This window comes from Ovis aries, chromosome 20, assembly GCF_016772045.2.
Source record: "Ovis aries strain OAR_USU_Benz2616 breed Rambouillet chromosome 20, ARS-UI_Ramb_v3.0, whole genome shotgun sequence".
NCBI classification, from domain to species: Eukaryota; Metazoa; Chordata; class Mammalia; order Artiodactyla; family Bovidae; genus Ovis; species Ovis aries.
In genome coordinates, this window is record NC_056073.1 from 8,249,452 (window position 1) to 8,492,745 (window position 243,294).

The following is a 243,294-nucleotide window of genomic DNA, read 5'->3' on the forward strand; positions in this document are numbered from 1 at the left end:
GTGCAACATGGCCCAGAAAAAGTCTCCTCGGCCTCCATCCCATCCTCTAGCCACCCAATCCTCCTGGCAGCTTCTGTGTAGCCACTGACGGTGGTCTATGCCTGCGTGCTAAGTCACTCAGTCGTGTCGGACTCTGTGTGACCCTATGGACCATAGCCCACCAGGCTCCTCTGTCCATGGGATTCTCCAGGCAAGAATACTGGAGTGGGTTGCCATGCCCTCCTCCAGGGAATCTTCCCCACCCAGGGATCAAACCCAAGCCTCCTAGGTCTCCTGCACTGGCAGGCGGGTTCTTTACCACTGAGCCACCTGGGAAGCCCGACAGTAATCTGAGTGTAAATAAGCCGCATACACAATGCTAACCTGCCCCCTGTGCTGCCTGCTCCTTGATGGGGAGAAATCCCTTGATCAAAATCCCCACCCCTGAGAGTCACTGCCTCCTGGAGCTGGCCACGGCAATCTAAAGAAGTCCGCTCTACGGACCTCCCCTCATCACCTCAACATCCCCCTAGCTCCCCCGCTGCTCTGATCCACATCCACCTGCTCAGTGAGTCCCATCAGATCTAACCTCCTCCCTCCACATAGCGTGCCATCTTCTTAGAACCTTCCTGCCACCTCCGGGCCTTATGGAGCCCAGCCGGTTCCTTCCCAGTAACTCTAGCCCCTCTCCTTCACCCCTTCCCCTGCTCCCCCAAACATGAGGATAGATGGGGCTGGGAGGTACCCCCTGTGCTCTCCTCAGTCCGTTGGTCCTCTTGGTCCAGACCTTTCTTTCAGGTTCTTAATTTATTTAGTTCCCGCATGTGGAATCTGTTAACAGTTCTCTGATCAGGGATCGAACCCGGGCGCCCTGCATTGGGAGTGTGGCGTCTGAGCCACTGGAGCACCAGGGCAGTTCCCTGTTCTAGGTTCTTAGCCCTTGCGCTTCCTTGCTCTCCTGGTGACCTTTCAGAGGCGAGGCTCTGACAGAGGCTGCAGGGAGGAAATGGCTTGCGGGGGGCCTGAATGGGGAGCAGGGCTCTGGCAGGTGGGGAATGGATGGTCCCGGTCAAGGCTGGGGGTGGGAGAGAGAGGCGCTGTCAGGAAATGGGGGTTGCGGGGTGGCCACAGGGTGCGGGGAAGCAGCAGATGGGCAGGAGGTCACAGAGGGAGGGGGGCCGGGACTTGGACACCAGGCAGCAGGCAGGCAAGGAGGGTAGTTACTGGGGAGGGCGTCCACCCCATCTGAGGCTGAAGAGGGCAGAGCCACCCGGCCTGCAGGGAACTGTGGCATGCGAGACTGGAGGGAAAGCCATTTTTAATTTTGAAAGGCATTGCTAATTCCCCTCCTCGGGGGTCATAGCAGCCTCCTGCTCCCTCAGTGAGGTTTGAGAAGCCTGCTTTGTTCCGGAGTTTCTGAACATGGTGCTCAGACGCGGAGTCTGGGGAACCCGACTAGGTATTGATTTTCCCCCAGCAGCTTTGCAGAGAAGCCTCGCTCAGTCCTCGGGTCGCCAGGGCCACAGCTCCAAGCCCCAGTCTCTCTGCCTCTCCCTCCTTCCCCAGCTTCCTGCCCTTCAGCAGGCTGACAGCTGCAACCTGTGAGCTTCAGCCCAGGGACCACCTCCTCCAGGAAGCCCTACCTGAACCCCTGCCCCAGAGTGAGAAGCGTCTTCTCTGTACTCCCACTCTGCTCCACCCCAACCTATCTCTGTGTGCTGCAGCTCGTGCGTGTGTGTGTGTGTGTGTGTGTGTGTGTGTGTGTGTGTGTGTGTGTTGTGGGGGTCGGGGAGGGGAAGTGGCCTTCCTACTGTTTTTTGCCTATCTTTCCAATCAGGCCCTGCTGCTGCTGCTGCTGCTGCTGCTGCTAAGTCGCTTCAGTCGTGTCTGACTCTGTGCGACCCCGTAGACGGCAGCCCACCAGGCTCCACCGTCCCTGGGATTCTCCAGGCAAGAACACTGGAGTGGGTTGCCATTTCCTTCTCCAATGCATGAAAGTGAAAAGTGAAAGTGAAATCAGGCCCTAAGTTCACTGATAAGTATTCAGCATCACCATGCATTTGCACCTGTTGGTGAAAATGTCTTGCTTCCTCTAAAAGAGAACACAGCTGTCAGAAGCCCAGGTGTAAAGACTCAAGTAGAACAAATAGTTGGATTCAGTTTCTAGAAGTCAGATTTGGGAGGATGGGTCCATCAGGGGCAAATTCAAGAATTCACAACCTACAGAGAGAGTCACTGGGAAGGAACCAGCTGGGATCCATAAAGCCCGGAGGTGGCAAGAAGTTTCTAAGAAGATGGTGCACTTTGTGGAGGGAGGAGATTAGATCTGATGGGACTCACTGACAAGACCAATGGATGTCGCCACCCCATTAGCCTCTCTCAGCATTTCCTTGTTAGAATGAGAGATGAAAGACCCCTGAAACATCATGAAAGCTGAGACAGTGGCAAGACCCCGGAAAATCAGAGCTCAGCACCGAGGTTCTGGGCTTGTCTGTTACTGCAGCATAACCCAGCCTATCCTGACAACTACACACACATCCCCGTCGGATAGGAGAACAGCCACCACCTCCCCTCACACAGTCGAGGGTATGTGGGCACAGAGACACGGGGCAGCGCAGCCGCCTCCCAGCACTCAGCAATCAGCCACAAGCATTCACTGAGCACTACATCAGACGTGTTCACCGAGGATACAGTGATGAAGAGGGGCTGAAAGTCCCTGCCCTCACAGAGCTTATAGTCTAGAGGGAAAGAGACAGACAATTAACAAATAAGCAACCGAAGCATATAATATTTTCGTAGCATTTATGAAGAAAAAGCAACACCAGAGGCTAGAGGCCTGGGGCGTGTGTCTTATTTTAAATGCTGTGGCTAGGGCAGTTCCTCTCTGAGGAGATGACATTTAGCAGAGACTAGAAGGGAGTGAAAGGGGGAGCCATATGGATATCTGGGGCAAGGGTGGTCCAGGCAGAAGGGACAGCAAGTGCCAAGGCCATGAGGTGGGAGTCTAGTTAGCACCCGGTGTCCATCCTGAATCCTGAGTCCACCTGGTTCTCTCACTCTTTCCCACCCTCTCCAGCAGCTCAGGAGAAGGACAATGCTGAACTAGGTTCAAAGAAGGTGAATCAAGCAGGCTGCCCTGGGGCCTCCTCCGACTGAGCGCCCCCCACCCCACGGCCCTGGACCCTCTGCCAGCCCTAGTTAATAGGTAGGCACATAAACTGCTTTGTGCCAGGAATCAAGAGCATTGTCTTCTTTGCCTGCCAAGTCCCCTGATTTTTTTTACTTAAAGCCAAATGCCAGAATACCTAACTGCCTGTTATGGGGCCCCTCAGCTTGGATCTGGTGGGCCAGAAACCAGACTGGGGCAAGGCTTCTTCCTGCAGAGGGCTTGGAGCTTGTGACTAAAGGCCCAGTAAGAGTCGGATACGACTGAGCGACTTCACTTTCACTTTTCCCTTTCATGCATTGGAGAAGGAAATGGCAACCCACTCTAGTGTTCTTGCCTGGAGAATCTCAGGGACAGGGGAGCCTGGTGGGCTGCCATCTATGTGGGCACACAGAGTCGGAAATGACTGAAGTGACTTAGCAGCAGCAGAGAGTCACAGGGTGGCAAGCCCCCAAGGGCTCCACCCTGAGGCCAGCTGCCCAAGGGCAATGTTTCCAAGGAGGCCACTGGTGCTAGGGTTGAACCCCAAGGCTGTGGAGCCAGGTGCTCTGGGCTTGAATCCTGGCTCTGACCCCCACTAGCTGCCCGCCAGCAGGTTGATTGCCCTGTGGGCACCTCTCACTAAAAAATGGTGATAACAACAGGGTGAGTGTGAGGTCTAAATGAGATCATATCTGTAAAGTTCTTGGCCCATAACAAGTGCTATCAAAGTGTTTTTTAAGTAAAAAGGGAAGTGCTTAGTGAAGTGTATTTTAAAATCACTCTCTTCCATGTAATTTTATTTAAAATGTTCAGTAGGAAAAGGGTTTGCCCCCTTTAAGAATAAGCTGGAATAAACTGCTTCTGTCAGCACAAAGCCAGTGATTAAGAAACAAAGGAACAGTTGCCAATGGTTTAATTAGTTCCTTTTAGCACTTAAGGCCAAACCCAGAGGCCTGCACAGGTGGGAGTGGAGACCAGCCTGGCAGCGGCCAGCACACCCTGGTTTGGGACACCAGGCCCCCTCCCAGCCTCGGCAGACAAGCTGAGTTGAATGGGCAGAGCCCAGGGCCCAGCCTGTAGGCATCTGACCCTCAACAGCCAAGGAAGTTCAAGGGAGAAGGACATGAGTAAGGTATAGTTTGGGCCAAAGCAGAAAAGAAGGAGAGACCACCTCATCACAGGTAGGTTACTTTTATTCAGGCAAGGAGGGGCAACGGTCAGCCTAACTAACAACCAGGCTGGGAGCGCAAGGGATCGGGGAGGCTTCACATTTAGAGGGAGGTTTGCGGAAGCGATAAGCGAAATGTTAGTCAGGCGGGACGTTTTGGGGAATCTTTAGTTGAGATGGCATTTGTAGTTGAACAGGGGGTGGGAGGTTTCTGGGCAGAGGGTGATAAGTCCCAGGTAGATGCAACCAGCCCAGAGCATCAGGGCGGGACTTAAAGTTCAGTTTTGTTTTCCCTGAAGTTAGATGATGCAGCAAGGGCCTTTGAGACCGTTGTTTTCTTTTCTAGGCCCAAAGACACCTTCATTCCAGACCCTGAAGTCATAAAAAATGGGGAGAAGGGCGCTGTATCTCTCTGGCTACTTCCTGCTGCATAGGGGCGACGGTTCTGCGTCTGGAACAGAAGATTGTCCTAGGGCCCAGGGTCTCCTTTTCTTGGGGTCGGGTGAGGCTCTTGAGAATGGTCTTGACCTGGTCTCAAGAGATGGCCCGAATCCGTTCTTGGAGAAACCTTTGAAAGAGATTGAAGAGACAGGGTCCACATGAGAGGAATAAAATGACAAGTACCAGTGGTCCCAAGAGAGGGAGCAGCCAAGGGAAGGCCAGCTGGATCGGCTTTCGGGGAGTGTAAAGGTTCTGTAACTCTTTTCTGCGGAGTTTGAGTCTGTCTCTGAGTTCTTTGACTCTGCCCTGGACGATGCCCGTTTCATGAACAAAGTAGCAGCAGTCCTCTCCCAGGAAAAGGTACGGTGAGAAGGTCCAGGGCGTGCCTATTTTGTAGGGCCACAGAAGCTAATGAATTAATTTGTCTTTGGACAGAAACGAAGGACTCCACTACCTGCTCCGTGTCCTCGTTAAGCTCTTGGGGCAGCTTGCAGTAGAAATGGGCATGGTCGAGACGCCCCCAATCCCGGTGCCTAGGGCTGCTGCTATGCCAGTCCCGATCAGGAGGCGGGCTATGACAGCTGTCTTTTCCTGTGGGAAAGTTCCCCTTGGGGGTAGACTGTTTGTTCTGCCTCCTCTTCTTTGAGGGATGTTAGACCTGGGGTCAGGAAGACCAAGATGCAAGGTCCAGGGGCGTCCAGGCGGAGACATGAATATGCGTAGGTCCTGCAGAGAATGAAGATTCCCGGATGGGTGCCATTGTTTGTGCTGTTCCAGAGAACCCAAGTGGAGCAGAAGGAGGGAGCAGAGTTCGTCAGACCAGTGTAGCTGGGGCTAGAGTAGTTGATACAGGTTAGGTTTGAAGAGGCTGAGAGAAGGACACTGTCAGAGGCTGGCCCGATGAGTCGTGTAGTTTTCTGGTGGGGAGGGGAGGTAGAGTTGCCCTGTAACAGCCAGGCTGAGGGTAAGGGCATTGCTGTGTGCGGCGAGGGAGACAGCGGCGTGCATGTCCGGCACTGGGATGTGGGCTGTGTGCACTGGAAGAACTGGAAGGGAGAGTTGAGAAAGGCGGGTAAGATGTTGGTTGCCAGAGGGAGGTTTTAGGACAGGCTGTAATTGGGAAAGGAGGTCTAGGCGTTTATAAGGCTCAGGGGTCACCTGTAACTGGGAAATCACGTTCTTTATGACTTGTTCTTGTTTCTTTTCCGGATATTGATCTAGTACCTGCCCTCATCTGAGTACCGCCAGTGGGTAATGGGAGAGAAACATATGTTTCTTCCATTTGGCTTATGGGCGGTGCTCACAAAACCCCCTCTCTTCTATACTTCAACAGTGAGTAGGGGTTTGGACTTCCCCCGGCGAGGTTCATGGTGCATGGTCTTGGAGCTGTATTGTGACCTGAGGATTGAACATAGGAATAAGTGTCTGAGTCATGGGGCTGTCAGTTAGGCAGTGCGGAGGAAATAGCACCCTAGGAGCAGAACACAGCTAACCACGGAGGCGATACCGAGGAAGAGACGAAGGACAGGTGGCCAGTCCTGAGGGGGACAGTTACCAGGCCCATGGCAAGGACTAAGATTAAGAGAGCAGTTATGGTTAGACGGGGAGAGGCCAGGCAGGGCGAGGGGCAGAAGGCCCCGAGTTTTGTGGTAGCTTGAATCTGAAAAGGAAGCATGTTCGTAAGGATGTAGAATGATGTAGAGAATGAGAGTAAAGAAATCAATTTCGTCTGGAGTCAGGTTGTAGAAGGTTCCCTGAAGCCGCAGTTGAGACACCAGGTGGTCAGGTCTTTGAAGGAGGTTCCTGCCAGGGCACTGGTCCAGAGGTCTGGTGGTAGTCGGGTCGGGAACAGCTGCAGGCTGAAGAGAGTCCAGGTCATCCATTGTCTTCTTGGATGGTCGCCAGAGGTTGCCACCAGGTGAATTTTAAGGAGGTGGGCCCTGAAGGGGAGACCTGAGAGGGGTCAGTTAAGGAGGGCAGCACAGGATCAGAGGTGACCCATTTTAGGTGAGAGAGGTGTATTCAGGAGGTGACCTGCTTGGGTTTAGCTGTGGTCGGGGTAAGGAGGATGATTTTGAATGGTCCCTGCCACTTTGGGGTTAGGCCACCCTGGGGATTATCAGACAGGTAGACCATGTCCCCAATTTGTGAAGGGTGCAAGGGGGCTTGTGGGGTGGGGTGGGGTGGGCAAGCTGTGGTTGACGTATTTTCAGAGGGCATTGTGGAGTTCCACCAGCAGAGAAGAGTGTAGGAAGCTTGGTATGGGAGGTGGTTCGGGGGGAGTCCAGGAGGGAGCATGGGCCTTCCATACGTCACCCCAAAGGGGCTCAGCCCCAGGGGCTTTCTGGGCAAAGCCCACACTTTGAGGATAACAATCGGCAAAAGTTTAGTCCAATCCAGATGTACCTTGAGGGATAGTTTGGTAGGAGTTTCTTTGATTATTCTATTTATCCTTTCTACCTTTCCTGAGGACTGGGGACTATATGGAATGTGAAATTTCCAGGGTATCTGTAGGAATTGGGACAAGTTGTTGGGTGATCTTGGATGTAAATTCCAGGCCATTATCAGACCCTAGGGATGAAGGCAGGCCAAACCTGGGGACAATTTCTGTGAAGAGGATTTGGGCCACGGTGTGGCCTCTTTTGTTTGTAGTGGTAAATGCTTCTACTGCTGTGAAAAGGTGTCCACAAGGACCAGGAGGTATCTGACTCTCCCAACCAGGGGCATATGAGTAAAGTCTATCTGCCAATCCTGTGCTGGGAGGCTGCCTCTCATTTGATGGGTTGGAAAGGACGTAGGTTTAAGGTTGGAGCTGGGATTAGTACGTTGACATGTCTGACAGCGGGTAAGATTATCTAAATATTGTTAGTCAGCACTGGATATGGGGAAGTGGTTACGGAGGAACTGTTGGGGTGCCTTGGACAAGGGATGAAGGTATGAGTGCAGATAAGAGAAGATTTCTCTGGTGGTGGGAGGGTCGGGGGGAGTCAGGGCTAAGATGACAGGGGGCTGGAGGGAGGGGTGGGACAGGGCTGTCTCCTTTGCCTTCTGGTCTGCAGCATTGTTGTAGGCTGATATGAGACTTCCCTCTTGATGTCCCCTACAGTGGAGGATGGCGGCTTTGTTTGGTAAGAGTGCTGCCTCTAGATGTTTGTGGATCAGGTCTGAATTAATGATGGGGGATCCCTTTTGGGTTAGGAAACCTCTTTCTCTCCATATTAGGATGCTTGAGTGAAGTATGTTATAGGCGTATTTGGAGTCTGTGTGGATGTTAACCCTTAGAGTTTTAGCCAGAGTCAAAGCTTTGGTGAGAGCTATCAGTTCTGCCTGTTGGGAGGTGGTGTGAGGTGGCAGAGGTGAAGCCTCAGTTCTCTGGGTCCCATGATTGTGACAAGGGTCCCCCTGGATGATGGCACATCCTGCCGCGAAAGGTGGGGATTTTTGAGAACTGCCATCAATAAACCAGTGTGGGGTGCCTGGGTCTAGGATGGGCTGATCTGTCAAATGTTGGAAGGGGTTTTGGGTAAGATCTACTGTTAGGCTGCAGCTGTGCAGGAGGGGGTCTCTTGTAGAGGGCATGGGCAATAAGCTGGCGGGGTTTAAGGGGAGAGCAGGGGGAGAATGAGAGCCGAGGGTCGAGGAGAAAGGCATGTAGGACCTGTACCCTGGAAGGGGGAAGGGAGAGGAAAGCCCGATGTAGTAGTAGGTCTCGGACGGCTTGTGGAGAACAGACTGTTAAAGGGGCATGTCTGGAGAGTTTATTTGCTTTGGGTACGAGGGCTGCGATAGCAGCCATGGCCTGCATGCAGGGAGGCCACCCCTGGGTCACCATGTCCAGCTGTTTTGACAGATAGGCTATGGCAGCCCAGGTGTCTCCAGCCCGCTGGCACAGAAGTCCCAGGGCCTGTCCTTGGTTGGAATGGGCAAAGAGAAAGAATGATCTGGTGTGGTCTGGCAGGTGGAGAGTTGGCACTCAGAGGAGGTTCTGGGTGAGCTGGCGAATAGGATTGGCCAGTGAGGAGGGGTTAAAGAGGGGCTCATCCAGACATCCTTTAGTTGCCTCACAGAGCGGCTTTGCAATGAGGGTGAAGTTAGGGATCCAGATACAGAAAAAGTTGAGGAGGCTGAGGATAGACAGGAGCTCCCTTTTTGCTTTTGGAAGTGGACAGTTAATTAAGGCCTGGATTCTATCTGGGGGAATAGTTCTCTGTTGGTGGGATATGGATAGCCCCAGTAGGTGACGTTTGTCTGTACTGCTTGGGCCTTGGATCGGGACACCCAATAACCCCAGGATCCCAGGGCCCCAAGGAGTTTGGCAGTATGTTGGAGGCAGAGCTTTCGGTTGGGCTACAAAGGAGGAGGTCATCTACATATTGGAGGAGATGACTCGGGGCTAGGTCGAGTGTCTGCAGGTCCTTTTGTAAAGCCTGCCCAAAAGAGTGGGGGCTGTCTCTGAACCCCTGGGGGAGAACTGTCCATGTTAGCTGTTGGGAAACGTGAGTCTCGGGGGTCTTGCCAGGTGAAGGCGAAAAGGGGTTGGGAGAGAAGGTGGAGGGGGATGGTGAAAAAGGCGTCTTTGAGATCTAATACCATGAAGCGGGTTGCAGTTGGGGGTATGGTGGACAGAAGGGTGTAAGGGTTAGGGACTGCTGGGAATGTTGGCGTGACAGCCTCATCAATTTTTGGCAGATCCTGAACCAGTCTCCAAGAGTTTGGTCCTTTCCTTACTGCCAGATTAGGGGTGTTGTGTGGTGAATGGGTAGGAATTAAGATGGAGGCTTGAGGAAGATGGCCTATGATAGGCTTAAGTCCCTTGTGGGCCTCTGGGGTGAGAGTACTGTTGTTGGGTGACTATAGTTGAGGGGTCTTTTAGGGTAATGTGGACTGGGGGATGATGTTTGGCTATGGATGGGTGACCAGTGTCCCAGACTGGGGGGACTAAGGTGGGTAGATCCAAGGGAAGGTCAGGGGTGAGGGATAGGGCAGTCCAGGTGCCATCTGCGTGCAGAATATAGAGACTGTATTGAGGGGGGCTATGGTAATAAAGACCCCAATTTGGATAACAACTCTCCCTAGGAGTGCCATCGGGCACTGAGGCATTATGAGGAATGAGTGTATGAGGGTTGATTTTCCAAATTGACAGAGTACTGAAGGGCTGATTTTTGGCCTTAGGGCAACTCCAGAGACCCCCTTGATTGTGAGCTCTGAGTCTTGAGTTGGGCCAGAGTAGGAAGTTAAGAGAGAGAAAGTGGCTCCAGCATCGACTATAAAGGAGGTCTTTTTCCCGGCCACTACCCCATCTACCCTAAGTTCTGAGCTTGTGTCCAGGACCCAGGCTAGGGGCCTCCAACCTGGGCCCCGTCATTGGAGCAACTCTCATAGGGTTGGGCTGGGGTTCTGGGGAGAAGTGGAGATCTCTCCAGGGGTGCCAGGGCGTCCCTGTGGGCATTCCACTCTCCAGGCCTGGGAGGTGGGGACCTCCCCAGGGGTGCCAGGGCGTCCCTGGGGACAGTCCTTCTTCCAGTGTCCCCACTGACCACAGGTTGGGCACGCTTTGGTGGGGGGCCGTCGTTTTGGGCATGCCTTTGCCCAGCGTCCCTACTGGTTGCATCAGAACCAGGGTCCAGGGGGGTTCCTAAGCCCTGGTCTGGGATGGCTTGGGCCGGGCTGATCTTGTCCCTTAATTGCTGCCACCAAAAAGGCATATTTAGCTTTTCTCTCACGGTCTTTTTCTCTCTTAGCCTCCTCTTCTCTATTATTGAACACCTTGAAGGCTACTTCTAGAAGGTCTCTTTGGGGGGTCTCAGGGCCCTTCTCTAGTTGTCGAAGCTTGCGTCTAATGTCAGGGGCGCGCTGGCTGATGAACTGAACATGGAAGTAGAGTAACCTAGCAGGGGTGGTGATGTCTAGGTTGGTATACTTCTGGTCTGCCTCTGTGAGGCGTGCCAAGAATAAGGCTGGATTTCCATCTGCCCCTTTGGGTGATTTCCCTGACTTTATCATAATTGACATGGATATGAGTATTTTTCTGCATTCCTTCTAGAAGGCAGGTAATCATATGACTGAGTCTCCTGATACCTGGGTCACCGGGCTGGTACGTCCAGTGGGGATCTAACTGAGGCACCGCCTCATCAGCAACTGGGCTATCCTGGTCTTGGTTATGTAAGGGATCGGCATGGGCTTTCGCTACTTGCCAGATACGGTCCTTTTCATCTGGGGTGAGAGTGGCATTTACGATATAATACACATGTGAGGTTAGAGGCCTGGGAGAGTATCAGGAATTCTCTTCTTATCTGGTAGGATTTTCAGAAAATGATCCTAACTTTTCTTCTGTCTGGCTCATGTCTGACAATGAAAATGGCACATGGACTCGGGTGGGGCCCCCTAGCCCCACCATCTCTCTTAGGGGAAATGTGTTGGGGATGTGATTGTGTCGCAGGGGGGGAGAGAATGGGGGAAGGGGAGTTGGGGAGATGAGGTGGCAGGGTCAAGGGCAAGTTAGAGGTTTCAGGGTCAGTAGGTGAGTTGAATGAGGGGGAAGGAGAGGGTTGGCGGGGTGGCGGGTAGGGAGGGGGCTCATCCATGGGGTTGAACTCCGGGGGTGTGGAATGTTGCCATCGGTGGTTAGTCAAAGAAGAAGAGCCCTTTTGCTTGGGAGGCAAGGTACAGAGAAGGACCTTGCGGGTGGAGCAGGCCTTGCATAGGGAGGGCTTGCTTCGAAGGGCCCAAAAGGATTGGGCATATGGGACCTCCGACCACTTGCCATTCTGTTCAAGGAAGTTGGTGAGATTTTGAAGAATGTTAAAGTCAAATGTGCCGAATTCAGGCCAGCAGTTTTGTCTGTCCAATTGGTATTGAGGCCAGATCTGTATCCAGAGTTGTTTTAAGCGGTTAGCTTTGAGTTCAGTGAGTGAGAGCGGTTTGAGATTTTTGAGAACACAGGCCAGGGGGGAATCTTTTGGGACAGACTGACCAGACCCCATAATTGAAAGGCAAACTCCTATTGGGAGTTCGAGTCATCACCCGTAGTCGCAACAGGACTTACGAGAAGAGGGCTCTGTGTCGAGGTGGAGCGTCCCCCACCATCGCCTACAGAGTGGCCCTGGGCTGGGGGTCCCCGGGGCCCGGAGAGGACTGGGTTCTAGGGCGCCTCTAACACCATCCGGATCTTACCTTAATCTAGGGGCCAGCTTGAGTGCAGGGCTGTATGTAGAGCGATTGAATGGCAAGACTTCCCTGTTGCGGAGGTCATCAGAGAAAGAGAGAGAATGGGGGTAGAGCCGCGGCCTGGGGGTACGCAAAGCACCAGTAAAGCCTGAGAACAAGGCTTGCACCGCTCACGAAGGCACTAACAGAAAAGTGAGCTCAGCGGATGTTCACGCTCCCAGACTCTGGGAAAAGGGAAAACGATGAGAGGGAGGGAGAGGGAGAGAGACAGAGGCGAATGCCTCACCCCGTCCCGGCTTCGGCACCAAGAATGTAAAGTGTAGTTCGAGACCAGGCAGAAAAGAAGGAGAGATGACCTCAACGGAGGTAGGTTACCTTTATTCAGGTAAGGAGGGGCGACAGTCGGCCTACGACCAGGCTGAGCGCCAAGAGGGATCAGGGAGGCTTCATATTTAAAGGGAAGTTTGTGGAAGTGATAAGGGAAATGTTAGTCAGGTGGGCCGTTTCGGGTAATCTTTAGTTGAGATGGCATTTGTAGTTGAGCGGGGGGGTTGATGAGGGGGAGGTTTTGGGCAGGGGGTGATAAGTCCCAGAGGGTGATGCAACCAACTGGGAGCATCAGGGCAGGACTTAAAGTTCAGTTTTGCTTTCCCCAACAAAACTGAATGGGAAAACAACACAATGGGAAAGACTAGAGATCTTCTCAAGAAAATTAGAGATACCAAGGGAACACTTCATGCAAAGATGGGCTCGATAAAGGACAGAAATGGTATGGACCTAACAGAAGCAGAAGATATTAAGAAGAGGTGGCAAGAATACACAGAAGAACTGTACAAAAAAGAGCTTCACGACCAAGATAATCACGATGGTGGGATCACTCACCTAGAGCCAGACATCCTGGGGTGTGAAGTCAAGTGGGCCTTAGAAAGCATCATTACGAACAAAGCTAGTGGAGGTGATGGAATTCCAGTGGAGCTATTTCAAATCCTGAAAGATGATGCTGTGAAAGTGCTGCACTCAATATGCCAGCAAATTAGGAAAACTCAGCAGTGGCCACAGGACTGGAAAAGGTCAGTTTTCATTCCACTCCCAAAGAAAGGCAATGCCAAAGAATGCCCAAACTACCGCACAATTGCACTCATCTCACACACTAGTAAAGTCATGCTCAAAATTCTCCAAGTCAGGCTTCAGCAATACGTGAACCGTGAACTTCCTGATGTTCAAGCTGGTTTTAGAAAAGGCAGAGGAACCAGAGATCAAATTGCCAACATCCGCTGGATCATGGGAAAAGCAAGAGAGTTCCAGAAAAACATCTATTTCTGCTTTATTGACTATGCCAAAGTCTTTGACTGTGTGGATCACAATCAACTGTGGAAAATTCTGAAAGAGATGGGAATACCAGACCACCTGACCTGCCTCTTGAGAAACCTATATGCAGGTCAGGAAGCAATAGTTAGAACTGGACATGGAACAACAGACTGGTTCCAAATAGGAAAAGGAGAACGTCAAGGCTGTATATGCAGAGTCAGTTCAGTTCAATTGCTCAGTCGTGTCCGACTCTTTGCGACCCCATGAATCGCAGCACGCCAGGCCTCCCTGTCCATCACCATCTCCCGGAGTTCACTCAGACTCACGTCCATCGAGTCAGTGATGCCATCCAGCCATCTCATCCTCTGTCGTCCCCTTCTCCTCCAGCCCCCAATCCCTCCCAGCATCAGAGTCTTTTCCAATGAGTCAACTCTTCGCATGAGGTGGCCAAAGTACTGGAGTTTCAGCTTTAGCATCATTCCTTCCAAAGAAATCCCAGGGTTGATCTCCTTCAGAATGGACTGGTTGGATCTCCTTGCAGTCCAAGGGACTCTCAAGAGTCTTCTCCAACACCACAGTTCTAAAGCATCAATTCTTCGGCGCTCAGCCTTCTTCACAGTCCAACTCTCACATAGCCTTGACTAGATGGACCTTAGTCGGCAAAGTAATGTCTCTGCTTTTGAATATACTATCTAGGTCGGTCATAACTTTTCTTCCAAGGAGTAAGCGTCTTTTAATTTCATGGCTGCAGTCACCATCTGCAGTGATTTTGGAGCCCAGAAAAATAAAGTCTGACACTGTTTCCACTGTTTCCCCATCTATTTCCCATGAAGTGATGGGACCGGATGCCATGATCTTCGTTTTCTGAATGTTGAGCTTTAAGCCAACTTTTTCGCTCTCCTCCTTCACTTTCATCAAGAGGCTTTTAGCTCCTCTTCACTTTGTGCCATAAGGGTGGTGTCATCTGCATATCTGAGGTGATTGATATTTCTCCTGGCAGTCTTGATTCCAGCTGGTGTTTCTTCCAGTCCAGCGTTTCTCATGATGTACTCTGCATATAAGTTAAATAAGCAGGGTGACAACATACAGCCTTGACTCACTCCTTTTCCTATTTGGAACCAGTCTGTTGTTCCATGTCCAGTTCTAACTGTTGCTTCCTGATCTGCATACAGATTTCTCAAGAGGCAGGTCAGGTGGTCTGGTATTCCCATCTCTTTCAGAATTTTCCACAGTTGATTGTGATCCACACAGTCAAAGACTTTGGCATAGTCAATAAAGCAGAAATAGATGTTTTTCTGGAACTCTCTTGCTTTTCCCATGATCCAGCGGATGTTGGCAATTTGATCTCTGGTTCCTCTGCCTTTTCTAAAACCAGCTTGAACATCAGGGAGTTCACGGTTCACGTACTGCTGAAGTCTGGCTTGGAGAATTTTGACCATTACTTTACTATCATGTGCTGCTGCTACCGCCGCTAAGTTGCTTCAGTCGTGTCCAACTCTGTGTGACTCCATAGACGGTAGTCCACCAGACTCCCCATCCCTGGCATTCCCCAGGCAAGAACACTGGAGTGGGTTGCCATTTCCTTCTCCAATGCATGAAAGTGAAAAGTGAAAGTGAAGTCGCTCTTCAGCCTGGACTGCAGCCTACCAGGCTCCTCCACCCATGGGATTTTCCAGGCAAGAGTACTGGAGTGGGGTGCCATTGCCTTCTCCACTAGCATGTGAGATGAGTGCAATTGTGCAGTAGTTTGAGCATTCTTTTGCATTGCCTTTCTTTGGAATTGGAATGAAAACTGACCTTTTCCAGTCCTGTGGCCATTGCTGAGTTTTCCAAATTTGCTGGCATATTGAGTGCAGCACTTTCACAGCATCATCTTTCAGGATTTGAAACAGCTCCCTGGAATTCCATCACCTCCACTAGCTTTGTTCGTAGTGATTCTTTCTAAGGCCCACTTGACTTCACATTCCATGATGTCTGACTCTAGATTAGTGATCACATCATCATGATTATCTGGGTCATGAAGATCTTTTTTGTACAGTTCTTCCGTGTATTTTTGCCACCTCTTCTTAATATCTTCTGCTTCTGTTAGGTCCATACCATTTCTGTCCTTTATCGAGCCCATCTTTGCATGAAATGTTCCCTTGGTATCTCTAATTTTCTTGAAGAGATCTCTAGTCTTTCCCATTCTGTTGTTTTCCTCTGTTTCTTTGCATTGATTGCTGAAGAAGGCTTTCTTATCTCTTCTTGCTATTCTTTGGAACTCTGCATTCAGATGCTTATATCTTTCCTTTTCTCCTTTGCTTTTGCCTCTCTTCTTTTCACAGCTATTTGTAAGGCCTCCCCAGACAGCCATTTTGCTCTTTTGCATTTCTTTTCCATGGGGATGGTCTTGGTCCCTGTCTCCTGTACAATGTCACAAACCTCATTCCATAGTTCATCAGGCACTCTATCTATCAGATCTAGGCCCTTTAATCTATTTCTCACTTCCACTGTATAATCATAAGGGATTTGATTTAGGTCATACCTGAATGGTCTAGTGGTTTTCCCTACTTTCTTCAATTTAAGTCTGAATTTGGTGATAAGGAGTTCATGATCTGAGCCACAGTCAGCTCCTGGTCTTGTTTTTGTTGACTGTATAGAGATTCTCCATCTTTGGCTACAAAGAATATAATCAATCTGATTTCGGTGTTGACCAACTAATGATGTCCACGTGTAGAGTCTTCTCTTGTGTTGTTGGAAGAGGGTGTTTGCTATGACCAGTGCATTTTCTTGGCAAAACTCTATGAGTCTTTGCCCTGCTTCATTCCGCATTCCAAGGCCAAATTTGCCTGTCACTCCAGGTGTTTCTTGACTTCCTACTTTTGCATTCCAGTCCCCTATAATGAAAAGGACATGTTTTTTGGGTGTTAGTTCTAAAAGGTCTTGTAGGTCTTCATAAAACCGTTCAACTTCAGTTTCTTCAGCGTTGCTGGTTGGGGCATAGACTTGGATAACTGTGATATTGAATGGTTTGCCTTGAAGACAAACAGAGATCATTCTGTTGTTTTTGAGATTGCATCCAAGTACTGCATTTCAGACTCTTTTGTTGACCATCATGGCTACTCCATTTCTTCTGAGGGATTCCTGCCCACAGTAGTAGATATAATGGTCATCTGAGTTAAATTCACCCATTCCAATCCATTTGAGTTCGCTGATTCCTAGAATGTCGACGTTCACCCTTGCCATCTCTTGTTTGACCACTTCCAATTTGCCTTGATTCATGGACCTGACATTCCAGGTTCCTATGCAATATTGCTCTTTACAGCATTTGATCTTGCTTCTATCACCAGTCACATCCACAGCTGGGTATTGTTTTTGCTTTGGCTCCATCCCTTCATTCTTTCTGGAGTTATTTCTCCACAGATCTCCAGTAGCATATTGGGCACCTAATGACCTGGGGAGTTCCTCTTTCGAGTACATCATGAGAAATGCTGGGCTGGAAGAAGCACAAGCTGGAATCAAGATTGCCGGGAGAGATAACAATAACCTCAGATATGCAGATGACACCACCCTTATGGCAGAAAGTGAAGAGGAACTAAAAACCCTCCTGATGAAAGTGAAAGTGGAGAGTGAAAAAGTTGGCCTAATGCTCAACATTCAGAAAACTAAGATCATGGCATCTGGTCCCATCACTTCATGGGAAATAGATGGGAAACAGTGGAAATAGTGTCAGACTTTATTTTTCTGGGCTCCAAAATCACTGCAGATGGTGACTGCAGCCATTAAATTAAAAGACGCTTACTCCTTGGAAGGAAAGTTATAACCAACCTCGATAGCATATTAAAAAACAGCGATATTACTTTGCCAACAAAGGTCCATCTAGTCAAGGCTATGGTTTTTCCAGTGGTCATGTATGGATGTGAGAGTTGGACTGTGAAGAAAGCTGAGCGCCGAAGAATTGATGCTTTAGAACTGTGGTGTTGGAGAAGACTCTTGAGAGTCCCTTGGACTGCAAGGAGATCCAACCAGTCCATCCTAAAGGAGATCAGTCCTGGGTGTTCATTGGAAGGTCTGATGCTAAAGGTTAAACTCCAATCCTTTGGCCACCTCATTCGAAGAGCTGACTCATTGGGAAAGACTCTGATGCTTGGAGGGATTGGGGGCAGGAGGAGACTAGGACGACAGAGGATGAGATGGCTGGATGGCATCACCAACTTGATGGACATTAGTTTGAGTGAACTCCGGGAGTTGGTGATGGACAGGGAGGCCTGGCGTGCTGCGATTCATGGGGTCACAAAGAGTCGGACATGACTGAGCGACTGAGTGACTGAACTAACTGAACTTTGTTTTCCCTGAAGTTTGATGACTCAGCAAGGGCCTTTGAGACCGTTGTTTTCTTTTCTAGGCCCAAGGACTCCTTCACCATGCATACCAGAAACTGGATGGATGGATGGATGGATGGAAGGAAGGAATGCAAGTGAATTGAAAGAATAAACAGTCTGTTAGTATCAGGACTTCCCTGGTGATCCAGTGGCTAAGAAGCCACACTCCCAACACAGGGGCCCTGGGTTCAACAGAAGCCCTAAGCCCCCACTAAAGGATCAGAGATCCCACATACCACAGCTAACAGCCAAATAAACAAAAAGTCTGCAAGCTACTTGAACCAGGCCTCCTACACTAGTCAAACTTTCTGCACACATATCATCTTTCTTTTTCCATCTCTTCGATTACTAAGGCACACTCTCAGTTTGTCCTTAAAAGGGAAAAAAAAGCACCACTGGAGAGAAGTGGTCATGAGCCTGGTCCTTTCCAGTTCTGTGTCCACATTCGTGGCATAGGTCTTCCTTTGAGGGCAGAAACAAACACCAATATGATTTCTCAAGCACCTAATAAATGCCCTGCAACACATAATCTTCACTCCTCATGTCTGCTGTCTCACACTGAGACAACACTCCCATTTCACAGATAGGAAAACTGAAATGAAGTGCTTGGGACATTGCTGAGCTTGGAGACTTCCCACAGAGCAGAGGGGTGTTCAGGGGTCAGGACTGAGGCTAGGGTCCCAGGTGCCCCCTTCCCTCCTTAGATCTCTCTACTCGCCCCTCTCCCTCTCCCAGGACCTCGTCTGTCCCTGGGTTTTTCTCTGAAGAGCTGCAACAAGACAACAAACTCCCTTCAAGCAACAGCAGTCACAGGGATGGAAGTTAATTTCCACCAGGTGCCAGAATGCAGTGGGGTTTAAAACAGAAAGCAGGATGCCGAGAGAAATTAAGGAAGACATTCATAAGAGAGCTACACCGTGTTCCTGGACTAGATGACTCAATATTGATAGTGTCAATTCTCCCCAAAATGATCCGTAGATTCAGCACAATCCCAGTCAAAGTTCCAGCAAGTTTTTTGTGGAAATTGACGAGGCTATTCTAAAATGTGTATGAAAATGCAAAAAACCCAAAACAGTCAAGATGGATTCCCAGGTGGCACAGTGGTAAAAGAATCCGCCTGCCAATGCAGGAGACCCAAGAGACGTGGGTTCTATCCCTGGATCGGGAAGATTCCCTAGAGAAGGAAATGGCAACCTACTCCAGTATTCTTGCCTGAAAAACTTCATGGACAAAGGAGCCTGGAGGGTTACAGTTCATTCAGTCGCAAAGAGTCGGACAGGACTGAGTGTGAGCATGCATGCAGATTATGAAGAACAAAGATGGATGACTTAACCTACCTGATTTTAAAATTTTCTATACAGCTACGGAGAAGGCAATGGCACCCCACTCCAGTACTCTTGCCTAGAAAATCCCATGGATGGAAGAGCCTGGTAGGCTACAGTCCATGGGGTCGCTAAGAGTTGAACATGACTGAGCGACTTCACTTTCACTTTCCACTTTCATGCATTAGAGAAGGAGGTGGCAACCCACTCCAGCGTTCTTGCCTGGAGAATCCCAGGGATGGGGGAGCCTGGTGGGCTGCCGTCTGTGGGGTCACACAGAGTTGGACATGACTGAAGCGACTCAGCAGCAGCAGCACACAGCTACAGCAATTAAGACAATAGAGAAAATAGACCCCAAAATAGACCCACCCATATACGGTCAATTGATTCAGGACAAAGACACCAGTGCAATTCAGTGGAGACAGGATTTTCTCTGTGCCTCCAACCACCCTGGCCCCATGTGGGGCACCAGAGGTGAGGAGGAGGCTCCCCGCTTTTGGTGACAGGGGCTGGTCTTATGTTCTGTGTGTGTGTGTGTGTGTGTGTGTGTGTGTGTGTGTTTAAGAGGCTGACCTTCCTGTTGAGAGATGGCCTGGGAGCTCTGGCCAGCTTGGGGAGACCCTGAGAACTGAACAGCTTCCTGCGACTTCAAAGCCCATTTTTTCCGCAGAGGGATACTGCACTGTTACGTTGCTGGGCCGAGCCACACAGAACCAAAGGTGCACGCTAATGAAGAGCCGCTGCCAGGAGGGGTGTAGCCTGGGCCCCCAGTCCCTCCAGCTCCAGAGTCTGCTTCATCCAAAAGCCAGGCCAGGCCAATTATTTCCCACCCCACCCCGTGTACACTAAGGATCTCTCTGGAGACCAGAGCAAAGGCAAGAGGCTTCAGAGGCAGCCGGAGGGCTTGAGGGCAAAACCAGGGGGCGCCGGGGCCAGAGGATGGCAGTTGGGGCCAGAGAGTGGTCAGGGAATGGTGATGAGAGGTGACCTCCCTGCCCACACCGGTGTCCTGTTTCACAAAGGCTGGAGCACAGAAGGAAAACAGGAGCGAGGTTTGTCCTGCCCCTGCTTCTGGCCAGATCTGGAGGGACCAGGAGCTCCTGGGCTGCGGTTGCTCTCAGAGCGAACAGGAGAGACAGGCCTGGGAGGCCTCCCCCTCCATAAAGACTGCGGCAGAAGGCTTGAGGCAGAAGAGCCGACACTTCTTGAGGACGCCCTGTGTGCCGCTCCTTGCATGCCACCCCCGTACACTTGAATCATTTAATCCCCAGGACCGTGCTCTGAGGTCAGCACAATCACTAGCCCCACTTTAGATGAGATAACCGAGGCACAGATGTTAACTAACCTGCCCAAGACCACTCAGTACTGAATGGTGGAGACAGGATTCAGACCCAAGTAGCCAAGCTGACTGCGACTGCCGGGATGGGGCGTGGGGGAGGCGCTGGCAGGGTGTTGGGGAGCAGAGGGCCCCCCGCCCAGGCAGCGCCCCGCAGATCCGCCAGCCAGAGTCGGGTTGGGCGCGGTGCCTTCCGCGGTCGCCATGGCAACGCGAGCAGGGTGGGAAAGAGGGGAGACAGTGGGGGAGGAGAGCGGCCTCTGCGCATTGATCTCGCTTCAGTCAGATTCAATCCCGAGTGAAAATGGATTTTTTAATGCGTCTATTAGCTGCTTTGAAAACGCAAATTGAGTTCAGGAGAGACGGAGGCCGCCATCAGAAAACAATTTGGCGTCTGAGGTCCTGGGGTGCAGGGGTCGCCCCAGAACGAGGTACCCACCCCTCAAGCAGGAGCTTAAGTCTTGGCGAGGGGGAAGGGAGGAGGTACCCTGCGGCTGTTACCCCTCCCCAACCCCCAAGGTAAGGGGTTCTAGCGGGAGACAAGGGGCAGCTCTTCCATAGAAAAGAACAAATTGCGGGCCCCGGAGAGAAGCTAGTTCGTGAAGGGCACAATCCCGGAAGGCTTCCTGGATGAGGCAGAATTCTGAGGGGCCTTTGAAAATTCACCTTCAGCAGATCCCAGGCTCAGGCGAAAAATAAGGCCCAGCAAACTTTGGCCCAGCGCTTTAGAATGTATGAAAGGCTCCTTCGCTAGCTCTTCCTTACTTGAGTCCTCCTAAGGGCTACGGAGAGTAGATTGCTAACCCATTTCACAGTTAAGAAAATCGATGAGGGGCAGGTGTGTTGCCAGTATCTCTCAGGAAGGGCCCAGGCGGGGCTAGAATTCCCCATCCCTGTTTTGTGAGACCCACATCTCGGGGAGGGAAAGGAGCTGCAGGAGCAGGCCTGGGTCGAGGGCCTTGGGGAGCAGGGATTGCCGGCTGCGGGTGGGGAACACAGCCGGCCTCTCCACCAGCGTTCAAGAGAGGTGCGGAGGGGGCTGGCAGGGGCAGGAAGTGAAAGGGCCGGAGGGGTGCGGGTCAGACACCCCATTCCTTCTTTCCTGTCCTTGCCGTGTGTGGAGGCTTCTTTGCATATGCAAATGAATCCATCCTCCCGCAATTACAGCAGTAATCAGGAGCAAATTACCTTCTTGATGTTTACTTTCAGCGTCCTTAATTAATCTGGTTATTAGACGATTAATGAAGCTTGTTTGGTGAGAAATTCATAGCAAGAATGGAAAAGGGGATGTGTGTGTATGAGGTGTGTGTGAAGTGGGTGGGAGATGGTGCACTCAGCCAGAAATAGAGGCAGTTCCCAGGAGTCCGCTCAGCCTTCCCGCCTCTGTCTCCCTCCCCGCTGCACACGGGCCGACCAGCCTCTCCTTCCCCAAACTACCATTCTCAGCTTCCTTTTGCAGCCCATCGCCTCCTCCAGGAAGCCTTTGTGAATTGGAAAAGTGGCCCCTCACATCCTCCAGAGGAAGGCAGTGGCGGCACACAGGGTGGGAGGTCCAGAGATAGTTCCCTGGCCATCTGTTGCCCCCGGAGCCCACTCGAGGCCCCCTAATTCTCACACTGCCTCATGTTCACTGCCCACCCCCCAGACGGTGTCCAGAAAGTGTTCCAAAGATGGCTGTCTGCCCACTACAGGAAAAAGTAACCTCTCACCATCTGTGGGCTGTCCAGAGGGTACTGAGCGCGACCACTGCACCCCTACACATCACACTGGGCTGTGAAATCCCCACTCGGCTTGAGAGAGCACTGAGATCATATTTCTTTTAATACTTTGCCAGAACAGTCTGAGGCTCAAACCTGCTCATGCAGTAGTCAGAATTTCTCCTGAGGTACCCTTTCCCTAGGTGATATCTGGGGTTCCCAAGGACAAGTGTTCGTGTCTCACAGTTTCATCCTGGAGTCATTTGTAATACGACTTTTTTCTGTCCAGTTTCTTTTAAGGCCTCTGGATTTCTACAGTTCTGCTTCAGTGTCTGTCTGGGTTTCTCTTTAGTTACTCTGCTTGAATTCTTCATGCTTCCTTCCCAGGATTTGTCTTTTTTACAATTTCTGGAAAATTCCTAATCAACATTATTGTTACCTCGCTCAATCCCCTCAATTATCTCCTCTGGAATTCCTAGAAGGCATTTGCTAAATTCCTTATTCTATATCCAATGTCTTTTTTTCCTCTTGTTCATATTTTTCTCTCTGTGCTGTGCTATGGCTAATGATTTCTTCAAATCTATTTTCCAGTTCACTAACTATCTCTTCAGTTGTATTTAATCTGCTATTTAACCTGTCCATTAGGTTTTACATTGCAACATTATCATTTTCACTTCTGAGTCTATGTGGTCACTTTCATATTTGCCTGCTTTTCCTGGCCACATTTTTATTTCTCTAGTTTAAATAATTCTTTTTTTTTTTTTTTTTAATATTCTGGATCTGACCATTCCAGTATCTTAAATCTTGAAGGTCTAATTTGGCCATTTGTTGTTTTACTGACTCACTCATGAGCAGTTTTTTTCCTCATGTACTTTGTAATTTTGTATTGCAGATTCAAGCTTGGCTGGGTTCTACTCATACAAAACCTGCACAGCAGGAGTTGAGGGAGAGTGTGTCCTTCTCAAGAGAATTTGCTTTTGCCTTTGCTTTAGCCAGGTGCCTCAGGGGCTTCCAACACACTTGGAGTTAATTTCACTACTGGGAGTTTCCTTGAAGGTACAAATGTTTCCCCTAAACGGCTGTGTGGGCAGGCCTGTGGTTATAAACCTAAAGGCTTTTCTTTCTACCTAGAACACAAGCTGAAATAGACAAATGTTCTTATCATTTCTCTTTGCCACTGGTGAATTTTTTCTCTATCCTTTCACAAGAGGTGTAGCTTTGAGAGCCTTGTTTTATGTTTTGTTTTGTTTTTATAAAGGTCTCAATTATGACTCCCTACCATGAGTGCTCACAACCTATCTCTTTCTTCCTCATGAAGCCTTCAACACCCAAGCCTCTAGGCCTTTATTTCTTGGCCTGGACAACTGTGTCCTCCAGGAGACATTTCTGGTTGTCGCAACTGGGGAAGGGAGTTGCTTTGGCATCTAGTGAGTAAAGGCCAAGGTTGCTGCCAAATACCCTACAATGCACAGGACAGCCCCTCCTCAGCCCAAAATAATCTGGCCCAAAATGTCAACAGTGCTGCTACTGAGAAACTCTGATCTCGGTCATGGAAATGTATGTGCAAAGGACCCGAGGTCTCCCCAAAGCTTCAGGGCTCCCTAACACTCAGGCTTCCAGCACCCCTTTTTTGTTTGACAGCCTAAAGATTTTCCTTGCATTCATTCATTCTGAAAACAGACATGCATTTAAAAAATAGTTGTGTCTTAAAAAATCATTGTCTTTTATAGAGCACCTCTGGGTATTCTGCGGTGGGAGATGCCTCAGGATACCCACTCCCACCTGCGTCCACCTCTCTACTGTTTGCGGCTCCCACTCACCTCTTACCCTCTCTGTTTCACCCCTTTCTCCCTGCGCCAGTGCACACCTGGAAACCCCAAGAATGTTACTGAAGGTTTGGGAGACAACTGAAAGAGCCCTGAGAGGGTATGATAATGTCCCCACCAGCAGCAGTCACTGCTCCACGACTTCCCTCCTGCTCAAATCTCCAGGTCTCTCATCACCCTCACCCACAACCTCAGAAAGAATGTCATCTCCTCCCTTCAACCCAAGACTCAAGCCATTCCTGCAGCAAGAACATGCATCCCATCCCTTGGAGTCTGCATCAGGCTTGTCCACTCTGGAATGCAGAGCTGGGCCTGCAGGAGGTGCTCAGTATTGACTAGTTGAATGAATGGATGAGGCCCTGCTTCTGGGTCTGGCAAGGCAATCATACCAAGTGTACTCGTATTTCCTGTCTTCTGGGTTGTTCAGCTTCAAAGTGACAGCATGTTGGGACAGCCACAGCTTTGGTCTAAATGCACATTTAGGAAAAACATTTCTCTAATGCTTCAAGGGCACAGGCAGGCTAGAGGAGCTCCTGATCTCCATAACTAAATAGCACACTTAACCTTGCAGACTGCGGCATCTGTGCTCCAGTTTGTAGTGACTTTACAGTTTCCTCCAAGAACAAATAGGGCGGATTTTTGCTTGTTTGTAACTACAGGGCCCAGCCTGGGATGGAGGAGAAGCCAAGGCAGCGTGTTCCAAAGCCTTAGTTCTCCACCTTCAGAAGCCCAGACTGCTGCCACCCCCAGCTGGCCTCACCCTGGAAAGAGCAAGGCAAGGTCTTTGTGACCCAAGCGGCCCCTGGAATTCCAAGGTCATTCACTCCATTCATTTGTTTCAATAAATATTTGCAGGATAACTCCATACACACTGTTTCAAGCTTTGAAATTTAGTAGAAAATAAAGTCCCTGCCCACTCAGCACTTTTGTTCTCCTGGGAGAGACACAATCAATATACTATGGGATGGGAAGGGGAGGGGGTGTAAGATCTGTGAAGGAGAATGAGGTGAGTCAGTGGCTGGAGTGATGCAGGGTTGCGAATGGGGGTTTCTGTTTGAGGAGCGGTCAGGAAATGCCTCTCTGGGAAGGCCACTTTGTTCATTGAAAGTAAGTGAGCCAGAAATGGGGGAGGGGAGAGAGGATTGGGAGGAGAAAGGGAAAGAAAGGAAGGAAAGGGGACTGGACAAACATCAGAGGGCTGCCCCACTGAGTCTCACAGGCCTTGGCTAGAGATCTGATGGAACCCTGGAGGGTTTAAAGCAGGGACCTGAAAGACTGTAATTTACATGTTCACAAGGTCCCGCTGGCTGAAGCATCAGACCTGTATGAGGGAGTGGGGACAGGAGGCGGGTTCTAAATAACCCAGGTTAAGTGAAATAGGAGGGAAGGGGCCAGGGCACAACTCTTTAAGAAAGACACAGCCATCACGAATATGACATAAACTGGTTAGAACCAACGAGGTCCAAGATGGCGGAAGATTCGCCTTCCAGTAGACCCTGAGGCTCATTATACACTGGTTACAATACAATTAGCTAAATGACACACCCACAAGCACCAGGACAGTTCCAAGGTGGACCATAAAAGGCCAAAATGCAGGCAGTGGCCCGGTTCCTGGAAGTTCCCACCCCTTCCTTGAAATAGTTGGAATAATCCTCCCACTCATTAGCCTATGAAATTACCCAGCCCATAAAAACTAACCACACCATGTTTCAGGGCCTCCTGCCTTCTAAGATAGCCCACATTCTGTCTCTGGAGCGTGTTTCTCCCAGAGCCGCTCTCACACTTTCTGCCTATGGGATGTGTATCTCTAAATAAATCCGCTTACCTATCCCTTTGCATCTCACTGAATTCCTTCTGTGCTGAGACATAAAGAACCTGAGTGTCATTAAGTTAACCATTAGCCTCCTGAGACCAGGTGTACAATCTCAATTAAAAGACTGTAGGTTCATCTCCCAGCCCATGAGTTCAAGTCTGGTTTTTGGCTGGGTTCGAGACCTATCTGAGCTGTGCAGGTTCATAAGGATAATGGTGGTTTGCACCAGGTGGGAAGAAGCAGTTGGATTTTGAAACTCCTACAGGCAAGTCATCAAGGACTGGCTGGCGCATTGGATGCAGGGTGGCGATTAGGGATCAAAGTTGATCCCATGGTTTCTGACCTTGAGGTTGGTGGGGCCTCTTATTGAGAGGAGAGAGGGGCAGGTTAGGGGGTGGTCAAACATCTGGATCTGCACACACTAAGGTGGAGCTGCCTGGTGATGGGTTTCAGAATGTGCTACCCCAAAATATGGCACCTTGGATAGTAAATATTTTAAGCTGAGCATGTTTAAAAATAGCAGAAGCAGGATGGTCACCCGGAGGAAAGGAGCTTCCTCATCTCCAAAGACAAAATGATGACAAGATGGAATCTAAGGAACGGGCCTTGCCGAGTTCCCCTAGTTAATTACACTTACCTTTCACTCTAACCTGTCACATTCCTATGCAACTGGCTACTCGTTATCAAACCTAGCACAAAAACACTCAGGTCTAACTGTCTCTTCAGTTTTGTGTTCCTTACGAAGGCTCCTGTGTCATCATGTAAAACTCATGTGAATTAAATGTGTATACTTTTCTCCTGGGAATCTGTCAGCTTAATTGTCAGGCCCAGTCAGGGTCCTAAGAGGGTCACGGAACACTTCCCTTCCCTCTCCTGGCAAAACTGGGGACTGGGGAGGGGGCCACACAAGTCAAGTTCAGGTGCAAGAGCAGAAAGCTGGAGACATAGGACTGGGAGCCAAAGCCACAGAAGGTTCTAGGGAGAGGGTACAGCCGGAGAAGTAAGGGGGTCTGTGGCCCGAGCCCTGGACACACAAACATCCAGAGGTCATTGGCTGGGGCCCCATCCTGCTTAAAGCTTCCCAGTGGACCTCTGGCTGCAGGCTGCCAGGTCCTGGATGATCTCTGCTTGGGGTCTCTGACTAAATGCTGCTCTGGTCTCATTTAACAAAGCCTAAAAGCAAGACAAAAAGATTGAACCGTTTCCAAGTAACTTAACCACATTCTGGACAAACCTCAAGAATATTTCTATGTATACAAAAATTACCAGCACCCTAGGAAGTAAAATTCACAATATCTGGCATCCAATGAGAAATTACCAGGTATACAAAGACAGAGGAAAATGCGATGCATAATAAGAAAATAATCAAGTTGAAACCAACACAAAATGACACAATGACAGAATTAGTAGACAAGGATATTCGAATAGTTCTTATAACTCCACAAGTCATTTGGGGGGGCTTGTTCTACCTCAAGGACACTGGTGCTGGCAAGCACCATTTTGGAGTCTTTCATCTAGTCTATTAGTGCCAGGAGCTTACCTACCAACCAGCTGGCCATCGCTAGTTCCAGGGCCCCCTGAACCAAAGAGACAGCCACACTGGGACCTGCCCACCCCACCCCATTAATGGGCTGGCCCCAGCTCCAGGACCTGGCCCCACCCACCAGCAGGCAGCAGTCAACCAGGCCAGGGATCGGCCCTGCCCACTTGTGCACCCACAGTAACCAGCTCTGCCACAAGAGAAGGCCCACACAGCGGGCACCACTTGAGCATATAGGGCTGGTGACCAGAGGGGAGGGGTGCTGCTGGGCCTCCCTGGACATTTCCTGCATAAAGCCACTTTTCCAAGATTAGGAAGTGTAACCGACCTACCCAATACATAAACGCAGAACACTAGGCAAAATGAGGAAAGAGAGGAATGTGTTCCAATGAAGACTCAAGACAAAATCCTGGAAGAAGTAAGCAAAGTGGAGATAAGCAATTCACCTGATAAAAAGAGTTCAAGGTAATTATCACAAAGATGCTCAAAAGGGGCTTCCCAGGTGGTGCAGGGGTTGGGACTCGGCACTCCCACTGCAGGGGACACAGGTTCGGTCCCTGGTCAGGGAACTAAGATCCCACATGCCACACAGCACAGCAATAAACAAAAATAAAATAAAGATGCTCAAAGAACCCAGGAGAAGAACACACGAATACAATGAGAAACTTAACAAAGAGTCAAAAAATATAGAGTAGAACCAAGCGGAGGTGAAGAATACAATACAGATAAAAATACATTTGAAGGAATGGCTCAGACGGTAAAGAGTCTGCCTGCAATGTAGGAGACCCAGGTTTGATCCCTGAGTTGGGAAGATCTTCCAGAGAAGGGAACGGCAAACCACTTCAGTATTCTTGCCTGGGAAATCCCATGGTCGCAGGAGCCTGGTGGGCTACAGCCCATGGGGTCACAAAGAGCTGGAAACAACTGATTCACTAACACTTTTTTCAATGAGGGTAGCTTAGGAGACCTCTGGAACAACGTGAAGTGTACTAATATTGGAATTGTAGGGGTCCTAGAAGGAGAAAAGAGTAAGAAAGGGGCAAAGAATTTATTTGAAGAAATAATAGCTGAAAACTTCCCTAGCCTGGAGACGGAAACAGACATCCAGGTCTAGGAATCACAGAGTCCCAACAAGATTAGACTTCAGAAGTCTACAACAAGACACATTATCATTAAAATAGCAAAAAAAAACAAAAAAAAAACTAAACTAAAAAGAGACACTTGTAAAAGCAGAGAGAGAAAAGGGAACCCTTGTACACTTTTGGTGTGTATGCCAGTTGGTGCAGCCACTATGGAAAACAGTGTGGAGGTTCCTCAAAAAATTAAAAGTAGAGCTACCATGTAATCTAGTAATTCCACTTCTGGGTATTTTTCCAAAGAAAACAAAAACATTAATATGAAAATATATATGCACCCATATATCATTACAATATTGTGTACTAAAGCCAAGATTTAGAAGCAGCTGAAGTGCCCATCAAGGGATGAATGGATAAAGAAGATGTGGGGTGTGTATATATATATATATATGTATAAAAATAATGGAATATTACTTAGCCATTAAAAGGAATGAACTCTTGCCATCTGAGACAATGTGGATGGACCTAGAGTACATTAAACTAAATAAGATAAGTCAGACAGAAAGACAAATATTGTGTGATTTCACATGTATGTGGAGTCTAAAAATAAAAAGCAAACGAGTGCGCATCGCAGAGCCCCACTCACAGATGCAGAGAACAAACTGGGGACTACCAGACTGGAGAGGGATCGGGGATGAGTGAAACAGGTAAAGATGAGTGAAACAGGAAGATTAAGAGGCACAGACTTCCAGTTACGGAATAACTAAGCCACAGGGGCTGCCGTCTATGGGGTCACACAGAGTCGGACTCGACTGAAGCGACTTAGCAGCAGCAGCAGCAGCAGCAGGGATATAATATACACCACACAGAGTATAGTTAATAATTATAACTTTGTATGGTGACAGATGGTAACTAGACATATCATGGTGACCATTTTGTAATGTATAAAAATATCAACTCACTATGTTCTATGCCTGAAACTAAAAAATATTGTAAGGCAATTTTACTTAAATAAATCATCTTAAGTTACAAAAATAGAAACTATACAAAATGAAACACAAAGAGAAAAAAGATTCGGGAAAAAAAAAGAATAGAGCATCCCTGAGTTATTGGAACAAGGTCTCACATACATGTAATAGAAGCCTCCCAAGGAGGACAGAAACAGTTCTGAAGAAATAATGACCAAAATCTTCCAGAAAAAAAAAAAAAACAAAACAAAGGCTATTAACCTACAGATCCAAGAATCTCAACAAAATGCAAGCGCAAGAAATGCAAAGAAAACCGCATCGGGGCACATCATAATGAAACAGCTTAAAACCAGTGATAAAGAGGAAAAGTAACAGCAGCAAGAGGAAAGCGACATTACACACAAAGGGACAAAGATAAGGATGATGGCACATTTCTCCTTGAAAACAACAGGAACCAGAAGACCGGGAGCAACATCTTTAAAGAACAAAGATAAAGGCTGAAAGCTGGGAGAGGAGCTGGGAGACTGTGCTCGCCACCCAGGGGTGACAGGTGGTGAGCAAGTGAGGTCCAGAGGCGGCGGTGGGCGTGAGGAGAGGGCGGAGAGGGTGGTGAACCTCAGCCCCAGGGGAAAGGTGGGAAGCGGAAGTGTAGGGGGGGGGGGTGCCGGCTGCTGCTCACCAAAATGAGGAGCAAGGAAGCAGACCACGTTTAGGAGAAGACTGTGAGTTCCACTGTGGACCACTCACAAAGAGAGAGCCCTGCAGAGCTGCAGCCAGTGGGGTGCTCAGAAGGTTTGGAAGCTAAAAGAGAGAGAAAGTTGGCATTTATTTGATGACCTATTAGGCAGGATAGGAAAAGCTACAACTTGAAGAATAATCTTGGGACTTCTCTGGGAGTCTAGTGGTTAAGGCCCCATGCTTCCAATGCAGGGGGCACAGATTCGATCCCCAGTCTGGGAACTAAGATCTCACATGTGGCATGGCCAAAAGAAAAAAAAGGAAAGAAACCAATCTTGATATCCCAACATCCTAGCAAAAAAGGATATTTATCTTCTGTGCATACAAAGTTCACCATGGGACGGCAGAGGCTCTCCCCCAACCAGTGATTCAGAGACCTAGGTGACCTCCATCTTACCTGCCACCATCTCAATCCACAACTTCTAAAGTTGCCACAGCAAGAGAAGGAAGACTATGGAGGAGGTAGACCTGTGAGCTTCCAGAAGCGACAGGCACAGTTGCTGCCCACAGTTCATGGACCAGAACAGGTCATGTGGCCTCAACCCAACTGCAAGGGTGGCCGGGGTGTGTCAGGGAGGACACGGCGTGTTGGGAAAGCGCTGAGGAGGAAGAAGAAGAACGGAGCAAATGGACCCCGGCCTGGAGCCCCAGAGGAGGCCCTAGCATTTGAGGAGTGGGTGGAAGGGAAGAAGCCCCAGAGGAGGTGGGCGGGGGGCAGAGGAGGAGAGGAAGGCGCGTCGTACTGGAGGGTGAGGCAGTGAAGGCTCCATGGTGGGCCTGTGTCCCCTCCTGACCGCCCGCGCTTTCCCGATGCTTCTGTCGTCCTGAAACCACCTTCAGGAGACGTTCTCTCCATTCACAGGTGCAGACACTAAAGCTGGGAGAAATGAGTGCCTTGGGCGCCCGCGTCACAGAAGCCAAAGCCGGGGTTCTAGCTCCAGACCCCTCAGTAGGCCTGTGTTCACCCCCTGCCCCTGCCAGGGCTGGGCACAGCTGTCCACCTCCCTGGATGGTGTGCACAGACTGCCCCTGCCCTCCAAGCTCAGACCACCCCCCCACCACCCCAACTTTCCCAAGTACAAGCTTAGAAGGAACAGTGTTTACCAGGGAGATGGTTTACAGGGCTCTCGGAAAACCACCCCTCCCCTAACTTCCTAGGTTGACCAGGATGGTGGTGGGGAGGGTCCTTCTGGCATCTTTCAAATCTTGACAAACCTCTTGACTCTCCAGGCCTCAGTTTCCTCCTCGGCTACTGTATGCATGAGGGGGCAGAGAGGATGGTTGCTGGGGTCCTGCCCCACTTAGACATTAGTTCTATACCTACATCACCAGTGAGTCCATCTCCCACCCGTGACAGAGGGCAGGGCTGGAAGGCCCACCTGGGACTGGCCCCCGGCTCCCCAGACACCCCCATCCCCTTCCACTGCCCCACACCACCAATAAAACCTCTTCCTCCAATCACACACAGGCCCACCGGGGCTGGGGATGCCAACCAAGGGCCTGATTTGCATACTCAAGCCCCTCCCCCACCCTTAGTGTGTGCACAGTTGCCATAGCAACCAGCCCCAAAAGCCTCTCCTTTGCAGTTGCCTCCCCTTTGTGTACCGCTGGAATGCTGGCTGCCTACCCAGGCTCTGGGGGCTCAGAGCTCAGTACTTCTGTTAATGAATGAAGAAACGGGCCCAGAGAGGGAAAGCAACTTGCCCAATGGTACACATTGAGTTAGTAGCCAAGCCTGTGCCCAGGTCTCCTGCTTCCAAATCCAAGCTGTCCATCATCCTGGGGGGGGGGGGGCAGGTAATGGGGCAGATGGGGGCTGTCCCCTATCCAATGACCAGAATACTACATCCATGCTCCCCTCGGGCCTCCAGGGAAGACCTCGAGAAGCTGCAATGAAGAAAGGAGCCACTGGACTTTGGGCAGAGACTCGGTGCTAGAACTGAGCGCTGGGGGTGGGGGTGAGGCTGTGGAGGTGGCGATTCAGCTTTCCAGGTCCCTCTGGGTCTCCAGTCCAACCCCCTCCCTCCAGTCCAGTCATTCAACAATACTCATTGTATGCTGCGTGCTGGGGACTGTTCTAGATTCAGCTTAAACTGGCATTTGTGATTTGTGATCAAGCTAAGAAAAAATCCCTGCCCCGGTGGGGCTGACCTTCTGGTGGGAGGATGAAGACAAGGAACGGGCCACAGGCACGTTAGGATGATGTCCGAGATACAGCAGTGGGGGGAATGCTTGCTACTTGACTGAGGGTAATCTGGAAAGTCGTTTCAAAACCTACCTGTCCCCATTCCACACCTTCAGAGCAGCTGATGTCTTGAAACATGACTCCTATATGATGACCAAACATTGCCGTGTTTTGGGAGAACCTGCTTTGACCCAGGAGTCTGAGGCTTTAGTGGTAGACTTTGGGATAGCACAGATGACAGGCTGGAAGACGTTTGAGGGCAGGGGCCTCCCTGAAACAACCTGAGCGCCTGTTGCCAGCACGGCCTGCAGGCTCCAGAGTCTGATTTCCCAGAGTCCTAGAAAGGATCACCCCACCACCACTCACGGGCACCAAAATAATGACTAAACTGCAGTAAATGGGAGATAAAGAGCTCAAAGCTAGAGAGAACACCAAGTCACAAGTTCCTGAGAGAGAACCAGGTGCCCAGCTTGGCTGGCAGGCCCCTTTCTGGGGAAGGAGTTTTGTTGATTTATTAAGGACATTTTCAAACATATGTAGCAGGAGAATAGTATCATGAACTCTCAGATGCCCAAGCACAGCTCAAGAATCACCAACTCGGGATTTCTCTGGTGGTCCAGTGGTTAAGAATCTGCTTTCCAACGCAAGGGACACACAGGTTTGATACCTGGTTAGGGAATTGAGGGGCTTCCCAGGTGGCGCTGTGGTAAAGAATCTGCCTGCCAATGCAGGAGACACAAAAGACGTAGGTTCAATCCCTGGATTGCGAAGATCCCCTGGAGTAGGAAATGGCAGCCCACTCCAGTATTCTTGCCTGGAAAATTCCATGGACAGAGGAGCCTGGTGGGCTACAGTCCATGGGGTCGCAAAGAGTCAGACACGACTGATCACAGAAAGAGCCCACGCGTGCAGCAATGAAGACCCAGAGCAGCCCCCCCAAAATTATCAACTCAGGGTCACTCTGGTTTCAGCTCCATGCCCTTTCTGCCCACTGGAAACCTCTGGTTTTTCTGGAATACTGCGACTGGTTTTATAAGGAAAGAACTGGAAGAACAGAAGCACCCCTTCCCCAAACCTAACCTCAAAGAGGAGGACTCCAGAAACGGAGGTGCAGGGCAGCCAACAAGCGGGGAGTCTTGGGCAGAGTAGTCAGGGCAGGCCATGAAGTTAGGGGGGCCCCTGGGGTACCTGTCCTGAGGATAGGGCTCCCGAGGGAGCCAAGTCCCATTTCCTGCCCCAACCTCATCTCTTTGTTTTCTTTCCCTCCTCTTTTCCCCCCTCACTCACAATAAAAACATAATTATGGGCTTTATAAAAAAAAAAAAAGGCAAATTATGGTGACATGCTTTAATTATCTGCCAAGCAATGGCGGGCTGAATTACACAGGCAGGGCCCTGGAGGTTACCTAAAAATAAAGCAAGAAGCCTCATTAGATGCTAATTGCTGCTTTTGCCAACTGAAGTGAGATTTTGGCACCGTGCACCATTCAGCCCTGGGGTTTCTGTAGAGAAGTCCAAGCCCTGGGAAGCTCAGAGTGCCAGGGCCAAGGCCTGTGGGGCATCAGGGCAGGGCAGGGCAGGGCAGGGCAGGCACAGGGGACAGGGGTGGGGCTCTCATGCCAGGGACAGCCCCTCAGTCTCCCCTCAATGCTCAGTGCCTGGATGGAAACTCCAGGCTGGGGGAAGGGCACCCAAAAAAGAAAAGGGCCTACAGGACTTCCCTGGTGGCCAGTGGTTAAGATTTTGCTTTCTGATGCAGGGGGTGCAGGTTTGATCCCTGGTCAGGGAACTAAGATCTCACATGCCTCATGGCCCCGAAAAACACAAACAATATTGTAACAAATTCAGTTCACTTCAGTCACTCAGTCATGTCTGACTCTGCAACCCCATGGACTGCAGCAAACCAGGCTTCCCTGTCCATCACCAACTTCCAGAGCTTGCTCAAACTCATGTCCATTGAGTTGGTGATGCCATCCAACCATCTCATCCTCTGTTGTCCCCTTCTCCTGCCTTCAATCTTTCCCAGCATCAGGGTCTTTTCAAATGAGTCAGCTCTTCGCATCAGGTGGCCAAAGTATTGGAATTTCAGCTTCAGCATCAGTCCTTCCAATAAATATTCAGGACTGATTTCCTTTAGGATGGACTGATTGGATCTCCCTGAAGTCCAAGGGACTCTCAAGAGTCTTCTCCAACACCACAGTTCAAAAGCATCAATTCTTTGGCGCTCAGCTTTCTTTATAGTCTAACTCTCACATCCATACATGACTACTGGAAAAACCATAGCTTTGACTAGATGGACCTTTGTCTGCAAAGACATGTCTGCTTTTTAATATGCTGTCTAGGTTGGTCAAAGACCAAAGACTTCTTGGTCTTTATTGGTCCATGCCTGCTAAGTCACTTCAGTCGTGTCCGACTCTTTACGACCCCATGGACTGTGGTCCTCCAGGCTCCTCTGTCCATGAGATTCTCCAGGCAAGAATACTGAAGTGGGTTCCCATGTCCTCCTTCAGGGGATCTTCCTAACCCAGGGATTGAACCCACATCTCCTGTGGATCCTGCAGGTGGATTCTTTACTGCTGAGCCACCTAGGAAGCCCCCAAATGGTCCACATCAAAAAAAAGAAAAAAAAAAATTTTTTTTTCAATTAAAAAAAGGGCCCATAGTCTGACCTCTGACTCGGAAGGGGTCCCACAGCCCCCTGGAAGATAAGCATCCTCCTGTGGGCTTCCAAGGACCCTTCCCTGGGCCTGGAGGCTGAAGTGGGACGGTGCTCCTGGAGTGGGGCTAAGAGACAACTCTCTGGGCCCCCTACCTCTGCTTCCAGGGACCAAGAAGGCAGGATGGGAGAAACAGACCCCAGCACATTGGAACCCAGAACCAGCCCATCTGAGCTGGAAGGGATCCAAACTTGGATACTGCTCCTGAAGCTTAGCCCCCAGGGTCCTGGGAATTCCACAGAGGTGGCCCGTGTGCCCAGCTAGCCTGGGAGCCCAGTGGACTCCTGTTCTGGACAGTTAGCAGCTTAGTCTTTGTTTTGAGCCTCAAAAAGCTTTTTAGTGGCATTGCCCCCACCCTGGCTACAGAAACCCCAAGGTGCTGGTACCACCCCTGGCTTGCTCACTACTGCATGAGTGCCTGTATGCCCAGTTACTTCAGTCATGCCCGACTCTTTATTACTGCCTATGGACTGTAGCCTACCAGGATCCTCTGTTCATGGGATTCTCCAAGCAAGAGTACTGGAGTAGGTTGCCATGCTCTCCTCCAGGGAATCTTCCCAACCCAGGGATCGAACCCTGGTCTCTCCCATCGCAGGCAGATTCTTTACTGCTGAGCCACCAGGGCAGCCCACACAGTACACAGTAGGTCTTTAATATCTGTTGAATGAATAAGGAAAGTGTTCTTACCAGATTTTTCTAGTTTTTCCCAGACTTTCTTGGTTTTAGGACTGAAAGTCCAGCAGCTCAGGAACTCCCTGAGACCCCAGAAACCCTAGGTCTGAAGTCCACCCTCCATCTGCCCCACATAAATATATTTCAATCCCACATGTTGGCCTTTTAACACACAGCTAGTGTTAGGTAGCTTGGTCTTGCACTGGACTGAAGTACAGGGCCTGTAAATGGACTTAAGGACCCTACCCCCAGGGCTTCTGGTCCAGCCAGCCTGGGGTGGGAAGAAACCCACAATTTGATTTCCTCCTTTTCTTTTGCCCATGGCCATGCCATGCAGCAGGCAAGGTCTCAGTTCCCCGACCAGGGATCAAGCCCATGCCCCCTGCCTTGGGAGCACAGAGTCTTAGCCACTGGCCCACCAGGGAAGTCCCCCGTAATTTGATTTTCTAACAAGTTCTCAGAGATGCTGATGTTGATTTAAGATTCTTCTGCCAGAACACTGATTTACCTGGCCCACTGAGCTGTCCCTGATCCCCTGGGGAGCTTGTAAAACAGACCTGTGGCAGCCCCACCCACGGAACCTCAGATCGAGTCCTTCCAAATGACCATCCACCATCTCCATGGTCTAAAGTTCTGGTGGGGGTGGAACCTCCACTAGGTAAACCTGTTATCTTGCCCTGGGCAGGGGCTGCCTCTGACCTCACCCGGAGGCTGAGGCCCTAGGGGAGGGCTGAGCACAGAGCAGAGCAAAGGTCTCCAGGAGGTCAAGGACACTGCAAATCCCCCCCATCTTATTGAAATAGAAAATTCTGAAGATACAAATATCTGTCCACATTTCATGGGTGTCCCTTGAGCCTGGAATTAATAATATGGGATGGAGAGCAAAGATGAGCAGCCAGCAGGCCCTGGAAGTTCTCCCCACTGTGTGCGTCAGGGCCCGCCCCATCTGCAGCACCTGGGGGACCCCAGCCCCAGCCCCACAGGCCTAGGCCTCCATCGTGCCCACCATCCCACAGAGCTGCAGCAGGCCTGCCTTCCAAAAGCCCTGCTGGGAGCGGGTCCTTCCTCCTCATCTCTGCACCACAGAGCCTACTCACCTCTCCTCTGTACACGAGACCCCTGCTGGGAATGCACACCCCACCCAAGGCTTTCCCACTTACCCACTCACCCCCATTGTCCTGTTTCCTTGGGTCGTCAGCATTTCCAGGGCCCCAGGCAGGCCGGCCTAAGGCCCACGCAGAGCCCCACGTGGCTCTGACCCTCAGTCTCCTCCTCCCTCTAGGAGGCCTTGAACTGCCCTCTCCTGTGTACCAGGGGGACAGAGCGGGCAGCACCGCCTTGGAAGGAACATGACTCTCCCTGGAACCTAGAAGGGGGCTCCACAGATATGGGGGGCACCTGGGGAAGTCCCGGGCTGAGTGTCACACCCTTGGGTTCCAGGCCAGGCCCTCTGTCCAGACCCAGCCTGGCAATCACCATAGAGGGCCCCGGACCACTGAGGGGACAAGGTGCCCAGGCAGGGGGTGCGGTCAGAGAGCTGCCCACCCCCCCACATCCAGCTCCCTCACTCCACCCCTGCCTACACTACACTGGGCACTGAGTAGACTCTATTCTGGGTGGCAGCCTCAGGGACCACCCTGAGAAAGCAAGATGATGGGTGTGAGACCTCCTTCCCCACTCCCTCCCTCACACACATATTTACTGAGCACACAGTAGGTGCTGCACACACATACAGTCTCACCGGACCCCCAGGAGAACAGACTCCCGAGCCTGGCCCCCAGGAGTAGCCCCCCAGGCGGATAGAGGGGCCTGACATGTGATTGAATGCCCCACCTCACCTCTCACACATGCCCACACCTGCTCCACACCTGGGCCCTGCCAACCCCCACTCGGGCCCCTCCAGCGCCCCGTCAGGTATCAGAGGAAGCAGGGCGGGGTGGGGGGGGTGGGGGGCGGGCAGGAAGGGGCGGCTCAGGCAGCTGCCGCCTGGGGCCTCGCTGTGTCGCTGGCTCTGTAATTTACCCCTGGCAGGGCCCAGCCCCCGAGCAGCTCGCTCCCCACCTCCCAACCTGCCTCGGGCGCCAGCTGCTGTGAACACACGCTCCCACTTGCCGGGGACAGCATCCTTGTGACATGGGTGTGATGTGGACTCACACCCACTGGAGCCTAAGCAGACAGACACTCCCACAAGACAAATAAGCTTGCCTGTGGAGGTACAGGAGTGCACACACACACACACACACACACACAGACAAAACAGACAAGACGCATAGGGCTGGGGGGGAGACACACATATACACCTGTGCCACGCACCTGGCCTACCTGGCCACGCGCCACACACTCATCTCCAGGACAGCCACACATCATCCCAGCACCTGTGGCCAGGAGACAGGATGGGCAGGAGGGGAGGGCTCTGGGTGCTGGGAACCCTGGACCCAGCGTCTCAAGAGGAGCATTTCCTGGCCGGGAGGGAAGGAGGGGTTAAGGTTATGGTTGGCCCCTCCCTACCCCGGGACTCTCCAAGACCCCAGCTGAGGCCAACCCAGGAAGCAGCCTCCACTGCCCTCCAGCCCTGTGTCCCTGTCACCCAGTTCCCCCTTCCCCGTAACCGCAGGCCCTCCAGCTTCGGGCTGAGCCAGGGGTCTGACCGCAGGCCCCTTAGTGGATGTGGAGCCGAGGTGCAAAACCATGTGTTTATTTTTATTAGAAATGTTCTTGGTATAAAAACAATCATGCGCTACACATTGTCGTCAATAACCATCACCAGACACCCAGGCACTGAACTCCGTGTCATCGGCTGGAGGGGCAGGCGGGCAGGCGGGCAGGACACACGGCAGACGGGCGGGGGGCAGGCGGGCAGGCTGCGGGCCACAGGCACGCACACAGAGGCCACCAGGAGGACGCAGCACTTGGCAACACACTTGAGATTTGCTTTTGTTTCGGCTTTTTCGTGTTTTGATTTTTTTTTTCTCCTTTTTTTCTCTTTAGCAACATGTAGGATTTGGCAAATCAGCAAGAGATGGCAGGGAGAGGGAAACGAAGAGATGGCAAGGAGGGGGCTGCGGACCAGAAACAAAAATGCATGAGGGGAAAGATGGGCGGAGCACAGGAGAAAAGACGGGAGAGAGCTGGAGAGGCAGAGAAAAGGCAGAGAGGAGATACAGAAAAAGCAGAGAGCACACAGACAGAGACACATGGCGAGAAAAGGCGATAGAGAGAGATGGAGACTGAGAGAGTCGCCAATAGGACAGGCAGAGACGAGGGGGAAAGCCAGTGCCGCAGGCGCCTCCCAACCTGAGCCTCGGTGGTTTGCAGAGGGGCCGTGGTGCAGGACGCAGGCAATCGAGGTGGCCTGAGGCTTCCCCGCCCCCCAGCCTCCTCCTGGCCCCTGCCTGACTTGTCCAGGCCACCCAGCAGTGACCGCCGGGGGTCCCACTGTCAGCAGCACCAAGCCACGTCCGCGGGTGCCCACAGGCGGGGAGGACATCGGCTGGGCCCCTGGGCATGGCCCTGGCCCTGGCCCGACACACCATCCACAAGGGTCTCCGTCCTCCTCCTCCTCCTGGGCGGCTCCAGGGGCTGAGCTAGATGGCATGGTTGGTGTAGGTGACGTAGGTCTGTTTGGTGGCCAGCGCTGGAAGGAGAGAGACCGGGGAGCGAGGAGTCAGGGGCTGTCTTCATCCAACACCCCTTCCGCAGGCATGGCCCTGCCCAGAGCATCAGTACCCACCCCGCCCACTGAGCACTTCCCCCAGACCCATCCCGCCCACCCCTACACCTGGGCTGCCGGCCTGGCGGGCCCATCCGTCTTCACCTTGTCCCCCTAGGCGGACCCTCCTTAGAGCTCTCCCTGCTGACGCCATCCCTCTGTGAGTGTCGCCCCCCCATGCCCAGTCCCTGCGTCCTCCTGATCCCACCAGGCTTTAAGAGGATTGTGTTTATTTCTGATATGATACAGTCTTCGAGTGTGTCCAGGGGAGAGTTTTTCAGACATGCAACACACACTTTAGAAACGCACATGTAAAGAATATACAGACACACCGCCTTGGGGGAATGAGCAGAAATGCGGACAGGGGAGATAAGGGAACCACAGAGGGGCCTCAGGGGGCTGGGCACTGGGGTGTGTGCCTGACTTGGCCCTACTTCCATGCCCGGGGAAATGGTGGGAGATGGAAGTCCTTGGAGCCCCTCAGCCTCATCTCCCTCCCCCGCCGGAGGTCTGTCTCACCCCAGCCCTGAGCCCCTCTTATCTGCATGCGTCACTCCGGCTTCCACTCACCCACCACGGGGGCCAGGGCTGCCTCTCTGGGTGTCTCCCCCCAGCCACGGTCAGCCCCCAACCCCACCCCCAGGGTCCCGAGTGCCTCCACTGCTGGAGTTCACACCTCACAGCAGCCTCAGAAAGAGGCCAGGTAAGCATCACCGTCTTGGAATACTGAGGAGCTGAGGCCAGATGGGTGAGGAGCCCAGCCTGACTCCTGGGGTTTTCCCTGTCCTGCCAAGGTTCAGGGTCTCCCTCCAGGACCTGCAGACAGCTCGGGGGGAGTTGGGGAGGCTGACCTGTGCTCTCTCTACTGAGAGAGCAGACTGGACGGGGCACATCGCGGCACCCCCGGTCATAAAACTGCCTTGACTCTGTCAGGACCCTAACAGCTCAGAACAGAGGGGAGCATCTACCAGGCACAGCCAGAGGCGTCTGCCTGGAGAAGGTGACGTGGAAGATGGCAGGATGGTGGGCGGCACCCTGACCTCCCCCTGCCGTCTATCTACCAGTTTTCACTGCCAAATAAAGGACCATATTTCCCAGACTCCCTTGCAGCCCAGAGTGGCCTCATGTGACCACATTCCTGCTAATGACAAGTGTCAAGGGCTGTCCATACCATTTGATGAAAATAGACTGTTCCCATGCGCAAGGAGTGGGAAATGGACCTTTATTGTTTTAAATCACTGAGATTTGGCAGAATTATTTGTTACCATAAAATGATCAAGCTCATTCTTTGGGGGAAAAAAAAAAATAGATCGTTTCCTCCCTACTTCCTCTCTTTTCCGTTCTGTGCCCAGAAGGGACATCTAGGTCGAGTGGCCCCAGGCATGAGGATGAGGACAGCCCTCTAGGACCCGGCAGAAAGACAAGCAGAAGGAGCCCACGTCCCTGCTGCCACCCGCCATGTACTCAGAGACCAGAGAGAAACGAATCTGATTGGAGCCGCTCTGTCCTGGGGCCTCTCTGTCATAGCAGCGTGACTGGAAGCTCACTCATACAGGCGGGACTGCAGCGACGCTCTCTCAGAGGGTCCCCCGGGTGTGGAAAGAAGCAAGGTTGCCAGGATGGGGTGAGCAGGGGGGACACCAGGGGACAAGTAGGGAGGCTAAAGGAAGAACTCTCTCCTGGCCCCACCTGAGAGTGGCTTTGTGAGGCGGGTGAGCTGAACTAGTCCCTGTCAGCGGAAATATCCAAGCAAATTAACCATCACTGGGCAGGGGCATGGAATTTCAGGTTTTAGGTGCTACCTGGACAGGTGCTACTGGAAGGCAATGGTGTCCACGACACCCAGGACAGCATTGAGAACCCAGCACATCACTGCACAGTGTGTAAAGGACACCCACCATCATTTCTAAAACAGCCTACGTCCCTCCGGGAGGCTGGAGGACCAAGGGTGGACAAGGAGCACGGCTGTGACCTCAGGCAGTTCCTCCCCGGCCCTGCGAGGTCTCCCGGCCTAGAGCAGGAGGGGAGCAGCCCTTTTTGCTGAGACTTCCTTCCCTTCGGCTGCTCCCACCTCCCCACCCACTCTCTCCCCCAACCTCAGAAAAAGAGCCTGCCACTGACTGTGAGTCTCATGTCCGCGGGCCAGGCTACTGAGCATCAATTCCCCAGGGCTCCATCACCCTTTGGGTGAACTGATAAAACTGAATCTCCAAACCTGTAAACCCATCGGCAGCTCCTGGCTCAGAGGGGACGGAAAACCTCAGCAGCAAGATCGCCGCTGACTGCAGGGGCCTGGGAGCCTGAACTGGGGGCGGTGGGGGCGCGGGAGAGCGGCAGGGACAGAGAAAGTGGTGGGGAGGGGTGGGACAGCTGGGCCCCTCCTCTCCCTCCAAGACCACAGCTGCCTCCTCTAGAAAACCCAATCCCTGGGTTTCAGGACCTGGAAGCACCTTCAGCCCTCCACTATAAGCCAGCAGCCCCAGAGTCCTTCAACGGAGCCTCAGTCCGACTGTCTAGACAATGGGAGCAATGATTCCGCCCACAGCCCCCAGGAGCTGAGGCTCAAAAGGAAGAGCTCTGGCCATGAGTCAGAACACTTGAGGTCCAGCCCTGCCCTCACTGGTGTAGGGGATCTCAGCCCCTGCCATTTGGACTTTCTAACAAATTGAACCTCTCAGAACCTCAACTCCCTTATCTGTAAAATGGGGTGATGATAAGCCCTTACCTGCTCTCAGAAACCGGGTAGATAGAAATACTCCCTAAACCCTGAAAAATGGTAGGTGAAGGGACCAGACTAAGATATCGATGAGGACAGGATGGGGCCAGCGACACTCCAGGGCCAGCAGCAGCGTGGAGGGGGCGGAGGTGTGACCCAAGGGCCCCAGCCCATCCCTCACTGATGATGCCTGGCTGCTGGCTTTCAGTGCCGCTGCCTCAGCTAACAATTAGCTGGGCAGTGGCGGCACGAGCTGTCAGCCCCCATTTGTCGTCCCTGTGTTTTCTCGCCTAATCTGCCTGCAATCGGGCCCCTGAATTATTTATTCTGTTGTTTGTTTAAAGATACGTGGCCTGCCAGTGACAGAGTGAAAAATGTCCCTGCTCCACGGAATGACACCTCCCCACTCCTCTGGCTCACACCCCCACGATCTGGCTGTTCCCAGAATTAATCACCCGGCTCCTGCCCAGCGCCTCCATGGCTGCCGTTGTCCCCGAGCTGAGAAGGTGGGGGCGAGGGAGCCGGCCTCCAGTCCTCAGTGCGGTGGGCAGTGGGGAGGACCAGCTCTCACCCTGCCCTCCAGGGAAGCAGGAGGCTGGGAAAGCTGAGTCTCCCTTGCCAGGCCGCACGGGGACCCCTCCTTGTCCCCAGTCCCCAGATGCCAGTCTGAGCAGAGGCAGACGCAACAGTGTCAACGAGGTGCCATCAGTCCCACCCCTGGGGTTCCCTCTGGCCCATCACAGCATATGCACGCCACCCTCTGGGGTCAGGGTGCTCTCTCCTGTTAGACTCTGGGGTCTGAGCGGGCTGAGACCCACTTGCTCTCATGAACCCTGGAGCAAAGCGGGGCCTGGGGGGATGGGACCCAAGAAGGGTAAGTCTCCCTGGGAAGGAAGAAAAGGAAGCCAGGAGTGTGGGGTGGGAAGCAGCGAGGGGTCCCTGCTCAGGACGGAAGGACCTAGTTAGGGGCTGCCCTGGGGGTTTCTGCACATCTGAGTGGACATGAAAGACCAGAGGCAGGAAGGCCCATGACACCGCCCCTTCCCATCACAGGTGGAGGGTCCACGTGGCATCTGAAGGGAGCCCCAGGCTGTGTGTAGGCACAGGCAAGCTGGTGCCCTGGAGTACGACCGTAGAGAATAAAATGTCATTTGGTGGAGGGTGTGGCCAAGAGTTATCAGGGGCGGAGGGGCGTGCTGGAAGCCAGGCACTCAGCTCTGCACAGAGAGACAGGGAGAACGGACGGAGTCAGAGTCAAGAGAAAGACACAGTGTGGCCAGCTAGTCATGACCTTGCTCTGTGACCTCAGGAGAATCACTCACCCTCCCTGGGCCTCAGCTGGGGACCCAGCCCAATCCAGGCCTCACAGGACTGCTGTGAAGACCATTCAGATGGGAGAGATCTCTGGGAAGTGAAAAGTCCTGTTTGGATGTGGGGAGGGACTTTCCTCCTTTCTATGGCTAACTTTTCCTACAGGTGGGAATGACTGATAATGGAAGATGCTTCAGCCAGAGCCCCAAGGCAGGGAGGCTGTAGGAGGGGCTATCCTAGCCCAAATACCTGCTAGGGAGGTCTTCTGTTTCTCCTGATCTCTTGGTGGGTGACAAAGGGGCCCCTCTCTGGAGCCTGTGCTCGCCAATCTCCCTTCTGCTGTTCCCAACAGAGTCCACTTGTGGCCTTTCCCCCAGGACTAGAGGGAGGAAGCAGAGCGTTGACCCGAGGGGCCACCGGATCTGAAACTCTCCTGGGAAAGCGGCTCTTTATCTCTGCCGCCACCAACAGAAGGCCCCAAGACTCCCAGAAAGTGGGGAGGCAGGAGGGGCTGCTATTTTAACCATTCAGACATTTACAGGGGTTCCAGGCAGGGAGTCCAGGTCTACGGTGGAAACACAAGTTCCCCTTCACCCTGTCTACCAGGGAGCAGTCGGAAGTGAGGCCCGTACAGTTGCAGCCCACAGGTCAGAGGCCTCGGTCTCTACTTGGAGGCAGTGAGACATCACCTGCTGCCATGTGGCCCCAGGGAGTCCCTCGCCTATCTGAGCCTTCTTTTTCTCATCTGTTTAATCGTTCAGTTGAGTCTGGCTCTTTTGTGATCTCATGGACTGTAGCCCTCCAGGCTCCTCTCTCCATGGGATTTCCCAGGCCAGAATACTGGAGTGGGTTGCCATTTCCTTCTCCAGGGGATCTTCCCCACTCAGGGATCAACCCCGGGTCTCCTGCATTGTAGGCGAATTCTTTACCATCTGAGCCCCCAGGGAAGCCCTTCCTCATCTGTAGCCTCAAATAATTAAAAACCACTGCTTTCAAGGTTGCTGTGAAGATGAAAACTGGTTCCTGGCAGGTGTGGCCCACAGTCGGGGTTCAAGAAATGGTCACCCAACCTGTCCCTCCCAGGCCTTACCTCTCTCTCCTTGGACATCCCCCTACCAACCACTCTGCAGGCCCTGCTCCCCACCCCAGGCCCCACTTACCCATCCCAGGACTGGTGTCCTGAGTCCCTCTCTCTCAGGACCCTGCCTTGGGGCAGCTGGACAAAGCCAAGCTGAGGGATTTCAACTGCTTTCAGACAGTGCCCCCTCCCCAGAGAGACTGAAAGGGCACAGGCCCAGATGTGGAGGCCAAGGTGGAGAAATCCCAGCGTCTCAGGTCACCCTGCCTAACCAGGCCCCCTACGCACTCTTCCTAGGTGGGCATAGTTCCCTGGAAGGGACAGGCAAGAGTCCCCTTCCCAGGACGGGGCGGGGCAGAGTGGGCTAAGCTGGTGCCTCAAGCCTCTCCTCTGGATGGGAACCCCGCACGTTGGCCTCAGGGCTCTCCCTGTGACCCCATTGGAACAGACTTGGTTGGGAGCGGGGAAGCGGGGAGCGGCTCCAGGAAGAGGGCGGGGCTTGGGCTGGTCCAGAGGGAGAGGGGCGGGGCCTGGGCTGGTCCAGAGGGAGAGGGGCGGGGCCTGGGCTGGTCCAGCGGGAGAGGGGCGGGGCCTGGGCTGGTCCAGAGGAGAGGGGCGGGGCTGGGCACTCACCGGGGGCTTCCAGGTTCTCGCAGAGTTCGGACTTGGCCTCGCCGTTGGGCCGGAAGCTGCCTTTCTGCGTGAACTTGTTGGACATGGTGGCAGCGGTGACGACGGCTTTGAGACTGCGCTTGCGCTTGGGCACGTTCTGCTCCGGGTGGAAGAGGATGATGTAGACCTTGGGCATGTAGAGCATCCCCAGGGACACCGAGGCGCTCAGACTCACCGAGACCGTCAGCGTCGTCGTCTGGATGTACAGCTGGGGGGCGGGCCGGGGGCGGCATCAGAGCGCGCTCTGCCCCGGGCTCGCGGGGGCCCTGTCCGAAGCCCACCCCTCAGACAGGCACCGCTGGGGACCCCGCCCTGTGTCTTGCTGGTTTCGGGAGGAAGGGAGCCATGGTATTGAGCCTAGATTCAGCCTGGCTCCACCAGTCACTACGTGATCTTGGACAAGCCACACCCTTTGGGCCTGTTTCCTCGGGCATGAGAGTTCTAGTCCTTACCTCACAGGGGTGTGTGAGTTTGAAATGACTTAATAAATGGCAAAGGCATGTAAAATATCTGGTATGGGGTCGGTGCACACAAGGGTTCACCACTGTTATATGCTATCTGGGAGAGGCCCAGGGGCGGGGCTCTCGGGGGACAGCTGACCCTCCCCTGAAGCAGCCCCCTGCACAGGGCTGGGAGTGAGGTGAACATCGGAAGGTGCCTTGTAGTAGCTCCCAGTGGCCATGGCACCGCGCTGTGGCCAGGACCCCCATTCAGTGACTGCACCCCCATGCCACTCTGTACAGAACAGGCAGCTGGCACAGGAGCCACGGCACCCGTCGTGATCCACTGATGGCAGCCCAGTCAAAGCTCATTTCACGCTCACTCGCCAGCACTAACAGTGACAGATGTTTAGCAAAATGAAAGCCCATTAATCTGGGTGTCGGGTAATCCATTCTTCAATAGTGGGGCCTTCCAGGCAGGGCCCGACAATTCCCACTGCCCCAGCCTGGGATCCCCTCCCCACTTCCTCCTTCCCTCCTGGGCCTCCAGGTCTCAGCTGCCTCTCCGGCATCCTCAGCCAGGGTGGGGCCAGGGGAAGCCCAGGCTGTGGCCCCGGGGTCTGGGTATGGGAAAGCGGAAAATGCTCTCTGCCTCCTAGATCTGCCATTTCTGAGCCTGGGATCCCTCCCCTGGGGCCTGGTTAATGTACCACCTCCTCCAGGAAGCTCTCCCTGACTCTCAGATCCTAGCCAACCCCCCAAGACAGGCTTCACTCCTTGCACCCAGCCCAGCAGTGGGGGACCCGGGTCTAGACTTGAGTCCTGAGGTCACAGGGGCTCTGGCCTCCTTGGAAAGTCTCCTGAAGGGAGGGGCCAGGTCCTCCTGTTCTCATATTCTCCCCATCCCCTGCCCCTCTCCATAAATACCTCATGACCTGAATCTGAAGGCCTTCATCTCAGCCACCCTTCCCTGGGGGTTCTTGCCTTTGGAAGGGGGCTGGAGAAGCTGGAGGGTCTGAGAGAAGAGAGCTGTGTGACACCGGGGAAGTCTCATCCCCTCTCCAGCCCTCAATTTTCTCATCAGCACAATGGGATGATAGCACCTACCTCACCCAAACCACAAGGATACCCAAGCACAGACTACGAGGTCACATGAAACTTAAGGGCACTGAAAGGGGGTGTGGAGGAGGAGGCTAGGAGTGCGGAGAGGCCTCCATTCAGAAAATGTCACAGACCCAGGAAAATAAGAGCCTGTTCCCCAGTGAGCACACACACCTCTGTCCTCATACATAACCCACACTCTCACCCAGAGGCACAGCACTACCCCCCAGCATGCGGACGGGAAAGGTCATGGCAACCCAGTGGAGGGTGCCAGCCACCTCACCCACCCCTGAGATGGCATTGGGGCCCCAGGGTGGAAGGGGTGGAGGGGTCCAGGCTCCAGAGTATCATAACAGACCCTTGGAGAAGATAGTGGAGGTCTGAATTCAGCAAGAACAGGCATGCTATCTTGGTCTCCACCATTGACTGGGGGTTCCCTAGGGACAAGGCATGCCTCTGCCATTAGATTTGGGGGTCCCTGAGGGCAGGGGTGTCTCTTCTTTCACACTGGGGATTCTTGGGTGTATTTCCAGAATAGATTCATCTTAGGTCATTTGCCCCCACCTTGGTGATGGGGGGAGGTACTGTTGGACCAAAATTAGGTTGGTGGGACGGGGCTCAAGGACCCTTCTCTGGGCAGAGTGAGGCCTGCAGTTGATACAGTCCTGTGTCGGGGTCCAGGGACTGGGTTCCAGACTCCACTCCGCCCTGACCCACTGAGGGCCGCTGGGCCCCCTCCACCAACACAGGCGGAGCTTGCTCCATGGGCACGCGCACTCGGTTTAACGCCTTGAGTTCTGAGTAATTTTTGAATAAGGGGTGTTCATTCTCACTTGGCACCAGGCCCTGAGAACTATGGAGCCAGCCCTGCACACAAGCCTCAGTGTTTTCAGCCCAGGAGCCTTTCAGCACACAAAATACAAGGAGGGGCAGAAAAAGACCAAACCTGAACAAAACTGCCCCCGATCTGTTGGAGTCCCTCTCCTGGGGGCTCCTCTAGCCATCCCCAGGCTAGGGGTGGCCGGCCCTGTGCACAAAAGTGGGGCTGGCACCCCACCACTGGCTCCAGCACCGGTTGGGAGCCCCCAGGTGAGGGTACACATGGTCACCAGGAGGCGGTAGCGTGTTAACCCTATCAGAGAAACAGCGGTCCTCTGACCCTCTAGCCGGCAGGGCTGGGGCCCAGCACCGGTGCAAGTCTCCAAGGCAGGCTTCTAGGATGCGCTGGCACCTGCCCTCCCCTCCGCCCATCCCCCAGCCCGAGCTGACCCCCTTCCTGCTCCCCTCTTCGACTTTGGTCAGGCCCTTGTTCCTCTCAATCCTCTGCAAGGAACCCTGCACCAGCCTCCCAGGTCCCCCTCCCCGAGTGAACGAGGCTGTCAGAGCCGGGTTTGATGGGGGAGGACAGAGGTCACCTGGGGTCACCTGGGGCAAAGGGCGTGGACAGGAGCTGCTGTGGAGGTGGACGGCAAATTTCCCGGTTTTGCCCTCAGCCTGGTGGGAGGCTCTGAGGAGTTCCTCCCACTTTGGACCCTGGTGGGTCCTGAGATCGTCAGAATCTATGAACCAGACCAATGAACTTCCCCACAACCTGGCTGGCCTCTGAGGCCCACCTCGACCTGCTGGAGCAGTAATCCCACTGGGTGGAGAGACCGCGCCCCAGTCTGCTCAGGGTGATGGCGCGTGGCTGTGGAGGTGAGCCCTGGAAATCCGGCCGCCTGCTCACCAGTGACACCAGTAGCCTGGGGGATGGGTGCGGCCAAGCATCTGTGAGTGTGCACACTACCAGATACACACACACGCTCACAGAGCCACACCCATGTCCCCAGACGATGCCGCATTCATTCACACTCCTGGACTCACATTCCTGACTCAGATACACCTGGGCTCTCTCACACACACACTCCTTCACGCACCTGGGCACACACCCGTGTGCACAGACAATGCACTCACATAATCTGCACACACACCTAAACACACCTGCACACACCTGCACACACCTGCTGACCACACACACTTCATCTGCACACTCAGACACACTCGTACAGCCACGGACCCTCAGTACATACACCTGCCCATCCCCACTCAACCTGCGAACGTACACACACACACACACGCACGCACACGCTGCCATCCACTGCTCAGTGTGCACAAAAAGGCAGGGTGAGCGTGGGGTGGGGCTACTGTGGGGAGCCATGTCACGGGCACAGAAGTGCATATACACACACAGTGTACACACACACCTCTATACCCGTATACCCACAACACAACGCCCCACAGTAGCCTCACTCCACTCCACCCCATCTACACACGTGTGCACGCACACACACAAACACACACACACACGCGCGCACCCGGCATCCAGCAGCCGGGCCTGCAGCTTTCACTGGGACCATTTGTAACTCAGGTGTGAACAGCACAGACCCAAACCCAGGCTGCCTGAGCCTCTAAGAAGCCTGGTGTTCTGAGCTGGAGGGACTTCAGCACTCATGTTCCCACTCTCGCCTCACGCAGAAGCCCAGAGGAGGAGGGGCAAATCCCACGTCGATGCCATCAGGGGCAGACCTGGGTGCCACAGCCACACATTGGTGCGGGCCAGCCTGCTCTGTGACCCGGGGCAGGTCCCTGTCCCTCTCTGGGCCTCAGAGGAGATCATTTCAGAGGCTCCTCTTCACAATCAGTACTGAGGGGCGCCTCCTACAAAGGGAGAAATCAGAGGCAGGTAGGGTGGCCTGGGGTGCTGAGAGAGGGCTGGGTGGTGGAGGGGCTGGGGCCAGGAAGATAGGAACATGCGGGGAGCCGTGCGCCGGGTGCCAGCCGGGGAGTTATAGGAAGGCAGAGTCAGGGCGCAGACCACCCTGCCGGCAGCCTCCCAGCTGCATGTCTTACTCCCCAGGGAGGTGAGGGAAAGGGCCTCCTGGGATTGTTGAGAGTAATTTCTCAAGCTGCCAGCTTCCTGGGGTGTGGGCGGCCTCCCCTGCTGGCTCCATGGGCTCACTGGGCACTGTGAAGCTTGGGGGCCTCTGCCTGCACCTGCCCACGGCGGGGGCCTCCTGCAGGCCCCCAGGAGGGGAGATCCAGACCCAACCTGCAATGCAAGCTGCTCCCCAGTGGCAGCGGCTTTGGCTCAAGTGTGCAGGTGGCCAGGAGCCAGGCCTGCTCTCGGGCCTCAGGGTGCTTACTGCCAGCCTCAGGGTCTGCGTCTCAGAACCCCCAGCCCCTCAGAACCCCCAGGGCCACCGTTAGAATAAGGGCCACAGGCGTCCCTGCGCCAGGCCCAAGGGACACAGGGCAGAGGCTCCTGCCCTCGAGGAGCTGCTGGAAAAGAGGAGAGCACATCCCGAGGGAGGGCCAGGCTTGAGCTGCCCCGGAGCTGCAGGGGTGGAGGGGAGAGGCTACTGAGCTAGAGCACCGTCATCTGGCTGGGTGACCTTAGACAAGTCGCTCCAGCTCCCTCTGCCTCATCTGTAAACACGGATGGTGAATGTACCCTGGCCCATCATGTGGCACCTGCCGACCACCAGGCCAAGTGCCTGGCACGTGACAAGCAGCCCCGTGGGGCTCTGACTGCAGCCTCACTGGGGCCCAGTGTCCCTCGGAGCTCAAACACAGGCTTGCCCTTTAAACGCCGTCCTCAGGATGGTGACTCCCCCGGGTGCAGGTCGAACCTGGCCCTCGCCCCTGAACCCCAGACTCACACAGTCAACCACTGAGTCAACTGCGGTCCAGTCCGCTGCGCCGGGCCGTCTCAGCAGCCTCCTAAACTCAGCCTGTGCGCAGGAGTTCCCCATCTCTGCACCATAGGCTCCTCCGCTGCCTCCCCAACCCTGCCCCTGCGTGTGGAGGCTCCTCCCTTCCCACTGCTCACACCAACAACTGGGGGCGGGGGTGTCAACCGAGGACCCCCTCTGTGCTTCTCACCCACATGCGCTCCACCAGAATCCCAGCCCCCGCACCCCCGGACCTGGCCGGAGCCCCCCACTCCTCACCTCCTGCGGGCACCATCACACCGCCTCGGCCCTGCTGCCCTGCTCCCCGCCACCCTCCGCAGGGCTCACCCCAGAGGGGTCCTACACCCTACCGCGGCCCTCCCGCTCAGAGCCCACAGCGGCTCCCTTCTCGCTCCCAGGAAAAGCCAGCATCCTTGGGTCTCTGTTTCTTAGGCCAGCTGTGCCGTCTACCCCCCAACACCCTGAACCTTATCCCCACCCTACCCCCGACTTCCCAGCCCCAGCGTCCTTACAGTGGGCAAGTGTCTTCTACACCCCTCGTGCCGACTGATTATTACAACACCTGTGAGGACTGCAGATGGGGGGTCATGGCCCACTCTACAGTGAAGATGCTGAGGTGGAGGCCAGTTGGCTTGCCCAGGATCCCACAGTCAGACCCGGAGGTAGGGTCCTCGGTCCCCCTGATCCGCCCCATCTCTGGCCTCTGACTTCAGGGACTCCCAGTCCTCCAAGATAAAACCCCAGAACCCAGGCAGCACTGGGGCTGTGACGTGGGCAGAGTCCACAGGGCCCTTGGGGTGTGTGTGTCTGACCCAAAAGCCTGGCGGAGCCAGCAGATGGCGGCCCTTCAGCAGCTCCAGCAGGCGGAGCAAGGGCCCTGAGCTGACGCTGCCAGAGCTCCCGATCCGACCCTGGACGCTGGGGCAGCTTTGGGGCTGGAAAGGGAGGGAGCCAGCGCCCGACACGTCACCCACCCCGGGGACCCCTGGGGCTCCTCAAGGGCAGCAAGGAGGGTGGAGAGAGGGGGAGGAAGATAGGAGTGGACAGAAAGGAAGCTGGGCTGAGCAGGGAAAGACACAAAGGAGAGCCTAAAAAAGAGTGTGAACTCCCTGAGCGTCCAATGGTCAGAACTGCACACTCTCACTGCCAAAGGCCTGGGTTCAATCCCTGGTCAAGGAGCTAAAATCCTGTAAGTCACATGGCACGGCCAGAAAAAAGAAAGATGAAGAATGAAAGAGCGCACAGCATCCCAGAGGAGCAAACAGGAGAGAGGGAGACAGGAATGAGACGGGGAGGAGGAAAGGACGGGGTGGGAGAGGCAAGGATGAAGAGTCGGGGAAGGTGGAGGGTGGAGAGAGGGTGGGAAGGAGCAGGAAGGACAGAGAGGAGATGGGGTGGGGGGCGCAGAGAGAAAAGGAAGAGGACAGGAGAAGAGAAGGGAGGGAGGCAAGAGAGACGCAAACGCTGGAGAGAAACCTGAGCCGGAGAAGGCAGGCACGTCCAGAGGGGCTGGCCAGCCCTGGGAGGCTGCCCCCTGCTCGCCTCCCGCCTGCCCCCCCCGCCTACCCCCGTGACTCACCTTGTCGGCCGACTGCGAGGTGCCGAAGAAGATGGGGATGAAGGCGAGCCAGACGATGCAGGTGGTGTACATGGTGAAGCCGATGGGCTTGGCCTCGTTGAAGGTCTCAGGCACGCCGCGCGTCTTGATGGCGTACACGGTGCACGTGACCATCAGCAGCATGCTGTAGCCCAGCAGGCAGATGAGCGACAGGTCCGAGATGTCGCACTTGAGCACCCCCCGGGCAAAGCGGGGGTCCAGTGTCCGCTGGTCCTGGAAGTCCACCACCGAGTGGGACGGGTCCACCACGAACCACACGCAGATGCCCAGCAGCTGCAGGGAGATGAGGCTGAAGGTGATGGCCAGCTGCGAGGCGGGGCTGATGAAGCGCGGGGCGCTGACCGACCGCTTGCCCTGCTCGAAGATGCGGTAGATGCGGTTGGTCTTGGTGAGCAGGGCCGCGTAGCTGATGCTCATGCCGAGCCCCAGGAAGACCCGGCGCAGAGAGCAGGTGCCCAGGTCGGGCTCGGCGATCATGAGGAAGGTGGTGGCGTAGCACAGGAAGATGCCGGCCAGCAGCACGTAGCTCAGCTCGCGGCCCGAGGCCTTGACGATGGGCGTGTCGTTGTAGCGCACGAAGGTGACCACCACGAACAGCGTGGCTGCGATGCCTGCCACGGCCAGGAAGAGGGGCAGCACGGCCCAGGGCGAGCCCCACTCGAGCTTGATGATGGGGATGGGCCGGCAGCCCGTGCGGTTCTCCGTGGGCCGCATGTCGTAGGGACAGGTCTTGCAGGTGTAGCGGTCCACCTGGTACTGGTACCCCGTGCAGGGCTCGCAGTGCCAGCAGCAGGGCATGCCCTTCACCGTCTTCTTCCGCTCACCTGGCTGGCAGGGCAGGCTGCAGACCGAGCGGGGCAGCTGCTGGCCGCTCCCCGGCCAGAGCATCCGCTCTATCTGTCAACGACAGCGCAGGGGAGCCGGCCTCAGGACATGCCGCCCAGGGCCCTGGACCGCCCCCCTAGCTGGCACTCTGGAACCTCGTGTCTGAATCGCTCAGTCAGATGGCTAAAATCCAGCTGCCCAGCTGGCCCTGCCAGGATCAACCGAATCCAACAGCTGCATTTAAATAAGCTCCCGGGCACGATTTAGACCTAGATGACCTGCAGGGGATCCTGCTCCAACACAAAACCCCCAAGGGTTGTACAGAGACCAGCCGTGACAGCCTAGAGTCACAGGACAGAGAGTGGACAGCCAGCAGCCCAGACGTCCAGCCCTGTGAGGCCTCGCTACTCACGGTGGTCCCCGACTGGCGGCATCAGCGTCACCCAGGAGCGGGTTGGAAATGTAAATGTTTGGCCACCCCAGACCTACTGACTCAGAATCCAAGTTTTTTTTTCTTTTAATATATATATTTTTAATGTGGGCCATCTGTAAAGTCTTTACTGAATTTGTTACAATTGCTTCTGGTGTTTCATGTCCTGGATTTCTTTGGCCATGCCACATGAAGGATTTTAGCTCCCTGACCAGGGACTGCACCCTCATCCGCTGCATTGGAAAGTGAAATCTTAACCACCGGACCGCCAGGGAAGTCCCAGAATCTGAGTTTTAACCAAACCCCACAGGTGACTGGCGTGCGCACACAAAGGGGAGACGCACTGCCCTGTAGCTCAGCCCCCAGGGCCTCCAGGTGGCACAGGCAGTCAGGTTCAGCAGAGAACAATGAACCAAGGTTCAATCAGAGAACCTGCATTGTGTGCCCAGGGGTGTTTCCTTGCCCCTTACTTTGAATGAGTGCATTCTGTTACATGCCTCTGAAGACACAACTGCTGCGGGCAAAGGAGCCACAGAAGCTGGCATGCCCTACTGAGTGGGTCACAAAGTTCTGGAAAGTAAGTGAGAGCCCCCAAGAGCTCCAGGCTCTAAGCAGAGGGAGCGTGGCCACACTTGGGAGCCATATCCCAAGCATCAGCTCTTAGGAAGGGTCATGCTTAGAGAATGGCTTTGGGACTTCCCCTGTGGCTCAGAAGGTAAAGTGTCTGCAATGCAGGAGACCTGGGTTCAATCCCTGGGTTGGGAAGACCCCCTGGAGGAGGGCACGGCAACCCACTCCAGTGTTCTTGCCTAGAGAATCCCCATGGACAGAGGAGCCTGGTGGGCTACAGTCCAAAGGGTCACAGAGTCAGACACGACTGAACGACTATCACTTTCACGCTTGGAGAACAGCAGGCCCTTTGCTCTGGGAGCTCACTCCAGGAGAAGGAATAGCCAGTTGGTTTGGGGCTGAAGGGAGGATTTTAGAGCTGAGAAAAAGGGTGAGTGAGGTGGGTTGGAGTAGGCAGGGTGGAGAATCCAAAGATGGCTTCATGGTAGATGGGGACAAAAATCTCGAGGAAATTCGCCTTGTGGCTCTGGGCATGACCCTAAAAGCCAATGAGCACAGCAGTGACCAGGGCCAACTACCATCCTGCAGGAACAAGGGGGCAGGACAATCTCTGGGCACCAGATCTGTGATGCTGCAGGGGGGACCCAGGGATCCAGGGGGATGGGGGGTGTTCCGGAAAACTGTGGCTCCAGTGGAAAGAGCAGCGAGTGAAGTCAAAAGTTGGGATCACAGCTCTGTCGCTAGCTGGCTGTGTGCCCTTGAGCAAACACCTCAGCCTCTCTGAGCCTTTGTTGTCCCGCCTGATCCAAAGACAGCAGATGCAAGGCCACCAGAGCCCTCTGTGACTTACGGCGGCTTCCACTTGGAATTCCTGTCTGCTTCTCCAGAGCATCAGCCCCAGGAGGACAGGGCCTTTGAGTTACTTCCCTGCTGTCTGCAGCCCCCAGCCCAGGGCTGGCCCAAGGTGGGGCCAGTGAATAGTGCTGGAGTCTCCAAGAAGCAGTGAGCTCTGGCCACCCGAGCGAGAGCCCTCGGGAGGGACGGGGAAGGTGCGGCAGTTGAGGACCGGTTCTGCATCACCGCCTCCCTCCCGCCAGCTCCAGGCTGATGGAGGGGCTTGGATTCCTGGGGAGGGGACCCAGGAATCACTCCCACCCCTCAGGCCTGCCTTCACTTACCTTGCCTGCAGAATGGGGTGACAACAGTGCCCGCCCCGCAGGGCTGGCATCTCTACAGTAAGGTAACTTGATAAGAACAAGAGCCGTCACAGCGGGTGCTCCATAGGATGAGCTGCCTGCCACTGCCAGTGAATGGAGGTCCTGCCCCTCCCCGCTACGTTGGATCTGAACGAGACAGGCCTCCATCTGGGCTGGGGTCCCACCCTGCCCACACTGCTCCCACTCGCTCTGTTCTGTCCGTCTGTCTCCGCTCAGCTGCCCAAAGAGCATCACTGTAGGAACGGGCTCTCTCCCCAACACGCTGTGTGGCCTTTGGAACCTCCCTAGGGCCGGGTTTCCACAGATATTCCTTCTGATTTGGAAGATTGTTGGGGATAAATGAGATCATGGGCAGAGGGTGCCCTGAAGAGCTCCAGGACTCGCAGAAAAAGAGACGCTTACAGGGACGGAAGGCAGGGACGTGACGTGACTCTCCCAGATCTGGGCCTCCCGAGCCTGTCCGGTCCACCTGGACGTCACGCTGCGCCCACCCCGCATGCGGCTCACCCTCCACCCAGAGAGGGGACCAGTCAGTCCACAGGCACCACCTTGGGGCACCAATCACAGGTCCCTTTTATCCCCAAAACATGGCATTATTCGTAGCCGGGGACATCGAGGGCAGGAGGGAGATCCCGAGTCCCTGGGACAGCCATGACCTGGAACAGCGTGGCTGGGGACCCAGGAGAAACCCCTTCATGCCACCGAGAAAGATGATGGCCTTCTCATGTGGTTTGATGGAGTCATTCTCAAACAGCTTCCCTCCAGCAGAACCCCACTGCATGACGGTGCTCTTTTCATCCTCCTCTGTCCAGACACAGCCCTCTCCCTCCTCACCTTTCTCCCCATCCCCACCCCCAACCCCAAGACTCTGAGCCCCTGCACCCCAGTGTGAATTCATCTGTCTGCAGGGTTTGCCCTGTGAGGGGAGCAGGCAGGAGGGCCCAGGCAACAGGGAAGGACAGGGGCAGGGAGGGCGGGAGCCCAGCTGCCCTGCTCTTCTGTTCTGGAGTTTGGGGGCTCAGGGCCCTCTGACGGAAGGAAGCCCCAACTCGGCAGCACCAAACCCAGGCATCAGGGCTCCCCTCCAGGGGCGGGGTGCCCTCTCCCCTGCCACATACCCTGCCCTCCTGCTGGGCACTTACCCGGAGATGCAGGTGATCCGTCCAGGAGCCAATGACCTTGTACTCGGCAGAGCCGTTACGCAGCTGGTACTGGTAGATGTCGTAGCGCCCCGGTGCATCTCCGTTCTCATTGAAAGTCACAGGGTTCCCCGCAATGCCTGGGGGGGGCATGGGGGTCACACACTCCGTTTCTTTGCTGAGCCTTTGCCCAGAGACAGGGAGGAGCGTGAGCCCTGGGCAGCAACACCTCTGCATGGAACATCTCAGGGGGTGTTTACTCCCTGGAAGCATCTGAAGAGGCTCCCCCACTCCCACCCCATGGGGCCCCGGGACCCCTTCCCCAGGGTTGAGCGGTGCCCCCACCTGAGAAATTGACATTGCGGATGTACTTGAGCAGCTGGGTGCCGTCCACAGGGTCCATGCGCGGGCAGAGCCCCACGCGGCCCGGACACAGGTCCCGGTGCATGGCGTGCAGCGCATGGCCCATGGCGTACACAGCGTCGATCACAAACTGCACCTTCCCCTCCTGCTCATACGCCGAGTCCTGCCCGATGCGCTCTCGGTCTGCAACGAAAATGTTCAGGGCAGGAGTGCCTGTGAGGCCCATGAGCGCTCACAGATGTGCGGCGGGAACCACAGTGGCCCCCCCAGGATACAGCCGGGTCTCTGGCCCTAGGCCCAGGGCTAGCTTCATCATCCCAGGGGATGGTCTCCTGGGGGCGCCTGGGGGATGGTCCTGAGGGCCCACTGCCCTCGTGACTGTACGGCTGGACCCTGTGTGAGCTGGGAAGTCACCAGGGCAGAAACTGCGTCTGTGGATGAGGGCAGTGATGCCCTACAGCAGCTCAGCCATGGGCAGCCACCAGCCAGGGGCTGCTGCCCCACCACGGGGTACAGGGGGTGGGAAATTGAGGCCCAGAGAGGGTGAGGGGCTGGCCGCAGGTCCCTCAGGCTTCAGGACACCTGATGCCCTCAGTGGCTTCCAGATGCCCCAGACATCAGAAATCACCATCATTGCCACCCACCCCTCCCCACTGTCAGTGACCCCCCCACCCACCCCTCCCCCTGTCACTGATCCCCCACCCACCCCTCCCCCTGTCAGTGACCCCCCCACCCACCCCTCCCCCTGTCACTGATCCCCCACCCACCCCTCCCCACTGTCAGTGACCCCCCCACCCACTCCTCCCCCTTGTCACTGATCCCCCACCCACCCCTCCCCCTGTCAATGACCCCCCTACCCACTCCTCCCCCTTGTCAGTGACCCCCCCTTAGCCAGGGTGAGTGAGCTTTGCAAAACGGGGAACCCACTGCGCCACCTTCTCACTGCAAACAGCAGTGGCTCCCTAGGGCACCGGGCCTCCCGTCCTCACCCCCTGGGCGCTGGACACACCCAAGCACTCTGCTCCAGCTCCTGTACAAACTCTCTGGCTACCTGAGGCCTCGATGTCTTGTCAGTAAAAAGGTCATCATCTTGCCCCACAGAAGTGCTGTATACGAGATGAGTTACAGAAAACCCGTGGCACAGAGGAGCTGACCAAGCCACGTTATTATGGTGCTTAAGTGCTCAGAAGAGAGGGCTTCTAAGCTGGGCTACAGAGGCCGCGGGGCTAGAGCAGGCCAGCAAGACTTTCTGGAGGAGGAGGAGCCCCAGGCCTGGGCTGTAATGAGGATGGAGATTACGGGCTGCTAACTTCTAAGGAGCATCTACTCTGCGTCAAGCGCTGTTTTAAGCTCTTTATGTATGGAAGTCATCAGATAATCACAGCAATGCTATGAGGTAATGATCCCCATTCATTTCTACAGAGATGAAAACACTGCGGCACAGAAAAGCTCCCCGGTTCCCAGGACCACACAGAGTGGATTTGACCAGGTGCTCCGGCCCCCAGCCTGTATGCCTGAGTGACTGTAAGAGGCGGATCGCAGTGGGGAGGGCAGGAAAGTGGTGGAGGGGCAGGAGCTCTGAGTCGAGGATGGGGGACAGCAGAGGAGAGGAAGGGGGAGCATGGGCAGGCTGCTAGGGACCCCAGCTTCCCCTCCCAAGCCCACAGCCCCACACACAGCCTGCCTGGCAGCCTCCTCCCTCACCGCCAGGATGATGAAATTAACCCTTAAACACACACAGACACACACCCATGCCTCCCTGCTAGAGGGCCAGGACCACATCTTATAGAGGTAATTCCCCAGCAGCCAGCAGGGTGAGTGGCACCCCAAGGGGCACGGGCCTGGGACTTCAACGGGTGTCATGTGGGAGCCAGGTTGAGGCCTCAGGGATCCACAGGTCACCCTAAGTAAGTTCCTCTAGTTTTAGCTAATTCATGCTCACTGAGCCCTGCTGCCCAGGGCTGCCGTGGAGCTGGTGGCACGTCTCCTGTTCCTATGTTGGCCACCAAGAGACTGTGGCCAAGGTCAGAGCCCGACTCCAGTGCCCTAACCTCGGGGTCACAGACCGGAGGCCCCCAGCACCCAGAGCGGACAGTTCAGGGGAAGATTCCCGGCTGGCTCTGGGGGAACTGCTGGCTCCAGACGTACCACAGCTTCTGCAGCGTGGCCTCCAGCATGGGCTGGAGACAGGGTGGTCTTCAAGGCTGAGCCCTTGGCTACCCGCTGCACTGCATTTGCACCAGACTGTCTGGGCAGGAACCCCAGCTTGAACACATCGTCTAGCTACGACCTTGGATCTGCCACCTCACCTGGTGGGCTTCAGTTTCCTAGACTGCAAGATGAGGATGCTGATGGTGCTTAGCTCATAGGGTCGGGACAGGGCCCCCATGAGGATAAATGGGTCTACGTTCGCAACAGGTCACACAGAGGCCAGGTGCTTGCCAAGCGCTGCAGAAGGGCGTTAAACACGTGGGCACAGAGGGGTCTAAGCCCCGCCCACCTCGGAGCTCCGGGGAAGGCAGAGCTGTGCCAACAGGCAAAGCTGTCTCTCAGCCATGGAGCAACAGGTGAATGGATGGGAGAGGCAGGTTCTCCGGCCTCAGCAGCCTGCCCTCTTGTTCAAGGCTTCTGATCACAGGTTCCAGTAGCCAAGAGGGAAGCTCAAGGGACAATCTTGCTCCCAGAGGGTGACAGAAGAGGCTGGGATAGGGTTGTGCGGAAAGCCCCAGCTACGGGCCCTTCCCTCACCCCCGGCCCCCCGGGTCCCGTCCTCTGTCTGCATCCCGCCGTTCCATGCCCCCAGAGCTCCCATCAAGCCCTCATTTCATACAGATGAGAGACTGAATTATTAACCGGGATGGAGGGGGCGGCTGCGGCCACCGCAGAGAGGGGGCAGGGCTCTCCCCAGGCCAAGGACACGCCGGGTAAGGCACCCTGGTGGAGCTGCCCTCTGGCAGAGCTGCCCTCTGCCTCTCCACTTCCGGCTTCCCAGGGGTCCCCCTTAGCGGTCTAGCTGAAGCATGCATCCCTGGGCCATGCAGGTCCGGGACCACATGATCTCACTGGGGTCACACATGGAGTGCAGATGACCTCACAGGAGCCCCTCCCCAGGGGGGCCCACCTCTGCCTGGCTCCGGGGTCCTGTGGGCTGTCAGCGGCCCTGGAGCACAGCCCCTCAGGATCCACCCCCCGACCCCTAGAGTTACCACAGGGCCAGCCATCAATTTCTGGAGATTCCCCAACACACTTTCACATGGCTGACTTTTGTCTCAAGTCTGACCCCAATGACAAAGGAGATAACAGGGCAGTGAGGCGCCCTGCAAAGGGTCCTTATTTGTGCGGGAGTGGCAGGCCTTGAGTCTGCCCCCTACACACACTCCGTCTCACACACACAAGGCTCCTCCCCGAAGCCCCACAAGAAGCAACAATGACAGACCCTAAGTGTGCTCCCTTTGGGGGAGGGGGCAGGGGTCACAAACACAAGTTAAACCAGGTCAAGATGCGCTGTCCTGAATGTTGGAAGCTGCACCCGTAACCAGTGAGGCTCTCTGTACACCCTTGACTCCAGCAAATAACTCTGTAGTGTGCCCGATGCTTCCTTTGCCCTGAGCCTCTGAGAGGCAGGCCAGACCGGCCGCCCTCACAGAGGAGGAGGTTTGCAGGTAGTCGAGGGCAATCCCGAGGCTTGTGAGAATCCTGACCACCAGCAGGTGTTCCTACACACCTGGGGACTGGCCTGGCCGGTGAGTGACTGGGACTGGAACCTAGATCTCTCTGGCTTCCAAAGAGTGTCTGCCACCCTGAACTGTCCCCTCCTTCTTCTCCCTCCATCCATCCTGATTGGCCTCCTTCCCCTTCTCGGGGCGTCTGACCAGACCTAAGCAGGAGCCAAGCATCCCTGTCTGCAGGGCTAGAGGAGGCAGGGGGCTGTGGAGAGAAGCTGGGGTCAGAGAACCCCCTCTTGTCGGTGGGGAGGGAGGGACCCCCAGGCCAAGGTGGGGGAATCACAGCTCTGGGAGGAAGCAAGACAGACTTCCGAGAGCTCCTGGAGAAGAATTCCGGACACACGGCAGCAATAGCAGCAGCGACAGTTTGAAGATGTCCTAATTGTGTCCCGAGGCACAGTGAGCCAGAGAGGCGTTTGGCTCGGCCACGGGTGACAGCCAGCCCCAGAACCGTCAGTGAAAGGATTTTCCCCGCGTCAAAACCCCCGCAGCTGCGGTTACTACGGCGACTGCAGCCTTTGTCTGCAGGTTGTAAATTGTAATCGAAATGAGTTTTCAAGGTTGAAATAACCATAGCTCCTCCCGGTCTCCCCCCTCACCTCCTCAAAACTCACCCCACCCAGCCACATTCCTCCTGAGGTCTAGGCTCACGTGTACACACACACACACACACACACACACTTCCTCACAGAAAGGTGTGGCAAATCAACCACATATACACTCACACATTTTCACATCTGCACATGTAGAGTCACAACACAAGCGTGCCTGCATCTATGCACATCTCTATACACACATCCACATCCAAACGTACGGAAACAGAACCGGCCACATAAACACATGCTCTATAGACACAGCTACAATTAGCATAGCGCCTCCGCAGGTATGCGGTTATTCAGCCTCACTGCCGGCCGAGAAGCCCCACAAACAGGTCCTGACAAGGATGTGAGCGCAGCATTTTATCTGGAGGTGATGCTGAAAGCACAAGTCAGGGGTAAGGAAGTGAGACGAGGGCATGAAGGGAGGGCACCAATGCCAGGTGTGAGGCTTGCCCACGGAGGCTCCAGAGAACGGCGGGGCCTAGGCCTCGGGGCGGCCCATCTGAGGGAACACACAGCCCCACCCCTGCCAGCTGAAGGCCAAGGGCTGCTCCCGGGGCGCTCATCCCACTGGCAAAGCCAAGGGCTGCTCCCGGGGTGCTCATCCCACTGGCAAAGTGGTGCTAGGGGGCCACCAGGGGGACACCTCAGCGTCCACACCCCCAGATTCAAGTCCACATGGGTAACTGACATAGGTATGTGGACATACCGCACATATCTACAGATCTGTACACTGGCATCTACGTACAGACAGGCCAACATCCACACTGGTTTTTATCCATCAGGCAAACTTGCAGGGAGCAGGATAGGAGGGTCCCAGGATCCCCCAGGGAGAGCTGGTGCATGGCTCTGCCCTGGACCAGCCCTATGACCGGGTTAAGCAACACTTATACCCCTAGATGAGAATCCAGGGTAATCATGCTTACTTTGTGGGGCCACTGATAGGATTCAAGGAGGCACAGATCTATCAATAAGACACACAACCTCATATCATGTATGTATTGTTCTCTAAGCTTCCCTTTTCCTCTCCTAACACACACTCCCCCAAGGGATAACTCCCCACTGCCCGAGGCCTCCACCCAGCCCGGCTGCCCCTCTGCATGCAGCCTGGCATATGCTGATTCTCCCCGCCCCCTCACGAGATGAGCCTAGGGTGCCCACCCCATGGAGAGGGCCCAGGTCAGCTTGTCCACTGATACAGGGGTAGGGGAGGAAGCTGACACCCGTCCTTTCTGGCCACTCCCCCTCTTTCCTGACTCTACCTCCCAGGAACACGCAGGTTTTTCTTAGGGTCCCCAAGCCCTACCCCCATGTCCTGCTCTATCACCTGGGCCTGCTCGGCACCCCCAAGTCACACAGCAGGCTCACCGTCCTCGTCTGCGGTAGCACCCTTGCTCTTCAGCCCCACCCACCCCACCGTGGCTGCCAGCCCCTCCCCTTGAACTTTCAACCTCCACCAAGCCACCTGCTTTCCTAGTTGTTGCTGTGGTTCAGCTGCCCAGTCGTGTCCGGCTCTTTGCAACCCCATGGACTGCAGCACGCAAGGCCCCCCTGTCCCTCCCCGTCTCCCAGGCCCAAGTTCATGTTCAGCGCATCAGTGATGCTGTCCAGCCATCTCATCCCGACAACCTCCTCTCCTTCTGCCCTCAATCTTTCCCAGCATCAGGGGTTTTACCAATGAGCTGTCTGTTGGGATCAGATGACCAAAATACCGGAATTTCAGTTCTAGCATCAGTCCTTCCAATGAATATTCAAGGCTGATCTCCCTTAAGATTGACTGGTTTGATCTCCTTGCTGTCAAAGGGACTTTCCGGTTAGGGGACCTCTAAACAACTCAGCGTGGTTCCCTCTACCCCAGGTCTGTTCTCCCAAACTTGGCCTCAGCTCTGTGTCAGCCCTCATCCCAGGGAACCCTGAGCCAGCCCTAGTGCCTCACGGGCCCTTAACGATCAGCACCTTAGGGGCAGGGAGGTGAAGGCAGGGGGGAGCTCCTGACTCCCTCCCAGGTGCTCCCCTTTGGGCTCTCATGGGTGGTACAGCCCAGGGCTCCCCAACCTTGAGCCAGCCTCAGTCCCCTTCTGAGGGAAGATGGCTCTGTCCCAGGAAGATCCCAGGGTGAAAACACATCAGAAGCTGAAATCCTGGCGGTGACACTGGCTTCCAACTGCAAATAATCACAGGAGCAGAGAAGCTGTCTTCACAATCAGTAAAGACCACTTCTGGATGGCCACTGAATGAAAATGCAAAGTTCAGGAATCGTCAAGGAACTGCTGGGTCCCTGAGAGTCTGACCTCAAGAATGTATCCCCAGGGTCTTCCCTGGTGGTCCAGTGGCTAAGACTCCGAGCTCCCAGTGGAGGGAGGTTCGATCCCAGGTCAGGGAACGAGACCCACATGCTGCAATTAAAGGACCCCACGTGCCACAGCTAAGACCTGGCGTCGCCAAATAAATGATTTTAAAAAAGCAAACAGAGCAAAGAATGTATCCCCAGGGTCTTCCCTGGTGGTCCAGTGGTTAAGACTTCGAGCTCCCAGTGAAGGGGACCCAGGTTTGACTCCGGGTCAGGGAACTGGATCCCACGTGCTGCAACTAAAGGACCTCACCTACCACATCTAAGACCCAGCACCACCAAAGAAATGACTTTTTAAAAGCAAACAAACAAAACAAAGAATGTATCCCCAGATGTCCACAGACCCAAGTTCAAGAAACAGGACGTGGATGTCCAGCCAGATGGGAGCAGCTTGAAACACTGTCCCCCTCCCCACCCCAATACAGCCTCTTATGGGCTGAGTTGCATAGTATCTCTGGGCTTTAGTTGGCTTGTCTGAAATGAGGGTAGCTCCGGGGACCCTTAGAATAGAGTGACATGTGTAGCAGAGTCCACACTTGGCACCTGGACAGGCCAGCTCCCAGGGAAGGCCCTTCTCTGCCCCTTACTGGTTCTGAGACCCCAACATCCACCCCCAGCCCACCCCAGAGCTAGGGGGCCACAGTCACAGCCAGCCCTTGCGTGGATGTCCCTTCTCCCCCATCACCCAGCCATGCTCCCTCTCCCGCCAGCAGCTTCTAGATTTTCCTCTGCTGGATCTTTGCTGGAAACATACAAATATGCTCTAATTTCTCCCATTTAAACAAACAAAACCCTCTCCTGACCCCACTGTTTCCCCAGCTAGCATCTCTCTCTCTCTCTGTTTACAACAAAACTTCCCAGAAGAGCGGTCCTTACTTACTCGTCATCAATTTCTCCGTTTTCCTCCTGACCGACTTCAGCCTGGGTTTTGCACCCACCTCTCCAAGGAATCTCCCCATGACTCAGCCTGACTCTCCATGCTCCCCCCGCAACTCAAAGTACAGCCAAGAACCTCAGCGTCCTCCTTGATTTTCTGTCATCTTTCTCTCACCGCAAATCCTTTAGCAAACTCTGCAGCCACACTGCAAAACTGATAAAAAATCAGACTCCTCACCATCCCCACGCCACCACCTGCTCCAGGTTCCCTCCACCTCCCACCTCAGCCTACAGCCCCGAACTCATCTCTGGCTCTGCTCCGGAAGGCAGCCAGAATGAGCCCATTATTACATAAGTCTTATCACGCTAATCCTTTTCCAAACCCTGCCGTGGCTTTGTCTCATTCTGTGTTAATAATGACTAAAACCTTACTAATGGCCAACCAGGCCCCACACACACACAGTGTCACCCCACCCTACCCTCGGACCTCGGCTGCTACCTGTTGCCCTCTGCGTTAGCCACGTGGGCCTCCTCGCTGCTCCCTCAATCTGCCAGGCCTGAGCCTACCTCAAGGCCTTTGCACATGCAGTACTTTCTGCCTGGCAGGTTCTTTCCCGGTTACCTTCTCAGTGAGGACTTCGGACCTCCTGATTTAAAAATGCCACATCCCTGGCCTCCCAGCACTCTCAGTCTCTCTGAGATCAGGCCTCCTCCTGGATCTGTCTTCTCCTGTCTCAGGATTAAGCCCTCCGAAGGCCCTTGGCTCTGACTACTGGGACCACACTATCGTGTACATTATCCGCAAGGTCATACAGTCTCCCACCTGCAGGGGGAGCTCCACGGGGCAGGTCCGTTCCCCTCCCAGAGCCCAGCACAGGGCTGGGGACACAGCCAGCCTGAGAAAATGCCAGTTGAACAAGTGAGCAACAGTACAGAGGGGAAGGGCTCAGGACCCCTCTGGCCACCACACGGCTGATGGCTTGAGCAAACGTGAGCTCCCCTACTGCGTGGCACAGCCTGGCGCATAGTAGGTAATCCCATATGTGGGTCTTCCTTCCTCTCCCCAGTTCCCTTAGGAGTGTAGAGGTGAAAAAAACTGTCAAAGCCAGGCTGGAATAGCCAGGAGGGCCCTGGGGATGGGACATCAGCTGGCCTGAGGCAGGACATCCCTGGAGCCAGATGGCCAGGGTTCAAATCCCAGCTCTGCTATTTACTCCTGAATGATCTTGGGAAAATCTTTAGCCTCTCTGCACCTCAGGTTTCCTTTGCTTCCACTGTGGCTCAAATGGTGAAGAATCTGTCTGCGATGTGGGAGGCCCAGGTTCGACAGCTGGGTTGGAAAGATCCCCTGGAGAAGGGAATGGCAATCTACTCCAGTATTCTTGCCTAGAGAATTCCATGGAAGAGAACCCTGGCGGGCTATAGTCCATGGGGTCACAGAGGCAGACACGACTGAGCGGCTACACTTTCACTTTCCTCATCTGTAAAATGGGTTGCTGTGAAGAGTAAATGCAAAATATCACAGCGGAAATTTACATGTAATACACGCTATATAAATATCAGCTGTTGCTATTGTTACTGCTGCTAACACAGGCTGGGTGATTGGCATCTCCCCACACATCCCCAGTGGCCACACGGCCCCCCTCCCTCTCACAGCTCCCAGCCCCTAGGAGCAGCAGGCAGTAAATTCTCCTGTCTCCTCATAAACCAGACCTTCCTCCGCTCAGCCATCACCTGGCTGGCAGAGCTGTCAAGAAGACAGATGCCACATCTGCCTTGTTTACAGCTTTAATCCCCAAACCCTGTTCTTCAGGCTCCCAGGGAGGGGCCAGGAGAAGAGGAGGGAGGCAGGCGCTGCCCTCCCACAGGCCTTGACAGCTGCAGAGACGCCCGCTCAGTGACCCCTGTCTCGCTCAGGTAGGGGGCAGGCCGCAGGCCACCTTCCTGTGCTTCCTGCAGACCACTTCCCCCGCCTTCCCCAGGAAACTGTGAGCAAGGCAGCTGTGCTCAGGATGGGGATCAAGGGATGGGAGTGGGTAGTACGATTCCCACTTTACAGATGAGGAAACTGAGGCTTTAAGAGATGACCTGCCCAAGGTCACACGGCTAGGAAAGCGGCAGCACCAGGATTCACACCCCCCTAAGGGGGACTCTCACAGCTGTGCATTTGAGAAAGAACGGGTGCCCACGACCCCTTGCCATTTTGAGACACACCAGCCCAATCTCCTGGAGAAGAAAATAGCAACCCACTCCAGTATTCTTGCCTGGAGAATCCCCACGGACTAGAGGAGCCTGGCGGGGTAGAGTCCACGGGGTCGCAAAGAGTCAGACACGACTAAGCGTCTAATACACACACAGCCCAATCTCCAACTGCCAGTATCTGCTGCTCTTCTGAGGCTCTCTGGCCACAAAAGCCCTCTTTGCCATTTGGACGAGGCATTGAAGAATTAACACCTCCAGGGAGAGCCAGAGATGACTGACAGGAGGGGCTCCCCTGCCAGGTTAGGACTCAGCACTGTCTTTGCTGGGGCCCAGGTTCAATCCCTGGTTGTAGTAGTAAGATCCCACAAGCCACACAGTGGAGCCAAAAAAATATTAAATAATCAATTTTTTTAAATGATTGCAGGAGGGAATGCCCTGGCAGGTCCAGTGGTTAGGACTTGGCACTTTCACTGCCAGGGCCCAGGTTCAATCCCTGGTTGGGGAACTAAGAGCCCACAAGTCACATGGTGCAGCCAAAAAACAATTTAAAATTGATCAACTGTAAAAAAAACAATTGACGAGAGTTGGTGTACACACACCCCGGCTCCCTCACACCTCCAGTGGGATGACTGGCAGGCACGCTTCATTCTGTCCCCAGAGACCCCAGGGGAGTAAAGCTCCAGCTGTTGGCAGGGGTGACCTGCTTGGTATCACACCCTTGATGGCTGCCTTACCTCCACAACCAAAGTTTCCTGGGATCCCCTCCCAAAGAACAACTGGCCGTCAAATCCTAGTCTGGAGGGGAATTCAATTTAACACCTTCAGATTCTGAAGGATGAATCAGGTCTTCCCAAGTGTAACACCCCAGCATGAGACAGTCCTTCCCGCCCTCTCGGAAGGTCACCAGGCCTGTTCTCATCCTGGGCCAGCAAGGCGTGGGCTTGGCGGAGCACAGGAGCTCCCAGTGAGATCGTGGGCAGGGCAGCAGGGCCCGTGGGACTGAGACAGGCAGAGGCCAACTATCCAAACTGCTAGCATCGAGGGGACCAGAGGGGACCCACCCAACGCTACCAGCGTGGACAGCTGGCAGAGCTGAGTGGGAAGCTAGGCTTGGGAGAGAGTGAGGCAGGTGGAGAACACAGGGCTGGCTGAGGGCCAGCGAGAAGAGTGGCTCAGGCCATGGAAGGGAAGGCGGCAGGAGAGGCAGGCGGGAGAGCCAAACCGCCTGGGTACCAACCCAGTCCTGCCCATTCTCTAGCTTTGCAGTGTTCACCAGTCACCTCAGTGTCCTCTTCTGTAAAATGGGTGCAACAGTTATGATGCTGTCCTCCGTCATTGGGGATCCTACAGCTAACAGAATCCTTACGACAGACTTGAACTGTTAAATTACCCAATTGCATCTGAATCCCACCTTTCCCCTTTCCTCTCTATCAACAACTACCACCAATTTTTTTTTAAGAGAGTTTTGAAGTAGGCTATTTTATTTATTTTTTTGGCTCCACCTGAGGCATAGAGGGTCTTAGTTCCCACACCAGGGACCAAATCCTTGCCCCCTGCATTGGTAATGCAGAGTCCTAACCACTGGACCACCAGGGAAGTCCCCAGCAATCACCATTTTATGAGCACTTACCATATGCATTATTTTTCAGCCAGCTTCTTCATACCCTTCAAACACATCACCTATCCTCCCAACAACCTGTTGAGAGGGGTGTGGCCCAGGTCTCAGAGCCAGAAGGAAGCAGAGTCAGACCCAGTGCCTGGCACACTGACAGGTGCCGAGTCCCAAGCCCACGGACTGTGTCGCCCCGGCCCCCCTGGCCTAAGATGTTCTTCCAAGGGACCAGCTCAGCTCCAACCTGGGTGGGGCCACGGGAAGACAGAGCTGCCTCCCCTCATCCAGGATGCTCTCAGCTTCCACAAACGTTCCCCCAGAGCTTCCCCACCCCTCACGTCACCCAGATATGGGTGAGTTCACTGTGCCTGGCCTGGGGCCACACAAGGACCCTCACCAGCCCCTGCTGGGGCTTCCGAGGCAGCAGGAAGGGTCCAGGTCAGCTGGAACACACTGTCCTTCGGTCCTTCCTGGCCACCCCGAGTTCACTCCAGGCTCTCCTGCTTTGCTCAAGCGTTCCCCTCACCTGGGGTGCACCACATTCCCCTTCCTATAGCCACCTCTCCTTCCAAGCCAGTGGTTCCCATGCTTGGCTGCACAGGAAACCACCTGGGGCACCTTTTAAGAAGTCCTAATGCCCTGGTGGCACACAGGACCAATTCCATCAGAATGTCTGGGGCTAGGAACCAAGCATCAGCATTTGAAAAGAACCCCAAGTGACTGGATGTGACTAAAGCTGCTCTTCCCTATATTCCCAGCCCTAAATACACACGGGGAGAGCTTGAGAAACAATCCACTCCCAAAGTTCTGCTTTGTGGGTCTGGGGGTGAGGCCCTGTTAGAGGCCTGTTGTTTTTTTAATTGGCAGATAATTGCTTTACAACGTCAGTGTTGATTTCTGCCATACAGCGTGAATCAGCCATGCTGCTGCTGCTGCTGCTAAGTCGCGTCAGTCGTGTCCGACTCTGTGCGGCCCCACAGACGGCAGCCCACCAGGCTCCCCCGCCCCTGGGATTCTCCAGGCAAGAACACTGGAGTGGGTTGCCATTTCCTTCTCCAGTGCAGGAAAGTGAAAAGTGAAAGTGAAGTCGCTCAGTCGTGTCTGACTCGTAGCGAACTCATGGACTGCAGCCCACCAGGCTCCTCCGCCCATGGGATTTTCCAGGCAAGAGTACTGGAGTGGGGTGCCATTGCCTTCTCCGCCGTAAGTATACATACACTCCCTGCCTCTCGAACCTCCCCCCAGCCCTGCACCCACCCCTCTAGGTTGTCCCAGAGCACTGGGCTGAGCTCCCTGTGTCATACACAACTCGCCACTAGCTGTCTGCTTCACAGACGATAATGTGCATGTTTCCAGGCTTCTCTCTCAATTTGCCCCACCCTCTCCTTCCCCTGCTGTGCCCACAAGTCCTTTCTCCTTGTCTGCATCTCTATTCTGCCCTACAAATAGGTTCATCAGTACCATTCTTTTATATCCCATATATATGTGTTAATGCATGATATTTGTTTTTCTGACTTCCTTTACTCTGTATAACATGCTCTAGATTCATCCACCTCACTAGAACTGACTCAAATTTGTTCTTTTTTATGGCTGAGTAATATTCCACTGTGTGTATGTACTGTAACTTCTTTACCCATTCATCTGTTGATGGACATCTAGGCTGCTTCTATGTTCTGACTATTGTAAATAGCGCCGCAGTGAACACTGGGTTATCTGTGTCTTTTTGAATTGTGGTTTTCTCAGGGTATATGCCCAGTAGGGGGATTGCTGGGTCATATAGTAGTTTCATTCCTTTTTTTTTTTTTTTTTTAAGGAATCTCCATACTGTTCTCCATAGTGGCTGTATCAATTTATATTGCCACCAACGGTGCAAGAGGGTTCGCTTTTCTCCATACCCTCTCCAGCATTTACTGTCTGTAGACCTTTGGTGATGGCCATTCTGACCTGGGAGAGTTTTAAAAGCTCCAGGTGATGCCGATGCACAGCCAGGCTTGAGAGCCACCATCTTACAAAGTGCCTCCCATCAGCCTTCTCGCCTGCATCCCCAGACACCCTCTGGGCTGGCCTTCAGATGAGAAAGTCAAGGCCCCGAGAGGGCACAGCTGGCTCAGGTTGAGGGGTACCCAGAGCCCTCCCAAGGTCCCTGACACCAGGTCCTGCTGCAGAGTGACGCAGACCAAGAACTCACAAGGAAGGACCCACATCCAACCATATCTAATGTGGACATGGCAAGGCAGCCACAGTAGGGGGCCAAGGATTGAGAGCTCAGTTCTGGGTCCACATCTTGCTCTACTGCCTTCCATCTGTGGGAACTCAGGTCCCTTTGCTTACCTTCTCTGAGCCTCTGTTTCCAATCTGTGAGAGGCCTGCCGTCCCATCCTCCCGCGGCTCATTCCCTGCCCGTTCAGGGCTCTGCTGAAACAGTGCCTTGCAGGGAAGCCAGACTCTTATCTATTTTGTTTCTACTGCACATTTCCCTTCTGATATAGTCTACAGTTTACTTTTTTTTATCTTGTTTATTGTCTGTCTCCCCATTAGAACAAAAACGCCAAGAGCTTTTTGGCTTTCATTCCCTGCTACATCCACGATGCTTAGAAAAGGGCCAAGCCCTGGGAGTCAAACTGATGTCTGTAGAGTGACTGCGGGACCCTCAAGGAGTTAGAGACGCTCAGACCAGTGAGTGGCAGGGTGCACGGGGTAGCTAGGGTCCGTCAGTTCTGTGGGCTCGCCACAGGGACGTCCGGATGAAGCCCAAGGTGGTCAGCCAGAGGGCGGTTCTGCCCAGATCCAGGAGCCCCTTCCCTTATAAGCAGCGTCACCGATGGCTGGTGGCCTGAGAGAGCCCACCCACTGGACCTGAAATCAGTCCTGGCCCCGCCCCAGGCCCCGCCCCTCCCGGCTCCTCCCGACCCCGCCCCTCCTTGCCCCGCCTCTGATCCCGCCCTCCTAACCCCCCCGGCACTTCCCGGCCCCGCCCCGGGCCCCGCCTCCTAACCCTGCGCCTCCCAGCCCCGCCCCTTGCCCCGCCCCCGCGCGTGCTCACTGGTGCACTTCTTGACGTGGCTACCCTTCTTGAGCGCATGGCGGCTGAGCTTGCAGTGGAAGTTGTCCTCCCAGAACTCGGCAAACCATATGTTGCGCCGGTTGTTGTCCAGCGTGCGGCTGGAGAAGTAGCGGTCGAAGCCTGGCGGGGAACCAGGATGTCAGGACCCGGCGCCCCTCTTTCCACCCGCCCCCAGCCCTTCGCTCTTCCCTTAGACGAGGCGCGGGCGGGTGAGGAGGGGAGGAAGAGCGCATCCTCTGATCCCGCAGCCAGGGGGAAACGTGAGACGTTTCATTTCCTTCCTGGTGAAAAGAGCTGGGTTAAGTTCCAGGGGGAGCCTGTGTCATCAAACAACGGCTGCCTTTATGGAAGAAGTACAGGATGAGGGTGTTTGCGCTGGTTCTTAACTACCGAAATGCTGATATGGGGCTTCCTGGAGAAGGAACCACCTGGACGGAGGTCCTGAGATGGGAGCAGAGAGGCTGGTGGGGGCGGGGGGCGGCGCCCAGCCCTGGGAGTAGTGAGCTCTCTGGTTCTGAAGAGGAGAGGGAACCAGAGAGTGTAGGGACTGGCCCAGGTCACACAGCAAGACAGGGGCCTGAATCGTTCTCCTTCCAGTCCAGAACTTCCCATGGCTCACTGAGGCAGCCTCCTTCTCCGAATGCTCCAGAGGACTTATCAACTGCTCTAAGCCCAGAAAACCCGGACCCAGGGTGGCAGGCTGGTGGGTCAATAAGGCCTTCTCTCCTCCCCCTGCCTTCTGCCCCATGATCATTCCGTGTCATATTCACAGTTGACCAAGCTGCTGGGAACAGACCCGAAAGTCTTAAAGTTCACCCAGCAACGAGTTCCTGCTGTGGCAAGGCCCAGTGGAGGCTCAGTGGCTGCCTGTTGGAGCTGTCAGGGAGGTGCTGGACTGGTCGAACGCTGACTTCCTCAACCTTTACACTGTTGACACTGGGCCGGTTCACTCTGCTGGTGGTGGGGGGCCGGTGAGGGGGCGGGGAGGCTGTCCTGGGCATTGCAGGCTGTTGAGCGGCATCCCTGGCTTCCACCCACTAGAAGCACCTCTCCCTGATCATGACAACTAAAAACGTCTCCAGTCAGTGCCAAATGTCCCTGGGGATCAAAATCACCCCCTGCTGAGAACCACTGCTTTCATGGTTTCCCTGGTGCCCCAGAGAGAAAAGGGCTTTGTATGGCAAGTCCTGGGTTCAGATTCTAGTTCTGCCACTTAATAGCAAGTATGTGTGCCTTACTGCCACCAAATGTCTTAATCTCTCTGAGCCTTAACGTATTCACTTACTAAATGCGGGGTTGCTGGAAAGACTAAATGAAATGTCTGTATGGGGCCTGGCATTTGTGGGTACCAAGAACCATAGTTTTTGTTTTTTTGTGTTTATTATGGCTTGAAGCTGAGAGGGGCGATGTGGAAACTTCTGGCACCTCTGTGTTCCTTCTGCCTCGGGGTGAATAGAGGACATAGCCATGTCCCTCCCCTACTCAGACCTCAGTCTCTTGGAAAGTTTGGTGGAGGTAGATGTCTGCGGACTTCCCAGCTCCATCAATCCTGATGTCTGTTGACCTCAGCGAGAGCACGGGAAGAGCCCCTGGGAGCCTGCCGCCACCATGGGGAGGACAGTGAGGTCCCTGCCAAACTGGGCCTTTAATAGGAACTTCGTGCCTCACTCACAGCGAGGCTCCAGCCACAGCAATCTGTTCCTACCCAGGGCGACTGAGTTCTGTCCCAGGAGTAAGGGTTGTCAGGCCCACCCCCACCCCCAGCCCACCCAGGGCCCAGCAGGACTCTGCAGGGAGGCCCCTGCCCCATCCTGGGAGCCTGCTGGCAACTCCCAGGGCCCTTCTAGCAGAGGACATACTCCCAGTGGCGCAGGAGTCTCACTTCTTCTGTCCCAGATGAGAGAAGGGATGAGAGTATATGGGGGTGAAGGAGAAGTCTTGATAAATGAGCCTCCTGTACTTGCCACCACCCCCAACACCCACAAATATCTGAAACAGGAGAAAGAAGGACCCTGAGCACGGCTTCTAACCCCGCTAGGACGACTGTGGCCAGGAAGGCCTCCCAGCCCAGAATCTGAGCACAAAGAAGCTGGGAGCCAAGGAAGAAGAGAGACAGGGTGCAGGAAGATGAGGAGCTGGAGAGGGACAGTGTGGGGGGGAAGATAAGAAGGACCCGTCAGGGTGATGCTGACAGCGGGGCGCACGGAGCGGGGGTGGGTGGTGGGCGCGCCGTTGCGGCTGCCGGGCCTACCTCGCACGGACATCCTCTTGGGGAGGATGGTGACGGCTCCCTCGGCCACCTCCTCCAGGTGCAGCACAGGGGCGATCTTGGAGCCCCAGCTGTCTGAGCCCATCCAGAAGAAGTGGCCAGTCTGGTTGGCCTTCCGTGCCGCCTCCAGCACACGCCTGTGGGGACACGCACCAGCCCAGCCCAGCCGTGTCTGCCCACGGACTCCCCGCCCTGCCCTTCCCCCGGGCTCATTCCTGTCCCCTCGCAGCCTGTGCCTGGATCCCCCGTCCTGACCCACAGGAGCCCGGGCCCACAGCCACCCCAGCACCCACGCCTGGACTCCCAGGCCCCCGGTTCCCTGCTGCCCTGACCCACCCCTGCCTACAGGCCCACGGCTGCCCTTCACCCACACTGCACCCCTATACCTGCCTGTGCCCTGGGCCCACAGCTGCCTTCTGGCCCAGTGTGGTCTCCCAGACCCATTCCTGCCCCTGGGGCTACCTCTGTCCCCGCCAAGACCATGCCTGTTTCCCTCTGGTTGGACCTGCCCCGTGTCTGACTCGGGTCCCCAGAAACACATCTGCCCAAGCTCTGTCCTCTGAGGCTCCCAGGCCCACACCCCCGGCCCTTTGTCACATTCATATCCACTGTCACACACACACCCCAACACCTGTCCCCCTCTGCACCCCACCTCCTGTGCCAAAAGTCCAGGTGCTTCAAAGATGCTCCCCACTGCCCTCACAGATGGAGGAAAGGGTGCGGGCAGCCAGGGGCCCCCACCGCCACCCAGGCCACAGTGACAGTGGTTCTAGTCAAGTCAGGGGCCCTGAAGCCCCGTGCAGCGTCCAGCCCACACAGCGCTCAGTCAGTGCTAATGGATGCTTGAACTAAGTGGCCCCTGGGAGACATCTTCTAGAAGGAGAAAAACAGGAAGGACTGGGCAGAAGTCCCCCCCATGTATCTCATCCCATGGGGACAGACGCGAGCAGAGAGGAGGCAAGCAGCTTGCCCAAGATCACACAGCAAGTGAGAGGCCAGGATACTAGAAACTGGCCAGCCCGTCCCACAGACAAGGCCAGGACAGACGGTGGGGCTTGGGGCGACTGCCGGACCTGTGCAGGAGGCAGCCAGCTGGGGCAGGCAACCTCAGGCTGCCAGGCAGAAACGTGTTTCCTCACCCCAGGGCCCACACCTGCCCTCTTCACCGTCTCCTGACTCTCCTAGGCCCCCAAGGCTCCTGCAGCCCCCACAGAGCTCCCTAATTGTAGGCGAGGCTGCTCTCAGAACCCACACCCAGCCCTATTAATACCGCCTGCATCCGGCCAGCCAGAGATGACCAGAGCTCCCAAGGCTCCATCTCTGCAAAGTCACCCAGGTTTATTTTTACCTCTGTTTGCTTCTGAAAACGCATGTGAATTTCCAGCAAGGCGCCCCTCTTCCCACATACCCTGCCCAGCTGCCCAGGGGGTCTAGTCTAAGGCCCTTCCCCTTCCCCCCCAGGTGACCCTTATCTGGGACCCTTGGCCCGGCACCCTCGTCTCCCATCCCCACGTGTGGGTCCGTCAGAGTCGCTCAGGAGGCCGCAAGTTGGGTGTGTCCCTGGATGGGGTGGGGGCCCCGGGTAGTGCTGGGCTTTGACATGGAGTGGGGGCGGGGGCGGGGACTGACTGAAGGGAGGCAAAGAGCTCTGAAGGATCTCCTCCTGCTCCAGGTACCAGCTGACCTGCGGCAACAGGGACACCCAGGGCCAAAGTTTAGGGTCCCTGAGAGCTTTGTGGGGACCAGGAGCAGCTCAGGGGTGCCAGCTGGACCCTGAGGACTCCCACACCCTGGGCCTTTGCTGCCTGAGAAACACCCATTAGAGCTGGTGCTTGTGGCTCTGGAGGCCTTAATGACCTTCCAGAACATTTCCCTCTATCCCCACTGGCACCCAGCAATATCTCCTGGGAGAGAATCTGTTTTGCTGCAACTGAGGAGTCCAGGATGAGGTCTTTCCAAGTGGGAAAGAGTGTTGGAAAGAAGAGTGGACCCAGAGTGGATGCTGGTTAGCAATGGGGAGGGGGCCGCATGGAGGCAGGGTAGACCAGGCCAGCTGAGCTGGGCAGGTGGGCAGGTGGGCCACCTGTCTGAGGGAGGTGGTCTGGGGAGACCAGATCTCCTCTGCAAACATGGGGTGTGACTCCCTGACCAGATTCTCAGCAGGAGCTGTGTCTCCCCCTCAGTCTAGGGAATCAAGGAGGCCGGCCCTTCTTGGCCTGACATCCAGTCTTAAAGCGGTAGAAGGGAGAGAAAGAGCAGGAAGAAGGGAAGTGCATTATGAAGGGTGCTCAGGGGTCATCTTTTAAGGGCACCTGAGACTCTGACCTGTGACTCACGACGCGGGGGCAGGCGTGCAGGGAGGTGGACTGCTCCAGGGTGTCTGTACCGCATGGTTCTGGCACCTGGAGTCCACCTGCCCCAGCTCTGCAAATGAGGACACTGAGGTCCAGGGAGGGGAGGATACTGCCCCCATGAGTGTGTGCCCAGATCAGGACTAGAACCACAGCCCAGGCCTCTCCCCACTCCCCTGAGCTTGCCAAAGGGAGGACAGAGGGGCTGAGAGACAGCCACCCCTACCTCCTGCCAGCCTCTGCTCCTTCCTTTGTGCACAGTCCTGCCTGCAGTGCTCCAGCAACACTATCAAGCAGGCTTCATTAGCTCCATTTTTTTTTAAGCAGAAAAGAAGCCCAGAGAGGTTGAGAAACTTGCCTGAGGTCACATAGCTAGTTGGAGGGAGAGCAGGATTCCCACCCAGGGGCTCTCACCCCAAGCCCATGGCCTTAGCCCCTCTGTAAAAGGACCCGCTAACCATCCTGAGTTGGTAGAATGGATGCAGGAAATGGGCAGGGGGGAAGGAAGGGGCGTCCGTGAGCCACAGCCTGCGCCCCAGCCAGAGGGGTCTCCCCCCACCTCCCCGTTGGCTCACCCCACCTCTCTGGACCCCAGGGTGCGTCAGGCTTGCCCAGGAAGGTCTCCAGCAGGGGTCCCTGGCTCCCCAGCCCTGCCCCACTGCTGCCTGTCCTCACCTGATGTCATCCTCGTTGGCGAAGATGATGACCGCCCTGGCGTTTGATGTCTCCAGGAGCCGCCGGATGATCTTGTCGAACTCCCCAGGCTTGGGCTCCCGAGGTATCTTGACAGACTGGGCGATGCACACGCCCCCTGCAGGAAGGGCAGCAGTCGGCCTGGGGCAGACAGGGTCTTCCCCTGCGACCCACACTCCTGGGGGCTCCTCGTGGTCCCCTGGCCTGACTGTCTCCCAGGTCCCAATCCGGCATGGGCTGTGCAGTCAGAACAGCCACAGTGCAAATTTTGGCTCCACCAAGCTGAGTGACCATGGGCATGTCATATAAGTTCTCCGTGCCTCCCTTTATAAAATAGGTTGCTAGCAAGAAGCAGTATAGTGTTGGGCTTAAAGCTGACTGCCTGGGTTCAAATCTCAGTTCTGCTGCTTACTGCTGTGTGATCTCAGGTTAGTTACTGAACTTCTCTGTTGTCTCAAATGCATCATCTGTAAAGATAATAATACCACATATTTCATAAGGTTGTTATAAAGCTAAGGGAGTTCATGCATTTATAGCAACATCTGCCACACAGTAAGTGCTTAGTAAACATTGGTTCTTTTTTGATGTAACAACTTCATAAGACTTTTTGGAGGCGCAAATCTGAGAATAAGAACAAATTGCCCCCCTGGGGCCATTAGTGCCTCTGGTACCCACATCCACACACACCGACCAGGGCTCTTGACGCCGGGCCCCACGTTCACCATCAGGCTCCTTCGTAAGGGCAGCGTGCAGGGTTGCTGCCTTGTGCCTGCACATCCCAGGCAGTGATGCTGTAAACCCAGCTACTGCCCATATGCGGGCGTTCCTAAGTTCCCCTCTGGGCACTCACAGGCCACTCAGTATGCAGGCTCTCTAGCTTCCTCCCTGACCCAACAGGGTGCGATGACACCCAGCCTCCCTCCATCTTATTTAGAACCAAATTCCCAGCAGGGACTTAGAAGAGCCCAGGAAGGCCATTCTTAAGGGACTGCTTTGGTGGAGGGGCTGGAGGAGCTCTGACTGGGATCAGAAGGTCTTTAGGGGCCTCCTGTCATTCTTTTCTCTCTGGCCACCGCCTACCTGGCTGGATCCTGAGGAAGGGGACCCAAGGCCTGCCTACCTCTCAAGCTCATTCCCCTACAAGAAGCCCCCCAGCCTGCAGGCACCACCAGGAAGCAGTCAACACACCCCGGGATTCACAGCCAGGCCGCGTGGCTCACAGAAACCCTGCGAGCACTCTCCACCTCACCCAGGCAGTCCCCGGCCTCAGCTGTGTCTCTCCAGTGCTGGCGGGAGGCCGGCACCATTCATGTTACCTCGGCCTCCCCTCATCTCCTGCTTCAAAAGCACTTGTGGACCTGTTTCTGGTATCAACCGTGTTTGACAGATGAGGAAACTGAGGCTTGGAAAAGAGAAGTGATTTGCCCAAAGCCACAGAGTCCCTTGCCCCACTGGGATACAGAGCGGGGCCCCCAGGGTATAAGACGTCCAGCGCCTCTGGTGGCAGCGTCAGGGCCCTGTTGATGGAAAAGTTTGAAGGAGTATTCTTGATGAAGGCGGATCCTTTATCTAAGACCATTGCCTTCCTCCGGGTCCCACTCAAGGGCCTCAGCCCAGCTCCATCTCACGCGGGATCCTATTGGGTCACAGCGTAACTACCCACCTTGGCCGGGCATCTGGCTGCCACACTTGGGCACCCCCAAGCCTCCGTACATCCTCAGTCCAGGCCGGGGTCACCTGAGCCTTCTGAGCAGACTCCACGCACCTCTGTGAGGAGGATGGGCTGCAAGGGTCCCCAGGGTAGGGAGACACCAGCCACCTGTTTTACCCAGAGGAAGAGGGGCTAGCACCCAGCTCCGCCCAGGGAGGGCCCTCTACTCAGGAGGGTAGGTGGCAACCAGGGAAGGCTGCCCAAGGGTGGTGGCCCTACCCTGAGCTAAGTGGCTGAGTTTTAGTGGCAGGAGGCCCGAGCAGCTGGGGGCAGGGAGGGGGCATACTGAGGAAACAAGGCGCTCGATTGAGAAGGGGGCTGCTCTGTGCCAGGCGCCCGCAAGGCCTGGAGCCACGTGACGCAGGCTCACTCTCACGTCGCCAGGAAATACAGTTCTGTGGAGCAGGTGAGGCAGCCACGGCCTCTGTGCCCCACCCTGGCCAGCGCCCACCTCCTTTACTTTCTGCCCCTTCCAGGTAGAACGAGAACCTCAGGTCCTCCTAGGATGCCCACAGAGGCGCTGAGCACAGAAGAGGAGCACGGCTAGAGGGGTCCTTGGGGAAGGGAGGGAGGGGGTCTGGGGGCAGGACCGGGACCCCCTAGTCCCAGCTCACAAAGAGAACCGGCGGGAGCCAGTCTCCTGCCCCCAGCACTGGCCCTGCCCTAACAGCGGCTGGGTAGACACTCAGCTTCCAGCTAAACCCTCCATATGGTTCCTTTCCAGTTAGAAAGTGGGCCAATCGCTACACTTCTTCCCCCATCTGGGGAGACAGATGGACAAGAGGAGGAGGCTGGACAGGGGGTTAGGACGAGCCACCTGGCTCCAGGAGGGAGGGGGGCCAGAGGGCAGAGGGGAGGGAGGCAGAGAATGGGAGTTAATTGTTCTCAAAGAGGCAGAGACTCTCAGGCTCAGTCGTATTTCTGGGTGATGCTCCCCTAAGAGGTTCCACCCCGTGGTACACGCTGCAGGCTTCGTTTAGCTTCTTCTTCGAAAGAATATTCAGGTGACCACAGCCCAGTCAGCAAGTCACAAGGTACTCAAGATGAGAGAGGGTCTAAGCAGGAAGCAATGTTCTTACAACCGCAAGAGCGGGGGGACTTGAGGGGAGTCTGGGAGGTTTCAAATAAAAGCTCAGCAACAGTGAATGTTGATAGTGTCTAGTGCCTTTGAATATTACGCTGCACATTTTGCATAGATTCACCCATCTGAAGTCAATATCATCAGCAAAACTCCAGCTTATTTATTTATTTTTGGCCACACCATGTGGTCTATGAGATCTTATTTTCCCCACTAGGGAGCAAATCTGCACCCCCTGTATTGGAAGCGCAGAGTCTTGGCCACTGGGCTGCGAGGGAAGGCCGGCACAGTTCCAGTTTAGAGCTGAGGCACAGAGCGGCTGAGTGGCTCCCTGGTCACACAGTCAGGCACAGACCAGGGTTTCGGTGTGGCCAGCTGGCTCCAGAGGTCACTCTTTCACCCAGTCCAGTGTGCCATGACCGGCCACACCCAGGCCAGGGGGCACCTAGGGCCCATGCACATGTCTGGGTGCAGGGCCTGCCCTGGGGTAAGTACCCAGTGGTGTCACTGGCCCCACAAGGAGGAACTAAGCACCCTCTGGGCCCCTTGGTGGCACTGCCTGATTGTCAGTCTGGCCGCTCAGGGGACTGCAGCACAGGACCAAGGCTCTCCTAGGGTGACACAAGCTTCCAGGAGTAAGTGGCACAGTATCTGGCTCCCCAGCACTGCTGTCCCCTGCCACAGCCAGAGAGGACTGCGGTGGCCCAAGAGGGACCCACATTTACTGAGCACCCACTGCATGCCTGGCACTCATTGAGTGTGAGGCAGGTGCTAATGGCCCCATCTTACAGATGCAGAAACTGAGGCTCAGAGGTGCTAAGTAGCCTAGTGGAGGTCACACAGCCAGCTGGTGGGTCTGTAATCCAGGTCTGTGTCAAGAGCCTCCCTTGGGCAGAGGAAGGAAAGGCTCCAGTCGCTGGGTCTCAGTTAACCCCATCCCCTGCAGCCCATCCCCACTTCTGGGAAGACCCCAAGTCCTACACCAACCACATCAGTCCTCCTGTGTCCAGCCCTTGCTTCTGAAGCCCCATCACTGTGGGGACCATGGCTAGCACACGCCTGGGAAGTCCTCTTCAAACCCTTCTACCATGGTGGGGGCAATTTTTTGCACCCCTTGTCCCATGGTCTCTCTCCTTGGATAAAATAAGAACCCATGAGTCCGTACTGAAAGCAAATGTAATAAAATTAAACCCAAGCAGCAAGGAACGCGCCCAAGTCCTGTCTCTGCACAGAGGCTGCAACACTTCACCTCTCCCAGGCTCCAGGATCAGGATCATAAAAAGAGGGGTATGGAGGAGGCTGGTGCTCCCCATGGCCCACTTAGGCCCTTCTGGGTCACCCTTGACAAGCCCCTCACCCCACACACAGCCCCAGCCCCATGGCAGGCACCGGTTGCCCTGTGCCAGCTGCAAGCTCCATCATCCATCCGCCCAGCAAATGCCTCTGCACAGTGCCAGGGGCAGGAAGCCACAAGCTCGTGCCAGGAGCTTCTGAGCGCAAGGGAGCAGTCAGGACCTTGGAGAGCTCCCGGGCCAAGCACTCAGGGAGCAAGGAGACTGAAGGCAGCCTGAACCAGGGAGTCTAGAACCCTACCAGCCAGCATGTCCCTTCCACATTCTTCCCAGAGAAACTCGCAAAGGAGATATGCCCAAAGATGGTCACGGCAGCACTGTTTGAAACGTGCTGAAATGGAAACATGGAAACTACCTGAATACTTTTCAAAGGAAGAATGGAATATTATAAGAGTCGGACACGACTGAGCGACTGAACTGAACTGAACTGAACTGAAGATACATAAAACAGCCCTCACGACAAAACCCTGAAAATGCAGAGTTAACTGATAAAGCAAGATGCACCACTCTCTGTCCCTTTCATGTGGAAATTAAAGGCCACATATAGTACAATGTCTTATATACGGACACACACATAGATATGAGCAAAAGCTCCAAGAAGGCAGGAGATTTTCCGTTGTATGCACTACGATCTCCCCAGTGCCTGGCACACACTAGTTCTCCATAAACGCTTGCTGAGTGACTAAGATAAGAAAGGACCCCAGCCACTGCAGGGTGTGGGCACCTCAAGGGAGGCAGGGATGGGACAAGACTGAGGGCTCCATAGGAGGGCTCCCAGGCATCATCCCTGTTTTATTTCTTGGAAATAATCAGAGGCAAATATGGCAACATGTAAATGCTTGGTAAATGTGCACCTCGGGACCCAGGCCAGACCGAACGTGCAGACACAGTGACAGAGAAGGCATCCTAGTCCCAACACGCGCCGCCCCGAGCCTCTCTGTTCATCCATGACACAGGCCACCTGGCCACTCCCGGGCCGGAGGCCTCCACGGGACGCTGGGCGGTGGGCGCGTGGGGCTGCCCTCCCACGGCCAGCCTCCTGGTTCTGAAGTCCCGCCTCCCCCTGAGGACAGGCTCTCTCCTGGCCAGCCCTCCCCTGGCGCTGGAACCTGCACCTCCACCAGGCTCCACACGCCTGCCCTGACTTGAACGTGACGTGGAAGTTCCCCTAGTGAAACTTGATGTGGGTTTCCTGTTGTATTTTGTGGTCTCTGCCCTTTCTATTTGTGGTATTCTTTGGGTCCAGCTGATATATCTGTGTTAGTGTCTGCCTCCCACTGCACTCCTAATGCCCTAGTGGACGTGGGTTACACAGTCTGATCTCTGTCTGACTCACCCGGCTCAGCTCCCTTCTTTTCTGGGCACCTCCCTGCCCCCCACGGGATGGGACTCTCTCTACTCCTCCTACCTGAATAAGTCCTTCCCACCTGCTCCAAGCAGCCCCCAGACCCCCTGCCTTCAGGGCCTGCCAACTTGTGGACTACCCTGGTGGCCCAGAGAAGGCAGAAATAAGGGGCCTCCCCGCAGAGTGGCCTGCTTCTGCCCAGGCTCACCCAGGTACGGGGCAGCTGAGGACTTGGGCTCCCCCGTGCCTCTGCAGCACAGTCTGTCACATCCTTCAGGCTTGGGAATCCTCTCACCGCCCCCTCTTCCTTCCTTATCTCACTCACCAGGAGGCCCGCCCCTGCCAGGAAGCAGCTAAACAGCCAGCCCATAGGCAGTGGGCAGCGAGGTGACCGAGACATGTACCGTGCCCACAGATTCCGGGGCACTCAGCATCTGTGCCCTCCTGCTCTGGCACCCAGAGCCTGGGGGTGCCATTCCACAAGCCAGGCTGCTCCCTCATCCCAAACAGCACCCCGGGCTCTGGGCTCCAGACTAGGCTGGGCAAAAACCCTTCTCCACGGAGTTGAGAAGCTTCCCTGCAGCCCAAGAGCACAGGAGCCCAGGGACACTGGGCTCCTCTCCTCTCTCTGTCTCTCCTTTTCTTTTTCTGGCCTTTCAAATTTAAAAATGGAGAAAAACAATGAGAGACCAACGCTAGGAAATCAAGCGGAAAAAATCTACATCAAGGCAAAGTGTGAAGGCAGCAAATTACAACACAGAGAAAACGGGGGTTGTTCAAGGAGGGGGCCCTCCTCAGCTTCCCTGGGTTCCTGGCAGAAAGGGAGGTAAGGGGAAAGGCAGGAGGGAGGCTGGGGGAGGCCCTGGACGATATGGGGTCACACAGTCACACACACACACAGACACACACACGGAGTTCTTTCCCCCTACCCCCCTTCTCTCTTCTCCGCCCCCCTCTCCAAAGTCAGGCCCTCTCCCCACACCTGCTCTTAGGAGAGGGAGCTATTCAGAGGCATCAGTGACCAACACGGTGTTACCTTTGCTTTCAACCAGGAACGAAGCCCTGGTCTAGGGAAACGGAGGCGTGCAGCAGATTCCAGGAAGCGGAGCTGTGGCTGAAAGGGCATCTGAGGTTGGGGAGACGTCCAGGCCCTGGAGAAGCCCCCTAACCTGTGGCTGTCCAGGGGGGCTGGGGCTGGGGGTGGGCACCGAGGGGCGGCTCTGGCTCCAGCAAGGGCTCTGGGGCTCTGGGGCTCTGGGCCGGGGGTGAGCCTGGCTCATGGCCACAGCCCTTTCTGCTCCCACTCCCGGCCCTTCTCCCCACCATCCGGTGTCCACTCCAACTCCTTCCTCTCACAGTGTGTGTGTGTGTGTGTGTGTGTGTGCGTGTGTACAAGTGGCATGCAATGCTCACATCTCCCCCTCAGGTCTGGTCCCCACAAAACCCGCTGTCTGACCACATCAGGCCTTCCTCTGCAGAGGCCGCCCCCTCGGTCTGCCTCCCTTGCTTATCTTATCTCCTCCCGGTCTGTCTCTGCTCCGGCCCTCATGGTGCCCAGCACACACGCTGCGCTTGCTCGCGACAGGCCATGACCCACACTTGCCAGATGAATGGGCCACCGAGCACCCAACTACAGGGATGGGAGGGCCAGCAGGGCAGGAGCTGCTGGCAGCGGCATGGGGGTGGAGGCGCTGCAGGAATCTGAAGTGGCCACCTGCTCAAACCTGCCCACTTCCTCTAGGAACCTCCCTGACCCCTGCAGCCCACTGTGACCTCCCCTCTGAGCACCACCTGGTCACACGGAGTGCTCGGATGTCTACATGTCTACCGGCACTGGGCAGCCACTTTGTGCCAGGCTCTGGGCTGCAAAGGTCACCCAGGCACAGCGCCTGCCTGTAGTACGCACTGGCAAGTTCCAAGCCCACATGGGCGTCATGCACACTGGGACCTCTCTCTCAGTCCTGCCTTTCCACCTAGATGCAAATTCCTTGTTATGAGTGCTCAAGAAATGCACGTGCAGGAGAACAAGTGGAAAAGTATAAGATAGCTGTGCAAACTGGCAGGGCTCCAAAGGCCCAGGACCAAAGACAGCTGGGCCAGTAGCGAGGGCCGGCGCGGGCAGGGCAACTCCAGCCCGAAGGGACACTGTGGGCTCACTAGGAGAGATCTGGCTGGAGCCAGGAAGACCCAGGTACCAAGGGACAATGAAGGGGACACAGTCACCCCGCTTTCCCACCTGCAGAGTCCCCCTGATGCACCCCACCAAAGGTTTGTACAAAGTGTGGCTCTCACACCTGCTCTCAGCTTCCTCTTCGCCGCCATTGTGAGACCAAAGGGAAATGTCCACTCCGCTGCTTCCTGGCTATGCGACTGTTCTTTTGGGGGTTTGCTGGTTTTTCAGCTGTGCTGGGTCTTTATTGCGGTGCACAGGCTCAGTAGTTGCGGTGTGTGGGCATAGTCACCCCAAGGCATGTGGGATCTTGGTTTCCCAATCAGGAGTCGAACCTGTGTCCCCTGCACTGGAGGGCAGATTCTTAGCCACTGGACCACCAGGGAGGACCTTGGCTGTGTGAATTTGGAGAAGTTACTTAGCATCTCTGAGCATCAGGCTTACCATCAGTAAAATAGGGCAGGACTTAAAAAAAAAAAACAAAAACTCCACCTGGTGGGGCTAGAGTGAGGGTCAAATGGTATTTATGAAAGCCTGGGTCAGCCTCCGGGAGCCAAAGCCTCTGGGGAGTGAGCGAGTCCTAGTGGGGGTGGGGCTGCAAAGGCAGAGGGGCAGGGGCCACGTCAGGACGTCACTTCAGGACCCAGGGCTGTGAGGATGCTCTGGGGGCCAGAGAGACAGGCGACACTGAGCACCGTCTCCAGGAACAGAACCTGCTGGGCAGAACCCGCGGCCCGAGCCTAGAGGCCCAGGGACTGTCCAAGGCAGGACACACATCCCTCCTTTCCCAAACACTCTCAGTTCATCTCCCCACCCCGCCCATACACATGGTAACACACACCCTCACAAAGGCACAAACCACACATCACTGCCACCCCACACAAGATCACAGCAACACAGGCTCACACAGTAACCACTCTGCCTCACACAACCACTCACCACACCCAACCCCCGCAAGTCACACCCTACACACAGCCGCAGACCCAGACACACAGGTCAGCTGCCCACACCTCCTTGGAGCCACCAGCCAACCCTTAGCAGCATCAACACCTCACCTTTGCTACCGGAGCATGGGGGCCTGGCTGGGGGTGCTGGCAGGGGCTGGGATGGCTCCTGGGGGAGGGGAACAGCACCTCTGTCACCCAGCAACTACCCACCCGGCCACCTCAGTGCCCGGCTCTGGGAGAAACCTGCATCTTCCCTCTGCAACCAGGCCGTCCACTCACGCCCACCTGCCCCCGGGGAGACCTGGGCTGGACCTGCGGATGCAGGGACACCGCCATCAGAGAGCCGGCCTGCTGTGACACGGGGCCCGGGGCTAGACACAGACAAGGCCGAGGCCAGGCACAGACAGGCCCTCGTCCCACGTCTGGCCCCTACGTGATGATGAGAGCCAAATCGCCCAGCCTCTTCGAACCTCTCTGAACCTCTGACTCTGTAAAATGGGACGGCATGCTCACCACCCTCCAGACACATCAGGGGTGTTGTGAGGATTAAAGGGATCACCCATGGACAGCCCGGCCCCTGGGGGCATATTTTGGGGACCAGAAGAGGCAGGCTGCAGGGGGGACCAGCCAGGGCTGAGTGCTGCCGCCCCCTCCCTGGGAGGCTGCTGGGCAGCGAGGGCTGCTCAGAGTTGCATTATTCATGGTGCGCCGCTCTGAGCAGAGGGAAATTTGCTGAGTGATCGACCTAATATCTTAACACAAACCCATTTAGGCAAAACACCTTTGAAGCGAGAAAAGCTGGGAGAAAAAAGAGACAGAGAGAAGGAAGCAAAGGTGTTTGGAGGCAGGAGATGGAGGGAGGGGGCTGTGGTGGAAGGCACGGGCAGGTGTCTGGTTCCTGCCAACTCGCTCCAGGCCACCCGCCAGGAGACCCCGCCCCAACCCAGCCCTCTAGGGCCCACCTTCCTCTACTCTCAGCAGCCATCCTGGGCATTCTTCTTGTCTCATATACAATAATAATCAATTTTTTAATATTTCTGTATTTGGCGGTGATAAGTCTCAGTTGCGGCACACAGGATCTAGTTCCCCGACCAGAGATCAAACCCGGGGCCCCCCACTTTGGGAGCATGGAGTCGTAGCCACTGGACCACCAGGGAAATCCCCAGCTATTCTGAGTTCCTAATACTGAGGAATTCCCCAGTATTCCTCAGCTGAGGGAATCCCACCGACTTCTCAGAGTTGGTTCAGAGAGGGAAAGGAGTCTGCCCAAGCTTCACACGGCAAGTTGCGCTGGTCAGCAGTCAGACCCAGCACTGCTGAGCACTAGTTCAGAGTCATCTGCTGAAAAACCCCTTTCAGAACAAGACCCTCAGCTCCAGCGACATACCTGGAGGGTGAGGTCACAGAGCAGCTTTTCAGCCCCTTCCCTGGCCTCACAACTCCACACTCCACAGCGAGACCACTTTCTCCAAGGCAACTCGAACGTCCCTACCCTGGAGCCTTGGCTGGTCCCCCTGCAGGAAAAGCCCCCCTCTGCTTTCCTGCCTACCCAGCCCCGCCTCAGGGCTCTGCTTCTCCACCTCTCCCCCATGAAACACCCGAGATGCTCCCGCAGTGGGGATGTGCCGCTGCCCACCCAGGCTCTCACCACACCCCTCTCCCCTGGAACCTACCATCCTCTGCATAGGCTGCTGGTTTAGGAACCCCTGCACTTAAAGGCACGAGGGCTGGAGCCAGGCTGCCCGAGTTCAGATCCTGCTCTGCTACTTCTTAGCTGTGACTCTGGACAAGTTACTCACCTCTCTCAGCTTCGTCTCCTCCTAGTAAGGCATGAAGAACAACTGGATTAATATATGCAACAGTGCCCGGCACACAGCTACTCAACAAACGTTTGCTCGTGTAACACTTGATCGTTTCCTCCATCAGCCCATAAACCCGTTCAAGGGCAGGCGGTGTTTTTCTCTTTCCTCACTCCCTGGTTTCCTGCACAGCAGGTGTTCAGTGTTGGTTGAACAGACTCTAGTTTCTGAAAATGTTGTCTGCCTGGCCTCTTTACCCCAGACCCCTTGGGAAGAGGAGCCGGCTCTGGGCTGGTGGTGGGGACACCTGTTGAGAGGCAGGGGCATGTAGAAGATGACCTCTGGCCAGCTCCAGCCCGGTAGCCGGGCCTGCGGTTTGGCGGGAGAGGAACAGGAGGCTGCAGACTGGGATGAAATATTTAGGAGCCCACATCCCCGGGAAGTGGAAACTGACAAGCAAAATGAAATGTTGAGATGTAATTACCCAGGCAGGCCAAGCATGTCTCCCCGCCAGCGGCGGGCCCTCCCAAGGTGCCCCAAGCAGGCACTGGGTAATGAAGTCCTCCCGGACCTTCCCACACCAGCCCTTGCCCCCTCCCCAACAGGAGCCTGATTCGGGCTCTTCAAGCCGACCCTTCTGATGGCAGAACAGCAGGACGTGGAAGGAATGGGGGGCTGAGCCCAGCCTCAGCTCTGGACGTACCCGGGGTGAGGCTCCAGCTTCCTCAGCCAAAAAACGGGGCTGCTGACCCCTCGACTGGGAAGAAGGACAGACAGTGGGTGCGAGTGTGCCCCCGAGACTGGCCGTGGTGGAGGGGTGCGGCGAGGACAGAGCAGACCCCAGCCGGCCCTGTGGACCATCGGAGGCTCTCCTTAGGCTCTGGGCTGCCTATGACTCAGGTTAGCAAGAGCTGATGGACAAAGGCCAGGGCCAGAGGCCCAGATGTGGCCCTGAGCTGGAGAAATGCTCACCCCACCCCCCAAAACCTGTCCCAGGCTCTCCTGATGATGTTGGGGGAAAGCTTGGAGCCCCGTAGCCTGAGAGCCTGCTTGGCCAGATATGGGAGTGGAGAGACAGGGACCAGGGAGGGATGGAAAGGGGACTCCAGGCCTGGATCCCGAGAGCAGCCCTAAGAGGGTCTCAGGAAGGCACCTGGGGAGGGACGTGGGGATGGGTGCTCGGCTGATCTTGCCCTCTCTGTGGAACACCAGAGCTGGGGCAGAGGACCCGACAGTCTACTGATTTTTCGCTATAGGCCTTTGGGGCTAGACGTTTTTCAGAGTAAGAGATGGTCCCATGTTGCAATACAAAAGGACATCCTGGGACTCTGGGCACTAAGTATGAGAGGGGACTTGAGTCACTGTGATATTTACACTGACATTTAAATGCACCCCAGGCACTCTGGCCCGGGTGGGACTGCCTACAGTTGAGAGGTCCTTTCTAAAATCTAAACCAGAGCCCAGAGAGGCTCGTGACCTGCTCAAGGCAGTCACAGAGATGCCATCCTGGCCCCTCTCCAGGCTGGCTCCATGCCCCGGGGACAGGTCCAGCCTCACCTGAGGCAGCAGCCAGCTGACCTCTCAGCTCTAATCCCCCGTGCTCCATCCCTGACTTCTGTGGACACAACCTGACCAGACCAGAGCCCCACGCCAGCATGATAACCTCCGCCTACCCAGCCCAATCACCCACTGCCCCACCAAAGCCCATCCCACCCCAGCATGCCCTTCCCTCCCACCTTCACTGGCTCTCACCTCACCTCCCTCGGGTCCCAAAGCCCTGCGGCCTCATCTTCCACACTCTCCGCCTCCGACAGGACCTGCAGTTCCCAACACCAGACTGTCCCCTTTGCTTTATGCCCAGTTCCCCTTCCCAGACTCCTTCAAGTCAGCTCCTGTCAGCTCATGAAGATTCAGCTCAGGTCTCCTCCTCCAGGAAGTCTTCGTAGGTGTCCCCAGGCTTCTTCTCTGCTGGGTGCCCGTAACCATCCCAATAACTCAGGTACTGCATGTACCACAGGGAAGGGAAACTTTTGGACTAGATGCCTCCAGGGAGCGGCCACTGCCGGGCACACTTCCTGGCCCACTGCTGGGCCCACTGCTGAGCACAGAGCATCCACTGATCTGGCAATGACCTACTAAGATCCTCCCAGGGCCAGGTGCTGCCCTGGATGCTGTGGGGACAGCCATGAGTAGGACAGCTTCTTGCCCTTGGGAAGCTGACTTCCGTCTATGAATTAGACACAGCTGCTGAAGAATGAGTGGATGAATGTACAAATGGGCAAACGGACTAACTAGGAGCTGGCCGACTGTGCAGAAGGCCTCGCTCCCCATCTCCAGCTCCTGCCCCTCTGCCCTCCTTTCCGTCTCCCCATCCATCCCCTGCCCCCCCACACACACACACGCGCGACTCCACGGCCCGCGCACGCTGGCAGCGCTCCTCAGTCATGCGTGTCTGCACCTGTTCTCTCATCAGCTCCTCCCAATCAGCCCACGACTTAGGCACTGACCATTATACAGATGAGGAAAACAAGCCCCATAAGCCAGAGCCTCGTCCCGGATGCCGCCACCTTCCCTTTCTCCAACCCATCCACTCCCTCTCCCCTGCCTTTGTGTCTCTCTCTCCCAGTTTCTGGGGTGTCTGGCGAGTTGGCACCTCTCTCCGAGCCTGTTTCCCCGTCTTAAGACAGGGCAGGCAGAGTAGTTTTGAGAGATGGGAAACAGAGCCTGTTCCCCTCCCCTCACCCCACCCACAGCCCCTACTGCCTCCCCCCACCCACTCTAGCCCCTTCCCTTCCCTCCCTCCTCTCTCCTCTCGCTTGTCACTTTGTCCTGCTTCTTCCCCCGTCCCAAGGCCTCCCTTGAGCCCCAAGACGTCTGCAAGATGGTCGTTAGCTTTCCTTCTGGCTCATTAAAAATGAGAATTTGCATAGAATATCCATATGATCACTCTGTCTACAGCAAAATGGGGCACAGATGTAACACACCATGCGAGTCAGGGAGAACGAGGAGGATGGTCACAAGGGGCGGGGAAGCGGCCAACAAGGAAAAGGCCAAGTGCTCACCCGTGGGGTCTGAGGCCGCAGAGGCAGCTCCTCACCCCTCCAGCCCTTTCTTGGCCTTTCTGATGGCTAATCCACCCATTTTTGTCAGACAATAACCAGCACAGTAAAGAATGCAATTGCCCCCATTGTACAGATGGAGAAACTGAGAGCCAAAGAATGCTGGCTTCTTCAGACACACAGCAAGTCCATGGTAGGCCTGAGGGTTAGCATTGTCTGCCATGAGGCGGCCCATCCCCCTTATTGTCAGGAATGCAGCCCCCCTCCTCACTCTCAGAAGGAAGGAATCATGAAAAACCAAGTTTAGTCACGCAGCTCCCCTACCCAGAGCACCCTGTTGCTCCTCTGGGACAGGCCCACGGTTCTTCAAGGCTCTCCTCTTACCATTCGCTCTTCAAGGAAGCTCCCCTTCCCCTTCCCGCAGTTACCTTTCTGCACCTCCCACCCCCGTACAAGAACAATTTGGCCAGATGCAAAGATTTTCTAAAACAACTGCTTCCAGACCTCATCCCAGCTATATAGCTGCATTCAGACCAGCCTCATCACAAAAAGGATTCACAGCAATGCCCAGAAATAAACATATTTGGCTAAAAGAGGAATTTATAACAAAACTGAGGGGAAGGGACCAGCACTTTACAGATGAGGCTCCGAGCAGCATCCAGGGATTGGCCACTCTTGGGGACCCGAGCCAACCAGGGCTTCCCCGGGTCCGGTGCTGGCGCTGTCCGTGGTGCTGAATCCAGGGGCACCTGGGCCATTCTCCTCCCTCTGCCCACACACAACCTGGGAGCAAGACGGGCGGGCTAGTGCTTCACAACATCCCCAGACCTGTCCCTTCTCACCACTGCCACTCACTTCTTGGTCATCACGTCTCGCCTGGAGGACAGCAGTATCCTCCTCACTGGCCTTGCCTCAAGGCCATCCACACCTCTCCTCTGTTCACAACCCTCCCACGGCTCCCATCTCACTCAAATCAAAAGCCAAAGTCCTCAGAGAGGCCAGGAGGCCCCCCACGACCTTCCCCTCCTCTTCCACTTCTCTGCCCCTTACTCACTGTGCTCTTGCCGCCTGGCTATCCCCCAAGCACCAGGAAGGCTCTCAGGGCCTTTGCGCCTGTCAGTAGCCCTCCCTGGGGCATTCTTCCCACATATCTCTGTGTGGCTCACTCCCTCACTGTATTTAGGGCTCTGCCCAAAGTTCACCTCTGCAGAAAAGCCTTCCTTGACCACCCGTATGACACCCTCCCCTTCCTGCCCTTCTGTCTACTTATCTGGCTTTTTTCTTCTTTATAGCAATGCCCATCAGTTCTTACCTGAAAGTCTATTATATGGTGAAGCCTTTGCTGGTTTACAGTAAGTTGCTTCTATCCCTCTCCCCAAACGTGAGCTCACAAGATCAGGGGTCTTCATTTCTTTGGTCCACTGCTGTCTCCCCCATGTCCTGGCTAAATGCCTAGCACACAGTAAGGTCTCAATAAATATCTTTCCAGCAAATGAATAAATGACTGCATGGAAGTGAGGGGTGAAAGGGCTGAAGAAGTGCCCCCACTGCCCTCCTCGCCAGCCACATCCCCACAGAGCAGGCTCTATGATCTGGAGGCCCGGACTCCCTTCTTCTGAGTCCTCAAAAACCCCAGGAGCCCGAGGGAAGCCATCATTAAAAAGACAATGCGTTCCTCCCGACCTCCATGCCCTGCGACACCCACTTTTAGACAGAGCCCTTCGCAGGCTCATCCACAGCCACACGTGACTCAGTAACTCCCGTCACACTCACATTCCACGTCACAGAAGCTGCCTCCCCCACTTCCCTGGTCCTACGAGAACCTCTGGCCTGTGTGTGTTGAGGGGGCGGGGTCGTCCTCCGAGGTCCGTCCATCTGACTGACCCCGCAGCGCTTCCCGGGAGAAGCTGGATGAGACATCCCATACATCATCGAAAGGAGGCCCCTCCCTCCTTCCTTCCCTCGGGCTCTGGAGTCACATAGACCTGAATGCAAAGCTCTGCCTCTGACACGCTGTGAAGGCCAGCCGGCAGGCAGCCTGGACCACGGCCACTTCCTCGATAAAAGGGGGACAAGTTTCAGGGCACCTGTGTAGGGGCTGGGGCCAGGGCCAGGCAGCTGCAGTGGGTGTGGTTAATGAAACGCTCCCTGGAAAACTGCACATTAAAACACAAGGAGGTCCTTCAGGCTTCACACAGCTGGGCTGTGCTGGCTGAGGGGCCAGCGCAGGAGGCAGAGCCTCGGGCTCAGAGGCTCTGGGAAGAGGGCTAGGCGGACGACACAGGGTAAGGAGGGGAAGAAACAGTGGCAGACATCCCTCCGCGTGTCCACGATGTGCACGTGCCCGCTGAAGACGGTGCACAGCCCCTGCCTGGTCTCACGAAGAACTGGAAAGCTCAGGGAGGGGCAGTGACTTGTCTAAGGTCACACAGGAGTAGGGGGTGACCCTGAAACCAGAGCCCTCCTGGGACACTCAGCAGCTCCTGAAGAAGGAGCCTCGGGACAGAAGGGAAGGAAGCCACGAGCTCACAGTGTCCCGGGGCTGCAGGGAAATGGGGGCTGGGGCTTGCTTTGATGACACCCCTGAGAAGCCCAGAGTAGGGGGCTGGGAGTACTGGGACCTCAGATAGGAAAACAGGCTCAACCTCAGTAGTCAGCAAGGAGGTCAAGAAGGCTTTCTGGAAGTCAAGGCCCAAACTGGGTGGGGGCAGGGAAGAGTCAATGCCTCTGCTGCCTGCTTGTTAACAAAGGGGGAAAAGTTAGAAAGGACCCCTAAACATGGGAGCCCGGGAGGATGGAACCCAGCGTGCTCCCAGTGCGGAGGCTCAGAGAAAGAGAGGAGGAAGAAACAAGGGCAGGAAATGAACTCAAAGACAGTGAGGTTCAGACCAGGCTGAGAGGTTCATTCGTCAAAAGGCTCAGAGGTAACACAACCAAAGAGGCCAAACAAGCTGAGGAAACAGGTGCTGCGTGTGTGGCTACACTGTGGGCTCAGGTCTGGGCCCAAGGACACAGGCAGAGCGGAAGCCAGAGGCCAAGCCGGTGATACCCGGACCCCCACGTGGTGAGGACAGAAAAGAGAGAGGTGGATGAGGCACACGGAGACCCAAATCACAGGGGTCTCCTCTGCCGCACCACCTGCACACGGGGATGGAGCTGAGGCTCAGAGTCGCACACAGCCACCCAAAGGCAGGGCCAGGACTGGACCCGGATGCTCCGCATCCCGCTCTGCTGAATAATCCCCTCCGTGCTCAGTGCGCCCCACCGGAGAGCCAGAAGGGAAGTGCTGTTAACTTTCCCGTTGAATGAGGTGGACACTGAGGCCCAGAGCCCCTGAGTGACTCAGTGCGCCCCACTGGAGAGCCAGAAGGGAAGTGCTGTTAACTCTCCCATTGAATGAGGTGGACACTGAGGCCCAGAGCCCCTAAGTGACTGTTCAAGGTGGCCCCCCACCCTACCGCACCATCTGGGGAAGACGGCATGAAGAAGGCCAAAGCCACAAAGGGGCTGGAACTAGCAAAGGGAAACGTTAGACCCAGAAGAAATCTTCAAACGTTCCACAGAAAAGGCCAGTGAAAAAAAAAGTTGCTTCCTATCAAAGGACAAGGAGGCCTGGCATGCTGCAGTCCATGGGGTCACAAAGAGTCAGACATGACTGAGCGACTGAACTGAACTGTCCAAGAGGGAAGGGGTGCAAAGTCAGAGCGAAAAGGGCTTGGTGTCTACCATCCCCTTCCTCCTGCCAATCCCATCAAGGTTAGAGGCGAACTTGGAAGGGAGCATGTCCCTGTCATGATAACGTCAGGGTAAACACATCAGAGATGAGTCAGAGAGAGAGGAGAGGTGCTTTGGTGACACCCAACCCACAGGACTCACAAAATCAAGAGGTGCCAGCCTCGCACCAAAGGCCAGAGGGCAGAGAAATTAAAGTGGACAGGTGAAGTCCCCACGGGGGGCCAGGCAGCTCAGGGTTCATCCTCATAGCAGGACAGAGACGGGCATGGCCATCACAGAGCAGTCACGCTGGTGCCAGGACCTTGCCAATCTCCCAGGAGGCCAGGAGACACAGCTGGCCCATGGGAGGCCGCGTGGCTCAGAGCAGGGTGCCCAAGCCAAGTCCACTTAATTTCCACCCACAGTATGGTGACGGGCAGAAGACACAATTGGTCTCAGGTTTGGGGCAACCTGGTTGATAAGCTAGAATGGTGGGAACTGGCTCCGAAGAAGGGCCCGCCCCCCTCCCACATCCTTGGAAAATGCATGATCAGCGGGCAGGGGATGCTGGGCCCCAGCTGCAGGTCCCTGGGCGGCGAGGTGAGTTCTACCCCCAGGAAGATGCTACCAGCCATCATATACACCAACCCAAAAAGCCAGTGGCAGGACCCCTCCCTGCCTCCAGCTCCCCACAACCTCGACTAACCTCAACCACGTTTCACCTGACTGAGTGTGAGAAGGTCACATGCTCCAGGCTCTGTCTCCGTGCAATTGGCCCCAATCATCCCTGAACCAAAAGACCAAGCCCGAAGCGCCCCCATGATGAGGCTTCACTTACAAGAAGGGTGCCTGGAGACAGAGGCCTCGGACTAGAGGCACCCAGCCTGTCGGCTGTCAGAGCCAACCCTGCAGGTGAGCTGACACGCCACTCCTGTTACAGATGAGAGACGGAGGCGCAGAAGGGCAGTGAACCGCCTGAGAGCACAGGGCTGCTCATCTCTTCATCCTACACACATCTGCGGAGGCCCCGCCATGTGCGAGGGAGGGCAAGGGGCAAGGACTGAGGGGTCCTACCCTTCCCCGGCCTCAAAGGGCCCAGCCAAGTAGGAGAGGAAGAGGGGAAATTCAGCAGGCACTGGGGCAGGGGTGACTGGGGTTCCCAGGAGGCCAACCCCAGGGGAAGATCACAGGCCTGCGCGGGTCAGCAAGTCTGCAGGGAGCCTTGGCTCAGAGCCGCCGCAATGGGCAGAGAAGACTCCCCAGGGCCCTAAGGAATTTGGACATGGCAAGTGGACACACCAACTCCAAGGGCCAAAAAAATTGTTAAAGGCAAGGTTGGCCTGAAAGAAACCGCTCAGCTCCGCCTAGCGTGGGCCCCCATTCCACAGCCACTAGGACCAGGCCAGGCCCCTCACTGGGGTCCCATCTGCCTGTCCCTCCTCCTCCAGGCCCCTGCTCATGCTGTTCCCCCACCTGGCACGCCCCCTCCTTCCTCCCCACTTATCCAAGCGTGCCGCTCCTGCAGGCCCTGCTGGGCGGGGGCCCCCTGCGGCCCTGGAATTTATCTCTTCACCACACACGCATCATCACATCCCTTCATTCACTTATTCAACCAGAGTCTCCCCGGCCCCTCCTGCAGGAGGGCAGGGTGCCAGGTCTGACTGGGCACTGCTCTTCCCACGCCCGCTGGGAGCCGGCAGGGCCCACAGCCTCGCTCCTCTCCTCACACAGGGGCTGAGTACCCGGCGGATGTGAAATAGATCTGTGAAGTCCAGGCCAGCGGGGAGACTCGAGCAGGGTCTGGAAGGCTGAGTCTTCCTATTCCTGTCCTCTGGGGCAGGCAGCACGCCACGATGAAGCATCCCAAGGCAGGTGCTGCAGTGGGAAGGATTTCTGTCCTCGGTGGGTCAGGATAGGGTTGGAGGTAGCTGGAGCGCAGAGGGGAGGAGAGGGTCCCCAGGGCAGCCTAACCCCAGAAGCCCGTGTTCTGTCAGCCTCAATCTGCCTTTCTGTGGACTGTGAGAGCAACCTTTCAGGCCTGGATAGGAAGAAGGGCTTATGAAGGGAGTAGTTGGCTGAATTTCGTGATCAATCACCCATCCCACCAACATTTACTGAGTGAATGCTGTGCCAGGGACTGTGCTAGAGGCTGGGGAGGCACCAGAGAACAAAACAGGCAAAAAACAAGCTCTGCTGTCACGGACCATAAACAAGCAAAAGTGTACTTGTTAAGTGCTATAAAGAAAAACAGAGGACTTCGTTGGTGGTCCAGTAGTGGAGAGTCTGGCTTGCAACGCAGGGGACGTGGGTTCAATCCCTGGTCAGGGAACCAGGATCCCACATGCTGCAGGGCAACTAAGCCCGTGAGCCAAAACCAGAGTCCATGCTTCGCAACTAAAGATCTCCCATGACACAGTGAAGACCCTGTGTGCCGGGACTAAGACCCAACACCAGCAAATGAAAGGGAGAAAGAAGGGAGACAAAGAACAAGTCTTTAAGCACAAAACACAAGCAGGGCAGGAAAGAGGGAATAGAGAGTTTTGAGCTGGGGACACGCTGGGACACAGAGAGGCGCCTCTGAAGCGCGCACAGCTGAGAAGGCAGCCAAATGCCCTGAGGAGGAGGCCACCTAGACCGCCGGGGACAGAGCTTTCCAGGCCGAGGGAGCAGACAGTGCAAAGGCCCTGAGGTCAGCTTGTGCCTGGAATGTCAGAGGGGCCGCGAGGAGGCTGCTGTGGCTGTAGCAGAGACTGGAAACAGAGCGGAAGGAGACAAGCTCTGGGGTGGGGGGTGGCGTGGTGGGAAGCAGAAAGGGGAGCAGGCACGTCCAGTGGCCTCCCTTTTGGGGGTTCTGGGTCCTGGGGGTGCCCTGGGGCAAACCTCCTCTCTGCTCTCCCAGAAAAATGAGCAGCACCAGGTCCCCCACCCCCAGGCAGCACAGCTCTTTCCAGGTAGCCGAGCTCTTCCCTTAGCCCCTCAGAGCCTCCGTTTACAGCCCGAGAAGCTGAGTCTAGAGATGCCGCAGAGCCAGAGGGAAGAGGTGCCCCAGCCTTGGGACTCCAGCTGCCAGCCCTGCCAGCCAGCCGCACGGACAGGGGCCATCTAAATGCAGGTCCGACGCTCCGCCCGGGGAGCTGGAGCTGGAGGTCAGAGCAGCAACAGCTTGACGCACCCGCGTCTCTGGAATACCAATGGGGGACGCGGGGACACGGCAGGGAGCCGAGGCTTTAGAATTTTCCACCGTGCGAGGGACAAGGCATCCTCCTAAGGCCCCCACACCTCCTCCTGCCACACTCAGGAAGGCCATCTCCTTCCCACCGTAGGAGCACAGGCCTAGATGTGCCCAGGGAGCTGGAATCACTTGCTGGAGTACCACACCCCCCAGGGGACCCCACAGAGAGGCCCCTGCCGAGAGCTGACCTGTGTCCTCTCAGTCCCACGCACCAGAGACGGGGAGGCCAAGCTGGATTCATTCCCCTCCTGCTACCAGCCAGCTGTGTAGCCTCAGTAGAGTTACTTAACCTCTCTGAGCCTCAGCATGGCCCTCCATATAATGGAGTTGTTCTGAAAGATAAATGAGTTATGAAGCCCATAAAACAGGGTCTGGTTCACAGGGGTGCTTTGTACATGTTACCTACTAACGACCCCTTCACCTGTCACCCACACAGAAGCCCTGGGCTCTGACACTCAACTTCCCTGTGACCTTAGACAGGCTCCTCGACTTTCCTGAGCCTCAGTTGTCCTCATCTGTGAAATGGAGCACCAGTACAAGTAAACAGGCTCACACAGGCCCCTGCAGATACAGAAAAGCTGTGGAGGCACAGAGGTTCACACTCCAGAGCCCTGCCCCTAGGAGCACCAGGGACAGAGGTGGGAGGCATTGAGGGCGGGGCCCCACACCATCCTCTCTAGCCTGCATCCCCCTCCAGGGTGATTCACACAGTCTCTGCATACCTCATCCCAGGACTGGTTGTTGCCACTCAACTCACCCTTGGGCAGCCTCCACATGGCAGAGAGGGGGGAGCCCTGCAACCAGAAGGCAGCACCCTGCACACAGAGGGGGAGCACCCCGCACACAGAGGGGGCACGCACCCACACCTCCCACCAGCCCTGCTATCAGGGCAGGCCCTCCGGGCACAAGCCCAGAGATCACCTAGTGTACCCCACACACACACATACACACACACACACACACACACACACACACACGTCCTGCCCTGGCTGCCTCTGGGGCTCGCTCCACGGTCCTCTCGCCACCAGACCAGCTCTCCTTCAAGAACCAGGCTGGCCTGGGCTCCCGTGGTCTTGTCCCTCGTCCTGTCCCTGGATATGGCCTGCAGCCCCGCACAGGGCCCAGCACGGCCCCCTCAGGCCTTCCAACACTCTCAGGCCTCCCCCGGAATGCCCAGCACCAGGGAGGACCCCTAATGATAACTCTCTGATGTGAGCTCCCGAGTGCCCACCTCCATGGGCCAGGAGCACATTTAATTCTGATAACAACCAGTTTTATCCCATTTTGCAGATGAGGAAATCAAAACCAAGAGCTGCTGAGCGCCTTTCCGAGGATCGTGTGGCCAGTGAGTGGCCTAGTCGGAGCCCAGGTCTGCCTGTTACGGCCGCTCTCCTATCCACACGCTGCTACCGCCGTGTTGGGGAGGCAGATAGCCTGGGGTGGGAGCACCAGCTCTGACAGCCTGGCTCCCAGTTGCTCCAGCCCCTCGCTGTATGAGCCTAGGGAGGCACCTCACCCCTCTGAGCCTTGGCGTCCTCACCTGTGAAGGAGGACGAAACACCAGGCCCGCGAGGTTGTCACCAGGATCCGTGCAATGAGCGTGCCTGCCAAAGGGCAGGCTTCAGTCTAGGGCCCTGGCTGGCTCAGGGCAGAGTCCACGCGACACAGTGGCGGGGGCAGGAGGGCACTTTGATGGAGACCAGGAAGTGTGGCATCGGGGCTTTCTCCAAGGCCTCTGCCAAAGGCCCCATCAGGGCTGCGTGCTCAGGAGCACCCCACCCAGAGGGCAGAGCTGGCTCCAAACCCAGCTCCTCCACATTCTGGTTATGTGGTCTTGGCAAAGCCACCTACCGTCTCTGGCCTCAGTTTCCTCACCTATGAAATGGGCATAAATATGCTCCCTGCAGGAACAGAGCCCAGCACATGATCGGCGCCCAGAGATTGCTGGCCCAGCTGTCACTGGACCAGCACCCTCAGCCCGCGCCACCACCCCACTCTCTGGCGCACCTCTGAGCAACTCAAAGATGATTTATACTTCAGAGGACAAATCAATACAATATACGGACAGAGATATCTCTAATCTCTCACAGGGATTAGGCTACAAGGTACAGCGGCCCCTTTCTGCTGGCCGCTCAATTCTGATTTCAATTTGGGCTGCTGAAGCGCGGCTTTTTCTCCCCTTTTCTTTTCACTCTCTAAAGACAGCTCTCCAAATCAAATTTCATTTGGCAGACAGGGCAGGGAGACCCACTGGGGCTGCGGGGGCCTGTGGACACAGGAGGTCCAGCCTGGTGGGAAGCCAGACCTTTGGTGACGGGATGGAGTGCAGAGGGCAGGGGGTACTGTGAAGGCGCAGCTGTGGCCCTGAGCTCTTATTTTTCTAGAAGTCCTTTACAAAATCTTAAGCAGACTTTCTATCTTCTAGAAAATACACAATGCTTGATTAGATGCTCACAGAAACTTCAGACAATAGCCTTAGCTTCAGCCAAAACCCAATGCCCAGACCTCACCCCAATCCCAAGCCTCACCTACAACAGCATGTGTCCCTCCAGGCCGAAGGTGTGTGTGTGTGTGTGCGTGTGTGTGTGTGACTGTCACACCCCCATCCCCTGCACAGGGCTGGTCCACACGGGTCTCAGTTTATGCGGCTGGGAAGTGGGCAGAAGGCAGAGTGACAAAAATACGACACAGTTAAAACCGGTAAGTCCTGAGCCGCTGTCCTGGGTTCACATCCTTCCTCCACCTCTAACTTGCTCTGTGACCTGTCGCCAGCTATTATGTGGTGTCTGTCTCTCCGTGCCTCAGCTTCCTCCCCTGTGCAATGGGGGTACCTACTTCACCAGGTAGGGCGGATGACTCAGGACACTGGATATAAATGGGGGCTCAGCACATGCAGGGGCATAGAGAGGGCCATGTGAGTCTGGGGTTATCTTCCCGGTCCCTCTGGACACCAAGATTCTGGACCTCTGTCCCGTCCCCGACCAGCACCTCTGTCTCCAAATCTGACCAAGGCTGCAGCTGAAACAGCCTGTGGGCTTGTTTGGGAAAGGATTTAAGCCGTCAAGGAGGAGAGGAGCCTGCCGGGGACGATGGATGGAGATAGTGCGGAGAGGAGCCCAAGTCTGAGCAAAGGAACCAAGGACTGGTGGGCCCTCAGAGGGAGGGGCCGGGGACTGGGCTCTGATGCTGCCCAGCCTGCCTGCAGGTGGGAGTGGGCTCTGTCCACCCTGGCTTCCTTCCGTCGGGGCCCAGCTGCTGAAGCAGAGGGCACGGGGCGGGGGGCCCGGAGCCACAGCCATCCATCAGCCCTGCCCCACTTCCACCACCCTGCCGCCCTCCGCCAGGTTACAACCACCCGCGGGCTTCAGCTGTACAATTAAAGGGGCTTATCTGAGATTTATAGCAGGATTATACCCGCAGGGTGTTACCGACGCCCGCCTCTGGACACTCTGCGGTCCTTAGGAGAAGCAATTAGAGTCCTGGGGTTATCCGGGATAAATATATAGACACCATCCCCAAGGTCGAGGGCTCCACAGAGAGGTATTTAGTGACAGGCCTTGGCAGAGGTGGCGGAGGGGCTCCCTCTGCGGGGAGGGTGTCTACCAGGAGGGGAGGGGACCTCTCCTGCTTTCCTCCATGCCCCACGCACTAGGGGAGCCGTCCCTCTAGCCCACTGCCCTGAGTCAGCCAACCCAGCGGGAGCCCCCAACCCAGGGGCCCATCTGCTGCCCTGGACGCACCCCCCACCGCTGTCCCACACAACTGCCCTCCCCGGGAGGACCATCGGAAAGGCCGGCTCAGAGGCCCAAGTGTGGGCCTGCGGAGCTGACCCTGTCCTAGCCTCTCGTTACTCGCTGATAACTAAAACCGTTCTCACTTTGAGGACAGCAATTTGGGAGCGCAGGGAGCTCTGTGGGGGAAGGGGGGCTGGCGGAAAGTGAGGAGGATCCGAGGACACAAGCCCCTGTCCCATCCTCCCCCAGATGCCACCCACTGAGGCCACACGGCCCCACCCGCAGCCCCTGCCCCTCACCCGAGCAGATGGCTCAGTTGTAAGGAGTCTGAATTCTCAGTCCTGCCAACAAACCCTTGCTCCCAAGATGGCCCTGGCTCCTGAGTCCCTGAGACCCCCGTGAACAAGGCCCCCTCCATGCCCATCTCCTTCCCCTCCTCTCTGCCCAAGAACAGGTTCCCGTGCCCGGAATATGGACGGTTCCTCCATCTGCCTGGCCGTGTCCAGAGGAGCCATTCGTGCCCACCCCCCACCTCCAGGAGCCACCCAGCTGCCCGCCCACGAGGCCACAGGCTCAGGCCCATGAGGGGGGCCCCGGGGCAGGAGGCGAGCCCACAGCAGGTCCCGGAGCGGACCCTGCGGCGACAGCCCCGCCCCGGCCCTGAGCGGGGGCCCGGGGCAGACTCACCGTCCTCTCGGGACTTCTGCATGAAGGCCTCCACGCCGCTCTCGCCGTAGCTGCCCTCCGAGGCCAGCGTGGACACGTAGTTCCACTTGAGAGCGCGCACGATGTCCACCATGGCCTGGGCCTGGTACGTGTCCGAGGGGACCACGCGGGAGAAGAAGTCATAGCGGCTGTTGTCACTCAGGTCGGGAGCTGTGGAGGCGTAGCTGATCTGGGGGATCTGGGGGGCGAGAGGGGCCGCTGATGGGGGCGGCTGGCACCCCACCCTGCCCAGCCAGTGTCAGCCCCTACATCCCAACCCGCCTCCCGCCTGGGCACCGTCCTGGCCCTTCCCGCAGGCACAGCCTCCTCTCAACCCAGGGGAGGCCTCTTGACGTGGGATGAGCAGGTCCCAGCCCCCCTCAACAGAGGAGGAAACCGAGGCTGAGAACTGAGCCAGCTGTTAGTCAGCGCTGCCCCAGCTCTGCTCAGGGTCCCGATGCCTACCTCCCACCTTCCGCTCAGCTCCCTGATCCTGCATCTCCCCAGATACTCCCCAACTCCCAGCAGGAGTGAGGATGGCACCAGGGTGAGAAGGGAGTGGCTGACAAGCATCAAGCCCTCCTCCTCCAGAAAGTCTCCCGATTTGCCTCAACCAAGTCCTGGGGCTGGCGGGCCCTCCATCACCCACACATACACAGCCCAGAGCCATCGTGGACAGCACACACACACACACACACACACACACACACACACACACACACACATCCCGAGGGCGCCTCTGCGGGCCTCAGCTGACAAAGAGCTGGAGATCCCAGCTGGGGAGCAGCCCCGGCTGGGTGAGCGTTGGCCCGGGATGCAGCGGGGATGAGGGACCCGAGGGCTCCTTCGGTCCAGCCCCTGCCCCCGAGGAGCCTTCCACATCCTCACAGCTCCCTCTGGGCCCTGGCCCCTTCCTCCTGCCCAGCTCAGAGGGCACAGAGCCCAGAAGGCCAGCGGGAGTGGGGCCTCCCTCCACAGCCTGGGACCCAGAGCCCCTGGGGGCAGGGCCTGCCCGGGGCCACAGCCACTCCCGAAGACTCCGGACCTCATCGTCCTCGCCCAGCTCCCCCCAGTCACAGGGCGCCTTCCTGCCCCCAGGCTTCCCACCTGGCCCCACAGGCAAAGGCGGGACCCGGAGGCCCGAAGCCACCCTTCCTCCAAGGCGGACATCCAGCATCCACAGGGACTGGAAGGGGCTGCGTGCACTCTCTCGAGCCCCCCTCCACCTCTGCTCACTGCCCTGTGCCCTCCTCACAGGGTCCTCGCCTGCCCCCAGCTCCCAGGGCCTGCCAGTGGCCCCCACTGTCCACCCCCGGCTTGGTCCACACCAGCGTGTACCCTTCCTGTGTCCCTTCTGCCCTGCTCTCAACTTGCCACAGTGACAGGGTGAAAGCGTGGGCATACCGATCTGGGCAGATGTCACGTCCAAGACTGATCCCCGAGGGAATCATTAAGACTCAATCCTGGCTGGAAAAACCTCACCGCCAGAACTGTAGTCCGCATGGCAACTGGGGATGGGAAAAGATTCCAGAACAGGAGGACTCGGGGAGCCCCCTGCACATGGGTTTGCCCACCTGGCCTCTGCCTAGGGGGGCCCATCCCCAGGGACAGTGGGGGTCCAGCTTCCACGGTGGAACATCCTCAGATTGCCCTGAAACTCCGCAGGGCAGCGCTGCCTCCCTGGAGAGCACAGGGGCCGGGGGCGGGGTTGGAGGAGACACGCCACCCTACATGTTCTGCCTTTTTCCCGTGTTGTTGGTCGGTCGCTCAGTTGTATCCAACTCTTTGTGACCCCCATGCACCGCAGCCCACCAGGCTCCTCTGTCCACAGGATTTTCCAGGCAAGAGTATTGAAATGGGTTGCCATCTCCTACTCCAATTTTCCGTGTGGAACCATGCAAAGTCAGCACGTGTTTAGAAAGCAAACCCCACTGGAACGGTCCGGAGCACACGGGGCCCGCTGCCTGCCTGAGTCAGCAGAGTCTGAAAACTGGCCCAGTCCTCGCGTCCCTAGAGAACACTTAGCATGAACGCAGCAGCCCCTACAAGGCGGACTCTGGCTGGACACTTGATGATTAATTCAGAAAGTATCGTCATTTTTAAGGTCTGATGATGGCGTTAGGGCTGTGGTTGCTCGGTTGGTTTTTAAGAGTCCCTAGCTCTTAGTGCGGTTTCCCAGCCTCAGCACTATTAATGCTCGTGGGGGGAAGTGGGCCGCGATGCTTTGTTGGGGGGCTGCCCATGCACTGTAGGGTGTCGAGCAGCACCCCTGTCCCCTACCCACGGATGCCAGTAGCTCGCCCTCCCCCAGTAACGACCAGAAATGTCTCGCGACTTTGCCAAATGTCCCCTGGGGGCAGAACTGTCCCCAGTTGGGACCCACTGTTTCAGGGGCATGTACTAAAACACTTCGGGATGACGTGATGTGATGAAGCCTGGGATTTCCTTCAAAAGAACCGAGGCAGGAACGCGTGGAAGGAAAAATGGCGCTGGCCGGGAGCTGGCGCCGGGAGCTGGTGCCGGGAGCTGCCCGGCGACGCGGGTGTGACGGGGTGCACTGCCCTGTTCGCTGCACTCTTGTGCGCGTCTGAAATTGCCACATTCAAAATTTTTGGACAATAAAACAGAACAAAATAAACGTCACCCCCAGGGTCATCACTCTGGAGAGACGCACCCTGAATCTGGCGCTGACAGCAGAGACGCGGGGCCAGCACAGCAGGTCCCCGAGAGAGGACAGAGCTTTGTTCACCAGCTCACCTCTGCCAGCCCTGATCGCACACCCAGAAACGCACTTGCCTCCTAATTAGAAGCAGCTTGTCTCCTGCTTTTGATGTTTTCTCCCAACACGGGGCCGGGCCGGGCTGGAGTCATAGCGCCTGCCCAGAGGAGGGCCAGAGAGGCTCGCAGGAGGCTCAGCCCCGCTTCCAACCCCCTCCCCTCTCCCCTGGGCTGGGCACTTGGCCTGGGCCAGCACAGCGGGCAGGTGGGCAGGCGGCTATCCAGGTGCCAGGACTCGGAGCCTCCCCCAGGCAGCCCCAGCCCTGTCCCTGCACACACACCGCCTCCCATAAAGGGCGGAGGACCAAGGGTGGGGTCCCCGCAGGGTGTGTGTGCCAGCCTGCAGGAGGGCTCAGGGCCCATGATCTGCCCGTGAGTCTCCTGAGAGCCTGGAATAGGGAGCCAGCACTGAGAAGATGGGGTAGAGACAGCATCCAAACCAGGGTCCAGGGGATAAGCATCCTCTTACACGTGATCCCCTCTGCCAGCTCCTCCTGCCGCCCCTGCAGGCTCCCTCCCTCGGCTGCAGACCCTCCTGAAGTTCCCAGGAGGACGGATTCAAGCAGCAATTTGGGAGCTAAAGTGCTCAGGTTCAAATCCCAGGTGTGGGAAACCTGGGTGCAGGTAACGTCACCTCTCTGGGCCTCAGGTTCCTCAGCTGCGAAATGGAAATAATTCCAATCCCTTTCTCCTGAGGTCGTGAGGGACACATGTGGGAATTCACGGGAGAAACTCAGGCAGCACCTGGTGGGCAGTCAGCACTCGAGGGTCAGTGCTGATGAGGGCAGCACTGAACACCTTCTTCGGGACAGCACCCTCTTGGACTGTTTCTCACCCCTGGACTGTCCCCGGGGCCTCCCCCCACCCCTATCTCTCTCTCTCTCTCTCTCTCTCTCTCTCTCTCTCTCTCTCTCTCTCTCTCGGTCACAGAGTTACGGCTGTGCTCAGTGGGGAGATCTCCTGGGACTGGCTGGCCCTCCAAGCCCTCTCCTCTCGCCCCTACCCCAGCCTGAAGTTGGGTGGCAAAGGCAAGAAGCACCCCATGGGCAGGGGCCTGTGACAACTTGGCCCAGTGGGCTTCTGGCGTCTCCTCAGCTCTCATCGCCCTGTAGCCAGTGCGTGCAAAAGTCGCTTCAGTTGCATCCAACTCTTTGCGACCCCGTGGCCTGTAGCCCACCAGGCTCCTCTATCCATGGGATTCCCCAGGCAGGCATGCTGGAGTGGATTTCCACGCCCTTCTCCAGGGGATCTTCCTGATGCAGGGATCACAGCTTCTCAAGCCTCCTGCACCCGGAGTCAGGTTCTGTTACCTCCAGCACCACCTGGGCGCCCTGCCCTGCAGCCCCGCTGAGCGCATTCCCCTCCTTCACAATGGCCACGGGCACTCCACCACCAGGCTTCCCTTTCCCTGGCCCCCTCCTCCTCTCACCTAACACCCTGTGCACCTACTGTGTGTTGAGCACTGTCCTAGGCACTGGGGACACCACACCCTCCTGTCTCACCCTCCTGGGGCAAGAGTCAGCCAGAAGCCACATTTCAGCAGCAGCTGACAACTACAGCCGTCCTACCCTGGGGCCATTTGTCCACCTGTTTCTCCCTCCTCTCTACCTGTCTTTCTCTGCCCATAAACTCCGTGACCTCATCTCCCCACATCCAAATCTTCCAGGCCCAGCTTGTGTCACCTCCTCCAGGCAGCCCCCCAGGAGCCCTCATCCGCCAGACAGCCCGCTCAGACCTCCCACAGCACCGAGCCCTGTGGGCACTCAGGCTACTCTGGGGCACTGGGCACAACCTCCCAGGTGTTAGGATGCCTGACTGACAATTCAGCAAGTATTCTGAGGCTCCCCCCATTGTGCTGGGCAAGGTCACTGGGGAGATGCCAAGGGAACTGGGCTCAGCGCATCCTCAAACCCAACACTCACTGCATCTGGGGGTCACCCTGCAAGGGGAGGAGGCAGGTGGGACAACCAGGAGTGGCACACAGTGTGTCCGCAGCTGGCACCCAGCCAAGTCTCACCTGTATGGAAGTATAGCAGGGCGGAAGGGGTGCAGGGGCAGCACTTGAATAAGCGCCCCCTCGCCACCCCTCTCTGGCTTCTGGGAGTGAGGAGGAGGCCCTGCCACGTGGGGAGACAGGAGCTGCTTCCGGGCTTGGGCAACAATAAAGATGGATGTCAAGCACGTGCCTGTGTGTGTGTGACGTGTGCGCGTGTGAGCCTGTGCTGGAGCATATGCCCTGAGCACGCCGCACACTCACTGGTTTAGCCCTCCTGCTGAGTCGCTGAACACCAACAGCCTGCAGGGCCCAGCTCAGAGAGCAGGGGCGGGTGATGAACACTGCCCCGTGGGGCTCCCTGTGTGGACGGGGTCAGATGAGGCAGAGCAGGCAGACAGGGCCAGGGGGCCAGGAGGAAGAGGAAAGCAGGGCGTGCAGGGGGTGTGAGGGAGAAGGCCCGGGGGGCGCCTCTGGAGGGCAACACTGAGTCAGGACCCCAAGGTGGTGAAGGAGGGACCACGTAAGTGAAGGGGGCTTTTCAGGCAGAGGGGACATGCGTGCATTTGTGTGCATGCGTGAGGGGCCAGGTACAGGCACGTGTATCTGTGTGCTGGAACCTGAGTCTCTTTGGAACTCGCCCCAGGCCCAGCCAGCAGCCCCACACACCCACCCGGGCATGGCAACTCCAGCCGGGATGTGAGTGGTACCCAGGTGCCAACAGCTCAGACGTGGCCACTGGCTCCCACACCAGCACAGCCTGAGGACCCCCTGAGAGTGGCAGGTCCCCGCCATAGCCCCCTCCCATCCCGAGGAGGACGAGGAGGTGAACAGGCTGCCCAGCATCTCGGAGCCCACCAGGGACCCAGACCCCATGGCCTCTGAAGGCCAGGGCCCTGTCAAGGCCAGCGTTTTGTTCAGAGCAGTCAGTGCCCCACCCTGGCCTGGGGAAGCCCGAGTCGCTCAGTGGGACGTCTGGGGTCGTCACCAGGGAACCTAGGGCCACCTGCCAGGAGCCCCAGCCCTCTTCCTGAGTGCGTGTGCATCAGCGCCCCTCCCCCCACCGCCTCCCTAACCCTGGCCTCAGACCTCTCTCTCTGGAGCCAACTTGCCCAGGGCTTTGCCTCCCAGCTGTGCCACCTTAGACAAGCAAGCAGCCTCCCCACCCCTAAAAAGTGGCCCAAACAACAACAGAGAGGATGGCGCTAGAGAGAACACACACAGGGCTGAAAACTGCCTGGCGCGTGGGGCCCTTGGCAAATGCTAGATATTATTAGACAGGGAAGCATGACTCGGACCATTGTGCCCATTTTTCAGGTGAGGAGACTGAGGCTCAGAGAGGAACCAGTGCCCAATGAGCAGCAGAGCCATCAGGAGTCAGAAACAAGATGCAGACCCAGCTGCTCTTTTTTTTTTTTTTTTTTTTTGATTGTCTGCGCTGGGCGTTCGTCATGGCCTGTGGGATCTCCATGCTGTGCATGGGATCTCCATGCGGCGTGCGGCATCGAGTTCCTCAAGGACTGAACCCAGGCCTCTCTCATCAACCGCTAAGACTCCTCTGAGGTCTTAGCTACTGGACCACCGAGGAAGTCCCCATACCCAGCTCCTGGCCTGGGGCCCTGCCCACCCTCCCAGCTGACTCTCCTCTTTCCATTCCACCCACAGCCAGGCTGGGCAGCCACCGCTGGGGGCTGCAGTCCCCTCTGGCAGCCAGCACAGTCCAGGCCAGGACCCAGGTCGACCTCAAGACCCCCACCTGCCTGGCCACAGCGCCTCTCACTTGGGATGTGGGAGACCCTGCATGAGGCCGGTCAGAGCCCGGGGTGGCCGCCTGCTCCTTGCCCTTCTGATCTTGGCTGCATGGTGCCTCCACTGCCCGGCTCTCAGCATCAGCTGTTTCCTTCACAGATAAAAAGGCAGCCAGGCTTCTGGGCACATGAAAGCTGCTCAGGCAGGAAAGTGTGGTTCAGAGAGCCGGCGAGAGGGAAGGCCAGCTTCCAAAGGCTCAGGGCCCGGCTTCCACTCCGACCTCCCTCGCCAGCTGAGCCGCACGCCCTCCCCGAGGCCTTTGCTGCAGAGCCAGCACCGGGAACAGCAGAGATGCCCTTGTCTGCCTCCCCCACTTCCTGGAGCCTGGGGGGGCAGAGGGCATCTCACTGAGAGCTGGGCACACAGCGGGCACCCCCCTCACCCTTGCGGATCAGCCACCATCTCCTCTTGGCCAGGCGCAGACGACATGGATTTACATAACCCACCTTCAGAGCACCAGCTGCCGGAGTAGCCAGAAGGGAGCTCCCCAGAGTGAGATGCCTCCAGGATGAAGCTCCCAGCTGGGTCGGAGGCCACAGGGATTCACTGGGGGGAAAGTGGGACTGTGAACCTCGAGGAGAGCGTGGAGGCTGGCAGGGTGGGCAAAAGGTGCAGACAGATTGGGGAGGAGAAACGGGGCACACAGAGAGGGGAGGCAGGGGGCGTTCAAGGAGCCTGAGGAGGGCGGTTGGGGAAGGAACTGGGGTACGGCAGAGGGGTGCATGGGGCACACTGACGAGCACCTGCCTTCAGTCCTGACCGGCATCTCCGGGAGGGGCCCCAGGGTCAGGAGCAGAAAAAGCAGGCTTCCAGAGCCTGGGAAGTGGGGGAACCTCTGGGGGGAGGCTGGGCTGGTGTCTGGGCTGGGGTGGGCTCCGATGGAAGGATGGTCTGCCCCCTGCACTGGGCCTTGTCCCAGGCCTTCCCCGTAAAAGACCACCTTCCGCCACCCCCACCCCCAGCCACTGGGCCAGCTGGGGGCCACCAGCCACTGCTCCACAGACCCTGAGGGAATCCAGGCCAGGCCAGCCTGGGCACTCACTTCAGGGCGCCCTCATTCACCAGATCTCACTCCCCTGCGGACACAGCCCGGCCACTGGCTCCGGACCCCCGAGCACTGGGTCACTGGGGGCCCGCCGCCCTGTGCCCCAAGGTGATCCATCAACCTGCTCACCACCCTGGTGCTCCTGGACTCGGCCTTCTGCCCCTTCTCTGCCCCACGCCCCAGGGCTGGACACAGACCACTGCCGGGGTCACACAGGCCCCTCATGCTGGCAGCCTTTCCCCTCCTGCACTCAGAAGTAGATATCAGTCTCCAAGGCAGCAAGTGCTATGCTAAAAGACAGCAAAATCTGGGACTTCCCTGCCAGTCCAGTGGTCAAGATTCCAGGCTTCCAATGCAGGGGACGAGGGTTCAATCCCTGGTCAGAGAACTAGGCCACACGGCACGGCCAAAAACCAAAAAGACAGTAAGATCTGCCCACAGCACCACGTGGTCCCTCGCCTGGGCTCCTCCGTGACCACCAGCCTCCCCTCCCGCAGAGGACCCCAGCCCAGCCCCGGGGACTCTGTTGACTCCACTGCGAATTCACTTACTCAGTGCTTTTTCATACTGTTCGTGGGGCTCTCAAGGCAAGAACACTGAGGTGGTTTGCCATTCCCTTCTCCAGGGGACCACGATTTGTCAGAACTCTCCACCATGACCTGCCCATCTTGGGTGGCCCTACTCGGCATGGCTCGTAGTTTCATTGAGTTAGACAAGGCTATGGAAAAGACCCTGATGCTGGGAGAGACTGAAGGCAGGAGGAGAAGGGGACGACAGAGGATGAGATGGTTGGATGGCATCACTGACTCAATGGACATGAGTTTGAGTAAAATCAGGGAGTTGGTGATGGACAGGGAGGCCTGGTATGCTGCAGTCCATGGGGTCGCAAAGAGTCGGACACGATTGAGCGATGGAACTGACTCAGTGCTTCCCTGAGCACCTACTAAGTGGTTTGCAAAATGTTTGACACTGGTGCGAACTCACAGAGCCCAACCCCTGCCTTCACGGAGCTGACATTCCAGTGGGAGAGACGATGCTCAGTGAGCCCACACGTGGCTAACGTGGGTGAGGGTCCTTAGAGACACGTCCACTCCCTCACTCCCCGGCGCCTGGCAAACCCAACGACGCGCCCCTCATGCCCCACCTGATGTGTTCTGGCCCCTGAACTGCGAGCAGGAAGTGCCATCAATTCAGGGTCAGGGCGTCTCATCACCAGTGTGAGACCCTACAGGGTATGTGTGCCCTCTGCCACCGTGACTGGTAGCGTTCCCAGCCAGCCTGGTCCCTGAGGAGGTGGGCAGAGCACCCAGCCAGGCCACGTGGACACACAACACGGCAAGTATATTCAGTTTACGTGTTTAAAGCCGCAGAGAGCGGGAGCTGTTTGCTCTTGCAGCGTCTCCTCCTGATGCTGATGGACACAGCGGGGCAAGCTCTCGCTCCCCGAGAGCAAGGGGGACCTCTATGTCTCTCCACCTCAAAAGCCTGGATATGTCAGGTTCACATCCATCACAGGCTGGCTTGGGCTGAGCTGAATTAAATTCACACACACACGTAATAATCATCTTCCTGAGGATGAGCACTGATTGAGTGTTTACTGTGTGCCAAGAACCATGCCCAGTGGTTTTATAGGACTAACACCTTTAACCTTACGACAACCGTATGAAGGAGGCGCTCTTCTCCTCAGTTCCCCTAAACTTGGGTACGGAAAGGTCCAGGAACTTGCCCAGGACACACAGCCGTGATTTAAAGCCAGAGGGACGAGCTCCAGAGCCCATTTTACTCTCAGGTGAGACCTCAGCCTCCCCGCAGCACAAGTGAGCCTACACACACGTGCTCACACACAGGATCTGGCAGAGACACTGGCAGCCTCCAGGGACTCGGAGGGCTCCCCGCACAGCCAGCGGCCACAGAGGGGAGAGCCAACCCCGCTTCCCCTCTGCTCAGCCACTGCCTCCACTCCTGATCGGCGCTGCACGCCACGGGCTGAAGCAGTCCATCCGTCTCCATTACAAAGGATCGGGCAGGGGTCGGGGCCAGCCCCTGAGGGTTGTGTAAATGGCTTGCCTTCGCGCAACAGCTAATTTCTAATTATTAATTTCATGCTTATCATATGCAAACCTCTGTTTCCCAGATGAGATGAAATTTATTTAATTAGAAATTCCCTCATCAAGCCTTTTGGATCCAAGCTTTTAATTAGGATCACCAACCCCACCCATGGCTGCCAAAGAGTGGGTTCATGGCCTCTGACTCTCCCTCCCTGAGACCCCAGACACAGTCAGCATGTGTAGGTCCCTCCACTGTCACCAGGACCCCACTGGCCGGGTCAGGGCCCCTCACCAGACCCCTCAGCCACCTCCCACCCCTGCAGCACGGCACCACAGTCACAACGGGTCTCTTTTTCCTGCAGGCACCATAATAGGGAAATAGCTTGGAAAGAGCTCGTATCATCTTGCAGCCGGAAGGACTGAAATGTTTAAGGTGCTGGAAGACAGAAGACATCACAGCCCTCCCTTCTTCCTGCGAAATTCACACAGCAGCCTTCTTCGGGGAGCCCCTGCCGGGTGCTAATAAAATGCCCTTTATAGCTCAGCCTAGGGCCAGCAGTCAAAATGATCAACAACACTTGGCATTTGAACAAAGCATTTTCAACACATTACCTCTGACTTCATCTCCAGCCCCCATCCTGGCCTCCCACCTCGGCCTCAGCTCACACAGCCGCAGCCACACCAGCCTCCTTGCTGTTCCCTTGAACACACCAGGCACACTCTGCTTCAGAGCCTTTGCACTGGCCGTTCCCACTGCCTGACCGCAATCCCCCCAGATAGGCATGTGGCCCACTCGCTCACATCCTTCCCTTCAAGACTACTCAGACCTCACCTTCTCAGACACTCCCTATTTAATACCAATCTGGCTTTCCCCTCTCCTGCACCCTATCTCCACCTCCCCTGCTTGAGAAGGTGAAAGTCACGTTTGCCTCTTTGTTACCCCATGGACTACAGCTACCCTGCCAGGCTCCGCTGTCCAAGGACTTCTCCAGGCAAGAAAACTGGAGTGGGTTGTCATTTCCTTCTCCAGGGGATCTTCCCAAGCCAGGGATGTGAACCCAGGTCTCCTGCATTGCGGGCGGATTCTTTACCATCTGAGCCACTAGGGAAGCCTGGCTTGGATTCCCCCAAGACGATGATCACTCTCTAACACGCTCTATACTTACTTGCTTACTTCATTTATTTTTAAGTGTTTTATTTATGTATTTGGCCACGCGGGTCTTAGTCGCAGCATGGGGGATCTTTGATCTTCATTGTGGCATATGGGAGCTAGTTCCCTGACCAGGGATTGAACCTAGGTCCCCTGCATTGGGAGCACGGAGTCTTAGCCACTGGGCCACCAGGGATGTCCCTTATTTCAGTTATTATCCACCTCCCCCTAAAAAGTCAGCTCCATGAACCCAGGGGCCTCTCTTTATTCCCTACTGTGTCCTCGGACTCCTGGCACAGCATCGGGCCCAGTGAATGCAGGGAACACTTCACTCCCTCCACCCCAAGCTGAGGACAAGCCCAGCAGACCCCTAAGCACCCCAGATGAGTGAGGAAACCGAGGCTCAGAGCCTTGGGGCCTTGTCAAGGTCACAGAGATACAGCCAAGTTCTGACCCTCACGTGGTCTGGTGCCTCATCTGGGCAACTTCAGGGCACTGCTCTGCAGAAAGGGGCCGCTCCACGGCAGCACCCTGCTCACAGATGCTGAGGGCTCCCTCTTCCCACCCCAGGGCTCAGCTCCGGCCTCTCCCGGGGCCTGCTGTGCCCTGTCCCCCTAATTTCACACTGATATCTGAGAAGGCAATCACACGGGGGGCCATCCCCCACCCGCCTGTCTCCCCTCCCCAGGACCCACCCAGCCTCTTATCAGGAAAGCAAGCAGACACTTGGATTAATTTCCAGGCCTGCTCTGAATTATGTTTTCCAGGACAGAACCAGACAGATGCAGGCAACAGGCCTTTGAACAAATATTTCCCCAGAAAGCGCTTTATTCAGTCCCTTGTCTCACCCTTTTAAACATTATATGTTTTCTTAGGAGCCCAGGAAAGGCTCCCCCCACCATAAGGCATGGGGGCTGGAGAAGAATAGAGGGTGTGGAATGGAGAGCCTCGCAGGGCTGACAAAGAAGCGGGTTCTGATGCAGGCTCGGAGGAATTACCGCAGATAAGAGCGCCCAGGGGGCGGGCGGGGGAGCGGGCAGCACAAGGGCGAGAGCAAACAAGATCCTCAAATCAGCACTTGTCCTATTTCATAAGCGAAATGTAGATCAATAAATTACACTCACTTCTGCAGGTCTTACATGCTGACTCCGTAACCTTGTCAAGAGCCATACGAGGGGGGAGGCAGAGGGACGGAGGAGCCCAGAGGCTGGGCAGGAGGGGTGGGGACTGAGCGGGGAGCCCTGTGGGGTCACAGCACCTACACCGTCTTCGCCTCGAAGGGTCCAAGGCCCAGGTTTCCAGAGGCAAGAAGCAAGCCGCCTCACCCTCTACCCACTGCCTCACTGCATGACCACAGGCCAGTCACCGCCCCTGTGAGCCTCAGTCTCCTCATCTGGTCAAGTGGGCACAATGGTGAGAACTTGGCCTCTGTCACCCTCATTGTGGGGCTCACATGAGTGAACAGATATGAAAGCCTGGAAAGAGACACAAATATCCAAGCTGCCGGGAGCCGTTGTTACGCATCTGAGTCAGACGGCACAGCAGCTACTGACACAGACATTCCTGTCGGCTCTCCCCGTGCTCGGAGAGAGGAAACGTTCACCCTGATTGGCATGAGAGGCCGTGGCTCAGAGCTGAGGCCTATGCCCAGGGTCACATCCCACCCCGGCCTACCTGACGGCCAAGCAGGGCTCTCTCTGTGCCATGAGGCTGCCTGTGAGCCAGGGAGCTGGGCAGCACTGGGCACCAGGCCATGCCCACATGTCCAAGGGCCGGGGGCTCGGGACCAGCCCAAGGTGCTGCTGTACCCCGGGGGGCCAAACTGAGGGTGAGGCTCAGCAGGTACCCGACACCTGGACAGTTGGGCCAGGACCGGGCGTCCTGCAAGCCGGGAGGGGCGGCGGCAGGCAGAGGCTGCATAGGTGTGACTGGAATCCGAATGGGCCTGGGGGCTGCCGTCTCAGGAGCACCCATTCCACCCGTTCCAAGCACCCCACAGGGACTCTCTCATTTAATGTGCATACCACAACCCCACAAAGCACAGGCTATTATTACCTCCATTTTCCAGATGAGACCACTGGGGCCCAAGAAAATACGGAAACAAAATCACACAGCAAGAGGACTTCCCTGGGGTCCAGTGGCTAAGAATCTGCCTTCTGATGCAGAGGACACGGAGTCCAATCCCTGGTCAAGGAACTAAGATCCCACGTGCCAGGGGGCGACTAAGCCCGTGCTCTGCAATGAGAGAAAGCCCGTGTGCTGCAGAAGGAAATCGCATGCTGCAATGAAGACCCAGAGCAGCCAGAAATGAAAGAGAATCACACAGCAAGCGGCAAAGCGCGGTCTGAACTCGAGTCTGACTCTAGCATGTGGGTTCTCCCGCCCCTGGCATGCACTCCGCTTTTGTTGCCAACCTCCTGCCCTCTGCCCACACCATCCACCCCCCTGAGAAGCAGCCAGGACAGGGAGCCAAGAGTCCTCGCTCTGGGCCTTTCCTCATCACATCTCTAGATGCCAGCACCTCCCATCTCTGAGTCTCAGCTTCCACATCTGTTCCATGGATGTTTAATGACCCCCTGGGCTTGCAAGGTAAGGGCAGAGGCCGGGGCCTCCATAATGTGGGGGTGACATCCAGAAGCCTGGTCCACAGCACCTTCTGAGCCACCCCCCAAGCTGCGGGAGTCGGGGGCAGGGCCGGGACAACCTTGTGAACAGGGTGCCTCTGGAGCATCTGGAAGGACCCATCTGGTGGGCAGTGATGGGGGCGTGGCCGAGGGGGTGAGATCAACCATGGCATCTGCCCAATGTCCTACCAAATCAGGTTAATGTGCTGCGCTGCGTGGAATATAGGGCTCTGTATTAATATAATATGATATAGTGGGACATGTGAACATTATTGAACACATGAGCCGATAAAAGTCACACAGTGCCATCACTCCAGGTAATTTATGTCATAGCCCGGCCACTGCCAGGCTGGCAGGGAGGAGGTCCCACTGAAGTAAGGGGGCCTGAGTGACAGGCAGAGCGGGGAAGGGGCGGCCAAGTGCGGCCATTCAGCCAAGACCACAGGCAGGCTAGCGGCAGCCACTCACAGAGCATCACCTCTCCCTGCTCCCTGCTGTCTGTCCGCAGCCCAGACCCAGCGCTGCCTCCCACCGGCCCTGGGGCAGAGCCAGCTGCTGAGAACCCAGCCTGCAGGGCATCACCTACCTCCAAGGACCTCCCCCATTTCAGCTGCCCACCGCTCCCCACCACCCCGCTGTCCTCAGGCTCTAGGGGCACCTGGCGCTGACCCATCTCTCACCAGCACCCTCAGGAAGGAGGCCATGCCACCCCAGGGGCCCCTCTAGGGGGACATTTGCTGTGGAAGTCCCATTTCCAGTTCCACTCCACCTCTCCTGGGCCCCGGCAAGGACGGAGGTGATACAGGCCTCTCATCCCTTCGTGCATTCATTCAGAGTATACTTACTGAGCACTCACTCTGCCCCGTGCCACAGCAGACACCGGGGAGACCACAGTGAGCAAACGCAGACCAGCCCCTGTCCTCATGGAACAGAGTCCTGCGGGAGAGATGGTCTCTAACTGGATACACATAGCAACACATCCAGCGTCTGAGATGTGCTGGCAAGAGGTCTGGGTCCCGTGAGAACCTGGAATAAGGCCCTGAATCCGCTTAGGGCACCCCTCCTGAGGAGTGAGGCGTGAGCTGACACCTGAAGAACAGGTAGGCAATACCCAGATGAAGAAGGAAAAACAGCCCAGATGGAAGATGAGGCAGGTGCAAAGGCCCTGTGGCCAGGAGCCCAAGGCTGGTTCAAGGAAAGGCAAACACACAGAGGATGCGGGAACACAGCACGAGACACAGCTGCCCCAAAGCAGATCCAAGGCTAAGAGGGAACCACCAAGCACAGAGGGACGGTTCCTGCCCTCGTCCAGTTAAGAGGTAAGGGTGGCCTGGCCTACCGGGGTGCATGGAGACGGAGAGACGTATAAAACTCCCCCCCAAAAAAAAACTTCCCCCGAAAGCCCTCCAGCTCCAAGCGTTTCCCTCCTGTGACAAACTCTCAGTGAGCCCTCCCCTAAACTCTGAGTCCAGCCAAGACCAGAGGAAGAGTCCAGAGCTGGGACCCAGGCACCCAAGTTGTCCAGGGCCAGCTGCCTGCTTGTCCTCTGGGCCAAGCCCGTTCCTTCAAGGTGCCCATGCTCTGGGGGTTCTGGGGGTTCTGCAGCTGCCCCAGTGGCACAGCAGGGTGGGGAGGGGCCAGGGACTCAGCCCAGGGCAGAGGGGAGGCCACCCCGCTCTCAGCCCTATTGCCAGCACCCTCTGCAGCTCTGGAAGCTGCCCGATGAAAAAGCCTGAGTTCTACCTGTCACTAAGTCACCATGTATTCTCAAACCAGCCCCTCTTCCATCCTGTGCCCCGGTTTCCTCACCTAATAACCGTGAAATAACAATCACAATAATACCTAACACTGAGTGAGTGCCTCCTGTGTGCCAGGCTTTGCTCTCAACTCTCATGTTCCTCACCAGACACCTGTCACTGGGGTACTAGCATTCAGCCTGCTGTACAGGTGAGGGAACTGAGGCCCAGAGGAGTTGAATCACTTGCCCAAAGACCTGCCTCTGAACCCTCGCTGCCAGGCTCCCCCAGCCACTGCGCTCTGACACCTCGCCGGGGAGACAAGGAGGGACTGGTTCACCTCTGACACCCTCAGCTCTGCGGTGCTGCCTTTGTGATGCTCCATCCAGAAATCCGGCCTCATCCTGGAAGGGCCCAAGGATAACAAGTGTGATTTGGTGGGGGGATCTCTCCCCAGACCCTCCATCTACTGCAGAAACCTACAAACATCTGATTCCACCCAGCGATCACAGTCCTCCTGCTCCCAGAGTGCCCGGTACTGGGACAGGGTGGGGACCGCAGGGCCCTGCCCAGCACTGAGGACCTGCTCTCGGCTATGCCCCAGCAGCCCCGGGGGGCAGGCCCCAGGCTGCCAGCAAGGGACCAGCTCACGGAGGCACTGGCCCCAGCACTTCCCTCCCAACCTCTCCTCCATCCCGAGGGCGCCTCTCAGGAGAACAGCCCACCGTGCTCATCCCAGGTCTGCTCTGGCTTCTGACCTGCGACCGTGCCTCTCAAGCTCATTCCTTTACGCCTGACAACACCCCTTCCAGGTGGACATTACCCTGCATTATAGAGGCAATGACCTGCAGACGGGAAAGAAATCGCTGGCCTCAATTCCTCAGCTACTGATGAAAACCCAGGTCCACCGGTGCCAGAGGCGGGAATCCTTCCACCCTGCTGCCCAGCCTCCCTCTGAGCCCATGGCGAGAGCCACCAGCACGTCTGGGGCCTGTCCAGACCATGAGGAGACAGGCAGGACATGCCCACAGGCTCCCCCTGTCCCAGCCCATGTGTCTAGTCTCCACCAACTGGTGATCTGAGCCGACATTTCTCTCAGAGGGAAGCCCAGAGTGGATCTTGGTCCCTCCCACCGTGTCCACAACCTGGGCCCCTGCCCCAGAATCTCCGTGAAAGCCAGAGAGGCGGCAAAGGTCTGCCTACTTTTTGCTAATATCGATTTACTCATCTATTTATTTGGCTGCGCTGGCCTTAGTTGGGGTGCGTGGGAGCTTAGACCGTCACTGCGGCACGTGAACTCTTAGTTGTGGCATGCAGAATCTGGGGCTTCCCTGGGGGCTCAGATGGTAAAGAATCCGCCTGCAGGGCAGGAGACCTGGGTTCAGCCCCTGGGTTGGGAAGATACCCTGGAGCAAGAAATGGCAACCCACTCAAAAATTCTTACCTGGAGAATTCCATGGACAGAGGAGCCTGTGGGGCTACAGTTCATGGTGCCACAAAGAGTCAGACAAGATTGAGCAACTACCACACACAGGATCTAGTTCCCTGACCAAGGATCGAACCCTGGGGGTGTGGAGTGTTAGCCACTGGGCCACCAGGGAAGTCCCCAAAGTACTGCCCAGGAAGCCAGGCCCCCGCAGGTCCCGCCGGGAGCAGAGCCCGACAAGGGATCTCACCTCCAGTGCATCCAGGCCTTTCCTAGGGGCCAGCGGCGGCAGGCACCTAATTCACAGAGTCCCCCACGCTCCTCCCCCACCCCTGCGGCCTTCCCCCACGCTCCTCCCCCGCACCTGCGGCCTTCCCCCACGCTCCTCCCCCGCCCCTGCGGCCTTCCCCCACGCTCCTCCCCCACCCCTGCGGCCTTCCCCCACGCTCCTCCCCCGCACCTGCGGCCTTCCCCCACCCCCGAGGCCTTCCCCCACGCTCCTCCCCCACCCCTGCGGCCTTCCCCCACGCTCCTCCCCCGCACCTGCGGCCTTCCCCCACCCCTGCGGCCCTCCCCCACGCACCTCCCCCACACCTGCAGCCTTCCCCCACGCACCTCCCCCACCCCTGCGGCCTTCCCCCACGCACCTCCCCCACACCTGCAGCCTTGCGGACGTCAGCTCTTACCAACCCCCTCCCCTGACTCGCTTCCCTCTGGCCACACAGACCTCCAGGAACAGTCCCGAGCCCCAGCGTGGCCTGGCCTCAGGGCCTTTGCACCGGCTGTGCCCGCCGTCCTCCTGGCTCCCACCCCCCTCACACACAGGGCGCACCCCTTCACTCATTCACGTCTCTGATCAAACATCACCTTCTCAGACAGGCTGTCACAGAACAGCTCACCTGAAGCAGCCCCACCCTCTCGTGTCCCCTGACCCTCGGCTCTTCTCACCATCTTAATATAACTCCTCTCTCTTGGAGGAGGCATCTGAAATGAGCTGCGCCTCACAGGACTGGCAGCCCAACCACCTGTGAGTCACAGGGACAGAGGCATCTCGCCCGCTCCTCAGCTCAGGAGTCAGAGGTCAGGCTGGCCCCCTGCCCTGGCCCCAGCTGGAGGGCCATCTGCCCTGCCTGGCAGCTCTCCTGCACCCACACCTTCCTCCAGCTCAGGCCTGGAGATGAGACTGCTGGGTGGTCCTCCAGGGCGCACTCAGGGAGTGGAGGGTCAGGAGACAACTGGGAGCAGCCACTCTCCAGGGGACTCTTGTGGTCCCCAGGCCCCAAGAAGGCAGGTGGAGACAGGTCTCCCCATGGTCACCCCCAGGGCGGTGGGGGCAAGGTGAACACTCCAAATAATTCAGCCTCACGCTGCAGAGTAGCAGCCGATGGGAGCAGGGCGGGGAAGGAGGGACCACACACAGACACGAACACGCCTGCAGGCCTGCCAGGCCAGGGAGGCTCTGTCAGTCCACCCAGACCGAAGGGCCCGCTCACGTGCACGCACCAAGGGCGTCCCGGAGAGGCGCACACACACACGCACACTCCAGTATAATCAGTACTGGCAGGGGCAGCATTCACTGCACATTTTGGGGAGCACAAAAGAATGTGCATAACATCCCCCGATACATCACCACCTGCCCAGCCGCCCATCAAGCAGCTGGAACTCACAACTGCCCACAGTGAGCAGGAAAGAGCTGACCACTGTCACCTGTCACCACCCAGCAAGGGGCAGTTTCTCTGTGGGCCGATCCAGCCAACGGGAGATCCAGTCTGGCAGGGCCAGAGCTCAAGGTGGGCAAGGGCTAATGGGCCTTGACAGGGTCAGTGGGGGTGGAGGGGGACCAAGGGACTGGGCACCGCAGGGGGCGCCCAGAGGCTGTATGTCTAACCGCCATGCTCCCCCATCTGCCCTCCTACCCTGAATACCATGGGTGGGGGTGGCGGCTGGACTTGGCGAGTCTGCCCCTCACCCCAGGAGGCCCTGCTGGAGGGGGGGTGCCCTGGCTAACGAGCACCCCCTGCCATCCCCTCCATATCCAGCGCTCCCAAGAGGCTGGGGGATATGAAGACCCCCAACAGGAAACGAGGGCCTTGCCCAGAGACCTTGAGATGGAGAAGGCCTTGTCCCTCATCCCAAATTGTACCTAAATAACTGTAGTAGAAAGGGGGGGCAGGGTCCCCCCTGTGAACCAAGCTCCCCTCCAGCCCAGGGAGGAGAGAGCAGTGTCTATAATTTGTTTTAATAATCCTGCTGAACTGGGAGAAAATTAACAAATGAGAAACCAGCTCGAAATTAATCAAACTTCCCGGTCCATCCCCCACCTTCCATCTTAATGAAGGTTATTTATCCAACAAGCAATAAAACACAGAATTAAATTAAACGGGCCCTTTCTTTTAGTCCCCCGCGCCTCTGCCCCAGGGAGGCAGTGTCTCCCTGCTCACAGCTCTATCAGCGGTGCCTGGAGGACCTCAGCAGGCCCGCAGCTCCCCACGGCAATAGGACAGCTTTCCCCAGAAGCTGCCCCGCGATGAATGCGCCCCTAGTCTGGGCCTCACTGCCAGCTCTCTACCAAAAACACATGCTGGGTACTCAGTCGCTCAGTTGTGTCCAACTCTTTGCGACCCCATGGACTGTAGCCCACCAGGCTCCTCTGTCCATGGGCATTCTCCAGGCAAAGATACTAGAGTAGGTTGCCATGCCCTCCTCCAGGGGCAAAAAATACAAGCAACAGTTAACTCAACCACCGTCCCAGGGAGGGACAGAGCCTGCTGTGTGCATCGGAGTGTCTTCATTTGGGAGGAGGGGGGCATTGCTCATGCTCCCCATCTTCCACCCCACAGAGAAACTGCAGAGCCCCCAGTCACCAGTCAGCTCAGGCCTGACTGCTGCAGGGACCACTCTGCCCGTCCTGATGCCCACAGCAGGCTGCAGGAGGAAGCACCCTCCTGGCTCCCACCTCTTGGTGGGAAGGGGCTGGCGGGCACTCAGGGTACAGGGGAAACTGAGACGGTCCCTCCTGCGAGGACGGGACTCAGTCCCCAGCTTAGGGCACAGGCATCGGGTGTCACTGCCTCACCCTCAGGACCAGAGTGTGCCCCGCACCGTCCACCTCCTCAGCAGTCTGTCCAGCATCCGCTTCCCTAAACACCTCTTCCCTGCAGGCTTTGAACCCATGTGTGTTGCAGCCAGGGCTGGAGTCACAGCTTCCTAAATAACTACTCTTGGGCCCCCCCGGACCATTCTCATTTGCCCTGCCCCCCAGCTCTGAAATCTGTAATTATCATGGCCTTCCCTCCACAGCTTCCACAGACATTCTCCCACTTAAACCTCACACCAGCTCCGTGAGGGAGACATTTGCCATGATGCTCAACGCATGGTGCTCGGGGCTCAGAGAGGGCCCTGGACCAGGCCCATCCAGGCAGGCTGGGGGTCCCAGCTGTGGCGGCTCAGGTTTGGGGACCCTGGGTGTGGGGCAGGGGGCAGGAAGAACAGGGCTCTGCGGAATTGCCAGGCCTCCGGGAAGCCCCCTCGGGGGCCTTCTGGGGAAGGGGGCCAGGGGCTGCTTGTCCCTGGCAGGAGGGTAGCAAGGGAGGGAGGGCCGTTACACACAGACTCCTCTGTGCCTGCCTCGGACACGGCAACACGTTCAGTCCACACATGGCAGCCTCTGAGACCATAAATCTGATCTCGTCACTTTCTGCTTAAGACCCTCCAAAGGCTGCTCATGCCCCTGGAGTGGACAGTCACTCTCTGTCCCGGGACCCAGACCTCCTGCGGACCCAGCTCAGCAGCACTCTCCTCCTCTCCGAGCAGTCTCCTCATTCCTCAGATGGACCAGGGCTGCTCCAGCTTTGGGGCCCTGACCCCAGCCGTGCCCTTCACCCCCACACCAGCCAGGCACCTGGCTCCTTTCCTCACTTGCCTCAGTCTATAGTCACAGGCCCCTTCCCCAACCACCATAGACTAGCCCTTCGCCTCCTCCGTCACTCTCGAAACCTCTGGCCCTCTGCAGTTTTCCTCCACGGCATCTGTCACCACATGAGTTATGGTGTGTTTACTGTCTTTCTCCCCTGCTGGAAGGTCAGCTCCATGTGGGCAAGGGGGGCATGTGACGGCTCCCTGCGCTATTCCTAGCCTAGTCTAACATATGACTCACGGATTGGCCAATGAAGGATGGAATGAGTGAATGAATAACATCACATCTACGGCCACCATAATCTCCAATCCGAAATGTTCCACTGGTCTCCTAACCACTCTCTCCACCTCAGGTCTTAACTTGCAACCAACCCTCCACTCCACACCCAAAGGAATGTTTTAACCCCAAACCGGACCAAGGCACCATCCTACTGGATCAAATCCACACTCTTGGCCTTGGCTCCTAATCCTTCCCAACTCCCTCTCCAGTGACCCTCTCCCAGGTCACAAGCCCTGCTGCCTCCATACCAGACGCACCTGAAGTTCCAGTCATACCTGTCCTTTCCACTGGAGCACCGTCATGGCTCCCTCTCTGCCTGCAGGACACCTCCTCCAGGCAGCCGCCTATGCATGCCCTGTCAGAACTGACCTCTCCCTCCTCTGAGCCCCCTCACACCCTCACCTGCGCCTCCACCACAGCTCTCCCACACCTCCAACTTGAGCTGTGACAAATCAGATGCATGTCCTACCGCCCCATCCAGGAAGGAAGGACCCAGATTTATTCACTGGCACTCTCTCCCATCCCCACCACCTGCTCCGGTATCTTGCATAAACTTAGAGCTCCATAAATATTTGCTGAATCCAATGGAACCCAGCAATGGAACAGCCCAGGGAGAATGCCCATTAAGAGGGGCTTTTCCTCCAGGTTGCTGCCATTTCAGGCTGCTCTGAGGACAAACGGACCTTTAAGTGCCACTTAACTGCGGCACATGGGAGCAGCTGGCCCCGCATTCCACTCACCTCTCCTCAGGAGTTGCCTGGGAGGAAACCGATTCTCAGGGGTTGAGAGGTGACCAGGGCCCTGTTGGAATGGCAACATGCCACCTCTGGCCCAGCCACCAGCCCATAATAGCAGCTCCTGGCTCACCCGGCAGCTTGCATGTTGGGCACATGTGTGGCCACCCCCATGGGTGGGAACAGCAGGCACAACACAGCCACCACTGAATTATTTATTCTGTACATTGTTAGCACAGCAGAGAGAGCAACTGTGTCTCCAGGCTTCAATTAAAATATCAAGGCGCCTGCACAGTCTGCCCAGCCACATGCCCAGCTCCCACCAAAACTGGCAGGATAACACCTCCTGGGACACCACAGCGCCCCTAAGGCCAGCTCGACCGCCCTCCTGTGCTCCCCAACAGCCAAGTGCAATTTCAGGACCACGGACAGTGGCCTCCAGGCTGCTCTGGGGCTCTGCCCCTGAAACACCCAGCAGAGCTTTCGGGGCTCTAAGAGAGCACTTAGTAAATCAATGACCTGAAAGAGCCTTTCCAGCTCCCCAAAGCGGCCCTGTGACAACCCTCGCTGGATTCTCAGCCTAACTCCCATTCTCCATCAGCTCTCAGTCCACCCCTACAACACTACAGCACATGCCCGGAAGGCCGGAGTTCAAGGCCAAGGCCCTCACCCCAGGCTCCGTGACAACTCTAGGCAGGCCACATCACCTGCCTGGGCTCCAGTGTTTTCACTTGGAAAATGCGAGTGATGGTGACTAGCCTGTGGTCTCTGGGATTGTCACACCCAATGGAAAGGGGTTTTGACAAGGTACAAACCTTGGCCATGCCAGAAAAGGGCTTTAATTTCATACGGGTGGGTTTCTTCGGCCTTTCCACCCCATCCCAACCTGGAAAGCCCCGATTCTAGGGCACAGACTCAGGATGGAGGAAAAGCTGACAGATCCTTCAGGAGCTGGCTGGGTCACAAGCTAACTAGGTCACCCACGAGATTTAATTCAACAACCCCCGGACTAGAATATGAGGCCGAGTGAAATCAAAGTGGGCGAGCTGAAAAAGAGCAAGAAATTCCAAACACATGCCGCCAAGAGCTGTGGAATGAGCAGAGGCTTCGGGGAGAGACAGTGCTGTGGGTTTCCCCTGCTTTCCGGACAAGCCTGTTTCCTCACCTGTAGAACAGGGCCAGGACTACCAACTTCCCAGCCAGTGACTTACATCAGATAACCTACATGAAACTCCAGACACAGGGCCAGGGATGTAAATTCATCTATTTGTTTTACGAAGCACCCATGAGGCTCCAGGCCCTACAGATAGAACAGAGGAGAAGAGGGACACAACTGCGTCTCTGGAGCTGACACCCAAGTGACCAGTGCTGTTATCCATCAGGATGTCAGGAGCGCTGGCATTTGAGACGGGCCTTCGAAGCAAAGGTGGAATTTCCAAAGCAAAATAAAATGTAGCCAGAAGGTATCATTTCTTTGGGGAAATGTTTGGCAGTTCCTCCTAAATCTAATCATTCATTAAGCCAAAGAGTCAGCAATCATATATACCAACATTTATAAATATGATATAAATGAACACTTGTGTCCACTACTGTACAGCGAACTATTGTTTGCAATAGTCCCAACACAGTGGACTAGTACCGAGTAATGAAGAAGAGAAAATCACCAAAACATCCAACTATGTGGGGGAATCTCACAGATAATGTGAGTGAAAGAAGAGGCCACAAACAAAAGACTGACTGTGTGATTCTGGCTCCGTGAAGCCCAAAACCAAGCAAGACCAATCCATGCTGTTAGAAATCAGGCTATCGATTAGCCTTGGGGAGAGAGGGATATGGACTGGGAGGGGCTCAGAGGAATGTTCTAGAGAACTGAAAATGTTCTGGATCTTTCTGTATCTTGATGCCATACAGGTATGCATTAATACATTTATAGAAGCTCATCAAGTAGTGTCTTGAAGTTTGTACTTTGCTGTGTATAAGTTATACCCGATTTTTTTTTTATGTAAAGAAAAGATGGACAGCGCATTCTTCAGGGGCTGAGGGAACATCCGAAGCAGAGGCTAGCAGATTGTACCTGGTGGGGGAGTTGGGGAGGGACCCAGGAGAAGTAGACTGGCAGGGGCAGGCGCTGGAGTCAAGGTGGGCAAGGCAGGCTGCCAAAGCAATGCCACCCTGGGAGGCCAGGGCTCCTGCCTCCTTCCCCATGCAGCCCTCGTGCCCACAGCAAATGGTGCCAGTGAGGTCCTCTCCCCTCCCTGCCGGCCTGGCCCCCTGCCCACCCCCTCCCTCAGCCACCACACTGGACTGCAACCCCAGAGCTGAATTTCCTGGGCTCTGGGGGTTTTCATCCTGAGTAGGAATCAAGCAAAGCCACAGTCCCCCAGCCTCAGGCCTGCAGTCAGCTGGGCACCTCTCCCCACCCCTGAGTCCTGCGCCCACAGTATCCCATGGACACCTGGTTCTGCCTCCTACGCTCCACCTGCCACATCCACCTTTCCCCCCGCCCCCCCCCCCCCGAGCACCTGCGCACCTGTCACTCCCAGGATAACCGCTCCAATTAAGTAGGGCCCTCCCACCTCCTGCTTCCCACCACCCAGCACCCTAGCCTTCCCCACCACATCTCCTGGTAAAGAGGGTCCACTGGACGTGCACAGACATGGCCGAGGAGGAGGCTCAGAAACCTCACGCCCCACCCACCCCAGCCACACAAGCCCACGTGACGCAAGCCCACTGGCTCCTCTAGGCAGCTCCTGAGCTGGGGGCCAGGGCCCAGCTCGGCCCTGCCTCCCACAACCTGCTACCCGAGGCTGCATGGACGCCAAGTCAGAACCAGGCACAGGGCCGCCTCTGGGGCCACGCTCCTGGCCACCGGGCACCGCTGAGTCCAGCCTTCACCCCTCGCTGACAAGAGCGCAAGAAGTTATACACACACTTGCCCTCTGGCCCAGCAATTGTTAGTAGGAGTCCCCCTACAGAGATGTGTGAAGCAGCCAATCATGAAGTCCCCCGTCGAGGCTGTTTTATAAAAGTACAAGATCAGAAACTAGCAAGGGTCAGGCCTGAGGAGACAGGAAGGAGGCAGGCAGTCCTGGGAGCCACATGCCATGAGCTCACCCAGTGGGGGCTGCGAGTGCGTGAAAATGGCGGTGGGGAACACGCGTGTGCACACACACCCTGCATGCTGGTGAACGGTGCCCAGAACAGGCTGACACGGCAGCCAGGGCCAGGCTGAGAGCTCTCTGGAAGGCACACAGGGAGGGATGGGGCCCCAGGGGAGGCCGGGGTCTCCAGGGGAGACTGGCCGCGCTCACACAGTGATGCCCTCACTGACCAGGAGACCACCCCAAGGGTGCTCCAGGTGCCCCACAGCCAAATAGAGGCTCATTCAGGAGAGAGAAGCATCATTACAGGAGACTCTCTCAGGAACCCCGCCCCGCGCCGGCATCCCGTCTCCCCCCATCCACCCCTCTCTCCTCTCTCACCCCACCTGAGATGCTGGGGAAAGAGGCCAGGACTCAAAGTCAGGGGAGCCCAGCACGGAGGGGTGGGGCGGGGGACCCGCGGTCTGGTGCTGGGAGGAGAGAGGAGGGGGTCTGGATCCAGGCCTGGGGGAGGGGGGAGGGGAGGCGGGGCTCTCTCCCCCTGTGAGTGTGGTGTGCTCTCCTAATTGATTTTGGGTCTCTGTCACTAGGGTACTTAGGACCATCTTAGAAACCACTTAAGCAATTTAAAATAATCAAAGTACTCAGAAGGCACTTAACATTTCCTCACACTTCAGGCTTCCCATAAACCCCTTCCAGCTGCGACCAAGGGCCTTCCCCCCCCCCCCACCCCCGCAGTCAAGAGCAGCCCCTGCAGGGAAGGCAGGTGCCTGGTCTGCCCCAGCCCCGCACCCAGGTGGGCAGCACAGCCACCCCCCACAGGCACGCCGGGCTCCCCCGCCCACCTCTCACTCTCACCACCAGGTCTCTGGACACAGATCCCTCTGCCTGGAATGCCCTCCCCTGCCCACCAGCACGCCCCCAACCTAGCTAACTGTCTCCTGGCTGGTGCGCCTCAGCTAGTTGTCCTCCTATAGGAAGCCTTCCCTGATCCCCCCCAGGCAGGTCAAGGGGCCCCTCTCACCCACCTTCAGGGCACCTAGCCTGCCCCCATTAGAGCACTCATGTCTGTCATTGAATCACTGCCCATTTCATGCCCAAGCTCAGGGTTCTCTGCCCAGACTTCGTGTTTCTAGAGCATGGCACAGTCTGCACAAAGCAGGGGCCTGGATGTTTGTTGGGCAAAACAAGGAATCCAAGCATGACGTCACAGGGGGCGTCAGAGGGGACACTTCTCTGGAGAAGCCAGAGCCCAGCCGGGCTGCGGCCACCCTGGACACACCACAGGCTACACCCTAGGGGGAAGGGCCAGCCTGACTGATTCCTCACCATCACCGCCATCCCCGTTTTATGCACGAGGGTACCCCAGCTCAGAGAGACCCAGCACCTGGCCCAAAGTCGCACAGTGAGAACACAGCAGACCCAGGAGGGGCAGCTCTAAATGCAGGTCCAGGAAGCCCCCAAGGACTGATAAAATAAGACTCCACACCCTGAGTGTCTCCTTACAGGGCTGGCTCAGGCCCAGGCACCCCGGCAACACCTGCGTTAACAAGGCCCTGGGGATCCCAGAGGTGAGGCAGGCTTGGAAACCAGTGTCCTGGCACAGAATGTGGGGGGCAATGTGGCAGCCTTGGGAAGAGTAAAAGCGGCATATTGCCCATGAGCCTGTAATTCCGCTCCTGGGTGAGACCCACGAGAAACTCTCCGAGAGCACAAGGAGACACTGGCAAAGAGAGTCACACAGAGAGGCCATCAGGAACTTGCCTAGGTGGCCACACGGATCAGAGAGCGGGCACTGTCAGAGCAGAGAGCTATGCGGTAAAGAACAAAGCAAACCTCAGAGGGACCTCCCCTGGTGGCCCGGTGGTTAAGAATCTGTCTTCCAATGCAGGGGATGCAGGTTCGATCCCTGGTCAGATAACTAAGATCCTACATGTCATGGGGCAACTGGGCCTGCGTGCCCTAGAGCCTTTGAACCACAACTAGAGAGTCCGTGCGCCTCGACAAAAGACCCTGCGTAACTCAGCTGAGACCCGACACGGCCAAAGAAATAAACATTTTTAAAAACAGGCAAACTGTGGAGCAGTGTGACATCACTCGCCCCTAGAACACACACAGTATGATCCTGTATCCATCATCCTACCGCATGCAAAACAGAGCCAAGCACCGTTTATGGAGAGATACATACGTATATGCGGGCTTCCCTGGTAGCTCAACTGGGCAAGAATCCGCCTGCAATGCAGGAGACCACAGTCAGTTCCTGGGGTGGGAAGATCCGCTGGAGAAGGGTTAGGCTACCCACTCCAGCATTCTTAGACTGCCCTGGTGGCTCAGATGGTAAGGAATCCGCCCACAGTGTGGAAGACCTGGGTTCAATCCCTGGGTTGGAGAGATCCCCTGGGGAAGGGAAAGGCTACCCACTCCAGTGTTCTTGCCTGCAGAATCCCCATGGACAAAGGAGCCTGGTGGGCTACAGTCCACGGGTCGCAAACAGCCGGACACGGCTGAGCGGCTAAGCGCACACGCGTGTATATATTTTCAAGTGCGCAGGAACTAAAGGAATTACAAGCAGCTCGGCTGGGAGAAGGCTGGGGCTACCTCGGAGGGGAAGGAAGAGGAGTGGGAGGAGGCGTAAGCGGGGGCCTCGGATTATATTTGCAATGTTTTCTTTCTTAAAAGGAAAAGTTTTGACACAATTAGAGTAAAATATCAGTATTTGACCAAGCCAGGGGCAGTTCATTATCTTATTCTCTATAATTTCCCGTATGCTTGAAAGAGTACATTATTAAAATATATGATGCCTGGTGAGAGAGGGAAATCCCTTCTTGTCAGACCCACATGAAGGGTGCCATTCATCTTTAATGAAATAAACGGGGCTCTTGGTGTGAGCTGGGGGCATCCCACTTCCTGCACCCCACTTTCCGCTGGTCTCCTCTCTGAACTGAGCTAACCCCGAAAGTCACATCCCTCAGAGCCCCAACACCCAGGCCTAAACCTCAAATCTCCCACCTTGAATTCACTCCTAAGGGTTAAGCATCGCCGTCTTCCTGCCCCTCTGAGGGGGGGCTGCCCTGGATACTCTGGCAGCTTCCAGGACCTGACCCTGGTGGGGGGCGCTGCTCAGCCCAGGGGCGTGGGGGGGGGGTACCGCAGGCACCCCTACTGCCCAGCAGTCCTGGCACAGGCCAGGGGGACCGAGGACGAGGCCGCCTCTCTTGACTGCGCAGCCCTGACAGGGGGCATGGAGCCCTGACAGGGGGCATGGAGGGCCGTCGGACCTCCCCGCTCTGCCCCGGGCAGAGGTGGGGCTCACAGGGCTCCGGCCCTCCAGACAGCTCAGCTGTGATGGCTTACATCTCCCTGGGTCCTGGCCCTGCAGCCCCATCACTGCCCTGGCGCTGGGACAGCGCTGAGCAGAGCACCCTGGGGCCCTTCTTGGCACTGCAGGGAGAAGGCGAGGCACAGGGAGGAGGGAGGTGGGAGGGGAGAGGAGGAAGGGGGGAGGGGGAGAGGAGAGGAGGGAAAGGGGGAAGGGAAGGAGGGGGAGGGGCAGGGAGAGCCACCAGCCTCACCTCACGCATGCGCACAGGGCACCCCCCACCATGGCTCCGGTCCCTCCAGCACCTCTGGGTACAAGGCCCGGTGCTGGCCGCTCTGCTGCTGCTGCTGCTGCTGCTGCTGCTAAGTCGCTTCAGTCATGTCCGACTCTGTGCGACCCCACAGACGGCAGCCCACCAGGCTCCCCCATCCCTGGGATTCTCCAGGCAAGAACACTGGAGTGGGTTGCCATTTCCTTCTCCAAGGCATGAAAGTGAAAAGTGAAAGGGAAGTCGCTCAGTCGTGTCCGACTCTGACCGCAGCCTACCAGGCTCCTCTGTCCGTGGGATTTTCCAGGCAAGAGTACTGGAGTGGGTTGCCATTGACTTCTCCTGCTGGCTGCTCTACAGCCTTCCAACTCATCGCAGAGACCGGAAACTAGGCTCGGAGAGGTTATGTGCCCTGCCAAAGGTCACCGAGCAGTCTGTGACCAAACCGTGATATTCCCCTTCAGAAGCAGGCCCTCACGCGTATGCCTGGCCTGGTCTCCCCTGGGAAGGACGCAGAGGCAGCCCTAGTCACCCGCAGGCCGGCAAAGTGGAGCCCTGACCGTGGCCAGGCCTACTCCAAGGAACTTTCTGGAGCTCTGTCGGGGGCACCCTGTGTCAGGGGAGGGGAGCCTGCGTGGGTTGGGCATGAGGTGGGTTGGCGTCCAGGGTGGGCGCAAGGCTAGGGGGCGCATGGCCAGGAGCAGGTGGGCTTGGCAGCCGCTTCCAGCTCCTGCCTGAACCACATGCCCAGAAGGAGGCCACCCCAGGTCACCTGATGAGAGAGCCGGAGAGAGTCCAGAAGGGACCTGGAGGGAGAGGAGGAGGACATGGACGAAAACAGAACAGACACAGTGAGGCAGAGAGCCGCACACAGGGACAGAAAAAGGGCTCAGACCAAGGGCGTCCCTGCTCCCTCCCCCAGCAACCGAAGGCCATGCCTGCATCTCCTCATCCCGCCCAGCCCAGCGCCTCCGAGCCAGGGGCAAGCGTAAAGATCAATGGGAATATAAAGTAGAATGTGCCTTCTTTTCATTTTCTCAGTCATAAAAATGCTAGTTTAATAAATTGGGGGGGAACTGAAAAGCACACAGCTCATTCCAGGGTGGGCAGGGGGCTGTGTGGCGGATTCAACCCCCCAGCCCCAAAAGCCCCACCCCTGCCCCGGGCAGGGCCAGTTCCCCAACACCTGGTCCCAAGGCTGGCAGGCTCCCTGATTTGTCTGTCTTCAGGCCAGGCACAGGGGATGAGGGGATGACCAGGAGAAAACCACCCTCGCCCTCGCCATGCTGGTGAACTTCGGGGAGACCCCCAGGGTACCCCAGGATTTCAGCCCTTGGGGGCCAGGAAAGCCTTTGGATGTTGAGTCAGGACTTGGAGGAGTCCGACTTTGCCCATCAGACCTTAAGAAGGGCATTCGAGGAGGAGGGCCTGGTCAAGGCATAGGCACGGAAGTAGGCTTTGGAAAGCCTGGCCCAGGATCCAGGAAGGCCCAGGGTGGCAGCCTGGACCCTGGAGAGTGAGCTGAGTGCTCCTGCACGGAAGGCTCCAGGTAAAGGACCAGGTCGGAGCCCACTTAATCACAGGCCCTTGGCTCACAGAGAGGGCAGCCAACCACCTAAGGTCACACAGTGAGTCAGCAGCAGAGCCAGGCCCAGGATGCAGGCCCCTGAGGTGTGGAAGGCTTCTGGTAAGGGGACCCTCAGCCCTCCCCCGAGGGAGCTGATGACACCCTACCATCCCCCTCACCTAACAGTGTGAGAGTTGGGAGGACCCCAGGGCCGTCTCACAGGGAGAGCTGGGTACACTCACCAGTCATTTCTCAGACAAAAGCCAGTGACCTGCCCCTCCACCCAACAGAGCCCTGACCCTGCTCAGCCCACACATCCCCCAAAGGCCCCTTGGATGCTGACAGCAGAAGAGAACAAAACTATTGGCCCTACTGTGCACCCACCATGCTTTCAGCTGCCCGTTCTTATCACTCAACACCTGCACCCTGAAAGGTAGCGACTCTGCCCAGTTTACAGATGGATGGTGAGGTCCAGAGAGGCTGAGTGATCCGGGGGCCAGGATCTGAGGGGCCCACTGTGTGGCTGCCTGTAAGGCCATTGCTGTGGGCTGGCCCTCATGACCAGGGACTCAGCTAGTATCCAGAGTCTCCATGCCAGGTCCCGCCCTGGGCACTCTCTGTGTACTCCTCGCGTAACCCTCACGAGGCCCTATGAGGTGGGGGCAACAAAGGTTTCCTCCACCTTATAGATGAGGAAACTGAGGCACAAAGAGGCGCCTCTCACATAATGAATGGGAGGGCAGGAGTGTGAACCCGGCCACCTGGCCCAGGGCACAGGCTTTAACCACTGACTGCTACTTCCCCTGAGGGTCCCCACCTGCCTCCCTCTAGTCTCCAGCTCTGTCCTCAAGCCAGCAAGGGGTGGGTGAGGAGAGCGGGGAAATGCAGGGGGAGGAGTTGGAAGAGGTACCAGGCACTTGGCAGCGAATGGCAGCAAGGGAGAGCCGAGGGGAAGCACACGCCTCCCACAGGGAGGGCTCTGTCCTTACCTCTGCTCCCCATTGCCTCTGCAGCTTCACAAGGACTGGTCAGGAAGCACCTTCCTGTCTTACAGGTGAGGGAACTGGACTCCTGAGAGAACCAGTGACTCGCCAAGGCCACCAAAGTCCTGCTGCCCCCGCCTCCCACAATACCCTTCGTAGACAGAAGGAACAGGACATGGGTTTTAGAGCCCCCTTGGTCCTGCCCTCCCTGCCCCCCAGCTCGCTGCATCCTCCTGCTTGAGCTCCTGGGTCAACAAAGCAGTCGCCCCAGGGCCTTTGCACTCGCTGCTCTCTGTACCACTCTCTCTCCAGACAGCCACAGGACAACCCTCTTCACTCAAGTTTATGCACAAATGTCCCCTCTTCAAAAAGTCCACCTCCTCATGTCCACACTGCTGTATTTAAAACGGATAACCCACAAGGGCCTACTGTACCGCACATGGAACTCTGCCTAATGATATGTGGCAGCTTGGATGGGAGGGAGGGTTTGGGGAGAATGGCTGAATCCCTTTGCTGTTCATCTGAAACTATCACAACATTGTTAATCAGCTATACCCCAACACAAAATTAAAAGTTTAAAGAAAAAAAAAAAGTTCACCTCCAGCCACCTTTCTCAATGGGCACTCCGCCCACCACGGCTCTCCAGCCACTTCCTGGCTTTGTCCTGCAGGGAACTGCTTCCCTGACAATTACACGTCTAGGCGTTCCCCCTGTTCCCTGCCTGCCTTCCCTTCAAACACGGAAACCCTCAAGGGCCAGGACCCCATCTGCTTTGTTTCCTGGTGGATAAAGTTGCTGAGCGTGGCGGTTCTCCACCTGGGTTGCACCTGAGTATCAGCCCAGGCCCCATCTCATAGCATTTAAACCTGAATTCGTGCAATGAGGCTTGGATACCCCGGGTATTTTACACTCCCCAGCTGATGCCAACGTGCAGCCAGATGGAGACCACAGTGCCAGGGGAGCAAGGCCCGGAGGGGACGCTCAGTACAGATTCAGCGAGTGCATCAATGAGCGGATGAGTGAGTGAATGGATTCTTTTTTTAAATACGTATTATTATTTATTTAGCCACGCCAGATCCTAGCTGCAGCACTCAGGATCTTCACTCTTTGTTGTAGCAGGCAGGATCTTTTTTTTTTTTTCAGCTGTGGCATGAGGAATCTTTAGTTGTGGCATATAGATGGGATCTAGTTCTCTGCCCAGGGATCAGACCCGGGCCCCCTGCCTTGGGAGCAAGGAGTCTTAGACACCAGACCACGAGGGAAGTCCGCAGTGAATGGATTCTCCCACACGGGTCAACCAAGGTCCAGATCAGGGACAGGGAGCCAGAAACCAGTAGTCAAGCTTGAGTTTCCCCAGGTTCAGCCCCCCCACAGCGTCACTCGCCTCCTCCAGCACATCTCCAGCAAGTCGACCCAGATGCCCTGAAAAGCCTCCACTCACTCCTGTCTATCCCTCATAATGAGCCTGTTTGCCAGGCCAGCGGTCAGGGCTGAAACCGTCCTGTTTCTACCCCCAAACTTCCCATATTCAGACAGGTCTTGCAACCTGAGGGTGCACCGGAGAGGAAGTGGGCTCTAGAGGGCTGCAGGGTGAGCAGGAGCACTCCCTGGAGAAGCCAGATGGCACAGAACACCAGACATGGAAGAGGGCTCAGAGGTCTGTCCAGCGGCCTGCCAAGCCTCCCTACAGGTTTGCAGCTGCAGACGGGGCCCCAGGGCTCCTCAGCAGCTGCAGGCCCAGGAGTCCGGTGCTCCCAGGTGACTATGATGAGCCGCCAGGCTTGAGAGCTACCGGGGCAATGCACCCTATACCGCAGCGCCCCACCCACAGGGAGTGGGAGCGCAGAGAGAACTGGAGCCCGGGTGTCAGCGCCGCCTCCCCGCCCTCCCCCACCGGGGCTGTGTTTTCCCTCTCCTCACCTAGCTCCCTGCTCGGTTCAGGCCTGGGTCTGACCCTGGCTCTTGAGGCCCCCTCCGCAGACTCCCACCACAAAGGGACACCTAGGATTTGGGGGAAGGAGAGTCTGTAACAGCAGAGGGAGGGCTGGTCCTCCCCCCAGGGGAACAGCCCCTGACGTCACCCTCAGCAAGTGACCCTCAGGTCACTTCCCACGCCTCCTCCGCCGTCACCCCTCAGTGTCATCCAGCCTGCTCTGGCAACACCAGCACGGCCTAAGCACCTGCTAAAGGCTTTGCCTACATTATCCCTGCTGCCAGACGAGGACCTGCACGCTCCTTTACAGATGCAGAAACTGAGGCTCAGCAAGAGCTGCACAGGGAGCATGGGGCCAGGTCTCACCAAGCCTACCTGATGGCCAAGAGGAAGGAGAGCAGAGTAGCAGGAAGGTAGAAGTGGTAACAAGCGGCACAAAGATGCAGCCGCCGGGGCTCCTCCCCGAGCACCCCACTGACTAGCCGGCGACCTCGGGGAAGCCGCTTAGCTTCTCTGTGCCTCAGTCCTGCATCTGTAAAATGAGGATAAACACCACATGCCTACCCTGGGTAGGTGCTGTGAGGACTGGGGCAGACCCTGACGCAGGAAGTGTGCTGTGTGAATGCTGGGATTACTGTACCCCAACAACCTCTTCAGGAGAACCCCTCATTCACTCCTCACACATTTGCGAAGCGAGATTTCTTGGGACAAATCTCTAATAACAGCCAACAGCAGGACATGGAGGTACGTTTTAACAGGGAACAAAACCTTAAGCGAAAGGGATTCCATAGAGGAGCTGGAGGTATTTGGAGGGTGGAGAAGCCCCTGATGCTGGAAAAGACTGAAGGCAGGAGGAGAAGGGGACGACAGAGGATGGGATGGTTGGATGGCATCACCAACTCAATGGACATGAGTTTGAGCAGGCTCTGGGAGACGGTGAAGGACAAGGAGGCCTGGCGCGCTGCAGTCCATGGGGTTGCAGAGCTGGACGTGACCTAGTGACTGAACAATAACAACGAAACCCAACCAGGTGTCCTGTGCAGTGTCCCCGGCTGCTCAGGTTAAAGAATCTGCCTGCAGCGCAGGAGACGCGGGTTCGATTCCTAGGTCAAAAAGATCCCCTGGAGAAGGAAATGGCAACCCACTCCAGTATTCTTGCTTGGAGAATCCCACGGACAGAGGAGCCTGGTGCGCTACAGTCCATAGGGTCGCAAAGAGTCTAACATGACTTAGCGCCTAAACAACAACAAACACATCTAGGTGGCCCAGGGCTCACCACAGTGCTGGGCTCTGGGAGGCAACGGTGGGCAGTGACTGGAGCCCACAGCAAGGCGAGCTCAGCCACACTCACCCCCACAGCCAGAGGCTCACGCAGGCTCCGCAGACCAGGCCACCCTGCTGTCACCGCAGAGTCTGGGGAGACATGGACGCGCCCTGCTCTCCATGAGTCCATCCAGCTAAGATTTCCCGCGGGCCCCCATGGGCCTGGCCTCCACTGGGGTCCTGTAAGTGCTGCTTACAGGCCAGCAGGGCTCCGCTGATGGCGTCTGTCTCCTCTACTCAGTTCCGAGGGCGTAGCTCAAGAGCAGTCCTAGACAGTGTGTACATGAACAGGCAGGGCTGTGCGTCCATAAAACTTTAAGGACGCTGAAATTTGAATTTCACATAATTTTCCTGTGTCATGACTTGTTGCTTTTATTTTCTTTCCAACCATCTGAAACACGGAAACCATTCTCAGCTCATGGGTCGTACAGAAACAGGCAGCAGGCCAGAGGAGAAGCCAAGAGAAACAGGGAAACAAAGAAACGCGGACGTGACTACAAACTGTGGTGAGGGTCGTGAAGCGGAAGATGTGAAAATAAGATAGAATAACTGGGGGTGGAGGGTGTTCCTCTGAAGACAGTCCATTTAAACTTTAGGTTGAATAAGAAGGATCAGCATCGGAGTAGGAGGAGGCCATTACAATGTCCCGCTGTAGAGGGGAAAGCAGGTGCAAAGGCCCTGTGATGGGAAAACAGCCAGTGTTTTCAAGCAACATAAAGCAGCGGGACAGGTGCAGAGTGCACCCAGGAGAGGCTGAAAGATGCGGTCAGGGCACCAGGTATCTCAGGGTCCCTCAGACTGGCCAGCAGTGTGGAGGCTTGCATTTTAATCAAAGAGCAACACAAAGCCATGGGAAAGTTTAAGTGGGGGTGAGCTTGTTGGATTTGACCTTGAGGAAGATCATTCTGGCCACTGAGCAAAGGTTTGGCTGCGGAAAGACCTGTTTGGAAGCAGGGAGAGGAGAGAGAGGTTTCAGCAGGGCCCAGGTCAGACAGCATCCGTGGCGGGGAGACCCCAGGACACGTTCAAAAGGAGAGCCCATAGGCTGTGTGGCAGCAAACAGAGGGAGGTCAAAACGCCATCAAGGTTTCTGCCTGGGCCCTAGAAAGATGAAGCTGTCTTCACGGCAGACAGGCAGGCCGCGGGAGAGGGGGCGGACCCTCTCCAAAGTTACTCCTGCTTGTGCAACGCAACATTTTGAAGACACAAAAGCCATGTCCTCAACAGAGCATCGGTATCAGCTGAGCCATGTCTCCCCTTGGCTGGCCGGGTCAGCCAAGCACCCGGCAGGCAGCTTTCTCTAACACACTGTTCTATTGTGTCTCAGTCGTGTCTGACTCTCTCGCGACCCCATGCACGTAGCCCACCAGGCTCCTCGGTCCGTGGGATTTTCCAGGCAAGAATACTGGAGTGAGTTGCCATTTCCTCCTCCAAGGGATCTTCCCAACTCAGGGGTTGAACCCACGTCTTCTGCGTCAGCGAGCGGATTCTTTACCACTGCGCCACCTGGGACGCCCAAGCACCCCAAACCCTCACAGAGCTTCCATCCCCAGGAAGGACAAGCCCTCGCGGTCCAGGCTGGCATGGCACACAGAGGACCAACGTCTTGCATCCATGATCCTGGCCCGGCCTCTCCTAGGAAGCGGGGCACCTGCCCCCGCCTGCTGGCAGGCATCCCCTCCACCCTCTCTCCTGCCGGCCCCTTCCTGCCCTCCCTTCCCTAGTGCTCAGGCCCCGCTGTGGCGACAGCAGAAAACCTTCATTATGGGCAAGTTATGCTGGCCGCTCAGGCTCCACACTGCACGGGGCCTGGCAGATGGTGGGGCCCCTCCAGGATCAGCCTCAAAGGTCACCGTCTGTCCCTGCCCACCCAGTCCAGCCTCTTCCACGTCGACGGAGTTCCTCATGCTGACTTAAAGTCTGGCTGCAAGCTGTGCAGTGACATTTCCTGCGGGCTGACTGTGTGCCAGGCACCAACCAGGCAAGTCTTTTCTGGACATCAACCCTTAACTCCTACACCTGGCTGAGGAGACCACTATCACCCTCATTTCACAAAGGAGGAAACTGAAGCACAAATAGGCTAAACGATTTGCCAAGATGGTAAAAGTTGTCTGGCCCCAGTGTCCAAATTTTTTTTTAAATTTATTTACTTATTTGGCTATGCTGGGTCTTAGCTGAAGCACTGGGGATCTAGTGCCACAGCCAGGGGTCAAACCTGGGCTCCCACGTGAGGGGTGCAGAGTCTTAGCCACTGGACCACTGGGGAAGTCCCTCCAGGGTCCAATTTCTTAATCACCATGCTAGCTCATATTCCCATCTTCAAGCCTCAGTTGTTTTTTCCTCCATTTCAAAAATGAGGAACTCAATGCAATTATTTCTGGATCCTTCTGAGCTCTTATAGGGTCAAGGATTCGAAAACTGCTTTCTCCCAGGGCACTTTCTATGTTCTTTCTCCTCCCAGAAATATTGCTTTCAGGAAGAGATTGGATTGGCTCAGTCATACTATGGTGTAAATGACTGATACAGAGATTGGATGTGGTGGACATGGTGAGGTGACTCTGGTGGCACAGAGGTTCAAACCCAGACCTGACTGCTTTCAGAACCTGTCCCCACAACATGCCACACAAGCCACTTCCTCTGGGTTAGGCTCTCCTCCAAAATGTACTCCTTACCTCCATCAATATTTCCTGTCCTAGGAGAATGGAGCCAAAATGAAGATGAAAGTGGGGTTGGGAATAGAAGGGTAAAGGATACAAGCTGTCAGACCTACAGCTCCCCAAAGTCAGAGCTTCTGATCCCGAATGAAGGCCTAGGTTCGAGGCCCACGTCCAGCCCTGTGGCTCTGCAGAGGCAGTCTGGGACCTGGCCCCCAGCCCTGGCCTGTCATTCAATCAGGGCTCAGTGTCCACTGCTGTGGGATGCAAGCTGCCCCTTCAAACTCTGGCAGGTGTGAGTTTTGTTCATACCCTGGCCCTGATGGAACCCTATGAGCATTCTCCCAGCCGGAAATCACCCTCTCTGAGCTGTGCACCAGAAATCTACCTCGTGGAGGAAGGAGAGAGCTGTAAGCACAGCCTCTGGGGGAGTTCCCAGCAGGCCCCACTAATGGCCTTGGTGGAGTGCGCTGGGCACGGCGGTGCCCTCTGAAAGAGACCCCTGGCACGGCAGCTTCCCCAGGCCCAAGAGGCCCCTCCCTCACCCTCTCCTGCTCGAGGCTCTGCCCCTGACCTCCCTCCCCAAAGTTCAATCTTTTTGCCTCTGTAAACGGCTTTTCTGTTTCTCGCCCAGCCTCTCATTTCTATCAGTTTAATTATTGAGGAGCCCTCTTGTCGCCAGCCTGGAACATTAACGCTGTTAAAAGGGACCCAGGGACTTCGGACCACAGCCAGCTGTCTCTTTCTGGCTCTCTCCCCATCCCCCCCACCACTCCCCCACTTTCCTTTCCCAAGAGCCCCCTCTGTTCCCCCCTTCCTTCCCCCAAGCCTCTCCCTCCCAGTCCCGTCTCAGTCTCTGAGCCTGGGGGTCTCCTGACTCCCACTCCCACCCGCTTATCTCCCTGTGATCTCAGGAGGTGCAGACAAAACAGAGGCCACGGCCACACTCACGTGTGACCGGATGGTCTGGGGAAAAGGAACACCCAGGGTCCCCCAGCAGGTGAGGCCCTTTGGCCCCAGGCGTCCTCACCAGAGACCTTTCCATCCTAGGGGGGATCAGCTCAGAAGTCGCAGCCCACTCCCGCACGGGACCTCCCAGAACCCACTTCAAGGCCTGATGCTGACGGCAGCCCTTCTTAGACTCTTTCTCCAGTGACGCCCCTCAGCTCCTTTGATCTCTCCCACCTCCCTATAAAGTGGGTACTGGCTCTCCTCTGGGAGACAGTGGGGAGGGACCCTCACCGATGTCCTAGCCCTAAGGGCCTGATCACGTTGTTTTAACATTTTTACAAAACGCTTTTTAACATTTATTTGTATCTGTTTTATTTCATTTGGTTGTGCCAGGTTTGGGTTGTGGCACATGGAACCTTCCATCGTCTTTGCAGCATGCAGAATCTTTAGTTTTAACTTGCAAACTCTTAGTTGTAGCGTATGGGATCTAGTTCCCTGGCCAGGGATGGAACTGGGGCCTCCTGCATAGGGAGGTCAGAGTCTTAGCCACTGAACCACCAGGGAAGTCCTTATAAAACACATTCTGAAACACCCAGAGTCACCACAGCAGCCCCACCTGTGGTCTGGCCTTCTCATAGACGGAGGGGCGGGGGGGGGGGGGGGCTGTGCCCATTCAGATAGGCAGGCCTCTGCTCCATGACACCTGCTGGCCCAGGTCACCGCCCCTCCCAGCCCCGGGGCAGGCAGGCTGAAACGATGACTCAGCTGGCCCAAACCTCAATAGGCCCAGGGCTGGGACCACTGAGCCCTGCTCCCTCTCCCCTCTGGGTCTGTCCTCCTCACTACAAAATCGGGCAGAGGGGCTGGACCAGGTTCCCAGTCCCCACCCCACCAAAGAATGACCAAAGGCAACACTGCTCCCCAGGGGTTGTTCAAACTGTCCACTGCCAAGGCAAAAGTTTCCTTCAAGACTCCTTCTGCATCGTGATTTTGCATCCTTCATGATGCATTTGTTTTTAAAATTAAAATAGTGTTTTCATCCAGATCATTAAGCAAAACCAGCACTCCAGGAAGAAGGCCTCAAGTCAAGGGCTGCACAGCACCCATGGCCAGACCAGCCTGTGGCAAAGTTCCAACCCTGCTCCGCTAGACAGGATAGCCACACGGGACACACACCACTGACCCCACTTCTACCCCAGCCTCCCCAGAAATGCCCCTAAGTACTACTGCATCATGGGACTGGGCAAATGGGTTCCAGAAAAGGCCCAGGAGAGAGGGCTCCAGCCTCAGCACTTCCCACCCTGCATGAGGCCAAGAAGGCTCTCTGTCCACTCCCTAACTCTGGAGATTTTGAGGAGACAAGGAGCCAACTCCAGAGGCCAAGAATCTAACATGAGGGTGAAGGAGGGACATAGAGGCTCCCTTTGCGCCTCCCTTCCTCCCCCCTCATCCTGTTCTCTTTCCCTCTCTCTCTGTCTCTGTCTCTGTCTCTGTCTGTCTGTCTGTCTGTCTGTCTCTCTCTCTCTCTCTCTCTCTCTCTCTCTCTCACACACACACACACACACACACACACACACACACACACAGAGCAAATGAGGAGGCTCCCAGAGAGGAGCGGGCATATAATTATTGGTAAAATGCTTGTAATGTTTTTCTCTCTACCCGGTAGCTTTCAGTTGTTTTAGCAGCTTAGCGAAGCACTTGGCTCCAATTGAATTGCAAATCAGCAGCTCCTGCCCCTGGAAGAGAGGAAGGGGGGCGGCAGAGAGGGGGCAGGGAGGGACTCCAGAAGGGAGAAAGGTGTGCAAGGAAGAGGGGCAGAAGGAAAGGAATGAGCCGGGGAAGCTCCGTTGGGGACCCAGGGCACCAGAGATGGGACCACCCGTTCCTCCAGGCCTTTCTTGTCCGCAGCTCCAGTCACTGTGGGCTGAGAGCTAATGCCTCCTGCAAAAAACCAGGACACATTTTCTAACTATAATCCTGAGGTGGAGCGGGAGGGCCACACGGGGCTTTCTCAACTACCCAGAGGAAAAAAACAGATCTTTCTTGGGAATTGCAATTATTGGAAAACAATGTCAAAACAAAAGTCTTGCTTTTTCTCCCTGGCAATCTCCAACATTCACACTTCCAGTCTATGTCTATCTTTTAACCTGTGTACCTTTCTATCTACCTATATTTCTGTCCATCCATCTGTCTGGGGCTTTTTTTATACCTCTGTCCGCCTGTCTCCTCCTCCCTCCTGTTGTTCAGCAGCACTTCCTTTCCCTCCTGGTTCAGAATTCCCCGCAGAGGAGCAGAGCTGATCAAAAGGCTGCCTGCAGCAGGTGCTGTTTCAGCACCACGGCCAGCTCCACTGAGCTGGGACCTTCTCTCAGACCACAGGCAAGTCAGCCCCAGATTCTCACACACCAATGTGGGTATTGGGGAGCAACACACTCTCTCCCTGGGATTCAGGAGGAGAAGAGGAGAAAGGAGCTGGGCAGGCACTAACCTTGAAGAGGCGAAGGATGTTGGCCACCATGATGGAGACGGAACTCCCGGAAGCACCAATGACGCCCACCACGCGCTCAGGTTTGGTGATGATGGGCGGGCCACCACTGCCACAGCGGACCTCCGTGCCGTCCTTCTCGATGAGCGCCTGCACAAAGGTCAGCGACTGCTCCAGGGCATGGGTGTCCCTGGAGCAGGTGTCCAGAATGCGGGCGCCCAGCGTGATGTTGGGCAGCAGGTCCGGGTCATTGTTGATGCGGTCCAGAGCAAACAGCATGGCCTCCAGCCGGTGGATGCCCTTCTCCTTCTTGAGTTCTCCACAGGCCTTGCCCTCCGAGCCCCGGCCGTGCACTGGGAACAGGCCTCCCAGAGTGATGTCCCCGTCTATGCGGATGGAATTCATGTGAGGGTGGCCTTTGGGCTTCCCCAGGGAGGAGGGCACCCAGGGCCCGGAAAGGCTGAGGAGCAGGCAAAGGGGCAGCTGGGCCCACCACCAGCCCCAGCCCCTCTTCCCAGGCATCTCGGAAATCCCTAGAGACCCATGAATGGCAGGCCTCGCTCCTAGCCTTGGCGGGCCCCAGGCCCCACGGCCTGGACGAGCATGGGCACAGCGGCCCCCACTGGTCTCTCCAGGGCAGCTTCAGCAGCAGGGTGGCTGAGGGCGGCCAACGGGCAGAACCGTGCTGGTGTACCTCGGCCCCCGGCGACGCTCAGTTGTGGGACAGGCTGCACTCGGACAGCAGGGAGTAGCTGGGGTGCAGCAAAGCTCTGATCTTGGTCCCCACTTCCTGCAGGCCTCTTCTCAGTGGATGACCGTGAAAGGTGGAGAGTGCTCCTAGCTGGGCAGATCTTGGCATCAGGGAGAAAACAGCTCCAGAGCTCTCCTCTTACCAACCTGAGAAAGAGAGAGAGAGAATCAGAGAAGCCAGAGAAGACATTAGCTATTCGCATCTTTCATCAGGAGCCTGGGAGCAGGAGATGCTGGAGGTTGTGGGCAAAGACACCACAGACCTCCTGAACTTGGCTTCCTCTCCACTGCCGCTCGACTTTGGTGCAGATGAGAGAACTTAAGGCAGAAACTGGGTCATGTCTGAAGGTTCCTGGTGCCCACTGCCGCCAGACCAGAGGCCTCAGAGAATATACCCCCAGGGGACCCCCGGAGACCTAGGAAGAAGAGGGGTCTCCTCTCAACAGGAACCCACAGGAAGGAGCAAGCACGCAAAAACCGGCCCCGCTGGACACAACCCATTTCAGAGATGGGAACACTGAGGCCCGAAGCAGGAGAGCACTTGGCCCAAGTTACACAGGGGGCGAACAGCAGAACACTGCCTGAAACCCAATGCCCGGCCCCCAGTTCTGGAACCAGACACACAGGCTCCTTGAGGACTCGGAAATGAGGAAAGAAAGCAGGGCCTCAGAAGAAGTCAGGCTGAGAGCCGCTTAGTCTGAAGGCCAAGAGAAGCTGGGGCTGGTGGAGCTGGGGGGGGTGGACCCTCCATTTCTGCCCCAGGCGCCCTGCTACCCCACCAGAGGGTCAACGCAGCGGAGGCTCTTTTTCTCTTGCTGGGCCCCCCGCCCACCCCAGGGGTCTTTATACCTCTCCATTTCTCTTCACCACTTCCTCCCTCTAAGAGCAGGCTCAGGTTCTGGCCTGAGCTAGTGCACATTATTACGATGACCGTCATTATTATTGTTGTTGTGATTAAATATTTATCTGCGAGGGGAGAGGAGAGAACACCAGCTCTTCCTCATTCTCATTGCTAATCTGGGCTAATTTCCCCAGGGCTTCCTTCCCAGGGCCCAGCCTTCCCTCGGTGCCAGCAACTTCCCTCCCCTCGACTTGGGAGGCCTCGGGGAGAAAGGCTGAAAGCTGAGTCAGGGCGGGGTCCGGGGTGGGGGGCGACCTCAAGGCCCCCTTCCCTGTGCATCCGTCAAATGAAGACCAGCAGCCGCTTGCCTGATCTGTACCTCGGTCTCCCCACCCGTGTGAAAGAGCCTGTGTTTGGGTTGGGAGGCTTCTCTGGAGACGTGGTCCCTCCGTGAAGACCAAGTTGGGGCTCAGAGCCACCATCCCCACCAGAGGCTCCCAGGGCTCTGGAAAGGGCAGGGAAGCATGGGAGACCGCCCCCCAGGATCCAGCCTTGGCTCCTGGGCTTCTCCAGCAAGCGCCTTCTGGACGCTCACCTCACATCTCGCCCCTCATCCAAATGCTGCCCCCTCCATTAACTCCTCAGAGGCCAAGAGGAGGGCTCGTAATTCTCCTCAGCAGCCTTCTGCAGGTGAAGCAGTCTCCCAGAGGGACCAGGTGACTCCCCACTCAAGGCGGGTGAGGGCTCAGATCCAGCACCTGTCACACCGAGAGCGCCTGGGGAGGCCGGCAGGAAGCCAGGACCCAGTGACCTAGGGCTGGGGGTCAGCGCTCTGGGGAGGGCTGAAGATCTGTCAAAATACAGGCGAGGGGCAGCTACACCTGTGCGGACCCCTCAAGAGCACTCACACCTCCATGAGAGTTATCTGAGGCCTCTCCCAGGTAGCTCTGGGGAGTGAGGGGTGCTGTGGGGTGCTGGCTGCCAAGGCCGGTTCTAGGCAATTCCAACAAGAAAGAACAGGAGTCCCGGACCAGCCTGCAGTTCCACTGCTGCCCTGCTGGAGGCCACGCTTGTCCCCCAGGGAGTCCTCAGTTTCAACATCTGTAAAATGGATGGGCTGGAGTAAGATGCAGTCCGGAGGCCATCCTGGCCCTGCGGGGGCATTTCAGTCATCACCATGAAGGGAGGGAGTCACCTACTAGCCTGCATCCAGTCAGGGACGTGGGCAGGACAGTCCACGATGAAACACGGCCTTGTCCGAGTGCCAACAGCGCCCCACGGAGAAATAACAGTGAAGGACGACACAGCACGGAGCGCCAGGCACCGGACCAGCACTCTGCCTGCACTGTCGCAGGCAGCACATCCCTATGAGCCAGGTGGGATGTTCAGCCCCATTGCACAGATGATGAAGCTGAGGTACCAAGCCTCACATGGTGAGACAGCCCAGGAACAGAGCTGGCATAGCACCCCACCCCTGACCGCCCCGCCATGCTGGCCTGCCAGAGGGTCTCTCAGGCCCTGCCCAGCTCTGGCATCCTGGGAGGTCAGGGGTGGTTTTTTTTAATTTCAATAGAGGGATTTGGGTCATAGGGACAGGCAGCGAGCGAGGCTGCAGCAGGGCAGGTTCAGGCTGCAAGACCCAGTGCACAACAGCTCCTGCCGGCTGGGCCTTCTCAGGCTTCCAGACCCTTCATGAGGGATCAGCACTGGCTTCTTCTTGAAACCCAAGCACCTCCGGGCTGAGCAGAGCCCAAACATAAGCAAATACACAGACACACACACACACACACACACACACACACACACAGATACACACACACACAGAGGCAGGAGAAAGGAGGCATATGTGGAAAGGAGGCCTCAGTGAGGAGAAAGGCAAGTACTTGCGGGATGAGAACTGAGGCCCCAGGCCAGTCAGAAGCCCCAGGCCGCCCTCCACCGACTGGGTCCCCGGCCGGCGGCAGCAGGCCCTCTGCAGCCCTCGGTCCCACCAGGCCTGCCTTTTCTGAGCTCCTCCAAAACCCGGGCAAACCACCGCCTCTGTCAGCCTCCCCTCCTTCCTTTGATCCTGCATAACAGGCACCAGGGAAAAGTAAAAATACCTGTGAGTGAAGGGAGCCAGCAGAACAGAAGCTGGGGGAGGGCAGGGAGGGGTGGGGAGCCAGGCTGATCTGCCCTCCCCGCCAGGGCTGGGCACTTCCCTCTGCAGGGGAGAGGGGAGCCCTCAGACCCCCCCACCACCAGGTCCAAAACAGCCAGGACAGCTCAACTCTGGGGCAGCTGGAAGGGTTCCTCCTTAGGTGCCCAGGTGAAACCCCCGGGATGGCGGCAGGTGCACCCGCCCGCCCCCAGGTGAGGCTCCTCTGGGTGCTCAGTCTCGCTCCCCCTCCCCACTCCCCAGAGGCTGGGGCACCTCCTTCTGTGGCACCTGCCAGATTCTGCAGGGAGGGAGGAGGGCCACAGGGTAAAGCAATAGTTCACTGGCCGGTGGGCATTTTCCAGAACATTCTCTTCAGCGAAAAGGGTGGGAGGTGGGGTACTCGGCAGATGGTTGCAGTCTACCCCACTCCAGCCCAGCCACCCCACAACCCGAGGGTCTCTCTGACGTCTGAGGAACTGGCCACCCCCACCTCTTCCAGGCCTCAGCAAGCGGGACTCCAGGCTTTTCTCCTGCCTAACCTCAGTCTTTCGTCTCCAGCCAGGGCCTGGGCCAGAACGAACCACAAACCACAAACCAACAACCAGAAAAGCTGCTGCAATTTACTAAACTCCAATTTAGTTTTCACCGAGCTGCTTTTGCTTCTCCGGAAGCAAAAGAAACAGACTTCTTTCAAACACGAAATAAAGGACAGCGGCACAGGGAAGGGCCCTGCACTTAGCTCCCAGGGGTGGGGAGCATCTTCTTCCCTCCCCGCTGCTCCCTGACGGCGGATGGCGTGCTCAGGCTTCCGGCTCCTCTGCAGGCCGGCAGACCAGCCCCTATTGTTGAGCGGGTAGAGAGCCAGGCCCAGAGAGGGTCCCGCAGGCTCCCCTGGGCCCCCAGCGCCCCCACCCCACCTTCCTGAGCCTCCTGACCTGCGGAGGCCCCTCCCTCTCCGCTTGCCCCATTCCCTCCAGCACCTGCCTGGGCTGGATTCACTTTGACCTCTGCAGTGCCTGGCCCAACCCAGGTGCTTGGAGAACTTGGGGACTGTGAATGGATACATGAGATTGGGATTGAACCCCCTGAGCTGTTTAGATGCCTTGTGGCCCACATCTTATGTTTCCACGGAAGGAGGGGCTGGGGCTCCACTCCTCACAGGGAACCATGAGAGAGAACCTGAGGCCTCCCCCTCCTTCCTCCACCGCCTGCCGCCCCACCTCCACGGCAGTGGCCCAAATCACTGCAGGCCACTTCTGAGGCCCCCCTATCTCCTGTCCCCCTGGGGAGCTGCAATGGCTGGGCAGAGGTGAGGTTTGCTAGACAGTCTCCTCTCAAATGGGCAAGGCCTAGACCCTGGGAGCAGGTCATCAGAAGTCCGTTCCACCCCAGCAGCAGCAGCAACAAACCTCCACCTTTTTGAGTCCCTGGGAGAGGGGATGCTCTGCTAGCTTCCTCAAACCCCAGCAGCGCAACCCTCTCCCCACCTGGACCACATCTGGGGGGACCATGTCATCCTCACCTTGATGTCTCTGCACCCCAGCCTGCACCACGCCTGGCATCCCTCACCCGGGTGTGGGGACGTGCACGGATGATCCCTGGGCCCTTCCCACCCTCCTCTCCCAGGTAATCTATTTCTAGATGAATAGAAAGGGCAGCCCTGCTTGCAGGCACTCGCCCAGCCTGAGCCATGTTCTAAGAGCAAGAAGGAGGCCACAGTGGGGGCGGGGGCCCTTTTCCTCCACGGTTAATGCCGTAAAGCCTCTCTCGGAACGTGGTTATCTGGCACTGATGAGCCTGGGAGCACGTCTGGGGCCACATGAACAGCATCACCTTCATCTCTGCATCCCCAGGGCCTGGCTCAAGGCTCAGAACACAGGCAATTCTCCATCAACAACCAAAGGCAGGTCCCTGCCCCGAGCCAGCGTAGCACCACCCTCACCAGTGGGGACCCAGGGCAGGGGGTGGGGGTCGGCAGCAGCATTCCAGGTCCACAGAGTGGAACTCAGACCTTGCACTGAATTCTTGCAACTCGCTTATATGATCAGGCATGAAACATAATCCCTGACCCTTCAGTCATGCAACGTGCCATCCGAGTGTGCACCGAGTGTGTACTGAGCTCCCTCTGTGTGCCAGACTCTGCTCTTGGCAGTAGGGAAATGCTGGGAGTGAAAACAGATACAGACACCTGCCCTGTGAAGCCCACATCCAGTGGTGGTGCAGGGGAGACAACAGATACATCTACACACAGACGGGGATCAAGGGCTTATGAAGAGACACGAGGCAGGCGAGAAGAAAGGAAATGGCGGGGCGGGGGCTTTGTGAAGGAAACGACAGTCAGGGAAGGCTTCTCAGAGGAGGTGGCATTCGAGCAGAGACTAAAAACAGGAAGGGCATGAATCATGTATCTGAGAGAAAAGCATCCCAGGTAGAGTACAGCAAGTGGAAAGGCCCTGCGGTGAGCATACAATTAGCAATCATTGTTCAAGGAACAGCAAGGAGGCAGTAGGAATGCGGAGAAGCAGGAAAGGAGGTCCGGGGGGCTCCAAGCACCAAACCAAGCAAGGCCTGGTGGGCCATGGTATGGATGCAGAAAGCAGGGCCCACTTTGAGCACAGCAGGCAGGGACTCCGGACAAGAGAAACCAGAGGCTCCACACCAGCCACCTGCTCAGGCCTCAGCAGTTCGCATCAGTTGGAAGGCTAAGCAAGCATATCTCATTGGCACTGGGGCCCACCAGTTCAGCCCAGAAAATGCCCAGCCTTTAAAAAAAAATATTTTTGGCCATGCTGCACAGAATGTGGGATCTTAGTTTCCTGACCAGGAATCAAACCTGCACCTCCTGCTTTAAAAATGCAGAGCCTTAACCTCTGGACCACCAGGGAAAGCCCCAGAAAATGGCCAGCTTTGACCTTCCCCCTCTCCCAGGGCAGAGGGGCTAGCCACCAGCTCCTGCTTGCTCGGTGTCTCCTACTGCAGCAGTCCCCACTTCCAAGCAAACCCTCAGACCTCTCCTTCCCACCTCAACCCACCCCACCTCCTCTTGCCAGGACCACCCAGCTTTCTAGCCCAGTGCCCAAAGGGGCAAGTGTCTTTGTTTGCAGCTGTTGCTATCGAGGGCTTCCCGCTAATGCTGTTTCTTCTCTCTCCTCCTCCTTCCGGTCCCCACTCCCGAACCCCGGGGCACTGCGCTGGGAAGCTGGCGCCCACAAGCTGGCGAGTCCATGTCCAACTCCTCCTGCCGCGCATAGCCACAAGCAGAACCACGGTTGTGGGGGAGACTCCCACCCTAAGCCACCCTGAGGTCGAGCATGAAGAAGAGGACGTGACATCTGAGCAGTGATCACCCACCGGAAACTTCAAAATCCAGGTCAAGTCCCCAGCCTTTACTTCTATATCCAAATCTAAAAATAACCCTGTAGTGATGTGGTGTGTTTACTAGAAGTCATGGCCCAGCCAGGACGCGGGTCCACGGGCTAGTTTCTGTCCCCCAGAGGGACAGGGTGGCGGCTGGGTGGGTTGAGGGTAGGGGGCGGGGCAGGACCCAAACCTCCTGATCCCCGCGGGGGTGGCCCAGCCTCAGACGAGCAGCCAGCTGAGTTCTCTGGGGGTGTTGTCAGAGCCCCCAGGTGGCTGGGGCTTTCTCCAGGAGAAGAGGGAGGCTCAGGAGACACTGCAGCCTGCCCATCAGCCAGGTTCGGCCCAGAAGGGCCCAACTGGCATCATAGGCTGGCATTTCCCAATTACCACAGATAATGTCTGCCTTAATTGAATGGGGTCCAGATAATGTCATTATGCACCACATTCCCCAATTTATTTAATATGCTTGTGTACACATATATTTATGCCTCGCTGCTGCCAGAGATTGCTCAATGGTGAGGCCGATAATAAAACATTTCGACGGGAGTCATCAGCTTTAATTTAAGGGGTTATTTTCACTATCCTTGTGGAGCTCGGTTTTTCCCGAGGAGCCAACAGAAACTCGGACAGGCCTGCGGGCTGGAGGCTGGCGGGGGGCGGGCTGCATCTTCCCTGAGCAAGTCCCTAAGTTCCTAAGCCTCCCTTTCAGGAGCCAGGCTCGGGCAGGAAAAGAGAAGGGTGAGCACGAGGCAGAAGCCCGGAGCCTGACTCCAGGCCTGGTGGGGAGAAGGCAGTGCATTGGGAAGGCAGAGCTGCAGCCTGGGGTTGGGCAGAGGACGGAGGGAAGCCAGAAGCTGCACAGCAAGGAAAGAACCAGAGCGCCCAGGAGCCAAGGCAGTCTACACGCCGGCAAGGGCCAAAGGCAGTGAGATCCCGAAATTAATTTTTGATAGTCCCCTGCTAACTAGGGCAGAGTGGACCGAGACACAAGCCCTCCCTGCTCTTTCCAGGAGCCAGCACCAGGCTGGGGGTTGGGGCGGGGGCAGTGGCAGGAGGCACCGGAAGCTGGTGCCCTCTGCTCGGGCCGCTGCCCACCAGGGGAAGCCCCCCCAGCCTCCTCCCTCAGGTCAGCCTGGGCTGTTGGCAGTTCCGCCAGCCCCAGCAAGCCGGGCCAGTGCCCAGATGCCAGCACCCCCACGCCTCCTCCGGGTGGCACAGGGAGCCGCACTCTGCAGGAGTGAGATAACCTTCCAGCCGGCGGCCGGCGGGCCCAGCTGCCCAGGCTCTCAGCGGGGCCTGCCCACTGGAAAATGGGGTACTAGGCTGAGCAGAGGAGGACAGCCGGGGTGGGCAGATGTCTTGGGGCAGGTGGTAATTAGGGGCTGCTGGCTCCATGCTGATCTGGGGGAGAGGATATGTCTAGGGGCTGTAATTATAAAGCTCAGAAGCCTTTATAAAGGCTGGTCGTGGTCCCACCATCTCGTGCCAGCTGTCCCCCTGCAGCAGGGCGGGTTTGGGTGTGTCCGAGCATGCCGGAAGCTGGGCAGAGGACCCCTCAGGAAGCAGGTGGGGGCTGCCCCCTGACCCTCCCGGCCAGAACACTGCTCTCTCACAGGCTTGCTTGCCAAGGCTCCCTCACCGACCTCAGCCGCCTGCCTGCCACTGTGCCAGGCGCTCCCTCCTGGAGGCACCCAGCCTCAGAGAGGAGGAAGCCACACAGAGGAAGGCGAGGGGTGGAGGCAGGTGGAAGGAGAGGCCAAGAGGCTAGCACAACCCCCGGCATGCGCCCTCCTCCCCTCGGCCAGCTCAGGCCCTGTTCTATGGGATGTACTGCATGCCCCCCGCCAAATATCCCATTCACCGCTCTCCTAGAAATCCACCAGTGGCGCACTCCACTGGGTTAAGCACTGCCTTCCTCCTCCCCGACTCTCGAAACCAAATGCCCCCGGGGGTGGGGGGAGCCCTATAAGTGACTCAGACCTCAGAAGAGAACTTTTTGATGTTTTTGTCCCTGACAGGGGTGAAGATGTCGACAGCTAGGGGGAGATTAAGGGCTAGAATGGCAGAAGTTGGGGGGAGATGAAGACCGCTGTCACCAAATTCACAGGTGGGTGGGCAGAGGCTCAGAGGCACCATCACCAAAGGTTCCACCCTCCCCAAGGACAGGACTGTATGTGCTGGGAAGACCCTCCGGGAAGTGGTCCTCCGGGGGCCCCAGGGAGGGGCAAGGACTCTGATCCCTACCCCCCACTGTAGCCTCCTTGCCACTAGCCCCAGGGCCTGCCCAGGAGAGGAAATCAGCCCCCTGCCCTGACCGGTGGGTGACCACACCCAGGGGCCTCCAGACTGTTCTGTGGGACTTCTCTGCAACATCAGGAGAGGCCCTAGAAAAGCTCCTGCAAATCCTCACCTTCTCATGGAAGTTCTCCCACCACCTCAGGCTCTGAGCCTTCAAAGAGCAGAGGCGCCCATCCAGTGCACGAGGCCCAGGACCCCGAGTGGAGCCAGGGAGCAAGTGGGGACCAGGGAGTCTCCTGGGGAAGGGGAGGTGGGGACTAGAACATTCTTCACTTCCACCATGAGCTGGCCCAGCGAAGGGAGGCTGTGGGGACGGGGTGCCCCGTATGGAGACTCTTACAGAGCTGCCCCACCACCACTCCCCCACCGGCAGCCCGCAGCCTCCACCCTCACCCCAGAACGGAGTGGGGAGGAATATGAGGATCACACACACACGATCCTCCCTCCACCAACATCAGGCTTTCTGCCAGACCGACAGAGGAGCAGACAGACTCACCAAGGCTCCAAGAGACACGTGGCTCGGGGCACCCCATTAGGCGAGCCCGGCGCAGTCCCGCAGAGCAGCTCTCTCCCGCACCAGGGCGAGGAGGGTGAGCAGAGCGGGGGTTGTGGGGGACCCGGGAGGAGGGAAGAAACAAAGACCCTCCTCCAACAAGGGCCGAAAGTCTGAAGGTGGGGGCGTCGCTCGCGGCCCGGGGGAGGGGCGCTCCCAGGTTCGGCCTCAGGACTCCCTGCGCAGCCACTGCCGCCCCATTTCAGCACAAACAGCCTCAGACCGCCCCGGTGCGGGGGCGCCTCGCGCAGTCGGGCCTCCACCTCCAGCCCCGCCCCCGCGCGGGGAGGGGACGCCTCCAGCTCCAGGGCGACCGGGAAGCCCGACCCCGGAGGGGACCCCCCAACACACACACACACTCGGCCCGACCCCGGAGGGGAACCCCCAACACACACACACTCGGCGCGACCCTGGAGGGGAACCCCCAACACACATATACACACTCGGCCCGACCCCGGAGGGGACCCCCCAACCCCCCCCCACACACACACACACACACACAACTCAGCCGGCTGCCCGCCGGGCGTTCGCGCAGAAGCAAAGGTTCATCAGGGTCCGAGAGAGGGTCGGTCCCGAGTGTCTGAGAAGCACCTGACCCCGAAGTCCCAGGGCCCTGGGGAGACCCCAGACCCTGGGGTGCCGTCCCATCCCGCCTCCGCCGAGCGCCAGCGGGCGCCGGGGGCCGGCCGGAGACCAAGGCGACGCTGGGGCGCCACGGGAGCGGGACGCGGGGCCGGCCCGCGGGAAGGAGCTCGCACGGCTGGCGCTGCCCTCCCGCCCGGAGACCGCGGGGACCGGGGCACAGAACGGCCCGCGCCCCCGCCGGCCCTGCCTCTCCGCAGAGGGGGCGCGCTGACGCCACCGTCCCCACCTGAGCGCGGGCTCGACCCCCCAGCCGGGGAAACCCGACACAACCCCAGGCACAGGGACACTTTCCCCCGGACCCGCAGAAGAGCCGCTGCCCCACTCCCGGCCCCAGCCCCGAGTGGAGACCCTCTACCCCGGGTCCCGTGTCCTCCAGCCCCGAGAGCTCCGGCCCACCGGCCCGCCTCTGGGCAGCGCCGAGCGCGGGAGCCAGCCAGAGGCCACCTCTCGGAGCCCCGGAGTCCCCGCCGCAGCTCGCGCCCCCGAGGCCGGAGGGCGCCGTCCCCTCCGCCCGTACCCGCGGGCCACAACTCACCGCGCGCCGGCGAGCGCTCGGGGGCGCAGGGAGGCGGCGGCCGGAGGCTGGCGGCTCGCGGTGGCCGGAGCCTGGGCCGTGGCGGGCGGCTCTGACGCTGCGGACCGAGCCCGGCGAGGAGCCGCCCGGAGTCCAGGACGCAGCGGGGAGGAGCTGGCGGCCGCCCGGCCCGGGCTGCCTCCGAGCGCGCGGCGGGCGGCGGGCGGCTGCTGCTCCGGCGAGAGCGAGCCGGCGAGCTAGGGAGCGGCGGGCGGCTCGGCTCCGTCAGCCGCGGAGCCCGGCGTCCGAGCGCGAGGGAGAGGGGGAGCGGCTCCGGGAGCGGAGTCCGGCCGCGGGCTCCGCGCTGGGAAGGCAGTGGAGCGGGAGCCGAGCCGCGAGCGCCGCCGGCAGAGATGCGGGCGCCCGGCGGCGCCGCGGCAGCCGCACGGCAGCAGGAGAAAAAGGAGAGCGAGCGAGAGAGCGCGCCGGAGAGCGAGCGAGCGAGAGAGGGAGCGGGAGACCGGAGAGCAGCGAAGACGCGAGAGGGGCGGGCTCCGGGAGCACGAGGGCCGAGGGAGCCGCGGCGGCTCAGCCCCGCGCCTACGGCCGCGGCCGCGCTCGGGAAGGCGCGGGCCCGGCCCGCCAAGTTTGCGCGGCGGTGGGGGCCCAGCGCGCGGCTTCCGCCGGCCTTTTAAAGAGGGAGCTGCCTGGGGCCCACCCCCGACCCCGCACTTCTCCGCCGCAAGGCTGGGGCTCACCCCGCGCCCCGCCGCCCCTCCACACCCGCCCTGCCTTCTGCTCCCTCTCCCACCGCGCCCCACCGGCGCCCTCTCCTGGAAGCCCCCTTCTCCCGCTTCCCCCCGGGGGCGGATGTCTGTACCTCGACCCGGAGGAGCTGGCAGGGACCCCTCCTGACCCTAAAGGTCGAGGATCAAGGAACAGAGCCTCCTGACGCACTCCCAGAGAAGTACCACAAACACAGTGATGCCACGGGATCACCCTGCTCCCCACTCCCACCCTCCCGGAGCATCACTGAGACCCCCCACCTTGGGCCAGCTTCTCACGCATCTGCACCACACACGTGGCGTGTGCCCCCAAGTGCCATGTTCATTCGCCCACCCCACTGCTCCTGGTTTGAGCAAATGACACAGGACGGGACGGGGCGGGGATTCCATTTGACCCTGGTCACACAGCCTTCAGGGCGCCTTCCTACTGAGGCCGCCCGGCCCCAGATCTCCACCAGCCTAGGAGAACCCCACTCGGTGGCCCACAGCCCACTGGTCTCTGTCCAGCATTGGTCTGCAAAGTGTAACAGGTGGCCCGGCCAGCAAGCAGGAGGGAGCCTGGGGAAGAAACCCTCAGGCAGGGAGAAGCTGGAGCCCTAGTTCTCCTCCCCCCAGGGTGGAGGTGGGGGGATGCTGTGAAAAATCCCCCAAGAAAATCCCCCGAGAAGGCTGGCCTTAGAGACAGGCAGGGGAGGAAGAGCGGGAGGGAGCCTTACAGCCTCTTAGGATTGCAAGAGCATCTCGTCCCAGACTGCAGAAGCGTCTTCAATTAGAGCTGTGACGTGTGTGACTGTCCTTGTCCCAGGGAGGGTGCTAAGCACAGTGCCAGGGAGCTGGGGGTGGGGGGGAGTGCAGAGTGGGGAGCGGCTGACCAGCCTCCTCCCTCCCCGGTATCAGTCATCCTGGCTGACCTGCAGAGTGCCACTGGGCTCCAGTGTGCCCAGGCCTAGGGGACTCAGTGCCCCCACAGCCCCACCCCTCATTTCCACAGATGATTTCTTCTAGATCAGGGGAATGTCTGGGAGGGCCTGGGAATAGCAAGGCCTGACCCTGCCCTATGGGTCTGCCCTCTCTCCCTCCCTGTTCCCCATCCAATACCCGTGTGTCTTCCCAAAGACCCACTCAGGCACCCCCTCCTCCAGAATTGCAGACACCACCCGGCCAGAACCACATCTTGTTCACCACGGTTCATCCAGGGCCTGGCACTGTGCCTGGCCTGTGGCAAAGCTCAGTGAATGTCTGGTGAATGAATACATGTTGGCAAAGCATGAGCTGTCTTTGTAAAGCTCGCGTGTGATAGCCCCAAATACATGTCTCATTTACCCCTTCAGACTGAAGTCTCTGATGGAAGGGCCGAGATCATGGACTCATTCATGCCTTTTTTTTTTTTTAATGCAATCAGCACTGACTGAGCTCCTGCCCCATTCCCAGTCCCAGAAATACACAGAAAGCAGCGCCGCAACCTGCCCTTGAAGCCTGCACCCAGGGCCACGTGCACCTCGGCCCGACGCATTTCAGAGAGGCGTGAATGAGCTAAGGCCACCACAGCTTGTGCTGTCCAGCAGCTCCGCCCAGCCAAGTGTACACTGCTCTGGGCTTGGAGGAAAACTCAAGTCACCCCAGGAGAGGCCATAGCCGTGGGAACAGCCTGCATGGGTTCCAGCCGAGCCCCAGGCGTAGCTGCATCCCCTGCCCAGGGCCCCTCAGTGACCTACCTGCACAACGAGGACCGCAACGCTGGCCTCACAGCAGAACGGCAGGCATGCTCTGCACCCAGAGAGGGGTGCTGGGAGGTTCAGGCTCAACCCGCTTGGGGCTTGACACGTGACACATCCTGTCTTGAGCCTGAGTCTGCTGAAAAGGGGAGAGTCTTTTTTCTGATTCTTTCCAAGGTCCACAAAGGCCAGTGCCCAGGCCCTACTGGCAAGGCCGTCATGAAGAAGGAGTAAAGCAATAGATGCAGGGCACCCGGTCCTATATTTAGGTGCCCAGAAATGGAAGCCACTGCCATTGTTAACATAGAATATAGTCCTCAATATCCTTTTGTTGAATGAATGAATGAATGAAACTGAACATAAATGGGCCATGGTTTATTGAGAACCAAAGGAACTCAGCGGCTCTCCCTCCCCACCCCCCCCCCCCCACCCCACCCCCACCCCCGGCCCTCAGCGTTGCCTGCACTCTGGTCATAATTATCCCACCCCCAACCCCCCACCAGCTGTGTCGCAGAAGTCTGGGCAGGCTATATTTTTCAGGGGTTAAAAAAAGAAACACTGTTGGCTGGCAGATGGCTGAGTTTGTGGACTGGACCGGTTTGAAGTTTCCCAGCCTGAGGCCTAGTGCTTCTGGGCAGCCGTCCTGGCCCGCCCCAGGCTTCCAGGTCTCCAGCCTCACTGTGTGTGGTCAGCCACCCATCCCTCACCTGGGACCCCCCAGCCTGGTCCAGGGGGAAACCTCCTACATGCTGATTCATGGCTGACTTGACTTATCATAACAACAGACACACAGACACACACAGACACACACACAGACACACAGACACACCCCTGCCACAGACAAAGTAACACATTCAGATACACCTTCCCAGACACACACACACACACAGACCCTCAGACACACATGCAGAGACCCTCACGCATACCTCTAGGAATGTCATTTGGGGTCTCCTTTCCTGGAGAAAAGGGGACAGCAGAGCCTGGAGAAGGGTGAGTACAAGTGACCTGAAGGAACTGCGTAGCAAGGCCCCGGCCTGGGCCAGCTACAAGGGCCTGAATTCCAAACTGCTCTTCAGCGAGTCGTCCCACTCCTCAGAGCTGTGCTCTGACTGGGAGGGAGGCACAGGGCTAAAAGCAGGAGGCCAGGTTCTCAGTGCTAAGGCTGTGTGACCTGGGGGAGCTGCCCAACCTCTCTGAGCATTGGTTTCCCCATCAGTGACATGACATGCTGGGCTACATCTACAGTCAAGATGCTGGGTTTTGGTGTTGGGTCTTCTGAAAGCTTTAAAGGAGGCTGACCTGACTGACACTGGTGGGGTCCTCAGTGGGGGAGGGGGGCATTCTAATCCACCAGTCCTGCATACACAGGCCTCCCTAGGGGCAGGTAGTCCTAGAGGAAACAATCACACAAAGTTCTGCATGGTGGGACCTGGAAGTTCTTCTCGAGGTCTGACCTCACTCCCTCCTGCTGCAGCAGACTCATTCTTCCTGCTATCACTCTGGTCTCCCTGGCAAGGGAAAACACCTTGACATCCTTTTCCCACCCACTGGGTTCGCAACTCAAACTCACCAACCTGCCCTAGGGCCTCTCCATTTCAGAAGAATCTTGGGACTTCCCCAGTGATCGGTGGTTAAGACTCTGCCTGTCAATGCAGGGAGTGCACATTTGATCCCTGATCAGGCAACTAAGATCCCACATGCTGTATAGAATGTCCCCCCCAAAAAAAATGTTTTTAAGATGACAGTTGTCTTGGAAAATCCTGAAGTTTAGAATTTGTTGAAATAGATCAAAGTGAGCTTGAGGGTGCAGGGCCCTGTGGAGAGGCTGGCAGGCCTGGAACACCTGAGAAATGATCGCCATGAGGAGTGGGCTAAGCTACACCTCACCCACCGGGTCTCAGTTCAGTTCAGTTCAGTCACTCAGTCGTGTCCGACTCTTCACAACCCCATGAATCGCAGCACGCCAGGCCTCCCTGTCCATCACCAACTCCCAGAGTCTACACAAACCCATGTCCATCGAGTCAGTGATGCCATCCAGCCATCTCATCCTCTGTCGTCCCCTTCTCCTCCTGCCCCCAATCCCTCCCAGCATCAGAGTCTTTTCCAATGAGTCAACTCTTCGCATGAGGTGGCCAAAGTACTGGAGTTTCAGTCTCAGCATCAGTCCTTCCAATGAACACCCAGGACTGATCTCCTTTAGGATGGACTGGTTGGATCTCCTTGCAGTCCCAAGAGTCTTCTCCAACACCACAGTTCAAAAGCATCAATTCTTCAGCGCTCAGCTTTCTTCACAGTCCAAATCTCATATCCATACATGACCACTGGAAAAACCATAGCCTCGACTAGATGGACCTTTGTTGGCAAAGTAATGTCTCTGCTTTTTAATATGCTATCTAGGTTGGTCATAACTTTCCTTCCAAGGAGTAAGCGTCTTTTAATTTCATGGCTGCAGTCACCATCTGCAGTGATTTTGGAGCCCCCAAAAATAAAGTCTGCCACTGTTTCCACTGTTTCCCATTTATTTCCCATGAAGTGATGGGATGAGATGCCTTGATCTTAGTTTTCTGAATGTTGAGCTTTAAGCCAACTTTTTCACTCTCCTCTTTCGCTTTCATCAAGAGGCTTTTTAGTTCCTCTTCACTTTCTGCCATAAGGGTGGTGTCATCTGCATATTGAGGTTATTGATATTTCTCCCGGCAACCTTGATTCCAGCTTGTGCTTCTTCCAGCCCAGCATTTCTCATGATGTACTCTGCATATAAGTTAAATAAGCAGAGTGACAATATACAGCCTTGACGTACTCCCTTTTCCTATTTGGAACCAGTCTGTTGTTCCGTGTCCAGTTCTAACTGTTGCTTCCTGACCTGCACACAGGTTTCTCAAGAGGCAGGTCAGGTGGTCTGGTATTCCCATCTCGCTCAGAAGTTTCCACAGTTTATTGTGATCCACACAGTCAAAGGCTTTGGCATAGTCAATAAAACAGACATTTTTTTTTTTTTTTTGGAACTCTCTTGCTTTTCCTATGATCCAGCGGATATTGGCAATTTGCTCTCTGGTTCCTCTGCCTTTTCTACAACCAGCTTGAACATCTGGAAGTTCACGGTTCATGTATTGCTGAAGCCTGGCTTGGAGAATTTTGAGCATTACTTTATTAGCATGTGAGATGAGTGCAATTGTGAGGTAGTTTGAGCATTCTTTGGCATTGCCTTTCTTTGGCATTGCCTTTCTTTGGGATTGGAATGAAAACTGACCTTTTCCAGTCCTGTGGCCACTGCTGAGTTTTCCAAATTTGCTGCTATATTGAGTGCAGCACTTTCACAGCATCATCTTTCAGGATTTGAAATAGCTCAACTGGAATTCCATCACCTCCACTAGCTTTGTTCATAATGATGCTTTCTAAGGCCCATTTGACTTCACATTCCAGGATGTCTGGCTCTAGGTGAGTGATCACACCATCATGATTATCTGGGTTGTGAAGATCTTTTTGTACAGTTCTTCTGTGTATTCTTGCCACCTCTTCTTAATATCTTATGCTTTTGTTAGGTCCATACCATTTCTGTCCTTTATCGAGCCCATCTTTGCATGAAATGTTCCCTTGGTATCTCTAATTTTCTTGAAGAGATCTCTAGTCTTTCCCATTCTGTTGTTTTCCTCTGTTTCTTTGCATTGATCGCCAAGGAAGGCTTTCTTATCTCTCCTTGCTGTTCTTTGGAACTCTGCATTCAGATGCTTATATCTTTCCTTTTCTCCTTTGCACCGGGTCTGAGGGTTTCAATTTTGCCTTCCCCTCAACCAGGCCATGAGATGGAGATGTCTCTGCTGGGGTGCGGGGGGCAGGGGGTTGTTTAAACAGTCCCTGTGCCCTGGCAGGTCATTTGCGGGATGAAGAGCTGACTACCAGCCCCAGGTTCTGCAGAGAATCCCGTCACCCTGCAGGCTCAGCGGGGTTGAGGACAGCTGGGGTCAGAGGTGAGGCCCTGGGTCACATCTTGGGGTAAGTCACCTCTGCTGCGCCTCCCAGGCCAGCCCAGCCCTCCCCCTCTGCCCCACAGAGACGCTAAGTCTCAAGGGCATGGGGCACCTGGAAATTCCCCCAGGCCAGGCTCTTAGACAGGCCAAGGAGTGGCCACCCCTTGGAGGCTGGGATGGCTCCAACCTCAGGAATCTTCCCACATTGCCTGGACCTTTCTCGGGTCTTTGACTTGGACTAATGAGCTGGCTAAAACTAACCCTTTCCACAGTTCCAAAATCCCACAGGCTCTGTAAAGCAGTTTGTCCATAAGTTTTCGGCATACTCATTTAGCTGCAAAACCAGATGTGAAATGGAGTCATTGTCCCTGTCTTGCTCCCTCGGTGGGAGAAGTCTCTTTCACCTCAGGAACCCGGGCCAGCATATTTGTTTTGGGGGTCCTACCCCCAGGCCCTGGGGATGTTGCACACTACATCATATTTGTGCCATGTTATCTCTCTCAATTCCAAAACCACTCGGCCCCCCAACATCCCATTTGGACCAAAGAGTCTCCAAGGTCTGCAGCACAGCTCTGTCTACACCCTCCCACCCACCACCCCCGCCCCTGACATGGGAAGAGGAAAGAGACCAGAGGGAGCAGAGAGCGGGTTCTGAACAGGATTCTACTAACCCCCAGCGCTTGGGACCTGACCTGGCAGGAGCCAAACCAGGTGGGTAAGGATTGAGGGGACAGTCGGCCCCAGATTGCTAGAGAGAGGGGACTTGGAAGAGGAAGAGCAAGGGGCACTCTGCAGCCACCCCAACATCTTCAGTGCCCGGGAAGGGAGGCCTGGGGATCAGAGCCCCCAGAGGAAGCATCTCTTAGACCCTGAAAGAGGATTAGGCTTTGGAAGGGCTGAGCACCCAGGTTGTGGAGGAGTGGGGTACACAGCCTGACTGGGCACCTGACCCTCCATGGGCTGAGCCTGTGCCAAGAATGCAGTGGGTGCCCAGTAAATGTTCACTTGTTAAACGAATGATTGATCCCTGCCCCAGACAGAAGGATCCCTGCCTCCTCCTAGATTTTTTAATATCTATTTTTTTATTTATTTGGCATTGCCAGGTCTTAGATGAGGCATGCAGGATCTTCACTCTTAGCTTGCGAGATCTAGCTTCCTGACCAGGGACCAAACCCCCAGCTTAGGGAGGTGGAGCCTTAGCCACTGGACCACCGGGGAAGCTCCCTCCTCCTTGGTTTTCAGTGTCTCCTCCTCCTCCCTCTGCCTCCTTTTTCTTAAGACTCTGGATTTTCCGGCCTCTTTGCCACGCTGCAATTTAAAACTACTTATCATCCCTCTCCTTCCACACATCCTCCGGGGGGCTGTCAGCTGTGAGCCCAGTGTCATTAGGATGAATGTCACAGCCAGGATGTCAAAATACAATTAACGTTGAAAAGCCCCTCCCGCCCTGCCCTGGGCCTCGTGGCTGGCCTGCTCCTCCTGCCAATGGCAGGGCTCTAGGCATCGGGAGAGCAGCCAGGGGCCAGGGCAGGAGGGGCTGCTACCCCCGCAGGCCTGGCAGGAGGCAGGGGGGTGGGGTGGGAGGGGGAGGGAAGGGGGAGGTAGGGGCAGGCAACCTGGAAGGGGGACGCCTCTCCTCCTGGCTGCACCCACCACCACCCCCCACCTCCCCAACCCCCACCCCCCCACCACCTCCCCCACCCCACCCCCCACCACCCTGCCTTCTCCACATCCTCCCAATCCCTTCCCTCTCGCCCATCCACCGCTCACCCGCTCACTGCACCTCCTTGACCATCATGCACACACAGAGCAGCCCCGCCTCAAACACTCTCCCCAGCACCTGTGCTAGAGGGCACGTGTCCCATGACGCTGTCCTCCTTTGAGCCTCTGCTCCCTCCTCCAGCAAATATGGACCATGATTCTGCAGCCACTCGGGGCTCTTCTGGGACAAAAGAAAAGGATGGGGCTGAGAAGAGCTTTTCAGGTCTAAGGGAGCCCTATGATCGAAGCTTTAGCTTGTCCTCCAAACAGGCCCCAGGTCCTTGGGTTGGGGCAAAGGCCAGAAAGCCCAGCTGGCTGACTGATAGCAGAGCTGGGCATCCCTGGCAGGCCCCTCCATCAACTCCACACACACACACCCCAGCCTCTGCCCTCTTAGGGACGGCCTGGACAGTGGGGAAGGAAGCCCCAGCATTTTCTCCCTAAGGTGGAGACAGATAGAGGGCAGGACAGAAAGCTGGAAAGGACTCCCAGGCCCTCTTATTAGTGGCGCCTGAAAGAGTGTGGATCCCCAAGCCCCTGCTGTCTCCAAGGCTTTCATCCTCACAGCCAGCTGCCCGCAGCACCCCCCACGCAGAAATACCGCATGGCAGAGGGGGGTCATGGTCAGGCCACTGCCCTGCCCATCCCCACACCCTCACTTATCCAGGAAAGCTGAGCCATACACTCGGGGGCTCTGCTCCCTCTAAGGCAGCAGCAATTAGCTGACCACCCCTTGCCTTCCTCCACCTCAGCTTGCCCTCGCCTCCTGTACCCACGAAGACCAACCATCACCTAGACCCCCAAGGGGCACAAAGCGGTGCCAAGAAAGAAAAGCCCTCGCCCACCCACCATCTCCTACCCTCGTGGGCTGCATTTTAATGGCATTTGATTGGATCGGATGTGCTTTTAATTCCCTCCCGGGACATCAGAATGAGGAGGGGAGAATCTTTAATTCATCCAACTGAAATATTAATAGAACTCCAACCCGCTGGAATGGGGTCTGAGGCCCCCCACAACGGGAGACATGGGAGACCAGCAGGAGGCAGGTGGGAGAGAGCCAGGTGGAGAATGGGCCCCACCCGGCCCAGAGGACCTGGGCCACCCACCACGGGCCCCCTCCCCCCACCCTCCCCACCTCAGAGACCTGTACCAGCCCTTGAGGGTACAGATGAGACAGTGAGGCCCAGCTGGGGGAGCCACGGGCCAGGGTTACACAGCACCATCACTTCCGCGCTCAGTCTGACCCCTGGCCCGGGCACCATTCTGCACAGCCCAGCTCGCCCACGGATGCTCGGCCCACGGCTTCTCTGGCCCCAGCGCATGGTGGTCACAGGAGGAGCGGGGCTCCTGAAGCACTGGCTCCACCCCACCACGCATCCCCAACCTGCTGGCAGAGCCTGAATGCCTTCCCAGGGGCAAAGACTTTGCCCACAACTGCAGAGGCCACAGCTGATGGCAGACAGACCCCTCCAAGAGCAGGAGGTGAGTAGGGAGGAGAGCAGAGCAGGTGAAACCTCCGGGGCACAGAGTGGAACCTGGGAGCAGGAGAGGCCCCCTGTGTTCCCAGGAGGCCATGTCGGGGTGTTCAGGACCGCGAGCTGACCAGGGCTGACCTGCCTGTGCGTGCGTGCATGCGTGCCAGGTCCCTTCAGTCGTGTCCAGCTTTTTGGGACCCTATGACCATAGCCCGCCAGGCTCCTCTGTCCATGGGATTCTCCAGGCAAGAACACTGGAGTGGGTTGCCGTGTCCTCCTCCAGGGGATCTCCCTGACCCAGGGATCAAACCTGAGTCTCTTGCGTCTCCTGCATTGGCAGGAGAGTTCTTCCCCACTGACACCACCTGGGAAGCCCAGCCCCAGCCCATATACCCGGTTAATATGCTCTGTGGTTCAAGTTCAGTGTTAGGCTCAAGTCTTCTCCACTTGAGCCTAATACACCTGCATTCATCCCCAACTGAACACTCACCACCAGAGGGGCTACGGTCGACCCCTTGACCTCTGCAGCCTCATTTCCTCACTGATCAGGAGGAGACCCCCCCAACCAGGGTGACCCACTAGGGTGGTCCCAGTGGATGGCCAGGTGAGATCATGTATGCAGCTCCTGGCTCCCTCCAGTCAGAGACCCTGCGTCCTCCAAGGTCCCTCTCAGCTCTGTGGCTGAATTACCTGCTCTTCTCTCCCAGAAACCCCCAGCTAACTGTCACTCCGGTTCCAAAATTCCAGGACACCCAGTTCCCCAGACTGGGGGAGGGGGGGGGGGTCCTTCTACCCAGCTCCTATTTCTTCAGTCTGTGGTGTTGGAGAAGATTCTTGAGAGTCCCTTGGACTGCAAGGAGATCAAACCAGTCAACCCTAAAGGAAATCAACTCTGAATATTCATTGGAAGGAATTACGCTGAAGCTGAAGCTCCAATACTTTGGCCACCTAATGCGAAGAGCCAGCTCGTTGGAAAAGACCCTGATGCTGGGAAAGATTGAAGACAGGAAGAAAGGGGAACGACAGAGGATGAGATGGTTGGATGAACATGAGTTTGAGCAAACTCCCGGAGACGGTGAAAGACAGGGAAGCCTGGCGTGCTGCAGCGCACGGGGTCGCAAAGAGTCGGGCGCGACTGAGCGACTGAACAACAAGCTGGTTCAGAGTCTGGGGATAGACAGCGAGAGGGACACACAGACGGATGACTAGTTACATGGACTGACGGTCCTGACCTCCCCGGGCCCGTCCTCCCAAAGTTCAATCCGCAGGAAGCACGTGGGAAATGGGAGACCAAAAAAAAAAAAAAGAATGCAGAGAATGGAGCTGGTGGCTGGGTTTCTGTCCCGGCAGGCTCCGGCAGAAGCGTGGAGGACCAGCAACCCTGCCCAGACCTCCTCAGGATGAGGAATCCCGACGCCCGCAGCCCGCGAACGGTCCTGAGGGGCCTCCTCCCGATCCAGCGCGCGCGGAGCCTCCGCCGCCACGCGGCTCGCATCGCGGACCAGCAGCGCCGCCGGGTGGCCGAGCGCCCGCACTGCGCGCCGGCCCGGCCCGGGAGGGTCCGCGCGTTTGAGCCGGACCGGGCCCGGGTCTTCGCTGCCCCAGGACTCAGAGCCCTCCCCGCTCCGACGCCTGGAGAAACACTCGGATCGAGAGGACTGTTTTTCACTGGAGCAGATCCTGGGAGGAGGCGGCGGGGGCGGCGGGGGATGGGGTCTATTTCGGGGCTCCCTCCTGGCTGAGCCACCGCCTCCCTGGATACGGATTCCTGCGGCGGCGGGGCTCACCTGCGCTGAAGCCAGAGAGGGGTGGGGGAGGCACTCCCCCCAGGCGCAGCGGGCCAGGAGGCATCGGGTGAGGGCTGTCCTAGATTCCCCGGGCTCAAGGAAGGCAGAGTGAGTGGGGGGACAGCACCGAGGAGGCGCCGGCCGCTGAAGCCGCCCCTCCAGCCTTCCCAGCCAGCTCTGGCCTCTCTCCCCAGGTCAACATTTCTGTGCTCCCACTGTGCGCCTGGCCCCGGTCGCCAACTTCATAGCGCATTAGAGTCACCTGGGGAGCTTTCAAAACTCCCCCCATGTGCGTCCGCACCTCAAACCAGTCAAACTAGAATCTGTGGGACCGCCAGGTGCGGTCACCCCAGGTCGCATCTTGCAGCTGCGTCAGATCCCTCGGGGCCGGCCTGACAGTGCAGGGTCGGCGGGCTGTGTCCCGGGTCGCCCTATCACCCCCATCACAGCCCTGAGACGTCCAGAGACCGCCTGCTCATCACAGAGACTCCTGGAGCTGAACAAGCGCCCAGCCCCCTAGACAAGCCTGTGCAAACCGAGGCTTCCTCAACTCAAAGTCCCAACAGGCATCGGTACTGGGCCGGCATGTTTGCTGAGAGTACAGCCATGTCCTCCCAGGGGCTGGGGACTGAGGACAGAGAGACAAGAAGAGCGGGAAACCCAGGGAAAGAGCTTTTTCCAAATTGGAAAGTGCAGTGGGGGGAAGTGAGGGGAGGGCAGTGCCCACTGGGACCCCACCAAGCCTCAGTGCTGGCAGCCACAGCTAGACTTTTTTTCTTAATTGGAGTATAGTTGATTTACAATGCTGTGTTAATTACTGCTGTACAATGAAGTGATTCAGTTATACACACTCACACACACACACACTCACACATATATACATTCTTTTCATATATATTATTTTCCATTGTGGTTTATCACAGGATACTGAATACAGTTCCTTGTACTATACAGTAGGACTTGCTGTTTACCGGTTCTGTACATAAAGCTTCCATCTGCCAGCCCCACCCCGCCCCAGCCCTCCCCCAAATCCCTCCCCCTTGGGTACCCCCAGTCTGTCTCTGTGCCCTGATCCCGTGTCCGTCTTGTAGACAAGTTCATCTGTGTCATAGCTGAGACTCCGCGTATAAGCGGTACCGCATGGTATCTGTGTGTCTCTTCCTGATGCACTTGGTCTGGTCATCTCTAGTTGCATCCGTGTTGCTGCGGGTGGCATTACTGCCTTCCCTTCTGGCTGAGCAGCGTTCCATCGCATATACGCGCCACATCTGCTTTATTCTCCTCTGTCGTGGGCATCTCGGGTGTTTCCATGTTTCGGCTCGTGTGAGTAGTGCTGCTATAAACAGAGGGGGGCGTGTATCTTTTTGAACTACAGTTTTGTCTGGATAAATGTGCAGGCGTAGGATTGCTGGATCATATGGTAACTCTATATTTAGTTTTCTGAGGAATTGTGAGACTATGTTCCACAGTGGCTCCACCAACTGACCTTCCCACCAACATCCCAGCCACACACACTCTTTCAGACGAGAGGAGAGAGAAGGCTCCTGGGACCTTTGCTTTATTCTAGACCCTTTGAAGGAGCTCAGTGAGGAAAGCAAAGCACTAACAGCTGTGAGTTAGCATTTCGGTCCCGTTTTACAGATGAGAGAACTGAGTTCAAAGGGGTGGTATGCTTTGTCCAAGGGCACTGGGCAAATGAATCCGCAAGTCCTGTCTGTTCCACCTCCAAAATGGATCCTAAATCCACAACAGCATGGGTGAAACACACAGATGTCATACTGAGCAAAAGAAACCAGACCAAATATACATATTTGGTGACTGTGATCCATTCACGCAAAGTATAAGAAGAGGTCACAGTTGCCTGTGAGAGAAGTCAATATTGGCTGCCCTTGAGAGAGCAGTGGCCTAGAGGAGTGTGAGAGGCCTCTCGGGTTTGTATGCTCCCCCTTTTATCTGGATGCTAACAGCATGGCTGTGTTCCTTCTGTGAGAGTCAGTTTTTCTGCAGCAAAAAATGTCAATAAATACACAGAATTCTGAACGGGTTGAAATGAGGGCTCCAAAGCTCCTTCACCTTTCTCTCCAGCCCGCATCTGCTTCTCTCTGCCACCCAGCTCATCCAGAAGGCGGGACACATGATGTTCCAGCTGGAAACCTTTGCTTGCAAGCAACAAGATGACTCTGGCCAACTTAAGCAAAAAAATTTTTTAAGTAACAGGAACTGAATTGACAATTCATATGTAACTTCCCAGTGGTCTCTGCCAGGTCATCAAGAGGACCCAAGCTGGGTTCCAGGTTGCCTCAAGATAATGGCAGCTGCCAAAATCCAAATCTCTCCACACATCCTCCCAAAGCCATTCAGAACAGTGGGGAGAGTAAATAACAGTACCATGGCCCCCCGCCCCGACCCCCACCATCAGCATGACCAGGACACCCTTCTTTTTTTCCTAGGTTTACCAAAACTTTTGAGAGTTGGCCCTTCCAGGACAGTTTTTCTAAGTACCCGATAGGCCCTTTCATGTCTATATTGTTTTTCCTGGAAAGCCTTTTCTGGGGGGAGTTACGCTTTTGTGTGAGCTCAGTTCTATTCTTTTGTTTTGGTTTTCTGGTCTTTGGGCACTCCAATTATGGGTATGTTGGATCATTGCTTATCTTTTAAAAAAATATTTATTTATGTGGCTGTGTTGGGTTTAAGTTGCAGCACATGAGATATTTGCTCTTCACGGCAGCGCGCAAGACCTTTAGTTGCCACACGTGGAATCTAGCTCTCTGACCAGGGATTGAACCCAGGCCCCCCTGCATTGGGAATGCAGAGTCTTAGCCCCTGGACCACCAGGGAAGTCCCTCTTTGCTTATCTTTAACCATCTCTTTCTCTCTGATGCATTTTTACTTTGAGATTGATTTTTTGTTCTCTTGGATTTTTTTCATTCCTTTTATGATGTGAATGCCTCTCATGATATTTTCAGTTGAGTACATGGCAATTTAATCTTTGCTTGTGAGATGATGTTGACTTTTTCTTCTATTTCTTTCTTGATTTTTGCTAACTCCCATTTCCCGTTTCTCATTTTTAGGTCCATTTCTGTATATCTTAAAATTTCTCATTTACAGTGGGGTTTTTTTTCATATCTACAAAAGTTTAAGGATATTTAGTGCAGTTTGGAGTGTTGTGTTCCACTTTTCCCCTGCCTGGTAAAGTTCTTCTAGAGGAGAATTTCCATCAGCTGAAGTGTTTTGATTCTCATCTTCCTTTTTTTTTTCTTTGACTGTACATTGTCTGATTTTTTTCATTCATTTTGAACTATCTTCTGTTTCCCTTGACCAGCAATAACAGACGTTTGTGAATAGGATGAGAGGTTTGGGTGACTTTTATTAGAGTTCTTAGTTCTAGAGCATCCTGTTCTATTGGTAGAGCAGTGAAGCTTTTAATAAATCAATGAATGACATGTTTTCTGGGGAGAGAGTTTATATGTCTTTTGATTTAATGACATGTGGCCCAAACATGCTGCAGAAAGTATACAATGCCATCTCAGTAGTATTCTTGCCAAAAATGTTGAATCAAATCATGCAGACACCACCAGGCAAACATGAATTGTAGGATATTCTGCAAGACAACTGGACTGCATTAGAGATGGCAATGTCCTGAAAGACAACATACAGGGGGATTGTTCTAGGATGCTAAAGAATCATGACAATTAAATGCAGTGTATAACTTGGATTGAATCCTGGATTTGTTTAAATAGGTATCAAGGACATCATTGGGACAAGTTTAAGTGTTGACTGGGTTTTGGATAATATTATTGTGTCTGTGTCAATCCTAAAGGAGATCAATCCTGAATATTCATTGGAGGGACTGATGCTGAAGCTGAAGCTCCAGTACTGTGGCCACTGGATGCAAAGGACGGACTCATTAGAAAAGACCCTGATGCTGGGAAGATTGAAGGTCGGAGGAAAAGGGATGAGATGGTTGACTGGCATCACCAACCTGATGGACATAAGTTTGAACAAGATCCAGGAGTTGGTGATGGACAGGGAAGCCTGGCATGCTGCAGTCCATGGGGTCACAAGAGTTGGACACAACTAAGCAACTGAACAACATTGTGTCAGCATTGAATTTATGGGGTTGTGTGTTAGCTTTTTCTGTTTGTTATTCATTTATTTATTTGGGATTGGAATGAAAACTGACCTTTTCCAGTCCTGTGGCCACTGCTGAGTTTTCCAAATTTGCTGCCATATTGAGTGCAGCACTTTCACAGCATCATCTTTCAGGATTTGAAACAGCTCAACTGGAATTTCGTAGTGATGCTTCCTAAGGCCACTTGACTTCACATTCCAGGATGTCTGACTCTAGGTGAGTGATCACACCATTGTGAAAATCTTTTTTGGATAACTCTTCTGTGTATTCTTGCCACCTCTTCTTAATATCTTCTGCTTCTGTTAGGTCCAGACCATTTCTGTCCTTTATCGAGCCCATCTTTGCTCGAAATGTTCCTTTGGTATCTCTCAGTTTCTTGAAGAGATCTCTAGTCTTTCCCATTCTGTTCTTTTCCTCTATTTCTTTGCATTGATCACTGAGGCAGGCTTTCTTATCTCTCCTTGCTGTTCTTTGGAACTCTGCATTCAGATGCTTTTATCTTCTCTTTTCTCCTTTGCTTTTAGCTTCTCTTTTCACAGCTATTTGTAAGGCCTCCTCAGACAGCCATTTTGCTTTTTTGCATTTCTTTTCCTGGGGTTAAAGGAGAGTGAAAAAGTTAGCTTAAAGCTCAACACTCAGAAAACTAAGATCATGGCATCTGGTCCCATCACTTCATGGGAAATAAATGGGGAAACAGTGGAAACAGTGGCAGACTTTATTTTAGGGGGCTCCAAAATCACTGCAGATGATGATTGCAGCCATGAAATTAAAAGACGCTTACTCCTTGGAAGGAAAGTTATGACCAACCTAGATAGCATATTAAAAAGCAGAGACATTACTTTGCCAACAAAGGTCCATCTAGTCAAGGCTATGGTTTTTCCAGTGGTCATGTATGGATATAAGAGTTGGACTGTGAAGAAAGCTGAGCGCCAAAGAAGAAATGCTTTTGAACTGTGATGTTGGAGAAGACTCTCGAGAGTCCCTTGGACTGCAAGGAGATCCAACCAGTCCATCCTAAAGGAGATCAGTCCTGGCTGTTCATTGGAAGGACTGATGCTGAAGCTGAAACTCCAAAACTTTGGCCACCTCATGCGAAGAGTTGACTCATTGGAAAAGACTCTGATGCTGGGAGGGATTGGGGGTAGGAGAAGGGGACGACAGAGGATGAGATGGCTGGATGGCATCACTGACTTGATGGACGTGAGTTTGAGTGAACTCCGGGAGATGGTGATGGACAGGGAGGCCTGGCGTGCTGCGATTCATGGGGTCGCAAAGAGTCGGACACGACTGAGCGACTGAAATGAACTGAACTGAACTGAGTTGATGTCAGGTCTTAGTCGGGGCATGCAGACTTCTCTCTAGTTGTGACCCATGGACTTTAGAGATTTGGGCTCAGTAATTGTGGCGCTCAGTAATTATTGCCCTGTGGCATGTGGGATCTTAGTCCCCTTACCAAGATTCAAACCTGCATCCCCAGTGCTGGAAGGCAAATTCTTAACCACTGGACCGCTAGGGAGACCTAGAGGAAAAGAACCAGGGAAGTCACTTGTGTACTTGCGTGTTAGTTTTTAAAATATTCCCCCAAACTCCTAGACACTCCTCCAATCAAGAAATGGGGCTTGGTAGTTCCCTGGCGGTCCAGTGGTTAGGGGTCCACACTTCCACTGCAGGGGCCACAGGTTCCATCCCTTGTCAGGGAACTAAGACCCCCCAGGCTGCACAGTGCAGACAGAAGGAAAGGAAAGAGAAACGAGCTTGAGGATGTATGTGAACGAAATGGCAAAATATGTGAACCTGAGTGAAGCGAATGAGAATTCCACTGCACTATTCTCCCAGCCTTACAGCTTTCTAAACTTTCCAGTGTGCGCATGGGGGGCGGGGGCACTGGAAACCAGAGAGAGGCAGGGTTTACTTGAGACGCCCAGCTTATGGAACTGGGAAAAAACACAGCTGACTAACCAGGTCACAAAGTGTCGGGTGCAACTGAGAGACTAACACTAAATAGTAGCCAGGTCTCAGGGAGGACAAGAGAGGAAGCAGAGCTTCAGCAGCCCTCGTCTTCAGGGACTTGTTGTGGAAGCTGAGCCCCAACCATCTCACCTCCCTGTGAATTTCTGCACAAGGTCCAAACCCCAGGAGAGAATCTTACTGGTCCAGCCCACCAGTGATGGGCCCACCCCTTCGTCTGTCCACCCTATCAGACCACAGGGAGGGGGGCACTTCCCAAAAGAAAATCAGGAGGCTATCATTTGGGGATGAGGGGGAAAAGCACAAAAGTTCTACCCCCAGGGCCTCCAGAGTCTGAATTTGAAATCATGCTGCTTTCCACGCGAGAAAAGGATTGACCACTACTCCTTGGATCCCAGTTTCAAAAAATCCGCAGGGAGGGGATTAATTCTCTTTTCCTTGATCCAGTTGGCTCTGGCCAGGGTTGTGGTAATACAATTGGCCCCATCCCAATCACATGACTCCTCCTCATCCCGTCAGCCACCGCCAAGGATCTGAGGCCATACAATAATATGGTTGCTGTATACATTATGGGGGGAATTCCTAGAGAAGGGGGTTCTGAGTAGACCTTGTCCACTGCACAGGGTGGACTCAGAATACCCTGGGGACCTAGAGGAAAAGAACCAGGCTTGACCCCAGTAAGTCAGGGAAGCTGGGAGCTGGAGGTAGTGGGGAGTTGCCCAGACAGACAGCAAGGAAGGCCTCCCCGATCTCAGAGAGACCTACTGTGGCAGGCACTTTGGGAATCTCACCTTACCCGGCCCCACACAGCACTGGGTGCACACGAGGCCAGTGTTTTCCAGCCCCCAGGATCTTGTGCAAGAAAAAAAGAGAGATGACAATTTCTCTTTGTCATCTGGATGGAAAATCACAAACTGGGGGGCTTCCCTGGCAGTTCAGCGGTTAAAATTCCATGTTTCCAGTGCAGGGGGTACAGGTTCACCCCCTGGTTGGGGAGCTAGGATCCCACATGCTGTGTGCCATGGCAAAAAAAAAAAAAACAACTTTTTTTTTTCTTTAAAGCAAATCACAAACTGCCCCTGGCCTGAGTGAGAAAGAAAAACCCCCAGCCGTAGACAGAGGGGAGGAAGAAGGTGGCGCTTTCTGCAGCCTGGCCAGGTCCCTCCCTCCTGCTCACCTCGGTGCCCTTTGTGCCCCTTTGTGCCCGCTGAAGGGAGTTCTTTTCCTCCCAGCCTAGGTCCTCACCTTTGCAGAGCAAAGAGGGCAGAGCCAACTGAGCACCTGGGAGGGCTCACGAGGGTTCAAGACCAGGGTGACTGCCGGCTGGTGGGCGGAGGGGCGGGTCTCCGTGAGAGGTGACGCTGGAACCGGGACCAGGGACCCCGGACTCCTCCACAAAGCTGGCTTTGGTCCGGCCACTTGACCTCTCTGAAAAGTGGCCACTGGGCAGCAACGAAAATCTCTCACTTGGCTGCCAAGGATGGAGCGAGAGGCTGAGGGAAAACTGTGCTCCTCCCGCGGGGCGGGCAGCGTCTGGCGCGCGGGGCAGGAAGCGACCTGAGAAGGGAGCCGTGGGCCTGAGACGGGGGACCGGGAGCACCAGGCCTGCGCAGAGCCCCTCCCTCCAGCCACAGTGCAGTGAGTCTTGGCAGCCAGGAGACCCTCAGGTCAGCTTTGGGGCCTGGGTGTCCCTGCCGACGCAGATGCACACAGGCATCTCCAGGGACGAAGCTGCCCCCTCCTCCCCGTGGGGTGTCTCAGGACAGCGCTCTGGGCAGCCCTGTCCTCCGCCGGCCCCCACGCGGGGTCCTGGAGGACTGGGGTCAGCTTCTCCCCCGGGGGGCGCGGCCCCTCTCCTGGCCTTCGTTTCCAGCTCGGCCGCTGGCCGATGTTGGCCAGCAGAGGGCGCGCTGACACCCCTTTTGTGCATTTCTCCTTTGCACCAGCTCCCCCTTCCTAAGCGCGCTGGGGCCCTGGGCAGGCGGAAGGGAGCCGGAATAACCTTTACCGGCCATTGACCGAGCACCTGCTGCGGCCAGGCCCTGGGCACGGCCCTTCACACTAGTCCCGGACCCTCACGATGACCCCTCCAGGTAAACAGTATCACCCCCTTCACAGGCGAGGGAGCTGAGGCTCCCAAAAGTTGTGTGTGGAGGCATTTTCCACCATGTGGACACACCTGGGTCCATCATTCACCCAGCAAACTGGAGGCTTAAATTAAAGGCCTTCCTTAGAAATTCAGTGGTAAGGGAAACGCCCCAACCAAAGAGCTGGAAACGAGGAAACCAGGTCTGGGACCCCCTTCACTCTAGCCCACTGTCAGCTGGTCCCAGGCACAGGCATGGTCCTGGTCCTTCCAGCTTTGTCCTCTTGGGGCACCAGGGCCCAAGGCAGCCCACCTACCGCTGCCCCCTGACCAAGCCCACAGCCAGGCCTGGGCTCAGGGATACCAGGAGCCGCGCCTTGTCTCTCAGCCCCAGCCGGGGTCTCAGCCTGTGCCCAGCGTCCAGGCGCTTCACTCCACTGGGTCTCCAGGGTCCTCTGCCGTCAGCAGATCCTGGCCTGAGCTTGCTCCCTGGAGAGCGAGGCTTCAGTCTACCGGCCTCAGGGATGGGGCTTCCTGGGTGGCAAGAGCAGGGCCACTCACTGCAGGGGCTCCTCGTGCTGCCCCCCAGGGAGGGCCCCCCAAGCAGGCCACTGGGGCACCGAGTGGGTGCCTGTCAGGAGGCTGCACTGGTCCCTGGGCCCAAAGGTGGCTCAGTTCAGGGGGCTCTATCACAAGCCACTCTGCTTCTCTTCCCCAAATCCAGCTTTTGTCCTCTCCTGCCATTCCTTCCCGCCATCTCAGCTTTCTGGCCATGTTCAGGCACAAACAGGCCCAGAGCCAACTGAAACCCGCCTCGCTGTGGTCACTCCCTCCTCGGTAGGGTCATGTTCCCTGCCAAGCAGCCTGCAGGAGGGAGGCAGAGGTGAGGAGCTGCCCACATCACCTCCCTGGGGTGTTAGCATCTCCCTGCTGTGAATGATGTCTCACGGGGTGGCAGTGGGCCCTCAGGGTCCCCTGCCTGTTCAGCGCACTATGAGATTTCACCCACCCCACTACCCCTCAGCGCCCTCCCCAGGGTCCACCCCACCTTTGCTATTGCTGAGGGTCCCTTGCCCAATAGCCAGCCCTTCCCCCAGGGACCCCTAGTTCAGTTCAGTTCAGTCACTCAGTCATGTCCGACTCTTTGCAACCCCATGGACAGCAGCACACCAGGCGTCCTTGTCCATCATCAACTCCTGGAGCTTGCTCAAACTCATGTCCATTGAGTTGGTGATGCCATCCAACCATCTCATCCTCTGTCATCCCCTTCTCCTCCTGCCTTCAATCTTCGCCAGCATCAGGGGTTTTTGAAATGAGCCAGTTCACATCAGGTGACCAAAATATTCGGGTTTCAGCTTTAGCATCAGTCCTTCCAACGAATATTCAGGACTGATCTTTAGGATAGACTGGTTGGATCTCCTGGCAGTCCAAGGGACTCTTAAGAGTCTTCTCCAACACCACAGTTCAAAAGCATCAATTCTTCGGCGTTCAGCTTTCTTTATGGTCCAACTCTCACATCCATACATGACTACTGGAAAAACCATAGCTTTGACTAGACGGACTTTTGTTGGCAAAGTAATGTCTCTGCTTTTTAATATGCTGTCGAGGTTGGTCATAGCTTTTCTTCCAAGGAGCAGGAGTCTTTTAATTTCATGGCTGCAATCACCATCCACAGTGATTTTGGAGCCCAAGAAAATAAAGTCTGTCACTGTCTACATCGTTTCCCTGTCTATTTGCCATTAACCCTCAAGTTAAGCCCCCTGCTGCCCCTGCCCTGCCTGCCCTCCTCTACTCTCTCCCCTGCTTCCGGGGTCATCAGGGAGATCAGCCTAGCCACGGAATGAGATCCCAGGCCTCCTTTCCACATGCACCCCCACCCTCACATTTGGCCTTTACTGCAAGCAACTGAACTCAAGCACGATGGCTTAAGTAGGAAGGAAATGATTAGAAAATATAAATGGTCTTCTGCTTCAGGAATTAAGGCATCATGCCTGAGAAGAACAGCCAAACTCTGAAAAACATATTTACCTGTGATGTGGCTGATCTGATAAAAGATACGGGATGTCCCCAAGGATAGCCCATCCTGGAAGAGGGGCCAGGGCCTGGCAGGGCTGGAGCAATAGGCAGCCGATAAATTCCCCTCCATTACTGGGAAACTGAGGGCTTCGCAGGTGGTGCTAGGGAAGAGCCTGCCTGCCAATGCAGGGGACACAAGAGATGAGGGTTCGATCCCTGGGTTGGGAAGATCCCCTGGAGAAGGGCATGGCAACCCACGCCAGTGTTCTTGCCCGGAGAATCCCATGGACAGAGGAGGCTGGCGGGCTACAGTCCGTGGGGTCACAGAGAGTCGGACACGACTGCGCGACTGAGCGCGCACACGTGCACTGGGAAACTGAAGCTCAAGCCGGTCCACATGGGGAAAGGGCAGGCTTGGGGCCCCTCACTCAAGGTGGGAAACTGAAGCTCAAGCCGGTCCACATGGGGAAAGGGCAGGCTTGGGGCCCCTCACTCAAGGTGGGAAACTGAAGCTCAAGCCAGTCCATATGGGGAAAGGGCAGGCTTGGGGCCCCTCACTCAAGGTGGGATGAAGTTCCTGCAGCTCGGTGGCGCTTCTGATACGAGCACAAGGGGAAAAGCAAAGGCTGCCTGTAGGACTGCTTCCCCAGGACCCACCCAAGGCCCTCAAGACTCCTGCCGATTTTAAACAGTGAACACACGGAGACCACCAGCACATGGGAGGCAGCTCCTGTGTCTGTGAGGCAGCAGAAAAAATGAACTGCAGGTTTAAATCCCTAAGGACAGAAGATTGGAGGGTTTCAGATACAAAATATAGAACATCTATTTATGAAACACTTAAATAAAAGGTGCAGTCATAAAGAAATCACTCAACAAAAGACTATTAAGAATGAACAGATAGATTTTAAAATAGAATTCAAGAGAATTCCCTGGCCATCCAGTGGCTAGGACTCTGCATTTTCAATGCAGAGGACACAGTTTCGATCCCTGGTCAGGGAACTAAGTTCCCACCAGCCGCACAGCCAAAAATAAATAAAATATGATTCAAGAAATATGGCTGATGAAGGCACATTAGACACAGTAGAAGAGAAAATTAGTGAGCTCAAGCTATATTCAAATTACCTGGCAAATAGCACTGACGGGGAAATTAAGAGTTTGAAAAAGATATGGGTAGAATTTAAAAACAAGCAAGGATGTAATTAACATAAAAGGATAGTTCCTGAGGCATGATTGAGAAAGCGTCCATTTTATAATAACTGTCCTTTTTTTTCTATTAAATTTTTGACCACGAAGCGTGGCATGCAGGGTCTTAGTTCCCAGATCAGAGATCACACCCTCTGCCTTGAAAGGTCAGAGTCTTAACTATTGCATCTCCAGGGAAGTCCCTCATTCCATTTGTTTGTGTCTTACACACTTTTCTATAATTTAGAAAATTCTATAGTTTATAAAAGTTTATAATTATTTACAAGTTGTAAATAAAAACAAAGCTGTGGGTGCATACCACTATCAGTCCAGCACCAGAAGACGGACTTCAGGAGGAAGGCAAATGAGCACAGAAGGGGAGTCTGAAATGCCTGAAGAAATAGCGAGCAAATTAAATTGGAGGAAGATGAAGATGTGAGGAGACTCAAACAAACCCTATCAGAGAAAATATGGATTTTTTTTTGGCCACAATTTTCAAACTATTTTTAACACTAGCCGCCACAAGACGTGTCAAAGGGCCACTACAGATGGCATTAATAAGGACCCTGGGAAAGGCTGTGAAGAGTCCCAGGTTTTGCCCTACTTGAAAGCTAACAAGCTACCTGGTCACCATTTCATAGGTTTCAGCAGAAGAGACGAGAGCTTCTGTCAGAAGAATTTAGTACTCGAAGCTCTGTGAGTCGCATGAGTTTGCATTTTTCCTCTTGTGCGACAGGTCCCAGGGGCCCATGTGCAGGGGCCCAGGGGGGTGCTGAACGCACAGCCTGTGATGACTGTCTCCCGCAGTGTCCCTCACTAGGGATACACATGATTCTACAATTCAACTAGAGAAATCCAAGCAGGGACAAAACCCCCCTGGGCTTCTCAGATATCTCTCAGAATAATTTAAGAGGTCTAGTTCGGGGACCAGGCCTCACCTGCTGACCTGACTTGCCTAGACCTGCTGTGGCCTCATTACTGAACTTTGTGCCTCTGATGGAGTTTCCTCACTGGCCCCAGTCTCATTACTGGGCCTCCCTACTGCAACCTCAGCATTGCAAGCCCTAGGGCTGCCCAGACACCTGTGGCAGACATCACTAATCCACCCCAGCACTAGTCCTCAATCCCTGACCGGGATCAGCCGGCCAAAGGCTGTGACAGTGTTTGCAATCAGTGCAACCAACAATCAGGAAGAAAAAGATAAACTGACCTTTTAAAGAAGAGCAGCCGCCCATGGCCAAGAGAAGTTGTTTAGTCTCACAAGTAGGGGAATGCAAATTCAAACAAGAATGGAAAACTATTTCACACTCAACAGATTGAAATAGGCCTCAGCGGAGCACTTGAAGAAGCTTCAGCTGTATGTGTGGTTTGTTCGTGGGACTGTGAATTGGTGCTACCACTTTGGAGAAAGATTTGACAGTACTTAGCTGAAGATGTATAAACATTATGACCCAGAATTTCCACTTCTGGCTGACAACTGCCGAGAAACTCTTCTGTGCATGTCCAAGGAGACATGTTCAAGAAAGTTCTGTGTGCCTATGGATCATAATCATGAAATATTATTTTTAGCAGGAGGGGAGATAAATTGTGGTTGCTGCTGCTGCTGCTGCTAAGTCGCTCCAGTCGTGTCTGACTCTGTGCGACCCCATAGACGACAGCCCACCAGGCTCCCCCATCCCTGGGATTCTCCAGGTAAGAACAAAGGAGTGGGTTGCCATTTCCTTCTCCAATGCAAGAAAGTGAAAAGTGAAAATGAAGTCACTCAGTCGTGCCCCTGACTCTTAGTGACCCCATGGACTGCAGCCCACCAGGCTCCCCCGTCCATGGGATTTTCCAGGCAAGAGTACTGGAGTGGGTTGCCACTGCCTTCTCCGAAATTGTGGTTGGCATCAGATAAAAGACATGCAGCGGTTTCAATGAGTGGATTAGATCTGCATAGATCAGCCCTGATAGACCTCAAAAGCACAATGTTGAGATAAAGCAATTTGCAAAATGATATTTAATGTTATGATACCATTTATGTAGAATTTTAGAACACAAAACAATACCACTTATTATTTATGGATAGATAGCTATTTGATAAAAACTTTAAAGTGTGTTCAGTAGTGAAAAAAGACTTAAGGGAAGGGAGAAAAAGGGAGGCCAAGGGTGAAAAAAATTATATATATTCTGAAAAAAATGAAATATTTCAAACAAAATTAACTTGGAGGGTTAGAGGTAATTGTTACATCATTTTCTGCACTTTTCTGTGTGCTGCAAATAGTTTTAAATGTATGTGTGTTATGTGTGTGTTAGTCTCTCCGTCGGCTCCGACGCTTTGGACTGCAGCCCACAGGGCTCCTCTGTCCACGGGGTTCTCCAGGCAAGAATACTGGAGCGGGTTGCCAGGCCCTTTTCCAGGGGATCTTCCTGACCCAGGAATTGACCCTGGGTCTCGGGCACTGCAGGCAGACTCTACTGACTGAGCCACCGGGGAAGCGCTAAGTGCAATTAAAGCAAAGCAGAGAGCGCTGTGAGGGTGCAGTGATGCCAGGGAGGGGGACAGTGCTGGGAGGTGACTGTCTGCATCCCTGCCTGGACCTCCCTCTCCCTGATGCACCCCTCCCCACCCCTCCCCAGCGAAGTGTCCCGTGGCCGCCGCCACCCCCACGCCCCGCCCCCACCTGCCCATAGGCCTTGCTGGCACAGCCTGGATCCCTGGAGGTCACCTGCTCCTGGGTTCCTGCTGAGAGACCTACTCCTTGCCACCTCCCCCCTCCCTGCCCTCCACATATTCTTATTGGAGCCACATCCCCCATGGCCGCCCCTCCCATCACCCAGGGTGGATCTGGGGATGTGGTATTCAGATCCAGAAGACCTGTGTTCCAGCGATAGTTCTGCCACCTCTTGGCTGTGTGACCCCTCTCAGGGCCATGCCCAGACAGTCCTCTCCCTCCAACAGGGACCAGCGGGGCCTTGGACACTGCTGGTGAGGCTCCTGGGGCCTCCTGGGGAATCCCGAGGGGCCCAGAGTTCCCCATGCCCCTGTCTGCTGCACTTGGTTGCCGGCCGGAGGGGTCTCAAGGCGAAAGACAGACACTGCACGGCTCACGGGTGAGCTGCGGGGAAGCCAGAGGCCCCAGGATGAGCAGGTCTGGCCCGAGAAGCTCCTCTCTGCGACGGGCACTCAGGTTCCAGGTTCCCCCCGACCGTCAGCTGGCGTCATCTGTCCTCAATAATCAGGAGAGAGGGGATGATGCTATCGGCACTTCTGACCACGGGTGAACATCTGGAAAGGCGGCGTAAAGAAAGCCGCGGTGTGGAGACTGGAGGGGTTTTCTCCTCCTGAGCTTCGGGAAAGGTCCCCACCCTCATCCCCACCTCCCTGGACTGGCCCCTCTCGGCACGTCCTTCCCCGCCTTTCCCGCTGCCCTAGGCCTCAGGATCCCTCAAGCCTTGGTTTTCCCTCCAAAGACAGGTACAGGGGCGGGAGGTTAGTCGCACCGTCACAGCCCAAGGGTCCAAACTGGCCCAGGCACAAGCCCCTGGGCCTTCGCTGGCCGCCCCATTCGGAGCAGGCGCGGCAAGGCCAGGCACAGCCACGTGGCGGCGCCGGGACATCGCCCGAGACACCCAGACCCAGACCACCCGGGTCCCCGATCCGTCCTCCTCTCTCCAGCCGCCCGCGGCCGCAGGCCCGTCCCCGCTCAGGCCTCTGCCTGCGCGGGGGCCTCGTTCACAGGGCGGCTGCCCGGGGAGCGATCAGCGCAGCGGTGTGGCCGCCGGGACATCCTTCTGCAAGGAGCCTCGGGAGCGCTTGCCTCCAGCGCGACCTGGAGGCTGGACCGCGGTAGCATCATCCGGGTCCTGGAGGTGCCCTGTCGGGTGTGCAGCGCCCCCTCCCTGCAAGGCCCCCCGCAGTGAACCGTGCTCCTCCTGGATTGTAAGAGGGAGTGGCTGGGAAGAGAACTTGAAGGAGGAATAGAAAACGTTGCCTTCGGCAGAGCACCTCCTGTGCCCAGCTTGCCGGGGCCCAGCCCTGGGCCAGCCCGAGTCACTGGTTCTCATCCCCATGAGGATGCTCTCCTCACCAGGCATTCACAGCTTGGAGACATTCCCTGCCTTGCAGGCTGAACGGCTCTTGGTGGTGGGAGCTTGCCTGCCCTGGAACTCATGGCTGCCACCCCCAACCCCAGGCCTCCCCTCCACACCTGGGCGCTTCAACCCCATGCAAGTGCACAGGTGCTGACCACGCTGCATCAGTCTAGGAGCCTGACACGTGCCTAACCCGAAGCCCAGGTTCCCCCAGCCTAAGGAAACGGGCCCAAGGACAGCCTCCCCACCCTCACTCAGTCCCACCCTGAACTGGAGTCATCTCCCCAACACCCAATGTAGGGGAGCAGCTTGGAGTCCTGGAAAGATCTGAGGGGCTTTGGAACCCCTGCAGACCTGGATTAAAGCTCATCTGAGGGCTTCCCTGGTGGTCCAGTGTTTAAGACTCCCCAATTTCAATGCAGGGGACTTGGGTTCTATCTCTGATTTGGGAACTGAAATCCCAAGAGGGATATCCTCAGTAACATGCCATGCCCTGGGGCAGACCAAAAAAAACTAAAAAGCTGTCTGCACTGACTGGTTCTGTGATCTATCTTGGGCAAGTCATCAAGTCTTTCTGGATTTCACTTTCCTCATCTGTAAAATGAATGTGCTCATACACACCCTGGAGGAACCATGTACTCCTGATGGGTACATGCTCAGTAAACTCTGGTTATTGAATATTTACTGGCCCCTGTTTTGTGCCAGGTCCTCTACTGGGGTTCAAGGGACCCCAGAGATGAATGAGATGGGACTGCCAACCTTCAGGAATGATCTTTGGGAAAGATAAAAATTCATGCTTCAAAATTTAGGCAGCATTTTGCCGATTTAAATGTGGAGGCATTCCAATGTTCCTTACATTTCAGACTATGAACATGCTGCAGATAACAGTGATGACAGCTCCTTTAGTGAGTGCATACTGTGTGCCAAGTTTTTCACCTGCACTTATTCAACAGATACGTACTGTGGACCTAGTAGGTGCCGGGTACTCTGCTGGGAGCTGGGGTGCAAAGCGCGAGCAGAGCAGCGACCACCACACAGAGCAGACAGGTTACTGGGGGAAAGACAGCAAAGAAGTCACGACACAGATACACCTGTCATCGAGGTAAGAGCCGCATGGGGACACATACAGAGTTGGTAGCAAGGAGGGTGTGCTGAGGGTGGGGTGGTAGGAGCATGCGCCCTGATGTAGGCAAGAGGGGGTATCCTCAGTAACAAACTAAAACAATCAGAAACCACTAAAAGTCCGTCTGCTTTGGATCCTCTATGATCCACCTCCCAGAATTCTGGAAATAAAAGCAAAAATAAACAAATGGGATCTAATTAAAATTAAAAGCTTCTGCACAACAAAGGAAAATATAAGCAAGGTGAAAAGACAGCCTTCTGAATGGGAGAAAATAATAGCAAATGAAGCAACTGACAAACAACTAATCTCAAAAATATACAAGCAACTTATGCAGCTCAATTCCAGAAAAATAAACGACCCAATCAAAAAATGGGCCAAAGAACTAAATAGACATTTCTCCAAAGAAGACATACGGATGGCTAACAAACACATGAAAAGATGCTCAACATCACTCATTATCAGAGAAATGCAAATCAAAACCACAACGAGGTACCACTTCACACCAGTCAGAATGGCTGCGATCCAAAAATCTGCAAGCAATAAATGCTGGAGAGGGTGTGGAGAAAAGGGAACCCTCCTACACTGTTGGTGGGAATGCAAACTAGTACAGCCACTATGGAGAACAGTGTGGAGATTCCTTAAAAAATTGCAAATAGAACTACCTTATGACCCAGCAATCCCACTGCTGGGCATACACACCGAGGAAACCAGAATGGAAAGAGACACATGTACCCCAATGTTCACCGCAGCACTGTTTATAATAGCCAGGACATGGAAACAACCTAGATGTCCATCAGCAGATGAATGGATAAGAAAGCTGTGGTACATATACACAATGGAGTATTACTCAGCCGTTAAAAAGAATTCATTTGAATCAGTTCTGATGAGATGGATGAAACTGGAGCCGATTATACAGAGTGAAGTAAGCCAGAAAGAAAAACACTAATACAGTATACTAACACATATATATGGAATTTAGGAAGATGGCAATGACGACCCTGTATGCAAGACAGGGAAAGAGACACACATGTGTATAACGGACTTTTGGACTCAGAGGGAGAGGGAGAGGGTGGGATGATTTGGGAGAATGGCATTCTAACATGTATACTATCATGTAAGAATTGAATCGCCAGTCTATGTCTGACGCAGGATACAGCATGCTTGGGGCTGGTGCATGGGGATGACCCAGAGAGATGTTATGGGGAGGGAGGTGGGAGGGGGGTTCATGTTTGGGAACGCATGTAAGAATTAAAGATTTTAAAATTAAAAAAATAAAAAAATAAAAAAAAATAAAAGTCCATCTGCTTTTTATTATTGCTGTGTACCAGCAGTTCTAAGTGACGCCCTCCCGCAAAATTCTTCTTGTGGTTTAAGACCTCAACCATTGCTTCAGTTGCTGTTGACTTTTCATAATACATATGTAAGTTTCAAATTAGCACATTTTAATAACTTATTCTTTAAGGGGCATTGTATTCCATTTGGAAGTTACTTGAGAGAATTCCCAGTTGCTCAGCACCACGCCCAGCACACCGGAAACCAGCTAACCGCGATCATGTGGACTCAGAATGGTTCGTGTTCACTTCAGAGGAAAGTTGTGTCTGGAATACCTGTTGTACTGTCCTTCATTTAAACCGTGGGTTTGAAATAAACATTGGTAGCCTAGTTCTATGTGATCATTTGGACTTTTTATTTATCGAAAAATTTTCAATTGAGAAGATATTTGAAAGCTGCTAGAATCAGTCCTGAAGAAACACATGTCAACTGGACCATGGTTCCCATTTAATGTGACATGGATTTTTTTCAAAATTTGCCAAATTTATCCTTATGGTTAAGGCTTTCCCTAACTATTTGTGCATCTGTTTTTTCATTCAAGAAAAAAAATTTCCTAATAAAAATATTCATTGGTCAGTTATGATCAAAGATAAGTTAACAAATCTGCCTGATATTTCTCTAACATGAATATGCAAGATAATTTTGACAAAGTCATTGACAGACGTGCAGAAGGCTGGAAAACAGAAAGTATAATGTTATTCATTACTGCCATCGATATAGGCGTGCATTTTTCTCTTTTGTCAAAAAAAGTATGTGATGTAATTTTAAAGTATTAATCTTTGACTCTTTTCTTTCTTTTTTTGTGTTAATCATTTTAACAAATATACTTTTCAACATTTGTCATGTTAAAGTACCATAAGGCTGTGAATTGCACAAAATATTTTAGATTATTTCCTCAAATATGCCAAAAACAGCTGCATTTTTGAAGAATGTCTTACAAATATTCAGTACCAAAACAATCATCAAGTCAAACTAAGATATATTTCTAATTGCAAAGTTTGCCTCTCCAGCAAAGAAAATGATATCAAACTCTAAGAAAGTACCATTTCCTGAGTTGTTAAACAGTATTAAAATTATCACAAATAGCAATTTCCAGTTACTTGGATTGCTAGAAATGCTCTTCATCAAATGTTTAAAATTGTTACACAATAAGGCATATTTGATGGAGAAGGAAATGGCAACCCACACCAGTGTTCTTGCCTGGAGAATCCCAGGGATGAGGGAGCTTAGTGGGCTGTCGTCTTTGGGGTCGCACAGAGTCAGACACGACTGAAGCGACTTAGCAGCAGCAGTAGCCAGGCATATTAGAAATAAAAAAGCAAAGAAAAATTCATTCACATTTAAAGATATACCTTTGCTTAGTAAGTCATATTTATACATTTTTTACATATCTGATATCCTTAACTTACATACAAAGAATCCTAGAGGAAAAACAATAAGGGAAATTGTAAACATCAACTCAACAAAAACCCTCAAAGCTCTACAAAGTCATAGTTTTAAGGGGAAAATCCAAAATTCTAGTAGTCTACCATCTGAATATATTTTTGTTATCTAAAGGTAAAAATGTATATACATTTTTAGGAATAATTAATACTTCTTTCTCAGGAGTCTTATGATGGTGCATATATGTGAATGAACGAATACAGCCTTGATCCACCAGTTTCTCTCTCTCCAGCTTGCAGGCAATCACTTGTGGAAAGCATGGTGTAGCTAACAGAATGATACTGGGCCTGACTGGCTCTGGAAGTGGTCCTGGGGCAGATGGAGAGGATTTGGTAGTCGCTAGGGAAGATGGCAATGTTTGATCGGATCTGGGTTAATGGTGGTCTGAGCTTCTAGAATGGTTCTGTCTTGGCCACATTTTGGGGGCAGTTCTCGAATTTCTTCTGCAGTGAATCCGTGAACTGCATTCAGTGCTTCAGCTGTTGCCTGGCTCAGGCTCATTCGTTCAATGGCACCTGCTGATCTTGAAGGGTCTCCTGAGGAGGTGGGGAGGGCAGCTGTGGCTCACTGTGGGGACAAGGCCACTAATGGCAGAGGAACTGAGGAATATTCAGTGGCATGAGCTCTCCTGGAAGCCACTATTCTGGCACCAAGACCTGGCTCCACCCATTTCTTTTCTTTTTTTTTTTTACCACAGTATTTGTTGTTATTTTTTACCATAATGATTATATATATGAAATTCAATAAAAAATTTCACTGTATATTTTATTGGTTACTATTACTATGGTGACCCATGATTATTATTGAAACCAATGTGTAGAGGAGGAGTATTTTATTTTTTAAGAATAATTGTTTTCATTGAGTATTAAATACTCTAGGTAGGAAGGTGGGAAAAAGCTGCTCCAAGCAGAGCAGAGCACATGAAAAGGCCCTGAGTCAGGGCTGAGCCTGGGATGTAAGAGCAACTCAACAGTAATATTGCGGCTCCAGTGGGATGAGCACAGATAAGGACCACAAGTAGAGACTCCAGAGGCAGCAGGAGTCATGTGATTGGGGTGGAATTTGGTTGAACTGTGAGAAAATGCAGAAGTAGCAACAAACTAGATCACAGTTTATTTCTGTTTCCAAGAAGAAAAGCCCAAAGGCAAGCAGACGTGTGCATCAGTGTCAGTGATCAGGCCCATTCTGTCTCATTGCTCTGCCGAACTTTGCAGGGGCTTACTCCTCATAGCCCAAGATGGCTGCCTGAGTGTCAGCCATCACGTCTGCATTCTTGTCAGCAGAAATGAGGTAAAACAAGGAAAGCTCCACCCCACCTCCACATAAAAACACCACACAACACCTGTCTGCATCCAACTGACCAGGATTTAAGTGCCTAGCTACAAATAGCGAGTTGTCTTTCTAAAGAAGAAAATAATGGATGGGAGGGGCAAGAACCTCTGCCTCACTAGAAAACAATTTTGGTCTTTATCCTAAAAGCAGTGGTGAGCCACTGAAGTTTTTAAGAACAAGATTGTTGTGAGTATACCTCTGTTTCAAGATGTAAGAAATGGCTAGAGTGAGCCGAGGCATCTCGAGGGCAGCAGGAGGAGACTCCAGCAATGATCCAGGCATGGTTATGCAGGTGGAGTGTGTGCAGAAGAAGTAAAAGAAGGTCACACCGAAGCCAAGAGTGCTGGCTGGCGGGAAGGATGGCTACTGAGATTGGCCAGAATGCAAGAGAAGCAAGTCTGTGGGTGTCGTCAGGAGTTCAGTTTTGGATTGTGATGTTGGAGGTGCCTGCAAGATGCTCAAATGGGGGTGTTGGCGGGCTGTTGGATATACAAATCCAAAGCACTTGTATATCCCTGGAGGTCCAGTGGTTAAGAATCTGCCTTCCAATGCAGGGGATACAGGTTCAATCCCTGGTTTAGGAACTGAGATCCCCTATGCCACAGGGCAACTAAGACTGAGCACCGCAATGACAGAGTGGCCAAATAAATAAATATTTTAAAAAAAGAAGAAATCACAAAGAGCAGTCCAAAATTCAGACAGGTGTGAAAGTGTCTTAGCAAGAAGCCACTGTTTAATGCCATGGGCCAGGTGGACACACTCATGCACAAGTGAGAAAGCTGAGCCTGGGAACTCGGCTGTGATGGGCTAGGAAGAGGAGAAGGCGGAGAAGGAGCCAGAAAGACCAGAGACGAACAGCAGGAGGGAGAGGATTATGGGAGCCAGGGGAATTGAGTGATTGAGAAGAAAGAGAAGGCCCCCAGCCTAACCTGATCTGTACAGATGCGGAGGCAGGAAAAGGATGGGAACACCTGAAGTCACTGACAGCTCCCTTATGGGAAGCTCAATTCCTCATTTGCAAAATAGGACCAAGACATCACTTACTATGCTAGTATTATCACTTTCCTCTCAACTGCCTAAAAGCACTTCAGTTTATTGGAGTCACTATGGCAGAGTCTCCCAGCTGCCCAGTATCTATTCTCCCTTCTTCCGCTGCTGCTGCGGCTAAGTCGCTTCAGTCGTGTCCGACTCTGTGCGACCCCATAGATGGCAGCCCACCAGGCTCCCCCGTCCCTGGGATTTTCCAGGCAAGAACACTGGAGTGGGTTGCCATTTCCTTGTCCAATGCATGAAAGTGAAAAGTGAAAGTGAAGTCGCTCAGTCGTGTCCATCTGTTAGCGACCCCATGGACTGCAGCCCACCAGGCTCCTCCGTCCATGGGATTTCCAGGCAAGAGTACTGGAGTGGATTTCCATTTCCTTCTCCCCTTCTTCTGCAGAAATGGAAATTTCAGCTGAGCACTTGACTATCTGGCTAAAGACTACATTTCCCAGCCTCCTTTGCAGTGAGGTGTGGTTGTGTGACTACATGACCTGTGTTACTGAGAGGATCCCTGAGGTTGCTGCTAAGTCGCTTCAGTCGTGTCTGACTCTGTGCGACCCTATAGACGGCAGCCCACCAGGCTCTGCCATCCCTGGGATTCTCCAGGCGAGAACACTGGAGTGGGTTGCCATTTCCTTCTCCAGCTTAGGGAACCGGAATCTTTTCAAATAGGAACTAAACAAATCTGCCCTTTGATCTGGAGGAATTTTAAAGGCTGTTCACTATATAAGCCTCTCTGAGAGTTGTGAAGAAACACGAGCAGCCCGTGAACTGTCTCCCACCGTTGCACTAATATTGGATTTCAAATGAGCAATGGTGTAATTATGGCCACTCAGATACGAAGATGAATTGTTGGGAGCTCCCAGGAAAGGTCTCTTCTTTGACTGTACATTTGCCACGCCTAGACATGATGCTTGGTGACAAGTAGCCATCTTGTGACAGTGAGGGTAAACATGCCAACCCCTTGGCAATGGCAGGGAGGTGGAGGTTGAAAGCAACCTCTGTGGTGAGTGACACTGCTGAGCCACTCAGTCAGCCAGCACTGGAACCACTTCACCCTTGGTCACCTTGTTACCGGCAGCAGAACTGTCCTCAGTGCTGAAGCCATTTGAAGGTGTCAGGTGGAGGCATCTCGAATCTTGCTCCAGCACGGTACACCTCTCCCTCTTAGAAGTGCTGTGAGGTGGTCCTGTGCAAAACCACGGGTGGAAAGTGCTTCCCCATGAGAGACGGACCTGGCCAGATCCAGCGGATGGGGCGAAATAACTCAATTCGGAGTTTTCTGTATATGAAACCATGGAGAACAGCAGATGGGGTGAAATAGCTGTTAGGAGTTTTCTGTATATGAAACCATGGAGAACAGCAGATGGGGTGAAATGGCTGTTAGGAGTTTTCTGTGTCTAAAGCCATGGAGAACAGCGCCTTGCCTGCCCACCAGCAGAGGACTGGACCCGGTGGCTCACTGGGGTCCTGTCCAGCCCTGAGCTCTGCGACCGTGTAATGCCATCTCACTCCGCCCCAGCACAGCTGCTCCTACACTCTGTGGGAAAAGGCTCGAGGGAGGGACCCTCGCATGAGGAGAGGGAGGGAGGCAGGGGCCGCCTCCCCTGCAGGCTCCCCTGAGAGCTTATTCTGCCTCACATTCCTCACCAAGGGAAGCCCAGCAAGGACCTGAGCCTGGCCTCAAAGGGGGGAGTTTTGACGAAGGCGGCAGTACAACCTTGGCCAATGGGGTTACTCAGAGGGAGTCCAGACCACCAGGGGGCGACTCAGGCATTAGCGGCAGCCATGAGGAGGAGCAAATTGGGGTGACACATTTGGTGGCCTCACCGTGCGGCTCCAGGCTGCGGGTGACAGATGGCCTCTCAGATTGGTCCATCAGGACTAATGGGCCACGCCGCTGCCCGCCCACGGAACACGCAGGGTGCAGACTTCAGCGGGAGCTCCTGCAGACACTGCCTTTCAAGTCAAACATGATTCAATGGCAAACTCTCAGGTACCTTGAACAAACTGTTAGAAGGTGTTTGGGGGAAAGGCAGGGATTTTATCAGCTTTCAAATCCTCAGATGGCGCTCCTTCCAGTTAACTCTAAAAGCAACTCTTAGTGCCTAGAGTGTGCAGATGATGGCCACACCTGCCACCCATGAGGACTGAAGGTAGGGCCCGGCACATCATAACTGCTCAAATAAAGCTTTGTGATGGCTAATTTTCCTGCTCAGAGTTCTCCCAGGGCTCGCCCGTGCCACAGCACCAAAGCCACTCAGAGCCTCCAACCCATGGCCTCCTGGAGGGGGCAGCCTTCCCAGCTCAGAGCATCCTCCCCACTGCCCACCCCCTGGTCGTCCCGGCTTCCCATCAGTCAGCCCTCTGGACGCCCTCCATCTCAGCTGAGTTGGCCACCCCTCTCATGAAACTGTTGCGGTATGGATCTTACCCCACCCAGGCTGTGCCCAGCACCATGTCAGGCACACAGATCAAGGCAGGGGGTGTGCCCTGCAGAGCACAGGGGAAGGTGAGGCCCATCTGGGAGCTTCCGCCAGGAAAGACTTGAGGAAGGAAGAAACAGGGAGATGAACAGAAGGAAAGGGCTGGGCATGGCGGTGGCATGTGGAGGCACAGGGTGTCAGGGGCAAAGGAAAACAGCAGGCAAGGCTCGATGGAGGAGGCTCTGAGTGGCTTTGGTGCTGTGGCATGGGCGAGCCCTGGGAGAACTCTGAGCAGGACAATTAGCCATTATAAAGGCTTTACTTGAGCAGTTATGATGCGTCGGGCCCCAGCTTCAGTCCTCATGACAACCCTCTAGAGGGTATTAGCGTCCCATTTGAGGGCTGAGGACTCTAGGCACCACAACTGCTAGATGGCAAAGCTGGGACTTGGTGGTTTCACCGTGTAGCTCAAGGCTGCGGGTGACAGATGGTCTGGCCTCAGACCCTCCAGGAGCTAAGGTGTGATGAGCTCTTGCTATGGCCATAAGCCTCGAGACAGCGTGTTTCTTATTCATACCCACTGCCCTTGTTGGAGCTTATCAGAGACCGCCACTATGCCACACTGCCTCTCTCCTCCACCCCCCAAAGTGATGTCATCTTTGTTCAGGTAATATTTCCCACACAGGATGGGCACCGGGCAGACCCTCAGCATGGACCAGCCACCTTGGAAATGGCTCCGCCAGCCCCACCAAGCCCTTCAGGGCACTGCAGCCCTGGTCAATGACTTAACTGCAGTCTCAGATGAGACAGACCTCAAGCTAGAACCACCCAGCTCCCAGACCCCCGTCTCCCTCTTGCTGAGCTGTGGAGTGATCTTTCACTCGGCATGGATAACTAGTGCACACTCCGCTCAGGGCCCTCTCAGCCGTGTGACTTGGGCACCTTCATCTCTCTGACTCTAAGTCTCCTCCAGCTCACACTTCTCTGCTCAACTCCAGATCAGTGCAGTCTAGCCTCCTTTAAATGATCCCTCTCTCAGGCATGGGAACTTGGCATGTCCTAGTTATTGCTGTTCAGTTGCCAAGTCATGTCAGACTCTTAGTGACCCCATGGACTGCAGCACGCCAGGCTTCCTTGTCCTTCACCATCCCAAATTTGCCACATGAACTTGGGCATGTCCTAGATGAATATCTTAAAAAAATTTTTTTTAATTTAAAAGCATTTTTGGCTGCGCTGGGTCTTCACTGTGCGGGCTTTCTCTGGCTGCGGTGAGTGAGGCTACACTTTGTTGCGATGCACGGGCTTCTCGTTGCAGTGGCTCTCTTGTTGCTGAGCACAGGCTCCAGGGCGTTCAGGCTCGCCTCAGTAGTTGCGGCACACAGGCTTAGCAGCTCCAAAGCATGTGGGATCTTCTCTGACCAGGGTCTAACCCATGTCCCCTGCATTGGCAGGCAGATTCTTATCCATTGGACCACCAGGGAAGTCTGACAAATGTCTCTTAAACCCACTTCCCACCATGGTTCAGGTCCTCATTCTCTCTCCCTTCAATAACTAGAAATTCTCCTCACTGATTCTCCTGTCTTGTGCAAATAACAAAATCCCAATACCAATGGATGGGAGGTAAGTTAGGCGCACAGGTGAAATAGTGTGAAGGGGATTAAAAGGTACAAACTTCCAGCTATAAAATAAATCACTGAGATGTAATGTACAACATAGGGAATACAATCAGTAATACTGTAATAACTCTGTATGATGACAAATGGTAACTAGACCTACAGTGGTGATTATAATATATGAAAATAGCGAATCACTATACCTGAAACTAATACAGTATTGTTTGTCAATTATAATTCAATTAAAAAGATACCAGTGAATTCTACTAGACAGAAGCACATTTCCCTCTCATATTCAAGGAGTCCAGCGGCAGGTGGTGGAAAGTTAGCGTGGTGCACCACAGTGTGAGGAGCCCGGCCTCTTTCTAACTGGTTGCTCTTCAGCGTGTGGCTTTCACTCAGTTTCCTCATGGTCTAAAATAGCTGCTGTGCTCCAGTCATCATGTCCATGTTCTAGCCATTAGAAAGGATTAATTGGAGACAAAGAAAACATCTCTTCTCTTTAAAGACATTTTGCTTGTTTTCTCTTGAGCACATCTAGCAAGGAAAGCAAGGCAACAGTCTCTTCTGAGGGTAACCATGTGCTCTGCTAAAAACATAAAAGTCTAACCCTCAGGAAGAAGGGAGCTCAGGCATGCGAGACAACCAGCAGTCCTGCAGCACCCTCCACTCTGCCGCCCAGAAATAAGGTTCACTACTCCTCTTAAAAAGCATTTATTGAGTTTTGGCTGGGCTGGGTCTTCCCTGCTGTGCTCGGGCGGGGGACTGTGGCGCGTGAGCGTCGCACTGTGGTGGCTTCTCCTGTTGTTGAGCACAGGCTCTAGGCATGGGCTCAGTAGTTGCACCACTCAGGCTGAGTAATTATGGCCCACAGACTTAATTAATCTTTGACTTGTGGGATCTTCCTGGACTAGGGATCAAACCCATATCCCCTGCATTGGCAGGAGGAGTCTTAGCCACTGGGTGACTTTGGAAGTGTCACTTTTTATTTTGTATTGAGGTATAGCTGATTAATACTGTTGTGATAGTTTCAGGGGAACAGCAAAGGGACGCAAAGACACATGCACATGCATCCATTCTCCCCTAAACCCCCTCCCATCCAGGCTGCCACGTAACACTGAGCAGAGTCCCTGCGCTACCGTAGGCCCTTGTTGTTATCCATTTTAAATATAGCAGTGTGTGACTGTCCATCCCAGACTCCCCAACTATCCCTTTCCCCTACCCTTCCCCCTGGCAACCATAAAGTTGCTTATTTTTTTAAAGATGACATAATCTGAAAAAAATGGACTTGAATTTAAGATTTAGCCTTTTAGATATACACAGAATGTTAGCAGTTCTGGGAGTGAGTATGAGGGACTTTCCCTGTGGGGTTACATATTTCTGTACATTTGAACTTTACAATAAGTCAGAATTGCACATGTAACTGAAAAAAAAGGCATTTAAAATAAATATAGTCTATGCTCTCCTTGAATAAAACAGTATGTGCTCAGAACTATACAGACAATTTAAAAAAAAAATTTTTTTTTTGGCCACACTGTGCGGCTTGTGGGATCTTAATTCCCTGACCAGGGATCGAACCCAGGCTCCCAGCAATGAAAGACTCCATTCCTAATCACTGGACCACCAGGGAATTTCCAATAACTAAAGACCAGTTTAATCTCTCACAATTTCACCCTTCAGAGAGATCCTCATTAATATTTTGATACGATACCGTCAGTCTTCTTCATATATTTGGATATGTGAGACAGACCAGATAGACAGATAGGTAGACACATTCTGAAAACAAACTTAGGATCGTTCTGAATATACTTTTTTCCAAAATTGTATTATGAAAACCTTCAAACAGACGGCAAAGCTAGAGGAATTGTTCAGCGAAAACCCACACCCATCACCCAGATTCTCCCACTGACTTTATCACATAAAAATCATCATATAAAATACCCAACGAGATAGAGTTTTTCAAATTATCTTTTCAAACAAAGACCTGTTTTTGGTGTGCATGTCTATGCATTCTACATGTACGGACGCATGTTACCACCACAGTCAGGATTCAGAACAGTGCCATCATCCTCAATACACTCCCTCTCGCCATCCCTAAGTGGGCACACCCTTCCCCATCCCTAGCCTGGGAGCCACCGAGCTACTCTCATCGCCACTGCTTTGTCTCTTCCAGACAATCACATAAATCGGAGCGCACAGCGCGCGTTGTTTGAGCCTGGCTTCTTTCACCCACGGTATTATGCGTAGCAAGAGTTCGTTCCTTCTTATTGCTGGGTTCCCTAAATGAACCATAGTTCATGACTCCACTCTCCCAATTTGGGTTGCTTCCAGTTTTGGGTGATCATGAATACAGCTGCTATCACCATTCATTTTTTCAGTCCTGTGTATTTTCGGCCACACTGGTTCTCCGCTGCTGTCCGCGGGTGTTCTCCAGTCGTGGCCACACGGGGCTCCTCTCTAGCTGCAGTGCACAGGCTTCGCACTGCGGAGGCTTTCCTTGATGCGGGCTTGGGCTCTAGGCTCATGGGCTCAGTTGTTGTGGTACACAGGCTTGGTTGCCCCGGGGCATGTGGAATCCTCTTGGACCGGAGATCCAACTCATTTCCCCTGCGTTGGCAGGTGGATTCTTAACCACTGGACCACCAGGGAAGTCCTCAACATTCTTGTATAGGTGTTTGTGTGAATGTAACAAACATTAGGGAGTATCTAGAAGTGGAATTGCTGGGTCATTGATGTTCCAATTTGCACCTACCCAATGGCTAAGGAGCCTGGAAGGCTGCAGTCCATGGGGTCACTAAGAGTCGGACACAACTGAGTGATTTCACTTTCGCTTTTCACTTTCATGCATTGGAGAAGGAAATGGCAACCCACTCCAGTATTCTTGCCTGGAGAATCCCAGGGACGGGGGAGCCTAGTGGGCTGCCGTCTATGGAGTCGCACAGAGTCGCACACGACTGAAGTGACTTAGCAGCAGCAATGGCTAATGATGAAAGGCTGCTGCTGTGAGACATGTGCCACGCTGGGCGTGTGCTATGCCGGGATTCATGTCCTCCAGAGGAGAGGAATTTGATCTGGAGCCTGAGACGAGACTTGACCACCTGAAGCCTTTGTGTAGCAAAGTTTTACTAAAATATAATAGAGATAGGGAAAGCTTCTGACATAGACATCAGAAGGGGACAGAAAGAGTGTCCCCTTGCTAGTTTTTAGCAAGGTGTAAAATTGCCTAGTGAGATCTAGCCATTATGCTAACTCATTTATTTTATATTCTTTGTGATGCAGAGTAAATTCTGAATTTTCCTTCCAAATTAAACATACAGACAGTACAGAGAATAATGTAATGATTATGTATGTACCACTCTGTATGGACAAGTGTCATATTTTGTCACTTCTCTGCACTCTCTAGCACCCTTTCTAAAAGTGATGTTCTTTATTTTCCTCCCAGATGATTGCTCTAGCACTGCAGATACCACTACCGGAATTTCTTCATCCTTTCCACAAAATACTTTCTTATCTCTTACATGTAAAACATAATTGTTCTTCAGAAGGGAAAGGATGAGATGCTCAGCAGTGTTTTCTATATAGAGCTAATAGGTCACAGGGAGAAATGTAGGTTAATTTCCAGCTTATTATCTCTTAGCATTTTTTTTTAGGAATTCTGTTTATTGTGCCTTGTGTGTGTCTGTCAATATTGATAACCTTATGGTGTGCCATGAATAAGGATACTAAATGTTTACCTTTGCTAATAAGTTAATGTTTTGTTTTGAGAATCAAAAACAAAAGGTGTCTTTTGAGCAACTGTTATATTTGACATGTATACTGATTGATAAACCCTATTTTACACAAAGAATAATTAGATAAAATTTTTCTTTTCTAGTTTTCTGATGTGAGTTGTATTCTGTGTTGGTGATGGAAAACTATGCTGTTAAAGATAATCCAAATGTAGAGCTCTTTAGAAATGAGATGCTCTCCTAATTAGTGAAGCTGCCTCATTCATATTAAATTTTTCATACATTTTGCTGTGGCTATGAGAGTTTCTGTAGCGCCCCACCCCCCATTCAGATATGGAAATCCTAACACCCCTCCTAGCCGGCTCACCCTGCTGCCATTGTGATGGCATTAGGTGGGGGGGGCCTTTGGGAGGTGATGAGGTTTTCAGAATGGAGCCCTTCTGATGGAATTAGTGCCCTTTGAAAAACTCCAAAGAGCTTCTTCCCTTTTTCTGTCATGTGAGGATATAGCCAGAAGACCATCCATCATCTATGAAGCAGGAAGCTGATTCTCACCAGATATCAAATCTGTTGGTGCTTTAATTTGGACTTCCTGGCTCCAGAACTGTGAGAAATAAATTTCTGTTGTTTATACACCACCCAGTCTATGGTATTTTGTTGAATAAACAGCCTAAATGGACTAGGGCATATTAAACATGTTTAAAGGATAGAAAAGGAAAATAGAAAATTAAATGGATAAAATTGGTAGCGAACATAGGGGTATATTGTGCTTGGTAAAATGGAACTTCTTCTTAAAAGTTGACATAATGTTGAAATTGAGAACACTTAAGTAATAGATGAACTGATGTTAGACTTCTACATACATAAAACTAGATTTCTGCATTTAAAGTCTTTTATTTCTTTAAATTTAATTGTAGGTGTAGTATATTTCAAATTATCTTCAAAATGAAAAAGCAAAATCTTAGGGTTTCACTTAACTCAATGAAGAGTCAATCTACTCCCTCCCTCTCAAAATTCCTCTTTGATCTTTTGGGTTGATGAAAGGTAGGGAGGGGTGAATTTTAAAATTGATGGTTCTCAGTTGGAAAATAGGTAGGTCACTTATCTCAGCTGAAATTAAATGATTTATTTACTTATGGATTGAAAATTCTACATGAACAGTAAATACTTGCTGTCTTTTTTCTTCATGTAATCTTTTAGATATTTGTAAGTATTGGATAAATGAACTACTTTATAGTTAGTTCAGGACTACTTTTAGACAGCTCTTGGGACTAATGAACTCTAGGCTTCAGAACTTTTAAATAATTTTAAGTAAAGATGAGCTAGAGGTCAGCCTGGGCTTGGGCCAGAGACCCACTTCACTGCCTGTGCTTGCCCTGAACTGACAAGGCATTTCTAGGAGGGTGTGTATGTGCGTGTGCACCGGATTTTGAGAAACTGGAGCTGATCACTCTTCAGCGTACTAAGGTTTTCTTTCAAACAATTAAGATCTGATTCCTGTATGTGCTTGTTTAGCTACCTACTGTGTTTAAAATGGCAATAATTTACAATAGTATTCATTTTGTGTTCTTATTCTGACATCTTTCCTTAGTTCTTTTTTATAAAGGAAACAGGTTGGATTAAGTGATCTCCTAGGTAATTTTCAGTTTGGATATTATATGTTCACTTTCTTCTTTTTAAAATATATGTGTATATTTTCATTAAAAACATTTAAAACACAGAGTAAATAATATAGGAAATATTCATTTACTCACCACTCAGAACTATAGATTATACAAATTTTGATCCTTTGAGAAACAAATGCAGTCTTACATATTCACTTGTAGGCACCTCATGCCCAAGTCCTATTAATTCTCTCTTTACCTAAGGTGACTTCCCTGGTGGCTCAGATGGTAAAGTGTCTGCCTACAACATGGGAGACCTGGGTTCAATCCCTGGGTTGGGAAGATCTCCTGGAGAAGGAAATGGCAACCCACTCCAGTATTCTTGCCCGGAAAATCCCATGGATGGAGGAACCTGGTAGGCTACAATCCATGGGGTTGCAAAGAGTCAGACACCACTGAGCGACATTTACTTTATGTCTGTTAGCAAGCTTATTAATCAGATGAGAGAGACACCTCTAGGTTGAGGGAGTTTCACCAGGCCCCTCTCCCACAATATGCATTTTTGAGATAGGATGGCACAAGGAGTGTCATTCCCAGCCATAAAACAATTGACATGCATACTAGTTTGTTGAGCCATTATCAGTCCAAGGTTTGAGAAAAGAAAGAAAAAAGGTTAGTCTTAGGCAGAAGCAGTTTCATCAACACAGAGTTAAAAGAAGCTTCTTAATTTTGTGTAGAGAGGAAAAGAATGTCTGTCACCGGCAGTGCATTTCTTCCTGCCTCTTGGGGACCTCTGGCCTTCCTACCTGTTACCCTCTCAATGACATTAAGTATCTTTGTGTGTGCTTATTTGCCATCTGTATATCCCCTCGGATGACGTGTCTGTGCAGATTTTTAGCCTGTTTAAAACAGGTTGGTTGTTTTCTTACTGTTCAGTTCTAAGAGTTTTTAATGAATTTTGAATACGTCTTTCATCAAATATATGATTTACAAACATTGTCTCTCAGCCTATAATTTGTCTTTTAGTTCTCCTTTATAATTTTTTTTGGTCTTTTCATTCTCTTAACAGTAACAGATACTTTTGATAAACTGATAAAGTCCAATTTATCAGGGGTTTTTTTTTTCATGAATCTCGGTTTTAGTGTCATGCTTTAGGAACACATTGACTAATCGCAGGTCATGAAGATTTTCTATGTTTTCTTCCAGACATTTTATAGTTTCAGGTTTAGATCTATAACTCACTTTAAGTTAATTTTAGTATACTGTGTGAAGTTTAGGACAAGATTCCCTTTTCTCTCACATAGTCTTCTAGTTGTTCCAGCACCATTTGTTGAAAAGACTGTCCTTTCTCCAGTGAATTGCTCTGCACCTCTGTCAAAACCCATTGACTGTATTTACGTGGATTTATTTCTGGGCTCTCTATTCTGTTTCATTGATCTATGTGTCTGTCCTCTCCTCTGACCACACTATACTCTTGATTAACGTTGCAAGCCTGTTCTGTCCTAAAATCAGATCATCTCATTCCTTCAAGTTCATTCTTTTTTAGAATTGTTTCTAGCTATTCTAGTTTCTTGGCCGTTCCATGTAAACTTTAGAATCAGCTTTTCTGTATCTATAAGAATTCCTGCTGGGATCTGATTGGAACTGTGTTGAATCTACAGATCAATTTTATGAATTGTGTCCCCCAAAAAGATCCACTTAAGTCCTAACTGGGGCCCAACACATCACCTCAGAATGTGAATTCATTTGGATAGAATCATTGTAGATGTAATTAATTAAGATGAGGTCACAGTGGAAGAGGGTGAGTCCTCAGTCTGAGGTCCCCATAAGAGAGACAGACACAGGGCGAGCACTACGTTGACCACAGAGGCAGATGTTTGAGTGTTGCAGCCGCCAGCCGAGGGTCACCCAGGACTGCAGGGAAAGATCCTCCCCTGGAGGCTTCAGAGACAGAATGATTCCGTTGACACCTTGATTTCAGATCTCCAGCTTCCAGAGCTGTGAGACAATAAATTTCCATTGTTTTAAGCTACCCAGTTTGTGGTACTTTGTTACAGCAAATATGATTGGTCTGGGGAGAAACAACATCCTTACTCTGCTGAGCCTTCCAATCCCATGAACACATTATGTTTCTCCGTGTATTTAGATCGTCTTTTATATATTTCATCAACATTTTACAGTTTTCAGCATAGACATCTTGCATATGTTTTGCTAGGTTTATACCCAAGTATTTCTTTACTGTTTTTTTCTTTTTGGAGTCATTATAAATAGTATTTACTGTCTTTTTGTTTCCAGTTGTTCACTGCTAGCATATAGAAATATGATTGATTTTTGTGTGTTAACCTTGTACCTTGCAGCCACAATGAACTCAGTTATCACGTCTAAGAGTTCTAGAAATCTGTGGCATTTCTGATGCGCTTACTCTCTTCAAAAAATTATATTAATGGCTATAAAACTTTCAGTGATATTTAATTCTTATTTTAGCAATTCCCTCCTGTTGGACATTTATATTCTTTCCTTTTCTTATTACTATTATTTTCAACGATGGAATGAATTTCAGATTTTGAGACATAAATCTCTAACACCCTTTTCTAATTATGTCAGATGTGAGACTCCTAGACATGGAATTAGCTGGTCAAAAGGCTGAACCCTCCTCAAGCTTACGTAGGGCTCAGCTGCTTTCCAGGAAGGTCAAGCCAACAGCTTCCCATCAGCTACACATGGAGCACTCAATGCTCTGAAACACAGCCAACTTCAGGAATTATCACTTTAAAGCTCATTGCCATTTGACAGGAGAAAAACAGTATCTCCCTTGCATTTTAAAATTATCCTTTCTAAAATGCCCACCTGTACCATCCCTGCTCAACACCCTCCATGGCTCCCTAGTACCTTCAGAATAAAGTCATGCCCCAGGCTGACAGGTGGATTCCCCAAATTAGCTCCAATTCACTCCCTTCACTGCTTCCTTCTACCCCAGGCACTACAACTTGGCTGGTTATTTCCAGAGCCTACAACAAAAGCTTGTTCCCCACCAATGCCCTGCCCATGTTGTCTGCTCAACCTGGAACTCAGGTGTGCTTGCCCTGCCTACCCCTCACCAAGGGGGTACCTAGGAGAAGTTTAGAGTGAGGATCTTGAACCAGACTAACTGTGTTCCAGCCTACCTCTGCTGTGTGACCTTTGGAAAGTTACTTAACCTCTCTGTGCCTCAATTATCGCAAGAGTAAAATGGCAGTAAGGAAAGCAGCTACCTCACAGGGTTGTTGCAAGGATTATGAGTTCATTAAGAGTATATCAACTCTATCTGGCATTTGGGAAGTATTAATACATCTTTACTACTATTGTTACTGTTATTCATAGCTGCCCCCTCCCTAACCTGGTCTATCATCCATAGGAAACAGCTCACTGCCACTATTCTTATTCCATTGTGTTTCTTCTTAAACACACGAGCTGCATGTTTCTCATCTAAATGAAGCTAATAACCTCACCCCTGTTTCACAGACTCACGGTGATGATTTAAAGAGCTAATAGGTATCTGAGTGTTGTGTTTTCTTTTAACCTTTTGGCCGCACCTCAGGTATGTGAAATCCTATTAAAATAGTTTCCTGACAAGGGCTCAAAACCATGCCCCCTGGAGTGGAAGCACAGAGTCTTTACTGCTGGACACCAGAGAAGTCCCCTGAGTGCTATATTTTTCTTTTAGTTTTTTCAATTTTATTATTGGAGTGTAAGCAAATTTGGAAAATTCAGCAGTAGCCACAGGACTGGAAAAGGTCAGTTTTCATTCCAGTCCCAAAGAAAGGCAATGCCAAAGAATGCTCAAACTACCACACAATTGCACTCATCTCACATGCTAGTAAAGTCATGCTCAAAATTCTCCAAGCCAGGCTTCATCAGTACGTGAACGGAGAATGTCCAAATGTTCAATCTGGTTTTAGAAAAGGCAGAGGAACCAGAGATCAAATTGCCAACATCCGCTGGATCATCGAAAAAGCAAGAGAGTTCCAGAAAACATCTATTTCTGCTTTATTGACTATGCCAAAGCCTTTGACTGTGTAGATCACAATAAACTGTGGAAAATTCTGAAAGAGATGGGAATACCAGACCACCTCACCTGCCTCTTGAGAAATCTGTATGCAGATCAGGAAGCAACAGTTAGAACTGGACATGGAACAACAGACTGGTTCCAAATAGGAAAAGGAGTACGTCAAGGCTGTATATTATCACCTTGCTTATTTAACTTATATGCAGAGTACATCATGAGAAATGCTGGGCTGGAGGAAGCACAAGCTGGAATCAAGACTGCCTGGAGAAATATCAATAATCTCAGATATGCAGATGACACCACCCTTATGGCAGAAAGTAGAGAAGAACTAAAGGGCCTCTTGATGAAGGTGAAAGAGGAGAGTGAAAAAGTTGGCTTAAAGCTCAACATTCAGAAAACGAAGATCATGGCATCCAGTCCCACCACTTCATGGCAAATAGATGGGGAAACAGTAGAAACAGTGGCTGACTTTTTATTTTTCTGGGCTCCAAAATCACTGCAGATGGTGATTGCAGCCATGAAATTAAAAGACACTTACTCCTTGGAAGAAAAGTTATGACCAACCTAGACAGCATATTAAAAAGCAGAGACATCACTTTGTCAACAAAGGTCCATCTAGTCAAGGCTATGGTTTTTCCAGTGGTCATGTATGGATGTGAGAGTTGGACTATAAAGAAAGCTAAGCGCTGAAGAATTGATGCTTTTGAACTGTGGTGTTGGAGAAGACTCTTGAGAGTCCCTTGGACTGCAAGGAGATCCAACCAGTCCATCCTAAAGGATATCAGTCTTGGGTGTTCATTGGAAGGACGGATGTTGAAGCTGAAACTCCAATACTTTGGCCACCTGATGAGAAGAGCTGACTCATCTGAAAAGACCCTGATGCTGGGGAAGATTGAGGGCAGGAGGAGAAGGGGATGACTGAAGATGAGACAGTTAGATGGCATCACTGACTCAATGGACATGGGTTTGGGTAGACTCCAGGAGTTGGTGATAGACAGGGAGGCTTGGCATGCTGCAGTTCATGGGGTCGCGAAGAGTCGGACACAACAAATTTGTGTTAGTTTCTGCTGTACAATGAAGTGAATCAGCCATATGTATACATATATCCCTTCCCTCTTGCTGAGTGCTTTTTAATATTGGGTATCACTCTGCTTCCCTGGTGGCTCTTTACAGAATCTGCCCGCAATGTCGGAGGCCTGGTTCAATCCCTGGGTTGGGAAGATCCCTGGAGAGAGGAATGGCACCCACTGCAGTATTCCTGCCTGGAGAATTCCATGGACAGTGGAGCCTGGTGGGCTACAGTCTGTGGCGTTGCAAACAGTTGGACACGACTGAGTGAATCACACACACACAATCTGTTGAGGGTTATCATCTCTGGCTGCCCCCACTGTGGAAGGAAGGAACAGAAAAAGCTAAGAGGTATGACTGATGGGGGCTTCCCTGCTGGCTCACAAGGTAAAGAATCTTCCTGCAACGCAGGACATCTGGGTTCGATCCCTGGGTTGGGAAGATCCATGGAGAAGGGTATGGCAACTGACTCCAGTATTCATGCCTGGATAATCTCCACGGACAGAGGACCCTGGTCGGCTACAGGGCATGGGGCTGAAGAGTCAGACACAACTAAGCGACTAAGCACAGTAAGCACTGTGCTGCTTCACTGAGTGCTCACCCTCCAACGCAGCAGTCGGGGCCCTGGTAGGAAAGGGGACCCCAACCCAGGGGCTTCAACAGACTTCAGCAGAGGGGCTCTTTACAAGGGTGCTGTCCGGTGAAGGATATCAGAGAAGGGTGATGTGGCACTGGGACCAGCAATGGCAGGAATTCCTATAATCCCCAAGGCTGAAAGGGCAAGGCCAGATGCTAGTTCCTGGAGCTGTGGTTATTCAGAGACGCAGGGGCAGCCAAACCAGGGACAAAGCAGAGGATGAAGGACCCCCAACTTTTCTTCTCCTCTGCTAGTGCGTACTGCCCAAGAGAAAGCCAGCTGAGGAGGGGGCCCGGGGACAAGGGTCAAGGGGTCAGCCTCCGAGGCATTGCGCTGGTTGGAGCAGGGGTGGATGAAGGAGAATCACATGCACAGTGTGGGGGCGGGGAGGCGGGCAGGACTGTGCCCCACCACCGCCTCCCATTTTGCGGATGAGAAGATGGAGACCCAGAGACAGGAAGTAACGTGCCTGCTGGCACAGAGCTGGGAAGGCGGGGCTGGGAGAGAACAGTGAGGCTCTAGGCTGTGGTCCCTCGGCCCAACCACCCAGGACAGGCCACCGGCCCCCAGGTGGTTATCAGGACCCGGGGCGGCAGCTCCCACCCCTTCTGGGTCCCTCCTTTTTCCCTCCCTTCCTCTCACTTGTCCATGCTCCCACCTTCGGTCGGCCTGGACCCCGGGAGGGCTTTCGGCTCTCTTTCCTGTCTCTGTCCTTCTCCACTTTCTCTCTCCTCCCATTTCCTCGGTCTCCCTCCGGCAGCCTCTCCTACAGCGGGGTCTGACTCTCACCCGTTTCCCCAGCTCAGTTCCTGCATTACCACCCACTCCAGACGCACCCCGGTGCCCCTCCGCCCGAGCCTCGGTCCCCCGCTCTCCGGGCGAGCCCGGCCCCCGACGCGCCGCCCTGCCGCCGCCGGCGCTCTGCCCGCCCCTGCGGCAGGCGCGGGGGCCGGGCCGGCGGGAGGGGCGGGGAGAGCGCGGCTGGCGCGGCGCCCGGCCTGAGTCACACGCATGAGGCAGCGTGAGTCAGGCGCGGAGGGAAGTCCCTACGGAAGGGGCTTTCGGAGCCGCAATCGAATCGCAAGGAAAGAGAAAGTGTTCGGAACGCGCCTCTGACACAGTGACCTTGTGTGAGCCCGGGCCGTACACACCCAGACACCCTCTCCGTAGACGACAACACGCACACCCCCAGCCCACCGAGGGGAGGGCCCGGCCCGCGGTTCCGGGCCGGCACTCTGCATCTAGGGTCCCAGGGGCTCTTTCGGTCTATTTCCTCCACTAGGCAAACCTCCTAGCTTCCAGCACCGCTGGTCTGCTGCCAGACCCCCAGACTCATTTGTCCACACGCCGTGGGGGGCACGGGGTCAAGAAGGACCCCTTCCGGCTCGAGCAGTTCACCCTGTGGAAGCCCGCGGGGTGGCAGGAGGAGACGGGAGATCGGCAACCTGGGAGGTCCTGTAGGATGAAAGATCCCCTCCCTTAGGCTCCCCTACTAACCCTCCAAGACTGACCCGGAATTAGATTGGTTCCATTCAATTAAACAAATATTTATTGAACACCTATAATAAAAAAAAAACCCAGTGCCAGGCTCTGAAAACCTTAAATACAACCCTGAGCAAAACAGTGAGCAAAAATATGTGGACTCTTGCCTTCCAAGAACGGACATTCTGGGGAGGTGGGAAGACAATAACTAACTAAACGATTCAGACCAGCACAGTCCAACAGAAACAGAATGAAAGGCGCCCACGCAATGTAAGCTGCAATGGCGACAAGAGGCACATGAAGTCAATTTTAATGACAGATTTCCTTTAAGCCAATACACCCAAATATTACCATATACAGACGACTACTACTACTATTTCTACATTTTAAAAAATACTTAGGCTTGGAAAGCCAGTGAGGACTTCACAGTATTTCCATCACATCTGAATTCAAACTCATCACATATGGAGTGCTCAGCCACCACCTGTATCAACTGGTAACATGGTGGGCAGCAGAATCGAGATGTCAGATAAGGCCTCTGAATGTTTCAAAAGTAGAGCAGGGTAGCAGGGAGAGCCCAGTGGGGTGGAGCAGGATTCATAAAAGTGAGGCAGCAGATAGTCTGCATCCTGGCTCTGCACTGGCCTTGGCAAGTCTCCTGACCTCATGGATGGCCCCAGTTTCCTCACCTATGAAATGGGGACATGATTCCTCCTGTGTGGATGGGAGTAATGTACATTCTTTAGTATACTTTTGTCCCCCCTACCAACCCCGCCCCGGGGGGGGGGGGGGGCCCCGCAGCTGTCTATAACAGCAGCCAGCACAGAGCTTCCCAATCCCAGTCACGTCCCCTCCATTCCCAGCACCTAATGGCCACAAAGACATCCCAGCTCCCCCCACCCATCTCCAGACCTTCCATTTTTTATCCAGCTCTACCCCTTACCACAGCAACATCTTTCAACACAGTTCAGGTCTTTCAACCTCAGTTTCACTCTGTGAGGGGTACCTGAGTTCTTGAGAGTAAAGTATTATAAGACTTCCAGGGAACCAAGCCACCACCTTAAGCTGAACGAGGCAGTGCCCAGATGGTGGGGCACCAGGTGCCAACCTTACCGTACTGAGATGACTTCCTTCTTTAGAAACTAGAAGGATTTATGCCCATGAAAGCTATCCTGCCGCCAAAGTCTCACGAAAAGCAAAACTGCCAGAAAGGGGGATGCATAGGAACTGTGGACAGAGCCCAGGGAACACAGGTGGAGGAGGGTGGGTGGGAGGGGTTCTGGACCACCTTTACACCCCACCTCCAGGAGAGAAGACCCCCCAGGCCCAAAGGGAGTTTGAGGAACAACCAGCCCCTCCCTGGGGAACTCCAGGGCTGCTGAGGGGATGGGAGCAGGGCCCAGAACTGCCCGAAGGAGGCAGCAGGGTCTGGGCTCTGGATGCAGACCTGCCCTCACGCCACTCCACCCCCAAAGCCTGGGAACTGGCAGGGCACCCTGGATGGTGACCCAGAAACCTGGCTGTCAGCAGCTCCTGCCTGGCACTGCCCACACTGGGCTCCTGCTTTCGCCAGAGTCCCTGGCAGCTACCAGCAAGGCAGGCCTTTGGGTTTTCTCTGCTCACGGGCTCACTGCTCTAGGCCTAGAGACCTGTCCCTGCTGCTCGGATCCCAGTAGCCAGTATCTCCCACCATCCAGGCATCAGAGATAAGGCAACTGTGGGGGGAGGGGAGTGGGGGAGGGTTCACAGAGGGCCAACAGAGGGAAGATGCCCACCCCTCGGGGCCACTCAGATAATTCAAGTCCTGGAGGGCAAGGCCGCTGACCTCTAGTGGCTGGAAAGTAATAAAGAAAGGAAGCAAAAGAAGGTGGCCACCAATTCACAGCGAGGACTAGGCCTTGGAGGACTGACGACCCCCAGGGCTCGCCAGGTGTAGAGACCTGGAGGCCGAGTGCCGAGAGGAACGAGGTCTAAGGCAGGCTGTCGGGGCGGGCGGCCGCTCGGCCCCTCCCCGCCGCCTCCCGGCCGGATCCTAGACCGGCAGGCCCGGCCAGCCTGCCGGCTCCCTCCTCCCGGGTCTCCCGCCAGTGGCCGCCGCCCCTCCCCCACCCCGCGAGCTCAGCCCCGCCCGCGGCCCCTTTCGCTCTCATTCATCTGTCCATTCACCAAACTTCTTCCGAGCCAAGGCCCCCTCGGGCCTGGGGCGAGTTTCGCGGGGCGCAGGAGAACCAAACAAAGCCCTGGAGGATCCCAACGAATCCCAGGGCTGGGGCTCTTCCCCTCACCCCAGCCCACCTCCTCCTCAGCCCGGGCCCCCGCCCTTCGACCTCCACCCTGCTTTCCTTTCCCAGCCGACTCAGGCCCTTGGCCCGCTGGTCTGAGTCCCGCGCAGCGTCCCATGCGCTTATGGTTCAGGCAGGCAGCAGCTCCTCCTGGGCATGCGCAGTATGGAGAAACCCCCGACCCCAGGGCCACACTGTCAACCCCAAGAAAAGTTGGGGGTGAGGGTTCAGAGTGGCATGGAGGGGACAAAGCACTGTGTCTCCCTGGGCACGTCTCCCCACTCAGCAGCGTCTCCCCGCAAAGGCGGAATGAAGCCGGCAAGACTCCTTCAACCCCAGACTTCCCGCGGGAGGGAGCCTCCCCGCAGCTAGTTACGGAGAACAGTCACTTTTGAAGGTCCAGGGGTTAGTGGTCCCTTCCCAGGCCCAGAACACATCCCCACCTGAAAAGCAGGCAAGAAATAGAGACAAGAGAAACAGAAGTCAAAGACCACAGGAGACTCCTGAAAGCTTAAGAGTCTGTTCCAGAAGCGTGACGCGCGCGGGAACAGGTGGCTGCAGCCAGAGGACATGAGTTCTCAGGTTAAGGAGCTGTAGAGGACGACCTACCCCGCGGCGGTGGGGGGTGGAGACAAACCCATTCCAGGGCTTCAAAGACTTGTCCAGCCCACAGAGAAGGGAGTCAGGCCTGCCCTCGCTGCTCTAACACTTCCTTCCACCGGCTCATGTGCACAGGGCTTTCACAGGCTGCACGACTTTAAAGTGTGTGTTTTCAGTCATTCCTGAGTGGCAGGTGGCAGCATGTTTGGGGACATTTAACCTGCAGAGCTGCCTGCACTGGACATTCTCAGAAAGTACCTTAGGCCAAAGGGAAACTATTTTGTTCCAGGTGAGGTAAACCTTACCCTCTCCCAGAGCCCAGGCTGCTGAGCTACCACACTGCCCAGTCACCAACAAGCAACCCAGCCAGTCTGCCCAGCCACAAGGCCAAGATGGTTGTCAGGTAGCTGGCAGCTCCTGACTAAACCTGAGACCAAAAGGGAAAAAAAAGAAAACAATTTCCCACGATTGGTGGCAAACTAGAAAATCCGAAGGTAATTTCCACCAGAAATGAGTCTGGGCTCAGATCCCGTGATGATGGTGCAGCAACATTAACCTACTCACAAAAACCAGGTGTCTCCGTAAGGTGGAGAAGCCCTGTCTCACTCCCTTTGGGCCACTGTATCACTCCCATGATGACTTGCTGGGTTCCTTATTCTCTTCTTTCCCTTGAGGTTTGAGGACAGATTCCTAAACTGCCGGCCTGTGGTTTGGCCTCTAATCATTCTTCATTCAACACAGTTTTTGAGCCTGAATACTGAGTTAGGCCCTGGGGATACCCAGTGGACACAAAAGATAAAATTCCCTGCCTTTGTGGTGCTGGCCTTGCAGTGGGGAGAACTAACAGCAAATGCAATACATATCACTTTTATTGATAATAGTTCAATAGAAAAGTTAATTAGATAGCATGTCAGAAACTGGTAAGTGTTACAGGGGAGAAAAAAATGGGAGAAAAAACATGGTAAAGTGGGTCAGGGGTTGCTGGGGGAGATGTGCAATTTTAAATAGCATGGACAGGTAATACTGAACAGGAGACCTGAGGCACTGAGAGGTCAGGCCTTGAGGATGTCTAGCAGAAGAGCATGTCAGACGGAGGGAGTGGCAAGTGTAAAGGTCCTGAGGTGACCTCATGCCTGGCAGGTCTGGGGAACGATTGAGGAGGCTTGTGTGTCTAAAACAGAACCACAGGTAGGAGATGAGAGGCACAGGGGTATGGATGCAGGTAATACACTTGCAGGGCCTTCGTGAGGACTTTGTTTTCACTGTGTTAGACAGGAGCCCCTGGAGGATTTGAGAAGAGAAGGGACATGCCTTACGTTTTAGGCAGAAAGATTTAACATTCAATGCTGGGAATTCGGTGTTTACAAAATCATTGGAAGAACTGGAGGAGCCAGCTCTGGGCTGAGTCTCCTAGAACAATACAAACTGAACTGCCTGCCTCTGTCCTGATTGGGGGATGGGGGTAGGAAATCAGGAGGCCCCACCTGAATGGCTTAGCTCTGATCCAGGGCAGAAGGCCCCTCCGCCACTACCCCTGCCTTTGACCTCACAAAGCTGGTGACCCCACATCTCCACAACCCACACAGCAAGACTCCCCTCACCTTGCTTCCGCCTTTCCAATTTCACTTTTTCAAAGGGGAACCTAATTCACATCCCAAACTGTAGCTTCAAAGGAGTGTGAGAAGGGATGCTGAATGCCAGTTCACTGTGTATGTCAGAGCCCGAAGCCCATCTTATATCAGATGCCCTTCTCCCTCCCACACCTGGTTCCAAGGCCTCCTGGAATGCTCCACCTATACTCTGGGTCCCTGTCCTGTGTTCCCCATCACAGCAGGTACCACACTGATGAAGCCATGTACTTGTCTGTCTCCCCACCTCATTCAAAGTAAACCACTTGAAGACAGGGAATGTAGCTACCTTGTTCAAGGCCACATCTCCTATCTGGCCAGGCTGAGAGAAGGTAGCAAGCCTGTTCAGTGTGGGATAAAAGCAGTGGAGAGGAAAGTGGCAGAGTTCCAAGCTATTTAACCTCCCCTAGCATTGGTTTTAACACCTGTAGAATGGGGGCACTAGCATTACTGAACTAGTAGGGGGTTGAGGGCGCTGAGAGAACATAAATGTTTAGTATTTTCTCATCAGCTCCCCCTTTTCCTTAGGGTTTTTCCCAAGGCTGGAGAGGAGCTGGGCTTCCCTGGGCTCTGGCCCTGAAGTAGGCAGCTGATGAAGTTCATGGTGTCCTGGGGCCATGCAAGGTGGGCTGCTGGCTCAGGGCAGGGGGCAGAGAGGTGCCTGTCTCCTGGGCCCTCCTATTCATTGGAGAGCTTTTCCCTTGAAAGCTGGAAGCAGAAAAGGCCCTCCTCCCACTCTGGGCCTGCCAGGCTTCCTGGCAGCAGAGCTTGTGGTCAGCAGGGCCTGGAGGCCGGATCCTGCCAGATGACCAGATGTACTAGTAGCTGGGTGACTCTCCAAGAGAGTGGTCAGTGTGCAGTAGAGTGACCCGACACCAAGCTTACCCAGGCCAATCCTGTTGATATGGTTGAGGTCAACCCCAGTTGAAATCGGCCAGGTCAGGTTCACGTCCCTAGTTGAGTCACAACTATTAATAGTACCTCCTTTTGCTCTTAAGTGCTCTGCTTGTCTCTAATAGCTGAGTATACATATCCTATGATCCAGGAATTCCTCTCTTAGGTGTGGACCCAACAGAAGTTTGCACATCTATTCACCAAGACATACGCTAGAACATTCGCAATAGCACTACTTGTAATAGCCCCAAACCAGAAACTATCCAGATGTCCTCAACAAGAGTGAATATCTAAACTGTGGTACATTCACATCATGTAACTTAGCAGCAGTGATAATGAACTTTCTGCAGCCATGTGTGCAATAACATGAATGAATCTCAGACAAATTGTTGGGTAAAGGAAACCAGGAATACCTAACAAATGATTTCTTCCATACAGTACACCTGGAAGGTGAAACCAAAGGATTCTAACAGAAGTTGGGACTGTGCCAAGAGGGAGCTGGAGATTTCTGTTTCTTTATCTGGATGCTGGGGACACAAGGGTGCTCACTTTATGAAAATGTACTGAGCTGAATAAAGAATTTGTGCATTTTCTATATGTACAGTTTTCATCAGGAAAAGGTTTACTTTAAAAAGTATCTTGGTTTAAACAATAGTAATTCCTGTCCCTCCTCTGCCCACCTCCTCCCAGCCTTCCTTGGAGGGCTGAACACACGTCATCATCACATCACACCTCACCCCCATGCCTTTTGGAAAATCTCCACTGACCCAGTCACTAAATGGAATGATCACACCTGTCTTCTCTTCTACTCTCCTAAGAGCTGCAGTTGACTCAGAAGCAAGAAGTGAAAGTCATTCAGTAGAGTCCAACTCTTTTTGACTCCATGGACTATACAGTCCATGGAATTCTCCAGGCCAGAATACTGGAGTGGGTAGCCTTTCCCGTCTTCAGGAATATATTGACTGCAGAGACGAACTAAGCCATGAATACCCAGAGGACACTAAGAGACACCCCCCCTCCCCCAACCTACCCAAACCCCTGCATTTCCAAGCCACAACTGAGAGACCAGGCCCTGCTACTCAGTAAGGCAAGGAAAGAACTAACATTTGTCAGGAAGAATTTCAACAGCCCAAGTGGAAATGAGCTTAACCTTCAGCTGTCCTGAAAAATAAAGTTGACCCGAATTCCCCATTCTCTGGACATTTTTGTTGAGTTCACTGAAGTTCATTGGGTTGCCCTTGTGAAAAATGTATAATCTAACTCGGATGGTAAGAAAATGCTTCCTGTGGGGAAGACTGGTTCTGGTATGACCAATTCCCTTGGGACGCCTACTTCAGGCTTTGACCAAAGAGGTGGATGCCCCAGGCCTAGAATAGCTCCCTCTCCCAGCCTGCTCCCCCTGGCCCTCCATCTACCAAATCCCATCAAAGCCTGTCAAAGCCCATCTCCTCCAGGCTTCTCTGGCAACTACCCCCCTAACCCCTCAGCTCCCATCCTTCTTCCTGTTGCAGCTATTAAGTGTCTCTTTAAGCACCTAACCCCCTAATTCAGGTTTCAAGAATGCAGGGAACGTTTTTGTTCATTGTTTTACCCTAAAAGTTTGGACTAGTTCCTGGTACACAGTAGGCCTTCAATAAATATGGCATGAATGATTGAATGCTATCTCCTCACAGCACCTCTGGGACTGTGTTCCTCTAGATGTCTCTGCCCAGGAAATTCGCTGGGGCAAGGACTATGACTTGTCTTATTCATCTTTATCCCTGTCACTCATCCTTCTGCTTAATAACTACTTATTGAAAGAGGAAAGAAAGGAAGTCAATTTGGGGCATGTGCAATCCAGAAAGAATGGAGGTGGGGGGTCAGTGGGTAGAGTTATTTGGATTTCAAGGGTGTGGGTAATCCCGGAGAGGAACAAACTACTATATTTGCCTACCAATTTATTTACGCCTGCCTCCTTTCAGAGGGTTTGAGGTGGCTTACAAAAACACAAACATAATACAAGGTAACAAGTCGGTGAAGTCAGGATGAGGAGGAAGTAAGAGTAGGAAAAATAAGATCAAGTCAGCTCGTTTAGAAGCGGGCCAAAAAGTTGGCCAAGTTTTCCCACAGCCCTGTCGAGGCGGAAGGCTCTCTTCCTATTCCCCACCTCCCTCCCTCTCAGGGGCCACCACTGGCCGCCCAGGCCAGGGAGAGCGGCCCCGAGGTTAGCGCGCGGAGGGGAGGGGCCTGGAAGGGCGGCTAGCCTGGGAGCTTGGGCCTAGAGGCCTGGGCTGCCTTATGGGCCAGGGCAGACCGGCTCTGGGGGGGCTCGCCCAGGCCCAGGCGTGGGCGCCCGGGTGGCCGGCAGGGGCCTGTGACCCAGGCGGGTAGGGTAAGGGCTGAAGGCTCGCTCTTCCACTCAACGCTGCAGAAGTTCTCGAGCTGGCAACTCAAGGTTCTCCAGCCAAATGGACTCGCGGCCTACTAAGCGCTGGCTTGGCGGGCCGGGCACAAAGACGGAAGGAGCGGCGCGCCTTCCACCCCGCCCCACCCCCACTCCACACAAAGGGGCAGGCCGCCCCTCCCCCAGCCTCGCCCTCGCCTTCCCCCTCCACCCTCCTCTCCCTCAGGCCGCCCTTCGGTGACTTCCTCTCCCTTCCCGGGGCAGCCCGGAGACTTCTCAGGGACAGCCTTTCACCTGGGCGCGGGGCGGAGGGCGGGCGCGCGGAGGTCGGCCTCCCGGCCCGCTCCCCGCCCGGGCCCGCGCCCTCCTCCCTGAGCCCGCTCCGTTGGCCCCAGCGCCTTCCCGCCCTGGCGTCCCCGCCCCCACCCGGCCGAGCACGTGCTGCCCCCGGCCCGGCCCTGCCCCCCACCCCCACCGGAAACATTCCTGAGACATTCCTGAAACGGGGAGGCCCGGCCCCTCCGGTTCCCCACCCCGCCTCCATTCTGGGCGCAGGATTTTCCAGGCGTCCCCCCATCCGCCTCCACCCTCCAGCGCCGGTTCGCCCCCTGAGGAGGGGGCTGAGCCGAGGCCTCCGCTGACCGGGGAGGAAGAAGGGGAACACAGAGAAACATGAGTCACAGCCGTGTGTCACTGGGCCGCACTGCGAGTCCCTGCATCACGGGGAGATGGGGAAGGCCGCCTCGGGGACCAGGGGCGGGGAAGTGCGCCCGAGAAGGCCCCGGGCCCGGCCTGCAGGGCGCGCCCCTGACAGCGCCCTTTCTTCCCCCACCGCCCTCCCCGCCATCTTCCCGCTTGGGCTGCGCAATAGGTCTTTATGGCGCCAGGCGTGGCGGGGTACATCGTGCGCAGACTCATTCCCTGCCTTCAGAGTGCTTCCAGGCGACCACCGGGTCACGTTTTACTAAAAAAAAAAAAAGTCACAGCGGAAGGGGCCAGGGCACCCAGTGGGGCCGTTGGTCTCTACAACACCATCCGGGTCACTTAAAAGGAATGAGCCCTCCCCTCAGGTTTACCTGAAGAGGAGCCAATCGTTTACCTCGCGTGGAGGCCGCACCTTGATTATGGCTCACTCGGACCCATTAAATCTAAACTCTGGATCTCACAAGTTTCACGTTCGAGTTTCACAAGACCTTACATTTCACCAGTCAGCCACACACGGCTGGCACCGAAATGCACACGCTGACACCTGTCCGCCCAGGGGAAACTAAGGAGCCGCGTAATCTAGGCGGAGAGGGCGGCGGGTAGGCCGCGGGACTCTCTAACCGGCGTCCGCGCAGACCCCCGCAGGCACCGGCGCCCGCGCACATTCACGCGCCCGCGGGCGCCAGGCCTAACGCCCGGAAGGCCCCAGAGGCGTCTCTCGCGCGAGCCCACTCCACGCAGGGAACGCCCGCCCCTGGGAAGGGCTTCCTGGTGACCCCTCTCAACAGCTCCCCATGTCTGCCGGCAGGGGACTGCGGGGAGGGGGCCGCGTCCTCTGGGCCCCGGCCCGGCCCCCCTGCGCGCCCGCCCCCAGACGCCCGTCTCCGGACAGCCCTCGCCGTCGTCAGCACCCACCCGCGCGGCGGCGGCGGGCGGCCGCCCTTTTAAATCCCCAGGCTCATTTGCATGGCCCCGCCCCCCAGTGACACGGCTGGCGCGGGCGGGCCCGTCCCCCCTGCCCCTGGGTCGCTCTTTTTAAGCTCCCCTGAGCCGGGGCTGCGCTCCTCTAATTGGGACTCCGAGCCCGGGCTATTTCTGGCCCTGGCGCGGCTCCAAGAAGGCGTGAGTTCGCGGCCCCTCTGGTGGCTCCTTTTTTTTTTTTTTTTTAATCTATCATTTAAATAAATTATTTATTTATTGAGGCCGCGCACGGGCCGTGCCTAGCTTCCTGCCCCTCGCCATCCTTCGGGGGAGGTGGAATATTTTTGTGCTCCCCCCCCCGGCCTGGATGTGACATATAAATACCCCGCGGGGGCCAGGGCGGCGAGCACGCGGCGGCGGCGGCCTCTGAGCGCTTCTGCTCTCTCTCCCGGTTTCAGATCCGCATTTGCTACCAGCGGCGGCGGCGGCGGCGGCGGCGGAGCCAGGCCGGTCCTCAGCGCCCAACACCGTCGCTCCCGGCAGCTCGGAGCACGCACCGCAGGCCGGCAGCCGAGCTCGCGGTGAGTCCGTCCCGGGGCCGGCGGCGGAGGGGGGCGCCCGCGCCGCGGCCGCACGCCGCCCCCTCCTGCAAGCCGCCCCGGGGCTGCAGCGCGCGCCTCCGGCTTTATTCCCAGGCCGGGGCTGCGCGAGCCGCCGGCGGGGGAGGGCCGCGCGGCGCGGGGGGCGGGCGGTGGGGCCGGGCGGCGCGGGGAGGGCGCCCGCACCCCTGCCCCCGCGCCGCGGGCGCCGTGCGGGGGGCGGGGACCCGGGAGAAGCGCGCGGTGGGGGAGGGGGTGCGCGGCTGCGGCGAGCGCGAGTCGTGCACCCGGCGGCTCTCGGTGCACCTCGCGCGGCCGCCGCTCCCGCCCGAGCCCGAGCCCGAGCCCGGGCCTGTGCCGTGGGGGCGGGGAGAGGGGCAGGCTGGGGCGCGGCGGGAGAGCCCGGGGCCGGGCGGCCCCGCAGCCTGGGGAAGTTCTGTAAGTGGGGGTGTGGGATGGGCGGGAACCCCGCAATTCGGCCTGAACTCCGGGCTCGGCCTTTTATCCCGGCGCTCACTCCGCAGCCGAGGCCGACTCCCTGGCCTGGGTTTGGGGCTTCACCCCGACCCCACCTCTGGCCCGGCCTGCGCCTCTTCAGCCCCCCGGGCCCGGCCTGCCCTCCGCCCCCACAAACTGGTTTCTCTGCTTTGCTGGGCTCTGTTGGAACTAGTCCCTTTGACTCCCCGTTTCATTTTTTTTTTAAACTGGGGCTTTTATTTTGCGGGGAAGTCGCGGAGGGAGGCGGCTTTCTTCCTCTCCCCCGCGCGCGCCAGGTTTCCTGCCCCAAGGCGGGCTTGGGTGCCCCCTCTGGCAGGAAGTGGGGCCGGGTGCACCCTCGTGGCGGTGCATGCGGTCGGAGGGCACCGGTTTCCCGCGCCTGCACCCGCGGCCTGCGCCCCTCCCCCCGCGCGCTCCGGCCCCTCGTCCCTCCGGCCGACCAGCAACGGCCGGGCGCAGACACTTGCAGAGTCACCCAGGGCCGGTCTGGAGTAGGGGCGACAGGGGTTTTACCAGCCCCCGGGCGGGTAAGGAAACTGGCGGGCGAGAAGGGTCGCCAGGAACCCATTCCAATTTGCTCTGTGACCTTGGGCACCTCATCAACCCTTTCTCTAGGCTACTTTTTGGGAGGAAACGAGGCAGCCCCATGGTGATTTCCTAGAGTCATGCCCACGGATTGCCTTAGCGTTTGTGGCGCCCACATTGTGTGGAGAGGACAAGTCTGAGGCCCGAAAGGGCTTATTACCGACGATAGGACTGAAGTTGGGCCTCAAACGTGGCTTCTCCAAGCCAGGCCTCCCTGATGTTCAGAAACAGGTGGAAGAGACAAGCATTTGTTGGTCTCACCAGAGAGGGCCTCAGGCCTTAATTCAGTTCATGGAGGCCTGGATCTGGGGTGGGGGTGAGCGGATTAAAGGGTCCCCAGCAGCAAGAAGTGGGGAAATACCAGACGCACTCAACAGGGTCCCCAGGCAGGCTGGGCTGGGCCTTGTGGGATTAGGGGCTGGCTTCGCCCAACTAGAACCCCCTCTTGGAGGGGGCCTCCAGCAAACCTCATGTGAGGTCAGCGCTCATTTAGCTGATTAATTTTGATGTTTAGTTTTGAAGGGGGATCTGTGGTGTAATGTAAGATTCTAATCACTGCCTGTAATTACAGAGCAGGCCAAGCCACTAATGATGGAGCAGGATAAATCGCCAACCACCTTGTTTAAAAGGGTCTTCAAGTCTGAAATATTATGAAATGGAATAATTACCAGACGAAGTCTCGCCGTCTGGAGCATTTCAATACTTGAGAATCAGGGGCCTTAGGCCCCTCGTAACAATCACAAGTTTGCAAAAAAGACAGGCTTTCCTCTCTTTGGGTTAAAATTGGAAATAGTCTGAATCTGAAAAGGGAGAGTCATTTTCAAATGTTCTAGTTCTCATTTTGATTGGAATGAACCTTTCAGTTGTTTAAGCGTTTTTAATTTTTACCTAGTTTGATTCTTGCTGCAGACGTAGGCAAGACAGGTGGAGCATCATTACCTCCATTTTATAGGTTGAAGGGCTTTTCTGGAAGTAGAGCTACTTGGGCCCACCCTTTGCCAAGGGCAGCCTCCGAAGACCAATCTCTGTCTGTAACTTGGGGATACTAACTGGGAGGATAGGTGTGGGGGCCCCTTGTTGCTCTTTCTCAGCTTCTGGAAGAGACTCCCCAATACAGGTGCAGGTGCCCCTTGCAGAGGGTGGTTTTACATGAATTCTGTATTTGTAGGACTGATTAAGTCCAAAGAGTCCTCTTAAGAAGAGGGAATATGCTAGAAAAGGACCAAGGTGCTTTGAGGATCAGCACTCCTAGGGCTTCAGGGGGTCAGCTAGTGTTTTCTCCCTCTCAGTTGGAGAAGTCCCTGCCCCTCATGTGAGGAGGCATCAAAGAGAAAGATCCCATCTGACTCCAGATGGGTGCGAGTGGGCTGAGGGGAAGAGGAGACTCCCCTTTCAGCTTTGGGTGGTTTCCTTTCCTCCCCGCACCTCACCCAGTGTGGTTTTAGCCCCCATTTCCCAAATTGTTTGCATCTTTGACCCTCCAAGGTTTAACCCAGGGAGAGGGAAGCAGAGAGAACTGGTGGGGCCCTGGGCAGTGCTGTGGGCAAGGTGGCCCAGGGACTGGTGGCATGGCTGCCAGGCAGATGTGCAGGGCTCGTTCCTTGCTCGCCTCTCTTCCCGTGCTCCCCGCGAGCTACCCAGGCTTGGCTTGCCTTAAAAGAGAAGGGGCAGCACAGTGGAGGGGGGGGGCCTGGCAGCCTGAGGACCATCTCGCCCACACCTCAGCCGGGACGGCCTCACCCACAGCCAGGTCTGGGCTGGCTGCGCTCTTGAGTGGGGGTGGCAGGGCAACAAAGAGCCCTTCTGAGCAGGAGATAAGGCCCTGATTAGGGCCAACGGCCCAGCCCCACCCTGCAGCCTGCACGGCGGGCTGGGCAGACAACCCTAGGCCAGGGTGGGAGTCCTGGGGGGCCCTGGGAGAAGGCAGTTTCCTGCTGGGCGGGAGTGATGAGGGTCTGGAGGTGGCTAACGCAAGAAGTTTCATCTAAAACACTTTCCCTGCCTCCCAGCAGCCCAGCCGTGGCTCCTCGCCTGCTCTGCTGACGAGGGAAGATGAGCGAGTCGAGCTCGAAGTCCAGCCAGCCCCTGGCCTCCAAGCAGGAGAAGGACGGCGCTGAGAAGCGCGGGCGGGGCCGGCCTCGCAAGCAGCCTCCGGTGAGCCCTGGGGCTGCGCTGGCAGGAGGCAGCTGGCTGTCCAGACCTTCACCTTGGTTTACCTCTTAGGGCTAGGGAGGTTTCCGGCATCCTGGCAGGTGAAAACAGGACTGGCAGGGTGCGGCATCCTTCCTATACATATGTGCGCTCCCCACACACACGTCTCTGCTGCCCGAGACCCCGGGAGAGGAGTGTGGCCCAAGGGAGCGCTGAACCTGAGTTCAAGCCAGGAGTGAGCCTGTAGTCATGCAGGCCAGAGCTTCCACTGGTAAACCACTCACCTTTTATTTCCAGTCCATTGTGGACCAGTGTATTGAAGTATGGTGGCTCAGTGGTAAAGAATCTGCCTGCCAAGCAGGAGATGTGGGATCGATCCCTGGGTCAGGAAGATCCCCTGGAGGAGGAAATGGCAACCCACTCCAGTCTTCTTGCCCAGGAAATCCCATGGACAGAGGAGCCTGGTGGGCTACCGTCCGTGGGGTCATAAAAGAGTTGGAGGTGACTTGGCGACTAAACGCCAACAAAGATGAGTTATAGAAACGTGACCGTTTACGTACGTAAGCCCAGCAGCATGCGTGGCAGCACTCTGTTAACTTACTTAATGCTTCCTGTCCGTTTCTGGAGTTCTTCATCCCGGGGCAGGGGCCATCACCTGTTCTTGGGCTTCCTTGAGTGACCCTGCATTGGGCTCTGCCTGGTTCTGTAAAAGCCCGAAAGTTTACAACGTTGGGGAGTTGGTGGCAGAGTGACTCAGAGCCCTGGTTCTGGGCACCCTGGGGAGCTTGGCCAGTCAGGCTGTGTGGGCCACCTGTTACCTGGTGGAGACCTTGGTTTCTCGAGAGGGAGCTGTCCCACATGAGGGCGCAGCTGTGGGTGAAGCCCTGTTCCTTTCCTTTCCTGGGGGAGAGAAGGGGAAAGGAACTGAAGCTGATCCTTGTCCACCAGACCCCAGGCACGCCTCCCCGCCCCCACTGGGAATCTCCGTACTAGCTCTTGAGGAGCCGTGAGGAGTCTCATGGGTGGTGGAATTCATCTGTCTCTTTCAGAGCCCTTTTCACGGGTGGAGAAGTCACCCCCCTTAGTCTGATTCCTTTGGCCTCCCCCTGCTGCCTGTGGGCTTGTCAGTGAGGGGTGTCAGAAGGGGTGTGCGGTTACTGGGCGATGAACAGCCCACCGGCAGCCACCCTGGGAAACCACCACTGATGTGCCTTTACTGCCCGGCTTCTGTGCATTATGTAGCAGCTTTTTATTCTATCTCGGGTCTATTAAAGTTTTAGTGGCCCAAATGGCAGGGGTCTCTGGGGTTCCAAGATGTGGACATGAGTCCTCCCTAGGAGGCAACCTGGAAGGAGTCTGGTTTGCAGGGAGAGCTGGAGGCTCCTTCTAGGGGAAGGGGCATCCTTTCTCCTCTTCTGCATCCCTGCCTTCTGGCGGAGGTGGGGGTGGGGTGGGCAGTGATGACAGCCCAGTACTGCAGACTGTCCTGTCTTCATTCAGCATCTGGCCCAAGATCTGAGAGCTGGTCAGAGGCTGAGCTGGGGTGTGGACAGAGCTATCTCGTGTCTTTCTGCCCCCACGACACCCTTCCCAGAGGCCTTCTGGTGTCTTGTCATTTTGCTGTTGCAGAGAAGCTAGGGGAAAGGCTTTGCAAAAGAATGTCAGATGGAGAACCTGAATCCCAAGGGTTACCTGCCATGGTTCCTGTGCATTCTGGAGTGGGGGCGGGCAGACCACTGCTGGGCTGGGGCAGAGGGCTCTGTCCTGAAGGGACAGGGAAGGTGGCTTCCACGTCTCTGACTGTCTCATCTGTCTTTGCAGAAGGAGCCCAGTGAAGTGCCAACACCTAAGAGACCTCGGGGCCGACCGAAGGGGAGCAAAAACAAGGGTGCCGCCAAGACCCGGGTGAGGCTTATGGGGGGCCCTCTGCCCTGACAGCAGCCATGGGCGGCCTGGTCTGTCCTAATTCTCTGCACCCGCTTCTGGCTTATGGGTGGTGACGGGCCTGTGCCAATGGAGGCGAGGGGGGGCCAGTGACTGAGGTCTCACTTCTGGGCCTTGGCCCGTCCAGGACAGTGGGGAAGTCAAGGTGTCCAGCAGGTTTCCTGGTCTGGAGAGGCAAGGGGGCAGCTCCACCCGGGGCTGAGACTGTCACCTTCTCTGTGGGAGGTCCCCTGGCTCCTGCAGGAATGAGGGGGGAGGCCAGATTCATAGTGGCATCAGCCTTTCAGAGAAGTTGTTTTGTTTTTTATTTTATTTTTTCTAAGACACGACTCATATCCTCTTGAGTCATGGGTGGAGGAGGGAGTTGGGGGGCGTGTGTGTATGTTGGGGTGGGGGGGCAGTGTGGCTGGCCAGTCATCACCAGCTGGACTCGGGTGGGCCTGCTGGGGTGGGAGTCCTGGGCCGCCCCTCCCTGCTGTCCCTCACCATCTGGGGCACTGGTCATTGGGTGGGCACCATCGGGGACATTTTTGACTTAGTGGATCTTTTTTCTGACCATCTAGAAAACCACCACAACTCCAGGGAGAAAACCAAGGGGCAGACCCAAAAAACTGGTAGGTGACTGGGGCAGAGGCAGCTTGGTTCTTCTGGGGAGACTGTTGAAGAGTGAGTGATGCTCCATCCTGTGCGCCCACAGAGGGAGATGGCTCTCCCTGACCTGCAGGGCCAGCAATGGTGGGACTTCACGTTTTCACCCAGGCCTAGGGAGGGAAAGGGTTTGTCCAGGGCCCCCGGACTCCTGGCACTCAGCCTAGGGCTTCTGAAGAGCTGTGTCCGTGAGAAGTGTAGGGTCCCGGGTACAAACCAGGCTAGACTCCCTGCCCTGCCTTACTGGGGGTGGTTCTTATCTTTTCCTTCCCCTGCTTCTGGTTCAGAGTCAGAACTTATAGGGTGGACCTTGAGGTCATATGGTAGCATCTCCCCACCCCGCCCCACTCCCCCATTGTAGTAATGAAGAAGAAGGGGTTTAAGCAGCAGCAGTAGAGGAGCTCAGCTCCAGAACGGGGCTGGGTCATAGCCTGCTGGGTGGGAGCTGAGGGGCCCCACCCCCATCTGGGCCCCCAGGCAGCTGGGAGTGGTGGCTGGTGGGCTGCGCCCAGATATCTGCAGGCTGGGCCCCTGCAACCTGTCCTCCTTGTGGCTTGTTCCTCGAGCTGTGTGAGCTGAGCCACCACCGGCTGAGGGGGGCTTGGGGTGCTGGCAGGGCCCCAAGAGTGAGTAACAGGAAACGGGTTGTTTTGGAGTTTGTGCCTGGCACGGGGGCCCTGTGTGGTGTCCCGACATTCCCGCCCAGTGAGTGAGCCCCGGCCGGCACACACTTCCCCTCGCTCCCCGCCCTGGCCTGGGGTCAGCCTGCGGCCGTGGCCACTCCACCGCCTAGCAGCTGCCCCTGCGGGCCGCTGAGGCCACCTGGCACCCTCAGTGGAGGGGGCTCACAGCCTCCAGCCACCCCTGCCCTCCCCTTCTCTCCCTGGCTGCTGTCTCCCACCCCAGGACCAGTCACTTCCTTGCCAACTTGAGCCCAGGGTTGCCCTGTGCTCTGCCAGGAGCCCCCTGCCCCTGGGGGCTGAGGGGCCTGGCTGTGTGTGAGACCAGCGTGTGTGGTTTTTTTTTTTTCCCTCCCTTTAAATTCTTCCTTTTTTATGAATGAAACTGGGCCGTGGAGGTTGCTGAGTCACCCACACACTCAGCCCTGACTCATCCCCCTTCTGGAGAGGCCGGGCGTGGGGGGGTGGTGAGCTTGGCCTCTGGGGGCGGCAGCGGAGGAGGGAGCGGGCCTGGCATTCTCTTGATGGCCCTGCCTACCCTGCAGGAGAAGGAGGAAGAGGAGGGCATCTCGCAGGAGTCCTCAGAGGAGGAGCAGTGACCGCCGCCTGCTCCCTCCCGAGGAGCAGTTTCCTTCTGGGACTGGACAGCTCCGCTCTGCTCCTGCCCCCCTGCCCCCAGGCCCCCCCCCACCCTCTACCTGCGCCCTCCCCGCCACACTACACTGCAGACCAGCTGCCACAGGGTCCCCGGGCCCGAGTGAGGAGCCACTCCCTTTGATTTCAGGTCCCAGCGACCCTTCACCCAGCCGCCCTCCCCAACAAAGCTGACTTCCACTTAGCCACTCCTGCGCTGCCGCATCCCTGCTCCCTGCGTGGTGGGGGCCTTGCTGGCTGGGCTCTCGGTTTGGGGATCCCCTCTGCCTCTCCCCTCTGGCTTCCCGATAAGGGGCCTGGGAGGGCTCCCCTGGCCTTAAGAGGGGCGCAAGCCCCATCTCATTCTCATTTGGACACGCCCCACTTCACTGTACTAGCGGCAGCAGGTGCCGCCACTGGAGAGGGGTGACTGCCCCGAGATGCCCCCCACCACCCCCTCTCCTTCCCGCCTTGCCTTGTTCCCACACTAGGTGGGGCCACCCTCTTGGGGGCTCAGGAAGGAAGGTAGGAATGTAAGCCCCCTCCCAGCTCTAGGCAGGCTCTAGCCCACCTTGCCCTCACCCTGGAATCCCATTGCAATGATGGAGAGAGTCCCCTTTATCCAGGTGAGGCCCAGGAGGCCTGGGCTCCCTGCAGCAGCCTCTTGAGCTGGAGCCACTCCCCACCCCTGTCTGCTTCCGCTCCAGGCCTCAGTTCCCCTCCTCCCTTCCCTCGGGGCACTAATAACAAGGAGCTAGTCTCGCCCACTCCCACCCTTCTGCTCCTCCCCAACCCCCAAGGTTCTGGTTCCATCTTTCCTCTGTTCACAAACTACCTCTGGACAGTTGTGTTGTTTTTTGTTAAATGTTTCATTCTTAGACATCCGTCGTTGCTGCTGCTACCAGCGCCAAATGTCCATCCTCATCGCCTCCTGTTCTGCCCACGTCCCCCTCCTCCAAGAAGCTCTTAGGGGAAGGGGTCTGGAGCAAAGCAGGCTGGGTACCAACTCCCCGAGTCCCAGGGAAGGTGGGGTCCTGCCCCTAGGATGCTGCAGCAGAGTGAGGGCGGGCGGGGAGGGGGCCCGTGTTGACTGTCAGGTGTAGGGGCCACCTTCTCCACCTGCTCTGTCAGGGAGGAGGTAGCCATTATTTGTCCCAGCCTGGGGCTCCCCTCTGGTTTCCTATTTGCAGTTACTTGAATAAAAAAATATCCTTTTCTGGACTGAGTCTTTTCTGTGGTGGGTGCCTAGAATAGGGAATGTTAGAAACCAGGGATCTCTAGTGAGTTGAGTGAAAAAGAAAAGGCACTGGAGTTGACTACAGGGAAGGTAAGCCCCTTTTGAAGAAATCACCTATACCCCTAGCCACAAAACATTTTATTTACAAAATATATATACTGAATATACATTAGGCCCTGTCACCATGGGAACAGCTCCAAAGCTATGTCTGGGAGGGCTAGAGAAAGGTGCCCGTGGAAGGGCAAAGCCCTACCTGGTAATCCCAGCCACCCTTTCACCCCAGGAAGAAACATTCTCATTAGTTCCTGGGAGTGACTGGTAGGTAGGCTCATCCCACAAAGGACTGAAAGCCGAGGAGGTGGGTCCAGTGGAGGCTGGTGGCTCTGCAGGGCTTAGGAGCCGGGCTGGAGGGAAGGGTGCTGGGGGAGCAGCAGGCTGTGGGGCCCTGGGCAATCAAGACCCCGTGGTTTGGAGAGGGGTGGATCAGGGGGCTCAGGTCATGTCTTGACATCCAGCAAGGGCATCCGCTTGTGCTGGTAGCCACTCTGCCAGCCGTGGACCACCTGTAGCAGGGGAGAGCGGGCCATAGTACAGCTTGCAGGGAGGTACCTGACTGGCCCCGGCCCAAATGGTGAAGGCTGAGGGCAGAAGCAGGTTCTGGCTTCAGGGCTATGAGGAGAGCAGGCCCACCCCTGCTGGTTCTCCGTCCCCCCAGAGTGTTCACCTTGGGGTCCCCCACGTCTGACAGCAGCTCCTGCTCGGCCTCATGCAGCTCCTCGGCAGGGTCGTAGCTGTACATGGGGAGCAGGTGATGGCGAAGCCGGTCCACCCTGGGGGGCACGGGGGTGCTCAGCCACCTGACTCTTGTTTCCCCCAACGGGGCACCTCCAGCGGGTGCCTTTCAGGGTACACTAGAGCTCTAAGGACACATCTGGATAAGAAAAAACCTAACAGTGGCGTGCAGGGAATTTCAGCTTTGTCTTCTGAATGGCTGAGGGCATCTTACGTGTATGCTGGGATCTCAGATCCTATGGGAAGAACTTTTAAGCAGAATGCGGTGGGGGGCACTCGGGACAGGGACACTCACCGTTTTCTCTTCTGGATGTACATCACCTGTAACAGAGACAGCACTGTGGAGGCGGCTGAGCCCAGGATGGCCCATGGGGGAAAGGGACCCGCCTCCACACCCTCCCCTCCCGAGAGCCTCTGCTCCTGAGACGGCAGGACAGTGAGATGCTGTGTACAGGCTGGTCCGGGCCCACTCGCCCCTGCCTTAGCAAGAGTGTGGGGGTGTGTGTACGTGTGGAGGCTCCTTACCACAGCCACCACCACCCCGACCAGGGTGATGAGGAAGAAAGGTCCCAACACATAGCCCACCATGGAGTCGCTGTTGGCCTGCGGGGCATTGGGCACTGTGGTGTTACTCATGACATCAGCAGCCGGAGGGCCCGGTAGTCCGCATGGGCAGTACCGCCTCGGGAGGGTGCCTCCCCCGGGCTCCCTGGAGAGGGGGAAAGTGAAAGTGAAGGTGAAAGTCACTCAGTCATGTCCGACTCTTTGGGAGCCTATGGACTGTATATAGTTCATGAATTCTCCAGGCCAGAATACTGGAGTGGGTAGCCTTTCCCTTCTCCGGGGATCTTCCCAACCCAGGGATTGAACCCAGGTCTCCTGCACTGTAGGCGGATTCTTTACCAACTGAGCTATGAGGGAAGTCTGAAGAGGAGGAAGGAGGTTGTCAGTTCCACCCAGGGTGACAGCCAGACTCTGGATCCCTCCCCGAGAGAGTAATACGTGAAAACTAAGGTCAGGTCCTAGAAAGGGGAGGGAGGGGGTCTTCCAGGTCAGTGTGCTGGGCTGAACCCTCCAGTGACTCTCAGCAAATCCTGGGGTTTACCCAGGGGCACCAAGGGGAGGCCAGACCCGGGGCCTGAGTGCTGCCCAGGGTGGGGCTTTCACTCAGGTGCTGGTGCTGGCCAAACATTTGCAGATACTAGCTACTGAGGGAAGATTAGGTGGAGGTCCCCAGCTCCCACCCCCTCCTCCTGGAGCACTGGGCTACCAGAAGCTATCCAGTGAAGCAAAATGGAGAGATTAGGTTAAAACACGGGGTCCTCACTGCAGCCAAGGGGTGAAGCAGGAGCATCTGGAGGACCCCCCTCGATCCTGGCCCAGTGCCTACACTTCAGGCTATAGCTCCCGGGCCTTCGTTGTCCCTGGTGTCACTCCAGACATAGAACCTGGGCACCGTCTCCCCCATTGGTCTTGTGTCAGAGCGGACACAAGTGGGCAGGGCTGGGCTGCATCTGCGAGGTGATGTCACCTCCCCCTGGTCCTCACTCGGGGCTCTGCCCGGGTCCCTCCCCTCCTGGCCTGGCATGACAGGCGGAAGTGGAGAGGGTCAGCTCCCATGACAGATGCAAGGAGACTCTTCACGGGTGGCTGCACGCAGATGCTCCGAGGTCCGTGACCCCGGTTCGCCTGGGTTTCCATCGGAGGTTAAGGGCTGAGCCGCCTGTCTCGGTGCCCATGAGGGCTCCGGACTCGCCCAGTCGCACACCCGTCCCGTGGTCGAGGGGACATTCTGAGGTAGGGAGGGTGACAGGCTGTCCCTAGGTTGCGGACCAGCAAGGGAGAGTGAGGGGTAGTTCCCACGGCGTTGGGAGGCTCAGGCCAGGGGAGGAGAACATGAGGGGGGCGCAGAGCGACCCGAGTATCCTGGAATCCCGACACCCCGAGGCGTGGACCTGTACCGGCGCTCTGCAGCCCATGCAACCCGGCCATGCCTTACCTCCCGCCGCTGCAGCCCGGAAAGGAACGCCCTCGGTTGGCTCTCGGGCCCCGGAAGAGCCAGCAGGCGCGTGATCAAAGGACCCGGGGAAACAGGCGGGGCCGCGGTATCGGGGTGCAGCCAATCCGATGGCCGCAGGCAGCCGGCCCGGAGACTGCCGGAGCCGCCAATCCGGAGGCGGATACAGCCGGGGCTGCAGCGCCCACGCCGCGGCGGCAGGGGGCAGCCGCGGGCTGCGCGGCGGCGCGGGGCGGGGCGCGCGGCTTCCCGGCGTCCCGCGGGGCGTCCCCGGGGCGGCCGCGCTCCGGAGCTCGCGTGTGGGGCCGGGGCCTGGCGCGCGCGCCCCTCGCCCTGCTGGTCGGAGCCGGGCTCCGCTCTAACGGGCATCGCAGGCCCTGTGGGACCTCCGTTAATGTCTGTGGAGCCCTCTAGGCCTCCTCGCACGCAGCGTGACTGCCCGTCTGTGCTGTGCTCGGAGTGTGTAGGAGGGCCTAGAGTAGCCCTTGCCCGGCCTCGGACCTCGCGCCCAGCCACCCTCCCTCCCTGCGCCTTACTTACTCTTCGTGTTGGTAAAACAGGCTGCTGCAGGCAGCAAACGACGGCACGAGTGGAGCCTAGCACATAACATGCCCTGAATTTTAAATTTTCCTGTTAACTTCTTTCCGGTTTTCTGGGGCACAAAAAAAATGGACCAGCGGGGTGAAGTCCCTCTGCGTCACAGTAGGCTTGCCAAGTAGGTTAAGATTGGGTCGAAGCTTCCGTGGGCTGATCATTAAAATGTCACACACTTAACTGGGGTAATTTGAGTAAGATCGGTGGATTTTAGCAATGTCAGTATCCTAATGGTGATGTTACAGTTTTGCAAAAGTTAGCATTGGGGGAAGCTAGGCCAAGTGTAGAAGGGCTCTATCTTCGTTATTTCTTACAACCGTAGGTAAACCTACAGTTAGCTCTCCCCCATCAGAATCACATACAATTGGGAAAACTCCAGATTGGCAGTTAATGGAAAACACCTGAGAACGTAAAGGTCGTGGCAGCTGAGCCAGGTTGAGATCCTCCCGGTCCTCAGATGCTCCGGAAGATACAAGGGCCGTGTGCCTCACCCTATTCTTTCTTTGACAGTCAGAGGATGCACACGGATCTTAGTTCCTCCACCAGTGATGGAACCTATGCTGCTGGCTGTGGAAGCACAGAGTCCCAACCACTGGACTGCCAGGGAATTTCCTAGGTCACCCTGTACTTGCCAGGGACGGCCAATGGCCCAGATGTGGTTGAGCCACTTGGTCTGGTCAGGCCTCAGTCTTCCCAAGTCCTTCCAGAAGTGGTTAGATGAGAGCAGATCTGGTGCAGAGATGACCCAATTAGGAACCAGAAGACAGGTGCAAGCTCGCCTCTTGCCTCCAGATACCACCATCTGACTGTGATGGAGAATCAGATACAGGGAAAGGAATGAAAGAAAAGATTGACCCTGGAAACTCCAGGCAGATTTCCTGGTATTCTCTGGGGTTTGGGTCTGGAGAGTAGGGAGACCGCCCATCAGGCTTCTGTTAGGAGGGCAGAGGGAGGAGGCACCTCCCCAGGCAGGGCCTCCCCAACCTTACAGGGAAATAGGAATCAAGCAGTAGGTTTTGGAGCCCAGGGGCCCTTGGCTGCCCACACACTCAACCTTTGTTCCCATTCTCAGTATTTCCAACCACACATCTTGAGAGTCTGGTGGTCCTAGGAGCAGGCCTAGTGGTTGCAGTAGCTAGGCTAGTATGTGGAAAGGCATGGGGTCTTTATTCATAGGACAGAACACCATTCCAAGCTGGGCAGGGCAGGTGGGATGACCTCAGTTTACAAAGAAGCAAGCTGAGGTTCTGAGTGGTGTGATGACTTCCCAAGGCTCTTGGTGTGATCAGCAAGGGGAAGGCAGAATGGGCCCCGATGGGTGGACCCTCTTCCTGGACAGCTCTGTGCCGGCAGCTGCTCTGGGATTGTGTTTGAGGTCTGGTTTGTTCCTGTGATGAGATGAACTGTGGCAGGTTAAATCCATATAATGTAAACCATAAAATAATAGAGTTAATAAGCCAACAAAAGAGATAAAATACAATTAAAAATTCTCAAGTAATCCAAAAGAAGGTAGAAAAAGAGCAAAGGGTGACAAAGAACAGAGGAGAGGACCAGAAAACAAACAAGATGATAGAATGAGACCTAACGCTGTCAGTCGCAGTAAAGGAAAATGGCCTAAACAGCCCAGTTACGGCACTTCCCTGGTGATCCAGAGATTAAAACTCCCCGCTTCCGCCCCAGGGGACATGAGTTCGACCCCTGGTCAAGGAACTAATATCCTGCATGCCACACATGGCCAAAAAATATAAAATGAACAACCCAATTAAAAGGCTGAGATTGTCAGAATGGATAAAAAAAGTAAGACCCAATTATATGCTGCCCATAAGAAATGTACTTTAACTACAAAGACTCTTAACAAGGTAAAAGTGAAAAGATGGGAAAAGATACACCTTGTTTATGCTTGTCAAAAGAAAGCTGGGAGGGCTGTGATAAAATCAGATAAATTTGATTGCAGAGCAGAAAATATTACGAGAGATTTAAAAAAAGGTCAATTCATAATGACACGATTAATTGAGGATAGACCAATTCTAAATGTTCACGTACCCAATAAGACAGCTTCTAAATACATAAAACAAAAATGGATACAACTGTAAGAAAAAACAATCAGTTTTAGTAAGAGATTTCAATACTACTCTGAATAATTGATAAAACAAGCAGATAAATAATCAGCCAGAATTAAACTGGAACAACCCTATCAACCAACTTGACATTTATAGAACATTGACATTTATAGAATATTCCACCTAACATTAGGAGGATACATAGTCTTAAGATCATATTCTTGGCCATAAAACAAGTCTTGATAAAAACGATTCAAGTCATACAAGATATGTTTTCTGATCACAGTGGAATTATATTACAAATCATTAACAAAAAGATCCTTGGAAAATTCATAAATATTTAGAAAATGAATAACACACCTCTGGATCAAACAATAATTAGGAGTTATTTTGAGCTGAATGGAAACGCAATGTATCAGAATTTGTGGGACATCTCTATTAGAGATATTCATAGCACTAAATATCTATTAAAAAAAAAAAGATGTCAATGACCTCAGCTTCCACCTGAAACCAAAGTATACAGAAGAAAATAACAAAGATCAGTGCAGAAACAGAAAACAGAAAAACAGAATTGATGAAAGCAAAAACTGCTTCTTGAGAAAATCAACAAAGTTGATAAACCTCTAGCCAGACTGGTCAGGAAAAAAGAAAATACAAATCACCAGTATTAGGAATGAAAGATTCTACATCACAACAGATTCTACAGATCATAAAAGAATAATAAGGGAATATTAGGAACAACATTTTGCAAATAAATTCAATAACTCAGTTGAAATGGAAAATACATGGAAACAAAGACAAATTATCAAAGCACACTTGAGAGACAGATAAATGTATAACACTTTAGGTTGAATTTATAACATCTTAACTTCAATGGCATATATTAACTCCTTCTATTCAATTCCATGTCCCCCTTTAAGTTGGTATTGTTACAAATACATCTTTATATATTGCATGCATATTAACACATTCATAATTATGTTTTTATGCATCTATGTTTTAAACCATATAAGAAAGAGTTAAAGAGGTGTCACATACCCAAAATACAATAATACTAGCTTTTATTTTACTTTGTAGTTACCTTTATCAGTGAACTTTTTTTTTTTATATGACATTGAGTTGCCAGTGACATCTGGTTTTAGTCAGAATGACTCCCCTTGGGAAGCCTTGAGGGCTTCCCAGGTGGCTCACTGGTGGAAGAATCCGCCTGCCAATGCAGGAGACGCCAGTTCAGTCCCTGGGAAAGCAAGATTCCCTGGAGGAGGAAATGTAACCCACTCCAGTATTCTTGCCTTGAGAATCCTATGGACAGAGGTGCCTGGTGGGCCATAGTCCCACAGGGTCGCAGAGTCGGACACGACTGAACGACTGAGCATATACGCGCAGCATTTCTTGTAGGGTAGGTCTACTAACAACAATAGCTTTTGTTTATCCGGGAATGTCTGAACTTCTCTATAACAATTTTTATGGATATAGAATTACTGGTTGACAGCATTTTTTATTTTCCTGTCAGTTCTTTAAACGTATCATTCTACTGGCTTCTGGCCTTCATGGTTTCTGATGATAAATCAACTCTTAATCTTAGGATGTTAATTGTAATCACCATAGTAACCAGTAAAAAATAAGTAGGAAATATACAGAAAAGGAAATGAAAAGGAAATCAAAATAGTACATACTAGGAGAAAAATCAAACACAAAAGAATGCAGTACTGGGACGACTGAGGAACAAAAAAGATGACAATATAGGAAACAGCACTGCGGCAGAAGTCAGTCCCTGATATCAGTAGTCACTTTAAAAGGAAAGAGACTAAACTCACTAATTAAAGGACAGAGACTGGTGACAGTGCACAATTTATGAATGAATTTATGCCACTCAACTATATGTTTCAAATTATTAAAATGGTAAATTTTATGTATATTTTATCACTCACCAAAAAAAGCAGAACGGATTTTTAAATGATCTAGCAAGATTTGAATAAACATTTCCCCAAAGAAGATATGCAAATGGCCAAGTAAGTACATGAAAAGATGTTCAGCAGCAGTAATCATTCAGCTCAGTTCAGTTCAGTCGTTCAGTCGTGTCTGACTCTTTGCATCCCATGGACTGCAGCACGCCAGTCTTCCCTGTCCATCTCCAACTTCCGGAGCTTGCTCAAACACATGTCCATCAAGTCAGTGATGCCATCCAACCATCTCATCCTCTGTCGTCCCTTTCTCCTCCTGCCTTCTCAATCTATCCCAGCATCAGGGTCTTTCCCAATAAGTCTGTGGCATCAGGTGGCCAAAGTATTGGAGCTTCAGCTTCAGCATCAGTCCTTCCAATGACTATTCAGGATTGAGTTCCTGTAGGATGGACTGGTTGGATCTCCTCGCAGTCCAAGGGACTCTCAAGAGTCTTCTTCAACACCACAGTTCAAAAGTATCAGTTCTTTGGTGCTCAGCTTTCCTCATGGTCCCAATCTCACATCCATACATACTACTGGGAAAAAACATCGCTTTGACTATATGAAACATGGTCAGCAGAGTAACGTCTCTGCTTTTTTCATAAGCTGTCTAGGTTGGTCATAACTTTTCTTCCAAGGAGCAAGCGTCTTTTAATATCATGGCTGCAGTCACCATCTACAGTGATTCTGGAGCCCAAGAAGATAAAGCCTGTCACTGTTTCCATTGTTTCCCCATCTATTTGCCATGAAGGAATGGACCTGATGCCATGATCTTAGTTTTCTGAATGTTGAGCTTTAAGCCAAATTTTTCACTCTCTCACTTTCGTCAAGAGGCTCTTTAGTTCCTCTTCACTTTCTGCCATAAGGGTGTTGTCATTCGCATATCTGAGGTAATTGATATTTCTCCCTGCAATCTTTTTTTTTTTTTTGTCATGCATTCCATTTCTTTGGGGAATAAGGTAAACCTCAGATTACAGAACCAAGGCAGATAATTTTGCAGAATTACAATGAAACCAGTCACAATTCAACTGGGTTAGATTTCAACGCAGAGATGATGGTGTTCCTCCAAACAGTCTTCAACCTGGGAAGCTGACACTCCTCCAGGATGTGGACAGACTGTAAATACACTTCCTCCTACTTTCAGCTGCTGAGAGAGAAGTCCTCCCCTGATGGACCAGCACTATTTCTTTTTCGCTGCTCTTTTCCCTTCTCCTTTCCTTGGCTTCTCCTTTCCACGAAGTTTCTTTAGACGCAGCTGCTCATCCTTGAAGTCCTGATGTTCGTCTCTGTAGAGGCCAAGAAAACGTAGCATCCCCATGAGTGCAAAGTAAGTGTTGTGATTTGGATACCAGTCATAAGTCTCCTTCCTCTTGGCCAAAGGCTGCTCACTGAACAGCTTCACCACTTTCATGGATTTGGAATCAGCAGGCCTGGCAACCTCACCAAATAGCCGGGCACTCAGACGATTCACGCGCAAGGCATATTCTGAAAGTGAAGACATTTCTTGAGCAGCAAGGAATAAGAGGCCTTAGGACTTTTCAGGATCCTCATGTGTCCCTTTACGGAAACTTTCAACTGTATCTACTTGTGACCTTCTCTCCTGTGAGCCCTTTTCCCCTCCCTGCAATCTTGATTCCAACTTGTGTTTCATCCAATCTGGCATTTCGCATGATGTACTCTGCAGGTAAGTTATATAAGCAGGGTGACAATATACAGCCTTGAAGTACTCCTTTCCCTATTTGGAATCAACTTATTGTCCCATATCCAGTTCTAACTGTTGCTTCTTGCCCTGCATACAGATTTCTCAGGATGCAGGTCAGGTGGTCTGGTATGCTCCATCTCTTGAAGGATTTCCCAGTTTGTTGTGATCCACATAGTCAAAGGCTTTGGTGCAGTCAATGAAGCAAAAGATGTTTTTTCTGGAATTCTCTTGCTTTTTCTATGATCCAACAGATGGTGGCAATTTGATCTCTGGTTCCTCTGCCTTTTCTAAATCCAGCTTGAACATCTGGAATTTCTCAGTTCATGTACTGTTGAAGCCTGGTTTGGAGAATTTTGAGCATTAATTTGCTAGCATGTGAAATGAGTACAATTGTGCGGTAGTTTGAACATTCTTTGGCATTGCCTTTCTTTGGGATTGGAATGAAAAGAGGTGGGGAAGGATCCAAGTATATGCTGCTGTCAAGAGACTTACTTTAGACCCAGAGACACAAATAAGTTGAAAGTGAAAGAATGGAAAGATATTCTATGTAAAGAATAATCAAAAGAGACCTAGGGTAGCTATACTCATATCACAAAATAGATTTTACATCAAAAACTGTTACTAGAGACAAAGGAGGACATTTTATATTGATACCAAGGTCAATCTATGAAGAAGCTTTAACAGTTATGTATGCAGTGAACAGGGCTCCCCAGGTGACACCAGTGGTAAAGAACGTGCCTGCCAGTGCAGGAGACATAAGAGACACGGGTTCGATTCCTGTGTCAGGAAGATCTCCTGGAGGAGGGCATGGCAACCCACTCCAGCATTCTTGCCTGGAGAATCCCATGGACAGAGGAGCCTGGTGGGCTATAGTCCACAGGTTTGGAGAGAGTCAGACACGACTGAGGCAACTTAGCATGCACGCATACACCAACAACAGAGTCCCAAGATAAATGAAGCAAACATTGACAGAACTGAAGGGAGAAACAGACAGCTCTACACTAACAGTTGGAGACTTCAGTACCTTAATTTCAATAACGGAAAGAATGTCCTATACAGTCAGCAAAAACTAGACCGGGACATGACTGTGGCTCAGATCATGAGCTCCTTATTGCCAAATTCAGACTTAAATTGAAGACAGTAGGGAAAATCACTAGACCATTCAGGTATGATCTAAATCAAATCACTTATGATTATACAGTGGAAGTGAGAAATAGGTTTAAGGGGCTAGATCTGATAGACAGAGTGCCTGATGAACTATGGACAGAGGTTCGTGACATTGTACAGGAGGCAGAGATCAAGAACCTCCATCCATCCTCAAGGAAAAGAAATGTGAAAAAGCAAAATGGCTGTCTGAGGAGGCCTTATAAATAGCTGTGAAAAGAAGAGAAGAGAAAAGCAAAGGAGAAAAGGAAAGATATACCCATTTGAATGCAGAGTTCCAAAGAATAGCAAGGAGAGATAAGAAAGCCTTCCTCAGTGATCAATGCAAAGAAATAGAGGAAAACAATAGAATGGGAAAGACTAGAGATCTCTTCAAGAAAATTAGAGATACCAAGGGAACATTTCATGCAAAGATGGGCTCGATAAAGGACAGAAATGGTATGGACCTAACAGAAGCAGAAGATATTAAGAAGAGGTGGCAAGAATACACAGAAGAACTATACAAAAAAGATCTTCATGACCCAGATAATCACAATGGTGTGATCACTCACCTAGAGCCAGACATCCTGGAATGTGAAGTCAAGTGGGCCTTAGGAAGCATCACTGAGAACAAAGCTAGTGGAGGTGATGGAATTCCTGTTGACCTATTTCAAATCCTGAAAGATGATGCTGTGAAAGTGCTGCACTCAATATGCCAGCAAATTTGGAAAACTCAGCAGTGGCCACAGGACTGGAAAAGGTCAGTTTTCATTCCAGTCCCAAAGAAAGGCAATGCCAAAGGATGCTCAAACTACTGCACAATTGCACTCATCTCACATGCTAGTAAAGTCATGCTCAAAATTCTCCAAGCCAGGCTTCATCAGTACGTGAACGGAGAACGTCCAAATGTTCAATCTGGTTTTAGAAAAGGCAGAGGAACCAGAGATCAAATTGCCAACATCTGGATCATTGAAAAAGCAAGAGAGTTCCAGAAAAATATCTATTTCTGCTTTATTGACTATGCCAAAGCCTTTGACTGTGTGGATCATCACAATAAACTGTGGAAAATTCTGAAAGAGATGGGAATACCAGACCACCTGACCTGCCTCTTGAGAAATCTGTATCCAGGTCAGGAAGCAACAGTTAGAACTGGACATGGAACAACAAACTGTTTCCAAATAGGAAAAGGAGTACTTCACGGCTGTATACTGTCACCCTGCTTATTTAACTTATATGCAGAGTACATCATGAGAAATGCTGGGCTGGAGGAAGCACAAGCTGGAATCAAGATTGCCAGGAGAAATATCAATAACCTCAGATATGCAGATGACACCACCCTATGGCAGAAAGTGAAGAGGAACTAAAGAGCCTCTTGATGAAAGTGAAAGAGGAGAGTGAAAAAGTTGGCTTAAAGCTCAACATTCAGAAAACGAAGATCATGGCATCTGGTTCCATCACTTCATGGCAAGTAGATGGTGAAACAGTGGAAACAGTGTCAGACTTTATTTTTTTGGGCTCCAAAATCACTGCAGATGGTGATCGCAGCCATGAAATTAAAAAACGCTTACTCCTTAGAAGAAAAGTTATGACCAACCTAGACAGCATATTAAAAAGCAGAGACATTACTTTGCCAACAGAGGTCTGTCTAGTCAAAGCTATGGTTTTTCCAGTAGTCATGTATGGATGTGAGAGTTAGACTATAAAGAAAGCTGAGTGCCAAAGAATTGATGCTTTTGAACTGTGGTGTTGGAGAAGACTCTTCAGAGTTTCTTGTATTGGAACCAGTCCATCCTAAAGGAAATCAATCCTGAATGTTCACTGGAAGGATGGATGTTGAAGCTGAAACTCCAATATTTTGGCCACCTGATGCGAAGAGCTGACTCATTTGAAAAGACCGTAATGCTGGGAAAGATTGAAGGCGGGAGGAGAAGGGGATGACAGATGATAAGATGGTTGGATGGCATCACCGACTCAATAGACGTGTGTTTGAGTAAACCCTGAGAGTTGGTGATGGACAGGGAGGCCTGGCGTGCTGCAGTCCATGGGGCGCAGAGTCAGACATGATTAAGCGACTGAAATGATCCTATACAGAAAACCAGTTAGGAAGTAGAGTACTTGAAAAACATTATAGGGCTTCTTTGGTGGCCCAGAGGTTAAGAATCCTCCTTGCAATGCAGTGGATACTGGTTTGATCCCTAGACCAGGAAGATCCCACATGTCTCGGAGCAACTAAGCCCGTGTGCCACACTAGTGAACGCACACACTCTAGAGCCCTTGAGCCACAACTACTAAAACTTGTATGCTTAGAGTCCATGCTTTGCAACGAGAAGCCACTGCAACAAGAAGCCCACACAGAGCAACTAGAGAGTAGCTCCCGCTTGCCATAACTACAGAAAAGTCCCCGTACAGCAGCAAGGACCCAGTGTAGTAAAACATAAAACTAACTGAATTTTAAAAAACCCACTATAAATCAACCAGACCTTACAGACATGCATACAGAACACTTCTTCCAAAGCATATGCATTGTTCTCAAGTACACACGGAGCTTTCTCCTGGATAGATCATATGTTAGGCCTCAAAACAAATTTTAACAAATTTTAAAACCTAACAAAGAAAGACTCAGAACCTGACGGCTTCACTGATGAATTATACCAAAAATCTAAAGGAGAATCAACGTCAGTCCCTCTCAAACTCTTCCAAAAACTTGAATAAAAGGGAACACTTCCTAATTCATTCAAACTTAGCATTGCCCTCTTACCAAAGCCCCCTTGTGGCTCAGCTGGTAAAGAATCCTCCTGCAATGGGGGAGACCTGGGTTCAAACCCTGGGTTGGGAAGATGCCCTGGAGAAGAGAAAGGCTACCCACTCCAGTATTCTGGCCTGGAGAATTCCATGGACTGTATAGTCCATGGGTTTGCAAAGAGTCAGAACCAACTGAGCGACTTTCACTTTACTTCAGTTCACTAACCAAAGTCAGACAAACAAATAAAACTACAGATCAATATCTCATTAATATACATGTAAGGCAATAAAAGAACTCTGAATAAATTTAATAGAATTGAAATCATACAAAGCATGTTCTCTGAATGCAGTGGGTTGAATTTAAAACTGGAAAATTAGCAAATATGCAGATAATGAACAACATACTCATTAAAAAAACCAATGGGTTAAAGATGAAATCACTGAGGAAATTAGAAAATACTTTGAGACAAATGAAGACATATCAAAACTTACGAGATACAGTAAAAGCAGTACATGGTGGGAAATTTATAGTTGTAAATGCTTATATTAATAGAAGATCTCAGATCAACAACCTGCCTTTAAACCTTAAGGAACCAGAAAAAGAAGAGCAAATTAAAGGAAGAAAGGTAGGAAATAAGATACAGCACAAATAAATATGGGAGGTGGGGAACAACAGAGAATTGACAAAATCAAAAGTTAGTTCTTTGAAAATATAACAAAATTGACAACACTTTAGTTAGGCTAAAAAAAATACAAGATGAAAATAACTAAAAGCAGAAATTAAAGCAGAAATGAAAAGGATTATCAGGGAAAACTATGAACTATTTTATGCAAACAAGGTAATCTGGATGAAATTGACAAATTTCTAAATTTTATTAAAACTGATTCAAGAACAAATAGAAATTCTCAACAGACCTATAATAAGTAAGAAGATTGGATCAGTAATCAAAAACATTGTGACAAAGAAATCAGGACTAGATGTCCTCATTTGTCAATTCTACCAAATATGTGAAGAAGGAGTAACATCAATTTTATTCCAACTCTTCCAAAAACTAGAGTAGGGGAACACTTTCTGTGAGGACAACATTATCCTGATACCAAAGCCAGAGAAAGATTCCGTAAGAAAACTATAGACCGATATTCCTAATGAACACAGGTACAAAAATCTTCAACAAAATACTTGCAGACCAAATCCAATGGCACATTAAAAAAGATTACACACAATGACCAAATGGGATTTATCCTAGGAAGGCAAGGGGGGTTTCAACTATAGGAAAATCAATCACACAGCACATTAATAGGACAAAGGAAAACAACCACATAATCAATTCAATAGATGCATGTGACCAAAAAAAAAAATCCTTTCAAATAAAAACACAAGTAGGGGCTTCTCTGGTGGTCCAGTGGTTAAGATTCCACCTTACAATGCAGGGGACACCGTTCGATCCCTGGCCCAAGAAGATCCCGCACTGCAGAGCAGCTAAGCCTGTGTACCACAGCTGCCAGGCTCTAGAGCCCACGCCTGCAACTACTGAGCCCATGTGCCCAGAGCCCACGCTCCACAAGTCCCCACTCACCTCAACTAGAGAAAGCCCATGCAAAGCAACGAAGACCCAGCAGCCCCAAAAGCAAAAGCACTGGGACCTCCCTAGGAGTCCAGTAGTCAGGACTTGGCACGCCCAGTGCAGCGGGCACAAGTTTGATACCTGGTGGGGGAACCAAGATCCCGTGTCACACATTGCACGGCCAAGGCAAAAAACAAAAACACAGCCATCTACAAATAGAAGGATAGCCTTTTTAGCAAATGGTGCTGGAACCACTGGATATCTGTATGCAAAAATTACCAACTTGAATTCATATGCATAGATTCTGATGCATAATTCTATATGAAACTCTAGCAAACACAAACTACAGTGACAGAAAGCAGATTAGAAAGTACGAGAGTTGAGTGAGAGGGATCACAAAGAGGCACAAAGAAACCTTGGGGCGTGAAGGATGGATCTACTACCTTGATTATCACAGTTTCATTTGAACACACATGTCAAGACCATATTAAATTTAGGTGCAGCTCATTTTATGTTAATTATAGCTCAATACAGTTTAAAAAATATGAAGAGTAAAGAATGCCTCAACAGGGACTTCTCTGGGGGTCCAGTGGCTAAGACTCTGTGCTCCCAAAGCAGGGGGCCCAGGTTCCATCCCTCGTAGGGGAACTAGATTCCACATGCTGCAACTAAGACCTGGCATGGCCAAATAAATAAAAAATAAAAGAATGCCTCAGTAAGTAAGGATCAGCGCCTGTTTATTCTATAAATGAGTTAATGAGAGGTGGGTTGATTGGCCAGTGCCCAGGGATTGGGAAGGGGGAGACATACAAAGAAAACGGAATGAAGACAGCAGCAGAATCTTGTTGGCCACCATATGCTGCCCAGGCTTAACCTCGCCAGGCTGGCCCCAACTGCCCTTGACCCCACTGCTAGCCACTCTTGTGGCTTCAACTAACCTTGGAATCAACACCTTGGAATCTCAGAGTCCCTGACTCCAAAATGTAACTGATAATACCCATCTCATAAATAAGCTTACTGTCGACTGAAAGAAATGATGTTTATGGGGGAATGCCCTGGCAGTCCAGTGGTTAGGTCTCTGCACTTTGATTGCCGAGGGCCCAGGTTCAATCTCTGGTCGGGGAAAATAAGATCCCACAAGCTATGCATGGCAAGGTCCAAAAAAAAAAAAAGCGGGGTGTGTGTGTGTGTGTGTGTGTGTGTGTGTGTGTGTGTGTGTGTGTGTGTGTGTGTGTGTGTGTGTGTGTGTGTGTGTGTGTGTGTGTGTGTGTGTGTGTGTGTGTGTGTGTGTGTGTGTGGATTAAACAGTAGGTAAGCGGACGCTTTAACCTCTGAGCCACCAGGGGAAGCTATGCATGGCAAGGTCCAAAAAAAAAAAAAGCGGGGTGTGTGTGTGTGTGTGTGTGTGTGTGTGTGTGTGGATTAAACAGTAGGTAAGCGGACGCTTTAACCTCTGAGCCACCAGGGAAGCCCAAATAATAACTTGCTCCATAAATGTAAAGGACTACAAAACAATCTGACTGGTCACCTTTAAAAAATTATTTATCTGGCTGTGCTGGGTCTTATTTGCAGCAGGCAGCACCTTTAGTTGCAGCATGAGAACTCTCAGTCGCAGCATATGGAACCTAGTTCCTTCACCAGGGATTGAAACCAGGCCCCTGCATCAGGGGCGTGGAGTCTTAGCCACTGAACCACAGGGGAAGTCCCCTGGCTCTTCCTTACCCTGGCTCACTTATTTCTGTGCAGTTACCTGGTGTTCTACGTGTATCTTCTGTTTTCCCACCTCAGTATCTTTGCTTCTGCTGTTCTTCCACTGTTCCCAGAGACCCATGGGCCTCTTTTGGGAGGGTGGAGCAGGGGGCTGCTCCAGGAGCAGAAGACAAGCTTCAGAGACACTGCCCAGGGGAGCGGCCCTCACCCCAAGGTCCACAGGATGAAGGCAGAGAGAGACGCCACAGACCCCACCCCAGACATTGTGACATTACTGGCAGCCTGAGCAGGGGAGGTCTGGGACTCCGTCCACTTCAGGGTTCCTACTGGTCACCCCTTGACAGCACCAGAAACCTGACTTCAAGGTAGTTGCCTCCCTTTAGCTTTCCTTCACCTTCTAAATCTCACCTACACCTGACCTACTTTCCCTTGTTCTCTAGCCTCCAGGCTTCAGCTCCATCAACAGCGAGTCAGGGATCAAAGTACCTGCCTCTGAGGGTGGATGTGAAGGTCAGGGCCCTGGCCCTTAGCCCTGTATAAGCAGATCACGGAACTGTCTGAACTGATGGGAGAGTACTTGGTACAGTGGAAAGCACTCATCAAATATTAGTTGTTATAATTGGTCCACTCAATTTTTTCAGATCAAATTCCCTCCAAGTAAAACAAATTCCCCTCGACTCCACCCGCAAACTGCAAACATCCACAACGGCCTTTCTCTAGTTTCAACCTATCTTGGCCTTCCTTGTCTGTCTCAGACAGCCCTGCTGGAAGTGACCAGTCAGTCCTCCATGAGCTCCTGCCCTCAGGCTGGGAAAGTTCACAGGATACTGGGCTGAGAGGTCAGGGGAGTAGAACCAACTGGGGGTAGCACAACATGTGTGAATTCTGAAACAGGGCAATGATAAATGGTGCATTTGGAGAACTGCAGAAAGTTCTATGAGGCCAGGGGGAAAAAGGGGCAAGGCAGGTGGCAGAAAGGAGTCTGCAAAGGTGGGCAGGAGGCAAATCACAAAACATTTTGGGTACTCTAAGGTACTGGCTTCCCTGGTAGCTCAGTTGGTAGAGTCGGCCTCCAATTCGGGAGACCTGGTTCAATCTCTGGGTTGGGAAGATCCCCAAAGGCAGGCAACCCACTCCAGTGTTCTTGTCTGGAGAATTCCATGGACAGAAGAGTCTGATGGGCTACAGTCCATGGGGTTGCAGAGAGTTAGACACAACTGAGTGATTTACACTCCAGGGTATTAGAACTTTACTCTGAAAGCTGTGGCTGGGAGGAGAACCAGAAGTGAAGCCAGGACACTGTGGGGGGTGGGGGGAGCAGGGAGTTAAGTCAGGGAGAAAATAAGTGGCCTTTGCACTTGTCAATGTGACAGTCACTAGCCATTGACAGGTGGCACCGCATGCCTTCTAGAGGGGACGCATGAACCCACAGTGACTCCACAGAACATGATTTTCTTTGGACAGGCTCAGCTCTTCCATCAGAGGGGTGAATTCAGGATTGGGATTCTGTAGGGGGGCTGCAGTGGGAGAAGATGGGCCCAAGAAAGACTAAATAAATAATGGTGAATGCATGAGTGAGGAAGTGATGGACAGTGGGTTAGACTCGGCACCGGCTGGACAGTGTTTGGTGTCCAGAGTGGGATAACCATTAAAAAAAAAAAAGATGTTTTCATGTCCACAGAGTTGGAACAGCTGGTTCTTTACAGCATGGCCAGAGATGCGTATTCTCTGCTTCGGGTTTCAGACTCCAATACTGGTGAAAAGTCCCTTCCCACTGTGTCTATTTCCCAACCTGCAAAGTGAGAGGATTAGACTAGATGACTCCCTAATATCCTTCCACCCCACCACACGATGATTCACCACTGTTGCCTTACTTTTATCCTTTTCTCACCCACCCAAGTGTTACGACTACCCATACACTTGCTCTCAGTACATGTTCATTGAGTTCCTGGTGGTCAGTCACACAGACACTTGGCCGTGTATTGGCATATTGTCAGTGCCCGGCCTGCTGGCTGAGTGATGATGATTCCGCAAGGAAGTCCTCAGATGCAAATTCATTCGCCACTTCCTGACTTCAGTTTCTCCTAGCTCCGTTCCAACTTACACACTAAAGTGACCAGGAGAAAGTACTCCTGAGTGGGTGAGAAGGCAGTTTCTGGGATCAGACCCCTTGGGTTTGACTACAGTTATTCCATGTATTGCTTGTGTGACCCTGTATATATTAGTTGGCTTCTGTATTTTCTCCTAAAAGCTTTGTCTCATTTTACACATTTGTGTAAAGCTATAAAATTAAGAGACGCTTGCTCCTTGGAAGAAAAGCTATGACAAACCTAGACAGCATATTAAAAAGCAGAGACATTACTGTGTCAACAAAGGTCTGTAGAGTCAAAACTATGGTTTTTCCAGTAGTCATGTACGGATGTGAGAGCTGGACCATAAAGAAAGCTGGGCACCAAAGAATTGATGCATTTGAACTGCAGTGTTGGAAAAGACTCTTGAGAGTCCCATGGACTGCAAGGAAATCAGTCCTAAATATTCATTGGAAGGACTGATGCTGAAGCTGAAACTCCAATACTTTGGCCACCAGATGCGAAGGACTGATTCACTGGAAAAAACCCTGATGCTGGGAAAGACTGAAGGCAGGAGGAGAAGGGGACGGCAGAGGATGAGATGGTTGGATGGCATCACCGACTCAATGGACATGAGTTTGAGCACGCTCCTGGAGTTGGTGATGGACAGGGAAGCCTGGAGTGCTGCAGTCCATGGGGTCGCAAAGAGTCAGATACAACTGAGTGACTGAACTGACTGGCACATTTGTGAGTTTATTTTCACTGGATGCTGTGAGGTAGGGATCTAAATTTGTTTTATTTCCCACTTGGTTAGCCAATTATTCCAACACCATTTACTGAAGGACTAATCCTTTTCCTACTCAGGTGCATGCTTTCTCTGGCTCTCACTATATTCCCACATACACATATAGGTCTGTTTCTATTTAGTTTCCTAATTTACTCCTCTGTCTGGCTATTCCCATTTATCACATTCTTTCAGTTACTGTACCTTAATATTAAGTCTTGATACTGATAGAACACAGGGCTTCCCTATAGTTGTTTTTCCTTGTAGTTTTTCAAAACTATCTCAGATCTCCTCACTTGACATTGTGATTGTTAGGATTCATTTGTCCAGTTCTTTTAAAAAGCAATTTGCCTAAAAAAACCCAGAGCTACCATATATGACCCTGCAATTCCACTCCTGGGCATGTATCTGGAGAAGAGCACGATCCGGAAGGATACGTGCACCCTGATGCTCGTCCCAGCGCTGCTTACAACAGACAAGACGTGGAAGCAACCTCAATGTCCATCGACAGAGGAAGGGATAAAGAAGATGTAGTACCTACAGAAAACGGGTATTACTCAGTCATTGTAGAGAATGAAATAATGCCATCTCTAGCAACACGGATGCACCCAGAGGCTGTCAGGCTGAGCGAAGTCAGTCAGAGAAGGAGAAATAGCGAATGATATCCTTTATGTGTGGAATCTAAAAAGAAATGACTCAAAGGAACGTACGAAACATAAACAGACTCACAGACTTAGAGAATGAACTTACAGTTGCCAGGGGGGGAGGATGGGGGGAGGGGATAGTTAGGGAGTTGGGAATGAGCAGGTACACACTGCTGTATTTAAAACGAGTAAGCAACAAGGATCTACTGCAGAGCGCGTGGAACTCTACCCAGTGCTCTGTGGCAGCCTGGATGGGAGGGGAGTTTGGGGGAGAACGGATACGTGCATGCATGGCTGAGTCACTCTGCTGTTCACCTGAGACTATCACTGTTCATCGGCTATACCCCAACACAAAATACAAAGCTACACAAAAAAAGAACTGTCCCTAGGCCTCCATTTCCTTTACCGTACACAGGTGATGATCAAAGCTCCTATGTGCAAGGACAGCAAAGACAGTGAACACACCACCCGGCAGGAAGGCCTGGAACGCAACCCAGGAGCATCCGTAGATGGCAGTGTCATCTTCCCCAAATGCCCAACCCCACGCGGTCACTGCCGTTTTAAAACCTTTGTTGGCTTCCCAGTCATGCGGAGGAAAGTTCAAAGCGTCAGCCAAGCCAGCTGACCCCAGCTGACCTTTCCGATGGCGCCCCCCACCCCCACCCTCCACTGCTCTCACATTCCAGCCCCAGAAAATGCTCCGAGACCCTAGTGCCGTTTCCCCGCACACGCTGTCCTCTCGGTGAGAATGCCGCCACCCCTCACGAGCCCTGACTGTGGCTCTTCGGGGCTGGAGTCGGCCGCCCTCTCCGCCTTCCACTGCATCTGTCAATTTGCACTGTGACTGTGTCTCGTTTAGTGAGCTCAGCACAGCCCTCAGCATTTCCCAAACAGGTGTTCACTCTCAGCCACTGTCTAACGATCACATACCAATGCTGGTGTCACATACGTTCCTGATTGCTTAATTCTTTTTATTTAATGAATTTATGTGGCTGTACCTGGTCTCAGTTGTGTCATATGGGATCTTAGTTCCATGACCAGGGATCGAACCCACGCACCCTGCATTGGGAGCATGGAGTCCCAGCCACTGGGCCGCCAGAGAAGTCCTCACTCCTTCACTTATTTAATGCGGTGACAGCCCCACAAAGTAGACCTCTCCCCCACTGAACAGGAAAAAATGGGGACGGTAACTTATCCGAGATCACAGAGCTTGTCAACAGCTGAACTGAGGTCTCCCCCTGGTCTAATTCCAACGCTCACTTTCTATCATAGCTAACAGCCTTCCCTCTCGTCTCTCTTCTCTGAATCTCTCACTCATCCCATGCTTCCAAGGCCCTCCTGCCCAAGCTCTCTCCATCAGCCTCTCTTACCCTACCCCCCAAAAGCTTACCTCCCTAGGCTGTCACCTCTTCCACGGCATACCATCTGTCACCCAAGCGCTGTCTCTGTGAGGACTGCGTGTCCTGGGTTGAGCACATTCCTGGTATTCAGGCACAGAACATGGAGCCTCGTGGCTGCATCCGCAGATGCTGAGGTATCTCCTTAGCTGGGTGTCACAAGACCAAGGAGATAAACTTTTCACATCTCAAATGTGTCTGAAACCAGAAAGCAAACAATTCCATGGTTTATAGCAACAGAGTTTCTTGGGCACAATTACCAGGTCTCCAGAAAGAATGGGAGCTGGCCTGACTGGGGTTTGGGCGGGAATTCTGCCAACTCAATCTGGCTTGGATGGTCAAAGCTGCTACCTCACAATAACAAAGCATGTAGGAAGTGTGAAGCGCTGGGCAGCGCTATCCCCAGTGCTGGTTCCAGCGATGTCAGAGCTGCGTTTGCGTTCTTTGGGCTGATTTCCTCTCATCACTCATGCTGAAGGTTTGGGGGCCTCCTGAGATTTCTCTCTTGCTTGCCCTCTTGCTCCAAGTCCTGCAGGCTATTAGGAGATTGGGCTGGAGTAAAATAATCCCAAAGTTTGTTACTTACCCTGAAAAAGTGAACAGTCAATGGGGACAAATCACCTTTAGAATGGCCCATCATGGGACTTCCCTGGTGACCCACTAGTTAAGAATCCACCTCCAGGGTACCCGGGTTTGATCCCTGGTCAGGGAACTAAGATCCCACATACTGCAGGGCAGTGCACAAGCGCACATGTCACAACAAAGATTCCATTATGTCAGAACTAAGACCTGCTGCAGCCAAATAAAACAGAAAGAAAAAGATCTGACGTGGGCAAGTGGAGTGTTTCCCCAGATCCCAAGTAGAGGTGGCCATTTGGTGGTTTCCTGCATATATCGCTTGCATCAGTGTTCACAGTTCATACCCTCATTGCACACACTAAATCTGGCAAAACAAAGGCTCCTTTGATAGGGGAAGGGAGGGTGATCGTCATGGGATAAAAAAGGCCTACAGAATCAGAATTTGAGGAGGAAAGGGTACCCTGATCAGTTGTTAGGAAATTTGCCCTGTGGTTGAATGAAGTCATCAGACTACAATTGTTTAGCAACCAAATGACTGGCAACCCACACAGATAGCTGGTGCACTCAGGTAACTTGGTTTGACATTTCTCATCATATAAATGGGCCAACTGGCATCCAGGCACCTACACCTCAGTCTCTCACGAGTTAGATTCATGTGAGTCTTGTCCTGGTAGTGACTCTCTGGTCACATAGACATCAAGTTTCTTGGCTTACAAACCTTGGCCAGTGGTGATGCTACCGGAGTTCCAGAGAGGCCAGCTGTCCTCAGTAGCTAAACGTGTTTATCTGATGGTGACACACTGCTTATTCTTGCGTCTCCAGCCCTTGCTCCATTTCCAGGCCCACACTGCATCTGCATGACCTGGCATCACCACAAGCTTCTGGGCAGCTCCCTTCCAATCTCTCCTGCTGCCTCCTCTAACATGGCTGGTTCTACAAGGCTGCCCTACTCAGGATCACTTCACATGTCTGCAGCCAAACTCCTTGACCTGGGTTTTGGGGGTTTTTCCTAATTTGGTCTTGTCACGCTTTATTTTTCATTACAGCCCCCTAATGCCCATCATCTATCTTTGGCCTAGCGGACAAAGTTCACTTCACGTTGCTCTCTCCCTGGTGACACCCTGTCTGTTCTCTCCAAGTTCGACCAG

General features: G+C 54.4%; 4 protein-coding genes across 18 annotated transcripts; 1 reads left to right on the plus strand and 3 right to left on the minus strand.

Annotated features, from left to right (window-relative positions):
* Positions 1-38,140: 38,140 nt before the first annotated feature.
* Positions 38,141-153,794, minus strand: GRM4 (glutamate metabotropic receptor 4). 8 transcript variants are annotated; one of them, XM_042236938.2, is made up of 12 exons: positions 150,979-151,390; positions 141,097-141,990; positions 100,951-101,167; positions 76,105-76,240; positions 73,061-73,215; positions 70,789-70,929; positions 56,364-56,564; positions 56,022-56,158; positions 51,799-52,734; positions 45,123-45,155; positions 44,909-45,044; positions 38,141-39,095 (listed from the first exon to the last, which is right to left on the minus strand). In XM_042236938.2, exons 2-12 carry the CDS (start codon positions 141,613-141,615, stop codon positions 39,046-39,048), a joined length of 2,661 nt encoding a protein of 886 aa, XP_042092872.1. In that variant the 5' UTR covers positions 141,616-141,990; positions 150,979-151,390; the 3' UTR covers positions 38,141-39,045. The 8 variants fall into 8 exon arrangements, with proteins under 8 accessions (XP_042092872.1, XP_027814203.1, XP_042092871.1 ...); XM_027958402.2 differs by lacking the exon at positions 150,979-151,390 and adding an exon at positions 153,696-153,794 and having other exon boundaries at positions 44,909-45,155; XM_042236937.2 differs by lacking the exon at positions 150,979-151,390 and adding an exon at positions 153,241-153,606 and having other exon boundaries at positions 44,909-45,155.
* Positions 153,795-211,540: 57,746 nt separating this feature from the next.
* Positions 211,541-220,389, plus strand: HMGA1 (high mobility group AT-hook 1). 6 transcript variants are annotated; one of them, XM_027958418.3, is made up of 6 exons: positions 211,541-211,631; positions 211,889-212,011; positions 215,122-215,266; positions 217,085-217,168; positions 217,771-217,821; positions 219,081-220,389. In XM_027958418.3, exons 3-6 carry the CDS (start codon positions 215,165-215,167, stop codon positions 219,132-219,134), a joined length of 291 nt encoding a protein of 96 aa, XP_027814219.1. In that variant the 5' UTR covers positions 211,541-211,631; positions 211,889-212,011; positions 215,122-215,164; the 3' UTR covers positions 219,135-220,389. The 6 variants fall into 6 exon arrangements, with proteins under 6 accessions (XP_027814219.1, XP_027814218.1, XP_027814220.1 ...); XM_027958417.3 differs by having other exon boundaries at positions 215,125-215,266; XM_027958419.2 differs by lacking the exons at positions 211,541-211,631; positions 211,889-212,011 and adding an exon at positions 212,306-212,467.
* Positions 220,390-220,528: 139 nt separating this feature from the next.
* On the minus strand, positions 220,529-229,415 carry SMIM29 (small integral membrane protein 29). Of its 3 annotated transcripts, none has more exons than XM_060403585.1 (5): positions 223,755-229,415; positions 221,723-221,906; positions 221,493-221,518; positions 221,130-221,235; positions 220,529-220,968 (listed from the first exon to the last, which is right to left on the minus strand). In XM_060403585.1, exons 2-5 carry the CDS (start codon positions 221,831-221,833, stop codon positions 220,903-220,905), a joined length of 309 nt encoding a protein of 102 aa, XP_060259568.1. In that variant the 5' UTR covers positions 221,834-221,906; positions 223,755-229,415; the 3' UTR covers positions 220,529-220,902. The 3 variants fall into 3 exon arrangements, with proteins under 3 accessions (XP_060259568.1, XP_042093443.1, XP_004018810.1); XM_042237509.2 differs by lacking the exon at positions 223,755-229,415 and adding an exon at positions 223,197-223,224 and having other exon boundaries at positions 221,130-221,196; XM_004018761.6 differs by lacking the exon at positions 223,755-229,415 and adding an exon at positions 223,197-223,224.
* On the minus strand, positions 225,897-229,415 carry LOC101119680 (small ribosomal subunit protein mS33-like). The gene has a single exon (XM_042237488.2). It carries the CDS (start codon positions 229,310-229,312, stop codon positions 228,992-228,994), a length of 321 nt encoding a protein of 106 aa, XP_042093422.1. The 5' UTR covers positions 229,313-229,415; the 3' UTR covers positions 225,897-228,991.
* Positions 229,416-243,294: the final 13,879 nt, after the last annotated feature.

Excerpts from the sequence above, each read along its gene's own strand:
- GRM4 (XM_027958402.2), bottom strand. The coding sequence starts at position 141,615 with ATGCCTGGGAAGAGGGGCTGGGGCTGGTGGTGGGCCCAGCTGCCCCTT. Across the intron at positions 101,168-141,096 it reads ACATCCTTCGCCTCTTCAAG|ATCCCCCAGATCAGCTACGC; the intron begins GTTAGTGCCTGC and ends CTCGCCCCCCAG. Across the intron at positions 56,565-70,788 it reads CCACGTCAAGAAGTGCACCA|ACCGAGAGCGCATCGGGCAG; the intron begins GTGAGCACGCGC and ends TTTTCGTTGCAG.
- HMGA1 (XM_027958418.3), top strand. The coding sequence starts at position 215,165 with ATGAGCGAGTCGAGCTCGAAGTCCAGCCAGCCCCTGGCCTCCAAGCAG. Across the intron at positions 215,267-217,084 it reads GGCCTCGCAAGCAGCCTCCG|AAGGAGCCCAGTGAAGTGCC; the intron begins GTGAGCCCTGGG and ends CTGTCTTTGCAG. Across the intron at positions 217,822-219,080 it reads GGGGCAGACCCAAAAAACTG|GAGAAGGAGGAAGAGGAGGG; the intron begins GTAGGTGACTGG and ends CCTACCCTGCAG.
- LOC101119680 (XM_042237488.2), bottom strand. The coding sequence starts at position 229,312 with ATGTCTTCACTTTCAGAATATGCCTTGCGCGTGAATCGTCTGAGTGCC.
- SMIM29 (XM_060403585.1), bottom strand. The coding sequence starts at position 221,833 with ATGAGTAACACCACAGTGCCCAATGCCCCGCAGGCCAACAGCGACTCC. Across the intron at positions 221,236-221,492 it reads TACATCCAGAAGAGAAAACG|GGTGGACCGGCTTCGCCATC; the intron begins GTGAGTGTCCCT and ends CGTGCCCCCCAG. Across the intron at positions 220,969-221,129 it reads CAGACGTGGGGGACCCCAAG|GTGGTCCACGGCTGGCAGAG; the intron begins GTGAACACTCTG and ends CCCCTGCTACAG.